Consider the following 288,358-nt stretch of genomic DNA (forward strand, 5'->3'; position numbering starts at 1 on the left):
CCATTCTCACCACTTCTATTCAATATAGTTCTGGAAGTCCCCTAGTCAGAGCAATCAGACAAGAAAAAGAAATAAAGGGCATTCAAATCAACAAAGAGTGAGTCAAAGTGTCACTGTTTGCTGATGATATGACTGTTTACCTAGAAAATTCTACACTTCTCCAAAAAGCTCCTAGAACTGATAAATAAATTCAGCAAAATTTTAGGATACAAAATTAATGTACACAAAACAGTAGCTCTGCTATAAGCCAATAGCAACCAAGCTGAGAATCAAATCAAGAACTCAACCCCTTTTAAAATAGCTGCAGAAAAATAAATAAATAAAATACTTAGGAATATATTTAACCAAGGAGGTGAAAGACCTCTGCAAGCAAAACCACAAAACATGGCTGAAAGAAATCATAGATGACACAAACAAATAGAAACACATCCCATGCTCATGGATGGGTAGAAGCAATATTGTGAAAATCACCATACTGCCCAAAGCAATCTACAAAGTCAGTGCAATTCCCATCATAATATCACCATCATTCTTCACAGAACTAGAAAAAACAATCTTAAAATTCATATGGAACCAAAAAGAGCCTGTGTAGCCAAAACAAGACTAAGCAAAAAGAACAAATCTGGAGGCATCACATTATCTGATTTCGAACTATATTATAAGGCCATAGTCACCAAAACAGCATGCTACTAGTATAAAAATAGGCACATAGACTAATGGAACAGACCAGAAAACCCAGAAATAAAGCCATATACTTACAGGCAGCTGATCTTTGACATAGCAAACAAAAACACAACAAAATTTGTTGAATAGAGAAGAGGACACCCTATTCAACAAATGATGCTGGGATAATAGGCTGGCACCATGTAGAAGAATAAAACTGGATCCTTATCACTCACCTTATACAAAAGTCGACTCAAGATAGATTAAGGACTTAAATCTAAGACCTGAAACTATAAAAATTCTAGAAGATAACATCAGAAAAACCCTTCTAGACATTGGCTTGGGCAAAGACTTCATGACCGAGAACCCAAAAGCAAATGCAACAAAAACAAATAGTTGGACCTTAATTAAACTAAAAATCTTCTATACAGCAAAAGAAACAATTAGCAGAGTAAACAGACAACCCACAGAGTGGAAGAAAATCTTCAAAGTCTACACAGTTGACAAAGGGCCAATATCCAGAATCTACAAGGAACTTAAATTAGCTGGAAAAAAACAATCTCATAAAAAACTGGGCTAAGGACATGAACAGACAATTCTCAAAAGAAGATATACAAATGGCCAACAAACATATGAAAACATACTCAACATCACTAATGATCAGGGAACTGCAAATCAAAACAACAATGCGATACCACCTTACTCCTGCAAGAATGGCCATAATAAAAAAATAAAAAAAATTATAGATGTTGGTGGGGATGTGGTAAAAACGGGAAACTTTTACATTGCTGGTGGAAATGTAAACTAGTACAACCACTATGGAAAACAGTGTGGCAATTCCTTAAACAACTAAAAGTAGCACTACCATTTGATCCAGCAATCCCACTACTGGGTATCTACCCAGATGAAAAGAAGTCATTATACAAAAAAAATACTTGCACACTCATGTTTATAGCAGCACAATTTGCAATTGCTAAAATATGGAACCAGACCAAATGCCCATCAATCAAAGAGTGAATAAAAAATGTAGTATATGTATGTGTGTGTATGTATATATATGTGTGTGTGTATACATATATGTGTTGTATATGTCATATACGATATACATCAAAAATATGTGTGTCTATATGATAGAATATATACATGATAGAATATATATGATAGAATATATAGATGATAGAATATATATATATATATATGGTAGAATACTACTCGGTCGTATAAAGGAATGAAATAATGGCATTTACAGCAACCTGGATGGAATTGGAGACCATTATTCTAAGTGAAGTAACTCAGCAACGGGAAGCCAAACATCATATGTTCTCACTCATTCATAAGTGGCAGCTGAGCTATAAGGATTCAAAGGCATAAGAATGATACAATGAACTTTGGGGACTTGGGGGAAAGGGTGGGAAGGGTGAGGGGTAAAATACTACAAATTGGGCATGGTGTATGCTGCTCAGGTGATGGGTGCACCAAATTCTCAGAAATCACCACTAAAGAACCTATTCGTGTAACTAAAACCACCTGTTTTCCAAGAACCTATGGAAATAAAAATAAAAATAAACTTAAATTAAAAACCTCTTTCAAATTGTAGATGCTATAAAAGATTCATAAGTTTGATTACATTTAAAAAGACTTTTATGTGTTGAAATAAAATAAAAACAAAGGCAAAAGACATAAAGAAACCAACAAAAGTGAATTCCACAAATGTGTTGAACTAAAGGAGGCAGACGCAAGAGAATGAAGAAGTATGACTTCATTTTTATAATTACAATAAAAGCAACACTAATATGTGTTGTTAGAAATATCAAGGAGTTGGGTTGGAATGGGAACCCAAGACGGAGGTGATTCTGGGTGCTAGCAATTTTCTGCCTTTTGTTAAAATCCTGGTTACAAGGGGGTGTTTAATCTGTGAAAAGTCAGGAAGTTGTACACAGTTTTATGTGTATGTATGAATTATTGTATCATACTCAGGTTTTTAAATGTCAAAAAAAAACAATGGTTTAGTTAATGGTAGTTTATTGATCTGGGGATTTTTCTAATGTGCTATAATTATGTAAATATTATAAGAAGAACCTGAGCAATGTTACATGGAACTTCTTTGTACTATTTTTGTAACTAATTGTGAATCTGTAATTACCTTAATTAAAAATTTATTTAAAAAGAAAAAAATTTAAAACATGGAAAAAACTAGTGCTATTATAGCATATTAGAGAAACTGAAATGAGAAAAAGTCAAATGACTTTACTAATATTAGTCAGTGAAAAGTGAAAATGTCAAATCCAGGTCCTTTCATTATAAAGTCAAAGTTCTTTTGAATGCTTCATGCTGCCTCCCAGCCAGATATTCATCTGGGGTGGTCAGGCAGAGTTATTGATGGAAGCACTTGTCCTTTCCAAAGTACCTTGCATTTGTGAAGTTGCTTTGACAATTCAACATGAGAATAATATTTTAATGATGAAAATAATAATACCATCATTAATTTTTGGTACTTTTTAGTTGATAAAGTATTTTCTTAGATGTCTCAGTTAGTCCTCATAATAATTCTGCATGCTATATAGATTTGCCATATGTCTATGTTATATGTGATAAAACTGAACCTTAAATAAATATTTTTGTCCAAAATCATATCATCCAGTTTAGAACAGTAGAATGAAGACTCCAGAAAAAAGATCTTCAGGGGGAATAAAAAGAGGTAAAGAGAGAGACTGTCTTAGAATTCCCAACATAATAAATGTTTGAAAGAACATTTGAGAATATAATCAAGAAAATGAAAGGTAATTAAAACATGACGTGAAAAGAAAATACTTAAAAGAAGGAAAACGGAAAAGAATTACTCTGCTTGGCTGTCCAGTGCAAAATATATACCTAATCATAATCATGTATGCACTATTTATTAATTAAAATATAAATAGTAATAAAACCATATAAGGCCTATGAGATAGATTAGTAGGGTAGAGTTATAAAAGAACTAAATCATCATCCAAAATAACAGAGACCCTGAGGATAATATTAGAAATTAATGAGCAAAGGAATATCAATGTAGGTATGTTGTTTATATAGAAGGAGGTAACTGCTGGACAAAACGGTTAAGAGAGTTAAAAGTTGTTGCCTCTGAGGTGGTGAAACTAAGGGGTGAGAAACAGTGTTTAGGTTTTTGGTTTAGCTTTCTATGATAGTTGGGTTTTTGATTATACACAACTACTACTCTGATTAGAAATGACATTTAGATGGCTATAAAGAGTCAAATGCTTAATACTATCGAGAATGATATATATATAGACATGGTGTCCACTCTTTATCCCCTGAGGGCGAGGTCAGCTGTTAGCTCAGTTCCCATGTGGCTGGGGATGAAAGTGGAAGCTTCCACACAGAGATGCAGGATTACAGGGAAGAGACGACAGGGAACCATGAATACATGCAGAGAGAATATTTAGGAGCAACTACCATCGTCCAAGTCAGGGAGTTTAGGCCTGGAGTAGTAGTTGTAATAGAGTCAATGAGAATGGGAAGGATTCTGCTATGTTTTGAAGGTAGAAACAAAGGATTTGCAGTTTGATTGGATATTGAGTGTGAGAATAAAAGGTAGTAAACAAGGACTTTAAAGCTCGGGTCTGAACAACGTGAAGAATGAAAGTGCTATTTTATGGGAAAAAGACCACGTGAGGAACATATCTGGGAGATGGAAATCAAGATTTCAATATTAGACATGACAAATTTGTTATACCTAGTAAACCTCCGACGTGGTTTGGATTAGTGTCCACACTCAAATCTCATGTCAAATTAGAGAAGGGGCCTGGTGGGAGATGATTAGATCTTGGGGGCAGATTTTCCCCTTGCTTTTCTTGTAGTAGTGAGTGAGTTCTCACGAAATCTGATTCTTCAAAAGTGTGTGGCACCTCCCCTCCCCTCTCTCTCCTGCTCCACCATGATAAGACGTGCTTGCTGGCCTTTTGCCATGATAGTCCTCAGTTTCCTGAGACTTCCCAATCATGCTTCTTGTTAAGCCGGCAGAACTGTGAGTCAATTAAATTTCTTGTCTTCATAAATTACTCAGTCCCAGGTGGTTCTTCATTGCCACGTGAGAACAGACTAATACAAACTCCAACTGGAAATGCCATGTAAGCACTTAGATATATGAGTCTGTAATTCAGGAATAGTTCTAAAATAGAGCTATAGACTGCAGTGTTAGTGTATAGATGGTATTTAAAGCCATGAATGGATGAAATCACTTAAGGAGTGAGCATAGAGAGTGAAGGAATCCAGTCTGAGGATGGAGTCTTATTTACTCCAAAGGTTAGAAGTAGGGAAGATGAGAAGGAGCCAACAAAGGCGACAAAGAAGGAATGGCTAGAGAAGTAGGATAACTAGACAAAGTGGGGTGTCCAAGTGGTTAAGTGAGGATAGTATTTCAAGGAGGTGAGAATGAACAACTGTTTCAAACACTCTTGAGGACTTAAATGAAGACTGAGAATAAGTGATCCTTACAGCATGGCAACATGAAGATTACACAGCATTTTAGATTTGTTAGTGGGAGCATGTGAAAACTTTCTCATCCATTTTGCTTCTCATTTCCCTGGAGAACAAGAAGCAAAATAATCAGCAGAGTGAGGCAAGGAGAAGTTGCGGATGCTTGATGAGAGAGAAGAGGTGTGAAATAACCATCTAGCAAAGTGAGAGAGAAAAAGCTGCCTATAGAAATATGGTAGGAATTCCCTGAAGTGCTAAGGTCATGATATTGTGTGTTCTGTCTAGCCACGTGCTGCTGTTCCCCAGGTTGCCAGATTTGGCTTCAAACAGTATTGGTGTTTTCCTAAAGTAGTTTGACAAAGTAAGAGAGGAGTAAGGGAGAAGACATCTCTTCAGGGAATGATTATGATTATTGGAATCTGGATCAGGTAAAAAAAAAAGACAAGAGCATGGTCAATGATGCTCATGGTTAATAGGGTCTCAAGTATTCGTGGAATTACGGGAACTGAAATACTAGAAAAAAAGGGTAAAAAGATAGAAAATAGGAACAACAAGAAGGGATTTGGGGTGATGGACTCAAGCAATTAACTTCAAAAAGGTAAGATAATGAGGTAGAAGGAAAGGACAATGAATGTCCTCAATGCCACAATGAGCAACAAGTAACAGACCTACCCACCTTTCCTTCAACATCCATGACATCTGAGTGCTCCATGGGAAGGATACAAGAGAAAAAACGGCCACTTTAGTAGGGGCACAGGAAATTTAGTCTTCTGCATGGATGAACAAAGTTCAGAGTATCAGACAAGAGAAATAATGCACATATATCTTAGAACAGATTTTTGAATTTGGGATTTAAGTATATGATATGACACACGTTTAAAAAAATTGTATAAATATATATAATATTTTTTCTAGAAATAAACACTTCTAAGGATGTTTTTCTGATGTTTTCTTCTTTGTAATCTATATAATTTATATAATATAGTCATATAATTATATAATCTATATATGTACCTGCATATCTATGCATTTGCTTTCTTCTATTTTTTTATAAGAAAATAATAAAAGGGAAACAATAAAAGTCCCGGGTTTGTCATGGCTACTTTTTCTCTGAATTTCTTTAACTTAAATCTTACCGTTAGCATAAGTTTAACATACTCTTTGTCATTTAAATATTCACCACTCAGCATTTTGGAAGTGACTTCGTAGTATTTTGTTAGCAATAACTTTCTTTGGCTCTTTTGCCAAGTAGTTGATATCCAGATGCTCGTAAGCACAATAATGTGTTGGCATAAACTAATTATCTGCCATGTGCAACTATTTATACGTCCTCACTACATTAGTAAGATATGAAAGTGATTTACAATTTCCTTTAAATAGCCACATGCACCTGCAGGCAGTTTTGGTTCAATAACACAGAAATGAATGATAAAGATATGTTAGGCTTCTTTGTTCTTTATGGCTTTAAGAGTTCAAATGACTACGAATAAAACATTTCCTTTCCCTTTGCAGCATTGCAAATAATGTGACTTTTTTCTTTCTTTCTTTCTTTTTAATCCTGAATTAATTCTGGAGTGTTACATCTTGGAAGCAAAGAAATTGAAGTTCTACAAACTCACAGAATTTAGGCTGGGTGGATTGTGACATTAGTATTTTAAAAATCATTTTGAGAGAAGTGGGAAAAATGTGAGGTTCACGATTTGACAGTGACCAAGATGAGGGGAACGCATAGAAGGACGTAGATATTGGATTCATTCCATCAGTCCAAGTTTGAATCCTGTCTCTGCAGGGCCAGCTTATTTATTAGGCACAGTAGGCACGATGCCAAGGTCTCATGATTTTTGGGGGGGGCCTCACAAAATATTTTAATTTTAATTTATTTTGAATTCAAGAAAAGACCATTGAATATAATAATAATGAATATGTAAGAATAAATCCAGCCTGGGATATAATTGTCTTCATACTTAGGCAGTTATAAAATATAATTTTTGTTTTTTAATGAAGAAAGGGGCTCACAAAGACAAAAATGCCTAGAGCTCATAAAAGTGATAATGCTGCTCCGAGTGGCTCAGTTGCCTTGAGTGAATAACTTGGAATAACAACCAGCTTGAACCTTTCTCTTTTAATCTTTAAAACAGAGATATTATCTGAGAAGGCTGTTATAAGAAATTCATGAGACACTGTATGTAGAGTTCTCTGTAGAATGTCATGCATAGAGTAAGGGCTTAATAAATGTGAGTTATGGTTAAGTTTTGCCAAAGATGGGGACTTTGGCACTATTACCACAGTCAAAGTGGGTTAAGGAGTTCTTTCTTTCCTTTTGTCTCTCCCTAAAATGACATTCTTTGCTACATTGCTGCTTGATGAAACTGATTGTAAGGTTTGGTGAATTCAATCAGGAACAGTTCTTTGTAAAGATAATTGATGGCTTTATAAATTAACTGCTGATCTTAACCACTCAGGCATTAAACTGAAATATCTTGGGCAACACAACCAGGTTCCTTGGCTTATGTAGAGCTCATGGACCTTGTGTACATTCACATTTATTTTTCATTTGAGTATTTATAAATTAGTAGAAAACTATGTTTTTGACCAAATTCTTAAACATGGGACTATAGACAATCTGTCTTAATTTGAAAAAAAGAATATTTATAAACACTTTTACCATGTAAATTGTGGTAGAATTCCTATGAAAAATAACTAAATAAAGAAAAATAAAGTCTTAGTATCGCTCTTCCCCTGGCACCCAGTAATAATAGCCAGGGTTTCAGTCCCACAGAAAGAACTGGAATTAGGCCAGGTGTGATGACTACGGGTAGCTCCAGCACTTTGGGAGGCTGAGACAGGAGGATCCCTTCAGCTCCGGAGTTCAATACCATCCTGGGCAATATAGTGAGATCTTACCTCGAAAAAAAAATTTAAAAATTAGCTGAGGGCCAGGCGCAATGACTCACATCTGTAATCCCAGCACTTTGGGAGGCCGAGGCGGGTGGATCATGAGGTCAGGAGATCAAGACTATCCTGGTTAACATGGTGAAACTCCGTCTCTACTAAAAATGCAAAAAAAATTAGCCAGGAGTGGTGGCAGGCGACTGTAGTCCCAGCTACTCAGGAGGCTGAGGCCCAAGAGAATAGTGTGAACCCAGGAGGCGGAGTTTGCAGTGAACCGAGATCGTGCCACTGCACTCCAGCCTGGGCAACAGAGCGAGACTCCATCTCAAAAAAAAAAAGAAAAAAAAATTAGCTGAGTTTGGTGGCACATGGCTGTAGTCCCAGCTACTTGGTTGAGACAGGAAGATCACCTGAGCCCAGGAGGTTGAGGCTGCAGTAAGCTATGATCACACCACTGCACTCCAACCTCAGTGACAGAGCAAGACCCTGTCTCAAAACAACAGCAAGAACAACTACTGGTATTGTTTCCAATTTTATCTGCTGATTTTGGAAAATGACAATGGGGAGTGAGGTGACAGAAGATCCTGAACATTATACTGTCTGATATAAACGTAAATCTGTAAGTGGGAACAATGTAAATCTGTAAGATGGTGTAATGGTCTGCTTGATTTTCTGTTCTTGCAATGTTATAGCCTTCCCAGTCCTGGTTATTAACTCATTAATCTTGCTCTCCCCTCAGTAGAGAATCTAATGGAATCTGATGATTCCTTGGCTAGTAGCATAGACTTGCTAACCTTTCAGCTGTCTCTTGAGCTGTAATCTATGGCTCTAAATCTGTGATATTTCTGTCAGCAAACAGAGAGGCTCTTTAGGAATTACAGGAATTTAATCAAATTGAACAACCAGCCTGTTGTACAGCATCCTGCCCTGAAGTCTGTTTTTCCGCAAACTGTGTGTGGAATACAATCACCTTGTTGGTTGGAACCAGTTTCTGACAGACTCTGGCAACTTATAGATGGACCCTAGTGAATTTGCCTCATTACATTCCTAAAATATCCACCCCAAAGGAGTTATAGCTTCATTACCATAACATGCAACTTATATACTAGCATAATGACTCACTACATCTGTACAACTGGGACCCCTACTCTCCCTTGTCTACATGTGATGATGCATTCTCTCCTCTGTCCATCATCCCATAAAATCTTTCGTCTTTCCCTAAGGAAGACACTGCTTTGAAGAATACTCTCAGTGTCCTCTTCCTTAACACTCCTATTGATGAAAACTTGCGTTTTCATTCACCAGGTGAATGAAATCTGGTTTTTTTACTGGTAACATTCCCATTTCAGTCCTATTCATGCTAGTATGTGCCATTGAAACTTCCCCCACAAAGTTAACAAGAATTGCATGCTGAGTTCAACCCAGAAGGCAGAGTTGCAATGAGCCAAGGTTGCACCACTGCACTCCAGCCTGCGTGACAGAGTGAGACTCTGTCTCAAAACAAAAACAAAAAAATAAAATTGCATGCTGGGTTCTGGACAGAAATATAGTTAGTTATAATTAAATATTAATCAGGCTGCACTCTGGTCCACTTCCTTGTTGCTAAAAGTCACATAGCACTAGATACTGACCATTTATATCCCCCCGTTCCTATAGGTAAGAATCTGAAAATTAAGGTCTTAAAACTGCTTAAGACTTGATTTGCATTCTCATTGTTACTATAGATGGGATCTTTGACATTGGACTCATAAGGCTTTTAAGGGTTGCTTAAGATGATTTTCAGGACCAGAATTCCACTAGCCGGTTTGAAGACCTCTACAGAGGAGTAAGATCAGGATAAGAATACAGCTTCTTCATCTCCCTGTCCCACGAATTCATCATGCACTCTTAGACCAATCAATGATCTCCACGCTTCAGCCCACTCCAACACCCTTAGAAACCTTAACCCCAAGCTCCTTTGGGAGATGGATTTGAGGATTCTTCCTATCTCCTCGTTCAATGACCTACAATTAATCCTCTTTCTCTGCTGCAACCCAGTGTCTCAGTGTATTGACTTGCTGTGTGCATCAGTCCATAAGCCTATTACAGTCACACTTTAGTGGTGATTCTACTAGGAGGCACCCATTGTCAGCATCTGCCCATGGCTAGTGCCCCCTCCATTTTGGAGGGCCCAGAGATAAGCTCAAGTAGCTGTCTGGCTCCTTTAAGCCAGGCGCTATCTCTGGAGCCTTCCTTACCAGAGGAATGTTGCCAGCATTTGGCACATAAGCTTGCTTATAGTAGAGAAATGGTTTCTGAGTCTTAAAGATGTCTTCTGAATCTGGTGAGTAATCTCAAGTGCAATGAACACCCCTTTTCCCTTCTCCTGATATGTTGACCTTTTCAGACGTCCTGTTACCTGTCAGAAGGTCCTGTTGACTCTCCCTAACCTATAGGAAGGGCCCTGTTTAAGGGGACTTTCCTCAACTGGAAAAATAATAAAGAGCACTGTTTGGAGGAAGTACTCCTGGATGCTTTGGGTCTCAGTTCTGAAATCTACTTTTAGAATTCAGACTTGTAAGACCACATGCCTGTTCTTGTTCCATTTATGTGTGGGGAGTCTTGAAGGAGTCACTAGCAGATGCTCAACAGGCCTGATTTTCGAGAAACCATTTTGTCTCTTTTTCTAGGTTAAACTCAGATACCAAGAGGAGTGACTGGTATTGTGTCTTTGTTACATCTATAATTTTGTCTTGGCTGTTATGAGAAATGATAAGTTGACTTTTCTAAGCAGGCTATTGGGCTGTGTATTACAAAATTGGGCATTATTCACCTAAAAATCCATGAAAAAGAAGAAAATGATTTACATTTGTAATTCAGCCTGGTCCCAGTACTTACTAGAATATGGGGAAAGGTAGCCAGAAATGGTTCCTTTGGTTACAATACCTTCTTTCAGCTAGACTTGTTCTATAAGGAAGAAGAAAAGCAAGATGAAGTCTTTCATGTTTATAGTGTTTTATTTTGCTTTGGCAAAACAGGCCAGTAAAGAAAAAAACGTAAAATTAGGATATCTAGAATGTTAATAATCCTGTACTAGCAAAGTCCCAGTAAAGAGATGATGATACTTTGTTAATTTAGTTAAACAAGTGATCAGCTCCACTTCCCCCACTATATAGGGGAGCCCTGGCCACATCACCAGCTCCTGAACCATAGTTCCCACCTCCAAGAGGCCAGAAATGAGAGGGATACAGGAATGGTCATTTCTCACACCTATCAGGGAACCCTTTAGCCAGGGTGCCACTTCAGCTTCAGTAGGGCAATTCTGCCTTCAGCAGCTACTTATGGGAGGTGTTGATGTCAATGCAAGGAAACCTATGGGGCTGATTTGGGTATATTCTTTATTCTCTACTTCTGACTTATTCAATTTGAAAAACAATATGCCCACTTATTGTTTTCATTTATATTTCCAATTCATAACCCCACCTGGGCCAATGTTCGAAGCCTTTTAAATATACTTCTAATATCTGAGGAGTGGAGAACGGTCTTAGAAAGGCTAGAGATGAAGCAGATTGTTTCCATGCTGACTTCCCTGGTAACCCTGGTATAGGCGGCATCCCAGATTTCAGTGCTTATAGCCAACCCTGGATGCAATGTTAACACTGGAGACAAGCCTAAGCTTGAGCATTATTGTGATTGCACTCTGGCTAGACTCCATAGAGAGGCATTGAAGCAAAGAACCCTTAACAAAGTTCAAGAAGTAATGCAAAAGCCCAGTGAAAGCCCTTCCAAGTTCCTGAGATGCATTTTTAAAGTGTTCAGCTAATACACATATGTTGACCTCACTGTTCCAGAATATTTAAACACAATAAACATAACATTTATTAGCCAGAGTGCTTCCAATATTGTGAGAAATTTGCAAAATGACAAAGGGGCATTGGGCATGTCTTTGTCTCAATTGGTGGGGATTTCTTTCAAAGTATTCACTAGCAGTGACCAGGTTCAGAAGCAGAAAAACCTTCAAAGAATGCAACAACAAGCCACCATGCAGACAGCTGCTCTAACCCAAGGAACTCTTTACCATGGCAAGGACCCTGCTTGGGCACCCCACTTAAGATAAGACCCTCTCTTCCCCATACTTCCAATAAGAAGGGGCACTCCACTGCACATCCTGACCAATGTGCCTATCGCAGACAGGAGAGCCAATGGAAAAATGATTGTGCAAACAACAGATGGGCAAATACTGAGAGAAATCAACCTCTCATTCACCAAATGCATTCCTTGCTACCTGCAGGCAAGGGACTTGAGGCTGAGAACTTTGTTGATGAGGGATAGGAATTACAGGACCCCGGCAGCTCCTTCTGATCCAACCAACAACATTCAGTTTTCCCACACAGAGACCCAGGTTGTTATATAACAGTGGAAAATAGACGTTTGGAATTTCTAGTAGATACTGGGGCTATCTACTTGGTGTTAAATACATGCCTGTCCAAACTGTCCAGAAACCACAGAAGTGACTGGAGTCACAGGGAGGACCCTATAAAGACTACTTCAATCCCTAGATTGCCAACATAGTTTCTTATATATGCCTAAATGCCCTATTCCTCTCTTGGGACATGATCTTTTGATTAAACTGAATGCAAAGGTTGCCATTTCCCTGGATGACTGAATGTCAGCATGTCCCCATGTGAAGTTTGCACCTAGCAAGTTGAATTGTTACAAGAAGCTCATAAACCTGCTACAAAGGGTGAGCCACCATACCTGAGCCCATGGGAGACAAGAAAGGGCTAAATCCACAATCCCAATACAGGTTAATATATGTGCAGAAATGGCGCTGCCGAATCTAAAACAATATTCCTGGGGAAAAATGCACAATAAGATATTGAACCTTTGTTACCCATTTTCCTCCAATTTAGGCACAGTAGATCTTTCTGGTCCCCATATTACACACCTATCTTGGTGGTCCAGAGGCCTTGGACTAAGGAATATAGGGTTGTTCAGGACTTGAGAGCCATTAACCAAATTGCAAAGGACATTCACCCAGTAGTCCCCAATCCTTATACACTACTCACAACTTTAACTGGTGAGCCTTGCTGGTTTACAGTCTCAGATCTGAAAGATGCTTTCTTTTTCATTCCTTTGAGTTCAGAGTCACAGAATTGTTTGCTTTTGAATTAGAGGGTCCAGATACGAAGGAAAAACAACAGTACTGTTGGACAGCTCTCCAAGCCTTTAAAAACTCTCCAATCATCTTTGGGGAAATTCTTACTAAGCACCTTCAAGACCTTCAGCTAAAACATGGGACTCTACTATAATATGTTAATGACATATTAGTTGCTGGCACAAACAAGGAGGCTTCTAACCAGAGCACCATATTAACTTTAAATTTTCTGGCCAAAGAGGGATACGAAGTATGAAAGAAAAGGCAAAATGTTACAATCCTCAGTTAAACACTTTTGGGCTAAGCTTTTGCAGGGACAGAGAAACCTGCTCCCTGACTGGAAGGAAGCTCTTTCTAGAGCTGCCAGGCCTATGACAAGGCAACAACTAAGGAGTTTTTTATGACTGGTTGGATTCTGCCACATTTGGATAATTTTTTTCTTTTTTATATATACTTTAAGTTCTAGGGTACATGTGCACAATGTGCAGGTTTGTTATATAGGTATACATGTGCCATGTTGTTTTGCTGAACCCATCAACTCGTCATTTACATTAGGTATTTCTCCTAATGCTATCCCTCCCCCAGTCCCCCACCTCATGACCGGCCCCTGTGTGAGGTTCCTCACCCTGTGTCCATGTGTTCTCATTGTTCAACTCCTACCTATGAGTGAGAACATGGGGTGTTTGGTTTTCTGTCCTTGTGATAGTTTGCTTAGAATGATGGTTTCCAGCTTCATCCGTGTCCCTGCAAAGGACATGAACTCATCTTTTGTATGGCTGCATAGTATTACATGGTGTATATGTGCCACATTTTCTTAATCCATTCTATCATTGATGGACATTTGGGTTAGTTCCAAATCTTTGCTATTGTGAATAGTATGGCAATAAACATATGTGTGCATGTGTCTTTATAGCAGCATGATTTATAATCCTTTGGGTATATACCCAGTAATGGGATGGCTGGGTCAAACAGTATTTCTAGTCCTAAATCCTTGAGGAACTGCCACACTGTCTTCCACAATGGTTGAACTAATTTACACTCCCACCAACAGTGTAAAAGCATTCCTGTTTCTCCACATCCTCTCCAGCATCTGTTTTCTGACGCTTTAATGATCACCATGCTAACTGGTGTAAGATGGTATCTCATTGTGGTTTTGATTTGCATTTCTCTGATGACCAGTGATGATGGGCATTTTTTCATATGTCTGTTGGCTGCATAAATGTCATCTTTTGAGAAGTGTCTGTTCATAACTTTTGCCCACTTTTTGATGGGGTTGTTTGTTTTATTCTTGTAAATATGTTTAAGTTCTTTGTAGATTCTGGATATTAGCCATTTGTCAGATGGATAGATTGTAAAAATTTTCTCCCATTCTGTAGGTTGCCTGTTCACTCTGATGATAGTTTCTTTTGCTGTGCAGAAGTTCTTTAGTTTAATTAGATCCCAGTTGTCAATTTTGGCTTTTGTTGACATTGCTTTTGGTGTTTCAGTGATGAAGTCGTTGCCCATGCCTATGTCCTGAATGGTATTGCCTAGGTTTTCTTCTGGAGTTTTTAAGTTGTTAGGTCTTACATTTCAGTCTTTAATCCGTCTTCAGTTAATTTTTGTATACAGTGTAAAGAAGGGATCCAGTTTCAGCTTTCTACATATGGCTAGCCTGTTTTCCCAGCACCATTTGTTAAATAGGGAATCCTTTCCCCATTTCTTGTTTTTGTCAGGTTTGTCAAAGATCAGATGGTGGTAGACATGTGGTGTTATTTCTGAGGCTTCTGTTCTGTTCCGTTGATCTATATATCTGTTTTGGTCCCAGTACCATGCTGTTTTGATTACTGTACACTTGTAGTAATTTTGAAGTCAAGTAGTGTGATGCCTCCAGCTTTGTTCTTTTTGCTTAAGATTGTCTTGGCTATGTGGGCTCTTTTTTGGTTCCATATGAACTTTAAAGTAGTTTTTTCCAATTCTGTGAAGAAAGTCAGTGGTAGCTTGATGATGATGGCATTGAATCTACCTTGGGCTGTATGGCAATTTTCACGATATTGATTTTTCCTATCCATGAGCATGGAATGTCCTTCCATTTGTTTGTGTCCTCTTTTATTTCGTTGAGCAGTGGTTTTTAGTTCGGCTTGAAGAGGTCCTTCACATTCCTTGTAAGTTGGATTCTTAGGTATTTTATTCTCTTGTATTAATTGTGAATGGGGGTTCACTCATGATTTGGCTCTCTGCTTGTCTATTATTGATGTATAGGAATGCTTGTGATTTTTGCACACTGATTTTGTATCCTGAGACTTTGCTGAAGTCGCTTATCAGTTTAAGGAGATTTTAGCCTAAGACAATGGGGTTTTCTAAATATACAATCATGTCATCTGCAAACAGAGACAATATGACTTCCTCTTTTTCTAATTGAATACCCTATATTTCTTTCTCTTGCCTGACTGCTCTGGCCAGAACTTCCAATGCTATGTTGAATAGGAGTGGTGAGAGAGGGTATCCTTGTCTTGTGCCAGTTTTCAAAGGGAATGCTTCCAAGTTTTTGCCCATTCGGTATGATATTGGTTGTGGGTTTGTCCTAAATAGCTCTTATTATTTTGAGATATGTTCCATCAATACCTAGTTTACTGAGAGTTTTTAGCATAAAGGGCTTTTGAATTTTGTCAAAGGCCTTTTCTGCATCTGTTGAGATAATCATGTGGTTTTTGTCATTGGTTCTGTTTATGTGATGGATTACCTTTATTGATTTGCATATGTTGAACCAGGCTTGCATCCCAGGGATGAAGCTGACTTGATCGTGGTGGATACGCTTTCTGATGTGCTGCTGGATTCGGTTTGCCAGTATTTTATTGAGGATTTTTGCATTGATGTTCATCAGGGATATTTTCCTAAAATTCTCTTTTTTTGTTGTGTCTCTGCCAGGCTTTGGTATCAGGATGATGCTGGCCTCATAAAATGAGTTAGGGAGGATTCATCTTTTTCTATTGGTTGGAATAGTTTCAGAAGCAATGATACCAGCTCCTCTTTGTACCTCTGGTAGAAGTTGGCTGTGAATCCATCTGGTCCTGGACTTTTTTTGGTTGGTAGGGTATTAATTATTGTCTCAATTTAGGAACCTCTTATTGGTCTATTCAGAGATTCAACTTCTTCCTGGTTTAGTCTTGGGAGGGTGTATGTGTCCAGGAATTTATCAATTCTTCTAGATTTTCTAGTTTATTTGTGTAGAAGTGTTTATAATATTCTCTGATGGTACTTTGTATGTCTGTGTGATAGGTGGTGATATCCCCTTTATCATTTTTTATTGTGTCTATTTGATTCTTCTCTCTTTTCTTCTTTATTAGTCTTGCTAACAGTCTATTTATTTTGTTGATCTTTTCAAAAGATGAACTCTTGGATTAATTGATTTTTTCAAGGTGTTTTTATGTCTCTATCTCCTTCAGTTCTGCTCTGATCTTAGTCATTTCTTGCCTTCTGCTAGCTTTTGAATTTGTTTGCTCTTGCTTCTCTAGTTCTTTTAATTGTGATGTTAGGGTGTTGATTTTAGATCTTTCCTTCTTTCTCTTGTGGGCATTTAGTGCTATAAATTTCCCTCTACACAATGCTTTAAGTGTTTCCTAGAGATTCTGGTACGTTGTGTCTTCGTTCTCATTGGTTTGAAAGAACATCTTTACATCTTTATTTCTGCCTTCATTTCATTATTTACCCAGTAGCCATTCAGGAGCAGGTTGTTCCATTTCCATGTAATTGTGAGGTCTTGAGTGAGTTTCTTAATCCTGAGTTCTAATTTGATTGCATTGTGGTCTGAGAGGCAGTTTGTTATGATTTCTGTTCTTTTACATTTGCTGAGGAGTGCTTTACTTCCAATTATGTGGTCAATCTTAGAATAAGTATGATGTGGTCCTGAGAAGAATGTATATTCTGTTGATTTGGGGGGTACAGTTCTCTAGATGTCTATTAGACCCACTTGGCCCAGAGCTGAGTTCAAGTCCTGGATATCCTTGTTAACCTTCTGTCTTGTTGATCTGTCTAATATTGACAGTGTGATGTTATATTTCCTGAGAATCTAAGTCTCTTTTTAGGTCTCTAACGACTTGCTTTATGAATATGGGTGCTCCTGTGTTGGGTGCATATATATTTAGGATAGTTAGCTCTGCTTGCTGAGTTGATCCCTTTACCATTATGTAGTGGCCTTCTTTGTCTTTTTTGATCTTTGTTGGTTTAAAGTCTGTTTATCAGAGACTAGGATTCCAACCCTTGCTTTTTTTTGCCTTCCATTTCCTTGGTGGATCTTCCTACATCCCTTTACTTTGAGCCTATGTGCATCTTTGCACTTGAGATGGGTCTCCTGAATACAGCACATCGAAGAGTCTTGACCCTTTATCCAATTTGCCAGTCTATGTCTTTTAATTGGGTCATTTAGCCCATTTACATTTAAGGTTAATATTGTTTTGTTTGAATTTGATCCTGTTATTATGAGGTTAGCTGGTTATTTTGCCTGTTAATTGGTGCAGTTTCTTCTTAGTGTCTATGGTCTGTACGATTTGGCATGTTTCTGCAGTGGCTGGTACCGGTTGTTCCTTTCCATATTTAGTGGTTCCTTCAGGAGCTCTTGTAAGGCAGGCCTGGTGGCAACAAAATCTCTCAGCATTTGCTTGTCTGTAAAGGATTTTATTTCTCCTTCACTTATGAAGCTTAGTTTGGCTGGATATGAGATTCTGGGTTGAAAATTCTTTTCTTTAAGAATGTTTAATATTGGCCCCAGTCTCTTCTGGATTGTAGGGTGTCTGCCAAGGGATCCGCTGTTAGTCTGATGGGCTTCCTTATGTAGGCAACCCGGCCTTTCTCTCTGGCTGCCCTTAACTTTCTTTTCCTTCATTTCAACCTTGGTGAATCTGACAATTATGTGTCTTGGGGTTGCTCTTCTCAAGGAATATCTTTGTGGCATTCTCTGCATTTCCTGAATTTGAATATTTGCCTGCCTTGCTAGGTTAGGGAAGTTCTCCTGGATAATATCTTGAAGAGTGTTTTCTAACTTGGCTCCATTCTCCTTGTCACTTTCTGATACACCAATCAAATGTATATTTGGTCTTTTCACATAGTCCCATATTTCTTCGAAGCTTTGTTCATTTCTTTTCACTCTTTTTTCTCTAATCTTGTCTTCTCACTTTATTTCATTAATTTGATCTTCAATCACTGATATCCTTTCTTCTGCTTGTTTGAATCAGCTATTGAAGCTTGCGCATGTGTCACGAAGTTCTCATGCTGTGGTTTTCAGCTCCATCAAGTAATTTAAGGTCTTCTCCACACTGTTCTAGTTAGCCATTTGTCTAACCTTTTCTTCAAGGTTTTTAGCTTCCTTGTGATGGGTTAGAACATGCTCCTTTAGCTCAGAGAAGTTTGTTATTACTGACCTTTTGAAGCCTACTTCTGTCAACTCATCAAACTCATTCTCCATCCAGTTTTGTTCTCTTGCTGGCGAGGAACTGAGATCCTCTGGAGGAGAAGAGGCACTCTGGTTTTTGGAATTTTCCACTTTTCTGCTCTGGTTTCTCTCCATCTTTATGGTTTTATCTACTTTTGGTCTTAGATTTTGATGAACTACAGATGGAGTTTTGATGCAGATGACCCTTTTGTTGGTGTTGATGCTATTCCTTTCTGTTTGTTAGTTTTCCTTCTAACAGTCAGGACCCTCAGCTGCAGGTCTGTTGGAGTTTGCTGGAGGTCCACTCCAGACCCTGTTTGCTTGGGTATCACCAGCAGAGCCTGCAGAACAGCAAATATTGCTGCCTGATCCTTCCTCTGGAAGCTTCATCCCAGAGGGGCACCTGCCTATTTGAGGTTTCTGTTGGCCCCTACTGGGAGGTGTCTCCCAGTCAGGCTACATGGGGGGTCAGAGACCTGCTTGAGGACACAGCCTGTCTGTTCTCAGAGCTCGAACACCATGCTGAAAGAACCACTGCTCTCTTCAGAGCTGTCAGACAGGGATGTTTAAGTCTGCTAAAGCTGTCTGCTGCCTTTTGTTCTGCTATGCCCTGTCCCCAGATTTGGAATCTAGAGAGGCAGTAGGCCTTGCTGAGTTCAGTGGACTCTGCCCAGTTCGAGCTTCCTGGCTGCTTTGTTTACACTTTGAGCTACTCAAGCCTCAGCAAAGGTGGATTGCCCTACCCGCATCAAGCTGCAGTGTTATAGGCTGATCTCAGACTGCTGTGCTAGCAGTGAGCAAGGCTCTGTGGGTGTGGGACCCACTGAGCCAGGCATGGGAGGATATCTCCTGGTCTGCTGGTTGCTAAGACCGTGGGAAAAGCACAGTATTAGGTCAGGAGTGTACCATTTCTCCAGGTAGTCAGTCACAGCTTCCCTTGGCTAGGGAAGGGAAATCCCCTGACCCCTTGTACATCCTGGGTGAGGTGACACCCCACCCTTGTTCAGCTCGCCCTCCATGGGCTGCACCCACTGTCCAACCAGTCCCAGGGAGATGAACCAGGCACCTTAGTTGGAAATGAAGAAATCACCCGTATTCTGCATCGATCTTTCTGGGAGCTGCAGACTGGAGCTCTTCCTATTCAGCTATCTTGGAAGTGACCACATGATGTTCTAAAGGGGAAATAAGGTAACCCAAACTCCAAGATGTGCTTATTTCACATTGAATGCCTGTATCAAAATATCTCTCATACCCCATAAAAATATACACCTACTATGTAGCCCCCAAAATTAAAAAATATATATATAAGGAATATAACAAACTGTTAGAATGGACTGCGGATTGCCAAAAGGCTTTTTTGACCATTAAAGAAAAGTTGGTAACAGGTCTGGTATTAGGACTCCCCTGTATAAGAAAGCCCTTTGACTTACTTTTGCATGAAAGACAAGGAACAGATTTAGGAATGATAACCCAGTATTTAGGGAACATCAAGAGGCCAGGTCCATACTTCTCAAAACAATTGGGCACTGTCACAAAAGGATGGTCATCTTGCCTTAGGGTTATTGCTGCCACCTGTGATTTTCTTTAGGAAGCAGAAAAGTTTACTCTGGCTCAGACAACTACAGTGCACAAACCCCACTAGGTACTTCCTTTACTGGAACAAAAAGGAAGCTATTGGTTGATCTCTAGCAGCCTATGTCAATATTATGCCATCCTCCTGAATAACCTAAATGTGATGCTGAGAGCTGCTATTACTTAAAATCCTGCCACCTTGCTTCCTCAGATAGCATCTAAACCTATGCATGACTGCTTACAAATTATCCAACAAGTTAAGTCTAGCTGGCCAGATTTGATTGACATACAATTGGAAGATCCAGATCTGGTGATGTTCACAGATGGAAGTAGCTTTATGGACCAGGAAGAAAAAAAAAAAAAGGCCGAGTATGCTGTGGTGATACACCAGCAAGTTTTGGAAGCTGAGGCACTTCCCCCAGAACATTAGCACAGAAAGCAAAACTCATTACCCTCACCCACATCCTCCAATTAGGTAAAGACTCAAAAATGACTATCTACAGAGATTCCAGGTGTGCCTTCTCTGTTATCCATGCTCATGGGATTATTTGGAAAAAAAAAAAAAAAGAGGGTTTTTAACTTCTGGCAACAAAGAAATTAAGCATGCTAAAGAGATTTTAGCTCTGCTAGAGGCAGTCATGGGCTCCAAAGAAGTGGCTGTAGTTCATTGCGTTGGGCATCAACAGACAGACTGGTGGCAAAAGGCAATACTCAGTTAGATAAGGCTGCAAAGACAGCAGCAAGAGAAAAGATCCTCCAAACTTTACTAACGCCATTAACACCTGGAATAATCCTTGACCTTGAACTACCAACATACTTAGAGGAGGACCTAAAAGAGCACTCGATTGGGGTTTTGACTCCAGTTGAACAACACAGGATGGATGGATACATAACCAAGAGGGGATATTCCTAGTATCTGAATGCCTCATGGATGGCATCGTTGGACATACTCAGGGAACCACTCAGTATACGTGGGATGCCCTTCTCCATTGGAATCAGAGATATATTGTTCACCCACGTATGCATAAGATTTTTCAAATGGTCTTACAGAAGTGTCTCTCCTGGGTCTGGAATAACCCAAAAACTGGCCTTCCACCCATGATACAAAGGGTCCAGGCACGGAGTGAAAGGCCAACTTGGGGCTGGTAGATTGACTTCACCATGATGCTGAGGGTGGCAGGAAACCTTAAATATCTGCTCATGTTTGTAGATTCTTTTTAAGGATAGACTGAGGCATTCCATTGCAGAACAGAGAAGATATCTGAAGTTGCTAAGGCTCTGCTTTAAAAACAATCATCCCTCAGTTTGGCTCGCCCGTTTCTAATCAGAGTGACAATGGTGCCACCTTTATGGCTAAAGTCACTAAGGATGTCTCTCAAGTCCTTGGCATAACATGGAAATTCCACACAGCCTGGAGGCCCCACAAGGAAGAGTGAAAAAATTAATCATGTCCTGAGAAAAGGCTTTAGTTAAGATTTGTCAGGAAACCAACTTGACCTGGGATAGGGCTTTGCCTATTTCCCTGCTCAGAGTAAGAGTGGCTCTTAAAAACTGGCTCAAATTTAGTTCTTTTGAAATGCTATATGGGATGCCCTTCCCATGCTCCACGCTTGGAATAAAAGACCCCAACAACATACATAAAAAAGAGCGAGACACTGTCAGGTATGTGCAATCCTTAGGCCTGATTCTACCTGCCATTCATAAATTTGCTTCTAGCAGACTGCTGTTTCCTACAGATGTGCCCTTTCATCATAGTCAGCCTGGAGACTGGGTATTATTGAAGACCTGGAAAGCCAGCATCCTGACAATTAGGTAAAGCCTCAGTAGAACAGATCACATGAAGTCTTGCTGGAAACTCACTCTTCCATAAAGCTCATGGGGATTAGACCTTGGGCTCAGCATAGCCACATAAAGTCAGCCCCATCTGACTCAACAACCAAAGTGCAGCCTGATTAATGCTTAATTATAACTATTTTTTCTGCCTAGAATCCAGCATGTAATTCTTGTAAACTCTATGGAGGCGTTTTCACCATGGTGAGCTTTCTTTGGGGAAAGATGCTAAAACTTAAAATATCTCTGGCTCTGACTTGGGTCAGAGCCAAGCTCTGAGCCTACCAACAACCAGGCTCAAGAGTTTCTTTCCATATTTCCTACAAATGTTCTAGAAATAAAACACCTTTTCTGCTCCATGCCCTTTATTCCTGTGACATAAGTTTTATTTTCCAAGAGAGGCCTTGTCTAAATTGAAAAACTTAGGTCCAGGTGTGTGTGCACCTTTCCTTTCTGTACTAGCTTCAGCCAACTTTTGTCACTATTGCTACCTTTAGTCCTATCACAACTCTAAAGCCCTAGCAACACTTTCTTAAATACCAGCTGCTCACTCCTTGTTCTCACATTTTCAAACTCTACAGATCCTGTGAACTGTTCTAGATCACCCAACTATGCAAAACCAATTTGATCCTTTAGTGAAAGTCAAGTTCTTCTGGTAAACATGAGTAACCACCACTGATTAGAGGTAGTCTCTATCCTACAATCTCCTAACTAGATGGATGTTAACTCAATGAAAGGAGATCTCAGGCAAAAATCTTCCAAGCAGAATGCATTTATGAACAAGCAAGTATAGTCACGGAACTTCTTAGCTTGGGAAAAGTTTCATTCATTTGCCCTTATTTCCATAGACCAGCATCTTCCATGAAATATTCGCTTTGAGTGTTACACAAAAGAGTCTGATGGCAAGGTCTGCTGGACTTGTAATTGGATCCAGTAGCAAGATGTCTTCAGGTCAAAGTCTCTAGGGTGGGCTTGCGGCACTCTGGGCATTGCTGAGCTTGCTCTTTGTAGACCTTATTCATGCAAGGAGTTTGGGTCCTCTTAAAGTCTTCTTAGCTTCAAATCCCATTACCATTACCACCAAAAGATTATTTATTATAGGTCTTATGCTAATTAATAAGCCTAAAACAGGTTTATTTATACTGAAAATTTTCTTAGGTTAATTAACCCCACCATAGGATGTTAATTAAATTTAAATTGTCTATGCACATATGTCTACTACTTATACTAAAATGTCTACAGTTAATTGCACCAGAAAATATCATAAACAAACCAGCTTGTGGTGGTGGTAGAGTGTTTGAGAGGGTTCCTCAGTGAGCTCCTAGATAACTTGTAAATTCAATGGTTTCTTGAAGTTAGTCAGCTTTATGGCTCAGACATAGCCCTAGGTAGAAATAGATGGCAGGATTGGTTTCGATGGCAAAGTCCCTTAAAACATTTTGGGCTATGATTTTCTAATGTCAGTGTTCTTCTTTATCCATCAGACTTTAGTCCTATATTCTAGCTAAATAATAATAGATCATTCTATTTTGGGAAGAGATACTAAGGCAAGATTTGATGGATGTCTGTTCCTGAACACCGGCAATAACCTACATGCAGTTTTATCCTTTGAAGCTAATAGCCCACTGGCCTCTATCTTACCACCTACATTGAATGGCTCATGCCTGTAATACCATCACCTTGGGAGGCTGATTGGGTGGATCATGAGGTCAGGAGTTCAAGACCAGCCTGGACAAGATGGTGAAACCCCGTCTTTACTAAAAATACAAAAATTAGCCAGGTGTGGTGGCAGGTACCTATAATCTCAGCTACTTGGGAGGCTGAGGCAGAGAATTGCTTGAATCTGGGAAGTGCAGTTTGCAGTGAGCCAAGATTGCATCACTGCACTCCAGCCTGGGAGACAGAGCAAGACTCGCTCTCAAAAAAATAATAATAAATAAATAAATAAATAAATAAATAAATAAATAAATAAATAAAACTTCCTTATTGTGAACCAAATACATCATTTCCTTTTGTTCCTTTTGCTGGCCTATCTTGATTGAATTTCTCTCCCACATTTTACCAACACAAAATGTGTCCTCTTCTCATATCTCATAAGTATAGAGAGGCAGTGACATCGTCTTCAGCTCCTAGTTCTCCATAGGCTCTTTATGACAATAGCAACAGTCCAAATAATTGGACTATAGATTTAATTTTAGGGATAGGAAATGTTAGCTTTGAAAGTAACATTATACATCACATTTTGAGCTTGTTATACGTTTATTTGTTATTTTATTTTTTCAACAATGATTTATGGCATGCTTACAATGAATCAGGCAATGCACTAATTCAAGGATACACAATGTTAAGTGAAAATAAGGAGGACACCTGAACTCATGGAATATATAGCACTGTTGTTTAACAGATGTTAATAAAATAATCACACATAATTATTAAAAAACTGAGACAAGATGTCCTTTAAAAAAAGCACATTTAACAAGGGAACATAACAGACTGGTGGTGGGGTTACTACGTCAGGGAAGGCTTAAGGAAGTGCTTCCTAATTTTTTCTAAGAGGAATGAATAGGTGCAAATCAGGTAAAGGAGGTAGGAGGCTTCCATCAGAGGAAACATGTGCTATGATGCCCTATGGCAGAAAAAGAAATGCCATTAGGGAACCTGGCACATTTCAGGTACTGAAAGAAGGCTGGTGTTCATGGAGCAAGGAAAATAATGATCCAACACCAGACAGGAGCCAAGGCATACAAGACATCAGCCATGTAAGGAATCTAGTCTTGAACTTAGGAGAAATAGAAAGTATTAGAAGAATTTTAAGTTATGCGGTGACATGATCAGCTCTGTATTGCAGCAAGATCACACAGCCCACTGCACTGAGGCCAGGCTAGAGAGGGTCAAAATGGAGAAGGTGAGAACAGGTGAGCTACTATAAATGACCTTTAAGAACTTTTTGGAACAGTCTTTCATTCATTTGCTAATTTACTCATGTTTATTCACTTGTCTATTGTACTTTCTATTAATGTTTATTGAGCACTTACTGTCTGGAAAGCACTGTGAGGAATATAAAGAGAGAGAAATAGTTTCTGCTCTCTCAAGGGCTTATTAAAGACAAGTACATTTTTCTTTTCACAATTTGAATGCTAAATTGTCTCAATGGTTTGATGTTGATTGACTAGCTAAAAGCAGTTTAAACCCATAAATTTTTGCTCCAGTGAATTGTGCAATGACAACAAAATAATTCATATTAAAACCTGTAACTAACTGGCCTTTTCTACCTTGTCAAAAATCTCTGAAAAAGGCCTCAAAGTTGTCATTGTATTTTTAGGTCAGAGCCAATTTCTTTTGTTTTTCTTTATGTAGTGAAAACATGGAGATACCTTCCTAACATGCATTTCTACTCAGAACCAGTTTTTTTTTAATCATCTCTCTTTCACTTTAACATCTAACAGTTGCTGTCACATCAGTCCACTTTTCCTTATCCCTTCCTTATAAATCATTTTCTATCCCATTTCTAATACCTGTCAGATGATTTGATAATCAGAGTTCCTGTTGGAACTCAATGAATAGCATCCACCTACCCAATGTCTGTACCACTATAAGGAAGAATGAAACAGAGATTTAGAAGAAATGTTTTTCAAGAACAATCTCAGACTTTTTCTCAACCCCTCTGGGTGTTTAGGTGGAGGAGAAATAAAGATAAAAACAGTTAAGAAATGGGAAAAAATCATAAATACAACCAAAGACCCATGAAATAATTTGGTTTAGGCTTAGGCAAGCAAGTATTTATGGGCTGTGATTTTTGGATCTCTTAAAAAATCTTCTTTGCCAGAAAAGATTTTACATGCCACTTCATCAATCAATATTTGGTATTAAAACAAGACAAAAAACCTTTGCTTTTCTCTTCATATTTCAGCTGCAAGGAGAGATCAAGTTATTCTGTAGTAGATACTACTCCAAATTTTAGAGGCTTAAAGCAGCAAATATGTATTTCTCGTCCATGCTATATGTTCAGTGCCAGTCAGTTAAGAGTTCTGATCTTTGTCATCCTCATTCAAGGACCCACTGAGCAACCACCAGTCTTTGGAGCATCATTGGTCATACCCAGATAACAGGGAAGGAGTAAACATGGTGAATCAGACACTCATTCATTCAGTTTCCATCTGGAAATGGCCTAAGTCTGTTTAGCTTCCCCATCATTGGTAAGGGCAATTTTCATTAGCAACTCTAATTCCAAGGAAAGTGAGAAAATTTGATCTGTTCATACATCTATGCTGGAAACTGGCAATATGTGCTGGAGACCACTGATGTCCATCATTAGACTCTACAAAAATATCTCCCTCCCCACCAAAATATTTTGGAATAGTTTGTTATTTTAATTGTTTGTTATCCTATTTTAAGGATAATTTGTTAACTCTTAATTCGTAATGCAGAAAATTTTCATATTTCTCTTTTCCAACTGAATACATACTGGATACCCAGAAGTCACAGAAAAAGGAAGAGCAACTTTTAACCATATTTCACTCTAGGGCATGGGTAGGAGGGGCAGCTGGACACCTCCACGTTGACAAATGAATTTAGCTCTCTAGGTGTTACAGATTTGGGCTTCATTTAAACATGTGGCTTTAAAAAAATTTCCAGGCAAATCAGTAGCCAATTAAAAAAAACAAAGCCCCTCTTGACTTTTCAATTCAATTAATATAATGGATCAATACCATGCATTTGAGTGGATTTAATAGTATTGCTTATGCAGAGGCCTTTACCCAGAAACACAAGCAGGGATGCCCATCCATGTGCAGCATAAGCACTCACTTTCCCATCTGCTTAAATAGACACTGTCTTCTTATCTGTATGCACTCTTACAAACACACGTTTTTCCATATGCCAAAAGACAAGTGCATACACAAATGCAGATGTACGCTATGTAAGAATACTAATGAGAAAGAGGGAGGAAAAGGGGACATTAGAGAACTAACGAAAGATGGAAACAGGCCGAGCTGGAATAAAAAGGAGGGCATAGGATACTAAAAGGAGGACAGGACAAAAAAAAAGAGCAGAAAAAAAATGAGGGAATGAGGGAAACAACGTATTCATGAGAAAAAATAATCTAATGCAAAGTAAGAGAATGTAGGTATATGTGCTGGGATCTGACAGGTCATTCTGTGAAGGTGGGAGCTTGAATGTGGGTGGGAAAGAGTGGATGGGAACATATTCACACTCACGGGAAAAGATAAGAGCCTAAAGATTCAACAAATTCAAGTGCTGTGCATGCAACTAAATCTCATCAACTAAATGTGGAGGCAGTGATCTAACAGCTTTCAAATACTTCAGTAAACCAGCAAACACTGTGTAGTGTTGTCTATGATCCATGTGTTGTTCTCTGCACATATATCAACTCGTAAAATACTTGTGATGACCAAAAGTAGTAGGTTCTACAAATACTTTTATTCTTCAGGTAAGAAAACTAAGACAAGGTAAGGCTAAGGAATTTGTCAAAGGTTGTATAGTGAATAAGCAGCAGGATTAGGATTTAGAACCAGAGTCTGAGCTCTTAACCTCAACTCTCTGTAACATCTCATTCCTTTGAAGGAAAGATTATGATTCCCATATACACATTGTTTTAGTTCATTTTGCATGGCTATAAATAAATACATGAACCTGGATAATTTATAAGAAAATAAGTTTGTTTGGCCTATGGTTCTTCAGGTGCTGTACAAAAAGCAGGGGACCAGCATCTGCCTCTGGTGAGGGCTTCAGGCTGCTTCCACTCATGGCAGAAGGCATAGGACAGAAGGCATCACATGGAAAGATGAAGAAAGAGAGAGAGAGAAGGTGGTGCCAAGCTCTTTTAACAATCAGATCTCAAGGGAGCTAATAGAAGAAGAACTCATTCATTATTGGGGGAGGGCAAAAAGACCTTCATGAAGGACCTGCCCCCATAACCCAAATACCTCCCACTAAACCCTACTTCCAATACTGAGGATCAAATTTTAACATGAGATTTAAAGGGGTCAGATATCCAAACTATATCACATATGAAGGTACAGATGCTCATGTCCTCAAGAATTTCCTAAAACATGATATATGCTTGATTCTGCCTATGCATGTAGAAGGTAAAGATAGCTTAGATGAGTCTCCTTCTGACTTTAAATAGCTCACAGTTCAATAGGGTGAGTGCTATGATCTGAAAGTTTGTGTTCTCCCAAAATTCATGTGTTTAAATCCTAATCCCTGTGGTATCAGGAGGTGAGGCCTTTTGGGAGATGCTTATGTCCTGAGAGCAGAGCCCTAATTAATGAGATTGGTGTTCTTATAAAAGAGACTCCAGAGAGCTACCTCCCACTTTCTACTATGTGAAGACATGGCAAGGGGGCACCATCTATGAACAAGAAAGCATGCCTTCACCAGACACTGAATCTTGCAGTGCCTGGATCTTGGAGTTTTTGACTTTCAGAACTGTACAAAGTAAATTTATGTTGTTTAAAAGCTACGCATTTTATGGTATTTTGTTATAGCAGCCCCAAATGACTAAGACAGTGTGATAGAAAAGTTAATAAATAAGTTCAGTTGAATATTCTAGGTTTTATGTTAAATGCCTGTGCTAAGTTCAACAGGAGTAAAAAGTAAGGCCTGGTAATTTTATCTGGAAGAAGTAGTTTACATGACTGAAACTTGGAGTGTTCATCAGGTAGATAGGGTGAACGTGGCATTCCAGTAGGGGAAGACAGTAAGAAACAAAAGCATAGAGACATTAAACCACTGGCTCTTGAGAGAAATGCAAAAAGTTATGTTTGCAGGGAGTATAGAGGAAAGAATGATGCTTGAAAAATGAATGCTGGTTATGGATGTGTGTGCGTGTGTGTGTATGTGCATGCATGTGCATGCATGTGTGTAACAAGGAGTGTGCAGAGAAAGCAGAGTTGAGACTGGAGGTATAAGCTATAATTTGAAGTCAGATGTGATATGCAAAAGAATTTTCACTTTATACTGTTCTCAAGAAAACATTTTAGATGGCTGAGTGACACTATCAAAATTAAGTTTTAGAAACATTTTTGTTGTTCCAATGGAAGACAGATTGGAGAAAACGAAGATCAGAGGCAGAGAAACTAATTAGTAGGCTACTGTTTATTAGTATTGCTGTATTCCAAGTGAGAATAGAGATAGGGCTATGGAATTGGTAATGAATAGAATGGTTCAGATAATGGATAGATAGGAGGTACTTTCTCAGTAATAGTAAATGTATGTGTGTGTGTGTGTGTGTGTGTGTGTGTGTGTGTGTGTGTGTATGTGTATGGTACTGGTGGGTGGTTGAGAAAGAGTCTAGAATGAATATCTCCCAGTGTTCAGGATTTCCATAGAGGAAAGGTGATAAGATAGAGGAAAAAAGGTATCTAAGCACCGATAGTCAGTGATGGACAGAGATACAGCTCTTAGCATAGCTAAGACTGCCCAAGGTCAGGCTCTGGAACCAAGGCTCCCAATTTGTATTCCAAAGTGCTTAGCTTTTCAAAGATCAGCAATTATTTATTGAGCATCTATGAGCAAGCCACTGTCTCAAATACAAAAAGTTTCTACCAAAGAGAAATGATCTATATTTAAAATCATTTGATATCCGTAATTAATTTGCCATAGCATTATTCACTTTTTCTTATAAATAATTGGTTTCTATTTTCTCTTTCATGTCACGCTGATTGACCATAAAATGCCCATAGCCTGATTATATTTTTCATTTATTTCTTCACTATATATACTCTCTGTTCCTCTTAAGATGCAAGTGTTTTGATGCTATAAATAATGACATTGGAATAATCCTTCCGTTGGACCAATCTTATCCCACCTGAGGTGTTTATAAATGGGTTCAAATTAAGTCCTGGACTTGCTCTGTTTTCTGATTTTGTTGTTATTGTTGTTGCCTTTGTCTGAATAATTGCACATGATAAGGTGTTATTAGAAATAGTATAGTAGTTATGGAAACTCTGGAGCCATATTGCCAGGGCTCTATTCCTTCTGCCAGCACTGTGAGACCTTGAGTCAGCTTAATATTTCTGTGTCTAAACCTTCTTATCAGTGAAATGGAAATAATAATAACTTCTTATTTTTGAAGATTAAATGAGTTAATACAAAACATTGAGAATGGAATCTAAGCTGTCATACCAATGAAGACATTCCAGGTTTCCTTTTATTCTTGTCATTACTATGAATATTATTTAAACAACATGTCTCACAGGTAAAGCTGCTGATCATGTAGCAGCTTATACTTCATTAACAAGCATAGTTTTCAATGAGGAAATTTTTGGTTTGAATTACCAGAGTTTTATCTTTTAGGAAGGAATTCATTAACCTAAAAATAAATTATAACTATAATTTCAAAAAAGGAAGGTAAAACAATTTTCTTACAAATAATTCTTATGTGTGTCATGATGTAAATTGTTTTAAAAATCTCAGAAACCACCAGGATATCCTGAATGCTTGATATATTCAATTTGCAAGTTGGATGTGAAATAACTTGGTGAACAGAGAGTTACTAATTCTATTTGAAGAAGGTAATGTGCATAGTTTATCCAAGCTAATACACATGATATATTTAGCTCTAATGAAATGTGACCTAGATTCATGAATGTAAGAGAGCAGTTTTGGAATTATTTGTTTGTGAAACTAGTTACTTCCACTTTACAGCTGTTTCTTCTTTCAGAACCTTGGGGCCTAACCCTCCATCTAAATGCAATATATGGGAAAAATAGAGCTTGACCAAGTCCTGGTTTTGAATTGATAACTGTCAGCTAAGAATTTGCACCAGTTTTGTTTTGTTTTGTCTTTTGGTAATGTGGTGAATATGTGAGAACTGACATATACTCCAGGTCCACTTTGAAATTAGTAAATCATGCAATGGGAAAAAGTAGAAGATAATATTTAATTGTTTGAAAACAGAATAATCTGTGCTTCAGTTCCTAATTTTTCATAAATTTGTATTCTCATTCAAATGAATGAATCACATAGGAATGTATGTAGTTAAAATATACACAAATTTATTATATGAAATATGTGCTGAGAGTTTAAAAACTTAAATATAGTGAGATGCTATTCTTGTTGAAGTAATTATGATATTGCTCTTTAAAGCATGTAAAGACCATCATGATCCAATTCATGTAGTAGTAAGGTTAAACGTATTTTGTAGAATTGTGGTATTTAAATGCTATTGTTATTAAAATATTCATGTCTATTTTTATTAGTTTTGATATATATCTATCTACAGATACATTAGCATATTTGTATATATGTATGTATGCATATAAGTGTACAATAAATATAGGTGTATTATAGATATACATATGTAATATATATACTTCTTCTATACACATATCACTCTATAGAAAGCTTAAAGATTAATGAAGTCCCCTAGGGCATATAAAGTAGTAGCTCTCTATAGCAGTAATGCTAGGCTGAGCTCTAAAAATGGAAGCTGTACAAAATATCTGTTCAAGAACATGAACAGTTTTTATAACAAATCTTAAAATTGTACAATATTGTAAGATGTCAGCTAATAAGAAATCAAACAAAACCAAGATCTCCCAATTCTTCAGCTTTCTTTTATTCATGGTCTTTATGTGGAAATTTCCTTAAGGATTTCAGTGGTGGGGTTGGGGAATATTTAAGAAGTGACCACCTCCACCCACCAACCTAATTTGTTGATCAGTAATTCAAAGAGGTTTGAAACAGAAGGTTTTGTGCTGCCCAAGCCTGGGTAGGAATGGATTTACTGGCAACAAATTAGTTGTCAATTCTTCCTCAGGATTGGTTGCCTTAGGACATGCTCTAAAAGGAGTGGGTAGGAAGAGCTTAGTCACGACCCACACAGGCTGGCTCAGATCTCAGGCAGTTAACCTGCACTCTACCACAAAGAGCGGAGAAGAAAATCTGGCTGAGTTTGTCAGATGTTTGAGGAAGCTGGATAATCCTCCAAATTTCCAGAGAAATTTGTCTGGGGTAGTAATACAACAAAGTAACAGTATAGATATGGCTAAACAGCAGAAATCTGCTGCCCACAATCAGCTTTTCTAGTTCCATTTTCTTTAATGTGCTTTGAAGTTTAAGTTACAGCTATCCAAAATTTAAAATTGTAAAACATTTTGTGAGAAGTAAAAATCAAGGTTTTATAATGAAAACTTTTAAATTTAGTTTTTACTGTGGGTCTTTCTCCAGTAAATGCATCTCTAAATCTGTGGAATGTAGTAACATACACTTACAGAAAAAAAACCAAAATGGTGAAAATCATTCAAAGCGGCCTGAACTTTGTGAAGTGTCATATAAGAGGGTCATATGTCATTGAAATTACACATTTAATAAGGGTGCTAATGGGAAAAGCTAATTCCTCAGAACAAACAATTCCCATTGATATAAATGTTGAATGAAAAAAATTAAAACTTTTATAATTTGATATTAGAATCCAGGAGAAGACCTTATAAGTATTACAATAATATATGAATATATTTAGAAAAATTGTGACATTCATTAAAGAAAAATTTTGTTGGAGCATAGCAATTAAGCCTGGGAAGAAACCATACATTGCTTAACTTCCATTATCAAAATATCAACAATTTATTAGTAATATAAATGGAGAGGTGATAGAGATCTTAATGAAGATTGACTCACAGAAATGGAAAATAGGAAAATACAGTAGGAAGAACTGTTCATGCCAAGTATAAGATACTTAGGTTCTCTGGTTGCAAGGTTTTAAATGGCATGCTTTTTATCTTTGTGAATTTCAATTAGAATCTGCAATGGGCAAGTCAGGAAAAGAATATTAATGATGGAGGAGAGAGCTGGGTGGTGTTCCATTCTTCACAGAGCAAGCTAAATAAGAGAGCAAATGTTTGTTTAGGTTGTAACATATTAAATGCTCATCCAGAAAATGGTGATTAATAGGTTAAAAAGGACAGCTGGAAATATTTACAATGTAAAGGTTTTACTCTCCTCCCATAATCTTCAAAGCAAAGCTAAAATTTACTGTAGATTAGCAGTGCCTGTTAGAAAAACTGCACCATCTAGGAAAAACATTTGAATTTTTGGTGCATAACTAACAAAATTGAAGTGTTTGGCACATATTGACTCTGAATGTAAAATGACAGAAACATATCAGCATACTTATCTCTCTTTTTTCCTTTAAAGTGTCTAACGTTTATAACAACTTCTGGAGGAGATAAACACTGGCTCTGCTTTGCCTTAGTAGAATGTGCATAACATTCTGTCTTATGTGCAGTACAAAAAGGAAAATGTCTCTTTTTTGTTGTTGTTGTTCAAGTTGCACGTTTGGATTTTATCGCCTCATATAAAATAGAACAGAAATGAGACAGATCAAACACACAATGCTGAAAGTGTAAGATGGGACTGGAATTCCAAGTCCCTTTGCCAGCAAAAAGCCCTAAAGGGGGAAAACCTCAAACCTTGTTACCTTTCCTCCCACTGGGGAATGAGTTGCAGAGGTAGCAGAAACACAGCAGGTCCGTTTTTGCTCCGGGGTAATGTAAACTTTTTGGAGCTGTTGATTGAGTTTGATCACCTGCTAGGGAGGGCGCCTGTGAAAAGAGGTTAGAAAAGGATTGCTGGAAGTGAGCGGGAGATTTCCCAAGGTGTGTGTAATCTGCAGATGGACTTCACTTACTGGCTCAAGGGAATTCTCCAGCTCTCAGAGCTTTCCTGGGAAATCGGTCTTTATTGCAGGAATGTGAAGGAATGAATGGTATATCAGGATGGTTAAGGAATCAAAGAAACTTCCTGCTGTCTGATTTCACGCAACATGCTTTCAACTTGGTCCTGCGTGGATGCGCTGATGATTGAGTAAAGGCGTGATTAGTCCTCTTGCCCTCCAGCGGGAGCGGAACCTCTTTACCTCTTAGCAGCCACGTCGTTCCACAGCAGGGTGATGTTGGGGGACGGGCGGCAGGGCGCGGCCCCGGGGATCTAGGGCATCACAGCCACACTGCATTCCCGACTTCACACCAACACCCACCAGCAGCCCTGCCAGGAACCTTGGGGCCTCTCGGGAGCCCCAGCAAGCGGCCTCGGGGAGCAGCCCGGGGCTGCGCGTGGGCCCCGCTCCTCCGGCGCGGTGTGGGCGAGGGGAGCGGCGCCCCGAGCGCACCCAGGCGCCCGACGCCGCCCAGGTCTGCGCCGCTGATAGTGCCAGGCGGGCGACGGTCAGTTACCAGGGATCGAGGCGGGGGAGTGTGTGTGTGGTGTGTGTGTGTGTGTGTGTGTGTGTGTGTGTGTGTGTGTGTGTGGCGGGTGGGGGGTCCCTGCGTTCCCGGGAACCTCCTCAGCCCTCCTACCCGGCCTGACTCCTCCTCCTCCAGGCGCGGGGCTCGTGCCCGCCACCGCCGGCGCGCACCGCGCCTCCGCCCGCGTCCCCCCAATTTCCCCCCCGCCCCAGCTCCTGTCATCGTTTCCCCCCTCCTCCTCTTCCTCCTCCTCCTCTTCCTCCTCCTCCGCCCATCACCGCCACTACGAACGCCTTCGCCTCCTTCTACACCTCGCGCCGCCGCCGCCGCCGCTCCTAGCGCTCCTCTCCGGCTTCCACCAGCCCATCGCTCCGCTCCACGCTCGCTTGGCTGCTGCAGTCTCTCTCTCTCTCTCTCTCTCTCTCTCTCTCTCTCTCTCTCTCTCAAGTTTCCTATCTCGTCAAGATCAGGGCAAAAGGAAGAAAACACCGAATTCTGCTTGCCATTTCAGGTAGGGTCGCACACGTTGGTCCCGATAGAGACCCTTTCCCGTTTGTCTTTGCCTCGCGTGCATGCCTCATCTCCCCCCCACCCCACTTTCAGAGGCTCCCTGGAAACGGAGGCGGCTCAATTCCCCCACCTTCCTCCTCCCCAGCGCACTTAAAAAATAATTTCGATACTTATCACCAGAAGCATATTTGCAACTACAATAAAATCCAGGACACCTGCTCGGCAGCACGTTAGCCTGGCTCTTTTATAGTCTTCAACTTTGCACACTGTGATTACCGCTGCCTGCCTGGCTGGTGTTTGCTGCCGGAGCCTCACGCGCCTTCTCTTATTGTGATCCTCGGCTCCGGAGCAGCTGTCAAACGCGTCGTTTCGCAGCACTTGATCCGAACCCGGCTGCCTCTGAGACTTGGTCTTGGGCGACCGTGGGTGGGCAGGAAGGGAAATTATTTTATTTTGTTAAGGAGAGTGAAGAAACGAGGACGTGAGGACCGCAGTTCACTGTAATGAAAAGAATAATTGCAAAAGTGGGCTGCCTGCCCCTAGCTTTTCCCGCTGAGGTTGCGGAGGTGGTCTTGGCTGAGGGGGTTGTGGCGTGAAGTACCCATCTCTCCTCTCCTTTCCTCCCCTCCCGTCCAACCCATTACCTTTCCAGCTGCTGTCAGTTTAAAGTCCAGGGTGTTATTATTACATGTGTGCGCAAAAGAGTGTTTGCTGACGATGAGGCTGGGGGACGTTCCTGGCAGAGAGAAGTCTGATTACTTGGTCATCTTGCTGTTAAAGAAAGAAAGAAAGAAAGAAAAAAAGAAAGAAACAGAAAGGAAGAGGGTGGGGGTAGGGGTCGATAAAAAAGAAATCGTCTCTCAATCATCAAGTCCTACACACAGTCCAGGAAGTAATCTCCATAGCTTTAACACGAATCCCTAACTAAAAGGATATTCTTTGGGGTTACTTGGATAGTGGAACTGAAGGCAATTTTAAGTGTATTTTGTTTTTTCTTCCATGGCTTTGTAAAGAGCGGCGGTGATGAAGACAAAATTGAACATCTACAACATGCAGTTGCTGCTTTTTGTTTTCTTGGTGTGGGACCCTGTCAGGTGAGATATTTATTGTATTTGACTATTTTAATTCAGGGTAAAGATGTGTTTCTTGTATGCCATTAATGCTTTTGAAAATCAAGGGTGTCTTAAAGAATTATTTCTCAGAAAAGGGGGTGTATGGGGAAAGCGAACTATGAAGTAATAGACTAAAAACTTCACTGCTTCTCGTCCTTAGTGATAAGATCCAAAAGCAAACAGAAACATTTTCCATGCAGAACATTCACAGAAGAAAAGAAAAACCTTTCAATGGCATATTCCTACAAGGAATTGAAGTGATTAATTATAGGCACTTATAATATAACACCAGGATTCGATAAGGAAGCCAAGTTTTCCTTCAAGCTGACAGAAAAGTACCAGCTAAGTGATTTGAGTGTTAACTATTTTTTTTTCATTTTTCCTTTCTTTCTTTTAATGGTATGGCTCCTTTAGTCACCATAGAAAACCCAAATGATGTGTGAGTCTTAAACCTCTAGGTGGAGGTAGTATACAACTTCACAATCACAAACAACAAAACAAAAGCTAGATTTATTCATCATCAACTTTTTGCATTACTAAAATTTTTTTCTCAAATGCTAACAGTCAGGAGTACTGATTTAAAATATGTAATGAATTTTCTTTTGCCTACGCTATAAAAACATGAAATTAATTTTTATTGCTTTCAGTAACTTCATTTTATTTTGCAGTCTTTCCTGATTTTCATCATCAGTGGACATCTTTTCTTTAATGCCTTTAGGATATGATTCTCAAAATACCAAAAGACTTAAGATACAAGTTTTATAAGAATGTTCTCATAACTATTTATTTTTAAAAATCTAATAAGACTTTATTATACCTTTATTTCTCTTTTAACTTTTTATTTTATTGTCCAAGTAATGGTCAAAGTATGAAAACATTTCTTAGAATTGAGACGCCATCTATCTCATAAAGTCTTGTTTTTATTTGGAAAATATCTACTAATTTAATGACTGCATATTGATTTGAGAAAGAAAATATAAAATGTGATTAAAAACACTTTCAAATGAAAATCTCTATGTGGAACTTTATGAACATCTTAGTTATTGGTTTTAAAATTAGCTTAAGTAGGCAATACAGAAACTTTTGAGTCTAGAGGGTATAAAGTAATACAGTTATTTAATTTGTAGATGTTTATCTTCATTTCGATATTTTAATATTTTTTCTGCTCTGAAGACAATATTTGTTTGAGGTTGGTTACCAGTTTTTGATGTATCATGACTATTTATAGCTACTAGGTCTGTAATCATTTAAATGCAAATGGACACTTTCAATAATATTTTATACAATGCACCTTGATCAGAATGTAATTACACATTGTCTTTTATTTTAAAACAGTGGAAAATCCATGATCAATTAATAATCATTGAAAATCTCAGTGTTTAACCATACTTCTCTCAACTAGTTTTCTGTTCTATATTTGACCAGTAATGCTTATGCCAGTATTGTATTCTATTATATAAATGATTCTTTTTTGGGGCCAGTAATTTAAATCTCTGATTCATTCTGAGAAAAAAAAAAAAGACAATGAAAAGGGACATTCTGTTTTATACATTTAGTTGCTTCTGCAACAAATTGCTGCATGTCACAGAATCAGGTGTTTGGCTTTATGATGCAGAAATAATGGAGAAAATCTCAATTTCTAAAGCTTTTCTGGTGATATTTTAAGACCATTTGTTCTTTCTACAAAATTGTCACCAAAACAAAGTAACTAGGCATTTTAATCTTTACAATATTGCTCTTCTCAGAGGCCAATCAGGAAGAACTAGGCTCTAAGGATCTCTGCAGCTGTGTATGTGTTGCTGATGCTTTCAGAGCCCACCTCCACCTCCTGGCTACATGGAGCCTGGCACATAGCCAGTGGAGTTTCCCTGATGCCTATATTGCACTTGGCCATTGGGTGGAGGTATACCCAAAGTAAGGAAAAATTCCTGATTTAAAAGAGAAAAATACATACGAAAAAGAAAGACACTTATGAGAGAGATAGAAAATATATTTACCTCCAAAAAAGCAATTTAGTTACCAATTAATATTGAAAACAGTTATTTCAGGAGTCTGTTTGATTATTGGAATTTTCTAACTGTAGAATAGCAATACTAATAGTGTTTGCATGTGTTAATCTACAATCATAATATATCCCAGGAGATGGATTTAGAAAGACAATGAATAGTCCACATAAAAGGTTAAAGGGGTAAGAATCTCAAATAATGTTAACATCAAACTTCTGATAATCTATTTAGAATCTATTTCAATTTCATGTTTACCTTTTTTGAAGACATACCGATATTTATAGAAGTTAAAAAAAAGGGAAAACGGGTGGTACTAATAGCTCAGGGAGTGTTAAAATTTAAATTAAGGAAGAAAAGCATGTTGGCATTTGCAAAACACACATATGTATATATATCAGCTTTTAAAATTATCTGTTTAGGTTGGTGCTGGCTAACATCCAAGAAGATGAGGCTAAAAATAATATTACCATCTTTACGAGAATTCTTGACAGACTTCTGGATGGTTACGATAATCGGCTTAGACCAGGATTGGGAGGTAAAAATAGTTTTCCTCTTTTAAAACTCTCATAAAATAATGCCTTTAAAAGTTAAGGGTAATATTCCTATTTTAATATATTTTATATATGAATGCATCACTGTATAAATAAAATTATAGAAAATAGAAAGTAAGATATATGAAAAAACATTATCTGTGATTCCTTTTAGACATACATAATGTATTTAACATATCTTTCATAGAATGCCTAAAGTCATATGGAGCCCAGACTTTCTGCGTGAATAGTTTTTAAATTAACTTTCTCACACTTAGAGTATGTTAAAATCTAGCATTATTGAGCAGATACACATATGAAAGTATATTTCATATGTAAAGAAAGTATATTTACTTTATTTGATCATATTTTCATATCAGCTCAGATACACAGAAATAAGGAACATAAAAAATATAAGAATGTAGTGGTTGTATTTTAACAAATACACTTTTTAACATTCTATGATGATACTTCTTTACACTTGCATGTGATAGTTCTAAAATACAGCACAAGTTTGTTGTTCTTGAAACTTTCAAAGACATTTCAGATATATGTTAGATATAGGTCTAAATTTTTGGATTGTGGCACAGTTTGATTTCAAATTTACACATTAATTTTTTATTCAGAAAAATAAATACATTTTTATTCAAAAAGGGAAAGAAAATTTGGCTTGGCTAATTTGTTAAATTTTAATGATCACATTTATCACTTGTTTGTTTCATAATCATTAAGACGTTTAGTTTCACAGTTAATTCAAAATTAAGACAAATTACTTGAACAGTTGATACTAATACAAGATTTATGTAGTTAACCTGGTTATTGCCAGGTTTGGTGACTTTGCAATGCTAAGTTGCTGGAAAAGATTTGTGTTAGTCTGACTACATTCCTGAATACTTATGCAAATAATTCCTTTAAAAATATAAGCTTTGTTTATATATATACATGTTTGGCAATTGTATGCTTTGGATTGTCCATGGGTAAGAAAAAAGTTGGAAGAGACCCAACTGATTCAATAATATGCCATTTAATTTCTATTAGTTTTTGACTTGAATCCCTGAGTGATATCTTACATTTTAAGAGAGAAATCCCAGAGAGGAATAATGTTCACAGGTATGACACATTGTATCCTGAAGGAAGAATTCAGTTGTTTAATATATGCTCAGTTTCTAATAGGAAAAATAAAAAGGAAAAGAATATCAGATTAGTAATTAATATGCCTGATAATCATGAATATAAGGAATTACTATCCAGGTTAACATATGTGGCAATGAACTATTGACCAAACTTGTATAAGTAAGCCTAGTAAGTAAGAAGTAAGGTTCTCATAATTCACAATCATGGTTTAAGAGGCAGATTGCACTAAGGCAGATTTTTTCATAAGGCATAGATTGTATTATTTTAAAATAAATCATCTGCTGTCAAATTTTAAAATATCCAAGTTAGCCTGTAGACTTTGTCTCTTTGAATTTTTACGAGGAATATTCATCCTCTGGGCATATGGTTAGGTAGTAGAAACTACCCGTTTGAGGACTTATGTATTGCCATTGATGTCCTTTTATTTCTTTTGTAAAATCTTGCATCCTTTTTATTTCCAACGCTTGCATTCAAATAGAGATTTACATTACCTTGTTAATTAGGTTAATGCAATACACTAAGTGGCTTTTCTTGAGTTATTCTCTTCCTTCCTCAATCCTCTGATATTGAACATATCTCACAGTCAGGTGAGTCTTCTTTTAGCTTTATACTCCTTTTCATATGTCACTCTCTTCTCTTGATCAAGTGCCAACAGTGGCTCCCCATTTCCTTTGGTAGATGGTGGCAAGGGATAGTGGAAGGAACATATTCCTTGGAGGCAGACAGGTCTAGACTGGAATTCTGCTCCATCCACACACAAAGCTGTACCTTGGCCATATCACCTCTGTTTCTGTGGCTGTGATATAGTTACCTTTAGGGTTGTTGAGTTGATTATATAAACAGAAAGTGTACGCAAAGCATGTGCTACATATTGGCATTTCAATGATATCAATTCTTTCTCTCCTCCCTTAGATTGCTAATTTAACAAGGATTTCTACAGTCTATTTCTCTGGTTTCATTTACCACTTTACCCCACCTCCAATTCTTCCTGCCCTTTCTCTTGATAATTCGTTCTCATCTATTCCTTTGGCTTTTAGTCATATGATCTCCTCTGACTGGAATCATTTTTTCCTCATCCCCTCTGCTTGTCTAAACTCTACCTTTCCTATGAAAATCATCTTAATACCAGTCCTTTTTAGTAAGGATCTTTCTTAAATGAATTGAAGCACCCAGATTAAATTTTCTCTCTTAATTTTTTTTAACCAGTCATTGGCACTATGTCTCCTGGTACATATTATGTGCTATCATGTATGCTTTATTACCATTTTATGTTTCTCTTGTTACCTTATTAAGATTCGAGGCTCATTGAGTCAAGATATTGTATAATAAATCCTCCTTTCTCAGCAACTAAATATTGATTTGCATATTGTGGTCATAAAATAAATGTTGATGCTTGATTAACTTTTCTGTGACCAGCTCATTGTCTGGAAAATGGGACTACCCATATCTGGCTGACCTTTTAGTTAGGAATGTTGAGGTGGTATGTTGAATATCACTCTTAATGAAGAGAACCTTGCTTTAGACTGGAGATTTAGTAAAATCCTGGTTCTGGGGCTAAGCAGTGTGTGACTTTTCAATCGCTAGCCTCTCTGGATCTATATTTGTCATCTGTGAAACAGGATTTCTAATGACTTTCTTAAATTTTTTATGAATATTAAATATGATATATGCAATGAATTTAGCATAGTGACTGGCATTTAGTGGACAGTTAATAAATGACAATAACTAAAAGACTTTGAAGAACTTGCTAAATGTAGTTTCAAGTTTAAATTATTATCATGATTACCGCTGCATCCAACATTTTTAGTCTGAATGCACATATGTCGTTTCAAATAGAAAGCTCAGGGAAATTACCTGTATCATTATTTCCCAGAAATGAATAATAAGGGAAAAATGGGCTCAATTTGATTTTAATGTATCAAACTGAATATCTCTATTGATGGATTATCTAGTTAATTAATCTCAATTACTATGTTCTTTCCTTTACAACTATGATATAAATGAGTACATAGAAAAGAGGAAGCAGTTTTGAACTATGAGTTAGAAAAATTGTTCTTTTCACCTGGCTCTATCATTACTAGCTCTTATTCTAGACATTTTGAGCCTGGATATTTTCTTTGGGAAAATGGGAATAATAGAATTTTATTATGAGAGAAGGAGAGTCCATTGTGATTCATTTATATGACACAGATTATATAATATATTGAGTAAAATATTTTAAGGTATTTAATGATTAATAATAGATCCCTTTAAAAATTTATAAAGACACATGCACACGTATGTTTATTGCGGCACTATTCACAATAGCAAAGACTTGGAACCAACCCCAATGTCCAACAACAATAGACTGGATTAAGAAAATGTGGCACATATACACCATGGAATACTATGCAGCCATAAAAAATGATGAGTTCGTGTCCTTTGTAGGGACATGGATGAAACTGGAAAACATCATTCTCAGTAAACTATCGCAAGGACAAAAAACCAAACACCGCATGTTCTCACTCATAGGTGGGAATTGAACAATGAGAACTCATGGACACAGGAAGGGGAACATCACATTCCGGGTACTGTTGTGGGCTGAGGGGTGGGGGGGGGCGGGGACAGCATTAGGAGATATACCTAATGCTAAATGACGAGCTAATGGGTGCAGGAAATCAACATGGCACATGGATACATATGTAACAAACCTGCACATTGTGCACATGTACCCTAAAACCTAAAGTATTAAAAAAAAAAAAAAAAATTAAGTCAGAGCATGCCCCTCAACTGCTCAGATCCTTGCAATGGTGTCCTATTCATTCAGAATAAAAGCTGGATTTCTTGTGGTGGCCTGCAAGGCCCTCCAAGGTTTTTCTCCCCACTCTTTCTTTAACCTCACCTCACCTCACCTCACACAACTCTCCCTCTTGCTAACATTGCTTCAGTCACATTAGCTTCCTTCCTGCTCTTTGAACACACTGGGATACTCTGTGGAGCCTTTTCCCTGCTTGTATTCTCTTCCCTGGTGTATCCACTGATCTCACCTTCTCAACGAGGTCAACCCTGACCAACCTAATGAAACTCCAACCTGTCTACCCATCAGCAATCCTGATCCCCTTTGCCCAATTCCATTTTTTCTTTGTGCTTCTTCAGCACTTTTAATATAAATATATGTGTGTGTGTGTGTGTGTGTGTGTATATATATATATATATATGTATATAAAATTTATTTATTACCATTATATTAATTGCACATTTTTGTCTCTTTTGCTAGAATGTATGCTCTATGAGGTCAGGGATTTTTGCTTGTTTTGTAGCTTGATTCACTGATATATCTATCCTAAGCATCTAGAACCGTGCCTGGCACATAGTAAGCACTCAACAAAATATCTCTTGAATGACTTTCCATTTTATTAGTTGATTTCATTTTTGTTTTCAGTGTGCCACCATGAAAATGATCAACTAAAGAGTTTACTTCATCCTTAAAATCAATGGAGTGATTATTTAATTATTACACCAGCCTCTCACTAAACACCAACATATTTTGAGTTGATTTCTTGGTGAATTGGGATAATTATTACACCAATTACTCAAACTCCTGACTTACAGTACCTGTGATTCTGCCATGAACTAACTGTGTGATTTTGAGTGGTTCATTTGTCCCATCTATGACTTAATTTACTCATCTGTGAAGTGGGAGGAGGAGTTCCACTGATTCCATTTATATCTCACAGGAATAGTATATGGCTCAAGTACACTGAAATTCTTAAGAAAGTGCAATGTGACGTACAATTGATAGGAATTAGTATTGTTAGGTATAGCAGAGGAGAATTCTTCAAGGAGAATATTATGTTAGAAAGTAATATTCTTTGAAAAACATGTCAAGAAAATATTGGTAGGCAGGCCTTATGCATTTGGTAGTCTTACTTCATTGTGGGCCTGAAAACTTGACCTGGCATTGCCTCAAAATCTTATCTAACGAGACTGTAGATGCAGATTAGCTAGAACTAATAACTGTATCAAGTCTTCTCTTTGTCTTCAATTTAGTCATCAGAGCTAACAAGTCGGGGTACCTCCCATGGATTTTTATATTTCAGAGGAGGCTTTCACATTGTTAAATGAATAAAAGGAGCAACATTTGTCTTTTTGGATCAATTTTATAAGGTCATTGGAAAATTGAATGTGTAGACAGGCCTCATATATTTATGATAGCTGGCATCCACATGATCAAGAGTAACAACTACTAGCTATGACAAGCCTTGGAATCTAAATTATAGATTCAGCCTGGAAAATCTAGATTGAGTATCATGCTTAACTGCATTTTGAAAAGCTGTATCGAGGAGGTTGGCTAGTTAGAACCACCCTCTCCCAACCTGGTACTTTTGTTTTATACTCTGAAACCTTGAAGATGCTTTGTGCTTAAAAATCATGAAAAACTTGAGGTCTGAACACAGACTTAGAGTCTGATGGTCAGCTTACAACTTTACTCTTGGATATTTATCCTTAGGCCGTGGAGAGATGTATGATAACATGTTTCTGTGGATTTTATTACTCCTCAAATTTATAAAAAATGAAATAGAGGCTATTGAGTGGGCAAAAATTAATATCGAAAAATCTGATCTCTCCCAGAACCTAAGAGGAATTCTGACCTCAAAAGAGCATTGTATTACTTCATAAAGTAATGGTTAAGATCAGTGCCTGCTTTTGGATTCTGTTCCTATTTTACATTAACTATATGACTTTCAGCACTTCGCTCAACTTCTCCTTGCGTCAGTTTCTTTATTTGTAAAATTACAAGGCTTATTGGTTTGTTGAGGGCTTATTTTACTTTTTACATCTAATCCCTTTGGACAGTGGCTGGCAAACAGAGTAAGAACTCAATACATGTAGAAATTATTATCGTTATTGTTGGTTCTACTACCACTTCTAGTAGAAATGAAATAGAATACATCAACCCATGTCACATTTAACTTATAAAAGCTTTGACTTCCAAAACATGATAAACTTGGAGCACACAGGATCCAGCTTTAAAGAAAGAAGTTATTTGTGTGTTTCTTATGCATTCAGTCTTATTGTGTGGGCACATCTTCGTACATGAACAAAACCCCTGAAAACAAAACCAATGAAAAAGATGATGTATTTATCTTCACGATTACTATCATGACATATAACAATTTGGCATCATCAATTCAAGGTAATGAATTTGCCTATAGAAGCAAAGCTGTATTTACAGAATAAAAGCTCATTATAAGATATAAATGACGATTTTAGGGACATATTATAAAATTGAAAGCATAGTCACCACCCTAACCTGGGATGTACCAGACACTTCAACAGCAAAACCTCTGAGTCTTGAAACTTTAGAGTATATATCCTGATGCTTGATAACATCATACTTATCTTTATGATTATGGGTGATGGAGACATCAAGAGGGAGAGAACATGCTGAGAGGGGTTTGAGATCTCAGTACATAAAACCGAGGAGGCGAGGGGAAGATAGGGAAAGGTAGGTTGCAAGATGAGTAGAAAGAAGAGAATGAGCTGAGCTGTTAAGTAGTTCTAGTCTCAGATGAAGGCAGAGTAAACTCCAGATGTTAAAGCTTCTGCTTCTTTGAAAAGCTGTGATTTTGGGCATTCTCCTCAATCAGGCAGCTGCAGTCAAGGCTGATGCCGCTTCAGAAGCAAGAGGCAGCTGAGAATCTAGTCTCCCTGCCTTTCAGACTCAGATTCCTGGGGTCTCCTAAAGTTCACTGAGTAGGATAACCTTCAGAATAAGCCTTCCACATAAGAAGATTTCAGAGCCCTTTCATGCTCCGCACGAGATCCACCCACTAGACTGCCTAAAGGTCACAGGGAACACTGCATTTTATTATTTCATGAGTGAGAAAATGAAAATAAATTAGGATGATTTCACACATGTGTAAATAGCTTTTAATAAAAGCGTAAATGACTGATATCAAGTCATTTGTCATTTCCTATTTATTTAAATTTACTTTGTGGGAGGCATGAGGCATTTTCTTGGCTGCCTGAAGTGGGATGCCACTGGGGAGGCTGGAGACTTGTGGACACAGCTTTCGAAGTCAGTTTCTTGAATTTTGTCTGGGGGCTATCCCACTTCTCTCCATGTGGCATGGAAATAGCATGCTGATGGACTTCATCACAGTGCGTGCTAGGTTAAACTAGAAACACGGTAAAGTTAGGTACAGCTTTGTGTGGTGCTTTTTAATATTTTGAGGAATGACTAACAAGCATCTTAGTGTTTTTGCATACACCTCACTGTGTGTTGCTTGCCCACTCCTTGCTGCAGAATGGGACTAAGATAGTCTTCTTAGGAAATAGTTAGGGTGAGGTAGTTTTGCAGAATTTTTTCTCAGTTGGTTGTTTTAACCAGATATATAGCTTGTGAATGTTTCATAGGAAAGGCAGACTGACTACGTGACAGCACTGGTATGCATTATATTAGATAGAAGCACTTTCTCCCCATACAGCAAGTGTCAGGCAAATTCAAGGTGACGTCAGTAAAGTGCATGGCCCAGAAAATATTGCCTACTTTTTTTTGAGACAGAATCTTGCTATGTTGCCCAGGATGGAATACAGTGGACTCAATCTCAGCCCACTGTGGCCTCCACCTCCCAGGTTCAAGTGATCCTCCCACCTCAGTCCCCTGAGTAGCTAGGACCACAGGTGTGTACCACCACACCCAACTAATTTTTAAATTTTTTGTAGACACAGGATCTCACTATGTCTGGTCTTGACCTCTCGGCTTCAAGTGATCCTCCCACTTTGGACTCCCAAAATGCTGGGATAACAGGCATGACCCACTGTGCCTGGCCACTACTCATGTTTTAATGAACTAACATTAGGGCTTTGTTTTCATCTGAAAACATTTTTGGTTAATAGCAGTTGGTTTTTTCAACCATCACTGTTGAGAAGGTGTTGTCCTCAGTCATGATTTTGAGGGATGCTTACTTTGGCTGTTTCAGACACAAGCATGCCTCACTCACTGTATTTTTTCCCCGTAGCACTTCAGCTCAGATGCAGTCAAAGTTTTTCTTTCTCTCCCCCTTACTACACGGTGGATAAATTGGACCATAAGCACGACTGATCCATTTGTTTTAGTGTCCTATTTTGATTGCTACAGATAAATCACCTTGTAGAAATCTATATTGGTAGTGAAGATAGTGAAATGAACAGATTGGCCAGTAAACAATTCACTACTTTTCAGTGTGTTAACATGGAAAGAGTCAAATGAAATTATTCTAGTATTTTGTTCCTTAAAATGTGTATTGAAAGAGTGTGATATGCCAGCCACTCTACTCTGCAGGATCTAAAGACATACAAGGTGTGGTGTTGGTCTCCCTGGAGATGAGGTCCCTCAGGGGGAGATGAAGCATGTATACTGTCATTCTCAAAATAGCTTGAAACCACAGAACACATGGTCCATTGTAAGAACATTCTATTGAAGTTTAGAGAGGTAGGAAATGATTTTTACTTGTACCATTTAACTGGAGTTAGCCAAGTTTTGTAGCTGTAAGTATAACTCATTCATTCAACTGTTTCTTACTAAGGGCTTAGGATTTGCTGGGTACTATTTTAAATGCTGGAAATACTATCATGAGCAAGACCCAGTCTGCATAAATTCATATCACACCATATTTGGCTCGTTCTGGCTTTCATGTGTTCTAGGCACTGGTTTCTTCTTTCTCTTCTTAATTAAGAATTCTGTATAACCACTCTGTGTTTTCTTTATTGAACTTTAAGTATTCTGTCATAAAGGGAAGAGTGATTTCTGGTGTATTTACTGTGAGGCAGATAATTATGATATCTACAGAAGAGTGTAAGGCTCAGAGAGCACATTTTTCTATGTCTGTAGCAGGGATGTCAAGGATGTTTAAGTGTGGCATTCCCAAAAGTACTAAGACAGTGTTCATTCCGGTAGAAACTTCTGGACACTCCTCACTTATCTTCTTTAGAGAAACTTATTTGTTTTGAGCTACACGTGAAAGAAAAAAAACTAGACATGAACAGCAAAATGAAAAACTTATGAAGAGTTATACGATGAGAATTATATTTATTTCTTCTAAATTTTTAGTGTTGTTAACACAGAATTCTGGAAATTTTTGTTTTTAACTTAAAATACCCTCATCCCATGAGGTATAGTCTTATCATTTACAAATAAGGTATTATAAGAATAAAATTAATATTTAAATATTAAATGATTTTATACAGAAGCTCATCAAATTAGGGATATCAACTTATCATCAGATACAGATCCCTTCAAATACTCCACTGGATTTTGCAGTTTAAGTCATTAGCATTAGTGGTAGTTTTGTTATTTTTGTGTTTTTATTATACCTTTTTAAGGTGTAATCTTAATTTGATATATGAGTTAAATCTATTTCACCTTCTCTATGTTCCTTGTTGTTTATTTCAGTATTAAAACATGTCAAAAATTCAAAATGGTTTCACATAATTTTTTTAAATAGTATTCTGTCATGAGAGCATCCATTTAGTAATAAATATTTTTATTAACATTCAGATTGTCACAAGCTTGTTAGCGGAGTGAATGCAAAATATTTCAGGGGTATGTGTGATGCCATTTTCTTGTATAGAAGCATATCAGTATTCTTAGACAATATGATTAATTAGGGCATTAATAATTTGACTTAAAACATAATAAAAAGTAAGATGTCCCTTCTGATATATATAAGTATGCATATAGTATTCATCAAAAAATATACTAAAATAAGGTCATAATATTTTCAAATGTTTGGTGGAGATGGTTAGCAAAGTCTAACAACTTTATGGATATTTCAGGAATATACTGAAATACATGAGTATTTCAATATAATGGGTAGTACAATTGGATTTTGTCTATGAGTAGAGGAATAGAGTTACGTCTCAAAGTTAAGGAAAGTTGAAGGAAGTATAAGAATTACAAATGTCTCCAAGCAGTATTAAAAAGTACATTATTTAGATTATGTTTTATAATGTGACCTAAAATATTTTAGTAAGTATTGGATAGGCATTTGGTTTCCATTATGTTGGCAAAAGGATCAGATGCTTTTAGAATTAGGTATGTTTAAAACTTCCCAGGACATAAAATAACTCCAGACTTGAACTGGAGGAGTTTAGAGGAGGAAGACAAATGTCATGGGGGACTTTTAGAAAGAGATGGAAGATTTCCTGTTTTAATTACTTGTGAAGATTTTAGATTTTGTACAAAAGATGCTGAGTTACTAAGATTTTTTTTGGTTGGAGAGTTCAAATTTTTTCAATTACATGCATTTTTTAAGGGTCATTACAATAGAATTCAGTAAGTTAGCAATAGTCAGAGAATCAGGGTAAATAGAACAAATTCACTGTTATTAGTGTGATTATATAGAGAAACTCTTCAAAATTTTCAAGAAAAAAATAGTGGGCTAAAATGCTACTCAGGTTTGCAAGGAAGATTAAAATTTGGATACCACAAGTGAGGACGTCTTAATTAAAAGAAAATGGAATTGCAAGGCTGGTGTTCAGGTCAGGTAGGGGAGAATATAGGAGGATAGATTTAATTAGCGTGTAAGGGTAATCATTCAAGCAAAAAATGGGAAACCGATGATTGTGCTTAGTAGACTTGCAAAATAATTGTGCAACACATATTCGAGAAGAAGAAACTTCGGAATCTTAAGAGACTAAATGGGGCAGGCTTACATTGTAAAAATATTATAAAAGAATGGGAGTTAATGTAGAGTCACTTTTAAGGAAGCAGAGGATTTCTAAGACAACAGTAATTAAAACTGAGGATCCTTTTATCATTTTGAGTAGTTTTGGCTTAGTGGCAATTAGAGTTGCAGGATCAAAGATAACTAACAAGAAAACCATATATAGAACCATATTATTAGTAATAATTATATTAAAACATGTCACCATTTAAAATAGATTAAATGTCATAAGTTGACTTATTATTATTCCAGTACATACATCAGACTAACAGTTATCTGAACTCTTGAGGGAGAAAAGACAATGTAGTAGTGAGGAGAATATTGCTGTAACAGATTCATTTCAACTTTCATTCCTTCAAGCTTCCCTGATAATCTGCAGGACTCTAGAAGGTATTTTTGGCTGCTGCCAAATTGATGACACAATTAATATCTTTAACAGGGAGGGTCACTTAGGGTTTACATTACAATCTGTGAAATATAGGGGTGATGAAAATTTCCGGGGAATACAGTTGTTCACTCAGGATGAAAACGCTTACATTCAGATGCTTGTTACACAGATGTTCACCACGCTTGCCATTCTCTTTTAGCTGCTACCCCACCCAGTCTGGTCTTTGTCATTTTTGGTGACAGCTTCTAATACAGTCATCTCAGCCTCAGATATCTGATTGCCACCAGTTCCAGGGGGCAGCTGCAATTTATGCCCGTGTTGCCACTGCATTGGAACAGCTGGGATGTTAAGCAAAATCTATCAACACAAGGAAATTGGGCAGGTGCACGTTTAAGTGAGTGGATATGAAAGTTACTGGGGTGAAAGCAGATGTCTCTTCATCAAATCCCTTCCCTTTAGGGAAGAGTTTGTGGCCTGTTATCTCTGTAATTTTCCCCACCCGCTTAGAGAGGATGGTGTAACACTTTACATACTTCTGTCTGAAGACATTAGAAAAAGATATGATAATCTCAAGTGGCTTTTTATACCACAAATTTAATGCCAATTGGAAACAGGAAAGTTTGCTCTTTAGCATTGGAATAAAATTGTCAAATACAGGTAAGAGAAGAATTATCATAGTAGCCTTCATCAGTTAGGGATGTGTTTGCCTGAGTGTAATAGGAAATTCCATCTACAGTGACTTCAATTGGGGCTAATTTTTCTCACAAACAAGAATTTTACAGGTAGGTGGTTCCTAGCACTAACTGAGTTCTTAAAAAGGTGGCTTAAAGAACATAGCCTCTTTATTTTTTTAATCACCTTCCTTAGTGTTTCCTTCTCTTTATGCTTGTTACCTCATGATCCCAAGATGGCTACTGCAGTTCCAACTATCCTATCTATGACTAAGGCCACAATAAAAGGAAGGAGTGGAATCATCTGTTCCTTATGTAAAAAAAATAAGCCTTCTGGGCACTTGCAGCTGAATTCTGCCTTTACCTTCATAGTTCTTTGCAGCTAGGAGGACATCTGGGGAAATTAGTGTCCTGCTTGGCACTGGGCACATTTCTGCCCTAAATAAAATTGGGTTTATTAGAAAGGAGGAGGATGTATTTGATAATCAGTAAGCTACTGGCAATGTCTGTCACATCTGCTAACTCTCTAATAGAAAAGTTACTTCTTCTTTCTGTGCCTCCATTTCTTGCTCTGTAAAGTGTGCATATGAATAACCTGGTTGGTTATTATTAACATGCATATGTTGATTCAATACATTTATGTTGGGCTCAAGATGCTGCATTTCTAACAAGCTCCTAGGCGATGCCAGTACTGCTATTCTGTGCGCCACACTTTGTGCAGCAAGGAAGTGATTAGCTCAGGCTACCATGTCATACAACCCCGGGGGAAATTCATAAAGAATATAATGTAGTGAAGAGAGGGAGTCCTTTAAGTGCTCACTAAATATTATTATAATATCAAGTTTTTGACACTTAGAGATTTATAATTTTTATTTCTAAATTTTGGTGGTGGTAAACTTTATTTTTAGCAGAGTATAAACATAAAGAGATTTATTTCTTATACTTTTACAAAATTGTTGGTAAATATAAAACTGACCATTAATTTAGGTGGGTATGCTGCATAATATTAAATGCAATTAATTTCTCTATCCAGTCATGACTGCACTTTAGTTATATCATCCTCTATGAGTAAAAAAAGATCTATATCTATACATGATATGTAGAAAAAATTAAAACTAATCTGTAATAACGCTCAGTAGTATTTGAACCTTGCTTTATTAAAAAAATGTATTGGATACTGCAGTTAATGAGTTGTGGGAAGAAAAGATCTGAAATGAAGGTTGTGAACAAAATCTGCATGAATAATTGATTATAAAAATAACTAAATTAAATCTGAATTTGGTATTATGGTAAAAAATTACCACACATATAATTTTGTCAGAAATATAATAGTACCCTCGATTTAAATTGTTTTATGTCCTATTTAACATGTTCCAAATTTTCCCTTTGGAGAGATAAAAGGGGTGATGTTCTTTAAAACAATATTATATATGATTTGTATCAGAGCCTGACAAAGACCACTTTACAAACCTAGAGGATGCTAAATTGGTGAAAAACATTGTACTTTAATTTTACAGACTTGCTAACAGGAGAAAAAGCCTTTAATTTGATCAGAGGATTTTGTGATGGCAAAGCTGTATACTAGAGAATAAAATAAACACTAGTTTGTATATAAAGAAAATTCTTTTTATAAAAGCTGTGTGATCTTGGACTAGTATTATTTCTGTGCCTCAGTTTCTGGAACATGAGTATGAGGGGACTCTGGTTCAGTAACCTACAATGCCCCTTCTGTCTAAAATTTCTCCTGTGGTTTTGTGTGTGTATGTTGTGTGTGTGTGTGTGGCTTGTTTCAAGGCAAATAGAGTAGAAAATAGGGTTCTTGGAACAGAAATCTAAAACCAATTTTTTCTTTGTAGAGAAGTAGACAGAGTATAGAGTTGAATACAAGCTAGCAGAATAAGGCTGCAAACCTCTAAACTCTGTCCAGCCTGGAAGGACACAAAGGCTGCTTTGGTTTTCTGACTCCTAGCAACTAGGAGTTTGTACAAAATTAGGTGCTCCCATTGCATGAAAATCCCAATTAAGAGCTTCTTTTAAACCTGAGTGAGGTTTGATTAGGAAGTGACTGGCGTAAGTAAGATAGTAATAAATGCATCAAATTATATTTCTCAGCTGTTTATGTTTCTAAATCTTGCTCTACATTCTTTAAACATGGCATGTGAATGGCAACATCTCTTCAAAGCTCTTTTACTTCTTGTCCTGTTGGACTTCATAGATCTACCTCCACTTGAAAACTCCTCTTTCCTGGTTGGTTGGGTTTTTTTGTTTGTTCGTTTGTTTTGTTTTGTTTTGTTTTTCTGTCCCTCTACTGTTCTTTATCAGTTTTTTTTCTTTGGTTTCTCTTTATCTTCTCTCTTCTGAAGTATATGGGTGCATTCCAATGTTCTATACTTTTAACTCTTATTACCTTTTAATTTTCCCAGAACAGTTTAATTCAATTTCATGACCTTAAATATTAACCTATATGTAATTTATTCACAAATTTTAATTTCTAGCCCTGATGCTTTTTTTCAGCTTTGCTTATTATTGCTCAGGTGAACTCCTTTCTATGATTATCCACTACTTTCATGATCCAGGGCACTTAAGGTAGCTCTGTAGCCAATGGCCTCTGTTCACTTTTTTGGCTCCATCTCCTACTACTTGTCACTAACTTTGTTTGTGGTGGTCTAGATTCCCTGAATTAATTTCATTTTTTATTTTTTAGTAAAATTTAAAAATAGACTTCGGACCACTAGCCTCTGGGTCATTATGTAGACTATTTCTTCTATTGGGAACCGCATTTTCCTATTTTTAGGTTTTAGCTTGGATGTCACTACCTTCTAGAAGTCTAAATAACTAACATCCGCTTAAATACACACATTTCCTTTGGAACACATCTCCCATTACTATATTTAGTATAACTCTAACACGCAGTTTTGTAATTCTATCATACACCTATTGGAATCTAAGATCTCTAAATACAAAGACTCATGACTCTGCCTTTTGATTTATCCCCAATATTATGTGTAATATTTTTAGGATATAACAGTAATCATATATGTTGAATAGATAGACAAATGATGAACTGTGCCCTTTGATACATGGATTTCTCAAATTCAGTTTCTAGGAACTAAACTCATAATTCTGCCACCTAAAACTGTTTTTTGCAGCCTGTCTTTCTCTTGCATGGCTAATGGTATCTGTATTTGTCAAGCTGCAAGAACTAAAAATCCATCTGAAAATAATTTTTCAAATTCTCTTTACTCCTATCCAGCTTCTTGCTTCTAATCTCCATCCTCTAATCCAAGGTATCAACATAATGTATTGGCCTATTCTTGTTTTTAAATAAATAATTAACTTGAAACATTTGGAATCCAGTAAAATGTGAACTTCTGTCTTCTCTTTTAAAAATGACAAATCTGGTGACCCCAAGCTGAAATTCCCAATGACAGTAGCTCGTTGAAATTCGGTAATAGCTTCCCTGATTACAGGGGTGTGCCCTCTAGATTTAGCCAGAGATCTATCCAGTGTATGTCACTCAGTCAAGTAAACTGCTTGACTAGGAAATACTGTGCTGCCCCAAGGAAACGTTTGAGTATATTAACCTAGCCCTACCCTATTTTCCATATTACCAGATTTCTAACTTTTAGTTAGATTTGATTATGTAATTATTTTGCTCAACATCTTTAATAGCTTTCTTCTTTCCCAGTTTCCAGAGTGGAATCTCCAGTCTGTGTAACATAGCCTTCAAGAGCCAGAACAAAGGGACCCAAACTCAAATGCTCTCCATGGGCAGAACAAATAAAGGAATGAGTGGAGCATAATGGAGATTGAAGAACTGGAGAGCACATTTCTTGTATGAAGGGGGTTGAGTTTTATCTGATTATTGCCACATAAGTGTTTGAAATCAGATATTCCAATTATTTTTCAAAAGTTGTTGAACATCTCCGTTTTTATAGAAAGTTTTCTTCAGTCTTGAAGGTCAACCAATTTTCATTTAAATCAAAGTAAACAAAATCTGTGCTTCCCAAACAAATCACACTTGAGTATTAGTTTGCAGCCTCTGGCCCTAAACCAGGACTTCTCACAAAAGGTATGAAAAAAATCAGTCGGAAAACTTGTTAAGTGCAAATTTAACAAATCTTCAAAGACTCATTCAGATTTGGTTTGGTCCCAGAACTATATTTCAACAAATGTTCTTGATTCTGATGCACATGGTCCAAACACTGGACTGAGTCATCTGTTTTCAAGGTTCTGGTTAAAAATGATGGTTTCTTTCTTCTTTCTCTCACAGTACTTTATTTGAACTCTTTTAAGTTGAAAGGGAAAAATAAATGCGTATAGTAAGATTGGTCTGTTACCAGATGAGTCTAGCTAGCATTTTCCTCAAAACCTCAAAGAGAGGCATTTGTCCCGCATTGTTCTGAGCTGGCTGTCAGTGTCACAAGGTCAGAGTCCTACTTTCATTTAGTGATTGGATTAGTCAGAATTAACTGGCTTATGTTTCAGTAATAACTGTTCAGTTTTATCTCTCTCTTATGTATCTTGATCATGATCTAACCTTGTCCACTGAGGTTGGATGGCATCTAGGAATGGGCTCTCTTTTATGTCATCCTCACTTAGGGTCTCAGGTTGATGGACTTCCACCACCTAAAACATGGCTAGCCACTGTGTCCAGGGGAAAGATGTGGCTAGGTGTACACTGTCATTTAAAGCTTCTGCCCAAATGTGACACAATGTCCCTCTGCCCACAGTCCATTGTTCAAAGGAAACCTACACAGGTTTAACTTCAAGGTGGCAGGGAAGTGCAACCCTACCATTTACTCAGAAGTGGAAGAACTAGCAATATTTTGCAAGTAGCTTAATGACTACCACAGTTGGCAGGTAGAACCCATTTCTCAGGGTGCAAGTCATCTTCCATAGTGACTGATTATACAAACTGTTTGGTGACACAGGTCATATCTCATTTCAAGATATATAATTTTGCAACTATGTTTTGTCTGTAGCATGCATAGAATGTTTATGAAGTTAACTATTATATGAAATTGTTATGAATATATGATATTAATAACAATGCTTTTTTGGATAGAGTCAACTTTATGTACCTTCTCTTTTCTTGGTGTTAGAAGGCAGTGCTGCATGCCCTTTTTCTGAAGCTCCCAGGAATAAAGAGGTTTGCCATTTGTGCTGTGAAGACATAGTTCCAGTTGAAGACATTTAAAAAGAGATAGTCTTTGAAGTGTTAGTCTGAAATTTCAATCTCCGTGACAGTAATTGCCAGGGAGAATGGAGTTAGATAGGTGAGGAACAGAGACCACATGTGGTTTGCTGCTGTGTCCTTAGTGCCTGGCACAGTATGTAGAATTCACCACTTGTCAATTGATTATGTATGTGAATCCAACACTCATATATGTAAAAACAGACATATCTGTGCTTTGGAGAGCTACTTATTTTGGGTTCTTAGGAATGTTTCTGACATTCAACAATCAATTTTGTCTATATATTTTAGTGTTTTAGACTTCTGACATTGCTAACAACGAGTCATCCTTCTCAGAAACCATGTTGATTGATAGATGGGTTAAATTGGTCTGCTGAACCTTAAATTCAGTAGCACATAAAATTAGAACCATTGGGTTGAACCTGGATTTAATATAGTGAAATGGACTAATTCAGTAGCCCTTGCTGTTACTGCATTTCAGACCATCTGAGCAGTGATCATGAACAAAGGCTCTATGGCTTCGGTTGTCTGTAATGCATACAGCACTGCCTTCTAATTCCACAACAAAAGCTTTGGAAGAGCCACTAGATGCACATGATTGAGACAAAAACAAGAACTACAAAAATGTATTTTAAAAACCTGAAAAACATAAGCCTAAAATGTCTCTCTATTTGGAGATTTTGCAAAACTATTATTAGTTTCATACAAACCATTTAAATTTTTTCAGTTGTCTTGCAGAGGCTGTTAATGAAAAGTTATAAGATAATGGAATCATACTAAATTATAATTTCTAACAGGTTTTGAGATTGAGGTGCCATGCTAAGCACTTTACATATCATTTAATACTCATTATAACTCCCATGAGATAGATAAATTGATGACCCCTACCTTAGAAACAAGAAAGTGAGAGCCACAGACCAATTATTTGCCTTTTGTCACCTAATTATTTTGTGATGGCATGGATATTCTATCCAATATAATTTTCTCAAGAGCCTTTCTCCAGTGTCTCATCAATCGGGAATTAAGCACCCTCAAATCAAACAAAGATGGGGTCAGTGAGTATATGTATGCTTTGGAGGAGGAGCTCACTATTTGTTACATTTGTGTAATCATTAGCATCCGGATAAGTACCTCTGGAAGGGGAAGGATGGTGTGCAGTTTCATTCTTTTATTTGTTTAGGTGTTCTCATTATTGCATTTCTTGGTCATCCTGACTTTGACATATATCCAGACTTGAATACAGGTTTAGACATGAAGGATCAGAAAGGACAGTGCAGCGTTTAGCAGAAAATCTATTAGGGTGTTGTGAACTAAAGCCAGAATCTGTTACTCTCACTCCTGATTTTACTCCCTCACTGTGTGAATCAGAGCTTTTGGTATTATCATGCTGGAGAATAGCTAATGAGAAGGAGATAAGAAGACCATGTGGTCTAGATAGATCATCGCAGCATTTCTTGGAACATAGTACATTGGTACTTGGGTTATTTGTAAAATAAGTAATACAATGATGCAATTGTTCATATAAATTTCAATCATGTTAAGCTTATTATAAGTGATATTGAAGTAATGTGGTATGTGAAGAAGGGATAAGTACATGAAAGGCAAATAGATGAAGGCATATTAAACACAAGAACTCTCTTTCCAGATGCATTGGGTTACAACTGCTTCATTTCCCTTTGTTCCCATTTGACCCATGTACATCTTATGAAACACAATATAGTGTACTTTGGAAAAGATCAGGCTTTGGAGCTTGAAAAACCAGGGTTTGTATTCTGGTTTGAGCAAGTTCTTACCATGTGCTTTTTGCATTCATGAATTGCCTTCTCTAAGCCTCAGTTTCTTCGTCAGTAAAATAAGTATAAAATAACTAACATTTATAGCAAGTTTACAAAGATTAATGAAATTATTTGTAATGTTCCCGTAAAAGTACCCAGCACATGTTGGGTGTTCATTAGTGGCCAACTTCCCATGTGCCCTTTGATTTTTGCAAACATGTCATAATGTGGAGATTTGTTCACAATTTAGGAAATAATGAGTGAAAATGAGAGATCCTCTAAAAATAGGACAAGAGATAGTTATTTTTACTAAGAGAATTCATGGAGTTTGATAGTCTTTATTTAACTGTGTATCCTAGGGTTACATGTGATTAAATTTTTCCTTTGTGGGATGCCCTTTAAGTAGAAGTTTATTGCAAAATTCTCCATAGAATTTTTAAATTGCATGGTATTTTTTGTCATACACTGGAATTAAATGAGAAGGAATTGTTGGATTTTGAGATTACACCTATGGAAGTACAGAACCAAACAGGAGAATAAGGTGTTTCTGAGAAAACCTGAGCAGTCGAATAAATGATAGCTTAACTTGATCTGGCTTTTCTTTAGAAATTTAGACTTCCATAAATATGTTGTATTTCCCTTGCGTTAATATTAGCCATTAGTGATCTAATTACCTGTTAGGTTTCTAATCATGATTACTTATGATTTCTTCAAAACTTAAAAAAGGTAACCTTTTAAAATGATTGAAAGTGTTATGCAATAGACAATTTTTAAACCATTTACTGAAATGAGTAGGAGATAGAATTCTAGGCTATCCCCAAATTTCTTGTCACATGTTTTACGTGCCCTGTATAATTTCTGTGACTGTGACTGTGATTTCAGTCTGATGATTAGGTTTTGTCATATGGCACAGTTGACTTTAATGAAGGGACATTATCCGGGTGGGTCTGACCTAATCACACGAGCCTTTTAAATCTAAATCAAGAGGTCAGAGACAGAAAAGTCCAGGATATTTAAAACATGAGGGAGATTCTTCATTGCTGGTGGGGGCCACATGGCAAGGAACACAACAGCCTCTAGGAGGTGAGACTTGACAGCCAGCAGGGAAAATGGGAATCTTAATTCTACAGCTGCAAGGAACTAGATTTGGACCACAGTCTGAAAGAGCTTAGAACCTGATTCTTCCTCAGAGGCTCCAGAAAGGAGCACAGCACACCAATACCTTGATTTCAGCCATGTGAGAACCTGAGCAGAGAACCGAGACATAGCATGCTGGATTTCTGACCTACAGAACTATGTGCTAATAAATGGGTATTGTCTTACATTGTTAAGTTTGTAATAATTTGTTAAACAATAGAAAACTAGTATATCTACTATTACTAATTTTTTAAAATACATTTTTTCGTGTTTAACCTGTGCTAGGCATAGTGTACTTTACACCCACCATCTCATTTAATTATTTTAAAGTACTGTAAGATAGGCATTATAAGCCACATTTAACAGATAAGAATATTGAAGCACATACAAGTTAAGTAATATGCATAGGGTCACAAATTATTAGTGTATAACTCTGAATTGAATTTCGACCTCTTTGATTCCAAGGCTTGGGATCTTACATGCCCCTTTATTAGGTAGGAATAGATATTTCATGAAGATGATAACGTGCCATCTACAGAATATGATGTGGCATTGATGTGACACTTTACCTACAAAATATCTTATTTCTGAGTCTTCCGCAAGAGGAAAAGCAATTTTATTTTTATGTGACAAGATTGGATGTTATATTTTTAATCAATTACATGTAAGTGTATTCTTCCTTTAAAATTGCTATGGAAAAGTTTAATTATTTCCAGCAGGATTTATGACTATCAGTTATACCTCAAAGTTGTCATTAACTGAATAAAACTACACATTCCAAAATGATTATCTCTTAAAGCGCATTATTGGTACATTCATAATGTTTAATTTTATTTTTATCACCCTTGCTCATATTGAATAAATGCCTTTTAAAACCATTTTAAGATTTTTAATGTTCTTATATCTTTATTAAAAATCTTACTAAACATTCTCAAAATGTTAACATAGCTAAAAGGCTAAACTATTATACCTTAGGTTTTATACAATAAAGTTTATTTTTCTTTAAGCCTTTCATTGCAAAATTGTTCTTTAAACTAAAAGTCATTATTTATTCTCAAATAGACCACTATCTTGTCTTATTTTTTAGTAGTATTAGTATGTTGCTGCCTCTTTCTTCTCTGAGGACCTCCTCTCTTTCTCTTTCAATCCATGTGGCTATTTCTTGCTCTCGTTTTTATTCTTGGTACTCTCTTCCTTTCCCAGGGATTTAGCTGCCCTTCTATGTACTTGATTCTAAAGTCTTTCTTAGTCTGGAGACTACCTTTGCAGGTGTTAATATCTCCTAGTTCTATCCATTAATGCTTACTTATCGCCTATCTCCACTAACTCTTAATACTCCCCTGGCCACTTTATTTCTTTTCTGGCCTATTGAAATACATCATTCACTTACTCCCTCCATTCAATATTTATTTCTTATCATCTATCTTATCCATGTCTCATGTATGCATATTTTTTAAGAAACACAATTTAGTGTGTGTCTTGCAGGGAATTGATATATAACTTGTTAGACTAGATAAAGTTAGAGAAAGAAAAATCAAGGAAGATTCAAAGGATGTTGACATAGGCAAGGGGGTAGAAAGGGTTTAATTTTACTTAAATAGGAAAGATTTGAATTATATTTACTATTGTACATGCCATGATTACCTAAGTAGATTATAAATTTTATTACTAGAGATACAAAGTCTTCTTGTTTTATCTCTACAGCACTTGGCACAGCATCCTACATATAATATCACCCAATAAATGTTTAATAATTGAATACACCAGTTTAACTTTACTATCTTTTGCCATTTTGCAAACCATTGCTTTGCTGCATGTAAATCAGCTAAGAATTTCTTTCTTAATAATGACCAGCAACCATATGGCAGCTGCTTAAAACCTGTCATTAAAAGTTTAGAGACATAATCCCAAATCATTTACTTAGTTGCTTTTTGTGGTTCTGTTACCACCATTTCATTTAAATATTTTTGAAGGTAATTCTATTTCCAACCTGAGCTTTTCTTATTGAATGAAATGTAAGTTAACCTCTCCATATAAAACAGTGTGTCTAAATTTATTTTTAGCTTTTGTGTTTCTTTTTTTGACTTGATTGATATATAGTTTGTATTAGTCTGTTTTCATGCTGCTGACAAAGACATACCTGGGACTGGGCAATTTACAAAAGAAAGAGGTTTACTGGACTTACAGTTCCACGTGGCTGGAGAAGCCTCATAATCATAGTGGAAGACAAGGAGGATTAAGTCACATCTTACATGGATGGCAGCAGGCAGAGAGAGAGCTTGTGCAGGGAAACTCCTGCTTTTAAAATCATCAGATCTCATGAGACTTATTCACTATTATGAGAACAGCATGGGAAAGACCTACCCTCATGATTCAGTTACCTCCCACTGAGTTCCTCCTATACAGCCAAACCATGTCATTCCACCCCAGTCCCTCCCAAATCTCATGTCATCGCATTTCAAAACCAACTATGCCTTCCCAATAGTCCCCCAAAGTCTTAACTAATTTCATCATTATCTCAAAAGTCTGCAGTCCAAACTCTCATCCAAGACATACCAAGTCAATTCCTCCTATGAGCCTGTAAAATCAAAAGTAAGTTAGTTACTTCCTAGATACAATAGTGGGTACAGGCATAAATACAACCATTCCAAATGGGAGAAATTGGCCAAAACGAAGGGGCTACAGGCCCTATGCAAGTCCAAAATCTAGTGGGGCAATTGGATCTTGAAGCTTCAAAATGATCTTTTTGACTCTATATCTCACATCCAGGTCATGCTGATGCAAGAGGTGGGCTGCCATGGCCTTGGGTAGCTCAGCCCATGGCCTTGCAGGGTATAACCCCCCTCCTGGCTGCTTTCACAGGCTAGCGTTGAGTGTTTGCAGCTTTTTCAGTTGCATGGGGCAAGCTGTTGCTGGATCTACCATTCTGGGATCTGGAGGATGGTGGCCCTCTTCTCACAGCTCCACTAGGTGGTGCCCCAGTAGGGACTCTATATGGGGGCTCTGACCCTACATTTCCCTTCCTCATTGCTCTAGCAGAGGTTCTCCATGAGGGCCCTGCCCCTGCAGCAAACTTCTGCCTGGACATCTAGGCATTTCCATACATCCTTTGAAATCCAGGTGGAGGTTCCCAGACTTCAATTCTTGACTTCTGTGCACCATAGACTCAACACCATGTGGAAGCTGCCAAGGCTTGGGGATTCCACCCTCTGAAGCAACAGCCTGAGCTGTAACTTGGCCTCTTTTAGTCACAGTTGGATCAGCTGGGATGCAGGGCACCAAGTCCCTAGACTGCACACAGCAGGGGGACCCTCAGCCAGGTCCATGAAACCATTTCTCCTGCTAAAACTTCCAGGTCTGTGATGAGAGGGGCTCCCATAAAGGTCTCTGACATGCCCAGGAGACATTTTCCCCATTGTCCTGTGATTAACATTGGGCTCCTGATTACTAATGCAAATTTCTAAAGGTATCTTGAATTTCTCCTCAGAAAATGGGATTTTCTTTTCTATTGCATTGTCAGGCTGCAATTTTTTTAAAGTTTTATGCTCTGTTTTCATTTTAAAAGTGAATGCCTTCAACAGCACCCAAGTCACATCTTGAATTTGCTGCTTAGAAATTTCTTCTGCCAAATACCCTAAATAATCCGTCTCAAGTTCAGAGTGCCACAAATATCTGGGATGGGGCAAAACGCCACCAGTTTCTTTGCTAAAATATAACAAGAGTCATCTTTGCTCTAGTTCCCAACAAGTTCCTCATCTCCATCTGAGACCACCTCAGCCTGGATTTCATTGTCCATATCATTATCAGCATTTTAGTCAAAGCCATTCAACAAGTCTCTAGGTAGTTCCAAATATTCCCACATTTTCTTGTCTTCTTCCGAGCCCTTCAAACTCTTCCAACCTCTGCCTATTACCCAGTTCCAAAGTCCTTTCCACATTTTTGGGTATCTTTTAAGGAGCGCCCCACTTTACTGGTACCAATTTACTGTATTAGTCAATTTTCACACTGCTGACAAAGACATACCCAAGACTCAGCAATTTACAAAAGAAAGAGGTATAATGGGCTTACTATTCCCCATGGCTGGGGAAGCCCCATAATCATGGTGAAAGTCAATGAGGAGCAAGTCACATCTTACGTGGATGGCAGCAGGCAGGGAGAGAGCTTGTGCAGGGAAACTCCTGTTTTTAAAACCATCAGATCTCTTGAGACTTATTCACTATCATGATAACAGCATGGGAAAAACCCACCCTCATGATTCAATTACCTTCCACTGGGTTCCTCCCAAGAAAACCGGGAATTGTGGGAGTTGCAATTCAAGATGAGATTTCTGTGAGGAAACAGCCAAACTATATAATAATTGATATACAAAAATTAAACATATTTAATGTATAAATGTTTATCAATTTGGTCTTATGCATGTACCTTTGATACCATCACCACAATCAAAATGCTAAATGAGCTTTAAGAAATGCTGGCTTTAATATTGTTTGATTTCCTGGATAAATCACATTTTCAAAGAGCCGGAAGGAATTAATATAATTTCATTGCTCCCTAGTTAGTAGCACAGAAGGAGTAATCCCCTTTTTACTAGTTGGTTTCTTTCTTCTTTCCTGTCTCTTTTAGGAATGTGAGTGGAGTTATCACTGCTTTTACAATTCTCTTTGGGACAGAGTCTCTCTCTGTTGCCCAGGCTGGAGTGCAGTGGTGTGATCTCGGCTCACTGCAAGCTCTGCCTCCCGGGTTCACGCCATTCTAGCTGGGACTACAGGCACCTGCCACCATGCCCGGCTAAGTTTTTGTATTTTTAGTAGAGACGGGGTTTCACCATGTTAGCCAGGATGGTCTCAATCTCCTGACCTCGTGATCCGCCTGCCTTGGTTACAGTTCTTTAAGTTTTTATTTATTTTGCATTGTAATGTAAAAATACAAATCACTATGAAATAATTACCTTCTCTCTTGAAGGTAATTATTTTTGAAAAACGTATAGAATACCGAACAATAGAGAGCTCACTAAAGATATTCCCATTATTAGTTGGTACAGGCAATTGTAGATATGTTGTTGTAGTTATACATTTCTGAGTAAAGAAAGATATGGTACTTGTCAATCATCTGACCCTTGACAGTTTTAGAGGTTTTAGAAGGGGCTGATAGTATCTTCTCTTGAGTTCTACAAAGTTAAGTATAATGATTATAATGAAGATGGGCTCTAAAGTGTCAGGGAATCTTCAGTCTTACAAAGATTAGTTTAAGAATATTTCCTTAAATTTAGAGTGAGTGATTTTCATTAGACCTCACAACATAAGTAGAATGTGTTGGATAGTGTTAGGTCCCATAATGATTTAGTTTAAGAATATTTCCCTAAATTTGGAGTAAGTGATTTTTATTAGACTTTACAACATATTTGGACAATTTTGGTAAACTTTGGCAGACCAGTGTCAGACTTCGGGTCAAGAAGAATATTTTTGGTTAACACTTCTGCTACTTACTAGCTTTATGACCTCATGTACCTTATATTTAAACTAAGTTTTGATGTCATGTCTGAAAATGAAAATAAAATTACAGATTTCAATATTTGGTATAACAGGTATGTGTTTATGATGGTGGAATGAGTGGATGAAGATATGAGCTGTATTTGAAAGTTATCCATTACCTGTGAAGGTAATTCATCATTCCTTATGTATAGAACATTAATGTGCCTGAGATGAATGGCTTGATCACAGATGGTTAGTCAAATATCCAAATGGACAAATTCTACCAAGTAGCCAAGTTAGTGCAAAAGATCATCGTAACTGGCATGACACATAGATAAAAGGACTCTCTGATAGAAGATTGCTCAGAGATATTTAGTCTGAGACTAATCCTAGATTAATTGCATCAGAGACAGTGACTAGGTATCAATCTAAGGCCAAGAGTGTGGTAGTTCAACCATTTCTATACAAGAACTAACCCAGCAAACATGTGATCCCTGAATTTCTAACCATCCAATGCATGCACTTAAAATAATGATTATTCTTAAAGAGGTGCAAATTCTGCGTGGCAACATCCTTGTTGACTTCATAAATATATTTATTTAGAATCTTACCATCTCTAAGAAGACAAGAGAAAATAATGTTTCAATATTGCCCATCAGAATTCAATTAGCAATATGTTATACTATATGGAACATCAATATTGCAAAACAAAACAAAATGAAAGCCCTTTGCTTTCAAAGTCAGGAAATAATTCCTACTGACACAGTATAGCAGGTTAAATAACAGTATCCTCTACGGAGCTGAGTTCAGTATAAGAGAGTGGAATTTAGATATCAGAAGATGTAAAATATTTTTATGTAGAGAATCATCATTGCATCATGGGACATCCTGAAGCTCAGAGATAATCACAGAGAAAAAAACTACGTTAATAACACAAGTTGTTTGGTTAGAGCTGGCACTGCTTCCCTCAATGAAGCAAAGATCTTCATTGTCATTATCATCATCATCCTCATCACCTGTTGAGTGCTTACTATGTCCAGGAAACATTGTAAGTGTGTCTCATATACTAGGCCATTTTATACTCATACTAACGTTATGTCCTAGGACTATTTCAATTTTACTGTATGAAAGCTTCACAGCTGGGTGCGGTGGCTCACACCTGTAATCCCAGCACTTTGGGAGGCAGAGGTGAGTGGATCACGAAGTCAAGAGATCAAGACCATCCTGTCAACATGATGAAACCCTGTCTCTACTAAAAATACAAAAATTAGGTGGGCATGGTGGAATGTGCCTGTAGTCCAGCTAGTCAGGAGGCTGAGGCAGGAGAATCACGTGAACCTGGGAGGCAGAGGTTGCAGTGAGCTGAGATTGCCCCCCCCCCCCCCCCACCCGGCAAAAAAAGAAAGCCTGAAAAAAAAAAAAAAAAAAAGAAAGAAAGAAAATAAAAAATAAAAAAGCTTCACAAAGGCAAACATTTTAGTCTATTTGTTTACTGTGTATCCTCAGACCCTAGAACAGTGCCTGGCACATTGTATGTGCTCATTAAATATTATTTGAATACATGATTGAGGAAACTGAGGGACTAAGAAGTTAAATCAATTGCCTAGTGAGTGACAGAATTCAAATTAAAATTGAGATCTTTTCACTCCACACAGATCTAATAAAATGAAATGCAACATACTAGATAAGAAGCATGCCTAATTGCTCCTCTGTAGCCGTTTAGGGCTTATGGGGCCTACAATAAGACCCTTTTTTCTCCTCCTGAACCCCAAGCCAAATAAAACTAGACATAGAAAGCAGACTTGCAGAGATCAGATTATCAGTTTTATTACTAACAGGCTAGATTGGAGAATGTGGCTTAGATGTATGGTCATAGTCAGGCTCCTTAATATTTCACCCTAGGAGTACTAGGGGCTGCAGATAGACAGACATATTCCTGATCACTGTTTTATGTATGTAGAGCCCCAATAGTGCAGTCAGAAAGGGATACTCTTTCTGACCTATGTCCAGATGACAGACCTGTGTCCAAACTTGTGTACTTATCACAGGAAGCAAAACAAACAAACAAACAACAACAACAACACTCAGAAAACAGGACACAACTCTTTTGGGCAAGGGGATCTTAAATCAGAGAAAGTGGCAAAGCTGATCATGTTCAGTTTCTTTTCCCAATCCCTCTTGTCACAAAAGTTACTATTTCTCCCTCAGGAGAGGTATTTATGGGTAGTGAATAGTTATTTATGAGTAGTGAATAATGTCCCCTCTAGGGAGGGAAATGTCCAGTGAAATGTGAGAAGAGGGGAATAAGCGTTATTCCAGCAGCAGATCAAACCTTCACAGAACAGCAGTTATGTCTTGTTCATTCTGCTCATCTCAGAAAATAGAATATACTAATCTTGAAGCCATTAGATTAGTTCCTGATTGTCCTGCGATAATGTCTGCAGACACAGGCTTCATGTGAATCTCAGAAGTGACTTTGATATGTGAAGTCTAGGTTTCTCAAAGGCATACTTATTTATGCAGCTGCCATGCACCCTGTAATTGCTTGATAAACATCAAAGAGATGAGCTGTTAGATACTATACATGTGGGAAGCTGTAAAACAGTGGCTTTTTTTTTTTTTTTTTTCCTCAGTGAGTTTACCATATCCCCAGATAATTACAAGTGTGTTTTCTTCCTGCCAGGGGTGTGGAGAGACTGCCGCAAACAGATTCTTGAATGGGAGATTCAGAGAAAATCAGAAAATTGGCAAGTAGATCAGCTTTGGTAAATCCACAGAGGGAGGCTAGACAGAAGGATAAAATTAAAGGTCTTGGGAAAAGGGATTAAAAGCAGAGCAAAAGAAAGCTGATTTTGATTTTCTGAGATGTCCAGCATTATTAAAGTTTTCTGAGGAGCACAATGGGGCAATGGTTGAAGACATTTATTTTAAGAGTTTAAGGAGTGAAGATTAACATGGGCAGGGGCATTGAGTGCCACAGTCCCCTTAATGATTAACAGGGCTTATAGTGTTGGCACCTTATGTGCCTTAAGAGATATCACATTTCACCAAGTTCTGTGAAGACGGATATGAGTCCACATGCCTCTTGAAGAGGTACTAAATTTGCCATTATGAGAATAATGATTGAGAAATGTAAACAACCGTGTTTTAACTACATTTTGTTTCAAGTGGTCTAATATGTAACCTGATGAGGTGTGTAGTTAGACCCTTAAAGAGTCTTACTAATGAACTGCCATTTTAGTCAACCCAGTGATATTTTAAGGTAATACAGAAAATCATAAATAAATGAAAGCGAGATGGAAAACATACAGCGGATTAGACTGTAATGTATTTTCTTCCAGCTCTGATGATGTTGTGCTTAGCATAGCCCTGATTATCTGGGGGTTCCTGTGTTTGGTAGAATCTTCAGCAAAGGGAGAATCAGACATGCTACATATTGAAATGAGCTACCCTGCAGGAAGTGCTAAAGTGAATGCTTGGCACTTGTAACAATTCTTCTCTAGTTTTCTTTGACTTAATAATAACTTTGATTTAAAAGGAAATTTGAGAATCCATTTAAGAAAAGTTATTTGCAGTTAAAGGGTCTACTGGGGGAAAAATGAAGCATAACCTGACCCCAAAGGATATATTATCCCTTTACTGAGTTTGCAAAGGAAAGGACAACTGCTGTTTAAGACACCATTTAGAAACACAATCTGTTGGAGTATTTTTAAAGCATGATGGATGTTTAATTCTAAAAAATATTGTTTAGTGCATTGAAATGCAAAGAGTCTGTTGACTGCTTATATATTCCTCTATGTTTATACCACAATAAGTGAACAATTACAATTATAAGGACTATTCGGATTAAGAAAATGCTGGCAAAAAGTAAAGTAAGACATTGGGATTGAAGCATTTAATATAAATTTTGAGCACTGATGTGACTCACCAGGCAAATGAGAAAGAAAGTGAAGTGTTGACGTGGGTGGAGGGTGCCTCGGAAGGGAGTAGACTAGGATATTTTTATCAGAATGCACATATTAAGAGTCTACTCAGTTCATGGCTGCCTGTGAGGTCTGTATAAAGTGACTTAGTATGTATAATTATATCCAGATCTCTTCTTCTCTCATGGAAGTTTAGAATCTAAGACACAGGTGGAGCCAGCCATGACACAGATGGGGCAAAACTGGATGACAAATTCAAGCTTAAAATAATGTAATGTGTACAAAAAGAGTGGCAAGCGGATACGCTGGCACCACAAGTGAGGGAAGTTAAAGGATTTCCTTGCTTCATCAAGCTGGGACTAAGTGCTAGCGTTCTTGAAACTGTGTGATTTCAAGAGGAATCAACAGAGTACGTAGATGAGGGTCAGCTGATTCCAAACAAGCCGCTTAAAGGGTTTTTCAAAAACCACCTGGCTGATTTTAAAATGATGAATTTACCAATAGTTTGGTTTTTGTGTTAATTGGAGGTCAAGAACAGAGATCAATCATTAGAGACACATAGAAGCAATCCTCAAGAGAAAAATGAGAATCAGACTATGATGAGATAGATGAATGAAAAGGATAACCAATTAAAATTCACACTTGTTCCCTGTGTTTTTCCTGCCTTTTTCTATAGATATTATGAGCCAGTGTCTTGTTTTGAAAAATTTCCTAAATTAGGATTAGATTCTGGAATAATATATTTTTTGATAATTACTTTATGCTTCTCAGTCCAGAAAGCTTAAATCCTTTCCTACACACAACAGAAACTCATGATTTTGCAGAACTGTGTAGTAAAACAAGTCGCTACTTTCAACATGTCACAGCAGTTAACATCCAAGCTTTAGAGCTGGATATGAGTTTCAATTTTGGCTCTGCCACTTACCTGCTGTGTAACCTTGGGCAAGTAACAAACTTTTCTAAATGTTGGCTTCTGCATTTGCCAAGAAGAGGAGTAATACCCTACCTCATAGGGTTTATGAGACAAAATAAAATAATGTGTGCAAAGTACTTAGCAAAGCACTGGCAGGTAGAATGCAGTCAGTAAAGGACACTATTTTTTATTAATTCTTCATAAATTTATTTAATACGTATTTATTGAGTGTCAAGTATGTGCCAGCAATTGTTCTAATCCATTGAAATTTATCAGTGAACAGATGAGATTCCTGCCCCTGTGAATTTACATCTTAGTGAATGGAGTGGAAATAAATAACAAACATAGTGAAGAGGTGAAATATATAGTATGTCAGGAAGTGACGAATGCTATGGAGAAAATAAAAATAAATAAGAGCAGGGAAATAAGAAGTGGGAGAATTGGGAGCAAGATGAACAATTTTTTAAGTTTATGTGGTGCTGTTTATATTAGCCTCATGGAGATGTTGAGATTTTGATGAGGGCTTATAGAAACTTGAAGGAGTCACCTATGTGGATGACTGGAAAAAATAGCATTCTACAATAGGGAAGAGTGCATTCAGTTCAAGAGATGGGAAATAGAAGTGTTCCCAGAGAAATGAGGCAAAGACACAGAGGGTGAGATTAGCAGGAGATGAAGTCAGATATGTAACGGAGAGGACAGCTCAGACACTTATGGCCTTGCTGGCCATTGTAAGAGCTTTGTCTTTTACTTTGAGTAAAATGAGAAATCGTTGCAAAGTCCTGGGCAGAGCCATGGCACGATTTGATTTTCTTATATCTTATCAGACTCAGTCTGTTTACAGTGGTGACAGTAGACTGTCTGGGCAAGGGGACTGGTCAAGAGGGCACTGCTTTTACCTAGGTGAGAGACAATGGTGGCTTGGACCAGGGTGGGAGCAGTAGAATTCTTGACAGGTGACAGGAATCTGGATATATTTTGATGATGGAGTCAGCAGGATTTCCGATGGATTGGATATGAGTGTGAAAGAGGAAAGTCAAGGATAGTTACAAGGCTTTGGCTTAAGCATCAGGAAGGATTATCATAAATATGATTATTATTATTTTATAATTTGTGGCTTCTTGTTTTCCACACTTAAAAGAGAACAGTGAACACACTTGTACTTCTTTATATTCTCCATAGAACTTATTAAAAATGATATGCACAAAATTGGTGCTGAGTAAACAATAGCTGAAACTTTAAAGGGTGTGGAGACAGCTCTACTGCTGAGAGAAAACAGTAAGGCATGAAAGGAAAGTGGAGACTTCCAGAGAGAAATTTCTTTTCCTTTACAGCTGGGTTAAACTTACTCTGGTCCTGACTTTTCATCTCCCATTAAATTGTCTGATCCAAGCACTTTACCATAGACATTCTCCAGAGTCAATATGGATGCCCACATCCTTCTTGATTGCAGAAAACGGTCTCCTCTTTTAAGAGCCTTAGGAGTGATGTAACCTCATTGTTCTCTGGCTACATGGAGACAAGTACTCTACAGTGAATGGAAATGGACAATGGATACAATTACCTGACACAATAAGCCCCAAAGGGTCTATCTAAAATTTCTCTTATGTGGGCAGAAGTGGATCTCTGTTCTTCTCTTTATGTGTTGATATATCCTTAGGAACGGAAGAGAATTTCCCCAATGCTTTCGGGAAATGATGCATTTCATTTTTGTATTGGATTTATATTCTTGTGAACATTTACAGATGGGATACATTAAAACATTCACACTGAGAAAAGAAGCAGACATTATTATTTCTGGGAGGACCAGAGGAAAAAGAAATCATGTAGCTTACTTACAATTTCTGTTTTTTCTTCATAATCTGTGAGTCACAAATATAAGCAGAATGTTGAGGCTCAACAGTTGTAAACAGTTCAGAAATGTCATGCCAATTCCAAACACGAGAGCTTGAGTGAGGAGTATCAGGGCATACATGGAATACCCTGATTTAGTTGTAACTGTCCCTGAGAGTACAAACTGGATATGTTTTCATTACATGAAGTGCAAAGCCTCATTTATAGTGATTCTCTGCCTTTACAGCAAAAGTCTAACCGTCCCACGTTCTGAGTTCAGTGAAGGCAAACATGGGGCGAATTCTTTCATCTATTAGCTGGAGTTGTACCATAGCTGCCTTTAAAAACTGCCTGGAGAGCTGAAACAGCAGCTTAAAAGACTACCAGGAATGGCAGGAACAAGTAAGAGTGGACAGGTAAAAAAAAAAAAAAAAAACCCAGTTTTTGGTAAAACCCCAAATGTATCAACTTATAAGTTTATATAACAAATACTTTTATAAGAAGATATGGTGACAACTGAATTTAGGGTAGGAAAAAAATGATCAACTGTTCCTAATAGTGTATCAAAACAGATAAAGGAAAGGATAAAATTTGAGTGCAAATGAAGAAAGAATCAAGGAACTTGAATATTTACATTAAAATATTTTCTATGGACAAGATCATGCTGAGAAATTAAAGACATGTTTTAGACTAATAAATAGTAAACACAACTTTTTATTTCAGACATGGTCTGTAATCATTTTTCTTGGAAGATTATTTTCTTATCTATGTCTTCAATGTTATTACCCATTCATATATCTTTTAAAAATTTTGTCTGTAGAAAATATATTTCTTGTCTCGCTACTTTTTTTAGTAGGAACTGTCTAAAAATATTTTATTGTCTGGAAAAAGTATGGACATAATTAGGATTCAGAGACAGATTTAGAATAAAGTAAGTGTTGTAAATTGCAAAGAATGCTGAGTTTAAGAACTTGCATTAAATTAAAAAGAATCTTTTTCATTAAATGAAAAAGCTCTGATCATGATCAGATCTAGGTGTAGCCTCCAAAACAATTTTGAAGGACCATTAGAACATTCAATCATTAGCTTAATTTAATAGTTATCTTTATTTCATCCTTTCATCTCTCTCCCCTGTCTAGTGAATTTCTTTGTTAAATTTCTTCTATGAATTTCTGTACTCACTTTGAGCTCCAAACCCTGTGCTGCATCTATTTTCTTTCTAAGTAAACTCTAGATCTCCTAGAATTTCATTAAAGGAGCTTATCATAAGTATTAATATTCACTATGGTGAATAGCACCCCTCTTTCTTTTTTTTAAGCATCCAACAATGAGACCATGTAATAAAATGAGTTGAAGTGATAGAAAGGAAAGGCTCCTAAAGCAGAAGAAAAATTAACAAAAAGACATATGCATTATAGATATAAGGATGGTCTGGAAAGCCTTTTTCTGGGAAGCTTCTCTGGCTCCCCAGCTTTGAGTTCAGAATCATGTGCCTCCCCTCCCCCTATCTCTTACCTCCTACACCACACCTTTGCACTTTTGATTATTTTTATGATTTAGGCACACTTCATGGACATAATCTGTCTACTTGTTTCTTTTTCCTCCATGACTGTGATATCTACATACTATGTTTTCTATTTGTCTTTTATCTTAGTATATTAAATAGTATAATAGGCACTCAGTTTTTTTTAATTATTTTTTCGGAAGGAGGAAAAACAAGAATGAAATCAGAAAGGATGTAAGAAAGCACATTCATTTATCCATTTCTCAATGTCTTCATGTAGCCCTCTTTGGAAGTTTCAGATTTAAGATAAAGTGGTATAATTATTTTAATTTAAGTTTGAGGCAGTTCAACATCAAAATTAAGACACAGATATGACAGATACATATATAGATAGATGCATGTGTATTTATATACATGTATGTATGAGTATACATATATATAAATATATGTATGTGTATACATATATATAAATATATGTATGATGTATGATATAGAACAAAGATAATATATACCTACATATATATAATACATATAATGAGATGAAAATTTTAAATGTTGCTATGTTTTCATAAATAGAATTGACTTCTTAACTGGACTGTAAGTTTATTATTATCTCTATATTACCTCCAAAACATTTAACATGAGGCTGGCCCATGAAGACTGTGTAGTACATATACATGGTTTGGCTATACTGGGACTACTCAAGATACTGGTATACACTAAATAAAAATCCTTTTACTGGTTGTGTTTGTGACTGGCATTTTATTACTGTAGTGCTTAGGAGAATGGGATTTCATATCAGAGTAAAATATTTCAATGCAGCTCTGTCTCATATTAGCTGTTGAATTTGGATGATAATAAAATGAATATAATTACAGTTCATAGGGGATCATGAAGATAAATTTTGATCATATATATAAATTTAATCTAGTTCAGCATACAGTCAATGCTTAATAGGTGGTAAATTCCTTTTATTATCACACATTTGGAATTCAGGAGATATGACAAGTACTTAAGGGTTGCTACTTAAATTTCTAAAAGTTCTTAATTACATGTTAAGTATAGAGTAATCATAATATTTTCCAATATACATACATTCAAGAAACTCCATCAGTAATATGTGGTAAAATTAATCACTTTAGTAGATTTCATTTTTGCTTTTATACTACTTTAAGCTAAATTTATTTTTAAGAAGAAAGTGATACTACCACCAAATTAGAATATCAATAAGCTCTGTGTTGTAAGTACTGAGTTTCTTTTTGAGACTGATCCAGGAGATCCAGGGAAAGATAGCAAGGGTTTGTACTATTGCCAACAAGGCTCTGAATGCATTTAACTTTGGAATGTTGTAGATGAAAAATATTGGATTGTTGAAAGTGAAAACCAAATTCTACTTGCAACAAAAGCAACTGATCTTAAAACCTATGTTTTTTAGCATCTAAATCTAAAACATTGCCTTAAATTTTTTCTCATATATGATTAATGTAATTCAGCAATGTACCATCATAACAATTTTCCTACACGTAAATTATACCAATTATCCATAGGTATAAATTTCACTTATTTCATATTTAAGTGTGATAGGATTTGTATAGCCTTATACTTGATTATAATATGATATCCAACAAGGAGATAAAAACAAATTCCCTACATAAAAGCCATATTTCAAAGATAATATAACTACAGGCATACCTTAGAGATATGCCAGGTTCAGTTCCAGACTACTGCAATAAAGCAAATATCTCAATAAAGCAAGTCACATAAATTTTTGCTTCCCAGTGCATATAGAATTATATTTACACTGCACTGTGGTCCATTGTGTGAAACAGCACTATGTCTAAAAAACGTACATTAACTAAATATATTTTATTGCTAAAAAATGCTAACAATCATCTGAGCCTTCAGCAAATTACAGTCTTTCTGCAGGTGGAGGGTCTTGCCTGAATGTTGTTGGCTGCTTTTGAAGTAATATGAGAATGACCAAAATGTTGCCCAGAGACATGAAGTGAGCACATACTATTGGAAAAAATGATGCCAGTAGGCTTGCTGGACACAGGGTTGCCACAAACCTCTAATTTGTTATAATCACACTCTGTGAAGCACAATAAAACCAGGTATGGCTGTAGATGATAGAAAACAGTGAAAGATAAAGTGGTTTTTTCTAGGGTTGCTTTGTATTATTCTCTGATTATCTATGATGCCATCATCTATCTATCTATCTATCTATCTATCTATCTATCTATCTATCTATCATCTATCTATCATCTATCTATCTATCTAGCATCATATACAACAAAGTACTAGGAGTCATTGGGTGGTGAATAGAAAGTGGTATTACATGCCATTTAATAACTTCTCACGCATTGAATGTTACAATGTGAATTATTTTATTTGAAGAAACAACACAAATCCTGGAATCCAATAGAAAGACTAATTAGATATCTGAGGGATGGCAAGGATAACTTCACAGAGGAAGGATGATTTGAGCTGATTTTTTAAGAACAAAGGTTAAATGAGAGGATATGTTATGTACAAGAAAGAACAAAGGTATGTACTTTGTTTTTACTTGTATGTACTTTGTATGTACTTGTATTTTATGTACAAAGAAACAAAGGTATGAAGGAGAATAACAAGGAATTTGGTGTGTCTAAGGCACACAATACAGAATATCATTGGATTAGGAAGTGAACATGAACAAAAAGACACATCATGAGAAGTTTTATATTCCATGCTAAGGTATTTGAACCTTAGGCAAATAAGAGCCATTGAGAAAAATTTTGATCAGAAAAGGGACACCATGAGATTTCTAATTGGGAAGGAACATTTGGGGCAATATAATGAAAGGTAGAAGGAACTGGCAGGACTGGAGGCAGGAAAACCCTTAAGAGGTCACTCCAGAGGTCACTGCCAGTACAGATGGGGAGGAAAGGAAAATTCAAGAAAGATATAGAAAATTTAACCAGCAGAACCTGGTCAAAAATTAAGATGTAGAATATGAGTCAGAAGCTCAGATTGAGCCTAAAAGTTTGACAATTGCCTCAATTATGGTGCCTTTTACCAAGACTGAAAATAAAGGAGGCAGAATTTTAAATGTTTGAAAGGCACGGCATTAACACACATTTGAAATTATTGGAGTTGTACTTTGTTATTTTTTATTACACTGAAATGCTTTTCTTCTACAAAAAGTAAAGAAATAACAGAAAATTATTTTGCTAAGTAAGCAGAAATATTGTTGTCAACAGCAGTATTGTGTGGGAATGATAGAAACATAAAAAAAAAACAATTAGCCTGCTTTATCTTATGAAGTTTTTTGTAATAAGAATATGGCAAAAATGTTTAGTCCCTTACTATTAGTAATATACATGAATCGTATTTCTTAATACATTAAGTTTTCACTTTATGTTGATTTATAAATAACATCTTACAAAGATAAAATTTGCCCCAATGAGTTCTTTCTCATTAATATGGATATTAGAAACAACATGTAAATTTGTAACAGCAAAGTTTTTATTTTTACATTCTCCTAACTCAGCTGTTAAGCTGGTTTCTATCAGTACTTTAGAGAACAGCATGAGATTTCAGAATGGTGACTAACAGACTACAAATTACTAACTAACCCAGGAATACTAGCTCTGTATTTTCCAGTGCTCTGACTGGAGTGTGGACTCGTAATGTTCTAGCATACTCCATGCGCTCTGATTTCCATCTTTAACAGCTTAAGATAAAGCGGGATTCTATTCTTACCAGGAGAAGGCAGTTTATAATAGAAGTTGTATCTTTGACAGCATCTTCAGTCTTCCTTTCCCTTGTCAGAGGTCCAGACTGAGCATGCAGCAATTGCTTGATGGAAGATTGCCTTGAGAGATGTAAATGGCTGAAGGAACCACACACAGCTTCCCCTTGGAAATATTCTCTCCCTTGTCTGTCAAGGTGGGGATGTCTCCAAGTTGTACTTAGTAAGCTCTTGGTAGATATTTGTTAATTGAACCAAATGATCCCACTAAATAGATGCAAATGAGTGTGCATTCAGTCTCTGCTTCCCTTTCCTAGTTGACTTTTTTCACTGGTGCTTTGATGAGAGAGGTCTTCAACTCCCTTTCTGGAGTAAGCTGAACCACTAGATAGTGAAGAAAGACATTTCAAAGGAGAAGGCATTCCAAATCTTCTACCTAGGTGATGGTTTAAGAGCCAGAACAGTCCCCAAATGTGTTGGCGATATATAGACGTTGCATTCATTCTTGTGTTGTATTTATTTGTGATTAAAAACCAGAGACTATCATGATGAGATGTCTTTAGTTTCTACTTCATGAACGTTTTGTATCCTGTCTACAAGTGTGCGGGCATTCTTTAAGAAAAATTAATTGGAAAATTATAACTGTATATATTTATCCCTTACAATGTGATGTTTTGATACATGTATATATTGTGGAATGAGCTAGTAAGGGTAATTAACATATCCATCACCTCACATACTTATCATTTCTTTGGGGCAAGAATATTTAAAATCCACTCTTAGTAATGTTGAAGTATAAAATATGTAATTATTAATTATAGTATCCTTGCTCTCCAATAGATCATCAGAACTTATTCCTCCTAACTGAAACTCTGTATCATTTAACCATCATTTCTCCATTTCTTGCCTCTTCTCCCCATCCTCAGCCTTTGGTAACCACCATTCTACTCTTTTATTCTATGATACAGAATTTTTTTTAGATTCCACTTGTGAGATCATGCCGTATTCCTTTTTCTGTAGCTGGCTTATTTTACTTAGCATAATGTCTTGTAGATTCATCCATGTTTTTTTGCAAATGACAGAATGTTGTTCTTTTTAAAGGTTGAGTAGAATTCTGTTGTGTAGATATACCACATTTAAAAAATTTATTTCTGCATTGATGCACGTTTAGGTTGTTTCCTTATGTTGGCTATTATAAATAGTGTTGCAATAAACATGGGAGTGCAAATATCTCTTCAACATACTGATTTCAGTTCCTTTGGGTATACTTAAAAGTGCAATTGCTGGATCATATGATAATTCTATTTTTAGTTTTTTGAGGAACCCCCCATACTGTCTTCCTTAGTGACTGTACTAATTTACATTCCTATAAATAGTGTACAAGCATTCATTTTTCTCTGCATCTTCATCAGTTCTTGTTATCTTTTATGTTTTTGATGATAGGCATTTTAACAGGTGTGAGGTGATATCTCATTATGGATTTAATTTGAATTTCCCGATGATTAGTTATGTACAGCATTTTTCAAATATATCTGTTAACCATTTGTATACTTCTTTTGGAAAGTATCTATTCGAGTCTTTTGTAACCCCCTTTTAAACAGAATTATTTGTTTTCCTGTTATTGGGTAGTTTGAGTTTCTTTTATAGTGTAGATATGAGCTTCTTACCTGACTTATGATTTGTAAATATTTTCTCCCAGTCTATATTTTTTTCTCTTCCATCTGTTGTTTCCTTTGCAGTGCAAAAGTTTTTTAGTTTGATACAGTTCTATTTGTTTATTTTTGCTTTTGTTGACTGTGCTTCTAGGGTCATATCCAAAACATCATAGCCCAGACCAATATTATGTAGCTCTCCCTTATGTTTTAATCCAGTAGTTTGATAGTTTAGAGTCTTATATTTAAGTCTTTAATCAATTGTGGGTTGATTCTTGTATCAGGGATAAGATAAACGTCTAATTTCATTCTTCTGCATGTGGATAGACAGTTTTTCCAATATCATTTATTGAGGAGTCTGTCCTTTCCCCAAAGCGTGTTCTTGAAACCTTTGTTCAAAATCAATTGACCTGGGATATGTGGGTTTATTTCTGTGCTTTCTTTCCTATTCCATTGGTTGATATATGAGTTTTATGCCAGTATTATGCTGTTTTGATTACTATCTTTATAATATATTTTGAAGTCAGGTAGTGTGATGTCTCCAGTTTTCTTTATTTTGCTTACAAATGCTTTGGCTATTCAAGATATTTTGTCATTTTATACAAATTTTAGGATTGCTTCTCCTATTTCTGTGAAGAACAACTTGGAGATTTGATAGGAATTGCATTGAATCTGTAGATCACTTTTGATGGCATGGATATTTTGACAATATTAAATCTTCTAACTCATGAACATAAGGTATCTTTTCATTTATATGTGTCATTTTCAATTTATTTCAACAATGTTTTATAGTTCTCATTGATCTTTTAGCTCCTTGGTTAAATTTACTCCAAAGTATTTTATGCAATTGTAAATAGGACTCAGATTGTTCATTGCTGGTATATAGAAATGCTACTGATTTTGTAGGTTAACTTTGTAGTTTACAGCTTTAATTAATTTATCAGCTCTGACAGTTTTTTGATGGATTATTTATGGCTTTCTATATGTAAGATCATATTGTCAGCAAACAGAGAAAACTTCACTTCTTCTTTTCCCACTTGGGTGCCTTTTATTTTTCTGTCTTGCTTAAATTGCTCTGGTTAGGACTTCCAGTACTGTTGAATAGAAGTGGTGATCGTGCACATACAGGCATTCTTGTTCAGGATTCCCAAATAGTCTGTACTTTAAAAATAAATGTAATATAATTAATTTAGATAAATAAATGTAAACAAAGAAAACTACAATAATAAATATAATACATAAATATGCAACATGTTTTAAAAGCACCAGGAATCTTACACTAACAGGACATATAATATATTAAACATATGTTTATATTTCACTGTTCCAAATCATTACAATATATCAAAAACAAAACTTAGAACTATAATAAAAAATGATTGTACCTAAACAAAATACATGCCTGGGTTTTTTAATTGTTCTTAACTCTTCCTGCCTTTATGGACCCTTTGTTGACTATCCAAATACAGTACTATATTGTTTGAGTCATCCTTTTTATGAAATGTATGTTGACTGCCCACTGGTAGTAGGATACGAGGTAAGGGGCAAGCATTCCTTAGTGGTAGAATGGAAACAATTTTATTATCTAATTTAATGTTTTTAACTTTTACTAGAGAACACTAAGTATCATAAACACAGAATTCACTTAAGTATTTGTTGACTTTAATTCGATTGATGGATGACAAATGGCACATGTAGGTGTTATGGGAATCATCCCAAAAAGCAGAATGTCTTTGTTGTTGCTGAGAGTGTAAGGCAAAGCACAGCAATGACTAACTCATCTTAAAATGTGTGCATGACATTCTAGTTATGATACAAGATGAGCAAAATTATTAGCATCATGATCTTAAAGTGATGTCATCTACAGCCTGATTTACTCTCAGCATTGTACATTCATGTCTTTACTGATATCACTGTTAAAATCTAAATTACAGGGATAAAGACAGTGTAACTTATTGCTTGGATGGTTAGCACCAGTGAATGTAATTGATATTTCTCTTGTGTCTGTAACTATTGTCATTTTTTCTTCTTAGGGTAAGCGAATGATGTTTGTAGTTGCCTCTCATTTTCCCCAGAAGCAGACTCTAAAACATGGATTTATTTGGGAAATGATATCAGGATGGACTAGAAGAGGGAGTGGCAAAGTGAGCCAGTTAGGAAAGAACGCCAGTGCAAGGTATCCTAATGAGCAGCTTACTGCTCAGGACAGCTATGGTTTAGTACCACTGTGGACTCTTGAGGAGTGACGTGGAACATGCCTCAGAGTTGTCTCTACTTACGGGGAGAGAAAGCTGAGTTATATTTCTTCCATCTCCCATTAGTCACTGATTGCTAGTTGCTCTCAGGAACATAAACTCTGTACACTTCCAGTCTACCCTCACCACCAGAGAAAGCCCTCAGGCAGAGCATCGCAGCTGCAGTAGGATGCCATTTCATGTATAGGAATTGTGATTGTCAAGGGAATATGGACAAGGAGCTGATACTAGATACTAAATTGGTCTTACGTGGTCTATTAGTCCATTTTCACACTGCTATAAAGACATACCCAAGACGGGGTAATTTATAAAGAAAAGAGATTTAATTGACCCACAGTCCCACAGGGCCGGGGAGGCTTCAGGAAACTTACAATCATAGTGGAAGGGGAAGAGGCACATCTTACATGGTAGCAGGTGAGAGAGTGTGAACAAGCGAAGGGGGAAGAGCCCCTTATAAAACCACTGGATCTCGTGAGAACTCACTCACTGTCATGAGAACAGCATAGGGGAAACCGCTCCCATGCTAAAATCACCTCCCACTAGGTCCCACCCTTGACACTTGGGGATTATGGGAATTACAATTCAAGATGAAATTTGGGTGGGGACACAGAGCCAACCCATATCATATGGATATACAATATTTTACATTTTATTAATAGGATTGCCTAAACTATAAAACTTTTGACCTGGAATCATTATTTATTATAATAAGAATGATGTACATATATTTGGCAGCTAACTAGAAATTTATCTCCAGGAACATCTTCAACTTTCTTACCACTAGATTTAAAAATCTATTTCCATTTGTTTAAATACGCTCCTTACTCATTCCTGATATAATCAAGGATGCTCTCTCTTCCCTCCTCGCTCTGCGTATTAGTTGCCAATCCCCTTTAGCTAATGTCCTGGCTGCGTGCTAGAAAATTTTCCTCTGTCATTGATCTTTTCTCTCTCCTGTATATTCAGCTTCTCCCTTTCAACCTCAGTCTTCCCCATCTGCCTTGCCATATGTTCAACTATCTTCTGCCTTAAACAAGCAAAACAAAAAGATGTCTCTTTTCCTCCACCTTGCCCTTTTGCTAGAGTTCTCTTACCCTTCACAGTCAAACTTCTTAAGGTTTGTTTAACGTCTCTTTAGTCTTTTCCTCTTCTCTAATATCTCTCACACCAAGCTGGCTTCTGCGCATTCTTTACTCTACTAGTGACTTCAAGATCTCTAAATCCAGCAAATATTCCAGGCCTCAGACTACTGGATCTCTCAGCAGCATCAACTGTACATCACTCTTTCCTTCCTAGGAACGTGAATTGCCTTTGCAGCACTCATCTCTAGTCTTTGAGATACTATATTCTCCTCTACTTTTGGTCACTATCTCTCTGTATGCTATTTTCTAGCCTAATTTCCTAGCTTACTTTCATTTATAAATTGTTTAAATGTTGGGACTGCATCCTTTTTGATTTCTTGGTGTGTATTCCAATATTAGGTATATTCATCTACTTTTTGGACTCCAATTATAATAGTAACACTAACAATAGCTGGCATTATGGAACATTGTTATCTGGCATTGTTCTGTATTCCTGTCAAGCCTTAATCCTCACAGGAACCCAGTGAGGTGGCTTCTTTTACTTTTCTTGCTTTAGAGATAAAGAAACTTAGGTGCACAGAGGTTAACTAAATTGTCTAGTTATTATTCAGTGGAATCATGGACTCTGGAGTATGCATTCGCAGCCTGGAACTCCCCAATTAGATACAGATATACATAGATGGCAAAATCTTTTATATTACCTTGTATGTGTCAGCTATAAGTGATTTTATAAAGTAACTCATTTAATCTTTATAACAAGACCATAAGGTAGGTATAGTTATTATCTATGTTGAGTTATACATATTATACAGATCAAACTCACTGTCCAAGTTCACACAATTACAAAGCGTGCATGTTAGCTCTGCCTGTTTCTTCATATCCACCTTGTATTATTCTTCTACTCCCTCTCTGTTCTCTTTCTGTACTTTTTTTCATTTCCTCATGAGATCCAACTATATTTTATATCAATATCTTTGAATCTGCAGTTTCCCCTATGCTAGTTAGGCCTAATATTCTCTTATGTGTCTCACTCAAACTTACACACTTTTAAAAGATCTTTATAATGCACCTTTTTATATCACTGAAATACAATTTGTTTAAGGAATCCTACCCTTCCTCTACCCCAAATTGAGTCAGGCTAAATGGTTGGTTCCCTGAACAAATATTCAGCTCCTACTACGTTCCAGAAATTATTTGTTCTTGGGAAATATCAGGAGAAAAATCAATCTTTGTTTTCTTAGTTTTTATTTTAAAATATGTATGCAATATGTAAGAAACTTACAGGGAATGCTGAAAATTAATGTTATTGTGGAAAAAGTGGGGAAAAACAGGGCAAGGTAAGGGAGATCTAAAGTATTGGGGATGGAGGGAAGGTGAAATTTGAATTACAGTGTCCATTTCAGGCTTATTGGAAGACAGTGATCTTTCAGCAAAGTCTTAAGTAAGTTACTATTTTTAAAAAAGCTTAGAAAGTGTCAGGCATGTAGTCAACTCTATATAAATATTTGTTAAACATGAATAAGCAGGCAGGGCCTGTGGCTTATACCTGTAATCTCAGCACTTTCGGAGGCCAAGGTGGGAGGATTACTTGAAGCCAGGAGTTCAAGGCCAGCTTGGTCAACAAAGCCAGTCCCTGTTTCTAAAATAAAATAAATAAATAAAAATTAGCTATGTGTGGTGGTGTGCACCTATAGTACCAGCTACCCAGGAGGTTGAGATGGGAGGCTCACTTGAGCCCAGGAGTTGGAGACTGCAGTGAGCTATGATATTGTGATCATACCACTTCACTCCAGCCTAGGCACCAGAGTAAGACCTTTTCTCTAAATATAAAATAAAACAGTAAGGTGAGAGAGTAAGTTATGCATCTGTGACAAGGGCCTCGTAGGCAGAAGAAAATGTCTGTGAAATATCAGGCATGTTTAATGAACAGTCAAGAGGTCAGCGAGGCAGCAGTTAGTGAGGGCAATAACAGAGAAGAAACAAAGTAACAGGTTATGGTTATGAAGTGTTGTGTGGGTCATGAATATAAGGCCACAGCTTTTAATATTTGGAGTGAGTATAGAGGCATTCTGGGGTTTTGTGAAGAGAATTGGCACAATCTGATTTCTGATTTAAGAAGAGACTGTGGAAAAATACTTATGGAATGGAAAAGTAAGGACCTCCAAAAATCTGCTCCTCCATAAAAGCAACAAGAGTAGTGGCGGAAGTTGTATAATCAACCTTCTTGGTACTCTTGAAATTAATGAAAGCCTTGCAACAATTTGAGGAGCATTTACAAGAAAAATGTCCAAAGCTTGTTAAACACATTGAGCTTTGTGTATTTTTAACTTTCATTGTTTTATCTTCTTTTCTGCATTCTCCATGCTCAACTTAAAAATAAAGTCTTGCAACTCTGTTAATTGTGAAAAGTGGCAGTCTAGCAGCCACTGGATTTGACAGAATCAGGTTGGATCTTCCCCAAAAGTCCCATCACCAGCAAACTGTGACCATTTGACCTGTCTGTCCACTCTCAGGGCTAATCTTTATTTGACTTGACTTAGCTTGCTCTTGTGGACACTCTATTTCCAGGGCATTTGATGAAAACAGTTAGCAGGTATTGTTTAATGTCACAGTAATTTTAACAGAGATATAAACTGGGATTAACAAGAGGCTGGGCAAAATCTAAAGAAAAAACTGAGCACTGAGATGACAATAGAGGGCTTTTAAAACCTCAAACCTATTCCTGGGAATCTAGAAAGCCTCGCAGAATTGCCTGAAAATGACTTAAAATGGCCTTAATCTTTCATGCTGGATGGCCTTGAGATTCTGCAAAAGCAGGAAGTGAAGGCTAAGGCAGAGTTATGAACTGTGTACTGGAGTGTTGAAGACATTATTTCCCCCTAATCCTTTCACCCCCCAGAACCTTTGTGCAAAGGCTGGGAAACTGACTGCTTCAAAGCATTTAAGAAAATCACTGCTATTATTAGCAGAGACTTCAATGGCTGCAAAAGACAAAGAATACAGGCTTTACAGAAATAGTCCTATAAAGTCACTAAACAAAAAATAGCAACAGGAACAAATAGCAACACACACACTCACACACATACATGCACACACACCTTGAAGAGTGGAAGGATTTCTTATCTTTAGAGTTATCATATAGTATTTACAGTTTTAAGTTTTCAACAAAAACTATGATCCATGAAAAGAAACAGGAAAATAAGTTCCATATACAGAAAAAAACAGGAATCAATAAAAGTTGTCCTTTAGGAAACTTAGATATCAGAATTACTAGTCAACAAGTTTAAATGATCTTTTCAATGAACTAAAGAAAACAAAGTCTAAAGAATAAAAGGAAAGTATAAAAACAGTATCTCACCGAAAGAGAATAATGACAAAGAGATGGGCATCATATATTTTTTAAAGGATCTCATAGAAACCCAGGATATAAAAACCAACAGAAATAAAACCTTTACTAGAGGGATTCTGTAACAAATTGGTACAGTCAGAAGAATCAATAAATCTGAAAAAGGTTAATTGAGATTTTTCATTCTAAGGAACATAAGAAAAAAAAAAAGAAGAAAGGAATACAGCCTTAAAGACCTAGAGAACACATAAAGCATACCAACATTTGCATAACAGAATTTCTAGAAAGAAAGGAAATAAAGGACAGAAAGATTATTTACAGAAATAATGGCTAGGAAGTTCCTCAACTGGTGAGAAACATTATTCTGTGCCTCCAGGAAGCTCAACAAAATCAAAAGATAAATTGAAAGATGTATCTACAAAATACTAGCAAATTAAATTCAGCAACCTGTAAAAAAATACACACTAAACCGAGTTATATTTATGCCAGGAATGCAAAGTTGCTTCAACACATGGAAATAAATTGCTATAATATGCAATATCAACAGAAAAAAAGGCAAATGCTTCATGATCATCTGCACAGGTGAAAAACAGTAATTTGACAAAATCCAACACTCATTCATGACAAAAAATTTTTATAAATTTGGAATAGAATAGAATAGAATGGAATCGAATAGAAGGAATTTAATTTATAATAAAATTTTCAAAATAAGCAAATCCATAGAAACAGAAACTGAATTAGTAGTTGCCAGAGCTTGTGAGAAGGGAGAACGGGGAAAGACTGCAAATAAATATGGGATTTCTTTGTGGTGATAAAAATGTTTCAAGTTTAGAGTAATGTGGTATAACCTCGTGATGATACCAAAGAGCACTAAATTGTACACTTTAGAAGGGTGTATGTTTTATATTGTATAAATTGTATCTGAATAAATCTATTATTTTCTTTAAAAGAAAGAGACCGTAGGGGTGAATGAGTGCAAGCAGTATTCCCAGAGACAGATGATGGTAGCTTTAAGAGTCGTAATAACAGAGGAGGTAAGAAGTCTTTGGATTGTACCTATCTTTGAGAAGAGATTTACTGTTGAAAAGAGAGAAGATGTGAATAAAACCACTATTTGTGACCTAAGAGTTAGAATAAATAAAATACAATAGGGAAGGCTGTAAATGCCATGATTTTGGAGCAGAAAATTAGTTTTGTTTGAGACATGATAAGTTTAAAAACGCTATTGGACAGCCAAGTGGAGGTGCCAAGTAGACAGTTGTATATAGAAGTCTATATTTTGGAAGAAAGTTCTAGACTGCAAATAGAAATTTAGAAATTTTGACTACATGAAATAAATCATCAAAGAAGTATAAATACAGAACACCAAAAACTGAAATTTGTGGCATTCCAATATTATTAGATTAGGAGTTAGAAGTGAAGGATTTAGGGAAGAAGTAACCAGTAAGGTTGGAGTAAAATAAAGTGATTACGACGTCCTGGAGAAGAAGTGAAGAAAATGTTTCCAGGAGAAGTTCCCTTATTGCATACTCTCATAGCATATATCATGTCTGCAATTGTATATGTATTTGATTTTTTGCATAGTATCTCTCTTCATTAGGCTATAATAAGCTTCATTATGATAGCAGAGGCTATATCTACTTTAAATGACTGTGAACTAAGAGTAAGAATTTATTTAGTTAACCAGGATTTATTAAGAACATATACTATGTCAGGGGCTATTCTGTGCTACAGCTTTATCTTTCTGAGCAAACAAAACCCCAGTCTTCATGGAGCTTAACTTCTATTGGGAGGATATAGACAAATGCTATTTTACAGAACTTTCTGTGATAATGGAAATGTTCGGCTCTTCTATCCAAGATAGTAACATAGCCACATATGGATAAAATATGACCAGTGTACTAAGGAGCAAAATTTTAAATGTTATTTAATTTTATTTAATTAAAATTTAATTTAAATGGCCACATGTGTCTCATGTCTACCATAGGAGTAGATACATACAGCAAACAGAAAACAATAATAAATAAATGAACCTACAGAGCTAGGGAGAGATTTGGAGTGGCTGCAGTTTAAGATAGAATGACAACTTTATTCACTCACTCACTCACTTACTCATTGCTATATTCCATTGTGTTGGGAACTATATACCCATCCATAATGAACAATAGGAAAGAATAAACCTGACTAGCCTTATAGATGGTGAAAAAAAAATCTTTCATCTCATCTTAACTGCCTGATCTATATTTTGAAATTGAGTGGCTTTAAGTCAGAAAACTGGTCCAACCTTTCTACTTCTCAGTAGCTGTCTATTTACACTCTCAAACTCCAAGAAAATAGTAAGACTAGAAGGTCAGAAATGGGTAGGAGACATTAGCCATAGAAAATAATAGCCTGAGAATTAATCCAAGAAAAAAAATCTATGGATAGGAACAGAGAGGAAATAATCTTTTTTATGGGAAATTGCAACTTTCCAAGATTTTCAATCTTAAATGCCTACAAAAGTCAAGTAATTGGCACACATATGGACCACAGAGAATCAGATAGTTCTCTTCCCATTTATTGTGGATACCTCACCTTGGGAAGTGATATATTGAATTTATTCCCTGAATTTATTCTGAACTTTAAAAAGATAAGCTTTTTAAAATAATAATGAATGCCTGGTTTTTATTTTCACTATTATTTAAAACAATTATTGAAGATTGGCTAATGCAATAACCTAAAATAAAAGTAAGAGTAGGATAAAAGAGGTTGGGTTTTTTTCTAAATATGCAGATGATTGTGTACTTAGAAACTTTACTGGCTTAATTGCATGTGAATCAAATTATAATTAGTTTTCCTGGATTCCACATCACTGACGTGGACATTTTCCTAGAGAAGTTATTTTCTATTCCTAGAATAATATCGTTACTGCCTAGATCAAACGATAAATGGTCAATATGAGTTCACTTCTTCTTTCATATGATGCCCACAAAAACTTTCAGAAACATTTTTATGATTCTCTTTTCAACTCTACATATACAATAGTATATGTATATGTATACCACTCTCTTGAGAAAATCAGTTTCAAAATGGTGTGTATGTGTGTGTCTATGGTGGAGGAGAAAGAGAAGGAAGATCTGGTACAAAGAATGTACATATCAAATGTCAATCAATCATTTACAAAAAGAGGATTTTGCTGTTGCTAAATGTTAGAAATTTTTGTTTGGAAAGTTTGCATGCTATTGTGTGTTATATAATCCAGTACAGTTCAACTATTATTGTGTTTGTCAAAATCTTTTCTGACGAGCTTTTAAAAAGAATAGTTTCCACTTACTCTCTTCATGTCCTTACCCTCCATTTACTTTCCAAACCTCTTCATTTGTTTTATGCCTTTATAGTTTTACTGAACCTACTCCTTTCCAGGCTCCACACATCCTCTAACAGTCAAACCAAAGGGCCTATTCCTGCAATATTACTTTAAAACAAACAGATTATTCCCTTGACTTCTACCATTTCCTAATCTCAATCTCTTTTTTTTTTTTTTGGTCTTAACAATGGCATCATCTTCCAAACTGAATACACTATCTTCAGTCTACTTTGTCTTGGCTTGCCCTCTATATAAATGTAACATAATATATCTGGTAACATAGCCCTAGCCACAAAATTCTCCAAGTCAAAGTCCTTCAGTGAATCTTCTGCTGCCATGTATATAAGGACAATAGTCGTATTATTGTGGCATGTCGGATCTGTTTTGATACAACTCTGCCTTTCCTTACAACCTCATCTCATCCTCTGTATATGCATGTTAACCTTGTTTAAGCGTGAAAGTTAACTATTTGTGGGACTTGACTTTTGCACAAAGGAGTTTCCCTGCCTCGAATATCTACTCTGCTCTTTGTTGGATTAGAGGATGCTCAGGACCATTGAAAATTACAAAAGAGTGAAACCTCCATGTCTTTCTCCAAGATGCTTCTATGGGCATTGAGATATTATCTTTTTGGTTTGGTTGCAGCAGACATTTCTTGTATTACAATTTTTTAAATGGTTTTTTTTTTCTATTATGTTGTGAGTCTTTCACAGGCAGATGTTTTGCTTTACTCACTTTTTATCCTCAACCATCTATTTTAAGTGAATCTTGTAAAATAAATCATAATTGAGCATTAATTTTGTTCTTTCATAGTTTTGCAAAGGTTTTATAAAGAAGTTTTATTGTTACTCTATGCTGCATTTCCCAGCAAAAATCAATTTTTCATTAATTAAACACTTCTTGAAATTATTTATATGTGCATTTTGGATATCCTTTCAGGCCATTTATTTTTTCTGTGAATCAGTTAAAAAAATCAGAGAAGTACACAGAAGAGTAAGATTAACAATGACCACCCCCATCATATCTTAAGATTTTGTCAAAATTGATTAGGATTAATTTTAAAAGAATCAAATATTAGGAATACATTATGTGTCCCTCAGTACATGTCTGCAGGCATCTTTCACCATCCCGAATTTGATGATTGCTCTAAGGATTATACATTCTTCTATGTATGCCACATGCATTACTTATTTCTCCTAAAGTACCTATTATCAACCTTGTTGTATTTTGCCTCTGGAGAAATCTATACAGAACATCCTCTTACTTCTGCATATTACTCTTGGTATTTCTCATGTCAACTATTTAGCTGGTAAACCATTATTTTGAGGTAACTAATGGTGGATATTTCTGCTAGGAGCTGTGTAACTGTTCTGACTTCAATTTTGGTTTGCAGTGAATCAGTGCTGTCTTCAAGTACATTCTTTCCCTTTGCTCAGCTTTGTTACTTCACTGGAAGCCTATTACTTAGACTCTCAACCTGCCTTTGTCAATGGAAAGTTTGGGCTCTGCCTTCACAAATGATGGGCATATTTTCCTCATGACTAGCAACATCCATGCATGACCATTTTTAATGTTGATGAAATATTTTGGAAAAAGATCGATGTTCTACATGAATTAAAATGAGAAATAATTTGTTCAAACATACAGCATGTAACATGTGATTGACATTGTAAAAGCCCTCGTGACATAATAGTAAGCAGAAATGGTGCAGTCTCCGTTCTTTGTGGAGCTTAACTCCTGGATTGGGGAGACAGACCAAACACAAAACAAAAAGCAAGAAGAATATATTAAAGCATTCAAATAATGGCAAAGTTGAAAGTTCCCATAAAAAGAAAGTGTCAGAGAGCAAAAATGAGAGAATAGGGCTTACATTACATAGGGGATTGTGAACTCCTGCTCTGAAGAGAGATCATTTAAACTGAGACTAAATGCAGAGAAGCAATTAACCAAAGGGAAAATGAGAGATAATAGCCATTTTGAAGGCTCTGAGTCAGGATAGATCTTGGTGTGTCAAGTAAGAGTGATGAGGGCCAGGCACGGTGGCTCATGCCAGTAATCCCAGTGCTTGGGGAGGCCGAGGTGGGTGGATCACCTGAGGTCAGGAGTTTGAGACCAGCCTGGCCAACATGGTGAAACCCCATCTCTACTAAAAATACAGAAGCTAGCCGGGCATGGTGGTGAGCGTCTGTAGTCCCAGCAACTTGGGAGGCTGAGGCAGGAGAATCACTTAAACCCTGGAGGCAGAGGTTGCAGCGAGCTGAGATCACACCACTGCACTCCAGCCTGGGGAACAAGAGCGAAACTCCATCTAAAAACCAAAAACAACAGAAAAAGAGTGATCGAGACTGAAGAGTGAACCATGGTAACTAAAATGCACAGAGACTCAGGTTGCCACCAGACTGTAAATTCACTTGCTTACTCTGTAACATACATCTGCTCAGTGGATCAGATGTTCCAAATCCACATGGGAAAACAAACATAAGCAGACGATACTATAAAATGTCTTGACAAATCAGAGACACAAGATTAGAATCACCTATATTCTCCTGGAAATAGCCTACATTCATATAATCTCCCTAAACTCCCTTCCCCTCCATTCCTTTCTTTTCCCTTTTCCTTTGTTCACTTCCCTTTCCTTGTCTTAGGGAAAGCCAAAATATAACCAAAGATTGATTTGGATCATAGAATTCTAGAAGATTGTGTTAGATGTATCAAATATCTATAATCATTACACTGAAATATTTCATTAGCCCATGTAGGTTGTTTATAGCTCTGTGCATCCGTCCATATTGAAATCTAAAAAACAAACAAACAAACAAACAAACAAAAACTCATTGCTAAGAATACCTTTCCCAGACTTAGACACTATTGGATGTTCATCGTCAGTGTTTGGCTTGCTGATTTTCCTTTTTCTGAACTTCCATAGTAGGACAGTATCTCCCCAATGCATACATTATTTAGCTATGTTTATGAAGGCAGTAATCCATGAAACCATTTCTTTTTCTAAAAATAACTTTTTATACCTATGTTCTGAGTCTTAGGTGTTTCTCTTACTGCTTAGAGTTTTGAGGCTAACCTTATTTTTCATTTCAGTTCTTAGCTGACACCTCCCTATAGCCACTAGGTACTGATACCCCTTTACCCTTTACTTGCCATTTAGCAAATAATGAATATTATTCATATCCTTAGCATCAATACATTCACACATTTTTGTCATTTCTTGGACTCTAACTTTACTACTTAAACTAAGGAGAATCATTTTAGTTTCTTCTCTTAGGGTAAAAGCTACCTTCATATTTTAATTTCTCTTCTCTGGAACATTTTAGGTCAACAGCTGTAACAAAGTTTTATTCAGTTACTAATTGAATAAATGTAATAGTGTGATTAATTTAGTGTGGATAAAAGGAAAAAAATGTTGAGTCTCATTTCCACAATTGCTTTCTAGTATATAAAAACTCAGGTCCAGCACCAGCTACATAATTTGTGATGCCCATTCCAAAATGAAAATACAGGGCCCTTTGTTTAAAAAACAATTAAGATTTTTTAAAGAAAGCACAAATAGACCATTAAATTAAGCATGGGACTCTTCTGAACTCAGGGTCCTATGGGACTTTGTATACACAGAAAGCTGCTCCTGAGCAGGTCTTTGGGGTAGGTGACATCTGAAATAATTTTATAAATTTATTTTCTAATGCTTTTGTAATAGAATTTCAAAAATACAGTTTTAGGGATAAAATAGTATATACAACAAAGCTTAATGAACATATTTATTTGGAGCACTATAACTATGTCTTTGGCACGGAATATTCTGGTGAATAGAAGCATGCGTTTAATAAGAAACTACTGTTAGTTTTAAGTTTATCATTGGCTATGGTATAATGCTTTGATTTAGCTTGAGTGATCAGAAACTAGATTGCTTGGGTTATAAATCATTACTCTACTCTGCTAGCTGTGGGTCTTTGGCAAGTTCGCTTACCTTTCTTTGAATAGTTGTACACACGCATAGGGATAACAGATAATCTACCACATAGGTTTGACACGCAGATTATGATATTTCAGGTGCTTTAAAGAGTACCTGGTATGTAGCAGGCATTCAAAGTCTAACCTGTTTTATCAATATCCTTTCTATTTTCCATTCTTACCTTAATGGATACAAAATCCCAGACATAGTTTATTCTCTTTAATGGTTGTAAATTAATGTCCAGTATAATACGAAAAACAATTCATGTTATTGTTTGTGTAGAATTACAAATCTGACAGCTAATGGATAAGACATTTAGCTCATGATGATAAACATTAATGATGTGTTTTTTTCTACTACAGGAGCAGTGAAAAGATTTTTGTTTTTTGATCTTGTCTTTGACCTTTTCCCCATCACCATTTGGCTTATTTAAAATAAAAGATCTAAATTACCCGGTTAATAGAGCACTCCAGTTAATTGTATTACAGTTATTATGTTACATAATTTTAGAATCCGATTTAGTTCCGTCTTAGCATTTCAGGCATTCTTAAGTACAATTAAAAGCAAGCTTGTTTGAAAGTAATCTGTTATTTTCTTTTATTCTTATGTCACTGAATGACTAAGCTTTTTATATTAATTGGAATTATGTTTATTTATAATTACCAAGCTGTTTTGTGCTGTATGGAGAAGATATACTGATTTACAATCTGTAAATTGAATCTTTACCATCATGAGATACTGAAATATTTAGTTGAAACATCAAATTTAGGATTATATCAGACAATAACATCCTTTTTTTTTAGTACTGGTAACACATTTATTATAAACTATTTCACTTAAGATGTTTCCTAAGAAACTATTCATTTTGAGCAATATAAATGAAGATGCGCTAATCAGATATGGTTTCCAAGTAAGAATGTCACAATACTTCTATGCATTTTGCAGTTAGGATGGTGAAAACCAATGAAATAACTGAGCACTATAGTCATTACGGTTGTGAAAGTTGACAAGAAAGTAAAACCCAGTACTCCCAAATTTATGACACAGCTTTCAAAACATACCGTGTACTCAAACCCTTCTCTCTCCTGTGGCTCTTATTATATAATATCTATATTCAATCTCTTTTCTCATATCAGACAGTATTACTGAAGTCTTCACTAACATCTACGTGACCAGTTTTGGCCCTGTCTCAGATACAGATATGGTGAGTTTTTCATTAAATAGTATTTTTACTTCACATAATGGGGAGTGGGGGGTAATTTCGAGTAGACTAGCATTTTTAGTGTTATAGAATTATGTATATGTCTCACGTCTATTTAGTCTACTCAAATACATGGATAGTTAAAAATGTTTGGATCTGTGGTTTTCATTTCAAACTTCAGTGTTTGGATTAGCCCTATGTATTTTACATCATTTTCAAAACATGTCTACCTAGCTACAGTGTGATAAACAATTATTTAAATAAAATTAATTGTATTAAGAAGAAAAATTTTCTAGAAGGATTAAGGCAGAATTGTGGACTTCCATAAGGAAAGTGAATACAGTTTCACAGATAAAGACTTCTTGCAGAATTAGGTCATGGTCAGTGTTAACACATTCAAAAACAACAACAGCAAAAAACCCTCCGAGTGGAATTGAGCAAAGTGATTGCCTTGTTTTGCTATCTACGTACATACAATACATATAATCTGCACACATAGTGGGCATATATAAATCAACCTAAAAAAATTATAATGTTGGTAATCTTGGATTCTATAGAACTGGTGTTATTTATTTTTCCTTTAAAATGAGACAGGCCTGGTGTGGTGGCTCACAATTGTAATTGTAGCACTTTGGGAGACTGAGGTGGGAGGACTGCTTAATCCCAGGAGTTTGAAATTAGCTTGAGCAACATAGTGAAACCCCATGTTTACCAAAAAATATAAAAATTAGCAGGGTGTGATGGCACCTGCCTGTGGTCAGAAGGCTGATGTGGGAGGATCACTTGAGCCCAAGAGGTCGAAGTTGCAGTGAGCTGTGATCATGCCACTGCACTCCAGCCTGCATGACAGAGTGAGACCCTGTCTCCAGTCAATCAATCAATTAAAATAAAATAAAATGAGATAGATAAGTGAGGAAAATTGGTTTGATGTGTTAGGTACTGGTGGACTAGAATCACCAAAGATGAATTATTGATGAAGCATTAAAAATTTAATAATCAGTCCTTCACTTTTACTGCTAACTATAGTGCTCTGTAATAGACATCTTTTATGAAATAGTTTTTCATTCATTAATAACTTGTCAGATTCCACCACGTCAACTGACATTTGCCTTACTTTGCATCCCCTTGATGTGCATGTCTCTTGTCCCCTGCTACCTCCCTGCCAAATCTGTGGCTCATTCACCCCTCAGGCATCCTTCTCTCCAGGACTTCATGGCTCTTTAGAGATTCATCTTCCTTATGGCCCAGGCACTGAGAATTAGAGAAGCCCTTATCCCTTTTTGCCCAGTTATCCCCCACTATGTCATTTCTCCTCAAATTCTTACCTTTCTCTGATAACTCTGGGGAAAGTTGACGAGGTTGGACATTTTCTACCTGGATAAACAAACAAAACAAAAAGCATTTCATTTTTGTAGGCTTTCATAAACATCATCAGCTAATTTAATAGGAGCTCCCTACGTTTCCATTAGAGAACCTAAATTACACTTTTATGGTACAAAATATGCTGTTTATTCCATCAGAGCCACACCTCTGACCTCAGAGATTTCTTATCTTGACCTGGGTGGCTGAAAATGTAAGGCCCCATGTCGTTGAGGGGTGATCCCCACCTCTGGAGAGGTGGTTGATACTAAATGTTGGCAGTCCGTTAAAATTCGTTGAAACAGGAATGTCAAGATTTAAGTGCTTTTATTTTTCTCCTTCAACTCTGGTCTTAGGCACAATTCTGGTACAAGAGGAAAAAATCCTGTTCTTCAGCATAACCCTCCTTTTTCCCTTGCATCATTGTATATTTTGACCTGAAATATTAATCTGCCTCTTTCTATAGGTCAATTTAAGTGGACAGATCCTTAGAATGATGACAGAGACAATGTTTTTTTAGCGAGAGTGTGCATTCCAAATGTTACTGTTTGGCTATAGATATAATTTTGTCCTAGTAAATACTCTTTGTCTTAGTGCAGCTTGTCTTAAATGTTCCCAAATGTTAGAGACACAGTGCAGATAAACACCTAACTTCTATCTAAAATCAAGTAGAGTCAGAATTTTGTTAACTACTACATTGAGAAATTACCATATTATATAAATTATGACTCTTACATACGGTTACTTTGTGTCTTATTATCAGCCAAAACAGAAAGGCAAATGATATAAGACTCCCAAATATCAGTACATTTTCAATATTGTAGTTTTTTCATGTTGTAAATTTCAGTAGTAGCAGTTACTGCATTGAAATTTTAGCTTTAATTTTGCAAAGTGAATTATTTTACCTAAAACATCTCTCCCTCTCAATCTCTCTCTCTCTCTCTCTCTATATATATATATATATGCATATATACGTACATAAATGCGAACATATATATTTCTAGCAAGACATGTTTGGTATTTGGGGATTTTACACAAATTCACATCGTACTTGTTTGCCAAAATGTACAAAGTCATTTGTTTTCCAGTGATGATAATAAATTAGATTCATTCTCTACCTCTCCTTGTTGTGACCATTCTTTGGGATTGCTAACATATTTAAAAAGCTGGTAGTTGATGTTAGGTATATAGTCATTAGCAATAGAACACATTTAGCTACTTTATATCTGAATTGAACTAAAAGCAGTTGTGTTTTATCTGTAAATTGAACCCAAGAACTTTAAAATTTTTTAGCAGACTCAAGATATGCTTTCTTATTTGGGGGGATTCTACCACAAGTCATAGTAAACATTAAAATATACTCACAGTACCAATATAGGTTGCATTGAGTGGAATTTCAGTTGATAACATTTAAATAAAAAACCACTTACTTTGATTTTTTAGTTTTCTTTTTATATTTCAGAATACATGCGTGTGTGTGTGTGTGTGTGTGTGTGCGTAGGCACACTGAAATATAGATATATTCTCAAAAATGAAATGCATATTCAGCATCTTAGTAGGTTTTTGAAAATCTTGAAGGCCCTAGACATTTTCCCTAATAATACATTTCCCTTAATGCATCTAGCCTAAAAAATTTCTATGAGATTGTTCTGCTCTTGTCAGATTTCCTGCTTTATTTCTGTCTTTATTTACCTCATTTAGTCAGGCTTGCCAACAGTTGTTTTAGAGGAAGTCTAGTTAATCACAAAACTACCAAATGGGAGCATACTATATAAACACAGTCCAGTCACAGGAAATCAAAGGGAAAATCTGATGTAAAGAATTATTAGCTAATAAAAGACAGCTAAATTCTTTTTAAAACATGGATAAAAGAAGATTCCAAGCGATACAGAATTAAGAAATGCAGATAGAATATCTACTTCTAGGGCTGCAGTGTCACCACTTCCAAAATCAGAAAGAAACTGAAGACTGGAAAGAGCACCATTTCCCCCTAAGACCTGTGAATTCTGACCTCACTGGAGGGGTGCTGCTGCTACAGGAACATGCAGCTACTGGTGGTGAAGAAACATGTGAGGGTATATGCTGAAGCTGGTCCACAGAAATATGCTTCATGGGCTGAAAACTCATAGCATGTCAGTCCTTTGAAGCTGTGCCAAAAAATGGCAGTGCAGCTGACCCAGAGAGACCAAGAAAGAAAAGCGCCCTTCTCTTGTGACTACATTGGAGTGTCCCTCCAGCACCCTCTATTGACAAAACCTGACATTGTATGAGCTGGCAGAGAAGCAGTATTTATAGGATCCATCAGGTATCACAAAGGAAATGAAAGAAGGGTGGATTTGGAGTTAAGAGGCAGTACACAGATAGCTGAAATACTAATAATGTGTAATACAGGGAAGATGTAAACTGAGGACCAGGAGATAGTTTGATCACTCAACAGGTACTGTTGATATTTGATATTTGTCCAAATCTAGAGAAGAAAGATGCAGCTAGGAAAAATTAAAGTTGAATAACTTATAGACACAAGTAACACAGACACATACAAACACATGCATTTACTCACATTGTAAATCTATTAGGGAAGATGGTGCTCAATTAAAAAACATATACATTTTATGGAGAGAAAGGATTTGGTCTTCTTGATGATCAAAGATTTCCATGTTGATATTATTTTTACTGGAAATCAAGATAAGTAAGGAGGCAAAGTTGGAATTTATGTTTAGTATGGATGGAGCAATAGCTTGAGCAATGAGACGTGGCTGTGACACTCTAAATAAAAAGAATGTTATCATGATGGGAAGGGAAAACATAGCCATATTATTACCTACAAGTCAAAGTGGATGTGGAGATATCGAATGAATACCTTACAGAAGCAATTTGTTAATAAGAAAAAAAAAGTAAAGAACGAAGTTAGTTTTACTTTTAGTAGCTTAGCTGATACACTTTTATTTCTAATCAGTGTGCACAGTCAGTAGCAAAACCTAAATTCCTAATTTCTCTTATTCAGGTCAGTGATGTAGATTTGTTATGACATTAGCCTGAGAGAAAAAAAGCAGCATAGCAAAAAGAATTATGAACCAAAAGAATATGCAAACACACACACACATGCACGTGCACACACACACACTGCTATCTTGGAATCACTAACTGGTGTAATTGTCCCAAAAATGTTGTAGATCTAAATTATAATTAAAGATTCTACTTACAGTTTCTGCAATTAAGTTAAAAATATTTTATTTCAACATAAGGAGGTAATTAATTTTTGAAATGTATTAGTAGCTGACAATTGACCAAGTTTGTAGTAGGCATGTATATTTTAGCAATTTCTAACTTACTCTACTTTTTTTTCCCTTTTTCCTTGGTTTCTATATAGGATGTCTTTCTTATATTACTAAACATTTTCACTGTATGTGCATATTCTTAAGGTATAAGTATTATAACTACCAATTATTTAACCTAAACCTAGACTGAGAACCTCAGCCCAAATGGTTGTCTATTGTGAAGTGTTAGGGTTAGAGCTTGGGCAACGAAAACTTTGAAGTAATCTTGAGATATCTGATAGAGAGTTTACCATTAGGCTAAGAAGCAGGCAGTCTGGTAAGTATGACCTTGGTTTATTGATTATGTTGATTTCTCCAGTTAATACTTTTCTTCCTCTGTAAAAACACAGAGTGCATTATCTCTTAGAATCTCCAGAAGCTACTGGGATATTATTTAGTTCAGTAGTCAACATCAAGGAAGTTTAGAGAGTTGTGAGATCTAATATCTGGTCAAAATTGACACTGAACTTAATCTGTTATCCTTTATCAGAAGTTGCCATTTGTAAATGTAGTTCACTAAGAAAACCTGTGACAAACATGGCAAACCCTTTGTATCAAAAGTAAATTAACAATGTTTACTCCCTTTAAAGCCATCATGTAGAAGCTGGCTGCTGTAAGGTTATTGACATTTTGGAAAGTTAGAAAATAGACACTGGGAACATTCATTCATTCATCAAATATTTTTCAGCACCCTCCTAGAATTTATAATAATATTCCACAAAATGTGATTTATGGATACTTGGATTGTAACCATCTGAATTATTTTTTAAAATAGTTGTTTCCTGGGGTATTCTTATGACCTATGGACTCATATTTACTATTTGTAGAACAAATAGTAAATTTGTGCTAAGGGAAGCACAAATCTATTATAAGATTGGTGAACAGGTGGAGGAAGGTAGAGGGTATGTGTCAGAGTAAGAGTTCTGTAGTCCAATAATTTATATTAAAGGATAGGGAAAAGGAAGACTAGTTAGAAAGCTGTTTTATTACAGGCACGAGATGAATGTGGATTGGCCCAGGGCAGTGTAACTGAAGATGGAGAGCACTGAAAAGATTTAAAAGTTCTCTGTGGGTTAGAATTGGTGATCTGTTGGATGTAGGGATGGAAGAAGTATAGAATGACATTTTGGGGAACTGGGTGAAAAGTGGTACTATTCACTGGGATATGGAACACAGTAGGAAAAGTTTTGTTTGTTTTTGTTTTGTTGCTGGGGGATGAACATTTATGTTTTGCACATGCTGAGTTTGAGACTTTAATTGGAGATGTCTAGGTAGCAGGCATAGATCTGGAGCCCAATAGAGAAGCTTGGAGTACAGATGGCTTGGGGCCCATCTAATGGTGGTTGAAACCATAGGCATACATAAAATTTTACAAGGAAAGAGATTAGAGCGAAGTGGACATCTTACTTTCACAGAAACTCTAGAACACCAATATTTAAAGGACAGGAAGAGGACAAAAAAATTGGAAGAAGAGACTGAGAAGGAGCAAATGTGGGTATCTGTCAAAATGAAGGGAGGTTCCATTTTCTGAGCTAGGCTATGCTTTGATCCAAAAAAAAAAAAAAAAAAAAAAAGAGCAGAGACCACTGTCTTATCAGATGCAGTGCTGTGCTTTCATCAAATATCTGTGCTACAGTCCTCTGCCAAAATGGGATTCTGTAGAGTTAAGGTGAGATGGCTTATTTGGTAACTGGGTAACTGTATGAATCCATGTATTTTGAGCATAGTAAAACATTACCTGGGGGTGGGGAAACAGTTCCAGAAGGGTGCAGGTAAAAGTAATTTGACTCCATTCATTACCTTTCTTGGGGAAGGGGGGTTGTAGGAACTTAGTACATCCAGTCATAGCTTTCTTGGTTTTCTAAGGTCACAAAGTAGTATTCCCTACCACCCTCCCCATTCTTTTGTAAAAACTAAATAAGATTTATTCCTATCAAACTATCAATATCACTTTTAACATAATTAGAAAATAAATTCAAATATTCCAAAATTCACAGGGAGCCAAAGTAAGAGCCTGAATAGCCAAAGCAAACCTAAGCAAAAGAACAAAGCTGGAGGCATCACACTACCCTGATTCAAACTACCCTACAAGGCTGCAGTCACCAAAGCAACATGGTACTGGTACAAAAACATGTAGATCAATGGAACAGGCTAGAGAACCCAGAAATAAAGCCACACACTTAACAGCTAGCTAATCTTTGACAAGAGTCGACAAAAACAAGCAATGGGGAAAGGACTCCTTATTCAATAAATGGTGCTGGGATAACTGGCTAACCATATGCAGAAGATTGAAACTGGACCCTTCTTTTCACAATGTACAAAAATCAAGTCAAGATGGATTAAAGACTTAAATGTAAGACCCAAAACTATAAGAATCCTAGAAGAAAACCTAGGAAATGCCATTCTGAACCTAGGCCTTGACAACAATTTCATGTTGAAGTCCCTAAAAGCAATTATAACAAAAACAAAAATAGACAACAGGGACCTAACTAAACCAAAAAGCTTCTTCATGAGAAAGGGAACTATTAACAGAGCAAACAGACAACCTACAGAATAGGAGAAATTATTTTTGAACTATGCATCCAACAAAGGTCTAATAGCCAGAATCTATAAAATCTTAATAAGTGAAAAACAAACAATCCCATTAAAAAATGGAAAAAGGGCATGAAAGGACATTTCTTAAAATGACACGCACGGAGGCAACAAGCATATGAAAAATGTTCAACATCGTTAATCATTAGAGAAATGCAAATCAAAACCACAACAAGGTACCATCTCACCTCAGTCAGATGGCAATTATAAAAAGTAAAAAAATAACATGTTGGTAAAGTTTCAGAGAAAAAGGAGTGCTTATACACTGCTGGTGGGAATGTAAATTAGTTTAGCCACTGTTGAAAGCAGTTTGGAGATCTCAGAAAGAACTTAAAACAGGACTACTATATGACCCAGCAAGCTTATTACTATATACTATATACTTACTACTATTCTACTTTTTAGTAGAATATAAATTGTTCTACCAAAAAGGCATATGAACTATGTATGTTCATTGCAGCACTATTCACAATAGCAAAGACATGGAATCAACCTAGATGCCCGTCGGTGGTGGACTGCATAAAGAAAATGCGCTCTATATACACCATGGAAAACTACACAGCCATAAAAAATAATGAAATTATGTCCTTTGCAGTAACATGGATGCAGCTGGAGGCCATTTTCCTAAGCAAATTAATACAGGAACAGAAAACCAAATATGACATGTGTTCACTTGTAAGTGGGAGCTAAACATCAAGTACACATAGACACAAAGATAGGAACGATAGACACTGAAGCTTATTTGATGGAGAGGGAGGGGGAGGGTTGAAAAACTACCTATGGATACTGTGTTCACTACCTGGGTGACAAAATAATTTGCATATCATATCCCAGCAACATGCAATCTAGTCATGTAACAAACCTGCACAGGTACCCTCTGAACCAAAAATAAATGTTGACAAAAGAAAAAAAAACCTAAATAATAAACAACTGTGATTTCTGGAAATGTGATTTTTAAAATAAAAATTTCAGAGGTTGCATGTTTTTGTCCTAGGTTTCAAGTTTTGAGACTGTCTTTGGGAAAGCCACAAAGAACCTGTATGCCTAGATTAAGAATAATAAATATTATCCACTGTTGCTACTACCATATATTTTCTAGGGGATACCAATACATGTAGATAGTTGACAGGCATGAAAAGTCTCAGATCCCATGATGAGGATTTTAACAATGGTTTCTCACAGTCCCAGGAAATTGTGACTTTAAGAATACCAGTACAAGAGAGCATTACAAAAGTAGGGAGGGAACATTGTGTCATCTATTATGGTAAAACCAAGAAAAGGTTTTTAAATATGTCATTAGATTAAAAACAGAAGTATTTGCTGATTGTGGTAAAAGCAACCAGATTGCGGTGGGTGGAGGCAAGTGGGAGGTGAGGAAATAGAGAAAGAGTGGAGGTAACATTTTTAAGCAGCGTGGTTGAAGAGAGGAGGCGAGACAGAGGGCAGTAGCTATACGGCATTATAACTATCAGTGAGGCTTTTATTTTTAAAGATGGCATTGAACTTCTCACTGTTCCCTGAACATGTCATTATATTTAACAACTCTCTGGCCTTGCACATGTTTTTTCCTGTTCTTGTTATGCTTACCTCCTCCTTTGCCAACTGGAGATATTTTATTTAGTCAAAGCCAAGTTCAAATTTCGTTTTTATTTATTTATTTTTTTTTCTGATTTCTTTCTTGGAGGACTTACTCCAAGTCGTCAGTCCTCTTTATCCCTGTGCTTCACCACATGGCGTTCATACTTTTCTTTTTTTAATGACGTTGTACACAGGCTTATGAAAATCTTCCTAACTTTTTTATTTTTATTTTTATGGCAGTCTGAGCTACTAGAAGGCATAACTTGTGTCTGTACATTTCAACAAGATTTCCTAAGTATACACTCAGTGCTTCTCACCATGTTAGGAACTGCAATAAGTAAGTGTAGCCCTCAAATTGCTCACTGGAGGACAGCTAAGGAAAATGGTTCATTTAAAAACAGTAGATAATGCTTTCATTGAAGTATTTATGGATTAGTGTGGTATCAGAGGGGATGTGGGTGGTAGATACAGAGTTTGGTACGGTTTTTAGGGAAAAAAGACATCTAAGAAGAATAAATAAGGACTGGCTAGCTACACAATGGAAAAACAGTGTTTTAGCACAAATTGGAAAAGCTTGTTGAGTTTAGTAAAATGTGAAAGTTCAGTATAACTGGAGCTTAGAATGCTCTTCGGAATTTTGGGAGAGATTAGGTTAGAAAAGTGTTCCGAGCCAGACCATAAAGGCCATAAAGACTAAGAAGACCACGGTGACCCCCTAAAAAGTTATAGTGATATGCCCAAATGATACTTTAAAACACGATGCTTTCTGTTACCAGACAACTTATAATTGCATGGCTTTTTGGTATGTGTTGACTTTCTTTAAAATATAATTATTATACGGTATACATTCTGTAAAAGGTAACTTAATATTTAAAAATAACAATTATAGTTAAAATATAACTATTTTATAAAATATAACTATTTGTATAACTATAAAGTATATTGGAGATTAGTTTAATATAGTTACCTAGATGCACACATGCAAACACACAAACGAAAGTCACTTGACACCTGTGAATTTAGGATTAGGGTATTGTTTGCAGATTGCTGCCATAAGACATCTGAGAGCTTTTCTGCCATCTGCCTCTGCTAATGATGGCTTTCTTCTTATGTCTCATCAGAAACCTTATGGCTCAGTATCCTTCATACTGCATTAAATTTACAGTGACTCTCCTTATTCATTTATTCATGGGCAAAGTATTGTTTATTTCCTATGTTCCAAGTAGTTTTTTAGATGCTGATGACACAGCATTGAAGAAGGTGGTCACGATCTTTGTTCTCAGTGTGGAATAAAAGTTGTCCAGATATAGGGAGGGGATAGAGAAGACTGATCAACAGAGGTTAGGGAGTTTGCATAGCAAAATGCAGCGTGATAAATCAGAGGCCTGACACATACTTATGTCATTATTGTGGCAGCATAGAGGGGTGTGTGTGTTGGGGCATGGGTGTGTGGATGTGGTGGGGGATTATTGTAGGGGGGCTAGAGAGGTAGAGAGGAAGAGATCGTACAGGGCCTTGGAGGCTGTGAGAGTGTTTTTACTTCACCTCCAGGGCTTTGGAGATTCAGGTGACTGAAATCAGCAAGATTATATTATTTCAAACTCCCTTCCTCACATTACGGCAATGCTTCAGTGCACACCACAGCTTAAAGAGTCCAGTCCAGACTAATTTCAGCATCAGTCTCTTAGGCCATCTAGATGTTCTGTCCTTTTCCATGCCTTCTTCACAGATGAGGGATTTACTGTGGAGACAGGCCAAGATCTACTCTTCCTCTTCTTTTTCTGTGTTTTTCAAAGTTGGTGCAATGGTAAGGGAGAGTAGTAAAAGGGGAACATAGCTTTTTACTGAACTGGTTCTATTGGTAGTTCTCTGTTAGCAATATATGCCGTTTGTACGGTTGGTGGATGAATACTGGATCTCCCATGGGGCATACTTGTGATGTCTTCTCAGTGACCTCCTTATTGCAGTCACCAGAAACACAGGTGGCTTATTCTCCAGTGGCATTCTTTGTGGTATCCTGTGTGGCCTCTGCCTCTGGAACTTTATGACCTTTAATTGCTGGGTGTCTCTACCTTGTCTGGGCACCCTTTTGTTGAGTATGGGGAGAGGGAGAAGGATCTTTTGAAGATGATTTATGCCAGACTATCTCCCTTGGTGTCCAAACCATTTTCTGAGAACTTTGCAAATATTATCTCACTTCATCCTCACAAGAGTCCTAGGAAGTAAGTGCTATTTTTCCTACCATTTTACAGATAAGTCAACTGATATAAAGAAAGGTTAGCTAACCTGCTCAAAGCCAGGTACCCTGATCTACCCGACTTGAGAACTTGTGCTTTTAACATCTATTTCTTATTACTTAATATGTATCATTATGATTATTTGATTTTGTGTTTGAGTTCGTTTTAACTGTGAGAAGATTTTTTATTATGCACATTTGAGATGTACATTATATTTCAGTGCACTTATAATAGTAAGTGGCTACTACAGTCAAGTAAAATTAACATATCCATCATCTTGCATAGTTGCCTTTTTTTCCAGTAAGAGCACTTACATTTCCAGTATACAATAATTATAGTCCTTATGTTTTACCTTAGATCTGTAGACATTCATCCTATGTATCTTAGCTTTATACCCTTTGATTGACACCTCCCCATTATTTTCCCTCTTCACATCCCACCGCAGTAACTACCATCATTTTATTCTATGTATTCAACCAACCAACCTACCTTTCTCCCTTCCCTTTTTCCACATGTAAGTGAGATCATGCAGTATTTTCCTTCTGCATCTGACTTATCTTACTTAGTATAATGCCCTCCCTGTTTATCTATATTGTTGCAAATGACAGGATCTCCTTTTCTAGGGCTGAATAGAATTTCATTGTACATATACATTATATTTAAATAATTTATTCATTCATTGATGGACACTTAGATTGTTTTTGTATATTGGGTATTGTGAATAATGCTACAATGAGCATGTGAATGCCAATATCTTTAAAGGTCATGATTTCATTTCTCTTGGGTATATACCTAACAGAAAGATTCCTGGGCCATATAGTAATTCTGCTTGTAACATTTTGAGGAATATCAATATTGTTTTCCCTAATGGATACACCAATTTACATCCCCACCAACAGTGTACGCGGATTCCCTTTATCCACACCCTGGCCAACACTCGTTATCTCTTGTCTTTTTGATAATAACCATCCTAACAGGTGTGGGGTGATATTGATTTTAATTTGTAATTCTTTGATGATTAGCGACGTTGAGCACCTCTTTATATACTTATTGACCACTTTTGTGTTTTTATTGGAGAACTGTTGATTCAGATTCTTTACCTATTGAGTTGTGTGAATTCCTTATGTATTTTGGATATTAATCTCTTATCAAATATATAATCTGCAAGTATTTTCTCCCAATCCATAAGGCTACCTTTATATTTTGTTGATGTCTCCTTTGCTGTACAGAAGCTTTCTAGTTTGATGTATGCCAACTTGTTTATTTTTACATTTGTTGCCTGAGCTTTTGGAGTGATGTTCAAAACACTCATTGCCAAGATCAGTGTCAAACAGCCTATCTTCTCTGCTAGGATTTTTATAGTTTCAGGTCTTACCTTTAGGTCTTTAGTCTGCCTTTAGTTGATTTTTGTGTATGGGATAAGATAGATGTCCAGTTCAATTCTAGTGCATATGGCTATTCAGTTTTTCCAACATCAGGTTTTGAAGAAAATACCCTTTTCAGAGATTCCAAAACTCCAGTCTCAGTCCTACAACTTAGTTCTTCCTGTAGCTTTTCATAAGCCATGAGTAATGTCCATTTATTGATCTATGAAAGAAGGAAATTTTATTCTGATATTCTGCCTTCAAGGGTTGTTTTATTTATGGTATAAAGAAAAGACCATGGTATTTAGAAACACAGAATTTGAGACCAAATTTCGCCTCTCTGTCTTTTTTTTAAGTAAATATTGCTTTTGAAGTATTTTCCACTTGTGAAATTGGTATAATTTTGCATATGCAATAAGGATGTTATGAATTTTAAATGACACATATTATATCAAAGTAAATCACTGTCTACTATAACTATTAATCATATTGAATACTTTTATTATATATATTCTAATTATCTTCTGTTAAAATATGAATCTTTAGTAACATTTTCTAATTTGTTAGTGAAATTTGCCTGGCCCCTAGTTCCAAAAAGAATGCCCAAATATCTTACCTCCACAACGTTTTGAATGTGCAGTAGCTATGTTGTTCTGCAACTGTAGTTTGGTGAACATCTTTGTATAATAAGGCTTGTACTAATTGGGTTTATTGGCCCTTTGCTGATCTGTTCTTAAGATTCTCATTTTTTTTTTGCAATTTTTGCAATGCAAATACTGTGCTAAATTTGTTATCTAGCCCCTTTTGAGTAACAACTGAAAGTATTCGAGCTCATTATTCTTGTGTATTCCAAGGGTGATAGTTTTTACATTGTTGCATACCTGCTTCATAGACTACCTGTTCTTCATTATAGAAGAAACACGCTGATTGGAATTTACTCAAGGGAGACTAGTCTTTATTAGCCACAAGAGTATAATGTAATAAGTAAATAAATGTAGAAAATCATAGTAAATGAGAAATCACTCCAGGAGCAGTCCTACAATTTAGTTATGTTTTAGTGAGTGGATAAGATTCTTCAGGAATTGGCTACAAGTATTGATTTATAATTAATGTAGTCAGGCGGTAAAGAATACGATGCCTTCATTGAGTTAATGTGTCCTTAAAATCAAGTTTATATGATAAACTGTGCAATAGTTTATAGAGAGTGATTTCTTTGTTTCCAGGACAAATTATGAATCTAACACTTAAGGAGTTTACTGTAAATGGAGATTTTTAGTAGTGGCAAAAACATTTGACTGAAAACTGCATCTTTGTCTGGGTTCTGTCACTTACAAACTTGAAAACAGGAAATTCATTGAATTTATCTATATTCGTGTCTGTGAAAGGAGGAAATTGGGTTAAATTTCCTGTAAGGAATTTTTGAAATCTTGGAGTGTATGGATTTTTCAACTCTTTAGTGTAACCCAACAGTCAGTCTCACTTCTCCTGTGTATCCATGTATCCATAGGATACATGCAAGCTGATCTATCCTTGCGGTTTTTTGTTTGTTTCTTATTAAATTTGCACTTTAGTTGTATATGTATGTGTATTCTCCAATGCATTGTGTAATTCATCCTTTTATTATTAATTTCTTTCAGAATCTCAGTTGATGGATCTAAGCCTTTAAGTTTGTATGAAGGAGTTAGACTGTTTTTATTTTTTATTTTTGTGTTTTCTTATAAAACACAAACCAAGTAATAACTCTGTTAGTACATACTCATGAAAATCTGAAGTTAATTTTAAATGCACTTTTCAAGAATATTATTTTAAATACTTAGAGTGTGCATTTTACAAGCATTTAAGGGAATCACATGAAAATAATTTATTTGGAAATCTTGTACTTAGTGGCTATGCAAAGAATATTATTTTATTGAAATGTCTTTTTTCCCTGTCTTTTTAATCTAGAAAACAAAACATACAAAAACTGGTTAATCAGCTATATTTGTTTATATATCTACATATCTATACCTATATTTTATACTAATATATAAAAATATAAAATATGGACCAAAGTGAACATTTAAGAATAATATTTATTTTAAGGACTAATTATTATATTTATCAAAGAAGTACATTTATTTTTGCTCCCACTTAAAATTTTTATGATATTTCTAGTAATTAATGTTTAAGTGCAGTTTATTATTTTTAATATTTTTCTTAAATACATTATGTTGTAGCAATTAAAAGATATGATTCTAAATTTATATCACATTAATACTTGCCTTTACAACTATTATAGATTCAAATTTAAGAAGTGTGTCATTGGCTATTGGTGACTGAATTATGATGCTCATATTTAAAAATCCACCCATCAACTTTGGATATTTGTCTCTGTGTTCTGGATTTCTTGTTTTTAAAATGACTTGTTACTTGCAATGATCTGATACTATCATTGACCAGTATTTTAAATTACAACATGTGCTTCAGATGAAACTTATTTTTATAAGCAGTGGGCATAAACCCATATTTTAAATAGCCTCACTGATAATTATAAATTTTTTCTGGATTTTTTTAGAGTTTATTTGTTTACCATTTTTTTTACCTGGCTCATGTAGAGCTCCTATTGGGCAGAGTGGCGTTTGTTTTTCTTGTTTCCCACTTTCGTTTGTACAATTATTATTTTCTTCCACGGTGTTTTATCAGTAATCTTCTGAAGCCAATTGCTTATTTTCATTAGAGCTATTTTAATCAAAACTAAGTACTGTAAATTCACCTAACTAGGCACAATCACGGTACACTGATAACAAATGCATTCACTCCCCCATTTCCTGTTGTTGTCCCTTCTCTTCCCATAGAATGCCTTATAAACATGACATTAATTTACTTATTTACATTCTTACTCTTAATAATGTCTATATCGTTCCATATATAAAACTTCATTTACTTTTTATATTTAAAGTGATATATAAAAATTGAGATTCTAATATTTTCTTCCTGCACCCAAATGGATATACACACTTTACTTTGTAAGCCGCTGTCCTAAGCTGATTACCCTGCTTCCACTTAAAGGCTCACCCTTTATTTAGGTATAATATAGTTGATAATAGTTACATTTACTAAGTTATAACCAACCTGCCTCCCTGAGATTAGACTCATGTGACTTTCATTGAAATTTCAGATGACCTCAAACTCTTTATTCATTCACCAACATCTTTTACTTCTCTCTCAGAGAGGCCTAGTGTGTTCGGTTGCAATGATGAAATACTGGCTCAAGTCCTTTAACCCTTCCTGTAGCCACATTTTCCCATCTCATTTTGTAGTGCCCTCTCACTGAGAGTTGGGGTTACCTACTACACCAATTATCCATCAATTTAACTATGTAAATTGCTTTAGCCAATGGGCTGTTAAAACATATTACACAAGCACTAGCTTGAAATGGGCCTGTGCATTGGAGTTTGTTCTTTTGTACTTCTGCCATTGTCAAGAGAAAGAAAAGCCAGTTTAGCCCAGTGGTCTGTGAGGCAGGACAAGAGATAGTTCTTGCTGAGCTGAGTTGCTCCAGCAGCCCTACACAGTGACAGCCTAGATCAGCCAATGGCCACCTAACCCACAGAACTATGAGCAAGCTCAGCTAAGGTCAACCTGAACCCAGGCGAGATCAGCCAACTTCCAGCCTCATGACTTCTAAACTAATAATAAATGGTTATTATTTTAAGCTCCTGCATTTTGTGTGTGTGTGTGTTTTTTTTAATACAACAATAGCTAACCTATATTAGCTAGTCTCTAGGTTTTACTGGCAAAACTAGATTTCCTTTACTGGCATTTAAATTCAGGAGTGGAGGAGAGAACTCTACTCTTTACTCACTTGTACCTGTGTTCACTCCTCAACTCATTGCATTCTGCCTTCTACACTCTCTACTTCTAAGCCGTTACGACCTTTCAGTAACGTTTGATATTGTTGTTTTCTATATACTTCCTACATTTTCTTTTAGTTTGATACTTTTCTTCCCTTCTACTTTGTGTGGGCTTTTGCGTGTGTTCTTTTATTGTTTCTTTTAATTTTGTAGAGTTTTTCCTTTGTTTTTATCGGTTGATCATGTAAAGTCCAATATGTTATCTCTTCTATCCTTATAATTTTAATTCACTGCTAAAAACAATATAGTCTGGGAACATGCCCAATATTAGTAATCACAATAGGCATAAATGGACTGAATTATCATGAAAAGATGGAGATGGTCAGGTTCAATAACAAAAAATCTCTTAAATATTCAATGAATTGCAAAAAATTATTTTATAGTGCCTAATATCTTATTACAACTGCAGTAAAATCAAACATTAATGATGAAATATAAATGAAATAAGCCAATACATTTGGAAATATAAAAACACAGTTAAAAATGTTTTCTATGTAAAGAAAAAGAAAAACCATGATGGAAATTATAAAATAGCTTTAATTGGACAATAAAGAGAATATTGTTAATTAAACCTTATTATACAACTATTATAATAATGACTTTGGAATTAAACTATGGATAGGCAAATAATCAAAACAAAATAGAAATCAGAAACAGATCCATACCAATATGGATACTGGATATATTATAGAAATGCCATTGCATGTGTATAGGGAAAAAGTGGACCAGTCAATAAATAATGCGATAAGGCTAGTTTTCTATTATTGGAAAAAAAAAGTTGGACCTTGATCTCATATCATGTACAATAATACAAGATGAATTTAAGGCCTTCATGTAAAAAGCAGAGCTTTTATATCCATTGAAGAAACATATGGGAATATGTTTATGATATTTTGTATATCTTTAGTGTGATTATTCTTGAGTTGTATATTCTTTAAGAAAGTGTTAGTATAGAAACTATATAATTATCATAACTTAGTAAGAAAATGACAGACAACCCAAAAGGAAACTGAGTAGATGAAGTGAATGGACAATTTATAGAGGAGAAAACTAGAATTTTTAATAAACATGAACATATATTATTTGTTACTAATTAACAGAGAAATCCACATGGTTGCACCATGACCCGTTTCACACTAATCATGTCTAAAATGAAATATTCTGTCTCTACCAAGTTGTACATAAACAAGAACATTTATACACTTCTAGTGAGAATATAAATTAACACACCACTTACAATTTCAATTTAAAAATATCTTGTTATTTTGAAGATGCACACACACGAAATTCCAGTAATCCTACTTATAGATTTAGTCTAGGGCAGTGTCAGCATACTACAGCCCATGGGAAAGAAGCTGTCAGCTGCCTATATTTGTAAACAGAGTTTTATTGGAACATAGCCATGCTCATTCATTTATGCAATCTATGGTTGCTTTCACATTGCAGTGGCAGAGTTGGATAGTTGTGATACTAACCATATGGCCCACAAATTCTAAAATGTTTATTGACTAACCCTTAATGGAAAAAATTTGCTGACCTCTGGTCTAGAGTAACTCTTCTTATAGCTTTGTATGACAAGTGTTGAACAAGAATATTTGTAGCAATATTGCTTGTGACGGTGACAAATTATAAATAAGAAAAATAAGGATGAGGAAAAACGATGACGATATTGTGAAGTTTGTCTTCCAATATAATGCTATAAAGCAGTGAAAATGAATCAAAGGGCTAGATATATTGCCATGAGTAAATCTCAGCAAAGTAGCTAAAAGATGCAAGTGTCAGAAAAATATACAAAGTATGATACTGTGTATATGAATGTTTAAAATGTGACACACTATATATATATGTGTGTGTGTGTGTGTGTGTGTGTGTATGTACTAAATGTGAAAGTACATGTATGGGAATGGTGTACACTAAATTCAAGATACTTATTTCCTCAGGGACTAGGGGGCTGTGATTGAGAAGGGATAAACAGAAGAGGAAGGGCTTCAATAAGATTTGTGATGACATTTCTGCTAGGTGATGGTTACAAGGTGTTTGTAATATTCTTTACACTCTTGTGTATGTCTGAAAACAAAAAGAAAATAAAACACAAATGAAAGCCATGGTCCCTTTCTTGAAGATTTATAAGCTATTCGGAAGGCAGAGAAGCAAATGTACAATTGCAATAGATGATCTTGAAAGAATGAAGAGCTCTATAGAAATACAAAGAGAGCTGGCTGTGTTTTTCTGCAGGTGTTCAAGGGACTGAGGCAGGTGGAGAACTTGCTCTATTTGAGGAATGTCAAGGAGTGGGGATTGTTACAACTGCCTAGAGCATAACATGAGTTTGCATGGTGAGGGTGGGAGAAAAAGACTCAAACTATGCTAGATAGATTGGCAGGACACACCTAGGACACTGTGAGCCCTCAAAGGTAAATAATATTCTGGAAACAATTTTTAAGAAACTTAAATAATTCAACAAGTAAAACCAAACAACCTCATTAAAAAGTGGGCAAAAGACACGAACAGACACTGCGTAAAAGAAGACATACAAGCAGCCAACAAACAGGTGAATAAATGCTTCACATCACCAATCATCAGAGAAACGGAAATCAAAACCACAATGAGATGCTATCTTATATCAGTCAGAATGGCCATTATTAAAAAGTTAGAAAAAAAAAAAACAGATGCAGACTAAAGTGAATACTTACACACTGTTGCTGGGAATGTAAATTAGTTCAGCCACTGTGGAAAGCAGTCTGGAGATTTCTCAAAGAACTTAAAACAGACCTACCATGCAACCCAGCAATCCCATTACTGGTTATATATCTCAAAAGAAAATGAATCGTTTTACCAAAAAGACACATGCATGCATATGATCATTGCAGCACTATTCACGCTAGCAAATACATGGAATTTATTTAGATGTCCATCAATGACAGATTGGATAAAGAAAATTCAATTCATGTACACTATGGGATGTTAGGAAGCCTTAAAAGAGAACAAAATCATACACTTTGCAGCAACATAGATGCAGCTGGAAGCCATTATCCTAAGCAAATCGACGCAGTAACAGAAAATCAAATAATACATGTTCTCACTTATAAGTGGGAGCTAAACATTGGGTACTCATGGACATAAAGATGACAACGATAGACAGTGGGGATTACTAGAGCGGGGAGGGAGGAGGACAAGGGTTGGAAAACTAACTATTGGGTAATATGCTGACTCTCTGGATGATAGTATCCCAAACTTCAGCATCACACAATATGCTCATGTAACAAACCTGCACATATGCCCCCATATCTAAAATAAAAGTTGAAGTTATTAAAAAATAAAATAAATAAGTAAAATACGTCATTAAAATGTAAAAAAAAAATCACTTGGAACTTCCTGTTTGTAAATTTTAAGTATCTCCTATGTGGTTGACCTCCAGAAAATGACTGTCATATCAATAGCTTCTGAAACAGATAAAACATATCTTCATCTTACAGAAATGAAGTATAGAATTTGAAGTTTTATAAAAAGTTTTAAAATTCATTAATTTTGCCTGGAAAAGTAAGCAAGAATCATATGCAGTCACTTTAGGCTAGTATTTGAGGAATCCCAGTTAAAAAATAAATACTTACATGAAACTTACAGTGCAAAGACTCATCCCTTTGTTCATTATTTTTTAATTTTAGAGTTTCATTTGATGTTTAGAGTTAAGCATTAAAAAGATAGATGATAGTGAGCATGGATAAGCTTATAGAATATTCCCTTAAGGATTAACAGCCCAGAGCCTCTGTTCATTTGCTACTCACATGCCATTACCTAGGATTTTCACTTGTTAGTATCATCACAGTTTCAAGTTTTGAGGGATCACTGAGATTCATGTATTTGATTCAGATTTCTACAAATGATTTTCTATTTTATAAGTATATGGCCTTTTTATTTGTTCTTTTTTGCAAAAAATTAATTTAGTAAAATTGCTATCGCTGCATTGTTTATTTTCAAACATGTAATAACTATGGTTTTGTGCTCAAAGGACAGTTTCTGAATTTCCAATCTCAGGTGTGTAATTGAACATTTTAATTATTTATAGTATGTTTATATAAACATACACTGACAAAAAATTAACATCCAATGGATTGTAAATAGTATTCACAATTGTGCATTGCATATCTCATTTAAAATGTGTACATTACCTTAAGAAAGATAGGGTAAAGATAGAGAGAGAGAGGTAAAGAGAGAGAGAGAGAGAGAAAGAGAGTTTCACCTAAGTTAAAATTTGGAGAAAAATAATAGAGGACATGATCACTAGCAGGTCTGTGACAATATTTTAAAGTACATTTTAACATGAGGGTGTTTACCTGCAAGATAGTCATAATTTAAGTATTCTAAAAACTTGTAAGTTGCTTGTATTACAACTAATGTCATGAATAAACTTTATTGAAATTATCTCCTAAGACAGTCTTGCTAACAATATCATGTTCTCACCATTTTTTAGGATAAAAAATAAATATGATAATTTACAGTTTCTTTGGCAACAGGAGATGATGATTCATACAGATCTGACAGTGTGCTTAAGTGTTGTTTTTTTCTTTTTAATTTTTTAATTTTTCTTTTTAATTTTTTCTGTTATGTTTTTTTCTTTTTAATTGTTGAAAACTATTTATTTATTTATTTATTTGCTACTGGGAAAGCTGCCTACTCATTTTTTCTTGAAATAGGCATCTTAAAATAATTCGACCAGACCCTGCCCAAGCTTATCCCCTCTCCAAGCAGTTCTAAACTACAGGATGCAGTGGAGCAGTTTGACTGAGACCTTGTTCAACTAAAAGAGGCCAAAGTGAATTTATTTTTTTTCTTTTCAGAAGAATATATAGCTAATAGTATACACAGACGTACTTTATCCCATTGTATGTGGCAACATGTATTGATAAGCCAAAGGAGTAATCTTTCTGATTAAAAATGTTTTTCTTTCAATATAGCTCTGTTTAAATTAATTAGAATATTATTTTGGAATTTTATAGTGTCTCGTGTCTACAACATTTACTATTTTCAAAGAAATTCTGTTTTTTATTTCAGGAATATACAATTGATGTTTTCTTTCGACAAAAATGGAAAGATGAACGTTTAAAATTTAAAGGTCCTATGAACATCCTTCGACTAAACAATTTAATGGCTAGCAAAATCTGGACTCCAGATACCTTTTTTCACAATGGGAAAAAATCAGTAGCTCATAATATGACAATGCCAAATAAGTTGCTTCGAATTCAGGATGATGGGACTCTGCTGTATACCATGAGGTATGTTTTTAGGTTTGATGTGATGCATTGAGATACTGAGAAATTTTCATGTATTAAACAACCAGCCAATCTAGCTGTCAAGTATTAGCAAAAGTTGAGTGTTTTCTAACAGATTACTGAAGTACCCATAATATGCTTTGCAAATGCTTTGATTTAAAAAAACTATATAAAATAGTATTTATGAGTTTGAGTCTCATCTTCGTTCTTTAAATGTTAAGAATTGCCTTTATTATTATGAATTGATGTTTTTCATTATTCTTCACATGACATTTTTATTAAGCACATTTTTAATAATGACTTGAATTTTATTTGTATCAACATACAATTTTAATATCTTATCAGATATTCCATCAAAATTTTTGTTATTTCAAAGTAAGACTTAATTAATTAATTAATTAATTTGTTTATTCATTTATTGAGATGGAGACTTGCTCTATTACCCAGGCTGGAGTGCAGTGGTGCAATCTCGACTCACTTCAACCTCCGCTTCCTGGGTTGTAGCGATTCTCCTGTCTCAGCCTCCCAAGTAGCTGATACTACAGGCACGTGCCACCATGCCAGGCTAGTTTTTGTATTTTTAGTAGAGACAGTGTTTCTCCATGTTGGCCAGGCTGGCCCCGAACTCCTGGCCTCAAGTGATCCACCTGCCTCGGCATCCCAAAGTGCTGGGATTACAGGCGTGAGCCTCCACACTCAGCCTAATTTAATATTTTAATTTTCCCTATGAAGTTACTCCAAAGAAAAAATAACTTTAATTTAAATTCAGAGAGAAAGCTTTATTTAATAAGGCTTACAAGTATATTGGATACTATAGACATGTACTAGATTGAACCATATGAAATTGCCATTTTGTAACTCAAAAAGTATCCTATAGCATTGTTTATATGATTTAAACTTTAATAAAATTTTCTTGCAGAATGAATAGTTGTTGATCCTAAAACCTATTACATCTTAAGCATATTCATGAATTAATTTTGTAAAATAAGTTACTTGTATTATGTAAGAAAAAATCACAAATCTAGTAAGATTATGTGGAATCTAAAGTTAAAATATTTCATAAAAGATTTAAAACAGACATCTGACATCAACATTATATATAGACAGAAACACGTATTCCAGTTATTTGATGTGTTGTCATTTCATAAGATAAGTGTTAGATTTCGGTTATGAAAGTTATTTAAGAAGGGACAACAATACAGTCCTATTTCTGATCTTTAAAGAAAAATTTCCTGAGGACTCATTACTAAATGTTCATTGCCTAAATGGAAGTGCTAGCTAGTCTTTCTGCCTCTGCCTCTCCCTCTGAATCTTGCAATATATTCAGATGCAATGCCCCTGTTGACTTTGTACATTGATCATTTCTATGAATTAAGGCAATGAGTAAAACTTTAGGGTTTAAATACAATGCAGGCACAGGACATACATAATTTTGGAATATATTGTCTAAGGTTCTATTTAAACATTTTCTTAGAATCTAAGCCATAACAAATTATGGTCACATTTGCTTTGCTTATTATAACAGATTTCTCTATAAATTTTATTTAGTACCTGCTATATCTACTTTGTCTTTACATGAAATGGAATAATTGGAGTTTGCATTATATCAAATTATCTATGACTACTCTTTGTTGTAATCAAGTAGATACAGAAAAATATATATTTAACATCCGTAATTTGTGTTTATAATTTAGCCAACAACCTTAACTTGATAAAGTTATTTCTAGGAAATACATCTTTGTATGTATTTATATCTAGCACTATATGTATAGCTGTGAATATATATGCAGTATACAGTATTAATTCACAATTCACATATGTTGAAGGGAGCTCCTCTGAACTAATGTTGAATCCTTTGATCAATTTTGCTCTATGTTTGTTGATGAGATAATGGAGACAATAGCATTCTTTTAATGATAGAGATTTTTTTTGGTCCTTAAGACTTCAAGTGTTAATAGTGAGCTTAATGAGAAAAGAGCTCTTTAAAATGCATATGTAATTTCTTCACTTCTTAAGAAACTAAAATGGCTAAAGTATATTTTTAATTATTATTTTCAGTTATACTCAGAATTTGTATACGCCAATGTCTTCTGAGGGATCACCTAAACATGAATGAACAAAAGATTATTTAAATATGAATGAGCCTAATAAAACGCTGTGATTAAGGCTCTACCTCTATCGAGTCTGTTGACAGTAATGACGAGTGATTTTTCCTGACTTACCAATATACTTAAACAAATAGTGAAATTTTGACTTTTAGGCTTACAGTTCAAGCTGAATGCCCAATGCACTTGGAGGATTTCCCAATGGATGCTCATTCATGTCCTCTGAAATTTGGCAGCTGTAAGTACAGGGATGAAGTTACATGTTTTGGGTCAATAATATCAGGGAAAGTCAGCAGCACTGCTCAATTGTCTAGTTTTTTTCTCAAATTATGAGATGATTAACAATTGTCAATAAGATATGGAAGTAAAAGCCATGTTAATTGCCCTTAAGGAACATCTCTCAAATATTATTATAATTTAATCAGGGTGTTAAACAATTATCACTTATTTTTACTGCTATGTGTTTTAGTACATGTGTAAAATCAGACCAGGAGTTCCTTGAAGGTAAGGACTGTAATTTACCTTCTTTTTCAAGTGCTAGAACATTAAAAACTCAAATGTTCCTTTTTCATCAACTAAGAATGAATTGGAAAGGACAGATTCTATTGTTTATTAAAGTGGCAATCAGCCCGTTGCAAATGACATGCACAGAAGCTTAGTCTGTGTCATTGTCTTCTACTGTAACTAATGGAAGGATTTCTTTTTTATTTCTTAAATTAAAGGAGATAATGTAGCTGCATTGCTACATTCTGGCACCTTCTATGTACATAGGACATTTCAGAAAAGGGTCTGTGCAGTTGGCTCTTCTTTAGGTCAGAGGGGTTATATCTTGTATGTCAAGCAGAAGCATTCAGACTTCCAGAATAATTGAAAAGGAGGAAGGTCAAATCATCTCCCTAGGCCCACATGACATTCTGGGTAGTTCAGCATAAACCCGTGAACCCAGCTAAGCAGCCTCCCTCTTGTGTGAGGGTGTCCTATTGCCTGACCTTTTTAGAGACTGTGCTCTTTCTGACACCCTCATCTTTGTCCCTTCTGAACAGCTTTTGACTTTTTCTTCTCTGTTGAATAGAAATACAGTACTCTCACCTGATTAAAACTATGTATCGCTGAATAGTATGCCTTCTCCTCACAAACTGTATCAAGCAAAAGAAAACGGAAGAATGCTGGCTCATATGAATGCAAAACCCTCTAATTATTTTGATGATCATACTTTTGTGGTACAAGAACTGCAATCTTGCTTGTTCTTACAAAAGGTGTCAGGTCTCAATTTGCTTTGAGAATCTCCTCTTTATTTAACTGCAAAGCCTTCTTTTATTGTCATGGAAACCATAACTTCAGTACTGGCATTTCTTCCAACATTATTTAAGATAGTCAATCATGTTATACAATGTAAACATGATGCTGAGAAAACCACAACAGATGCAGCAGAGAAGGACTTATTTCCATTACATAAAAGGCATTATAGAAAAAATTGAGAAGCCTTGATACCAAAGAAAAGATTAATTCAAGATGTAATCAGGTTGTAAGAAGGACTTTTTTTTTTTAGTTGACAAGGTATTGTCATTAAGGCATCAAATATAAATGATGTGATGGATGTCTCGATTCTGAAAATGAAATAAGCACACTTGAAAATACTTAAATGAAATTTAAAAATCTCTTATATTGCATCTACAGAGTGCAGAAATATCACATGCTTGAGAATATAGTTTTCTGTACCCAGAAGGAGCTATGAGCAACAAATAAAGTTTGCTGCTAGGCATTTTTTGTTTAACTAATTAGCACTAATTTTGTTTTCTTCACATTTATTTTCTGACACACTGAATAAACAATTTTTGTGTTATTTTATTGTCTTTGCCTGTAGTAGGTGCTTGATGCATAAGTATTAAAAGTATGGTCACCAGTGTGGAGTAATATACAAGCCAAGCCATAGCTGACAATGTTGGTATAACAAAGTTTGGCAGAAGCAGCTGTGACTTTTTCTTCTATTCATTTATTCCTTCCTTACTTGAAAGCCCTCTTCTTCCCTACCCCCACTCCACAAAAAGATTGTATTTCAGGAACTTCGTCATTGTCCTCAATCAAAAGAAGCATTTTTTTTTTTCTGTGTGCTTACAATTTTAAATTCAGTCTTGTTTTGTTTTATTCCTACTGCCGCATACCTTTAAATTTTTCCTTGTTGTTTAACTTGATTTTAGAATTTCTGAATGAAAGTCTAGGGATATTCTATTCATTAATGCAAAAGAAGCTGTAATTTGTCTTTCAGATTAGAAATTGACAGCTAAAAATAATTTCGAAGTATTTTTCCTGGTAACCAAATATTAAGAATCAGTTGGTATACATCTGCTTAGTGCAACATAGGACTCAAAAATGGGTTAATTAACACAAACAAGATTATTTAATGGCAGCTTGATTTACAAGTGGAATTTATAATGAATTTTGTAAAACTGTCTTTCTCTCCTTTGATACCTTAATGAGAAACATTATTATGACCTCTTGGCTTATATATGTGTTAATGTATATAACTCCCTCTCTTCGGGAGAGGCTTTAATCTGCGTTGCGTAAATTTCTGCTGCATTATTTTCACCAGACACAAAATCTCAAAACTATATTCTTATCTAAATAATGAAGTGCAGTAACTGCTTTTTCAAAAGACATGTGAAGAATCAATCACTTTCTTTAATAAACTCTTGAGCTTTTCTCTAGATTTCCATCTTCCATAGCAGTAAAGAACATAGTTAAAATATTATGACTTAATTTATTAATCTCGTAAGAGTGAATTGAGACTTTTTCTTCTGTGTGTCAGGCACTGTAGCAGGTCCTGGAAGTATAGGCATGAATCAGACAGAGTCGCTGCTGCCTATCAGTATCTCATTAGTGCCTTAAAAATTCATCTCTTTTATAGGGTTTCATTTTTTCTTATTTATGTTTAAAAGAAACATTATAATTCAAAAGTGATGTCATTCTACTAAAAAAAAAACTTCATAATTTATTGACAACTACAGAGTATTGTGGGGCCCTTCCAACGTAAAGTAGATCATCTGATGTACCTTTTTGTTAAATTCTGTGCCATTTGAAATTTTATTGAAGAGAGAGCCAGAATATGTATTCATGGGGGAAACAAAACAAGCCACTTGGTCTACAAATGAGTTGCTAGTTATTCATATTAGTAATGTTGGTTTTTATTTTTCTCAGTGTAATCAATCATTAATGATTAATGAATTGAAATTAATTAGAAAACTAAACCTTAGAATAATTAAAATGCATTCATATCAAATCATATGAACATTTATCTGCTATTAAAAGTATATACATATATAAATACACATATACATTTTTAGAATCCTATTTCAAAAATTGCTTCACATAATATAATTTAATTGTGAATGTAGGTGACTGTATATGTAGTGATAATGGTGTTTCACTGATAATAACATTTAGTAGCAACATTCAGAAAACCAGACAACATTGCCGTTAGACAATGCCAGGTATGTCAATAGAAAACACAAACTCATAATCATTTACTCTATTGTTACTGATGGTTGAGTGGAAATTGATTTGCAATCACAGACTTTAGATCAATTTCAGAACCAGAGTCACCACAGTATGGTGCTATTAAAGCTAGGAAAGTTGTAGATTGCAGAGAATGAGATTTCCAGTGTCCTAGAGAGCTGGAGGTAGAACTATTGCCAGAGACAACTGGCACTTTCTCTCCCTTAATTGGTAATGTGACTGTGATGCTGAGTTTTGCTCAAGAACTAGGGGTAACTACATCTCTAAACATTCTCATGAGTAAAAGTGCATAGAAGTTCTTCAGAAGGTCAGTAGTATAGAAAGAATTACCTGTTATTCAACTGTGGAGGGACTCTGTCTACATGGAGAGGTTATCTGTTCCACACTGGGGCATAGAGATGTAAGAAAATGCCACTGCCAGAGAAAGGCTAAGACCAGCTATGTTGCCTGCCTGCCAGCTCTGAAGTCATCTTACTTCTGCTAAGTTCTGCATCCTTGGCCAATAAATCAGGAAGTTATGTCTGATCTGGTTGCAGTTTTTCCTCTTCCTGCCAATCCATAGTTTAACTGGGATGCTATGAATGTGTAGGCTAGTGATACCTGTGTGCATTGATTCATTTAAAAATGAGCATGATTTTAAAAGGGTTTGCAACTTGATGCAAGTATAGCATTATTGTTTAACTTATATGTTCTGTAATAATTACTTTTTATTCTAATGAAATGCATTGTATTATGATAGCTAACTCATTTAACTCTTAACTAGGCTACATTAATTAATCTAATTTTGAATTATGATTTTTATCTCATGAGTGATTGCTATTTATAAATAAGCTAAACAGCTTAGTTTACCACAGTGTTTTCATATGCTACCTTTGGCCTGTAGGAGATGTTATAATCATCTCAGGGCTCAGTGATTGTAATAGACTCTAACAAAAAATTTGCTCTTCACCTTTCAAAGTGGTTGCAATGAATATACTGTCATGGTATGATCATCTCTTTTGGTCTACTTCATAACACTCATATTGAAGTAAATTCAAATGAGACATTTTTGCCCTAAATGTGATGTTTAAGTATTAATATTGAAAGTATATAGTGATTGTATGAAATACACAACCGTTCGTGTAGCACTAGATTGATGGTTCTTATTAAAATGCTTAAAATATTTTTTTTCTGATTTCCTATAGATGCATATACAACTTCAGAGGTCACTTATATTTGGACTTACAATGCATCTGATTCAGTACAGGTTGCTCCTGATGGCTCTAGGTTAAATCAATATGACCTGCTGGGCCAATCAATTGGAAAGGAGACAATTAAATCCAGTACAGGTTAGTAAAATTAGTCTTTTAAAAAACTGGTGCCTAAGAATATTAATAGGTTAAAGGACTTGGAAGTGTGTCAGATTGTTTAAAATCTTTTGCTCTTGAGGTCCAAGAACTAGCAGCGTAGGCTGTGCTTGGGAGCTTTTCTTATTATTATTATTATACTTTAAGTTTTAGGGTACATGTGCACAACGTGCAGGTTAGTTACATATGTATACATGTGCCATGTTGCTGTGCTGCACCCATCAACTCGTCATTTAGCATTAGGTATATCTCCTAATGCTGTCCTTCCCCCTCCCCCCACCCCACAACAGGCCCCGGTGTGTGATGTTCCCCTTCCTGTGTCCATGTGTTCTCATTGTTCAATTCCCACCTATGAGTGAGAACATGCGGTGTTTGGTTTTTTGTCCTTGTGATAGTTTGCTGAGAGTGATGGTTTCCAGCTTTTTAGACATTTGAAATCTTAGGCCCCACTCCTTATTAAATCAGAATCTACATTTTAACAAGATTCCAAGATTAATAGTTGCATTGAAGTTTGAGAAACACTGGCCTAAAATGCACTATGTATTTGCAACATATGTGTCTTCTCAGAGTAGTAAATTTTAATTTTTACCTTTTGACAAATGATTTTTTTTTTTTTTTTTTTTGAGAGAGAGAGTCTTCCTCTGTCACCAGGCTGGAGTGCAGTGGCATGATCTGGGCTCACTACAACCTCCACTTCCTGGGTTCAAGTGATTGTCCTGCCTCAGCCTCCCGAGTAGCTGGGACTATAGGCGCGCCACCACGCTGAGCTAATTTTTGTATTTTTAGTAGAGACGGGGTTTCACTTTGTTGGCCAGGATGGTCTCGATCTCCTGACCTCGTGATCAGCCTGCCTCGGCCTCCCAAAGTGCTGGGATTACAGACGAGAGCCAGCGCGCCCGGCCAACAAGTGATAATGTCTTTAGTTTTCTATTTTTTCACCCCATTCTAGATAATTTATAACTATTCAACTTTTGATGTTGATAATTACTACAGGCCTGTGTAGAAAGCTGATTCCCTCTCTGAGGGCCACCTTCGTTTTAAAATAAATAAATAAATAAATAAAAATTAAAAGACAAAAAAAAAAAAAAAAACAGCTGTGTGGACTAATTATCTTACATTTGGCAATAATTAAAACCCAGGGAGCAGAAAGAAAGGTAGATATGAGGATTAGATAGAAGTGACTGAAGCAAATTAGCACAGACATATAACAGTGAGAAATTCAGAATTGGCAACAGGGTTAAAAGTGGGAAAATGTGGGCTAGAATATCAGTCTTGTAGATGTGGCCAGACATCAATACTTTTGGAGCCAGAGAGGACTGAGAACAATCAAAACAGAGACTTGAGGTTTATACCCATGGAATGAAGGGCCTAACCAAGTAAAATAAACTGTTGGCAGAGAGCATTTATGAATTCTGAATTCCTTTGGTCAATAAGCATGACTTAGAGAGGAAAACAAATACAAATTGAACATCTCTAATTTGAAAATCTAAAATCCAAAATGCTCCAAAACAAAAAAAAAAAAACAAAAACTTTTTGAGTGCTGACATGATGCTCAAAGGAAATGCTCATTAGAGCATATTAGATTTTATATATTTTGATTAGGGATGCTCAATTTGTAATAATGTAGATTTTCCAAAATCTGAAAAATCCAAACCCTGAAACACTTCTAGTTCCACTTATTTTACGTAAGAGGTACTTAATCTCTACCATATCATGGGACGTGAGCTGCAAGTTTCTTGTACTAAAATTCTCTTCTAAACGCTCATGCTATGCTAAGGAGGCTTTTAAAGGTGATATAAATTTCCTGACATATGTGTGATATATTATTTTTTAAAAAATCAGTTTTTGTTCTACCTCTGATCCCTTCTATTTCCTAAATGTTCAAACTATTGACTATTACTCCTTGAGCTTCTTAAATTTTTCTTCCAGGTGAATATACTGTAATGACAGCTCATTTCCACTTGAAAAGAAAAATTGGGTATTTTGTGATTCAGACCTATCTGCCTTGCATCATGACTGTCATTCTCTCCCAAGTTTCATTCTGGCTTAACAGAGAATCTGTGCCCGCAAGAACTGTGTTTGGTGAGTGAATACACACTTTGCAGTACAGCGCATTATGTTTCATAGCATACTTTCAAAAACATCATCTCTCTTGATCCTCAAACTAATTATTTGTAGTATGTGGGGCAGGGAGTATTGTTTTTGCCTTATAGGTGAGGAAGTAGGCTCAGAGTGGTAACATAGTGCTACACTGCTAAGAAGGGATATAAGGATAGAAAAGTACTCAAATATTCTTAAAACACACTTAGTCTTCTTTCTGTTAAATCATACTGCTGTTCAACATCTGTCTGTACTATATTTCTATAAGGAGAATTTTCTTTTTTTTTTTTGCTCAAAAAATGATAGCTCTTTATTGTTGCTGTGATCAAACACCTACTACGTATTTTTGATAAGCGCTAAGGATACAGAAATAAATATGGCGTGGGGCCTGCCTTAAAGAGGCGTTTAGACAGATTTATAGGCCAAGAAATACAATGATGTGTTCTAGTCACCATTACAAAAGTCAGCACAAGGTAAAATAGGGGCTGAAGGAAGAAAGTTGGGGGAAAGTTTATAAAAGTCTTTAGGAGGAGATGGCTGTGAACCAAATGCTAGTGAATAGGTACCTCCCAAGAAGAACAAGAAAGAGGGTTCTCTAGGCAGAGAGAGCAGTTTGAGGAAAGCAGAAGTGCAGTAGCCCATCATATTTACATGTGAGCAGCTTGGTACATATAAGCCAGGAGAAGAACAAGTGGAAAAAGGTATGGTAAGAAAGACGGGAGGGGATTATTCAAAATGTGTTTTCCCTAGAATAGCATTTTGGAGCCCCCCACAAGAAGAATTTTCTTAGAAGTTTTAATTTACAGTCTCACTACCATATTTCTAGGCTTCCTATATTTTTCTGTTGTTTTTAGATGAAGAGTGATGATCTTACAATTTTAAGTTAGAAACAGAGGTACAAAGAGAGGGAGGAAGAGAGACCTCTTTCACTTTTATTAGAGTGTTTGATTTTCTTGAATAAAACTAGGGAGGGGAATTTTTAAATTTAGAGTAATGGAATTCCATATAGCTAGACTTTATATGTTTATTTTGGTTTTGTTTTGAGATGACTAAAGATATTAGTACTTTAAATGAGAGAGAAGTTGGTGCAATCCCTCATGCCTGTAGTCCCAGCACGTTGGAGGCCAAGAAGGGAGGATCTCTTGAGACCAGGAGTTGGAGACCAGTCTGGGCAATATAGCAAGACCCTGTCTCTCTAAAAAAAAAATCAGCCAAGCTTGGTGGCACACATATAGTTGCTGCTACTTGGAAGGCTGAGGCAGGAGGATCGCTTGAACGTGGGAGATTGAGGCTATCGTGAGCTATGATCAGGCTGTTGCACTCCAGCCTGAGTGACAGAGCAAGACTATGTCTCAAAAAAAAAAAAGAATAAAATGGAAAGGAGTGGTATATTATTCATTCCATGACTTTATTTAATAACAAAGTTCATTTTCTTGATAGAAACCATGCAGAGGAATTTGGTTACTGCTTTTTGGATATATAGATATATGAATGGGGCCAAGCACGTTTTGTAACAAAGTAGATTACCTTTTTGTGTTTGGTCCACTCATTCATTTAGGAAAGTTTTATTGAGGACTTATTTTGTTAGATACTGTACCAGGCCCTAGAGATGCAAATGTGATAAAATATAGTCAGTGAATTCAATTACTTGGTATAGTGGATGGCACTGTATAATCAGGAAGGGTAATAAGGTAAAGGTCTTGTAAAAGAGGCATAGACAAGTTATCATAGAAAACAGCAGCATGGATCCTTCCTAGAGCTGAGTAAGTGGCTGAGTTACCATTTGAGCTGAGACTTGGAAGATGAGTAGGAGTTTCCCAGGCAGATGAGATGGGGCAGGAATCCTAGCTCAAAAGAATAGATTGTACAGTGACATTAAGAGATGAAAGAAAATGATGTGTTCATCGATAGGGAGCTGTTTCAGTGGCAGTGGAGATCTAGATAGAAAATAGTTTGAGGCCTAGATGAGAAGGACCTTATAGGTCATCGTAATAAAATGTACTTTTATTTTAACAGGTTATAGCAAGTCACTATGGTGTTTTGGACCATAACTCGTCTAAAGCTGTCAGAACAATGCCTAGCATTTAATACATGGTATATAATTGTTAGCCATTCTTTTTCAAAACCATTTTGTTGAGGTTGATTGACATGTAAAAATCTGTACATATTTAATGTATACAACTCTTTGAATTTGGGGAATAGAATACATCTGTGAAACTATCACCATCCTCAAAGGTATAGATGTATTCATTACCTCCCCAAATTTTTTCCCACCTTCTTTATTATTATTGAGTTGAGTGGAGGGAGGGAGGGTAAGGATACTTAACATAAGATCTACCCTCATAGCAATTTTTAAGATAAAACATTGTTGTTAGCTATAGGCACATGCTATGTAGTAGATCTCCAGATCTAATTTATCTTGCCTAACTAAAGCTATTATTCTTATTATTAATCTGATCCTATTTGTATTTTAGAAAGATATGACATTTTTGCAGCGAATGAATTGAAAAACAGAAATTACGAGAGGTAGGGGAAAGTTAAGAGGCTACTAAAATAGTTCATACGAGAAATTATTAGGTTATTTTAAAAGAAGACAGTATAAAAAGGAAGAAAGAAAAGGATCAAAAGATGTTTGAGAGAGAGAATCAATAGATTTGGTGAACATATATAACAATTATAGAAAAAAGAATAATTTAGGCTAACATGTAGAATTTTTCTTGGATAATTTAGTTGGATAACGTTGCTATTAATAAAATAAGAAATGAAGACAGAAGGGCAAATAGGAAAACTGATTGTAGTTTGAGTTATGTGTATTTTGATGTTCCTTATACTATCAATTTTATGTTCAGTAGACAATAGAAGTAAGTATCTGGAACACAGATGAATAGTGGAAACTATTGATAAATATGAAAATCATTAGTGACAAGATGATAGAACTTATAAGTCTAGAACTTATCTCCAAGAAAAATTAGGTGGGTGAGTGTGAGATTAGAGGACGGAATCTTTAAAAATCCTAAAATTGCAGAATAAAAAGGAACTAATTGGAATGACCAGAAAATAAGGAAGGAAACCAGGGGATGACAATTTTCTAAAAGGAAAAGATGTTAATTTCAACATCTCAAAACATGCACGCACACACACACACACAGATCCATACCGAATATATGATATCAAATGTGTACCAGTAAGTCTAAAATGCATTGAATGAATCTGACTAGTAGAAGGTTACTGATGGTCAGGAATTATATTAGTAAAGTTGCTTTGGAGTGAAATAGGATTGAAATGGAAATAAGAAATGAGAAAGGAAAAAAGCTGAGCATATAATAAATTTGGAAGAAGAGAAAGATTAAGACAGCTATACAGAAAGGTGAGTCATTGTTATCATTATTATTATTAATACATAATTATTAACATGAGAATTTGAACAACATGGGGAACTACTTTATAATAAGCCACATGCTATTCATGTTGCATACTTCTTTACTTATTATTTTTCCAATGAAGTAGACTATAATATCTCTTTTCTAAGGAGGAAAGAAATGAGACTGTAAAATTTTAGGTATCTTGTCTAAGACCTTAAAGCAGAGCTTTACTCCAAGCCTTAAGTTCCTTAAACTACATATACTGCTGTCATGACTGTCCTTTAAGGGGGAGGGATCAAGAAAGAATAAGGAAATTGAACATATCTATAGAAGAGGGAAGAATTTCAGATGAACAATTACCTAAAGAAAATACTTGTAATGTGGTTGAGTAGACAAAAAAAAAAAAAAAAAAAGAAACCCAATTCTCCAACATGTAATAAGCAACGCAAAGCAGACTTTGTTGGTACTTTCCTCTTTCCAGAGTTTCATCTGGCTGTTTAACAAACACATATCTTTTTTCAATCTTGGAAATATGCTTTTTATTATTACACTATTGGAGGAAGAAGTTTGCTTAGAGACTATGCCACTAACTATAAACATGATTCAAAGGGTAAATAACCTCAAGATACTGTAGTGAGTTAAAATTGCAACCAAGTTGTGTAAGATTAACAATAAAACTGTTTTGCAGACTACATTTGATGGGAAAATTTTAGAAAGAACTAAACAAACACAACATGCATCAGAAATAAAGGAGTAAGAAGAGGAGTGAATGAAGAGGATAGTAAAAAGAGCAATTTTTAAAAAAGCGTATGCACTTATATAATTTTTTTAAATTCAGGAATAAAAATTTTAAATTAGGATATGTCTGCCAAAACAAATTTAACTTAGGGTTATAAACATTTGCTTGTTATTACAATGTCATTCATGTTTCCTCTGTACTAATATTACACATGCTTATGATCTATTTATTCCATTTTATTACAGAATATTTGAAGCTCAGTGAACAAAAAGGTGATATTTTTATGACTCATAATTGAATTATGTAGAATATAATTCTAATAATCATAATTAGAATATATGATTCTAATAATCATATAATATATGTATATGATCTTTTAAAAGCTGTGCATTTAAGAAATAATATGCCTTCACTATATTTAGCAATTAAACCTAGGTATTATACTAGAATTTTGAAAATTCCAAGATAATAATGGTCTACAATTTTAGCTGATACACAATTTTCAATGTGAGGCACATACGATATATTAATACACTAATATCTTCACCAGTTAGTGCCCTAAACATTTCTAAAAAAGCTCCCCTTCCATTGTTCTCTTATGGTGTTTTGTAAATGCCTATATCATGGCATAAATTAAATTTCATTATGGTAATTCTGTTTACATCAATTTCTCATTCTTCAGACTGAGAGTTTCTACACACAGTTATTAACAAAGAGCCTGGGACATTCTAAGTGCTATAAAATATGTGATAAACAAATGACAGATAAGTGGGTGGAGGGACAATAAAGTGATCTATAGCAATGGACAACCTCTCCAAATTAAACTTTCTAAATGAACAATGTCAAAAAATTAGAACAAGTTCAATTCTAAGCATCATCAAATGTGTTTCCACTATTGTGAGTATAATAAAACAAAACAAAGCCCACATACACCCATGCATATACAGAACTATAAAGATTGCCTCTGTAAGAAAAATATATGTCAAGAGTTTTAAAAGAACACATAGGAAATGTAAACAAAGAACATTAATAAAAAGATGAGCACAATTACAAAGAGATAATCTTGGAATAATAAAATTGGGAAACAAGAAAATGCAGAAGAGACGGTGAAAGAAAAATAATTACAATTCAAAAACAGCAATTACACATTCCTCTCAAATGAACATGAAACATTTTTTAGAATAGAACCTATATTAGACTATAAGGAATTCTCAATAAGTTTTAGAAAGTTGAAATAATACAAAGCCTCTTCTCTCAACACATTGGAATAAAGCTAGAAATAACTGTAGAATGAAAACTGGAAATTTTACCAGTATGTGGAAATCAAACAACACACTCTTAAACAACCAATGGATTAAATAATAAATCACATGGGAAATTATAGAATACTTTGAGGGAAATTAAAATGAAAACACAGCATACCAAAATTTATGAGATGCAGTGAAGTCAAGCTCAAAGGAAAATTTGTAGCTATAAATGCCTACATTAAAAAATATGGAAGATCTCGAATAAATAACTTTACACTCTAAGGGAATAAAAACATAAGGACAAACTAAACCCAAAGACAGTAGAATAAAAGAAATAATAAAGATTAGAGCAGAGGTAAATGAAATGTAGAATAAAAAAAAAATGTCATCAACAAGACCAAAAGTTGGTTCTTAGAAAATATCTGCAGAATTGACAAATCTTCAGTTAGACTACCTCAGAAAAAGAGAGAAAACTCAAAACCTAAAATCAGAAAGTAGGGACATTACTAGGGATTATAAATAACGATATCACACCAACAAATTAGATAATTGTATTAGTCAGGGTTCTCTAGAGGGACAGTACTGATATATACGTATATCAGTTCTCCATATATATGTGAGTTTATTAAGTAGCATTAACTCACATGAACACAAGGTCCCACAATAGGCCAACTGCAAGCTGAGGAGCAAGGAGAGCCAGTCTGAGTCCCAAAGCTGAAGAACTTGGAGTCTGATGTTTGAGGACAGGAAGCATCCAGCACAGGAGAAAGATGTAGGCTAGGAGATGTAAGCCAGTCTAATCTTTTCACGTTTTTTTTTGCCTGCTTTATATTCTGGCTGTGCTGGCAGCTGATTAGATGGTTTCTACCCATATAAATGGTGGATCTGCCTCTCCCAGTCCACTGAATCAAATGTTAATCTCCTTTGGCAACACCATCATGGACACACCCAGGATCAATACTTTGCATCCTTCAATCCAATCAAGTTGACACTCAGTATTAACCATCACAAGTCCACCCTTTGTCAACTGGATCCCATACACATCTCCTGAGATCATAGGTATTCTTCAAATAAAGACAATAGTAAGGTCATAATTACACCTAAGGTAATACAACTATATTTCGTACAACCAGAAGTGCACCAATCCCCAACCCAAATGTGACTACATCAAATTAACAATATGAGGTCAATAAATCTTCTGCCGAGTGATAAAGGAAAATGAGAACAAAATGAAGACATTTTCTTTGTACAGGTGTATACATGCACAAATATATTTTTAACAAAAGAAAGAGGAAATGGTCATGGCAATTAAGTCCTTGTATCTGCAGCTGGCCAAGTGGTCATAGTTGGTATTGATGACTACCTTCTTCTACTACCCATTCTGTATTTCCTTTGCCTTCAGCAAGCACCACAGCAGGTTTTGTTTCGTTTTTCTTCCTAGTAGATTAATCCAAACCTTCATTCCTGAAGTGTCTGGGCCATTTGTAGTCCTGCCTAGATTGGGTTGTTATAATTTCCCACTGACCTTAATCACAGGGCATGGTAATACTAAGAGATGCCCTAATGGATCTGCTGTATTACATGCATGCTCTTCCTTACCTCTGCTATGGAGTGGTAGACTGATTTCATCTTGATAGACCCCAGCCAATAATGTAAGTCCCTTCTTAGTCTGTTGACTTAAAGATAGCAAGAACCCAAAGTGTCCAGGTGGCAATCTTAACTTCTAATTGAAAGGAATCATTGATGTTTCCTCTGGTGCCCACATTCCTCCCTCTGGAACTAAGATCTCTAGGCCTGCAGAACGTAATGTTACGGGAACAGGAAGCAAAAATTTTACTAGTGGATCACTAGGATTGATGGTGAGTGGTGCCACTTCTACTTCCACCCCTTGATTCCTGGACCTATGAATCCTGGCTATGGGAAAAACAGTATCATATATGAGATGCTGATTCGATGCTGATTCACAGCATACATGGCCTTCTGGAGAACTTTGCCCCAGCCCTGCAAAGTATTGTCACCTAGTTGGCTTTGTAATTGTGACTTCAAAAGGTCATTCCACCATTCTATCAATCCAGCTGCTTCAGGATGATGGGGAAGATGGTATGACCAATGAATTCCATGAGCGTGAACCCACTGCCTCACTTATTTAGCCATAAAGTGAGTGCTTTAGTCAGAGACAGTGTGTGGAATACCATAATGGTGGATAAGGCATTCCATGAGTCCACAGATGATAGTCTTGGCAGAAGCATTGCGTGCAGGATAGGCAAACCCCTATCCGACATAAGTGTCCATTCAAGTGAGAACAAACATCTGCCCTTCCCATGATGGAAGAGGTCCATTAAAATCAAACTGCCGCCAGGTAGCTGGGCTGATCACCCCAAGGAATGGTGCCACATCGAGGGCTCAGTGTTGGTCTCTGCTGCTGGCAAATTGGGTACTCAGCAGTGACTGTAGCCAGGTCAGCCTTGGTGAGTGGAAGGCCAAGTTTCTGAGCCCACGCATAAGCTCCATCTCTGCCATCATGGCCACATTGGCCATGGACCCACTGGGCAATGACAGGGGTGGCTGAGGAAAGAGGCTGGGTGGTGTCCATAGACCAGATCATCATATCCACTTCATTTTTAAAATCCTCTTCTGCTGAGGTCACCCGTTGGTGAGTACTTACTGGGATAAAAATATCTTCACAGTTTTTAACCACTCAGAGGGGTCCATCCACATACCTCTTCCTCAAATTTCTTTGTCACCAATTTTCCAATCATGCTTCTTCCAAGTCCTTGACCATCCAGCAAAACCATTAGCTACAGCCCATGAATCAGTATATAATTGCACATCTGGCCAGTTTTCCTTCCATGCAAAGTACACAACCAGATGCACAGTTCGAAGTTCTGCCCACTGGAAAGATTTCCCTTCACTGCTGTCCTTCAGGGATGTCCTAGAACTTGTGCTGCAGTGCTGCAGCTGTCCACTTCTGGGTGGTGCCTGCATATTGTGCAGAACCATCTGTGAACCAGGCCTAAGTCTTCTCTTCCTTTGTCAACTGATCATAGGGAACTCCCCATGAGGCCATCGATGCAGGCTGGGAGAGAAAAGGCAGGGTGGCAGGAGTGGAGACCATGGGCATTTGAGCCACTTCCTCATGTAATTTACTTGTGCCTTCAGGACCAGCTTGAGACTGATCACATGCATATTGCTTCCATTTGATGATGGAGTGCTGCTGTGCATGACCCACTTTATGGCTAGATGGGTCGGAAGGCAGATAGTTCATTATAGGCAGTTCAGGTCACATGGTGAATTGATAACCCATAGTCGAATGTTCATGTTATACCAAAGCCCAGTAATGGGCCAAGAGCTGTCTGTCAAAAAAAAGAGTAGTTATGTGCAGAAGATGGCAGGGCCTTTTCTCCAAAATCTTAGAGATGTCCGTTGGGGTTCAACTATGGGGGTCTGTCAAAGGCTCCAAACAGCATCCCTATCTGCCCCGACACCTCAAGCATCATTGTATCTGCTAGGTCATATGGCCCAAGTGGCAGAGCAGCTTACACAGCAGCCTGGACCTGTTGCAGACCCTTCTTCTGTTCTGAATGCCACTCAAAACTGGCAGCCTTTCAGGTCACTCAATAAATGGGACGGAGTGACACACCAAAATGAGGAATGTGTTGTCTCCAAAATCTAAATAGGTCCACTGAGCAATGTGCCTCTTTCTTGGTTGTAGGAGGGGTCAAATGCAGCAACTTTTCCTTCACCTTAGAAGGAATATCTCAAAATACTGGACCCCTAGAAATTTTACTGAGGTAGAAGTGCCCTGCATTTTAGTTGGATTTATTTTTCATCCTCTGGCACACAAGCGTCTCACCAATAAGTTCAGTATATTTGCTACTTCTTGCTTGCTGGTTACAATCAGCATAGTGTAATCAATATAATGGACCAGTGTGATATCCTGTGGAAGCCAAAGTGATTAGTTTCTCTCTGAATAAGATTATGACACATAGCCAGAGAGTTGATATACCCCTGACGTAGGAAAGTAAAGGGGTGTTGCTGGCCTTGCCAGCTGAAGGCAAATTGCTTCTTCTGGGCCTTATGGAGAGGAATGGAGAAAAAGGCATTTGCTGAGTCAATGGCTGCATACCAGGTACCAGGAGATGTGTTAATTTGTTCAAGCAATGAAACAGCATCTGGTACAGTAGTTGCAACTGGAGTCATCACTTAGGCTGATGATAATCCACTGTCATTCTCTAAGGTCCATCTGTCTTCTGCACAGGCCAAATAGGAGACTTGAATGGGGATGTGGTGAGAGTCACCACCCCTACCTTTTTCAAGTCCTTGATGGTGGCACTAATCTCTGCAGTTCCTCCAGGAATGTGATATTGTTTTTTATTTACTATTTTTCTAGGTAGAGGCAGCTGTAATGGCTTACATTTGGCCTTTTCTACCATAATAGTGCTCGCTCTACCAGTCAGGGAGCCAATGTGTGGGTTCTGCCAGCTGCAAAGTGTGTCTGTGGCAATTATACATTCTGGCAGTGTGGAAATGACCATAGGATGAGTCCAGGGCCTGACTGGACAAACTGTATGTCAGATCTCAGTTAAAACTCCATTAATTCCCTGACCTCCATAAGCCCCTACTTTAACTGGAGGACCACAGTGACGTTTTGGATCCTCTGGAATCAACGTCAACTCAGAGCCTGTGTCCAGTAGTCCCTGAATTGTCTGATTATTTGCATTTCTCCAATGCACAGCTCCCCTGGTAAAAGGCCAGAGGTCTCCTTGGGGAAGGATGTGAGAAAGATTAATGGCATGAATTGTCGGTAGTGTGGTGGGGTCCTTTCTCAATGGGACCCCCCTCCATTCAAGGGGTTCTGGCTCTGTAAACTGGCTTAAGTCTGGAAACTGAGGCACCATGATTCTCTGTTTTTATAATTCCAAATTAGTCTTTTGTCCATTCAACTCGGAAGTTTTCTGCTTATATAAACTAAATAGGAATGCAGTAGGCTTTCTCTAAATTTCACTTACAGAGACACCATGATTAATTAGCCAATGCCAGAGCTCTACACGATTCAGACTATTCTGATTGCTGTTGTGCCTCTGCTGTCCATTACAGTAGCTCCACTCACCTTGCCTTTGAGGGTTGAGTGCCACTACTTGGCCCCTGCCAACTTGGGATCCAATTATTCCCATTATATTTAAATTTTGTAGTTGAGTGACTGCAATTGTCACTGTTAGATCTGACATACAGAGAAGAACAATTATAGGGCTCTTCAAAGATGGAGGTGCTGCCCTCACAAATCTATTTTGCAAAGCACTGGTCAGAGGTATATCTTCTAGGCCTTCCCAGCTGGGATGAGTAGGTCTAAAGTGACTTATCCCCTCCACCATCCCAATCTCCTTAAGCCTTTGGATCCCTTCCTCTGCATTAAACCAAGAGAGATCAGGCATTCCCAGCTCACTCACAGTGGGCCATCTTTTAACTCATATTTCAGCTAAACAATCAAATAAACTCTTAGAACCTTTTTTAACTCCCTGAGCTGCAACAGTAAATGCAGAATCTCTACTTAGTGTGCCCAAATTGACAAATTCAGCCTGATCCAACTCTACGTTTCTTCCACCATTATCCCATTCATCAGAGTTTACAAGCTCCGTGTTCTCAGCTTCATCAGCGTCCTCCCACACATCTTCATTCCAAGTTGCAGTGTTCCATTCTTTTCTAATCAATGCCCTCACTTTAACAGTAGACACCTGGTGAGGCTCTACATGCACCTTTTGTTGCAGGTCAGCCACTTGCATGATAAGAGCTTGTGTCTGATTTTTCACTATTTCAGCTCTTTGTCTACAGGAGATAAGACTCTCAGGGCAATCTTAGCGGATTTGAGGCTCAGTATCTGCTTCTGAAGCCCCGAGTTAGAATCCCTGAGTTCATCATTTGTTTTTCATCATTTTGTCCAGTGAACTCAGGAGCAAACAACCAACTTCTTTATGTTTCTTGGTTCTCCACATTTAGTCAAAGGTATTATGTATAGAGTCCCTAAACTCTTTGCCTCTATCTAGCCATGAATCAGGGGTATCAAATGCATTTATTTGGCATAACTAGCTAAGCAGTTCATGCCAAGGATCATCAGTGTTCTCCATACTATTAGAAGTACAGTCCTTAGCATTTTGGGGTCTAATTATATTAAACAGTCAACTCCAGAAATCTCAAAACCGATGAAAGAACTGCATCCTTAGTATTCTATTCCTTTATAAACACTCCTGGCACAAAAGTCTGTATTAGTCAGCATTCTCTAGAGGGACAGAACCGATAGGATATATATACGTATATATATATATATATATATATGTATGTATGTTTATTAATAGTATTAACTCACATGATCACAAGGTCACACAATAGGCTGTCTGCAAGCTGAGGAGCAATGAAGCCAGTCTGAGACCCAAAGCTGAAGAACTTGGAGCGCGAAGTTTGAGGGCAGACAGCATCCAGCATGGGCGAAATACATAGGCTGGGAGGCTAAGCCAGCCTATATACTTCATGTTTTTCTGCCTGCTTTTTAATCTAGCCACGCTGGCAGTTTATTAGGTCTTGCCTACCTAGATTAATGGTGGATCTGCCCTTTCCAGCCCACTGACTCAAATGTTAATCTCCTTTGGCAACACCCTCACAGACACACCCAGAAACAATACTCTGCATCCTTCAATCCAGTCAAGTTGACACTCAGTATCAACCATCACAATAATCGTGGACACATTCCTAGAAAAACACAAATTAACAATCCTGACTAAAAAGAATAGAAAAACTCAACAGACCTATTATAAGTGAAGAATTTCCATAAGTAAGCAAAAATCTTCCAACAAGAAGTCTAGCACCAGAGGGCTAATATTTGTTTAATTCTACCAAATATTTTTGAAGAATTAACACCAATCATCTCCAAACTCCTCCAAAAAATTGAAGTTTAAAGAAGACTTCCTAACTCATTCTATGTGGTCAGAATTACCATCATACCAAAGCCAGACAAAGATACCTCAAGAAAACTGTATACTAATATCCATGATGAATATAGATGCAAAAATCCTTAACAAAACACAAGCAATATAAATCCAACCACACATTAAAAGATTATACACCAAGACCAGTGGAACTTAGATAAACAAAGGTGGGTAAACATAAAAAAGGCAATCAGTATACTATACCACATTAATGTAATATTTCAAAAGGTATAACAAATGCCAAAAAACACAAAACTCATATTTTATCAGGAATGTGTCACATAGTCACAAATTAATTTAGAGAAGTGACATTTCTGAAACATCACTTCTCTCCCACTAATTTTCTTTATGTTTTTCATTACTATATAATTATTCCTTGAAATTGTATTCCTGTATTATATACATGCCAAAAGAAACCAAAGTAAAAATTACTAGAGCTTAAAAACAATTTTAACAATGTTGTAGAATGCAAGATCAATGCACAAAAATCAGTTTGATTCTTTACATCAGAAGTGAAAAATTCAAAATAAATTTAAAAAATATATCATTTATAATAATATCCCAAAGAATAAAATTCCTAAAACTAAATTTAACCAAAAAGGTGAAAGACTTGTCCACTGAAAACTGCAAATCATTGCTGAAAGAAAATGTAAAAGATCTAATTAAATAGAAAGACATTCTACCTTAAGGGATTGTCAGATTTAATACTGTTAAAATAGCAATAATCTCAAAAGAGATCTACAGATTCAATTCAATACGTGTAGAAAATTCAATGACTTTTTTTTTTCAGAAATTCAAAAACTGGTTTTCAAGTTTATATGGAATCAAAATGAGCCTGTAAACACCAAAACAATATTGAAAATTTAAGACAAAACTGGTATACTCAGGCTGGGCATGGTGGCTCGTGCCTGTAATCCCAGCACTATGGGAGGCCCAGGCAGGTGGATCATGAGGTCAGGAGATCGAGACCACGGTGAAACCCCGTCTCTACTAAAAAAAATACAAAAAATTATCAGGCGCGGTGGCGGGCGCCTGTAGTCCCAGCTACTCTGGAGGCTGAGGCAGGAGAATGGCTTGAACCCGGGAGGTGGAGCTTGCAGTGAGCCAAGATCGTGCTACCGCACTCCAGCCTGGGTGACAGAGCCCGACTCCATCTCAAAAAAATAAAAAATAAAAAAATAATGAAATAAATAAATAAATAAATAAATAAATATAAAATAAATCGGTATACTCACACTTTCCAATTTGACAACCTACTACAAAGCTGCAGTAATCAAAACAGCCTGGTGCTGGCATAAGAACAGACACATAGATCAATGGAATAGAATTGAGAGCCCAGAAACAAACCCAAACATGTACGGACAATTGATTTTCTTAGTTTTTAACGTAACTTTTATTTACATTCAGGGGGATAGTGCAGGTGTGTTATACAGGCACACTTGTGTCATGGGGGTTTGTTGTGCAGATTATTTCATTACCCAGGCATTAAGCCTAGTACCTATTAGTTATTTTTTCCTGTTCCTCTCCCTCCTCCCACCCTCTACCCTTGGAAAGGCCCCAGTGTGTGTTGTTCCTCCCTATGTGTCCATGTGTCCTCATCATTTAGCTCCCACTTATAAGTGAGAACATGCAGTGTTTGGTTTTCTATTCCTGCATGAATTTGCTAAGTGTAATGACCTCCAGATCCACCCGTGTTCCTGCAGAGGACGTGATCTCATTCTTTTTTATAGCTGTGTAGTATTCCATGGTCTATATTTACCACATTTTCTTAGTCTACCATTTGTGGGCATTTAAGTTGATTCCATGTCTTTGCTATTGTTACTAGTGCTGCAATGAACATACACAGGCATGCATCTTTACAATAGAATAATTTATATTCCTTTGGGTATATACCCAGTAATGAGCTTACTGGGACAAATGGTATTTCTATTTTTAAGACTTTAAGGAATCACCACACTGTGTTCTACAATGGTTGAACTAATTTACACTCACACCAACAGTGCATAAGTTTTCCTTTTTCTCCATATCCTGCCAGCATCTGTTATTTTTTGTCTTTTTAATAATAACCATTTTGACTGGTATCAGATGGTATCTCATTGTGATTTTGCTTTTCATTTCTCTAATCATCAATGATGTTGAGTGTTTTTCATATGATTGTTGGCTACATGTACACCTTCCTTCAAAAAGTGTCTGTTCATGTTTTTTGTCCACTTTCATTGTTTTTTTTTCATTGTAAATTTGTTTAAGTTCCTTATAGATGCTGGATGTTAGACCTTTTTCAGATGCACAGTTTGCAAAAATTTTCTCCCATTCTGTAAATTCTCTTTTCACTCCATTGATAGTTTGCTTTACTGTGAAGATGCTCTTTAGTTTAACTAGATCCCATTTGTCAATTTTTACTTTTGTTGCAATTGCTTTTATTGTCTTCATCATGAACTCTTTGCCTGTTCTTATGTACAGAATGGTATTGCCTAGATTCTCTTCCAGGCTTTTTATAGTTTTGGGTTTTCCATTTAAGTCTTTGATCTATCTTGAGTTAATTTTTGTGTATGGTGTAAGAAAGGGATACAGTTTCAATCTTCTGCATATGGCTAGCCATTACCCTAGCACCATTTATTTAATGGGGAATCCTTTTCCCATTGCTTGTTTTTGTCAGATTTGTCAAAGATCAAGCAGTTGTAGGTATGAAGCCTGTTTGCAGTTGACATCATCCTATATCTGAAAAACCTCATAGCATCAGCTCAAAAGCCCCTTAAGCTAATAAACAAGTTCAGCAAATTCTCAGGAAACAAAATTAATGTGCAAAAATCACTAACATTTCTATACCCCAACAACAGTCAAGTCGAGAGCCAAATCAGGAACATACTCCCATTCAAAATTGCCCAAGATTGCTTTGAGTAGTATGGTCATTGATATGGTTTGGCTGTGTCCCCTTTCAAATTTCATCTTGAATTGTAACTCCCACAATTCCCACGTGTCATTAGAGGAAACCAGTGTGAGGTGATTGAATTATGGGGGTGGATCTTTCTCCTGCTTTTCTCATGATAGTGAATAAGTCTCATGAGATCTGACAGTTTTATATGGGGGTGTTTCCCTGCATAAGCTCTCTCTTTGCCTACTGCTATCTATGTAAGATGTGACTTGCTCCTCCATGCCTTCCACCATGATTGTGAGGCCTCTCCAACCACGTGGAACTGTAAGTCCATTAGACCTCTTTGTTTTGTAGATTGCCCAGTCTCAGGTATATCTTTATCAGCAGTGTGAAAATGGACAAAGACAGCTATTTTACTGATACTGATTCTTCCTATCCATGAGCATGGATAGCTTGGAATACAGGTTAAATTCATGTAGAACCAAAAAAGAGCCTGAATAGCCAAGTAAATCCTAAACAAGAAGAACAAAGCTGGAGGAATCACGCTACCTGCCAATTGATTTTCAACAGGGTTGTTAGAATTATTCAATGGGGAAAGAATAATCTCTTTATCAAATGGTACTGTTATAGCCGGATAACTGCCACATTCAAAAGAATGAAGTTGGACCCCCTAACTCATTTAAGAAACAACAATTAACTCAAATAGATCAGAAATATATGACATCTCAACATAGCACCTAAAATATAAAACTATTAGGAAAAAAAATAGGGATAAATCTTCATGATCTTGTATTTAACAATGAATGAATTCTTAGATTTAACACCAAAAGCACAAGCAGCAATAAATAGTTTCTTTTAATCATAAAAAACTTTTGTGTATCAAAGAACATTATAGAGTATGTGAAAAGACAACTTACAAAATATTAAAATCTATTTGCAAATCTTATATCTGATTAGGGTTTAATATCTAGAAGGTATAAGGAGCTCTAACTCATAAACAAAAATATAAACAATTAAGTCTAAAAACTTGGCAAAGACTTCAATAGACTTTTTGCAAAAGGAAGTATACAACTGACAAACAAGCACATGAAATGATGTACAATACTACTGGTCATTAAGGAATTACAAACAAAAACCACAGTGTGATACATTCCGTAACCACTAGGTTGGCTATATAATTATTTGAAAAATATATAGTAATCATTGTCAAGGATGTAGAAAAATAGGAATCCTTGTATATTGCTGGTGATAATTTAAAATGTTGCATCCACTGTGAACAAGTTTCGTGGCTCCTTACAAAGTTAAACAAAGAATTACTGTAAGACCCTGCAATTCTACCTCTAAATATAGATCCAAGAGTAATAAAAATATATGTTCACACAGAAACATGTACATGGATGTTTACAGCAGCATTATTCTCAATGGTCAAAAGGTGGAAACAATCCAAATTTTCATTAGCAGATGAATGTACAAAATATAGTATATACTTACAATACGATATTATTTACCCATAATGAGAATTAAGTGCTGATATATGCTACAACCTGGATGAACCTTAGAAATTCTATGCTTAGTGAAAGAAGCCAGACAAAAATGGTCATATATTTTATGATTCCTTTATATGAAATATCCAGATAGACAAATCCATAGAGACAGAAATGGTTCAGTGGTTGCCAGTGGATAGAAGTGGAATAAATGGAGAGTGATTACTTAATAGAGACAGAGTATCCTTCGAGGATAATAAAAACAAATTTTGAAACTAGAAAAAGACAGTGGTTGCAGAACATTGTGAATGCATAAATGTCATTGAATTTTATAACTTAATTGTATGTCATATGAATCTCTCCTCTGTAAAATAATTTTTAAAAGTCATGAGCTTAAAATATAGCACTGAATTTATATTCCAAGGGCATCCCAGGAGTAAGAAGAATCTTCTCAAATATCTACTAAAAACTTTGCAAGTTATTGCACCAAAACCAAAACCATAGGTATGGCCAAACGTGAAAAGAAATGTTTTATGCAGATGACTTTAAAAAAAAAAACAAGATTGCATGATTTTTCAGAGCACAAATAACACAGAACAATGATTTCAGGGAATAGTTATATAGTAATAAAGAACAGAAAGGAAATAAATGGGACAGAAGTGATATTTTAGAAAGACCTAAATTAATTTGCAACTATGTGACACATCTCTAATAAAATAATGAGTTATTTGTTTAATAAAGTTTATAAAGAAAATTAAATACTGCATTGAGGTAAATAAAGACAGAAATTTCCTAGTATAAGTCAAATAGGTGTATATTTCAAAGGGAGTCGACAGAAGACTCTTCCAATCTTAGTACAGAGTTGAGATAAATAGATGAATAGATATTTAACTTACAATCAGCAGAAGATGTTTGTTGTTAAGGCTGCCAGGTTTAACTATAGCAAACATACAAATGTTTTTAAAGATTGATGATAAATATAACATATATAAAATAAAAAATCCAGACTATATGAATGTATAAATTTTATATGAGCTCTTTATAATATAACTTTAAGGATTCAAAACTCATATTTTATGTAAGTTGAGGTTGTCAGGTGGTAAAAGTATTCTACAAGTTATTTTGTGTAGAGCTAGTAATAAATATTCTGTATGAGTGTATGCATATGCATGTGTATATTGAAGGGAGAAGGTCAAAGATAAACAAAAATGTGAAGATCTGCCTGGAATGAGGCTTGAAAACTGTCCAGCCTCATCCTTCACTGTTTTCTGAATTTTATTTATTTATTTTTTGAGGGTGAGCATCATCATTGGATTATTGCATAGCAGTTTCTTAGAAAAGTTTCTACCTTCTTTAGATTTCTCACTTTAAATCAACAGGTTTATAAACCCTCTCCCTGATGAGAGATAATTAAATCTTCTGCACTGTCCCTAAGTCCAAAGCTTTATGTTGTGGGTAATCCACACAAGTTTTAATTTAAAAAAAAAACAAAAAAAACTACTCTTTAATTTTTAAATTAATTTTAATGAATTTTTTTAAAAATTAATATGCTCTGGAAGACAGATGTCAAATTTTTCAACCTCTGAGGTCTTTATGGCCTTCATGCTGTGAATAGAATAATAAAACAGAGCAAATAAGACAGTAGGCAGAGAAGTTAAAATTAGAATGTGTATGCCTTGATATTAGAGACTTTGCTCCATTATATTGGGTTTTAGCTATTCATTTTCTGGTACATTTCATTTATCTCATGGATATTTGAAGCCAGCCTGATTTCTTTCAAAGATATCCTTGTGTTTTGCAAAAGTAAAAGCCTCCTTTCATTTTCTCTGTTTATCCAATTCGGTCAATAGCAACAGATACTTACTAAGCACCTATTTACATCCTTGAACAAAAAGTAAGCCCAGCTCCCTTCATGGTGAGATTTTTGCTCTCTGCTGACAATATAAGAAAGCACTTGGGAAAACTTAGACCTTAGGTGTTATGCTTTCGAGGTTCCTGAGACTAGACAAAGCATTAACAGTATACAAACCTCATTTTGTTATACATATATATGGCTTAATTTGTGAAGTTATGGCTTCTGAACTTTTTAAAGAACTTTATATAAAAAACATAATTGTGATGAATTTGCCAACTACTATCTCTATATTTAAAGCAAAATCACTTATTAAGTTTTGGATAAGTTTATATGAATTATGAACTTGTATTTTTTCTTAATATTATATTGAGTATATAACAGAGTTATTTTTCTATTAAGAACTCAGATCAGGCTGGACTTGGTGGCTCATGCCTGTGTCCCAGCACTTTGGGAGGCTGAGGCGGGCGGATCACGAGGTCAGGAGATGGAGACCATCCTGGCTAACACGGTGAAACCCCTTCTCTACTAAAAATAGAAAAAAAAATTAGCTGGGTGTGGTGGCAGGCGCTTGTAGTCCCAGCTACTAGGGAGGCTGAGGCAGGAGAATGGCATGAACCCAGGAGGCAGAGCTTGAAGTCAGTGCACTCCAGCCTGGGTGACAGAGCGAGACTCTGTCTCAAAAAATAAACAAACAAAAAAACTAAAAAACTCAAATCAAATAATGACATCGGTTAGGCTGTAGGTTTTTGGTGAGTACAGAGAGTTCAAATGCATTTTGTTTCATACAGAATTCAAGGTACCTTCAAAGATATTAGCTACTTGTTTTATATAAATTTTAGAGTAATTAAACCCCCAAAAGGGGTATGTTTGGATTGATCATTTTTCACCTTAGTTCTACTGATAGCCCTGATTCATTTTGACTTTTTATACCAGAAAACCCAAATACAGTGGTTTGAATGCATAATACTTTTCTTTTCTTTCCCTATGTGGAAGAAGTCCACAAGTAGTTGGTCCAAGGCTAGTGTGGCAGCACCATGGGCATCAGGTGTTCAGTGTCTATTTTTCTGTTTTGATATCCTTAATTTATGGTTTTGCTTAATTCGTGGGTTAAAACGGCTGTTGATATTCCAGTCATTATACTCATATTACAGGAAAGAGGAAGAATAAAATGAGAAAGGGTAAAAGACTTATTCTGCTCTCAGTTTGCCATAAAATGAGCTTTCCAGATGTCCCTCTTCATAATTTCTATGTGTCATTAGCCTAGTGTCTTACAACTGGAGAATCTGAGAAATTGCTATCTTAAATAAATTCAGTTTTCTACTGTCATGGGTTGACTATCAGAATCTATCAGACTGATAGCTAGTGGTTTCTGCCACAATCAAAATAAGTTGTTATAAAGGCCATAAGTTGATTAAGAGCGCATACTTGGCAGCCAGAGTATCTTGGTTCAAAACCTGGCCTTTTTACTAACAAACTATGTGGCATCTGGCAAGTTTCTTAACCCCTCTGTACCTTAGTTTCATCTCTTTGTAAAACTGGGTTAGTAATAATAACTTTCTTATAAGGCAGTTTAGGGAAATAAAACACATACTTGTTTGTACGCACTCACATTTATTCATATATGGAGCACTTAGTGGAATTCTGGGCAAATAGTAAACGCTATGCAAGTATTTGCTATTATTATTGTTTAGGCTGGGCGCGGTGGCTCACACTTGTAATCCCAGCACTTTGGGAGGCCGAGGCGGGCGGATCACGAGGTCAGGAGATCGAGACCACGGTGAAACCCTGTCTCTACTAAAAATACAAAAAATTAGCCAGGCGTGGTGGCGGGGCGCCTGTAGTCCCAGCTACTCAGAGAGGCTGAGGCAGGAGAATGGCGTGAACCCGGGAGGCGGAGCTTGCAGTGAGCCGAGATTGCGCCACTGCACCCCAGCCTGGGCGACAGAGCGAGACTCCGTCTCAAAAAAAAAAAAAAAAAAAAATTATTGTTTATTATCTGATACTAATTCTCTACTTCATGTCAAAAACATGTTTAAAGGATGGTCTGATCTTGTTTTAGTGTGAATAACAATAATCATTTTGCAAAATGGCCATTTCAGAAGCTATGGACCTCTATAAACTTCTGGGAAAAACAGATCTGGGCAGGAATCCAGCTTCTTTGACATCATATCATTAGTGTTTGATTTTGTTTGAAGGGAATTTCAGAATCTTTGTCATTCTGTTATTTAAGCAAATTATGCTAGTGTGGGTTCAGTTTCAATTGCAGTGGAATAAAATCCATGTAAAGTTGTCTTATACCTCTCTGTTAATTTTATTCTTATTAGTCACAAGTTTGTCTAAGTATGCACAAGAAACACCATCTCAGATATGTCTCCCATCCCAAAGTCCCATTCTTGGGTCTTGTTGGTTAGGCATAGGTCACATACTCTTCCCTGATACAATCATCCTGGCTAGTTATATACTTATTAGCAAGGCTTGGGTCACAGGCCACTCCTTGAGCCAGTGGGAATTGTCAAATTCACCCTGAAGATGGAAGAGAAATATTCCTCCAGTGGAAAGGAGAATAAGAGGTTGTCATTAGAAGGATTATCACGCACCCTCACTCTGCTATTTGCATATATTTTCTTTGATGATGACCTTGATTTGTACTTCACTGAGAAAACTGAAGCAACTAGAAGAGAATCTCCTTCAAATCCCACAGCCTCATGTATCCAAGCTCCTACGCTGACATACTCTGCCTAATCATGTTTCTGCATATTGCCAATCTTTCTACCTGTGCACCAGAATGCATTCCTTCTCTCCTGCTTGAGAGCATTATTCCAGTAATGCATCTCTCTCTTTCTAATGTCATCGGTGTCTTTGAATTTTTACTTGATCATCTCTAGAAGAAAGACAAATATGGCATTAATTACCCAATCCTCAAATCAAATTCCCTTTACTCTTCTAATGCCCTGGCTAACACCTCATTTATTTGCTGTCCTTTTAAGCTGATTTACTTGAAGGAATTTGCTGTTTTTATTGTCTTCAAAGTTTCTCCTCCCATGAGCTCTCAAATCCACCTAATCAAGCTTTTGTCTCTACTACTCTAACATCATGCTGGCAAGGTCCGTCACACTGCTAACTATAGTGGCCAAATTTCAGGCCAATTTACTTGATATATCAGTGGCCTTTGACAGAGTACATTCCTTCCACTAAATGAGAAATACGATGTCTTGGAGATAATTTAATTTCTTCATTCTCTTTCTAGGATAACCACACTCCCTAAATTCACCCCCCACTTTTCTTGCCTTCTTCATCTCCTTTGCTGGTCCCTATCTTTGCCCAGAGCCCGTAAATATTTGAGTTCATCTGGCTCAAATTTTAGCCATTATTTTTTCTATCTATACTCTCTACTTTGGTGCTCTCAGCCTTTATTGTGACTTTCTACTATTTATGTGTAATAATTACCAAACTTAGAATTTTTGTACAGATCTCCTCCCTTAACTCCAGATACATACATCCAATTGTCTTCCTTGTGTCTTCATTTGTATGTCCAATAGACAAACTCAGTCTGCACAAAACTGAACTTTCAAACTTCCTCCCCTCAATATCTGCTTTACTTGTAGCCTTGCTCATACCCTAGACTGAACCACTACCATATCTCCTTTGGATTGCTGCATGTCTGTCTTAGCCTGATCAGACTGCTGTTAACAAATACCATAGGTAGGATGGCTTAAAAAACAGAAACTTCATCTTCTCTTAGTTCTGGAGACTGGAAGTCGATGATCAAGGTTCAGCAAGATCAGTTTCTGGTGAGGGCTGTCTTTCCAGCTTAAAGGTGGTCACCATGTCTCTATGTTCTCATATGGCCTTTCCTTAGTCTATGTGCAGAAAGAGAGCAAGTGAGCTGTCTGGTGTCTCTTCTTTTTTTTTAGAGACGGGGTTTCACCGTGGTCTCCATCTCCTGACCTCGTGATCCGCCCGCCTCGGCCTCCCAAAGTGCTGGGATTACAAGCGTGAGCCACCGCGCCCTGCCTGGCGTCTCTTCTTATAACCACACTAATCCCATTTTGATCAGGGCTCCACCATTATGACAGATTCTTCTATAAATTCATGACCATATTTAACCTCAATTACTTCCCTAAAGGATCTATTTCTAGAAATAGCCACATGAGGAGTTAAGACTTTAACATATGGATTTGGAGGTAACACGGTCAGTCCACAGTACTACACTAGACTCTTAATCGACCCTTGCTTCCACCTTTACAGAACTCTATGCCCAACATAGCAGTCAGAAGGGTCCTTTCAAAATGTAGGTCAGATCAATGTCATACCTGTGTTCCAAACTTTATTGGCTCTCCAATATACTCAAAGTAAAACCCAAAGACCCTTCAGAAATCAGTAAGTCCTTATGTGGCATAAACTCCCTTCCCCTCGAAGTTGAACTTCTGCTACCCTTCCTATCCCTCACTCTTTCCCTAACATCCACACTGGCCTTCTTTTATTCCATGACCATGCCAGACATTCACCTATCAGCTTTGTTTCCTTGTGCCTGGACCTCTCTTTTCCCAGGTATCTGTGTGGCTCACTCCTTCACCTCCTCAGTGCTTTTCTCAATTATCATCTTCTCAAAGAGACCTATTTTCCAACCTGACTTAAAATTGCAAACTGTCTCACGATTTCTGACTCTTCTGCTCCCCTGGCCCTACTCTATTTTTGTACTCAGTTGCATAGATCATCTTCCAACATTATATAAATATATATATATATATTCTGTGTGATTTCTGTTTTTCCCACTATATTTTAAATTTCAGGAGGCAGGTATTTTTATCTCATTTTTTCAAAAAAACTCATAAGCCTAGAAGAATGTCTGGCATATAGTAGGTGCCTAATAAATAGATTGATACATGCTAGATAAGAAAAAAAATCCATTCCAATACTTATATAATCTATAAGTAGTGGAATGCAATTTCCATTTCCACTATAATCCACTATAGATTATAGTATATTCCAAAAGAAAATCATAGAACTCTAAATTCATAGAATTAATAAGTGGTTTCATCAAAGTGACTAGAACCACTTAGCACACATGATCCCTAAGTTTCCTGCATAATAGCAATCATGAGTTGGACTATTTAAAGGGGAAGACAGTAGTGAACAGAAACTGTGTTGGGATAGTCCAAATAATGAATCTATAAAAATTACTGTGAAATATATATTTGAATGTACGAGTATTTTTATATATATAGACATATTTCTACATAAGATTTTTATGACATATCAATATGACTCCGTTTAATATAACTCTTTATATGGAAGAACACAGTTGTGATGCAAAAAAGAAAAAAAAATTAAAAAAAGAGATGAAAAGGGATTATCCATCGCCAGATTTTATCATATAAAACTACAGTGCTTACGAATTTGATATAAGTGTGAGATGATACGTAAGTGGAAAGTGACTTTAGATAGTCCTGTACAGAGGTAATAGATACAGACAGATATATAGATAAATAACATAAATTGGCTTATACATTCATACATAAATGATAAATAATAAACACCGTCATTCATCAATTCAACAGGAGTTAAGTCAGCAAGAGCAAATCTATATAAATGAAAAGTGTACATCAGGTAGTTAGCCACAGGAGATCAGAATGCTATATCAAAAAGGAATTTTAATAGATATCAGACAGAAAATAAATTAAATTGACTCATTGCAATTGATTAGCCAACTATGAAATTTATGGGAAACACAGCGCACAAAGCTGCTATCACTCTGACACTAACTAAGTTCTGGGAGTTCCCAAAACCATTTTCTGTCTTGATAATTCACTTTTTTATACATATAGTATATATTATAAAACCAAATGTTAAATATATAATTATTAAATTATCATCTTATGTTATCAATATATCTACCTCCTTCATACCTTTATTGATGCCATTACTCTTTTATTTCCCATCTCTTATTTTTACCTTCCCTTCATTCTATTTCCCTCACCATTATCTAATCTCTACTGTTAACATTTAATTCTATTCTGGAACATTCCTTTTTCCTCCCAACTAGTTATTTAAAGCTAGAAATACTTGTTTTCAGTGCAACTGGTGACTGAAAGCCATGCTTCTTCATGTAGTCCTTGAAATCTATAAGGAAATGGGCTCATACACTCGTTATATGAAACACAGCTATATATTGTATGTGATCAGAAAGATTGGTAGAAGAAAAAGAACATTTCTTCACAACTTTTGGGAAACAATCTTGTGGGCAGAAAGTCCTTAATAATGACATTATTGTACCATAAAGAGAGTCATGATCTGAAGCAAGCAATATAGAGTTAATCTTTTAATAATAAGACAAATAACCCTATAAGTACTTACTACCTGGTTGAAAGAATATTGCAGCAGGAATGAAGGAAGCTTATGTCAGACTCTGACCTCATGTTTAGCTTCAGTAAGTTATATTACCTCTCTAAACTCTAGATTTTCTCTACTTCAGATTGATGTAAAGTATGTGCTATCTACCCCATAGGGATCCTAAGATGATCCATGGAACAATATGTGTGAAGAGTTTCTTAAATTTAAAGTCAACATATACCTGTATTTTTTTTATTCAACAAACAGAAAGTTTGGATATTTTCTGAGAACCAAGGACACTGTAGAATATACTATGGATCCAACTATTGTGTGAGTGTGTATAAGTGTGTGTGTATGTTTTTCTTGAATTAAAATTTCTTTATCCTGGGCTCTTAATCTTCAGAACTACAAAGTTTCAACTACTTTCCATATTTGTATACAAAACTACTTCTTACATTTTTTATATCTATCTACTGAGTACGATAGAGTTACATGAGACATGAAAACTGTCTAGCTAGATAGATAAGTAGATATAGATTATACAAACAAAAATACATATGTGAATTTGCCTATGTATATATGCTAATATTTTTCATTGATTAAAAATAGGCAATGAAAAATTAAGAGATTTGGTAAAGCAGGGACTCATAGTCTTGCATTGGCAACCTTCAACTGGGACTGAATAGCAGCAGCTGCCTTTAGACGTGCTCTCTAGCTTGCCTCAGCCCTTTCCACACTGTTGCCCACATTACCAGTTGATTTTTCCTGCCCAGTCCCTGTGGACATTTGAACTTGCAGCCCATGAATAAGGGCATGCAGAGATAGGAAAGGACATTCTGTAAGAACTGATCAAAACAAACTAATGCAAAGAGAGACAATCAGAAAGTCACATGAGTATGGCTTCAGCTTGTCCAAGCTAAAGAGTTGAGGCAGCATTTGACGGAGATAGATATAGATGGTTTTAACTGGAAAAGTAAGTGAGAAGGTGGCAGCACGAGTAGAATGCCTGGGTGGTAGCAGGATAGGAAATCAATGAGTACATAACCTGTACAGGGCAGAAACTCGTTCCAAATGAGTCTTCCAGAAGGCATGGGCTGGGAGTGCTAACAGGAGGCACACCTGGCATCCCAGAATTGACTTTGGCACAAGGCAGCATTTGATAATCAGATGCAAGCTGCCAGCCCACCAGCAACCCTCCTCCCTGCTGTTGTCAGAGTCTCATCACAGTTAGCTCACTGCCAATTAAGAAAGTGACTGAAGCAAAATACATTAATAAACCATGGCAAGGAAAATTAGAGAGCCTTGATTATTCTAGTCTAGAGGCAGCCTGAGAAGTCGTTTCTGGAATATAGGTGGTCTGGCTTGATTGATATCATGAATTATTATCTCCTCACAGTAAGGACATGGGGGGAATTAAAAGTATATGCTATTGTTTTTTGGTTATTTCTTTTTAATTTTTAGATTCTGACCAGGACATGCAGATGTCACTTTAATACAGTTATGACCATTTAAGTCATGAGAGCAGGAAACTTACTCCTACTTCCTACACTAAAATTTATATAGTAATAATGATCACAAAAATAAAAGTAGCATTTATTGAATACCCTTTATATACCATATACTCTGTTAGACACTTCAGATTAACTCATTATTTAATTCTGAAAAAAAATCCCCAATTAAGAAAGTGACATCATCCCCATTTTTCAGACAAAAACATTGAGACCCGCAGGTGTTAAAATCCTACTCTATTATCAAACAGCAGGTCCACACCAAAAAGAAAATTTGACATTAGATCTCCCTGACTCTAATGCTTTCACTTTTTCTATTACATCATATGACATCAAATTATTTTGTCTTTTTTTTTTTTTTTTGAGTCTGAAGTCAGTAATACTCTTGGTGATTTCTTTATATTTCTGTTTGAGAGTCAGGATTACTAAATCTCCATCAGAACTTGAGGTGAACATTTAGATTTGAATTCTCCTAGTTAACTGTTATCTGTCAGCAGCTGGTTATTGAAGGATTTCAGATTCTTTGTCCTGTAGTAGTATCACTATCAGATGATACTACAACAACTAATCCTATAAAGTGGCTTTTCCAAATCCAGTCTTGCCCCGGTGTCATATTGTACATTTTTAAGGGAAATTAACCTAGTTAACCCATGTCTAGGTTAATTTTGCTTAAAAATGCCTATATCCCTGTAATCTGAGTGAAGAATTTACTGCTTTTGACTACATTCAGTAAGCCCATTTCTCCATAATGTACTCTTTATTGGAACTCATCTGTGACAGCTTTTTAACTTTATTGAATATATGAAGCAGGTTTCAAGTGTTTCGAGAGAATAGATTTTTTGTTCTTGTTTTATTTGGATTTGATTATTTTTGGTAAGTGTAATGTTTACTTTCTTCATTTAAGCTTTCAGAAATGTGGAAAATATCGACTTTTCTACTCTTGATTATTCGACTTTTTGGAAGGCTTAGGTTATCACTAGGTAGTAAAATATTTACTTTCACTACAGCCTAATTTTGAGTGCATTTTATTGTTTGTTTTATAACTCCCAAACAAATAATAAAAGCTATCCTTTGTTTTCAAATAGGTTTTTGTATTTCAAGAAAATAATTTCCAGTTGGGTGAATTTTTGTGATAAAAATTCTCTAATGATGTACTATTTATCACAAATAACGTTATCTCCTCAGTTAAATCACCTCAAGGAGTTATAAGAAATCATTAAAACTATTAACATAGGACCAGTCACCCTACATTTTATGGCAATGAAACTTACAAAGTGAAATAGAAAAATAATTTGATAACAATGGGGAGTTTATATAGGATAGGGATTTTGATGGTCTCCTGTTATTTTATTTTCTGCTTTTCATTATTATGAATATGTTATTTTAAACTCATGAAATAGGAATATAATAGTGGTTCTTATAGTCACATCAGGTCGAACCTCTTCTATAGAGGGGCACAGGTGCAGGGATCCTGGAGCGATACCCCTGGTCTGCCATCTTTGTCCACCCTTACCTTAATGCAGAACCTCTAGGTCATAACTGGTTTCATTTGATGTGAACCACAATAGACTTCTTGGAAATCACCTCTCAAGTGTAGTAGATTATGATTTGATGGGTTGTTCGTGCAAGAGGTTGGTTAAGATTAAATCATAAAAATTTAAAAAGCCTTCTAAATTCATTTTATAACATCACTATCAAATTATGCCTAATTAAGGAGCTGAATCATATCCTTTAAAAATCTAGGAACAGAGTAGTTTGGTCATTAAGATGATGGGTTTAATGAGACCAGAAATAGGTGAATCTACTCGGAAGAGATTCTGCTCTCTATTGGAACAATGGAAGAATGAAGGGGAATGCATTTCAAGGTTTTCCTTTCTTTTTCCACGAGAGCCGCGTTAAATTCTTTCCCAAGGTGGGAAATGAATTAACAAAAATAAAACTACCCAATGCTTCCTAGGCATGCATTTAAGCAGTGCAATTTCTAACTGTCTTTTGATTTTTCTTAAACCACCACTAGATGGGACTGTTGCATCCTTGGTTATGGTTTCTTAGCATCTTTGTCTACAATTTGGGGGTCTAATGAACTCAGAAATAACAGGGAAGCTATAGGATTCTCTACTGACAGGTTCTACGTAGGGCCTCTGAATACATCATTTAATCTTTGGAATTACATAAGATGCATATTCTAATTCCCATTTTAGAGATAAAGCCACTGCGGCTCAGAAAGAAAGTAGAGAGGGAAGAATTTAACATTTGTGGGCAACTCTGTATTTAAGGCATGTATGCTCATAGGTTTTCCTTCCAACAACCCCCAAAATATTGTTTTCCTTTTGCAGATGGAGGAAGGGTCTGTAGTTTAGCAAAGTCACATCACTGCTGTGGCACAAGTAGAATTCAAACTCTTGCCTGCCTTTAGGGCCCATTTTTCTCTATGTATAGCCACTTCTCAAGCAATTTAAATACTTTAATGTATGATGCAACTTTAAAATTCATCAAGATCTTAGCAACTTCACCAGTAAAATGCAAGGGTTAGATTAATTTTATTGAAAAATACACAATTTAGACATAAGTGTCTTTGAAAGAAAATCTCATTTATAGATTCAGCAATATAATTTAGTAGTAAAGAGTGTGGACTTCTGAGTTAGGTTACCTGGGTTTGTATCTCATCTCTACTACTTGCTAGAAGTATGATCTTCAGTAGGGTACTACACCTCATGTAAACTCAATTTCCTTATCTGTAAATGAGAATAATAATTATATGGTTACTTACATGGTTGTTACATGAGCTACACAAATTAATACATAGAAATGTTCATCAGCAATCCTTCTGTCAGAGATGACTACTGTCTCCCAATAACTTACAGAATAATAGAATTCCAGATTCAAGCTGTGTGTGTCAAATCAAGACTACATTTTTCTGCCCCCCCCATTATAGCTACAGGAGCTAAGAGATATGAGTAAAGTTCTCAAAGAAATATGAGTAAATATTAGTTGTATAATTTTCAGTTTGTTATCTAAATCTTAGGGAGATGCCCTTAAACTCGGGAACATGCCCTTAAAATGAATATATATGCTTCTCCTTCTCTCTTCCACTTTCTGTTTGCTGGAAGGCAGTCTAGTGTTGGCAAGCCTTCCTGAACCTCAAGAACATGGCCAACACCTTAAATATGGCAGAGATATAGGAAATAGAAAGCCTAGGTCTCTGATACCAAGACTATCCTGTGCTTGGATGTCTTGTGCCACAATTGTTAAGTGACAGATAGAGGAGGAGAAAATTTATTTCCATCTTATCTTGTTTGTTTTCTTACCTTCTCACTCCAGAGAATGGTGTTTAGTTGGTGCTTAGTTTATATATTTCCTAAAACTTAATACATTTTCCAAAATGTATCCCTCTCTCTCTCTCATATATATATATATATATATATATATATATATATGCAGTGAACGGTCTATATAGAGAGAGCCTGTCTAAATATATCTGGAGTGTGAACAGTGTGTATACACACACACACACACAGAGAGAGAGAGAGAGAGAGAGAAGAAAGTGAGAAGAGAGAAGAAATATTTGAGGTAATAATGGCCAAGAACTTTCCAAATAAAACCACAGATCCAGAAATCTCAGAGAACACTAAGAAGCATAAATTTAAAAAATGAAAGACAACAACAAGAATCACGCCTAGTCATATCACATTCAAACTGCTGTAAAGCAAAGACAGAGACAGTCTTAAAAACAACTAGGGGAGGAAAAACAATACTGCCTTAACTAAAACTAAATAATAGCCAAAGTCATATTTTAAATAAGAAATACTGATCACGCCACAACACTGTTTAAATTTCTGTCAGGGGGTGGGGGGCTAGGGGAGGGATAGCATTAGCAGAAATACCTAATGTAGATGATGGGTTGATGGGTGCAGCCAACCACCATGGCATGTGTACACCTCTGTAACAAACCTGCACGTTCTGCACATGTACCCCAGAACTTACATTATAATAAACAGTTTCCCATTGCTCTTGAAAGTAAGTTATATTACCTTAGCATAATCAAACAGGCTTTGAATAGTCTGGCTCCAGCTTCCTCTTCTGGCCTCACCTTCTTTCATGAAACCCTTATTTCTGGCCTTCCTGCCTTGTAGCCTTCTCTCTATTCCTCCTAAATGCCCTCGGCTTCACCGTGTTCCTGGGATTTTCTGTACATGCTGTTTTCTAGTTTAGGATTATCTTTCCTTTTCTGGATACCCCGTTAACTTTGTCCCTACTTCTTAAGGGAAGCCCTACCCAACCTCCATTTCAAGGTGGGCTGCTCTATTATAGGTCATCTTAAACCTTGTTCAGTTGTGAGGTTGGGTTGTTTTGTACTTTTATTTTTTAATATCTCTTAGAGAGCTTATCTGGCTTTGCTAACACTCCGTTCACAACTCCACAGTGCTCAGCACAAAGTAGGGACGAAATTTATGCTTGCTTCATAAAAGGAAGTATAGGTTTCTTGCAATTATCCTAAAAATAAATATTTATTGGTTACAGATTACTGGCGGGGTGGTTTCAATAAATATTTATTAATTTATTAAAAAACAAATGAAGTACTACCCTCAACTAAGCATGCTCTTACGTTTTGGGGAGAAGACACGCAGGCTCTAATCCATATAATTTATTGGGGTATACAGTTGTGCCAAATAACAAAAAATTGAAAAGGACAATATAACAAAGATATGCATCAGACCAGGTTGTGTGTGCCTTCAGGAAAGAAATTCTACAGATTCCAAAACCTGAGCTATGTATACTGCAGCATTAGGAGAAAGGGCACCCTAGGGTGCAGGAACCTTTGCAATTTTGTTAATTGGTGTATTCTCAGTTTTTACAAAAGTACCTGACATTTAGTAGGCACTTAATAATAATTTATTAAGTAAAGAAATAGAAGGTAGCTAAATAAAAAACAGGTAAACAAGTGACAGTGAAAAGACTCCAGGTAGAGTAAACAACATGTACAATTCCCTAGACTGACAAAATTTTTATATCTCTACAGCTTCACATTGATGCCAATATGAAAATGGCATCATTTAGATTGTGAAGTCTTTCACTGAGAGAAGGACTTCAGGAAGAAAAGTGAGGAGAGGGACACGAGTTTTGGATAAATTAAATCTGTGATATATTTAGGTAAATGGAACAATTTTGATTCCTTCAACAGTCTTGTCCACATTATTATTAGCCTTTGAAACATTTTCTTCTAGATCATAATTCTTTCTTTATTCTCACCAATATTAAAGATGTGAGTCTGAGTTAAGGTTTTTGACAAAATATGTCATCCAAATTCTAATTTCTCTAACACATAGAAATTCCAATGATTTTATCATACAGATGCAGTACAGCTCTGAGTTAAAAATTATAACCTTTTATAGTACATTTAGATTGTATTTGTAAATGTTTATTTTATTGTATTTGGGGGATAGGGTATTCAACAAAATGTCAAAGTTTCTTGCACCTGAGACACCTGAGAATGCACATTCTACTAATGCTGCAGTGTGCATAGCTCAGGTTTTGCAGTCTGTAGAACTTCTTTCTAGAGGCACATACAACCTGGTCTTTTGCATACCTTTGTTATATTCTGTCCTTTCAATTTTTATCCATTGGCCTGAAGCAGGGGAAACCCAACACGTGTTATCAGAGTATCTTTTGTTTCTGTCATTCCTAGCAGTAACCAGCAGGTGGTATCAAATAATTTTACATGTGTTCTATTGCAGTCTTTCGTGCCTGTTTGGTTTCTGAGACTTCTTCTTAACTTCCACCCCGCACCCCAACCACAAATACATAGGAGGATTTTATTTTCTTTTGTCTTTCTGATTTAAATCTACCTTTTCTTTCAGAGTGACATTTTCTGCATAAATGCATTGAAGTATTTTTTTTTTTATAGTAGGTGCACAGCTTTACATGAAGAAACTCATTTGATCTTAGTAACAACAGTAATGGAAAGCCCTGTTGGTGATCCTTACTTTAGAAATGGGGAAGCTGCTACAGCAGTGTCAGTCTCTGTGTTAAACTACCTACCTTGGTTTGACTTTCTTCTCAGCGTGTATCTTCACCCAACACTCTTTGCTTGGACATCGTTTGCTCAGCTATTGAGAGTTGAAACATCAGTTATCTAACGTTTTTGGCCTATACCTTGATATAAAAATATTACATAAAATAAACCAAAATAAAAAGTGCTACAAGTTAAGTATTGTCTGTGCATGGGGAATAATCACATATATTTCACATATTATAGAGAATTTTAGTGCTAAAAACGCTTTAAAGTATGTACCTTTTTTTGTATTTAACTGACAAAAGAGCCTCCCAGAGAAGAAGTGAATTGTACAGATCACAGAGGTGATAAAAAAAAGAAACAGTCTGTTAAAGAAATGCTAAGGAAACATTTAGAGAGTGCCCAACTAGGTGTAGAAAAATGCACATTGTTGGTAGACAGGTACATGGAAGGTTTGTGAGCTTTCCAGGTAAGTGCACTATCTCTTTGTTTGATGTCCAGTACTCTCTGTTTATAGTGTCATGAGACCAGGCTACGCCAAAGCAGTAAACAGAAAAGGTGGCATTTCCAGATTTGCCACATTATAATATTCCTAATGTCCAATTTTCAAAAAAGAATATGAGATATCCAAAGTAAAGAGAAACTATAACCCATTTTCAGGAAAAAAAAATTACTAGAAATTCTATCTGAGGAAGCCCAGACATTTTACTAACCACACAAAGACTTTAACTATGCTAACTATGATAAAAGAGCTAAAGGAGACCGTGTCGAAAGAACTAAAGGAAAATATAATAATGATGTTTCAAACACTTTATCAATAAAGTGATATAAATTATTGAAAAATTGAAACAATTAGAAATTCTGTAGTTCAAATTATCATAACTGAAATAAAAAATTCACTAGAGGGGCTTACCAGCAGATTCAAACAGTCCAAAAAGAAAAATCAGTTACCTCAATGATAAGCCAATTAAGATTGTTGAATATGAGGAACAGAAAGAAAAAAATGAGGAAAATTAATCAAAGTCTATAAGACCTGTTGTACATCATCAAGCATATTAACACATGAATATGTTGTAGTCACAGAACAAGAGTAGAAAGAGACAGGTGAAAAAAGAATATTTGGAGCATGCACAGTGGCTCACACCTGTAATCCCAGCACTTTGGGAGGCCGAGGAGGGTGGATCATCTGAGATCAGGAGTTCTGGACCAGCCTGGATAACATGGTGAAACTCCATCTCTACTAAAAATAAAAATAAATTAGCTGGAGTGGTGGTGCATGCCTGTAATCCCAAATACTCGGGAGGCTGAGGCAGGAGAATTGCTTGAACCTGGGAGGCGAAGGTTGCAGTGAGCCGAGACCATGACACTGCCCTCTACCCTGGGTGACAGACAGACTCCATCTTTAAAAAAAAAAAAAAAAAAGAGAATATTTGAAGACATGATGGCTAAAACCTTTCAAACTTGATCAAAACCATCTATCAGCACATCCAAGAAGCTCAATGAACCAGAAATAAGTAAACTCTAAGAAATGACAACTAGATATATCATAATAAAACTGTGGAATGCCAAAGGCCAATAGAGAATCTTTAAACAACCAAATGTTACAAACAAAGTAGCACCTCATATAAAAGGGATCCTCAATATAATTAGCACCTAAAAAATCATCAAAAACCATGGAGACCAGAGGCCATGGGAAGATATTTGAAAAGAAAAATACTCAACCAAGAATTATTCGTCAAAACTAAAATAAAATATTAAAAATTAAATATAAAATTTATTGTATGTTTATTTGTATTTAAATTTATAAATTTATTTTATATTTATTTTAAATATTAAAAATTAAATATAAAAATTGTTTACTATATTATTAATATAAAATATTAAATTTTTAAATTTTTAATTTTAAAATATTAAAAATGAATATAACTAGACAGAAGATCAGCAAAATGTAGAAGACTTGAATAAAGAATATGCCAACTAGACCTAACGTACTCTGGTCATTAAAAGCAGAATGCACATATTTCTCAACTGGGCATGGAGCATTCTCTAGGAAGATAATGCATTAGGCCATTAAACAAGTCTCAACAAATTCAAAGATTGAGTTATTACAAAGTACACTACAATAGAGTAGAATTAGAAATCAATAAAAAACAAAATTTGGAAAATTTGCATATGTAAACATTAAGCAAGACATTTCTAAATAACCATGAAATCAAAGAAGAGATCACAAGAGGTTTTAGAAAATAAGATGAATGGAAACAAAAAATAACATATGTTATGGAAAATACAAAAGCTTGTTCTTAAAGAGAAATTTGTATCTCTAACCACTTATGTTAAAAAGAGAAAAAAATTCTCAAATCAATAACTTAACCATCTGCCTTGAAAAGTAGAAAAGCACAAACTAAACCCAAAGCAAGAGGAAGAAAAATAAGTGTTAGAGTAGAGATAAATTGTAGAGAGAACAGAAATAACAAAGAGAAAAAATTACCACACAGCCATAAGTTGGTTCTTGAACAGATCAATAACACTGACTTACTTTTAGCTACAATGACCAAGAAAAAAAGAGAAAAAAATCAAATTACTAAAATCAGGAAAGAAGACCAGACATCACTTCTGACCATAGATAAATAAACATATGTATAATATATATACAATATATTATATACAATATATTATATATATTTTATACACACACACACACACACACACACACACACACACACACACATATATAAAGTGGCAAGGCGCAGTGGCTCATGCCTGTAATCACAGCACTTTGGGAGGCTTAGGCGGGTGGATCACTCACTTGAGACCAGGAGTTTGAGACCAGACAAGCCAATACAACAAAACCCTGTCTCTACTAAAAATATGAAAACTATCTGTAACCAGATACTCAGGTCTGAGGCACAAAACTTTAACCAGGAGGTGTGCATGAGTAAATCACACTACTGCATTCACCTGGTAAATGTCAAAAACTGACTCCTCTCTCCCTCTCCCCCCTCCCCTCTCTCCTCTCTCTATTCTATTATATATATGTATATATTATATATATATATATGTATAACAAAGTAATTCTGGGAACAATTGTATGCCAAAAATTTAGATAATCTAGATTAACTATAACAATTCCTAGAAACTATGCATGACCAAAATTGACTCAAGATTCTGAATAAACCTATAACAAATAAAACTATGAGTTTAGTAAACAAAATCTTCCAATTAAGAAAACCTCAAGGTCAAATGGCTTCACTGGTGAGTTCTACCAAACATATAAAGAATTAACAACAATCTTTCTCAAAATATTCCAGAAAATACATGAGAAGGAAACATTTCCTGACTCACTTTATCAGGCTGTATTGCCAAGATACCAGTACCAAACTAGAGAAAGAAATGACAATAAAAAACCTACAGTTCCATATTCCTTATAAATGTAGATGCAGATGCCCTCAATAAAATACTAGCAAACTAAAATCAGCCACATTTTAAAAGGATTACATAGCATGACAAAGTCGGATTTATCCCAGAAATGCAAGGTTGGGTCAGCATACAAAAATCAAATCAATATAATACAACATATTTGTGGAAAGTGAAAAAAATGAAAACAATCATACCTATTGGTGAAGGATTACAGTTTCTCCCTAACATCAGAAATAAGACACATATGTCTGCTCTCACCAATTCTATTCAACGTTATACTACAGGTTCTAGCTAGGGCAATTAGGTAAGAAAAACAAATAAAAATATACAGATTGGAAAGGAAGAAGTAAAACTCTCTCTATTTGCATGATCTTATTTATAGAAGACCCTTAACGAACACCTAACCCTTAACGAAGACCCCTAACTTTAAGACCCTTAACGAACCCTGTAACGAATTGTTACAGCTATTAAACAAATTCAGCAAAGGTGCAGGGTACAAAATCAACATAGAAAAAATCAGTTGTGTTTTTGTACATAAGCAATGAACAGTCTGAACAGAAAGTTAAGAAAACCATTCCATTTACATTAGCATCCAAACAAATACAATATCTATAAATACATTTAACCAAGGAGATGAAAGACTTATACACTGAAAACTATAGAATGTTGCTGTATGAAATTAAAGAAGCCCTAAATAAATGGAAGTGTTTATTATAGAGAAAGAGAGAGATTGATCTAATGGAAATATATCCTGTGTTCAAAGATTGAAAGACTTAATATCATTAAAATGGCATTAGTACCGAATATCATGTGCAGATTCAATGAAATACCTATTAAAATTCCAATGACCTTTTTTGCAGAAATGAACAAAATGACCATAACACAACCATAACAACATACAGAAATGTAAGGGATCCTGAATAGCCAAAACAATCTCGAAGAAAACTAAGACTGATGAATAAGAATAAGAAGGGACTCAAGCTTCTTGATTTCGAAAGTTAATTAAAAGCTATAGTCATCAAAACAGTGTAAAACTTGACTAAGGATAAATATGTATATCAAGGGTATAAAATTTGGAGTACAGAGATATCCCATATATCTATGGTCAATTGATTCTCAACGAAGTGTCCAAGATAATCTAATGGGGAAACAAAAGTCTTTTCTCACACATGGTTCTGGGACAACGGGCTATCTAGGTGCAAAAGAATGGATGTGGACATCTAACTTACACCATACACAAAAATGAACTCAAAATGGACCAAAGACTTACTGGTAAGACCTAAAACTCTAAAACTGATAAGAAAAATAGGCCTAATTCTTCACGACCTTGGATTAGACAACAGTTTCTTAGGTATGGCACAAATTTGTAATGCCCCATATCTTCCTCAATACCAGGAGAGTTATCAATTTTTTAAAGTTTTACTAACATTTTGATGATAATACTGCTTTTAAAAAGCAACTTTTTTTGTATTACCTTTACAATTGCTGCTGATTTGTTATTTTCATTTCCTATATTGCGTGCATGTACACATATATGTACATACATGTATATGTATATATGTACGTGTATTTGTTTTATATTCTATTCTTTTGTACAAAAGTCTCAAATGAAAGCAACATATCAGTCTGAAACCTTTCGCAGTTCAGCACATGCAAGCATACTATGTTTCTGTAAATGTGGTTTTTAATAAGTCAGCAACCGGTGAAATATAGTTCCTTTTTTCTTTCATTCTTACTATTACAATCATATGGTATTTCTAGATGCATTTACTCATGCTTTACTAGAATTACTGCTATTTAGAATTACTGTTTTGTAAATGAATAAAAATACTGCTTTATCCTAAAGGAAAATAAAATACAAAGAACCTTCAAATATGAATGAACATTTCTTTAACATTTTCATATTTTCTTTTAATTTAATGTACCTCCAGTGCACACAACTAAACTTATATTGGATCCCTGACAAAACAGGTTATTGTAGTAGCCATTTTGAGGACTTATAATGCAATTTACCTCCTGAATTATTGCCTTCTTTTCTTTTAACAATTGTGACTTCCCTTACCACTGTCAGAAAAGCTGTATGTTAAAAGGAAAGGAAATATATTATTTTAAAACCAAGAAAATTACAAAACAATTAATTATATTTTATGAGGTTTGGTTTTTAGTGGTTTGCTTTATATTTTATGGATTCTAAGTTATGTTTTAAAAGAAAATTATGTCCTCGTAATGCTGAGCAATCCAGAATTATTAATTTCATACTGAAATAGTCGTGCTTGAAGTATTCTTCTTTCTTTCTTCCTTAGTTTCTTTCTTTCTCTCTGTTTTCTTCCTTCCTTTCTTCCTTCTTTCCTCCCTCCCTTCCTTCCTTCCTTCCTTCCTTCCTTCCTTCCTTCCTTCCTTCCTTCCTTCCTTCCTTCCTTCCTTCCTTCTTGCTTTCTTTCTTGCTTTCTTTCAACGGACTTTTGCTCTGTCACCCAGGCTGAAGTGCGGCATTGTGATCTTGGCTCACTGCAACCTCTGCCTCCCGGGTTTAAGCAACTCCCTGCCTCAGCCTCCCAAGTAGATGGGATTACAGGCACCCACCACCATGCCTGGCTAATTTTTGTATTTTTAGTAGGGGGGGGGTTTCATCATATTGGCCAGGCTGGTCTTGAACTCCTGACCTTGTGATCCACCCACCTCGGCCTCCCAAAGTGCTGGGATTACAGGCATGAGCCACCGTGCCCAGCCTCTTGAAGTATTTTTAAATCACGGTTCCTTCATGATTACTTCTGTGGGTTATTGGTCCATTGCTTAACATGATTCAAATAAATGATGAACAAATTAATGTGAGGATTTTATAAGATTTCAAAAATATGTATTAATTGGCAATGGGCCCATTTAAAGTGCCTGCTTTTCCTTGTAGGTAATTCTACTTCAGTATCCCCAGTCTTTTTAACTTCAATAGTACTTAAGAAGAGGAAAAGTGATTTTTATACAGAACAAAAATGGAAACCGAAAGTATTTTGAGAGTCATTACATCACGAAATATCATAACCATTTAAGATAATTAACTTTACACTGTATTCTAGTATTTATTCATTTATTTATTCCTTTTTAGTGGATAAGAGTAGTAAAAGCTTTGGGGGATGGAGGGAGAACTTCCCATGCTGTCCTGCTAGTACCTATTGATGTTTTTGGTTCCTATCTTTTCTTTTGCAGGAGTAACAACTGTCCTAACGATGACAACTCTAAGCATAAGTGCTCGGAATTCTCTCCCCAAAGTGGCTTATGCAACTGCCATGGACTGGTTTATTGCTGTTTGTTATGCATTTGTGTTCTCTGCCCTAATTGAATTTGCAACTGTTAATTACTTCACCAAAAGAGGATGGGCTTGGGATGGGAAGAGTGTAGTAAATGACAAGGTAAGTGACAGCTTCCGTGTTATCATTATTAAGAAAATACCCTAATGAATTCAGCTTGTAACAGATATGTTTCTAAAAACTGACATTAAAGACATCCATATATATATGAATTTGAATCATATCAATTTCTTTTAAAGTGTTCTTGCCTGAAATGCTTTAGGAGTGCTTGTAGTAGTAATACTTCCATTAAAACCACTCCGTAGCATCTGTTGAGCTGTGTCAGGCACTATGCTGAGTGTTTTACATATGCTCTCTTGCGTAATCTTTATAGCATCCTTATGACTAGACTGCCTTCTTATTCTCATTTTTACTCATGAAAATCTGAAACAGTAAAGTTATTTACTTGCCCAAGCTTACACATCTTGTCAGTAAGTATACTTGAACTCCGATCTACCTGTCTGACTGTTAAGTTCATGGTTTTAACACCACACTGCATTATTATAAAGAGATTGGAAAAATAAAATGGGCATTAATTTTATTTAATATAGAATTCCAGGCTCTATCAATGAATTGAATCCTCTTCACCCGTTCCAGGCTCTGCTGATTGATTGTAAAAGCCCAGATAGCATTTTTTCAAAATCTTTCCCATGTTGTATGGAATAAATATGTCGGTGCTGGAATGCTTAGGAATTTTAAATTGCTCATATGGTCTAAAAGGGAAAAGTTATTTGTTTTTAAGATTAACTTCTGTTGAGATTATTGCTGTCCATATTTAGGTTTCACATACTGAATCTAATGGGAGATTGTGCATTGATATAACAGCTGTTTCCTTTCATACTCTGTAGATTATGTATCTGCCTAAGCGGAGGATTTGAATGTATCATAATCATCTATATTCTTAATAATGGTAAAAAGTTGTATTCAGAGGATATCTTTAACATTGTATCAACCTAAATGCTTCTTTTATTAAATTTGGATTAACATACTGGCAGATTTGATTTCTTTTTCAGTTATTTGAATATATTTTTTCATTTCTATGACCATGTTACAGTTTAAATATGCAAGCAGTAAATATTATAGTTTAAAAGTCTCGGTCTTTTTCCTTAATTTTGTAAGCCATAGAAATTTTAATAAGACTGATGATTTATTTCATTTTATAAGTTGTGTTTTCCCTACTAACAGAGCCAACAAATAAATATTAAAAGGAATCTGGTCAATTTTGTATGCTTAACTTCTGGGCTGTTTCCGCATTTCCATTACATTTTAGTATTGATTTATGTTTTCATTGCCCATATGGTGTACTGCTTTTTCATGGTATCTATGCAATTATTTTTTAAGGTATATTGGTTACACATGCATCTTTATACCAATTTTTTGGAGATAAAATATTAGACCTTTGTAAATATGTCACAAAAGACAAATGTTTTGTGCCATGAATTCCCATATATAAATTTATTGATATATTATTTTAATATTAGAGAGTACCAAATTGACATTCTGAAATGATATGCCTTCTCAACTCTTTACCTTGGAAAACAGAAGTACCTCTAAATGTGAAAAACAAATAATTGATAATGCTCTATAAAGGCAATAGCTTACCCTCATGAATAAGTCTATCCATATGCCAAATTACACATAGCCGGGATAAATCTATGTCAAAATCAGTTAGGTTCCAACCTAATTTTCAGGAAAAGAATGAACATTGTTTATGTTATTTTAGTTCTTGTGGTTTACTTCAGGAAAACAATATATCAGACATTGCTGTTCTCATTTCCTTTTCCATAGCTAGAGTGTCCAGCACAGTGCCTGGTCCTTAGCAGGCATTTCATAAATATTCATTGTATAAAAGAATGAACGAGTTTGTGATCTTAAATCTGACAATGTAATACCAGTGGGAGCACTTCTTTGCCTTCATGGAAAGTTTTGTAAAAAATACTTATAATGAATTTATCAGTGGGTATTCTATCCAATTTCATGATTCAGATGAGTTTTGAGAGTTGTTTCATAAACCTACCTTCAGACTAAGAATGAAAATGTCCTTAAAACTAAAAGGATATCCAGAAGAGTGCCCTAAAGTAGCCTATCTGCCTAAAAGATTATTTCAGTGTAATATACTTTTATCTTAATATTCCTTAGACTTAATTTTTAAGCAGAATATTATAATGTTCTTTAAATACAGAGTTTCTGTCCACAGACTGTTTTTAGTGTCCTTTCTGACTAACCAGGCTTGTGGAAGTCCTTTTGTTTTGACATTAGTAAACATGAGCAAATGTGGTTATCTGTCAATCCAACGAGCAAATGAAAAGTTCTTTGAAAATTCATAAAATACCAAGTATCAATTTGCCCCATAAGAATAATGATTCAGCTCCATATTGATATTGTATGTTTTAAGAAAAAGACATATGTCTTTAACCTGTTTACATGTGGATTGCACACTCGACATATTACATGCAGAATGTGCACTGTTACTTAAATTTAGTTTTTGCAAATAAATAAATAAACACTCTCAGTTATACTGAAGCTACGTTTGAGCCCTATATTAAAAGGCAAAGCTACCTTGTTCTGTGAGCTTGGGCAGGACTTTACACTACTTTTAGCCTCAGTTGTAAAATTAGACAAGAAAACCTTATCATTAGAAAAATACAGTGCTGGATCAGATTATCAAACTCTCAATTGTTATGCCTTTCCAAATACAAAGGTGTCTATTTATGCAACCCCAGGCTGTTATGGAACCCTTTTTCATATCCAATGTTTTTCCTTTCCTCCTTTTGCTCAATACAAATTCTTTCAACCCACCTCTTGATTGGATCTCTATCCTTCTTGCTTTCTCAAACCTGTTCCATTAGTTATTGTTTCCTTATTTTATGTCTTCAAAGCCATCTTATTATTTTCCACTGCCTCCTTTCTTTCAGCTTATGAAGATGCTTAATATGCTTAATTTACCAAGAATAAAACATTCCAAGCCTATGCCACTTTCTTCCCACATCCTCAGTTTCTCCCTTCTTTTCTATATTCAAACTTTTTTAAAGCATTGCTTGCAATGTTATCTTATAACTTTCAACTTAATTCTCGACCAATGATAATCTAAATTCCTTTTATTTACTATCTTGTAGCTGAAGAGCACTAATAAGAGCACTCCATATTTTAAGATCTGAAAATAATTTTCCTATTTTTCTCAAGGAATCCCCATTAAATTTTTTTACTATTGTGCTCCAGAATCATTCTTCAGGCTCAGCACAGCCACTTTTTCTCTTCTTTTCTTTCTTAAATCAAACTTCAGAGTATGAGCTTTCTTCCCTCACATCCTGGCAGCTGCCACTATTCATTTTCTGTTTTTTGATTCTCTGCCAGAGTTCAGAGAGGACCCAGCTTCCCTGGCATCTGTTCTTGTTTATCCCTAAAGACAGTCAATTCTGCTTTCTTTAATGCTGTTTTTGTTTTCAGTATTCACTGTGTGATTCTCACTTTATGGGTTTTACTGACAATGCTTGCATGAATATCTGCAACACTAAGCATACTGTCCCCCCATTTGCCATCCTCAGCACAAATATCAATTCCTCAGGAAATGTTTGAGCCCTCCCCTGCCCTTGTAAATGATTAGGCCTCCATTTTAAGTGTGTACAGTACTCTGTTCTTTTGCATTAGAGCCTTGACTGTAGGTTGTAACTGCACGTTTCTGTCTCAACTCTTTCACTGATCATGACAATGACCGTTTTTGTTTAACACATCACTTCTTTCTGGCATTTTGTACAGGTTCTTACATGTATTAGGTGCTCAGTAAATATGGTGTGAGTTAAAGAGGTATTACCCAATCAAAATTTAAAACCCATGCCTTCATTTCACTATTCAAGGTCATTATTGATAACTATACACCGTACCTTTTAACTTACAAGATAATATATCTAACCTATTCCTGGAACATTTCTACCTGAATATAACATCTCAACCTCAGTCTCATCCTGAATATGACAATATCTGTTTTAGAAAGAATAAAAGAAAATTGATTTTAGATCTTTCCACTGCCCATACCTAGTTATTCATCAGTATTGATACTTCAGTTAATGCCACAACCTAATCTTATAAGCCAACAACTCGGAAGTATCACTCAACATCCAGTCAGTCATTAAATCTTGTTCATTATTCTCCTTACATATCTTAGACCATATTTTCACCATCTCTCATACTTTTTATAGTTTTTTTTTTACTCCTTTCTATTTTTAATCGTGTCTTCTTATCTATCTCTACATTACTGTCAGTTATTCTAAATCATAAATCAGATCATTTAACTAACTCTTCAGTTCTTTAATCAATTATTAGAAGCAGTTATTCAAGGAGCTAAGCTAATGTAGTCCAAGTATATAGTTTTCTCTTGTGTTTGTTTCTATGATGAATAATAAGGAAGATTTTTTATTATGTTTTTACTTCCACGTGTCTGGGAATATTTCTATTTTAGAAATGAGAATTGGTCAATAAAGTTCCTTGGTCAGAATCACACATCTAATAGGTAGTGAATCCAGGATTGAGGATAGATCTGTTTCATAATCATATTCTTTCTCTAACCATTACTAGCCACAATCATTTTCCCAAACATCCATGCCTCTTCATAGTTCCATAACGTCAGACCTGCTGACCCCTCTTGTAATAATACCTCTTCTGCTGCTGCTAACTGACAAACTCCTCTTATTTGTTAAGATCTATCTGGTTTTACATAATATGAAAACTTTTCAGATTAATGTATTTAACTCCTCTCGTTCCCCAAATTGTGTTTCGACACCACTTGGTACAAATTATTTTTACAACATCTCATTACATTATAGCTACATTGTAGATAAGTCTGTTTCTTACACTAGTTTACGAGATCTGAGTGGGCAATATTTTGCCTTATTCATCATCATATCTGCTGTTACTTAGCACAGTATTTAGTACATATCTTATTGAGTTGATAAAAAGTGTATTTACTGTAATTCCTTGAGATTGCTATCAATTCTAAATCTGAGTCAGTGAGTCCAAACTGGCTAAGGAAATTATAGAAAACACTAGATAATAATTTACTCAAAACATAGACATAGGAACAAAATATGCAGACAGTTATGGAATGTGCTATTGTTTTATGAGTCATTTTATTTAATTCATAGAAAACATCACATTTTCAAGTGTATTTATTTATTTATTTGCATTTATAACATCCCGCCTTGTTCCAAAGTATTTCACGCAGTTCATCAAAAGAATGCATGTATTTAAATTATAATTAAATAAAATAGACATAAAATTAGAAAATCAAGATGAAAGAAAATAGACTCAGATACATTCACCTTTGGGCCAGCACATTAGCTGCAGTCCATAGCAATAGCAGTTAAGCTTCAAATTCTCAGTTTCTTGGTGACCAAAGTAACACCTTGGGGGAGGGAAGAGTTATTTTGCTTTAGATACGTAAGTTTTCTCAGAGAAAAACTTTTCCTTACACTGAAATTGCCTTTTGAAAAAACAAAATATCATGTTTTTTTTTTTTTTTTAATTAGGGGAAGCTGGGTACTGTAGAAAGTGATGTCAAATTTTTCCCAATAAACGCAATAATGGATTTCATATTGATGTTTCTTGTAGTCCCCTTCAATAAAAGCTGAAGGCATTACATTAACATACAACTCAGTGAAAGCAATTCTTCAAGGAGCTAAGCTAATATGGTCCAAGTATATAGCTTTCTCATGGCCCAGTTTATTCCAAGAAAAGACTTTAGAGTACTTAGAGAAGTGGATGGACTGTTTAACCTTCAAACAATCTTCTGTAAGTATCACTTTTCTCAGTCAGGATGATTAGTAGACAGTTAACAATAGCATTATCTGACCAGTGAGCATGTTGTTATTTTACAAGTAATGGGCTTTCTAGTAGCCACAGTAACTGTAAAAAGGCAACATGGTATGGTAGAAAAAGCATAGACTTGCACTTTGGAGACCTGATTTTTTTCTCCAAAGCCTATTATATTTAGTGTCTGAATGAGAGCCCCATTTCTTTATTGTAAGGAATAGTCCCTAAGATTCTTTCTGACTCCAAACCATGTAACTGTTATTTTCATTCAAATGCCAGGTCACTTTACTCATAGGTGTTTATATGTTAGCTAGAACATTGGCTGAATTACTAGCAAATTATTTTCTCTACCGCTCATAGGAAGTCAAGGCTGTTTTGACACCATGGTGTAAGACATTTTAATTTCTGCAATCCAGGTTTTTCCAGACTTGATATTTTAAATATATATCCAAAGACTTCAATAAAGTAATACATTCAAAATATACTTAAGCCTACTAAATGTCATTTTAAAATGGAAAATCAATTTGTGTGGGTTATATTTCTTTTTCATTCCACTTCATTGACAACTGAACGTTCAACAAACTGTATAACAGCATAGTTTACTCTACCCCCACCCAGATAATATATAAAAAAAAATTATTTTCTTTATAAATCAAACCTTCACCTTCTGATATGGGTCTAAATCACAAGTAAAACAGCTTCCACAAGCTTTGATTTTTTTTTAATTTAGCCTGTTTTATTATTCCCAGTCTTACATATCTGTAGATAGTGAAATTGAAGACATTCAGGAGACTTACATAAAATAATTGTAGAATAAGCTACTGAATTCTGTATCAATTGATCTGATAAAGTATTTATTATTGTCTACATAACATATTATCTTGTTATACTTTATATGTTATATATATATTTTTATCATAGTAAGCATTTTAGTTACATGCCACTCATTTATCATTAAGCAAATGTTTCTGAGCCAGGAACTATGCTAGGAGCTCTGCAATACACAGTCTGTGCCTTCAAAGAGCCTACAATGAAGTGAAAGGAAAACAAAAGTGAAAAAGATACATACATGTTTAATTATAGAGGCAAGCCCCAGGGTCCTGCAGAAAAGCATGAAATGGCAACTAAGTACAGGCAGTGGAAAGTGTTGTCTCGGTCGATGTGACTCACAGCTGAATCAGTTTTAGCCTGGTTATGGTAAGGAGGTAACCAGGGGACAATGTGGAGTTAACTATCAGTTCTGACTGAATTGTGTTACCAGTCACAGGTTAGGGGGTACAAGTGAGTGTACAGATTTCAGCAGGAAGTGAGAGTGGATGGAAGCTGAGTGCACTTCTGGACATTTTTTTCTTTTAATTACCTGTGGGACGTGTAGGTAGAGAAGTCTAGTGAGATTTAGTGGTTAAGAATTCCGGAGAGATATTTTGTCAATCATTCACGCATAGCTTTCAAAAGCCATGAGAATTACTTACGATTAATAGAAAATAGTGTCAGTTTGCCTGCATGATCCCCAGTCTCCTTCCCACTGATCCCATTCTCAACTGGTAACATTACCTTTTTTTAAAATCGACTTCTGGAACACAGTGTATATTTTTGGCTATACCTGGCCTTATTCTCAAAAATGATACGAAGTGGCCTATCTAGGTACCTTAAAGTAGAAATATATCATGAGATGAGGCAATAGGAATTAGGCAGTCAGAACTATCCGAACTTTTCTAGTTCTCAAAAGAAACAAAAGTTGTATAGGAACATGAGCATTAAAAAATTCATTTATGGAAATGAGTACTGTTTTTAATCACTAACACAAAAGGTTTCATTGGACTATTTTTCTTCAGGTTCTGAGTGTAAGCTAAAAGTTACATTAAATAAAGTGAAATCAGTCATGTGGCCCAAGGATTCAGCCTGCTGATGGTCTGGCTTGATCCGAAGCCCGCATGATATTCGAAAAGGTCTCTATAGCACAATTTCTCCCAACACAGTTATTTTTAATAGAAGTCAATAGTGAATAGGGCCATGTAATACCTCCTGGATATCATTTAGCTAGGGTATGGATATTCTTTGGTATTATCACTATCAAATCTGTGTCTTATAAAGAATATTAATAATATATATTATGTAGACTTCACCTATAGACTCTGCTTTAGAAGATCTTAGAATTGTAGGTCAGCTATGAATTCAACAGTATGTTTTTCTCCATAAACATGGTTTTAATTTTAAACAAAGAGAAACAGTCTGCTTTACTATAGATTTGCAGTTATTACTTTTAAACGGATTCAGGGGAGTTATTTTCCCCTTTAAAATAAGACTTTGTAAAATTCTGAGCCAGAAAAGCTTTGCTGTGCTGAGACTAGGAATTGAGTGAGAAGATGCAGCACCATAGGAATACCCTGCCCTTCATTCAGTGAATTGGTAAGAAATTACAGGTGCCAGCCACTGGGTTCTTAACTAAAAATGGTACTTATAGCTGTTGTATTTTGCTTACTTGGTCCTGAAAATGGTAGTTTCCAAGTTACGAGAGAGCACTTTGAGGCCAAAACCATTACCTTTTTAAGTTCTGAGCCCTACTCTGAGGTTTACGCCGATTCAGAGATTGAAGCCATACTTTAAACAATGAAGAAAATAAGGTGGATTTTGTTATTTATAGCTGTCAATAAAAATTATAAACATAACTTGGAACGAGTTTTAACACTGCTTATTAAAGAGTCCACAGTGTTAGCATAAAACAAAAAATGCCAACAGACAAATATGCAGGGTTGATACTTGGCTGGTATGTGCTGCTGCTTGATTTTTACAGTCAACATCAGTTCTGATTGGTCAGAGTATCTGTTCAGATTGGTTAGTCCCTCTGCTCTAGAGTTTTTCAGAGATTTTGTACCTGCATTTCCTGAGCATATATGTGCAATTGAAGGATATTCAAGTGAGGGGCAAGAAAATATTCGTTAAAATTAGTATAGGGTTTCTAGCTGGAGACTCCTGTTGCAAAAAAAGACATTTACATTTTATGTTTCTTTGTCTAAATGCCTAAATCCTACACCATAGTTCCTCATCCAACATAAATGTCCTGCTTCCATCAAACTTTCCTTGAGTTCTTCAACAAAATATTTGTCTTCTTCTACCTAAAACATAATAAATTATATTGCCTTTACATCTTGTACACCAGTAATCACTGTCTGGCTTGTAATAGTTATGATTTGCACTCCTCTAGGAGAATATATGTTTCTCAATGTGGTTAGAATAATATATTCATCCATTTGTTTATTACAACAGTTTGATATACCTTTAGTATCATTATCTTCCTTTTGTCAAGTTACAAGCTGAAGAAAAATATTAAGGAGCTTTCTCAAGGCCCAGATTCTTTATATGTGCAATCTGATATCATTTTAAATGAGGTTTCAGTTTGGTTCAAATAATAATATAAACACTGTATGTTATATACATTATAAGTTGAAAAGCCCTTTTTGATGATTGACCTAGAGATATAAACCTCAACAAGTATATTTTAGGAAAAAGCATACTCCATGTCTCAAACAGCTTCCTCAGACCAAAAAGCATATGGCATGGTGTTTAAAAGCAGAGGTTTAGAAGTCAGATACATCTAAGTTTGAGAGCTTTTTCAGCCATTTAATAGGCACAGACCCGGTCAAGTCACAAAACATTTTTAGCCTTCATTTTTGAACTTATATCATGGGGTTAATAAGGGAACTTCTTATCCCGTAGTGAGGTTTGTCAGAGATGTCACCTCGGCTAACAATCAACCTGACACATTCTAGTGCTCAAAAAGTGTTCGCTATAATTTCCTTATCAGTTTTCACTAGGATATTATCCTCTATTTGTAACACGGGAACTAAATGCCTCATTACTGAAGAAGAGATGTTTTGTGGCTTTTACAAACTTACAAATGGTGATCTCTTGTCCTTCCTTCTTTCATAATTAAGCCAGATCTGGAAGAATGTCAGCAGGGGAAAAAGGAGAGGAAGAAACTCAGGCCAGTGAAAGATGGGTAATCCATGACTGTTTTTAGAATCTTCTGGGCTTTCAGAGCTCCTTTTTAAACTTATTTGAACACTTTGAGAGCTCTTAATTAAAATAACTAAGAGTCAAAATATGATTGTAGACCAATTTGTCCTCTATATCTGTTGCTTTACACCCTGCTCACTATTTTGGATAATTCACTGCTGTCTCAATTTACTTTGTATTCAAGTAACTAACAATATATTTATATTAGTAAAGAAACAGATAAGTACTATTTATATTTTCATTTTATTAAGTGAATTATATATTATTTCACTGATGTATTATGCTGCTAACTTGTGGAAGGCTTCATGCTAAGTGCTAAGATTTCAAAGGTGAACAAGACAGAAGCAGCACCAGCCTTCATTGAATGAGAAAGCAAGATGTCAATCGAATAATCACATGACTAAGAAATAACACATTTTGAAAAACGTCATAATGGAAACAAATTAGAGTGTTATGAATGAGCATATATGGGAGCAAAGAGATGTTTAGTTAGAGTGACCTTAAGAAAGTCCTTTCTTAGGAAATGGCATTTAAACCAAGACCGAAATAAGAGAAGGAATTGGTGTTCATGTGAAAAATGGGGTGGGGAGATGGTATTCCAGGTTTTCAAAACTGAGGTGTTCTGGGCTGGGGAAATATCATGGCTAAAAGCATGGCACCAAAGCAAGGAAGTATTTTGAAAACTGACGTTATTTCAGAGGAGCCAGTAAGTAATGAGCAAAAGAAAGAAGCCATTGTAAAAAAAAATGTTGTTTTCATTCTAAGTTCCATGAAATATTATTTAAGGGATGTAAGCATAGAAGTTAAATGATCCAATTTATGTCTTAAAAAAAGATCCCTGTGGCCATAATGTGTCTAATGGTTGGACAAAGTCAAGCCAAGCTAGACAGACACAAAGTCCAGGCAGGAGATAATAGTGACTCAGACAAGAGTTTGTGATAGTAGAACTAGAGATTATAAAGTGAAACGGGATGAGCTAAGCAAAAATCCAAGACTTTGTATTTTATTCTCCTTCCGTGTTTCTAGTATTTGTTGCACTGCCATCTTCATAAGGTTACAATTTCCCAACATCTGAGTAAAGCATTGCTATATGACTTTGACGTGAGGTGGGAGGGAATCCTGTTCCTAAGCTAGAAATGTGGGATCATTCATTGTAGATTATCATTGCTCTTGTTAAAATATTTCTACATTTCAGTTATTCATTCAGTCATTCATTTGACAAATACTTGACTGACTCATGAGAAAAGTTATATTGTTTTTTAAAGTTGCATTTTTCTATTGGTTATTTTCCATGTCAACCCACAACCAAAAAGATTCTCCAGGAAAGTGGTACCACTAATTTTACTGGGGGTTTTCTCACCCTAATGGATTTGGAATTTAATAAACAACTTTATTTATTTTCCTAATTTCTGTTTTTTTCTAATGCATGATGATCTGTGTTAGGATACTTTCCTTCAGAATTTGAAGTGGACTTCAGAAAATGTTAAGTAGCAGACTCAACCCACACTCTGTTAATTTTTGTATTTTTCAATAGAAAAAAGAAAAGGCTTCCGTTATGATACAGAACAACGCTTATGCAGTGGCTGTTGCCAATTATGCTCCGAATCTTTCAAAAGATCCAGTTCTCTCCACCATCTCCAAGAGTGCAACCACGCCAGAACCCAACAAGAAGCCAGAAAACAAGCCAGCTGAAGCCAAGAAAACTTTTAACAGTGTTAGCAAAATTGACAGAATGTCCAGAATAGTTTTTCCAGTTTTGTTTGGTACATTTAATTTAGTTTACTGGGCTACATATTTAAACAGAGAACCTGTATTAGGGGTCAGTCCTTGAATTGAGACCCATGTTATCTTTGGGATGTATAGCAACATTAAATTTGGTTTGTTTTGCTATGTACAGTCTGACTAATAACTGCTAATTTGTGATCCAACATGTACAGTATGTATATAGTGACATAGCTTACCAGTAGACCTTTAATGGAGACATGCATTTGCTAACTCATGGAACTGCAGACAGAAAGCACTCCATGCCAAAACAGCCATTGCCTTTTTAAAAGATTTACCCTAGGACCTGATTTAAAGTGAATTTCAGATGACCTGATTAATTTCCTATTCTTCTAATAGAGATGAAAATGGGGATCCTGTACAACCCTTTGTGCACCTTTTTGGTTTAGCTCTTAAGTAGGGGTATTTTCTACTGTTGCTTAATTATGATGGAAGATAACATCATTGTCATTCCTAGATGAATCCTTTGAAGTAACAAACATTGTATCTGACATCAGCTCTGTTCATGAGTGCTCAGAGTCCCTGTTAATGTAATTGGAAGCTTGGCACACATAAGAAAAACTAGAGATTTGAAATCAGCTATGAATTACTCTATATAGTATCTATAGCCATGTACATATTACAGCATGACAAGCTCAAATAATTATGAGTCAGCCTGACAGGATGTTAATTATGCCTACGATTTAATAACTATTGAAATGTCATGGTCATTACATTTTTAGCTTCAGAGTTTATTTGAAAGTAGTAATTGAAATCCTACAATTCATTTTAATCATTGGAAACTACCTTAATTAAAAAAAAAAAAGAAAATAAATGTGTCTTAACCTTTCCAGGTATGTGTTGTATTGAAATTGATCAGCTAAATTTTACTGGTGCTGGAGACTGGAAAAGGCATCCAGTTTGGTTGCTGTGGAGCAACATGCATATTGGATTAGAAAATTGTGCCAAATACTCCCACTGATGAGAATTCATAGGTGCCCCACACTACGACAAGCACTTATATGATTCTCCTCTTTTCCTGTTTACTGCAAATTCTGCCTTAAGGCTTCTTTTCAAGACTCAGAAGCCACTAATTATAAAGGAAAGGGCAGTTAATTGGCACATATTTCTCTTGTGAAAGCAGTTCTTTCAGATAAGAATTAATGTAAATCTGCTTTTGTAAATTGCAACTTTAAATTTCGCTGACTCAAATTTACAACAGCTTTGTATACCAGAAAAGGTTTTGGTAAGGGTTGAACATTTTTACACTGCAACTTTAACACATCACCAATAGATTGTGGATTATTTCATGTGCACAAACATAAACGCACACACGCACACACACACACAGCTAAATTAGAAACCACAATTTTAAATTTTATATAATTACTAGCTATTAATGGGTAAAATTCATTTTTCTTTTAATATTTTAAAATATTATTTATGCCCCTGAAATATGCTAATAAAAGTTAAAAATTGTGTATTATGCCTAGATTCAAAGTTTTTGGCAAACCTCAAATACTTTTGATTGACATGTACATTAGCAGTTATTAGTTGACTTTTACTAAAACATGCACCTTTACGATGGTGTTTTTGTAGAAACATAAGTAGTCGAATAGTAACATTTATTGCAGTTTTGTACAGTATTTGAGTATAGTGCATAAATAGGTATGTTCATAAAATCAATAAAAGGAGTATCTATGGAAATAAGCAAAATCTCAGCAAAACTTGCTATTCCTTTGCCTCATTTAATTTTTTAAATTTTCTTTGTTTCCATGTGATTCTATTATATGCTTTGCATGATTGTATAAAACCAAGGTCACAAATGCAACTTATTAACGGAATTTGCCAAGAAGACAGCCTTGACATTAAAAATTCCCTCACAAGAGGTAATCCATAATCCTTAATAAAATAAAATTGTTACATGAGCCAATAAATGTATTTCTTTAATTCCCTTCCAGTAACACTTTCTTTGTCACCTAGTTTTAAAATGTGCACTTTATTCATACATTGAAATAGAAGATATCCTATTTTCTTATACATTTAAATATCGCATAGCTCTTCTGTATAGTTTAGGGATGTGTGCAATTGTATAAGAAAGTACACAATGCCAGAAGGCAAGCAATGAAATTGCTGTATATGGTATGCATTATTAGATACTTTAAGAATATTTTTCTTGTAAAGTCCACATTGCCCCCTCGATGTCTGACTATAAGTCTTAAATTTATAAATATGTGTATATGTAAAAACCGTTGTAAATAACAGTTTCTGTATGACCACAGAAAAGGCTCATCTATACTTCGGGCAAAGAGCTGCTACTATATTGATGGCACCCATATTATTAGCATTTATGGCAGATTGACCACAAAACTTATCACTGTTATTCTTATTTTAAATTTCATGTGGTAATATTTTACTTGAGTGCAATGACATTCTGGCAGTTCAGATTTTTCAGTGATGGGGATCAGAATTCTCTGTTATTTCTTTAAACTTTGATGTACTCTTTACATATTTCTTCTTCTTTTAATGTTTAAATAAATTAAAAGGAGCTTCTGCTCTTGTGGGGAGACTAGGGATGCTCCATGGAAATTGCTTTTAAATTATAGAACAAGATTCTTAACAATTATTCTCCTTTCCATGAACCAATTTAAAAACAAATTTAAAAGGATATTAATTTATCACAATAAGATCAATTTTTCAGAAAATACATTTTATATATACTAACACTGATCTCTTTGGCCCATAAGATTACACCTATTTTGTGCAGTTGTACAATGACATAAAGAGTTATGGTATGTACAAAATGTAGATAAATACATGTACATATATAGAGATATAATCTCATTATTTTATAGCTACTACTATGATTTAACTAATATTTATTCAAAAATATTTTTTACCTCCTCTGTCATGCCCTGTGATTGGTGTTAATATCATTCATGTCACACCCACTGAATTTAGTTGAAATTTTAAGTGCATCTCATTCTTATAATGACTTGAAATTAAAGACTATGTAAAACATGTATTAATTTAGTACTGGGAGTTCTTTAATGAGCTGTGATGCCACTAGTGTGCTAAGATGTTTCTCTTTTCTCCTGTTCATGTTCCTATGTGTTTGATTATAAAATGGAAGAAATATAACCACTTAATAATTTGTTTTTAATTTAGTGATTCTATTAAGTGCCAATCTTAATGTTGAGAAATCTTTTCAGGGATCTCTCTATTTTGACTTTATCTCAGGTTTGGAAAAGTGATCCCCTTGAGCTATGTTTCTAAATTTTTTTTCTTAAATAGTTCATAGTTTATTTTTCAAAACAACGCAGAATCTATTATTTTACTCTCATTATTTGGTAAGTATAATTTGCATTTATGTGGCTCTTTTTGAATTCCTGGTTGAGGGACAGAAACCCTGCCATGATATAATCATGGATTCTAGAAGAGCACCAAAGCTTTATAGGTACTTTTCTTTGGCATGGCCTGTCATCATTCCAATGAAAGAAGAAAGGAAGTAGCTCAAGTCACCTTCTGAATTATCATGGTTCTTTGGCATCCATTAATACTTTGTTTAATGTATTCTATGCCTGTTGCCCTCAGACACATGTCTGTGAAACACAGACGTATTTATTAGTTACTTGGAAATATGAGTTTATGTTAATAGATTTACTAAACAGATTGTTCTTATTATTAGTCTCCTGGCACACCAACATTCATCTGCATGTTTTTGAAGCAATGGACAAATCTTTTAACATATGAAAAGATTCAGAATTTTAAGGGGATCAGTACCTGACCCATTGCTACCCTATAGTGCCATTTATTTTCCTTTTAATTGAGGTGCCATAGGCACCTCGTGCTTCCCTTTTATTAATTTAAAGTATGCAGAAGTGGAAAATTTTAACTGGGGAGGGGAGCAGTTATCTTTGACATCTGCATGCTTGAGAAACATGGACACTATACCAAAACCACTTGTAACATTGTGGAGAAGACAAGTTATATTTTTATCTACTGAATTCATGCTTTAAAACTTAAAGTAAATATTTAACATAATTATTTAATATCCATAATATTTTGCTATTAAAATTTATATTAAAGATATTAATATTTTCCATCAGTATTTAAGAGCTCAGAATTACTGAAAAGAAGAAACCACAGGAAACGTGAGACTGTTGCTAATTAAACCAAGTGAAGCATTTTTCCCTTTTTAACTTCTGAGAAAGTAGATAAATTATACATATGTAGACACACAAATATTTTAAGAGCCATTATTCTACTGTGGATAAATTATACAAATGTAGACACACAAATATTTTAAGAGCTGTTATTCTATCATAGTAAGCATCATAACTAAAATATTAAAGTAGAGAAAGTTCATGTGAAAGTCATTTGGAAAGGTAAATTATTCAATATCTACTTATAAATATTATATATCATAATTTTGGTTTTTTGCCAAAATTCTTAATTATCAACATATCTAGACCACTGTGTCTTCCATCTTATTAAGTTGAAATATTCTATTTTTGTTTGTTTATATATGAAGAAATACTTATACAGGTAATTATACATCCCACCTCAAACTAGTCGATGATGTATTTAATATATAACATTACCTAATATTGCCAATAGGAAAGTACAATTTACAGGTTTATGTTTCAGCTTACAGTAATATTCCCAAAGATCTTTTAATAAGGACTTAGCTGTGTGTGTCAGTGATGTATGTTTGTGAGTGTGTATGTGTGTAATTCCTAGGTATGTAAGGAATAATATTTTGAGAAATTCAGATAAATTTATGATATCTAAACAATTTGTTTTATTAATGGATCCTATCACAAATTCAGCTCTTATTAAACTAGCAATTAACTTGCACAATAGAATACATTTTTCAGTAAATCCGTAACAAACTTAGTAATTAGAATTAGATTTGAGTTATGCATATGGTTAAAAATATCTTTTCTATGTTGGTGTAAACATTTCGAATGTATTTCTAGTTTTTTTTTTTTAAAAGATTAAATTCAAAATGATCTTGCAATTCTGCTTCATGAGATAGATTAGAAACATCTTTGAATGCCAAGTTTCTCAATGGAGGCGTGTGTAAGCTCTTTTAAAAGTTAAATATCTGGTTATTTACAAATACAAAGTTATGTATATTCATTATTGGTTTGTTTCATACCTTACTTTTTGAATTGGAATGGTTCAGAGTATAATTCTTACAGAGAGCCCGTCACATACTAGTCAACGTTCCAAGTTTTTTATGCATATTAGTTCATTCAGTCCTCACAGCAGCCATCAGCACTGTGTGATTCTTGAAGCTCTGGAAATCTAGGTTTTCTATATAGTACACCAACATACCAGTTTACATATATTATAGGAAAAGTAAACAAAACAAACAAAACAAAAACAAAAACAAAAAACCCCCAAAATCTGTATTTTTTTCTTTGCTTTAATTCAAATGTATATTCATGCCTTTTGGGAAATATTCATTCAATAAGGGAGACATTACATGGTTTTCTACACAACAAAGCAAACAATAAGTAAAAAGCAAACACTAAACAATAAAACTGTACTGTACAGTAAGCAATACCCTTTTTTGTGATGCTAGCTATTTACTAACTTTGGCACAATGCAGTTTCTGGGAATATATTGCAGTTTTCTTTTTTGGTTCACAAGTAATGATCATGTATTAAAAATGATTAATGTTGATTAAGCAAAAGTAAGCACTTCCTTCATTTCTTTTTTTTCTAATTTTGCCAGTTTTATTAGTGGTTGGAGAGATGTGTTTTCATTTGCCATATTGTTGGTTTCATAAGATTTAATCCCTTTGGACTTCAAGGATTATGTATTGATTTCATCAAACATTTTGTTGTAAGTTACTGTTTATAGAATGAGGCCTGAATTGATCCCAAGGGATGCCACTGGTGGGATTACAATTGTTGAATTAGCTAACTAGGTTTGAAAATGTCAGTTTTCCATGCTTCTTTTTAGAAGACTTTACCACAACATGATGCCAAAAGGCCAACTATATTGCCTTGCCTATATAAACTATATTATTGGCTATACATGAATATTTCCAGCAAAGTTCATTTGTAAAAACAACTGATGCTAAGAAAGCAAGAGTTAGTTGCAGAATTACTTCAGAAATAGTACTGATAGATTTGTTCACAATTTATTTTTAACATATTCGACATAGTCGTTGAAGCAACTGATTGCGCTTTAAACTGATCATAATGCGTAAAAAGGTGTAATGTATAATTAGAAAGACATAAGTAAAACTCAATTATTCAGCCACAATTTTCATGAATTAAACTTTACCATCCACAGATAAGTCCTTACTGCTTGTTAATCTTGGGTGCCTGCACTACATTTGATTTTAAAATTGTTGGTTTTCTACAAATTTTCAAGATTTTCCTGAGCAGATACAAATTCAGGTTTTGATGTGCTTCAAACTAAGGAACATCACCTTTCATGAAATGTTTCCAGTAGATGTGACGTGAGTGAAAACTTTACAAAATGTCATACTTATTGCTACATTTGAATAGAAAATAAAAGGAATAAAGTATTTTCCCTTTGCTACAAATTAATAATACAATCACATGCATAGAGAATGTGAGGAACCTCCAACACTAAACTTTGATATTCACATTATCTGAAATTTGAAATTTTCTGGGTGACATTATACTTATTGATAGGTTTTCTGGTTCACGAAAATAACTCAAGAACTAATAATATTTGTAATTGTGACCTTGTTGTAATTGGGAAAAGCCACTAGTTGATCATATGACCTTTATTGAATATGTCATGCTTGCTGTTTAAAAAATTCCTAACCAATCACATGCAAATTAATGCTAAACAACTTTTTTGTATTTATTAAAAATAATTTAAATATATTTGATCTGAAGATTGTGTTTTTTATACTTTGTTACCTCTTTGCTTACAATAATTGAATTTATTGTGAATGTGGCTTTTATATATCGGGATATAAAATGATATTTTGTAATAGCGGTTTTAAAAGCTGTTAGTTTCTTAAACTTCTCTTTAAGATAAAAAGCTGTAGGGTGACAGGAAAAGCATAAACATACCCTGAAATTTGAGGAGGAATCATATATTGCTAATGTTCATCTCTTCAACACTTTAAGAAAGTGGAAAACATAAGCTCACCCAGAAAATTGGCTACCTGCTATTATATAAAAGTGTCACATTTACAGGAAACTATTAAATAAATAGTATTTTCTTTTCTTTAAGGTAGATTTAAGTTCACCATTCTCTCTGTAAACTCCTATATCTTGTAGTTTTCTTGTTTGACCTATTTTCTAAATTTAATGCAATATTATTTAAAAGAGTTCCTCTTTTGATTATTGCTATTATTGTTAATAGTACTGAAATAAAACGTTTTTAAATGCCAAAAAGGTATTAAAAACAAGACAGTTTTTGTCATCATGGTTTTTCATATAATAGTGCTCAACCCTAGCCAAAATTTTAAATTAACTGAGAAGTTAATTTAAGAAATATATGGTTTGCTGATATTTTCCTTATTCTATAGATTCTCTTGTCAATTTTTTCATTGTTTCCTTTGCTGTGCAGGAGCTTTTACTTTGACGTGATCCCACTTAACTATTTTTGCTTTTCTTGCGTGTACTTTTGGTGTCATACCCAATAAATTATTGCCAAGGCCAATGTCAAGAAATTTTTTTCTCATGTTTTCTTCTAGGAGTTTTATATTTTCAGGTCTTACATTTAGGTCTTTAATCCATTTTGAGTTGATTTTTGTATATAGTGTAAGATAAGGGTCAGTTTTCTTCATTTACATGTGGATATCCATGTTTCCCAACATCATTTATTGAAGAGGCTACCCTTTCCACATTGCGCATTCTTGGCACCTTTGTCGAAGATCAGTTGACCATATATGCTTGTGTTTATTTCTGGGTTCTCTATTCTGTTTTACTGGTCTATGCAGTCTTCCCCACTTTTCCGTGGGGGATACATTCCACGATCCTTACTGGATGAATAAAACCACAGATAGTACCAAACCCAATACGCAGCCATCCCTCAGTATCCACAAGGTATTGATTTCAGGACCTCCCCAACAGATACCAAAATCCATGGATGCTCAAGTCCCTTAGATAAAATGACATAGTATTTGCATATAACCTATGCACATCTTCTCATATATTTTAAATCATTTCTAGCTTACTGATAATAGCTAGAACAATGCAAATTCTATGTAAATAGTTGCTATACTGCATAGTTTTTCATTTTCATTATTTTTATTATTTCTCTATTTCAAATATTTTTGATCTAAGGTTGGTTGAATCTGTGGATGAGGATCTCATAGATAGAAAAAGCTGAGTATACATTATGATTTTTCTATATAGTCATACCTATGACAAAGTTTAATTTAAAATTAGGCACAGTAAGAAATTGGCAATATTCACAATAGCAAGGACTTGGAATCAACCGAAATGTCCATTAATGATAGACTGGATAAAGAAAATGTGGCACATATACACCATGGAATACTGTGCAGCCATCAAAAAGGATGAGTTCATGTCCTTTGCAGGGACGTGGATAAAGCTGGAAACCATCATTCTCAGCAAACTATCACAAGAACAGAAAGCCAAACACTGCATGTTTTCATTTATAAGTGGGAGTTGAACAAGGAGAACACATGGACACAGGAAAGGAGCATCACACATTGGGGCCTGTCAGGGGTTGGGGGGCTAGGGGAGGGATAGCATTAGGAGAAATACCTAATGTAGGTGACAGGTTGATGGGCGCAGCAAATCACCATGACATGTGTATAACTATGTAACAAAACTGCATGTTCTGCACATGTACCCTCGAACTTAAAGTATAATAAAAATAAGTAAATAAATAATAAATTAACAATAACTAATAATAAAATAGAACAGTTATAATAATACACAGTTCATAATATCTCTGATAGGATATTTATTCTTACCATAGATTTTAGCAACCTCAGCATCTGATTATATTCCTTCCTTATTAAGTGGAACACTTTCACATTTTCATTTAAAGAAAATATTTTATGGCTTCTCTTTGGTATATCTGAACTATCTGCATCACCAGTCTTCTCTTCTGAGGCCATCATTAAGTAAAATAATTGCTTGAACACAAGCACGGTGATACTGTGGCAGTCGATCTGATAAGACACTACTAAGTGACTAAAAATAAGTAGCACAAACTTCTTGGATATGCTAGATAAAGGGATGATTTTGTGCCAGGTGGGACAGAGCAATAGAGCATGAGATTTGTTAGTGTTGGGCATGTTGTTAGTGTATGCTACTCAAAACAGTGCACAATTTAAAAGTTTGGAAATTTTTATTTACAGAATTTTTATTTAATATTTTCAGATCACAGTGAATCATGGGTAACTGATACCATGGAAAGCAAAACTGAATAAGTGGGGCCTATTTGGATATGTTCCAAGATACCCAGAGGATGTCTGAAACCTCACATAATACTAAACCCTATACATACTATTTTTTCTATACACACACATATATATATATATATATATATGATAAAGTTTAATTTGTAAGTTAGGTACAGTAAGAGATTAACAATAACTAATATAAAATAGAACAATTATAACCACTGCACTGGAGTAAAAAATATATGAATATGATCTCTCATTCTCAAAATGTCTCATTGTACTTTATTCACTTATTTTCAGACCACAATTGACCACAGGTAACTGAAACTGACAAAAGCAAAACCAGGGATAAGGGGGAGCTAATATGTCTGTTGTTTTTTGTTTGTTTGTTTTTTTGCGGCCACTAACATACTGTTTTGATGACTGTAGCTTTATAATATATTTTGAAATCAAGAAGTGTGATGCTTCCAGCTTTTTTTTAATGATCAAAATTACTTTGGCTATTTGGGGTCTTTTGTGGTTTCATATAAGTTTTAGGATTATTTCGTCTATTGCCTTTGGGAATTTGACAGGGATTACATTGAACCTGTATATTGCTTTTGCTAGTATGGACATTTTAATAATATTTGTCATAGCAATCCATTAACAAAGGACATCTTTCCATTTATTTACATCTGCTTTAATTTTTCATCAGTGTTTTATAGTTTTCAGTGTAAAGGTCTTTCCTCTACTTGCATAAGTTTATTTCTAAATAATTTTTTCTTTTTGATGTTATGGTAAAGGAAATTGTTTTATTAATTTTATTTTCTTATAATTTGTTGTTAGTATATAGAAATGCAACTAATTTAGACATTTCTTCAAAGAAGTCATACAAGTGGCCAGCAAATAAAAAGTACTCAGCATCACTAATCACTGGGGAAATGAAAATCAAAACTAAAATGAGATATTACTTCATATCTGTTATAATGGCTATTATTAAAACAAAAACAAAAACAAAAATATAAATAATATTGGTGAGAATGTGTTGAAAAGAGAAACTTGGTACAACATGATGGGGATGTAAACTGGCGCAGCCAGTGTGAAAAACAGTATGGTGTTTGCTCAAAAAATTAAGAACAGAACTACCAGATGATCCAGCAATCTGACTTTTGGATACATATTCAAAGGAATTGAAATCAGAATCTTAAAAAGATCATCTGCATCCCCAAATTCATTGCAGCATTACAATAGCCAAGACATCTTTTATACTAAATGTCAATTGATAGACAAATGAATTAAGAAAATGAAACATTATTCGGCTTTAAAAATTAAGAAAATCCTGGCATTTGTGACAATCTGGATGAACCTACAGGACATTATGCTAAATGAAATAAGCCAAACAAAGGACAAATGGTATATTATACCACTTATATGATAAATATAAAACAGTCACATTTAAGCACAGAGTGGACGTGGTTGCTGGGGGAAGAGATAAACAGGGAAGTATTATTCAAAGGGTACAAAGTTTCGGTTATACAAAATGAGTAAGTTCTAGGAATCTACTGTACAGCGTAGTGCTTGTAGTTAATAATATATCATTATTTACTTAAAAATGTGCTGTCCGGACAGTGGTGGCTCACATCTATAATCCCAGCACTTTGGGAGGTGGAGGTGGGCAGACCACTTGAGGTCAAGAGTTCAAGGCACATGTATACATATGTAACAAACCTGCACGTTGTGCACATGTACCCTTAAAAAGTATAGTAATAATAAAATTAAAAAAAAAAAAAGATTTCAAGGCCAGACTGATCAACATGGTGAAACCCAATCTTTACTAAAAATACAAAAATTAGCCAGGCATGGTGGCATGCATCTGTTTTCCCAGCTACTCAGGAAGCTGAGGTGGGAGAATCTCTTGAACCTGGGAGGCGAAGGTTGCAATGAGCGGAGGTCTCACCACTGCACTCCAGCCTGGGTGACAGAGTGAGACTCTGTCTCAAAAAAAAAAAAAAAAATGCTAAGCACTTATTGCTTATGTTAAGTGTTCTTGTCACATGCAGAAAAATAATAGATAAAGACGGTGGGAAGAAACTTTGGAGGTGATGGATAGGTTTCTGGCATAAATTGTGGTAGTGTTTTCAAGAGATTATGCTTATCTCCAAACATATCAAGTTGTATATATTAAATGTGCCCAGCATTTTTGTATTTAAATGATACTTCAATTAGTTGTTTTTTTAAGTCCTTTGTGGATTTTAAATGCCAAATGGGGAGTTAAATAATCAGATATATTTAAATCAGCATGTGGGTAGTGACTGGATTAGAAATATGCTGTAAACATTGTGTATCTGGATTTCACAAAACATTTGGGCATCCTGTACATGATATTGTAAATAAGCTAAGGAAATAAATTTTCATACAGTTTTAAGGACAGAACACCTTTGATTATCAAAGTCAAAGAATACTAATTTTAACGATTGAGGTCAACCTGTTGAAATCTAGAGTACGCAGCAGAAACTAGATGTTTGACTCCGATTGTATTATATATCTGATGCCCTAGCAAAAATGTTATATTACAAAATGCTTATAAATATTTATTTTAGAATATTGCAAAAAGAGAAAAATTAGGAAAATATTATTCACAACTTTAGTGGTTAGATATGAGTACTATTTATAGTTTGATGTGTTTCTTGTAAAATTTAGTTTTGTAAATTTTAAAAATTTATTCCTTTAATTTTTTACTTTTAATATATATTTTATGTACTAAATTGTATATGGTGAGTTTTACATTTGCTTTTCTTGATGGCAAAGATAATGCATGCTCTTTGCAAAAAATTAGTATAAATAAGTAAATAGATAAAGAATGGAGAGAAGGAAAAAAAGGAGGGAAAGAGGGAGACAGAGAGAGAGAGAAAGAGAGTAAGAGATAGAGAGAGTAGAGAGAAAAAGAAAGTTAAAGAAAAATCGAAAGGTACTTAAAATATCCCCAAATTTATCACACTTAACATTATGGTATATTTATTTAATATATTCATATAAATATTTATTCTCAGATAAATGTCATTATTAGGATGATCTCAACTTACTATCAGCAGTTATTGGTTTGGGTGATAATGAAACCTTGCAAAGTATTATAAGGTAAAGTATGTAGTATGTAGCACAAGAAGCCCATTTTCTATTCATGAGAAAGAAAGTGAAACTGATGAAGATTTCAATAAATTATTTCTAGATTTCTATTCTTGGGCCCACATGTTGAAAGAGAACATCTTTGAATAACTTTGATCTCAAAATAATCTTCCCCGAGAGGCTGTATTTCTTGGTGGTTTTGAACCTTTTTGGTTTGCAGTTGTACTGTTTAAGTTTGACTCCTTACTCTAACTTAAAATGACCTTTGACAAGTTGCTTAATTTCTCTGTGCATCAGTTTCTTCATTAATATTCTTTGGATGTGTCTCCCCTCCAGATCTCATGTTGAAATGTGATCCTCAATGTTGGACGTGGGGCCTGGTGGGAGGTGTTGGATCATGGGGGCAGATCCCTGATCAATGGCTTAGCACCATCCCCTTGGTAATAAGTGAGTTTTGTTCAGTTAGTTCACAGGAGATTTGTTTGTCTAAAAGACTTGAACACTTCTCTCTCTCTTTTATCCTCCCACTCTTGCCATGCGACAAGCATGCTCCCCCTTCACTTTCCTCCATGATAGCTTCCTAAAACCTCACCAGGAGCAGATGCCGGTGCTGTGCTTCCTGTACAACCTGCAGAACCATGAGCAAATTAACCCTATATACCCAGTCTTAAGTATTCCTTTATAGCAATGCAAAAACGGACTAATACTCTTGTCTTCAAAATGGATTTAATAATTGTTATGAACTGCATATTTATGTCCCCATAAAATTTATATGTTGAAATCTTAATTCCCAGTGTGATGGTATTGGGAGGTGGGATCTTTGGGAGGTGATTAGATCTTGGGGGTGGGGCCCTCAGTAGTGGGATTGGTGCTCTTATAAAAGGGTACCTGAAGAATTCTCTGCTCCCCATCACGCAAGAATGTAATGAGAATACAGGCATCTGCAAACCAGAGAGGAAACCCTTCTCAGGGAGTGGATCTGCTGGATTTACCAACCTGCAGAACTGTGAGAAATAGATCTGTTTTTTAAGCCAGTCAGTTTATGGTACTTCATTATAGCAGCCTAGAATGACTAAGACAGAAATATTGCCTAGTCACTTGGGTTACTATAAGAATTTTACAAGTAATGAATGTGAGAAACAGATAGCACTACATCTGACAAATAATTTGTGTTCAATGAATAATAGTTATTATTTAAAACTCAATTTCCAGTCATTTCTCTGTTAGCTGGAATAAGTTTTTCAAGTAGTATGCATTGGTGATGCAAATTCTGCTTTGTTACTTTTAAACTATTTCCTTGTTGTAATTATTTATTAAAGACAATCTCACTGAGTATAAACTTTCTTGGTCATAAATTTTCCTTTTAGCTACTCATAGGGCCTATTCCTTTATTTTCAGTCACCTAGTGTTATAGAGGAGAAAACTAAGATTATGCTATTATCTGATCCTTCATTATTTGGATACTTAAAGATATTTTTTAAAAATAAAATACTTCCCCAGATTAGTTATTGGTACAGACTGCAGTAAAACAGAGCTACCCAGTTCTAGAAGTTTCCAACATACAGGTGCACATTATGCCCTTAATTCCACCCTGTTCATTTCGTTTTTGGTGTAATCCACTTCTCAAATCTATAGCTAAAGTCATTTTATGCCCCTAATCTTAGAATAATTTTCTGTATCTAGTTGGTTTTTATATACTATTGTGCTCTTGGCTTGAAATATTTACTTAACCCACCTCAGCTACATGGATTTTTGATGTTCCTAACAGAGCGTGCTGCTATTGCTAGTCATGTGATCTTGAGTAACCGATTTAACCTGTCTGGTCCGAGTTTCTTCATCATTAACTGAGGATAGTATCTATCCTTGGAAGTACCTAATTCATGGAGCTGCTGGCAGCACTAAATTATATAAATACAGTGCCTGGTGCATACTGATGGCTCAATGAATGATAAAAATCATTGGCGTTCTTGTCTTCATCATTATCTTAAATCCAATCACTAGAAGCTACTGTTACCACAAGTCCTTGTTTCTTTGCCCACATCACTTAATTTGGGGGAATTAAACTTTTCAAGGTACAAGGCACTCGTGTCATTTCCATTTCCCAAGTCCTTAACAACTTTCTAGGGGAGTTGTTTTTCATAACTGATAATATTAGTATGGAGTTTTTGTTTCTAATTCAGAGGAGATATCAGTGCTGAAAAAAAGGTCTTGCTTAATACTTTCAAGTGGGCAAACTTGTATAAATGGTCCATGTTTTATTTTTAGAGTTCCATCATCTTTGCAATTAGCAAAAATTCCTCACAGAAACTAGCAATAGGTTAACTGTTAGATCTTTTTTATTATGTGTAAGTTTTTTCTGTGTGCAAATTTGTTAATATTTAAATTAAAACGTGGGGAAGTTTTGTCAGGATGTGTTAAAATCATGTATAACAGAATTGATGTGTCTACTGCTAATCTTGTTCATAGATATCTTTGTTAGGGCTTCTGTGACAAAGTATCATAGACTAGGTGCCTTAGAAACAATAAATATTTCATACTTCTGAAGGCAGGAGGTTTGAGATCAGATTGCTGGCATGGTCAAGTTCTGTGATGGCTAATAGATAGCCATCTTCTCACCATGTCCTCACATGGAAGAAGCGGGGACAAGGGAGCTCTCTGAGGTCTCTTTTATAAGGCACCAATCCCTTTCCTGAGGACTCCCTCCTCATGGCCTAATCGCCTCCCAAAGGTCCCACCACCAAGTCCCACCACATAGACTCTTATGCCTCAACACATGAACTTGGTTGGGACACAAAAATTCAGTCTAAAATAATAGGAAACTCTCTCTTTCTCTCTGCTCATATCCAGTTCCACTTTGATCACAGGGTGAAGTTGACTCAATGTGCCATGATCTTTTACCAGGTTACTCATCTACATGTTTGTAGGTGTTTGGGAAGAGACTTGATCACCAGGTGGTTGGCTGTCCACAGGCTTTCATTCCCAGGCTCTGGTTTGGGAATGGATTTCTCATACATTTTGGCTGAGTCAGCTCCCAATTCTGCTCTCAGGTCTTCTTGATAGAAAAGTCTTGACTTTCATCAGCTTTCCCACACAGCTCACCAGGATCCAGATTTATTTATCTCTTTGGTTTCTTTTCAGGTTTATTTTATTTTTTCTTCCCTTCTTCACAGTTTAATTCTTATGAAAAGTGGCTAACATTTATTGACCTAGATTGTCTTTGATGGGCACTGCACAAAGAATTTAACATGAATCTATTCATTTAATTATCATACAAAATATGAAACATGTATTAGTATTATGTGTATTTTACCAATAAGAAGCCTGGACACAGTGTAGTTAAGTAAAGTAACTTTCCCAGTATTATACAACCAGGGAGAGATAAAGCAAGGGATGTGAACACCAGCTTTATCGTTATGCACCACTTACTGTCTCCTGAGGGCATAAAATCTTGCTTGTATACATGTATAGTATTATATGTATTTAAATTTATTGTGTGTTTAAATTTATCACAATTTAAATTTATTGTGATAGCTTGTTCTTTTTAATTTTATGTTATTTTCTGAGTCAGGGTCTCACTGTGTTGCTCACGTTGGTCTTGAACTCCTGGACTCAGGCCATCTTCCCTTCTTAGCCTCCTGAGTGCTGGGATTACAGGCCTGGCCACTGAGCCCAAACCCCATTGTTATTGCTTCTGAAGTAAATATCTAAAGCTGAATAATACCTATTCATAAATGGGGCAGCGAAAAAATACCACGGAATTATAGCAATAACACCTAGAAGAATACTTCAAGTTAAAACTCAACCAAAATTTATTATCATTCTCACAAATTGTACTAGATTCTTTTAAAATAGTTTGATATATGAAATATTGTGAGTTTTGCTGATTTGTCCAAGTTCCGAGTAAAAGGTAATATTTGCTCCATCTTCTTCTTTAATAAAAGTTTAATAAATTGCTCATCTTCAATGAAGCAAACTCATTTGGCTGTATTATTGGAAACTTTTAAATATAGTGGTATTATTAAAATGTTTTTGCTCTTAGATGTAGTTTTTATTAAATTCTTATGACTTAATTGCATAGATATATGGAGGTCAAGGAAACCTGGGAACAAAGGACTATATGATGATCTAATATTCTGTTTTATAACCTTAATATTATCATACAATGTGTTAGAAAAATTTCCAGTACACCTTAAGAAGGATTTTTAAGTTAGAGGGACACAACTGAGTAAAAAGAAGTAACTAATAAGGGCATTTATGACTCCATTGAGGTGTATGATTCACCCACTAAACATCTTCTCAAAGGGGTCTGCATAACTCTGCATCTTCATTTTTTTAGAGCTTTGTCATTTGTCATTATGTCATGAAATGACATAAGCTGATCTGTGGCTTTGTGAAGACAATGACAATAATTGTCTTGGCATCCTTATTTGTGATCAATAAACTTTGATATGGATAACATTAAGCTCCTTATTACAAATCAGCCCCAAAATGCCCATCTTCAAGGCCATCAGTAGCAAATGCCAGTTGAGAAGGCAGGACTCCCTAAGGAGAATCATTTTAGAATGCTGTTATCCTTTCATAATATTTTGTACCTTTTATTCTCTGGGAGCTATGGTCTGTGTAAGTTGTGTGACCAGTCCCCATTATTTAATATCCAGGTGAGTGCTTTAGAAATAATTTTTGTTAGTCAACAATAGTGATAAAGTTTAGGCAAATGCGATACATATATATGTGTATTATATATATGTGTGTCTGTGTGTTTGTGTGTGTGTATATATATATATATATATGTGTATGTATTTGTGTGTGTGTGTGTGTGTGTGTGTGTGTCTGTGATCAATGTCTCAATTTAACAAAATGAATTTGCCCGACTATCATATGTTTGACTGCCAGGGTTCTTCAGTGATATGAACTGTTTTAGTGTTCATTTTGTCTGCCAGTAAGATTCATTGTCTTGTTTTGTTTCATTTTGTTTTCTGTTAAGAAGCCCTTTCAAAGTGAATGGCATTTAACGTCTCTGTGGAGATATATGTATTAACACTTTTGAATGCATGAAAATTCACATACTCAGCACCACAAAAATCCATGAGCAGCAGAACCACCCATTCAGAAAGGTATCTTAAGCACTGATCTTCTGGGAGCCCACGCCTACACTATTTGTAGAAGAGAAAGCTTGCAGTCACTGATATCTCTATTCTTTTTCTACTTTCACATTAAGTCTCTCGTCAATTCTTGTGTCTATAATATTGGACAACTATTCTATGTCCAACTGAAAAAAAAGTTGCTTCTTTTTCTCAAGGATCGCTTGAACCTTTCCATTTCTCTTTACCACTTAATGCCTTGTCTTTCACTGTCAGGTGCCCATCTCCTTCCCTTTCCAGTCCTATTGATCTTCTATTACCCCAGCAGAGTGGTCTTTCTAAATTCCAAATCTGATCACGTCATGGTACTGCTTAATGACTATTTTGCAAGGATAAAATCCAAGCTGAAAATATTGGCTTGAATATTTCCATTCATAATAGGATCATATCCTAAATTATATGGCCCTATTTCTTGGCCATTTTTCATTGACCTTTTCTTTCAAGCGTTTTAGCCTCCATCCACAGTGAACACTTCCTAACCTCCAAATGGTTGTATGCATTCCTTCTTTGTAACTTTGTATGTGTTTCTTATTCTCCCAGCATGTGCCCTGCCTTCCATCTCTATCTGCTGAATACCCTTTCAGCTTTCAAGACACAGTTTTACTTGCAGTTTTTTTTCTGTGAATTATTTTTATATTTTCCCAGAGTTAGTCTGACTTCGAGCTCCTTAGAACTTTAAACTAAATAATTTATTATGTTTAAAGTGTATTAGAACAATGCCTATTGAAGTAGAATACATTCATTTTAAGTCTGACTATAGTAGGTCCTTTAGGCTCTGTGCAGTGTTTCTAAGACTAATAGCCTATGGATGCCTGCGATTTCTGTAGCTCATTTAAAATCATGCCTTTAATAAATTTTAAAGTACAGAATTCTTCATGAGCTATACGTTATATTGATGTGGTGACTTTTTCTACTTTTATCTCTAATGAAAACAATGAGGTTAAAACTTGTCTGTTTCAAACCTCCTAATTCCACTTGGAATAAAATTAACACCCACAATCATATATTACAATTTATGCATTTTATTTGTCTACAGACTTCCAACCACCTGAAATTTTGTTCAAAACCCATCCAATTTAAATCACTTGGCAATGCTAATGAACCCCACCTGGGAAATACTAACGAGCCATAGATAGCCATTAATAGTCGCAATCTCAGCCAAGTCTGACCACTTCTGCACATTAAACAGCACTCTTTGAAAATGACTTCTGATATATGCAGTTGTTTGAAATCTTATAAGCCATTTTGCATGAAAAAATTTCAGAAACATAGATTTTCTATGTTATTTTATGTTTTTGTTACGATTGCCTTTTAAAAAATAGACAAATGAAGATCAAAGTGAAATGGTTTAAAAATGTTTGAAGAGGCACAAAACTTTTAAGATTAAAGTCAGCAAGATATCACTGAAGAGGTCAAATATATTAAATGGAGATGTGGAGAAAAATGTTAAAATGCTTTACTGTGTTTTATTAATAAGATATTCAAGATTTTAAGAATAAAAATCATTGAAAATTGTAAGAAAAATGTAACATATACACCTAAATGGATTTCCCTCTTGTACATATAAATTTGGATCCTTAGTTCTGATACCAAAGAGAATTCAGATAGTGAGAGTTTAGATAGTAGGGGATACAATTTCCTCTAAGAGAATACATGAAAAAATATATTGAATACTAACAGATTGGTGAATTTCGTGTAAGAGTTTTTATGCTTTTATTAGCATTGAGCATGTTTATACTTATTTTTTAGAATAATTCATTATGCAATAATAGTTCCGATTATTTTAGGACCCCTTATGTATAGCCATTGGGAACATGTCTCTGAAGACCATTGTATTTTATTTTTTGAAATGTTTTAAAATTTTCCATTAAATGATATTGATTTCATTTGTAATTACATGGACAACTTGTCTCAAATTTTCAGCATCTTGTTTTTACCAAGGAGAAGGGGAAAAATAAAAAGTATTAGGCTGAGCACACAGTACTAAAGGAAAAGTTTACAAATCTTGAATTCAATCATCATTCTACTCTCAGATAACGATCTTCAAACTTCTACAACATTCTTGAACTTCATCAAAGACCCATAGCTTCTTGCCCTGATTTTTATTTATTTATTTGTTTGTTTGCTTGTTTATTTATTTTAGGAAAGGAGTCCCACTATGTTGCCCAGGCTGGCTTCAAAACTCCTAGGCTCAAGAGATTCTCTTGCCTCAGCCTTCTGAGTAGCTGAGACTGCAGACACCTGCCCACTCGTACAGTTTTTCTGAGCTCATTATATTCTAACTTCTTATATACTTTTCCTTTTGAACTGATCTGGGTCTTGTGCTTCATTTATTATAATTAATCTTTGGCAAATACTCTCAGCTTTTTCCTGTATTTTCTCTTCTTAATTCTCTCAGAGTAAAACTCATAACTGGATGATTCAAACTAGCTGCCTTCTCCCTACTTCAATCTAAACATCTGAACCATGGTATAGACAAGTTATACCACCTGGCAAATTGCTGCAACTTCAAATCACTGTCACTACCGCCAGAGTTCACTTAGAATTCTCTGTCAATTCTAGCTTGTTCCCTAATAAGCTTATTTTCTGAAGTAATCATTTCTCCTCTCTGATGAAAACTTCAACATCTGTCTTCTTCGCAATTCATTCTCCATTGATGATTCACCTTATTTTTGATTGAAACAAATAGAAGATATGACTTGGAAGAGTCTTTTCTTCCCACAAAATAGCTCTATCAACTAGAAGCAGGTTTGGATCCAAGTTAACAGTGACTAAAAATAACAGTGGCTTAAAATAAGTTGGAAATATTTAAATTTACATTCTTTCAGGTCTGAAACCAGGCAATCCAGGGCTGATAAAAGCACTTTGCTTTACAGGTGCATAGGCCTTCATTTTGTTCTAATCTATTGTTGACCCTTCCTTAGCCTCCACTCCCAAAGGCACTTAATGGACTAAGATGGTTCCTTCATCCCCAGCCATCATGTTTGCATCTAGCCAGAAAGAAAGTATAAACGAGAAAGTAAAAGTGACATGTGGCATGTGCCAACTGTCTTATAAGGAAGACTCAGCTTTCATATCAATGCCCAGAACTTAATCACATGGACAAAATTAGATGGCAGAGAGGCTGAAGAATCTAACAATTATTGTCGGCAATCATGGACCCAGCCAATAAATCAATAAATAAGGATTATATTACTACAGAAATCTAACTGGAAGTTTGCCAGTTTTATTACTCTTTTCCAAGAACAACTACCTTTTGGTTTGGGTGATATAGATATAGTTGCTGCTTTTAATTTTGTCATCTTCATTATTTATTCCGTGGATTCTCAGGTTTTAGGTTTTTGATCTTTTACAACCTTCTACATTCAAATATTGAAATCTTTAATTCTCAAGCTTTCTATTCTTCTAATATAAACAATGATAGCTATATATTAACTTGAAAATATTGCTTTCACTGCACCCCACAATTTTTTGTGTGTATGCCTATTTATTTTAATTTGTAAAAATGTCAGAAATTCAACTGCAATTTTGTTACATGGACATATTGCATAGTGGTGAGGTCTGGGCTTTTAGTCTAATCATGATCCAAATATTGTATATTTTGTTCACTAACTAATTTCTCACCTCTCATCCGTCTCCCACCCTCCTACCTCTCCATCATTTTGAAACATCAGTGTCTATTATCTCACACTCTGTGTCCATGTGTACACATTATTTAGCTCCTACATATAAGAGAGAACATGCAGTATTTGACTTTGTTTCGGAGTTTCACTTAAGATAATTTTCATGCACATCCGTGTGAAGAGACCACCAAACAGGCTTTGTGTGAGCAATAAAGCTTTTAATCACCTGGGTGCAGGTGGGCTGAGTCCAAAAAGAGAGTCAGGGAAGGGAGATAAGGTTGGGGCCGTTTTATAGGATTTGGGTAGATAAAGGAAAATTACAGTCAAAGGGGGTTGTTCTCTGGCGGGCAGGAGTGGGGGTCACAAGGTACTCAGTGGGGGAGCTTTTGAGCCAGGAGAAGGAATTTCACAAGACAATATCGTCAGTTAAGGCAGGAACAGGCCATTTTCACTTCTTTTGTGGTGGAATGTCATCAGTTAAGGCAGGAACCAGCCATCTGGAAGTGTATGTGCAGGTCACAGGGGATATGATGGCTTAGCTTGGGCTCAGAGGCCTGACAATCATGGTCTGCAGTTCTATTCATTTTCCTGCAAAATACATACTTTCATTCTTTTTTTATGGCTAAACCCACACACACCGTATTTTCTTTATTCATTCATCAGTTGATGGGCACTTAGGCTTATTCCATATCTTTGCTATTATGAATAGTGCTGTTATCAACATACAAGTGGAGGTATCTTTTTGATAGAATGATTTATTTTCCTTTGAGTAGATACCCAGTAGTGGGATTGCTGGATTGAGTGGTAGTTCCATTGTTAAGTCTTTGAGAAATCTTCATACAGTTTTCCATAGAGGTTGTACTACTTTACTTATCTCCTAGTACTGTATAAATATTTCACTTTCTCTACATCTTTGCCAACATGTTATTTTTGACTTTTTAACAATCATTCTGACTGGTGCAAAATGATATCTCATTGTGATTTTAATTTGCATGTATGTGATCATTTGTGATGTCGAGCATTTTTTTCATATGCTTGTTGGTCATTTGTATGTCTTCTTTTAAAAAATATTTATTCATGCCCTTTGTCCACGTTTTAACATGGTAATTTTTGTTTCTGTTTTTGAATTGTTTGAATTCCTTGTAAATTCTCTTTTCTTTTACATTCTTTTTTAAGTGGGCAGCTATTTCTTCTGTAATCTTACACATTTATCTTCCTAATTAATTTCTTCTTTTTATGACATTCTGTGGTATTTCTTTAAATATAATCCTGTTACAGTAACTTTTCCAAAAATATAAATATATTATTCTTATTTTAGTAGTTCACTTTTTCCTTTAAAATTGTCCTCAAACCTTTGATAATTTTCCTAATGTTGTCTGGCTTACACTGTTTGGCAGAAAGTCCAATTTCAATTTTATTGGGGTTTTTCTTTATAATATACTTTTTGTGTTGATGTTCTGTAGTCTACAAAGACATTTTTTTCCCACCCTGCTTAGTGTATCTTGTTCTTTCTGTCTCTATGGATTTATGCCCTTCACCATTCTAGAGTATACCCAGTCATATTCTCTTCAAAGCTCAGGTCTCTTCCATTTTTGCTAATCTCATTTCTAAATGTCTAATTAGATTTATATTAGAATATTTTACTTTATCTTTTATATTGATTTACCTTTTTTTTTCTTAATAATTTTCTTCTCCTTGCCCTCTGCATTGCATTCGGAATACTTCCTTTGGATTTACTTTCTGTTTCACTATATTTTTCCTGAGCTTTATCTAAACTTATCTATTGATATTTGAATTTCAATATTTATGTCTTATGTTTCTAAAATTCTCTATGATTCATTTTTATGTCTCCTTGGAAATTCTTACACTCACTACTTTCCTAATCACTTTTCTTTAGTTTGATCTTTTATTTTTAATAAAATTTTTTCTACATAATTACTCTTCTTATTTATCTTACATTCTAACATCCAAAGTGTTTTTGAGAATCTAAATTGGTTAGTGATGTCTGTTTGTTTTATTTCTCCGACCCTAATAGTTCCATATTCTTTTAAATGCTTGGTCATATTTGATTATAAATGCACATATTTTCATCTTAATTTATGGGAATTCTGATGGCTTATTTAGGTATTCTTTATTCCAGAGAAAATTTGCATTTCCTTTTGCATGATTCCAAGGGTATTATTTTCCTGAGATGGTTTTGGTTCTTTAAAAGAGGCTAATTATAGGATACTCTGGCTTACTGTCGCTACTTTAAGTTCAAGGTTGAGTCTTTAAGCTGATATTAGCGTTTGCTTCAGGCCCCCACATTTTACAGCTTGCTAGTAATTGTGGCTTGGTTTGTGTTTGTTTTCCACTTAGAGAAGATGTTCCATAGATATGGTATTTCCTTCCTGGTGGCCCAGTAATCCATTACAATGATGTTTAACATGGAATCTAGTTATATTATGTAAGGATTCCATTCAAATTCCCACCCTATTATATTTTCAGGCAACTTCTCCCTATAATGCATTTGTTGTCTTTATTGTGATTGATTTATTTCATGGTTCTTTTCCTATTTGGGAAGACTTATGGTTTTAGCATCCATAAATTTTCAACAATTACTTAAAATATAGTATACAGAGCTTAAATAACCTTTTATTGTCTCCAATATACTATACTATACTGGTTGTTTATTCTTTAACTTATAAATAAAAATTTCAAACATAGCAGTGTTCATTAATATTCACTGACAGTAAGAATAAAGTGTGAATCTTCACATGCCTAAAAGAAATTTTTCCTCATTTTGGAAACTAAATTTAAAAAAATTTAATGAGAAGGCACTTTGGGCAGCTAAACTTTCATATAAATATATTTTGTAAATCATATGTTTCATAACAAATTTTGGTTCATTTTTTAGACTATGGTTTATATATCAAAATGTTTACTAATATGAAATGTGAGTATATATGAGTATGCATGTATGAAACTCTGAACTATGTATTCACCTCATTTAATTTCCACTCCAAATTTGCATATACATATTAATGATGCCATTTTATAGATGAGGATATCTCTGCTCAGAGAATTTAAGCAACTTGCTTAAACTCAAACACATGCTCTGCCTAATCTTATTTTTCCATTCCCAGTTGAGTCGACTTCTCATTGAATCATTACAAAGCGCATTTTTTTCACTTCATAAAATATTTTTGTCCTGATATCAGCAATCAAACTGGATCATTACATTTCACTTCCCTATATTATCTGTTTTGTCTGTATTGTTTGGCTTATTTATAATTTTGGAGACACGTACATAAAAATAACAAAATTATATGTCTTTTTAATTTTTTTGTGAGTCAATAATTTGTCAAATGAAGTAAAGCATAATAGTATCGTTACTGACAGAAAATTAATCATCTTTTTTTATATTTGTTCACATCTGTGTCAACTGGGATTTTACAAAATAATTTAAATTGGGCATTGTTTTGGCAAATTACCAAAGTATCATCCAATATTAGATATCAATATTGTATAACAAGACTCTTTTTATAAAAGTTAATTTAAATTATCTCATAAACTATTTTCATCTAAATATCTCAAATAGCAAATATCTCAAATAGCAAGTTATAATCTATTTTCTTTCTTTCCCTAAGGAACAAGTGGAATTAATTGGTCTAGCCAATAAAAGTGAAAAGGAAATGTTTTTATTTCCCATGTATTATAATTAATTCATATGACTATAAACAGTATATTTTAGAAAAGTTTAAATGATACAAGCATTATAAGAGTATAAAAATGAAGTTACAAAGAAAACTTAGTTTAAAGATGAAAAAATATTTGAAAAGTCAATATTGTATTAAGAAACACATATATGTTACATGGCTATATTGGAAACAGGAATGAAAATATATCTAGCACTCCATAAGGTAAAATCCACAATGTTTGACATATAATCAAGTATGACTCAAGGCAGGAATACACAACACAAAACGGCAAGAAGAATTAGTCAATAAACACTGACATAGACTTTAGAATCTAAACAGAAAACGACACTGAAATAGCTATTATAACTGAATTACATATGTTTAAATAAATATGTAAATAGAGACATAGAAAACATAGATAAGATCCAATCAAACTTCCAGAAAAAAAATTATAATGACTCAGGGGATAAACATGCTAAATGGAATTAATGGCAGATTAGACATGACAGAATAAAAGCTTACTAAACTTGAAGACAGCAGTAGAAACTATTCAAAATGAAACAGAAAAAAAAAATGTTTTCATTTTGAGCAACTGGAGGATGGAGTTTCTCTTACCTGAGATGGGAATAAAGGAGTGTAGCATGGTGGGTTTTTTTTTTTTTTCTTCAGATATGTTTAGTTTTGAAAGCCACTAGATGTGTAAGTAGAGATATCACACAGGAAGTTATAAAATTATATATAATCTAGTGTCTTGCAGAGAGGTCTCAGACGAAAATATTAATTTGGGTATTGTCAGCATATAGAAGAGGTCTCCTTAGGGCTGGATTCAGACAGAAAACATAAAATTCCCAAACTGGGAACACTCAAATATTAAGAGTTTGGTGAGAAGGAGCACAGACAGCAAAAGAAAATGAAAAGAAATTTTGGAGGGGTAGAAAAATCAAGAGTGTGGTGTTCTGAAAGCTAGGTGTATATAGAACATTTATCAAGGATAAGGGTGAACACTCATCTTGGTTAAACGCTACAGAATGGTCTAATATAAGGAGACTGAAAGTGACCATTAGATTTAGCTAAGTGAAGGTCATTGGCATACTTGACAAGAGGAGTTTCTGAAGAGTGGAAAAGTCAAAGCCAGATAAGTAAATTTAAGAGAGAAGGATTGACAAAGAAATTGGATATTGAGAGGATAAAGACTCCTCAAAGTTTTGTTTCATAGAAGTCTGAGTAAATGGGACAACACATAGTCGGAAAATAAAAGAGAAGTCTTTTTTAAAAAATGGGAAAAATTTCACCATGTTTATATGCTAATATAAGTGTGTTCAGCTACATGGAATCAGGGGCAGAGTAGATGGTAGTTTGGATTTAAGTAGGCTGTGCCCTGCAAGGAAGGGAGTGTGCAAAAATGATAAGGGATAAGAGTGACATCCATTACTTATTTGTGGAATTATATTTTTTCCTTTTTATACTTCCCCATTTTGCAATTGTCAATCTACCAGAGTTGTTATAAATTAGAACATTTTGTGAGAAAGTTCTGAGTTTAAATCTATTCCCATTGCAAATGGGTGTAATGCTGGGTAAATTCATTAGCCTCCCTGTTCCTCAGACTCCTCCTCCATAAAATACTCTTAATAATGCTATCTATCTCATATGATTATTAGGAAATTAAATGAAGCCATGTATATAAAACACAATGCAGTGTCTTGAACACAGCACATATTAAAATCACAATTACTGCTGACGATTTTATAGTTATTATAGTTATGGTCCATTACTCACTCATTTTTGATATAATTGTATTCTTAATAATTTAAATGACGTACTTGTAAATTAAAAATTTGTCTTTTGCCTAACATTTGTGTTTTTGGTATTTCTCCCAAGTTTGTTTTAAATTTATTACACTACTTTGAATGTATTCAAGTTTTATGTCATTAAACCTACTGATGTTAATTTGATATCCTTCTGCTGCTTTTAAACTTAGAAACAGTTGTCTAATAGAAGAATCAAACTAATTATCACATATGAATTTCTTTGTAGCCCCTTCTCTATTTAACTATTTAATCAATTTGGGAGTTTTTCATTGTGACCAATATCTATGATAGGCCATCTATCTTCAGTTTTCTGTGACCTACACCAGCGGTCTCCAACATTTTTGGCTCCAGGGACCAATTCTGTGGAAGACAGTTTTTCCACAGATGTTGGGTGGTGGATGCTTTTGGGATGAAACTGTTCCATCTTAGATCATCAGGCATTGGATTGTCATAAGGAGCACAGAACCTAGATCCCTCACACACAGTTCACAATAGGGTTCCAGCTCCTATCAGAATCTAATGCTGCAGCTGATCTGACAGGAGACAGAGCTCAGGCATAATGATTTCCTGCTGGTCACTCACCTCCTGCTGTGCGGCCTGGTTCCTAACAGTCCAGGGAACTGTGATGGTCCTGGCCCAGGGGTTGGGGACCCCTGACCTACACAACCTCCTTTTCTTGAATTCATGAGAAAGCACACTGTGTTAATTCATTCACTTGACACGTTTTTATTGAGCACATACTAGATATTGGGTAACATGCTAGATCCTAGAGATAGACTAGCAAATGAGATAGACATCATGTTTTCCTTCATGTAGTTTAACAAGAAAAACTAAAACTAACAAACATTGTTAAAATTGTGATTGGAATGGCATGAAGGGAACAAAAGAGAATAGCTGAATATGGAATATATAACAGGAGAAAACTACTTAAAATTTGGTCAAAATCTTATTCTAAAAGATGATGCTGATGAAAACACTGGAAGCATGAGAAGAAACTTTACAGTGACAATAGCCATCCATTCCTCACAGAATAGCAAGTAAGAAGTTGGAACGGGACGGAGTTATTCAAGAAAAAGAAAGAAACTACAATGACGAGAGCAGGGTAAGAGGGGACGTGATATAGTTAGAGTCGGGACAGATCTTGCACAACATAGATCATAAGAAGTAATTATAATAACACTGCATAATAAATGCTTAACAAATAAATGAGCAGTTAAAATGTACTACTGTGCTCTTGAAATTTGCATCACATAACCAAATTGGTTTCTATGAATTGCTGTTGAAGCCTGGCTGGCTTGTTGGAAATCACTTTTATATTAAATAAAAATGGAGTTTTGATTTTTATGACCACTGCATTTGAAATCAATGTTTCCCCGAGGTACTGCTATTATCGTTATGATGGCAGAAAGTGTCTTTCAAATCTAATACTATACATTCTGTACAATATAAAAAATAGATTTTGAAGATTATAAATGAGTCTGATCAAGATATAAGCTGGACGGAATTCTCATATATCTTTCTTTAGCAATTCACTACTTCCAGAAATAAAAGTTACAGAACAATGAGAGGTGGTTTCATTTAGAATGATAAAGGACCTGTGTGAAGGAGATCCTTTATATAATTGTTCAGTTTTGCTCAAGAAAACGTTCTTTCAGAGATGCTGACTTTTCAGAATTCATAAAAGATATTGAATGTTATAAATTACTTTTGTTTATAGGATTTTACTCGTCCTAAAGCTACTACTACTACTAGCAGCATTTATTGGATGAACACCATGTGCTGGGCAGTGCCTATAAGAACTTTTTCAGTATTAACTCCTTTATTTATCATAATAACCCTATGAGAGGTATATTATCACTTTTTTTCAAGAAAGGACACCAAAATTCAGATGAATTAAGTTACTTTCCCACATTTTTAAAGCTAGTAAATATTAAAGTTGGGATTTAAACCCAATTTGATAATAATAGCTACAGCTTAATCTTTCTACTAGAATCCATTTATATACAACTTTTAATTTGTCTTCCTCACTCCAGCTTTGGTGATCTTTGATTCATTTTAAATAATCATGTAAGAGCACTATTATCTGGTGTGTTGACAACATGGTGACTTTTGCTTTCTAAAATCTTTATGACAAAACATTAAGTTGCAGAAAGTTTTTTTAATGTTGTCCATTTATATTAAATTAACAGTAAATGTAAGCAGTCATTTTAATCATGTTGTTACTGTAAGAGCCTTTTAAGGAAGATTGTATATTAGGCTTTTTTACTCGGTCCTCGTTACTCTGACCTTGCGGTGGATAGTGAGGAACAGTGTTCAGAAAAAGACTCTTCAAGGCAAAGAACATCTAGACTAAGAACTGAATGACGAGAAGGTGTTGGGCAGGAAACAAAAAGATTCTTCGGAAACATGGTATGCCAAGCATATGAGTGGAAAGGAGTCATAGGAGTACCATGCAGCTGAAGTATGAATTGTTGACGTGATGGGATTTTATGTTGAAGAGATAAGGAAGGGTCAAGTCACAGAATCTTGGAAGCTAACATAGAAAGTGTGGACTTCACTGTAACTACTTTGGAGAGACAGTAAAGACTTACTCATGGTAATAATATTTCCAGAGTTTCATTTTAGAATCCCCCTGACTACAGTGGGGGTAATGGAAAGGAAAAAAAAAGGACAACTAGGGATATTGTTGCAGTGATCCTAGCAACAAATGATGTTATCTTAACTAGGTGCAGGAAATGTGGACATACATAGATTTGAAAGACATTTAGGAGGATTGAATGAATAAAACCCAGTGACCAATTAGATGTAAGCCATAAAGGAAGAAACAAGATTTTAAGATTATGTCTATGTTTTTGGCTTCAGAAACAGGATGAATAACATAGGGCACCACTAACTAAACAAGAGAGCATAGGCAGACACATGTTTGGTTGGGATGGAGAAGGGAAGATAACCAGTTTGTCTTTCCTGAATGTGAGATAGCTCTCTCAGATCTGAAGATCCTTACAGTGATCCGAGGTAGTCCTAAAGACTTGGGAATAATCAGAAAATCAGTGATTCATGAAGCATTGGGATGGATGTCTCGAGACAAGGGAATTCTTAGGTGCTAACATGGAATAACATTGGCATTTATAAAAAGAACATAAATATTGATGTTTCCAAATAATATGAAATAGAAGAACTGATCACGGTCACTATGTTTGTTAAAAATTTACTGTTAATAAGAAACCTTAAAAATATTAACGTTATGTCACTTCCCAAACATTCCTGAGTTGACCTTTGTTACTAGGTTAATGGACTGGTTCTTGAGTTATAATATTCCAATATGCTCATCTTATTAGTCTCAGGAAGACATGCTGAAAATGGGGAATGTGAATGTTGAGTTCAATCCCAAAGAATTTAAATGTAAAGCAAGTTTAGGACAAAGGTCCAATTAGTCCGAAATTAAAAATTGGTTTGGATCCCTGGTTTGGATCAAGTTCTTGTATTTTGAGCTCAGTTGAATTGCAGGCTCAAAGATACCTAAAGAGCAATTCTGTTTAGTAAGAAATAATTCGAAGAAAAATGTTGTATACTATACAGGTGTTGTGGAGATGTATGATTTAAAAACTTTGAAAACTTGAGAGCACAAAAACTATTTTCTCTCTTCAGAAATGATATTATTATAGTTTTAGAAATTAAAAGACAAAATAGTGTCTGGTTCTCACTTTATATTCATTAATTCATTTATTTACCCACTTTTAAAAAAAAAGGAACAGTGCATGATTTTCAGCTGTATTTAATATACATAAACAATGTATATTTATGGATATTTATTTATTTTAATTCTCTTGCAAAGCAATGAATAATTACATGATGTTTTTTAGATACTATTTAATAGTACCAATAATTCTTCCTCTCTTCCATTAGTACAAGTAATCAACAAATGAGTAAATGCATGAAATTTCTAGCAATGTATGTTTTAAGTCAATAACCTTATAGTAGAACAAGTGAATACCATGCTTCTGAGAATTCTGATCATTCTGTTGTAGGACGTTTCCTTAGTTCAACTAGATGGAATCCTTGTCCATCCCACAGCCACAAAAATTTAAGCTCACAGAAGGTTTAAAGGGTAAGTAAAGCAGGGTTTTATTGGGTGAAAAGAAAAAAAGGGAGAAACAGGGACTTTTTTAGGCCATAGTCCCTGTTAGAGTGCTTCCGACCCACAGCTTGAATCCCACGTTCCCACACAGGAAGAGAAGGGGTTAGGCTCCTCCCTGCTGCAAATGTCGTCAACTTCCTGAAGCTTGACCTCATTGGGCAGGCTGATTGGAGTTCCTCCAGGAAACCCCTCCCACCTGGCTGGCTGAATTCTTTGGCTCTCTCCAAGTCATCTATTTGACAACAACTGAAAATATAAGTAAAGAAAATAATTGGAGGATTTCATGACATTTTCAACTGTATTTTGCTGAAATGACAGAAATTTTAGCCTGTAACTACAAGCCATTGCTAGAATTTTATTTTGATCCAGTCTCATTTTTATAAATCTTGCCAGCCTGAGGTACAGATCCATCTCTATGGCTGAATATAACCATAAATCTTACAGGAATGGAAAACTGTTAGGAATAAAAAGTGTCATGTTTTATTTGTGCACTAGATTTCATTCTTTTAAAGTCCCACATTCTGTTGGTCTGTTGAACAGGAGTACAGAATAAAATGTGACATGTTTAGGTGTGATCATTCATTTTGCTATCTCTTATCTACTAACGCCTTGAACACTGGTTATTTTACCCTTGTCAAGTAACTGTAGGCTATAAAAAACGTCCCACTCAGGTGTTAAACAAATGGAATAAAGAAAAGTCCTGTAACTGGACATTTAGTGTATATATGCTACAGCATGCCTCTAATTACATCATTGAATCATTGGATCCACTCTACTAGGTAGGAATAATTGTGCCCATTCTACAGATCAGGAAACTGAGGCCCAGGTGGTTTATATAATAGCGTAAAATATCATTGCTGTTAAAGGGTAGAGGTAGATGTCAAAACCTCTTACGTTCTAAGACCACATTACTCCAATTTTCTTTTAGTTTGAAATTTTATGGGTAATGTTTGTGCACGGTATTTCAGAAGCATTTTATAATAATTATAATAATAATCAGTACATACATGATGCTTATTATGTGGCAAGCACAAATTAAGTACTTTACGCAAATTAACTCACAACAACCCTATGGAGTAGATCCTATTGTGATTTCCTTTTATAGTTAAGGAAGAGAGTTTAAATAATTTGCCAAAAGCCATCTAGCTGAACATTTCAGAACTGAGATTCAATCTCATTGAATTATTTTAGGGGCATGAACCTCTTTAAGAGTTAATTTGGATACAATAGTTTGAAAACAATTCCTTGAGTTTATGATTTACTGAAGTTGACCAAGAACTGTATCCTTAGAGGAGTCCATCAATCCTGAGGTTGGAAGATAAGCCTTAAACTAAATTTTAAAAAGCTATAAATAAATCCAGTGCAGACTATAAAGTGAATTATAACATTTATTATAAATAACTGTAAAGAAGAAACGCAGTAGAGAAAGGAAGCAAAGAAATGGCAATTTAAAACTACAACTGATGCAATCATCTTGCAGCACTAATGGAGAGTATTATTTCCTTTTACGTTAAATGTATTTTTGTTTAAGCAAAATTCTATGATAGGCCTAATGTGGCTTTAAAAAAGTGGAGTCAGAGATTAGGAGAAAAGTAGTTCCTCCTCTCAACCTGAACCAAGAAGACAATCATCTGCAGGTAAAAGAAGGGTTTTGGGTGTCCAGCTGAGTGGATGAAGAGACATTAGTTTATCTGAATTATAAAGGACAAATATTCTCAGGCTGGAAGACTTAGACCATCTCAACTGACATCTGTGTTTTCACTGGAAGCTGTAATATGGATGGACTTTCTAATTCAGAGGCAACATATCTTGTCAGAAGTCTCCATCTGATTGAACACTAGTGACAGCAAGCCAAAGAGTAACTTGGATAATGTAAAGGAGTAGTTTTATCCCTTGTCACATGTATTTAAGGATTTAACTGTTAAATTTCTCTTTAATCATGATGGGTGATCTTGGATTCTTTACAATCCCCGTCAGGCCAGAGAACATTCGTTCTACACATATCATGAATAATGTAGCATTTCTGAATAAGATGTCAGAACAAGCCCTTTAACAGTCAAGCAATTTTGAACTTGAATACCTTGGAGAAGTTTTATGATTAATTGTTAAAAGTTGAAGTAGAACACTGTACAATAAAATTTTGATTTTCATATGTAAAAATATTGATTTTTCAAGATTCATTCTGCTATTTACAATAGATTTGCTTGTACCGCATATGTTTTAAATCATGCATGAAGTTGCTAATAGTTTTTAAGCATATTTATAAAGTATGTTTTTAAATTTAAAAAAAATTTTTCAATATCAGAGATATAATGATTAATTAGCTAGTGGTCTATTATGCTCAATACCCAAATATGTACCAAGAGTATAACGGATGAAATCATTGTGGCAGAATCATATAATGGAACATCATACAGCTGTGTACAGATTGAGAATAAACAAAATCACATGTAACACTATAGATAAAGATGTATAATTTCATTAGTTAAAAGTTAATAAAACTAATCTGTATGTTTAAATTAATTAACACATGGGGTTATAAATTAGAGGGAGTTATGAGGGAGTTTTCTTGGATGCTAATAATGTTCTCTTTGGTTGGCTGATGGTTACATAGGTGTGTTCAATTTGCAAAAGTTCATTTAGTTGTACACTTCTGATTTATGCTTTTCTGTGTGTGTATTCTATATAAAATCGTTTATATTTACTTTAGAAAATATACATTAATATAAACACACATATATATTTATACACACATATTAAATACGACATATTGGATGTCTGTATCTTATTTAAAAAATAGTCTACAAATGATAACGATGAGTTTTGAGAAATATGCTTGCCAATAAGTAAGTAATAAATGCTCACCAAAGGTATAATTACTGATGGACTATTTTATTTTGTAAGTATTCTATACCTAAGTAATAGTTATTTTTTCTCCCAAGTGCTTCAGAAGAATTGTTAATTTTTTAACTGTGATTACTTCCAGTTCTATTTGTTATTCTAGAAATGAAAACAATATGTACAGATATACTTTTAGTTGAAGAGACGTTGATAATTTATGCCTTCGGAGTTGATAACAAAAGATATCTCCAAACTAGTTACCCGTGACTATCAATAATTTATTAAGATGTAGCCTAATTTCATTATTTTAGACTATTTTTCTAAAGCCTTTTTGAAAAAAATATGTCATTATGTAATATGTATTTTAAAAACTCCATAAATCCTCTTTTTGGTATAAAATGAATTAAAAATAAACAAATCTATAGAGTTCTGCAATTACATGGTTACAAGTGAGAATTTTTCTCAATTTGTTTCTGAGATCTTTAAGGTCTAGGAAAGTTTCTTCATCATTTTGTAATCACCTCCCATACCTAAAATAAGACTCTGTTTTTGAAAAATTTCAATAAATAATTGATGGTGAGTGGATGAATGCTGTTGGACCTTCCACTTTGTTTGTAGGTGTTTATCCTGATAGAATTCAATGATCCATGCTTGTATTATTCATGCTCTATGGCGATTGGATGGGAAGAACTGAATGAAGTTAAAAGGAAATACATACCCGACCTAAAGATGCTGACTCCTCATTTGGTGCTGAATAAATAGTTTTCACTCTGGATTTACTTTATTTTTACTATAAAGTCATTTTCATTTTGGCAACTTTCTCAGGTTTGGCTGAGGAAATATGTCTAGACTTTATTTTCTGATCTCAATACTGCTTCATTTCATACCATCAATGATAAAATTGAGCCTAGTTTGGGTTTTGTTTCTAGTCCATTCTGTCCATTAGCAAAAATCTGTAGATTGGAGAAACCAAGAAGAAACTTAACCTGTATGTCCAGATAATCCAAGGAAATAAAAAATAAAATAGCCATACACTTACACACAGTTTACAATTTTTCAGTATATTTTAGGACAAAAATATATTTCTGGCATGAAAAAAATAATCACCTAAATGTAACAGTCTCTTCACTATCCTAATAAGTACGAAGCACTTTAAAAGTATGTAAATTTAGAAATTAATCTACTTTTAGATATTATTATGGGGTTTTTCTGAGTTGAACTGTCTTCCTTAAAAAGATATGCCAAAGTCTAACTCTCTACCCCCAGTGGCCACCAAAGAAAGTCCTTATAAAGTGACCTTATTTGGAAAAAGGGATGGTTGCATATGTAATAAGCTAAGATGAGGTCATACTGGAGTAGATTGTGACCTTAATCTAATAGACAAGTACCTTGTAAGAAGAGAAGAGAGAGACATATAGAGAACACCATGGGAAGAAGCAGGTGCAGAGGTAAGGCAGTGATGGGAAGAGAGAGGCAGAGCTTGGTGTTATGCTACCACAATGCAGTGCCTGAGACTTACTGGAAGCTGGAAGAGGCACAGAAAGATTCTCTCCTAGAAGGTTTGGAGAGAGCATGGCCCCACCAACACCTTGGATTTCATGTTAACTAGCATTCAGAATTGTAAGAGAATAAGCCACTCAGTGCATGATACTTTGTTATGGCAGTCCTAAGAAACTCTTGCAAACAACATGTTAAAAACCACCATCAACGATCTGAAGAAAACACTCTTGAGACATATGTCAAATACAACATGGTCAAGTTTGTAGGCTAGCAGTGGGAGTTCTGGTTAGTGCCATTATGGAGGACACTTGTGTGGTGGTTAAAAACACACACTTGAGAATCATTTTTAATTTATTTTGATATTGATGCTTTGAGCTTCATCAATTTATATTACCCTTTAGAACCTTGTTTTTCTCATAATAAAAAGGAATCTAAATATTTGTACTGCACAGCTTCTAAAGATTAAATGAGTTTAATGTGAGAAATCCTTTAAAAGGGGCCTGGCAACTTGAAAATGCTTGACAAGGATTCAATACTCATTTCTTTGTTTTTCTCTATTCCTCATCTTTTATGAAAAATTGTGTAACACTTTTGTAAAAGTAATAGCTATTGCCAAAATTATATAAAAAAGAATAATAAAGATTATTTAGAAATTTTCTAACATCTATCGAGAACTTGCAACGTGCCAAACACCATGTTAAGTATCATGCATGCATTATCTCCTTTAGGCTTCAGATGTATTATAAGATGTGGATTATTTCAAGTCACATACTACATATAAGGCTTGTGAGGTTCAAAAATGTGAAATAAATTAACCAAAGACCTGAGGTTGGGAAATGACAGAATAAATCTAAGTCATTAAACCTTCTAAAGACATTTTGTTAATTACTACGTATATTACCTGTTGGATCCCTCATCAGTCCCTCTCTACCGCCAAACACAATCGGTATCAACTGATTATGCTCTGTGTTGTTAACAGTGTTGATGTAGTCAAATTTAGTTTGCTGTTCTTTTAAATTGTGAGATTCAAGTTAGAGAAGAGAAACTGTCTCACTTCTCTATATTTGCCAGAAATCCTAATTTAGCGCCTATGGTTTGAATCCCCTATAGCCCTCATTCTTTTTATTAACTTCTTATATCATTTCATTGCCTTTGTGTAAGATATCAGCTTTTAGACAAGGCTGTGTACAAGCTGTAAATATTGACTGAATTTCATTTCGTAGTCCAAATTAGAGAAGCATAAAATGATCTTCTCACATTGAATATCACAAACATCCCTTGTAAAGTTTAACTGTAATCTTTTATTCAATATTTTCATTTAACATAATCAGATATGAGCAGATTTTAATCTCCTTTTATTAGGCCGATATGTAAGACTGTGATCCCAGGAGCTTAGAGGTAGTTTAAAAGCAAAAAATAATTTTACTAGTTATGTGGACATATTTCTCTTACCCACAAATATTGTTAATTACTTTTTTCTACCTTTTCTTTTCTGGTAATCCAATTTTATCTGTTCTTATTATGCCTCTTTGGCAATAAATGACCAGATTATTCTAAAATGGCTTTCCAGCAAATGTGGAAGATTTGTTTTTCCTAGAGGAAGAGTTTCATTCTGGGAGCATGTGTCTGAAGAATTAGATGTTTTAGAACCTATTAGACTACTTCCTGATTTTTGTTTACGTCACTTTTTCAGATGCTGCAGAAAATAGATAACTTCTTCATATCTTCTTTTTTTTAGTTAAAAATACTTACTGTTTTCTTTGTATAACAACTGTTGAGATGAATATACCAAAAAATGGCTGAAACACAACAGAAATTTATTTCTTGTTCACATAAAAAGTTTACAAATAAGTGTTTCTGATCAATAAGTGGCTCTATACAAGATGATTTAGGGTCTAGGCCCTTTCACCTGTGGCTCCACCGTCTCCAATATATGGCTTTTGGGTTTGCAATATTAACCTTCATCAGTTTGACAGCTGACACAACACTGTTGCAAGTTGCACATATGAGATGTTTATGGGTCAGTTCAGAAAATGATAGATACTGTTTTGCTTAAGTTCCATGGGCTAGCAATATGTCAAAATTGCCAAATCTGTGTGCAAGTAAGCTGGAAAATGTAGTCTAACAGTGTGCATGAAAAGAAAAGTAAAAAAGTTTGGTGACTAGCTTTGCCAATCACTCTCACATTCTTTTTTTTTTTTTTTTTTTTTTTTTTTTAAGATGGAGTTTCACTCTTGTTGCCCAGGCTGGAGTGCAATGGCACGATCTCGGCTCACTGTAACCTCTGCCTCCTGGGTTCAAGCAATTCTCCTGCCTCAGCCTCCTGAGTAGCTAGGATTACAGGCATGCACCACCATGCCTGGCTAATTTTGTATTTTTAGTAGAGATGGTGTTTCTCCACGTTGGCCAGGCTGGTCTCAAACTCCTGACCTCAGGTGATCCACCCACCTTGGCCTCCCAAAGTGCTGGGATTAAGGCGTGAGCCACCACACCCGGTCCACTCTCACACTCTTGAACTCAAACTACAGTGCAAATGGTCAACAGCAAAGGACTAGATGAAGATTATCCTTAGAAAACTTATCTACACATAATAAGCCAATGAAATGGGAAATTTGCAGCAATCAAAACAGTCCAAGTGAGTCACATCCACATCTACTGCTAGCAAAGCCATTGTAAGGGAGAATAGTTTGGTTTTCTTTCTTTTTTCTTTTTTTTTTTTTTTTTCTTCTTGAGAGGCTCTTTGGAGATAAAAGAAATTGTGATGAAGGAAAAATCAGTCTGCTATTACCTTCTTTTTTTTCTCCCACATTTGAAAAGCAGTCTTTTTGCTTTAATGTTGTGATACTGAGTGCTTATTCTGAATGACACACGTGAGTGGATCAGAAAAGCTGGAGAGAATGGTATGCTACACCCTGTAGTTACTCCTGGAGTATTCCATATACATCTATTTTCCTTTAAGAGTGAATTTAAGATTTAGAACTTGTTAAAGAAAACATTTTTAAGACCTAGTATAAGAGGGGACAGTATAATGCATTATTTTTTAATACCATATTTATCACAAAATTATGGAGTCTTTAGAGGGAAAAATATTGAATAAGGTTTCTTCCTTGTAGCCTCTTAAATCTTTCACCCGCAGATACCCATATACATGCATTTAAACACATAAAGTTAGCTTAAGAAAGATCATTATCTACTTATTTAGTTATCGAGTTTTATAAATAATGCACTTTTCTTAGAACAAAATATAAGCAAAGCAAACCATCTGACATCTTTAAACCACTTATAGAGACAATAAAAACCTAAAGTCTGTGATTCAAGCAAATGCATCTGATTGCAGCCGATCCGAGGAGATTCCATCCCTACAACACTGCAGGATCACATCCAACATGAAGTTCTACAGTTGCTAGGTACCAGCAGTTACAGGCAAACTGATCCCACAGCTGTTCAGACACAAAGGGAACAGTTAACTTTCAGGCTTAGGCCATTTTACATGACTGCAGAGGATCTGGTAATTGTTTACCCCTGCAATTTCACTTTATAATATCAAACCTCACATTTATACCATCAATCTCATTCAATGCATTTTTTTCTAATGATATTTCTTTCTCCCTGCAATATTCTTTTCCTCTCAATCTTTTCATGCATCATTTCTTTGGCCATTCAGATCTCATCTCCTGCATAATTGTATTAGAAAGATCTTTTCTGAACACCATCTGTAATATTTTGCCCTTCATCCCTATCCTCCTTTAATCGCTCTCTACCAAATCATTCTGTTTTGTTTTCTTCATGGTGCTTAAACTGCCTGAAGTTGTCTTATTCCCATATATATATATACATATATATATATATATGTGTGTATATATATATATATATATATATATACATATATTCTTTTTTTTTTTTGAGATGGAGTCTTGCTCTGTTGCCAGGCTAGAGTGCAGTGGCATGACCTTGGCTCTATGCAACCTCTGCCTCTTGGTTTCAAGGCAATTCTCCTGCCTCAGTTTCCCAAGTAGCTGGGACTAGAGGAGCGTGCCACCATGCCCAGCTAATTTTTGTATTTTTAGTGAGATGGGGTTTCACCACATTGGCCAAGATGATCTTGATCTCTTGACCTCGTGATCTGCCCGCCTTGGCCACCCAAAGTTCTGGGATTACAGGCGTGAGCCACCACGCCCAGCCATTTGTTTCTTATTCTCATCCTTGTATTCTATACTTGACAAGGAATGTGAACTTGAAAATCTTGTTCCTTGTTGATGTATTTCTAGACCCAAGACCAGTGCTTGATATATGATAAGTACACAGTCAATATTTGTTAAATGAAGAAGACAGTAGGTGATGATAACTGAGTTAGAGAAGCTGATGTTAGCTTTTCAAAGTATGAGAGTGATTTGGAGATTGATCAATAATTTGCATATTTTCTCTGAAATACACTTTGGTTAAAAGACTGTGAGACTCTCATCAAAGCTAAATGAATATGTGAGGCACCAACCTAATATCTTTATATGGTGGCTCACCAAGGAAACTGTCTTCTCTTTAATATTCTTACTATTCTGACCCTGGTAGAATTATCTTTATATCTCGGACATCTCTGAATTATCTTGCTAATACTAGTTTAGAGAATTGGTTAATCAGGATAATGCACAAGTTAATTAATTCTTCGTGAATGTCATTATGTCACATGGACTAATGAAGCTATCAATGATAGCAATAATAATTTTTATATATCAAAAATTAATTAATAATGAATAATAATCATTATTGGCTCAATATACTTTGTAAACAAAGTGTTATAGTCCTTGTTTACATATGAGAACATTGAGATTTAATGAGGTTAAGTACTCTGTACAACTGATAATGGTGAGGCCAGTTTGTCACCACAAGTTTTGCTGGTGTTAAGGTTTTTGCATATTAATCACATTGTTTGATTGTCATTAAGAGTACCAGCACCAAATGTTTATCGAGTCTTATTATGTCACACAGAGCTGAAATATGAACCTAAAAGTCTAGTTTCAGAGCCCATGTTTTTAATCAACACGAAGAGATATTTTGTATCTTGTTTTAAATGTCTACTCTCATCCTCACTAGAAATATATTGATCTTAGTACAGTTATTCTCTTTGCGTACATACTTTTAAGTCTAAGTTAAACATGATTATCCAGTCAGGAAGTCTTTAAAAGTGCATTCAAGCAAATTTTGAAAATGTATAAAAATGGCAGATTGGGGATTATAAATCTAATTCATGCTTATTGTAAAAAGATTTAAAAAAAAAAAGAAAAAGAAGAAAATAAAAGTCACCTATAATCCCTCCTCTCCAGAGATGACTATTGTCACTCCATCTTTGGATTAGGAAACAAAACTGCACTGAATGGTATGAGAAATAAAAATTTAAAGACTCTCCAAACCAATCAAAAGGTGTTTTGGTCATCAGAAAAACCACAGAAGCCCCTTAGTTTTCATGTGGTGTTATAGGGAGAAATCACCAAAATATGCATAGAAACCACCACATAGCCAGGTTACTTAAGCTTTTGGCACCTCAGGTACTCCTTTGAAATAGAAGATTAATAAGCCCTTGCTTACCTGCCTCAGGGATGTTTAAGGATAAATTAGATTATAATTTAAGAAAAAAATAGATGAAGAAAGTAATACATGCAATGATAAAGGTTTCAAACAGATTAAAATAATTTGTAATTATAGCCCAGAGTGTCAGTCTCACATTCCAAAGTAAAATTGTCAAGGTCGGTCTCAGGTCCTGGAGGCTGCCAGTAGTCCCTCGCCATGTGGACCTTCATAGGTCCTTGCACAACGTGAGAGCTGATTTCCTCAAGGCCAGCAGAAGAATCCCTGCTGCTTTGTGTCTCTTCGTTCAGGAAAGATCTGGGCTTCTTGAAAAGGGCTCACTTTAATAGGCAGGGACAGGCTTTTCTCTTTTGATTAATTCAAAATCAACTGACTAGAGAACTTAATTACATTGGCAAAATCCACTCATCTTTGCCATATTCTACTGGTTAGAAGCAAATTATAAACTCTGTTGCATGCTAAAGGGGAGGGCATTGCATTAATATAAACCTGTGGTCATCAGGGGTAAAATTTGGGGGGACTTTTAGAATTCTGTCTGCCGCAGATTCCTCAGTGTGATGCTTACATTTAAATCTGCTTTTATGATATTTTTTCTATAGATATTTTAAAATTTTAGGTAAATAATTTTAGCAGTTGTTTTATTTCTACTTTTTGGGTTTCTGTCTCCTTCAGTAAAGCTTTCTACATTCTAATATGAGAACAACATATATGTTTAGTATTTTTTCATGCTTTTAAAGCTTTGTTTCCTGTTTGTCAGTCATGTTTGCATTTTTTGTATTAATTCTTTGTCACATCTGGAATTGTGTTGTTGTTGTTAAATGGTGTTACTACTTGTCCCAGTGCTATTTATGGCATAATCTATTTTTTTACTCTCTAATTTAAAATGCTACTTTTAGTATATAATAAATACTGTGAGTAGTTCATTCTCTTGTTAGATCTTGATTCTATTTCATGCCTCTGTCTACTCTTTTCTGTATCAGAACAAAATCATTTTCTAATTCTGTAGCCTTTTACATGCATCTGCTCTCTTGGAAAAATAGTATCTACTGGTTTTAATTATAATATTCAGAATTTTCTTGGATAAACGTAAATTAAATATTTATTTTCCATATTTATTTAGAAGCTAAATTAACTGAAATCTTACTTTCCTAACTAAAAATACTATTGATAATTTTAATAGGATCATAATATTACATATTAATTTAGGAATAGCATACTGTAATAATAATATTGTATATTTTATCAGTGAATAAAATATTTGCCTTAGTTAACTTTTCCTTCTCTTAGTAAATTTGCTTTTAGAGATGTTTCTGTATTTGATTAAGTAGATGTCTTAAACTTTACTTTCTTGTTTGATTTTTCAAGATGGAATATTCTCTTATACTTTCTAGTAGTTTATTATTTCTATTGATTTTTTAAAATAACTTTGTGACAAAAACTATTATTTAAATATCTTATTGATTTTAATAGTTATTCATTATTTATTTTAAAGTTTATAAATATATAATTAAACTGAAAATAATGATATTTTTGCCTCTTTCTTTTTCTATTTTATTTTTCACATGATAAAAGATACTGAAAAGTACAACCAGAAAAATATTAAGTAATGACAATGATAGCGAGTGTTCTTATTTTTATTTTTTTCTTCAACTTTCATTTTACATTCAAGGGGACATGTGCTGGATACGTAGGTTTGTTATGTAGGTAAACGTGTGCCATGGTGGCTTACTGTACAGGTTATCCCATCACCCGGGTGTGAAGCCCAGCATCCATTAGCTGTTTTTCCTGATGTTCTCCCCCAAACCCATGGGTGCCCAGTGTGTGTTGTTCCCTGCCATGTGCCCATGTGTTCTTATCATTCAGCTCCCAGTGAGAAAATGCAGTGTTTGGTTTTCTGTTCTTGTGTTGGTTTGCTGAGGTTAATGGCTTCCAGCTCTGTCCATGTCCCTGCAAAGAACATGATCTTGTTCTTTTTTATGGCTGCAGAGTATTCCATATGTATATGAACCACATTTTCTTTATCCAGTCTATAATTAGTTGGCATTTGGATTGATTCGGGGTCTTTGCTATTGTGAAGAGCGCTGCAATGAACATACACATGCATGTATCTTTATCACAGAATAATTTATATTCCTTTGGGTATATATCCAGTAATAGGATGGCTGGGCCGAATGGTATTTATGCCTCTAGGTCATTAAGGAATGACCACAATATCTTCCACAATGGTTGAACTAATTTACACTCCCACCAACAGAGTAAATGCATTTACTTTTTCTCTGCAACCTCACAAGCATTTGTTGTTTTTTGACTTGTTAACAATAGCCTTCTGACTAGCATGAGATGGTTCTCATTGGGGTTCTGATTTGCATTTTTCTAATGATCAGTGATGTTGAGCTTTTTTCCATATGTTTCTTGGCCACATGTATGCCTTCTTTTGAGAAGGGTCTGTTCAAGTTCTTTTCCCACTTTTTAATGAGGTTGGTTTTTTTCTTGTAAATTTAAATTCCTTGTAGATTCTGGATATTCAACTTTTGTCAGATGGATAGATTGTAACAATTTTCCCCATGCTGTAGGTAGTTTGTTTATTTTAATGATAGTTTCTTTTACTGTGTGGGAGCTCTTTAGTTTAATTAGATCTCATTTGCCAATTTTTGCTTTTGTTGCAATGGCTTTTGGAGTTTTTGTCACAAAGTATTTTCCTGTGCCTATGTCTTGAATGGTATTGCCTAGATTTTCTTCTAGGGTTTTTATAGTGTTTATAGTTTTGTAGTTTGGGTTTTAGTTTTTAATGCATCTTGATTTAATTTTTGGATATGATGTAAGAAAGGGGTCAATTTCTGCATAAGGCTAGACAGTTCTCCCAACACCAGTTATTAAATACGGAATTATTTCTTTTTTGCTTGTTTTTATCAGGTTTGTTGAAGATCATATGGTTTTAGGTGTCTGGTCCCATTTCTGAGTTCTCTATTCTGTTTCATTGGTCTATATGTTTGTTCTTGTACTAGCAGCATGCTATTTTGTTTACTGTAGCCTTGTTGTATAGTTTGAAGTCAGGTAGTGTGATGCCTCCAACTTTGTTCTTTTTGTTTATAATGGACTTGGCTATTTGGGCTCTTTTTTTTTTTTTTTTTTTTGGCTCCATATGACCTTTAAAATAGTATCTTTTCTAATTAGATGAAGAATGTTAATGGTAGTTTAATGAGAATAGCAATGAATCTTTAAATTATTCTGGGCAGCATGACCATTTTCACGATATTGATTCTTCCTATCCATGAGCATAGAAATGTTTCCCCATTTGTTTATATCCTCTCTGATTTGAGGATTGGTTTGTAGTCCTCCTTGAAAAGGTCCTTCACTTCCTTTGTTAGCTGTATTTGTATGTATTCTATTCTTTTATTAGCAATTGTGAATGGGAGTTCATTCATGATTTGGCATTTGTTTGTGTATTCTAGCGATTTTTGCACATTAATTTTATATCCTGAGACTTCGGTGAAGTTGCTTATCTGCTTAAGAAGCTTTTGAGCTGAAACGGTGGGGTTTTCTAGGTATAGAATAAGTTCATCTGTAAACAAAGATGATGTGACCTCCTCACTTCCTATTTGAATACCTTTTATACTTTATCTCTTTGTCTTGCATGATTGTAATGGCCAGAATTTCCAATACTATATTGAATAGGAGTAGTGAGACAGGGCATCCTTGTCGTGTGCCAGTTTTCATGGGGAGTGCTTCCAGCTTTGGCTGCTGGTGTGTCATATATGGCTTTTATTATTTTGAGGTAGTCCTTCAATACCTAGTTTATTGAGAGTTTTAAACATAAAGGGATGTTGAATCTTATCAAAGACCCTTTCTACATTTATTGAAATAACCATGTGGATTTTGACTTTAGTTCTACTTATGTAATGAATGACATTTATTGATTTGCATGTGTTGAATCAACCTTGCATCCCAGGGATGAAGCCATCTTGAATATGGTTGATAAGCTTTGATGCCCTGGTGGGTTTGGTTTACTAGTATTTTATTGAGGATTTTTGCATTGATGTCATCAAAAATATTGGCCTGAAGTTTTCTTTTTTTGTTATATCTCTGCCAGGTTTTGGTATCAGGACAATGCTGGACTCATACAATCAGTTAGGGAGGAGTTCCTCTTCTTCAATCTTTTGGAATAGTTTCAATAGAAATGGTATCAGTTCTTCTTCGTACCTCTGCTAGAATTCCACATTGAATCCATTTGGTCCTGTGCTTTTTTTGGTTGGTAGGCTATTTACTACTGTCTCAATTTCCAAATACATTTTTGGTGTATTCATCGATTCCATTTCTTCCTGCTTTAGTCTTGGGAAGACTTATATGTCAGAGAGTTTATTGATTTCTTCTTGATTGTCTAGTTTCTATAATTAGAAGTGTTTACAGTATTCTCTAATGGTTGTTTGTATTTCTGTGCGGTCAGTAGTAATATCCTCCTTATCATTTCTGATTGTGTTTATTAGATTCTTCTCTTTTTTCTTCTTTATTTGCATAGTTAGTGGTATATTTTATTAATTTTTTAAAAAACAATGAGCTTCTGCATTTGTTAGTTTTTTGAAAGGATTTTTATGTCTCTATCTCCTTCAGTTCACGTCTGATCTTGGTTATTTTTTGTGTTCTACAAGCTTTGAGGTTTGTTTGCTCTTGGATCTTTAGTTCTTTTAGTGGAAATGTTAGATTATTAAAATCTTTCTAGGTTTTTGATGTGGGCATTTAGTGCTGTAAATTTCCATCTTAACACTGCTATAGCTGTGTCCTAGAAATTCTTGTATGTTGTCTCTTTGTTCTGATTAGTTTCAAAGTACTTCTTGATTACTGTCTTAATTTGATTATTTACCCAGGAGTCATGCAAGAGCAGGTTGTTCAATTTTTATGTAGTTGAGTGGATTTCTTAGATTTGAGTTCTAATTTAATTGGGCTGTTGACTGAGAGAATGTTTGTCACGATTTCAGTTCATTTGCCTTGGCTGAGGAGTGTTTTACTTCAGATTATGTGATCAATTTTAGAGTAAGTACCATGTGGCAATGAGAAGAATGTATACTCTGTTGTTTTTGTATGGAGAGTTCTTTAGGTATGAATAAGGTCCACTAGATCAAGACGGGAGTTCAGATCCTGAATATCTTTGTTAATTTTCTCTAGTGAAGATCTATCTAATATTGTCAATGGGGTGTTAAAGTCTTCCATTACATGTAGGAATTGTGGGAATTATAATTTAAGATGGAATTTGGGTGGGGAGACAGCCAAACCATATCATTCTGCCTCTGGCCCTCTGGCCCCTCCCAATTCTCTTGTCCTCACATTTCAAAACGAATCATGCCTTCCCAACAGTCCCTCAGAGTCTTAACTCATTTCAGCATTAACTCAAAAGTCCACAGTCCAAAGTCTTATCTGATACAAGGTAAGTCCCTTTCACATATGAGCCTGTAAAATCAAAAGCAAGTTAGTTACTTCTTAGGTACAATTGGGGTACAGGCATCGGGTAAATACAGCCATTCCAAATGGGAGAAATTGGCCAAAGCAAAGGGGCTACAGGCCCCATGCAAGTCCAAAATCCAGCAGGTAGTCAAATTTTAAAGCTCCAAAATAATGTCCTTTGACTCCATGTCTCACATCCAGGTCATGCTGATGCAAAAGATGGGATCCCATGGTGTTTGGCAGCTCCTCCCCTGTGGCTTTGCAGGGTACAGCCTCCCTCCTGGCTGCTTTCATGGGCTGGCATTGCGTGTCTTCAGGTTTTCCAGGTACATGGTGCAAGCTGTCAGTGGATCTGCCATTCTCAGGTCTGGAGGACAGCGGCCCTCTTCTCACAGCTCCACTGGGTGGTGCCCCAGTAGGGACTCTGTGAGGGAGCTCCCACCCCACATTTCCCTTTTGCACTGTCCTAGCAGGGGTTCTATCTGAAGGCCCTGCCCCTGTAGCAAACTTCTGCCTGGGCATCCAGGTATTTCCATATATCCTCTGAAATCTAGGTAAAGGTTCCCAAGCTCCAATTCTTGACTTCTTTGCACACACAGGCTCAACACCACATGGAAGCTGCCAGGGCTTGGGGCTTGCACCCTCTGAAGCCACAGCTTGAACTCTACATTGGCCCCTTTCAGCCATGGATGGAGTGGCTGAGACACAGGGCATTAAGTCCCTAGGCTGCACACAGCAAAGGGACCCTGGGCCCAACCCGAGTAGCCATTTTTTCCTCCTAGGCCTCTGGGCCTGTGATAGGAAAGACTGCTGTGAATATCTCTGACATGCCCTGGAGACATTTTTCCCATTGTCCTATTGATTAACATTTGGCTCTGCCAAGACATTGCACAGCTCTGTGTATTGGACCCAAGACCCTCGTGGCATGGACTTATGAAATGATCTCCTGATCCACAGGTTGCAAAGATCTGTGAGAGAAGTGTGGCTTCAGGGTGGGGTTGCACAATCACTCACCACCTCCCCTGGCTGGGAGTGAGGGTTCCCTTGGCTCCATGCTGCTCCTGGGTGGGCTATTGCCCCCACCTGCACTTCTCTTTGCTCTCTATGGGTCAAACTGCTTGCCTTTCAGTCCCAATACAAGAACCTGGATACTTTGATTGAAGGTGTTGAATTCACTTGCCCCTTTTTCTTTCTGTTTGTGAGTGCCACGGACCACACCTGTTTCTAATCAGCCATTTTGCCTCATTCCACTGGCTGTACAAAAGCATGGCTGGGAGACCTCAGGAAACTTACAACCATGATGGAAGGCAAAGGGGAAGCAAGCATGTCTTATCATGGCTAAGCAAGAGAGTGAGTGTAAGTGTTCTTGACTAGTTATTTTACCATTGGTATTATATGTCACCATAAAACATTATTCTGGTAATTAGGTAGAATTTTATGTCTTATGAAACCAAATAAATAACAATTTGACCCATTCTAATAAGCACTTTCTTAAAGCAAGTTTTGGTATTGTATTTCATCAATTATTGTATTTAATTCTAGAAAGACAACTATGTGTTTCTCCATCATATTATTATATTGAATATTTTATATTAATAAAATTCTCCTGTTCATGATGCATTAGTTTTTAAATGCTGCTGCATTCTAGCAATATTGTATTGAATTTTTGCCTCAGGATATATAAGAGAAATTAGACTACTTTTCCCTTCCTTCAATCTTCTTTTACATTATTTGTTTTGATATGGTTTGGCTGTGTCCCCACCAAAATCTCATCTTGAAACATAGCTCCCATAATTCCTACATGTTGTGGGACTGACCTGATGGGAGATAATTGAATTATCAGGGTGGTTTTCCCCCATACTGTTCTCATGGTAGTGAATAAGTCTCACAAGATCTGATAGTTTTATAAGAGTTTTCCCTTTCTGCTTGGCTCTCATTCTCTCTTGCTTGCCACCATGTAAGAAGTCCCTTTGCTCTTCCTTCATCTTTCACCATGATTGTGAAAATCTTTAATATGAGCAAGAAAAGGAAAAACATAATCAGATCTAGATCTCTGGAGAAATCCTCTATGTTGTTTACTTTTACATTCCTTATATAGATTCAACATTATTATTATTATTATTACTATTATTATTATTATTTTGAGATGGAGTTTCACTGTTTGTTGCCCAGGCTGGTGTGCAGTGGTGTGATCTTGGCTTTCTTCAACCTCCACCTCCTGGGTTCAAGCAATTCTTCTGTCTCAGCCTCCCGAGTAGCTGAGATTACAGGGGCCCACCACCACGCCCGCTAATTTTTATATTTTTAGTAGAGATGAGGTTTCACCATGTTGGCCAGACCTCAGGGGATCTGCCTGCCTTGGCCTCCCAAAGTGTTGAGATTACACGCATGAGCCACTGCACCTGGCCTCAACATTATTTTATTCAAAATACAGCTATTTTGCAATGTCAGCAAAATGAGGCATTTGAATTAAAGTGGAGAAAAGAAATGATAAATAACAGGGCTAGATATTAGACCCTATTTTAGCTTCAGGCCTCAGATTCTGGAATTACAGGTCTCTGGTTCATCATAACTTCAAAATCTTGCATTGAAAATATGGATTGGTTTTACTGTCGTGGTTTGAAACAATTTCTTTTTGTAAAGACAACAATGAATTGTTTTTTGCTGTTTGACTCCTAGGCGTGATGTTGACTTTTTTATATAAGCAAAACCACAGTAAGTCAGAGGCTGTGTCCACGTGATACCACTAGTAGCCAACTGAAAACTATTAAGCTATAAGTGGGAAAAAATATGGACAAATATAGAAATATAGAAATACTCCTTTCTATATATTTTAAAATAATGCCATTGGATGCTTGGCATTATTCAATATTAAAGTGAGATTGTATCTATAAAATTTTGAAAGGCGGAAGGTAAATAGAGTATTTATTTCATTGAAACAATAGACGAAGAGTAATTTATTTGAACATTGCTTTCAAAATATTAGCTGCCAAAACTCTGGTGTAAAAGCAATGAAATAAAAAAATTCATAAGTAATTTTTAAAAATGTTATTGAGCCACTGGAATATAAGTTCTACACGGGCAGTTACTTTGTGTGTGTTTTATTACACAAGGAATTCCCAGTTCCTACACAGTACCTGGTACCTGGTATGTACTAAAAAAAAAAAAAAAAAAAAAAAAAAAAAATGTTGGTTAGAATGTGAATAAATGTTCTCTGAAAGGAATTTGGAGGAAAAATACATTATTTCCTTGAAAAGTTTGCAAACTGGGGAGACACAGCCTTTGTGTAAAATGAAGGTACATTCCAGAGAACAAAAAAGGAGTTCAGAATTTATAGTGAAATTTCCTACTCAGGTTCCCAATCAGGTCTGGTGGGTCTGGTTGCAAATAAAGGATTCATGCTCACTTAGTTCTGATTAGTGGGTACAGCTCATCCCTGATTGGTTCATATAGTTAAGCCCCGATTGGATAGGACAGGTGATTTCTGATTGGTTTCCAAGTCCCAGACTGGAAGTCTCTGTCAAGATATTTCTTTCAAACTGCTGGTTGCTGGGGAAGGAGGGAGGGTCTGTTTGCAGTTTATCTTGGCACTAACAACAAAGAACTGGTTTGGCTTGATTGTAGAAAGGGGTGGTCCTGTGATACTTTGACATCTTTCTGGGAACATAGAGCACATGATCATGCCCTCATCCAGCTATGGCTTCCTGGTTCTGATTTAAATTTGAATACCTCAGCCATGGGGAATGCATCTTATCTGTTAGCTAGGACATAGTTTAACAGAACAAATGAAAGAACAAACACAAAATGAGACATTTGATAAAAAGGAAGGAGGAGAGTACTTACATATTTCTAATAATTGTGTTACATAATCCTCACAATAAGCCAGTGAAGTGGACATAATCTTGATTTAATAGATGGGAATATTAAAGCAAAGCTACATACTTTATCAAAGTTGTGTATATGTATTTATGTATATGTGTGCATATGCGTCTACATCATCTTACTTCTTATCTACCTCTACATCATATCTACCACCATGTCTAAAGGAGAGAAGATGCTAAATATATGTGAATCTCCTTCTCTCATTCTCTTATTAACAGTCCTATATTTGCCATGCAGATTAAATAAAATCTTCCTGGAATGGATCAACATTTTAGCCTTTTAGGGTAATGTAAAGTCATAAGGTAATTTAAACAGCACAATTTTTTTTTCTCTCTCTCCCTCATAATGATAATTGATTTGGCTAGCTTCTTTCCAAGCGACTTATAAAAAGACTTTGTGTCTGAATGATTATAGTCACCAGACTCATTCAGAGATTTTATTCATTCCTATCAAACACTTGGCATTTCTCTATATTTCACACAAATTACAATGTAGTAGATTTTTCACATTATTTGAATTTGTGTCTGGGGATGTCTAAAGTCCAAGAGCTTAAAAGATAAACACAATGAATCTGAGAGCTAAGGAAATATAAAATTTAAAGGAATATATTCATTTTGATTTTGCTAACCTTTCCCCACAGACTTTGAATAAAATTACTTCTGGAAAGGAACGAGTGCTCAGAGGGTTTAGGTTTTTGAGCAAATGAGGTCAATACATACACTGTGGTTAAATGCATCCATAAAAATGATGACTTAAAATTAAGATACACTAACAGGAAACATTTATCTAGTCATATGGAAGCTTTTCTTGTAAAACTTAGGCATCTCAATGTTGTCTATTTTGGGATTATTTAGTCAGGCATATTGAAATATCTCAATATATCATTCTTTTGAAACTTATTCTTTTTCTTTTAGTTGTTGTGATGAAACTTTAAATTTTATGTGTATAAATTTATGGGGCACAAGTGTAGTTTTGTTACATACAAGTCAGGGCTTTAGGTTTTCCATTGCCTTAATAACACATTGTACCCATTAGGTACTTTCTCATATTTTATGCTATTTAATGGAATAGTTTTCTTTTCTTTTTTTAATTTTTATTTATTTGTTTTTATTATACTTTATGTTTTAGGGTACATGTGCACAACGTGCAGGTTTGTTACATATGTATACATGTGCCATGTTGGTGTGCTGCACCCATTAACTCGTCATTTAATATTAGGTATATCTCCTCATGCTATCCGTCCCCCCCTCCCCCCCACCCCACAACAGGCCCCAGTGTGTGATGTTCCCCTTCCTGTGTCCATGAGTTCTCATTGTTCAATTCCTACCTATGAGTGAGAACATGCGTTGTTTGGTTTTTTGTCCTTGCGATAGTTTGCTGAGAATGATGGTTTCCAGCTTCATCCATGTCCCTACAAAAGACATTAAGTCACCATTTTTTATGGCTGCATAGTATTCTATGGTATATACGTGCCACATTTTCTTAATCCAGTCTATCACTGTTGGACATTTGGGTTGATTCCAAGTCTTTTCTATTGTGAATAGTGCCGCAATAAACATACGTGTGCATGTGTCTTTATAGCAGCATAGGAACTTATTCTTAATAAATATTTCAACTCCTTCACTCTGATATCTCACTTTGAAGATATTTTAGGTCTTTTTTTGCTAAATACTGGGAAAAAAAATCTTGGGATTAACATTTTAGCCTTTTAGAAGAATGTAAGGTTATAAGGTAATTTAAACAGCACATTTTTTTTCTCAAAAATTAAATCCGATTCGCTTTGTTTTTCCAATGGTGAAAATATTACACATTTTTTTCAGAAGAGAAGACAATTAATTAGGAAAAATTTACTGATCAGATTGATAATAAAGTATTTATTATTATACCACCAGCCAGAAGATACAGAAATTTAAGTTTTTAGTATAATACAGTGCTTTGAAATATTTAAAAAATATTTGGCAAATTAATTTATTCATTCTTATCCACATTTTCCAGTTGAGAAATTATTCACTTATATTTGTGGTGTTCATTAAGGCTATTAACATACATTTATTATCCTTCCAAGTTTTATATGACTGTGTGACATGTTTGTCTAATAGAAGGTATATTTTTTCTGCATGGAAATGTTACAGTCCTGTTCATGGTTAATAATATTTTATTTCCTCTGCTACAGTGTCCTTGAGAACATATTGAGATGGCGTTTCCTTCAGCCCAGGTTTCTGAGGAACTATTATGAGCTGAGCGTCTCTGCTGACCTATATTGTACATGGAACATAAGTGAAAAACATTCTGGGTGTTTTATTCTGGTATTGTTAATTCCCACAGTATAATCTATCACTATTACTTGGAAATAATATTGTTTGTGTATCTAAATTATATTTATGGGTATGTAAAACCATAACATTATACATTAAAATGATTGCTAGTAGTTTGATCTTTAAGAAAAGACAAGACAAACATGATGCATTGTGTTATAGTGCCAAGGAATAAGCAATTAATGTTTGTGAATTATGATAATGTTAATTAACATCCAGACTTACGGGTTGTTGAGAAAATACAACCTGACTATAAATACTAACCATCTAGTTCCATAAAGAGGTATGGCAAGCACTCTACAGACATCCATTTTCTTCTTTCTTTAACTTTAGTAAGATACTTAGCTATCTAATTTTGAGCAAGAATTTAGAACTTGACTAAAATGAGTATTAACCATTGAACATTTCAACAATTGGAATCCCAGATTATTAAACTAATAAAAATTCAGCCCTTGCTTTCAAAGGGCTATAATTGTTAATTAAAGACAAATCAAAGCATAAAGCACTAAATTATCAGTGATCTACTTTCTCTAGAATAAATTAATCACACTGGATAACTTTATATGTATTAATTATTCAGAACTTAATGTAAATAATAAATTATGTGTGTGTATGTGCCATAAAATGACTAGCATGTCAGAGTTGATATATAATATATGCCATGCTTCCTCCTTCCTCCATGCTTATACATATACTGTTCAGTAAGTGCCTAGAAGGTACCAGGCACTGTAAGCAGATACAGTCATTATTCTTCCAGATATGCCCATCTTGTCTATTACATTCTTATTTTGCAGGTTTATAAAAGACGTTTTATTAACAATTTCATATGTTTGAAATTTCTAGATAGTTTCTGACATGTATAAATGACAAAAGAAGCAACTAAACCTAATTTAGTTTCAACTAGTTTCATGTTATAATTTTTGTAATGATGAAAGTTGACATTTATATCCAGGAAACCTCCCAGTTCTGACATATTTCTGCCATATTTTCTTCTGCCAGAACCTTAATTTTGACCTTTATCATTTCACACGGAGATAAGCATGATGTATTTTAACTAGCTGCCTGCAGCACGTTCCTTTTGCTATTATCTAGTCTGCATTAAGTCAAGTAAACTTCCTATTTCTACTCTGTACAAATACAACAAAACCAAACAAAAGAAGCCTCACAATCGCAGGAGTCAACGCTCTTTGACTAGCCTCAAATCTCTTCTGTATCTCTGTATCCAAATGCTGACCAACCTAAATATCCCTATTTCATCAAAGTCATCAGTTGCTGACCTGAATCTCAACAAGTGTTTATTTTTCTGTATACAAGTTAAGTTCCATTATAAGATATTGATTTCCTCACTAAACATTTAAATATCTTTCATCCCATAAATTTCATCTGTTATCTACTATTCCTTGAATAGTATTATGAATTTTTTTGCATTATGCCCACGTTATTTCTGTAACTAAATTATGAACACATTGAGAGTATCTCCCCAAAATATCTGTCACTTAATGTGTAATTATCAATTTGATTCTTTTTTTTCTTTTTTTTTCTGAGATGGTGTCTTGCTCTGTTGCCCAGGCTGGAGTGCAGTGGCACGATCTCGGCTCACTGCAAGCTCCACCTGCCAGATTCTCACCATTCTCCTGCCTCAGCCTCCTGAGTAACTGGAACTACAGATGCCCACCACCATGCCCAGCTTTGTGTGTGTGTGTGTGTGTGTGTGTGTGTGTGTGTGTGTGTAGTAGAGACAGGGTCTCACCATGTTAGCCAGGATGGTCTCTATCTCCTGACCTTGTGATCCTCCTGCCTCAGCCTCCCAAAGTGCTGAGATTACAGGCGTGAGCCAACTTGCCCAGCCATCAGTTAGATTCTAATAATTGATATACCTCATTTTTTCAAAAAAACATTGAAAATTGTTATGTTAGTAGAGATTAATTATGAGAATTACTGCCATGTGTGATAAACAAAATTATTGAATAAAAATGTTCTGAGTTTAAAAAGCACACAAAGATTTGATATTCTCTAACATACAAAAAGTTTTAGTAGCTTTCAAGATATCTTTTTGGAAAAAAAAAAAAACAGTTAAATAAAAAATTGTCCCTTCCAATGCTCAACCTTCACCTTCTGACATTTATAAATCATCACTCAAGGAAGGTGACTTCCATTTTAATGTAATCATATTATTTTAAGATGGAGGAGAATAAAAATGCTATCAAAACACCTTTTAAAAGAGAATTTTTTTTTTTCAAAAAAGAAGAGTGTTTTCTTTTGTGAGTACAAACAACAGAGATAAAGTGATGAAAGATCATATTTGTTAGACAGCAGATGGAGCCTCCATGTAAATAAAACAATGAGAGATGTGGTTGTAAACTTGGATTCAAAAATAAATATTAAAAAAGAGAGATTTCATAAGATTCGAGAAAATAAATATGATTTCAAGCCAAACCTTGCCAGTGTGTGGAGAGTTAAAATTGCACATTGAGGGAGAATAATACCTTTCTCACTCTCTTGAACGAAGCTAGAAAAGGAAGAGAAAGTATCAATAATTATAAAGTCCCAGATGTTTTATGAGCAGGAAGTCAGTCTGTCTATATCCCTGAGAATCTGAGAGGTCAGTAGAAAGAAGAAAGAAAATTACCTCAGTATACAAATACCACCTATTCAACTGATTAAATACTAGAAATTAGAAGATTGATTCTAGAAGTGATCACATATCTACTTTCAATTTTTCTGGATCACCTTTAAGAAATAATAATTTCAGGTTAATTTTTGTTTATTATACTTTAAGTTCTAGGGTATATGTGCACAATGTGCAGGTTTGTTACATATGTATACATGTGTCATGTTGGTGTGCTGCACCCATTAAGTCATCATTTACATTAGGTATATCTCATAATGCTATCCCTCCCCCCTCCCCCCACCCCACGACAGGCCCTGGTGTGTGATGTTCCTCTTCCTGTGTCCAAGTGTTCTCATTGTTCAATTCCCATCTATGAGTGAGAACATGCAGTGTTTGGTTTTTTGCCCTTGCGATAGTTTGCTGAGAAGTTAAATCCCTGAATAGACCAATAACAGGATCTGAAATTGAGGCAATAAGTAATACCCTACCAACCAAAAAAAAGTCCAGGACCAGACAGATTCACAGCCGAATTCTACCAGAGGTACAAGGAGGAGCTGGTACCATTCCTTCTGAAACTATTCAATCAATAGAAAAAGAGGGACTCCTCCCTAACACATTTTTGAAGCCAGCAACATCCTGATACCAAAGCCTGGCAGAGACACAACAAAAAAAGAGAATTTTAGACCAATATCCTTGATGAACATCGATGCAAAAATCCTCAATAAAATACTGGCAAACCGAATCCAGCAGCACATCAAAAAGCTTATCCACCATGATCAAGTGGGCTTCATCCCTGGAATGCAAGGCTGGTTCAACATATGCAAATCAATAAACGTAATAAACAGAACCAAAGACAAAAACCACATGGTTATCTCAATAGATGCAGAAAAGGCCTTTGACAAAATTCAACAGCCGTTCATGCTAAAAACTCTCAATAAATTAGGTATTGATGGGACGTATCTCAAAATAATAAGAGCTATTTATGACAAACCCACAGCTAATATCATACTGAATGGGCAAAAACTGGAAGCATTCCCTTTGAAAACTGGCACAAGACAGGGATGCCCTCTCTCACCACTCCTATTCAACATAGAGTTGGAAGTTCTGGCCAGGGCAATCAGGCAGGAGAAAGAAATAAAGGGTATTCAATTAGGAAAAGAGGAAATCAAATTGTCCCTGTTTGCAGATGACATGATTATATTTAGAAAACCCCATTGTCTCAGCCCAAAATTTCCTTAAGCTGATAAGCAACTTCAGCAAAGACTCAGGATACAGGTTAATATTTGTAAAATATTTCATATCAGAAAGCTAGACCTGGTTTTGAGACTATTTGAGAGATGACAAAAAAAATTAGTTTCAAAAAACAAAAGTTTAGAACTAAATCACCACAGTAGAAAACGTTTTGGGAAAGAGATTATAACACAATTTTATGATCATTCTTTCTCTTGGCATTAACTAAAGATAGCATTCATTCCTGTTGAATCTTAGTGATCATTATCTAAGGGCCCCAAATCCCTGACGTCCAGTACACAGAGAGAACAAACTTCATTCAATTGCATGATGGTTTAGTCGTGAAACTTTTACAACCTTAAAGTCTCTAGATTGGACTACCGATCTTCTTTGTATTTGGAAGCCTAATTTTTGTAATGTCTTACCTCAAAGCTTGACACCAGTTGAAGTGGCAAGGACAGATTTTTATCAGTCATAACTATTGCAATAGGGAAAATAATCCAGCATGAACTGAACTCACATTTGTATAGAGGTGACTTGGCATTTTAAAGAGAAAATGACAGAGTAGGGAAGGGGAAAAACATAAGATCAAATTCAGAGAAGTAAAAAATTACAAAAATTTAATTAGTGTAAACGCAATTGATGCAGCTGTGTCTGCTAGCTGGCAATTATTGAAGTTAGGATTCTATTCTCCAGCAGAGACTTGGAAACAGAGGCCCTATCCTTAGGTGTTGGCTGAATCCAACAGTAAATTGTTTCAGGGGCCTTGACTTTTCTCAAGAAGGCACTTTAAGGGGTGGGGGGATGGACCAGCATCCTATTTGGGATTTAGTCTTCAGCTATTATAACTGTGTTACTGCTTGTTCGAGTTTTCATAGACCAAGGTTGATGCCTAGTGGAGAAGGGTCAAAGGAACTGAGCTAGAGTTCTGTACTGAGCAGTTCCCCTCTTCTCCCCTTTCCTCCACTCCCATGCAATCCACAAAACTCCTGTACTTGGATTACCTTCTCTGATTGTTCAACCATAAATGTTCCTTCATGCCATGTCCCTGATTAATTCTACAGTCAAGGACCAAGTTTTCTCCTAAAAGATTGATGTGGCCAGGCGTGGTGGCTCACACCTGTAATCCCAGCACTTTGGGAGGCCGAGGCCGGCGGATCACCTGAGGTCAGGAGTTCGAGAATAGCCTGGCCAACATGGTGAAAACCCGTCTCTACTAAAAATACAAAAATTACCAAGGGATGGTGTTGGACACCTGAAGTCCCAGCTACTCGGGAGGCTGAGGCAGGAGAATCACTTGAACCCAGGAGGTGGAGGCTGCAGTCAGTTAAGATTGCACCACTGCACTCCAGCCTGGGTGATAGAGTAAGACTCTGTCTCAAAATAAATAAATAAATAAATAAATAATAAAAAAATTAAAAAGCTAATGTAACAGCCAGTAAGTTGTTTCATTCACTGTGCTTGATAACAACACTATCTTTGCTCTTTTATTTATTTGTTATTTAAACTTTTATTTTACATTCAGGGGTACATATTCAGGTTTGTTACATAGATAAATGTTTGACATGGGGTTTTGTTGTGCAGATTATTTCATCACCCAGGTATTAAGCCTAGTAACCATTAATTACTTGTGTTGATCCTCTCCCTCCTCACAACCTCCACCCTCCGAAAGGCCCCAGTGTCTGTTATTCCCCTCTATGTGTCCATGTGTTCTCATCACTTAGCTATCACAAGAGAGAAAATGTGGTATTTCGTTTTCTGTTCCTGAGTTAGTTTGCTAAGGATAATGGCCTCCAGCTCCACCCATGTCCCGGCAAAGGACATAATCTTGGTTTTTTATGGCTGCATAGTATTCCATGTTGCATATGTACCACATTTTCTTTATCCTGTCTATAATTGATGAGCATTTAGGTTGACTCCATGTGTTTGCTATTGTAAAAAGTGATGCAATGAATATATACATGCATGTGCCTTTATAATAGAACAATTTGTTTTCCTTTGAGTATATACCCTGTAATGGGATTGCTGGGTTGAATGTTATTTCTGTCTTTAGGTCTTTGAGTAATTGCTACACTGTCTTCCACAATAGTTGAACTAATTTACACTCCCACCAATAGTGTAGAAGCATTTCTTTTTCTCTGCAACCTCTCCAGCATCTGTTTTTTTTTTTTTTCTTTTTTTTTACTTTTCAGTAAGTCATTCTGATTGCTGTGAGATGGTATCTCACTGTGGTTTTGATTTGCATTTCTCTAATGATCAGTGATGTTGAGTTTTTTATATATAGTTGTTGGCCACATGTATGTCTTCTTTTGAGAAGTGTCTGTTCATGTCCTTTCCCCACTTTTTAATGGGGTTGTTTTTTTCTTGTAAATTTGTCTAAGTTTCTTACAGATGCTGGATATCAGGCCATTTTCAGATTCATAGTCTGCAAAAATTTTCTGCCATTTTGTAGGCTGTCTGTTTATTCTATTGATAGTTTCTTTTGCTGTGCAGAAGCTCTTTAGTTTAATTACGTCCCATTTATCAAGTTTTGAATTTGCCACGGTTGCTTTTGTGTGTGTGTGTGGCGGGTGAAAGGTCTCACTCTGTCATCCTGGCTGGAGTGCAGTAACATGCACAGCTCAATGCAGCTTTGACTTCCCATATTGAAGCATTCCCTCATGCCTTAGCCTCCACAGTAGCTGGGACTACAGGTGTGTGCGACTATGTCCTGCTAAATTTTTAAAATATTTGTAAAGATGAGGTCTCCTTATATTGCCCTGGCTGGTCTTGAACTCCTGGGCTCAAGCAATCCTCCCACCTTGGCCTCCCAAATGCTGTGATTACAGGATTGGGCCACTACACCTTTTCATTTTCTTTTATAGAAGAGAAGAACAACAACTACTATGAAAGAGCTCCACATTTCCCATAGATTCAATACATCTTTGATTTTAAAAATCTTAAAATATAATAATAGCAGCAGCAAGATTAATGTTTATGCTGATGATATGCAAAAGCCCAAAATAAAAAGTCGCTTTAATTACTTTCCAGTTGCTCTCAAAGCATAGAGATAATCCAATCCACAGAGAATACTGGTCACTATAGCTGTGTGGACAATAGCTGGAAAGAGTCTAATTAAGTTCTCATGTTTATAAATGGTGGTATCGGTAGTTAACAGTGTGTATTAAGTACCAGATGGTGTGGAGAAGACTAAGCGTTGATGCCCTTGGCCCACCAAGTTGTTGTTCATCTGATACAAGTATTTATATTGGAGATTTACTCTCAGAAAAATCAGTCTCTCTTTCTCCGCTGATTTCTCCTTTCTCTCTTCTTTCGTTTTTTAAATCAGATCCTTGATAGGAAATTTTTATTTTTTAACAGAGTGAATTTACAGACATGAAACATATTTATATTTGCATCTATTTTTTGTAACTTAAGAACATTAACATCTATATATATTTTCAAAACGTTTCTTCATTTCCAGCCTAAGCATATAATTTTTGTGAGTTACCTTTCATGATCAATCCCAGGATTGGTCTCATTTTAGTAGTTCCAAGTCCCTAGATTTCCATTATCGTATTATCTCTCCTTGGGCCGAATACTTTTTTATGTTCAGCCATAGATTCTCCCCTTTAGCCTTAAGTCTGTTTTTACTTCTGTTACGTATATGGGTGCCTTATTGGTAGTATCTAGACAAGAAAGATTATTTTCTCCTGTGTTCCAGTGACACATTTCCACTTTGTACTTAAACTATATTATGTACAACATGCAAGAAAGTTTCTATGCCAAAAAAGTGAATTCTGTTCGCTTTTTTAGTGTCTTTCTGGTATGTACACTTTTGAATTTTGTCTGTTTTCATTGTTCTAGGTATATCTGGCCCCCCACCATCCCTTTGGTCCATACATGCTATGTCTGCCTTTCTTTCTTGTTTCTTAACTTATGTCACAGCCCTAGTGTGTGACATCTGGCATAAATACCTGTAGGTTTCATGCTGGAATTCTTCTTTTCGTGGCTTCACCTGTAAAAAGTATCAACAATCAAATTTTTTTTTCCACTCTCAGTTGTGAAACATGATGCCCATTGACATTTCAATTTACATTTCCTCTTTTATGACCTTTCAATTTGAGAGTTTTTCTGTATACTTATACAGATATAAGTATACAGATATATTATTTATTTGGCAAGTTTTCTGTGTCCATTGATCTATTTAAAACAATCATTTAGCTCTTTATACATTCTGCTACTACTGTATTTCATGTATTTCAAGTATTTTCTAATAGTTTGTGATTTGTCTTTTTGTTTTTTTGAGGTTTGAAATTAATTTGAGAAAATTTGATTTCTTTATGTTACAAAGGCTTCTATTCCAGAATATTAAATATTATCAATTTAGGTCCGTTGTCTATGGGACATTAATTAAAGTGACAGAATTTTTAAAATATAGTCACTACACAGTGATCGGTTTCATTCCTAGAGTTTTTTCATAAGTTAATTGATGTTTTAATTTTTAAAATTTAATTTAGTCCATGCATTATAGGAGGGCTGTAATTTATACAACATTTTATCGGGTCATCTTAACATACATGTAGTTTTTGCTCAGTATGTATAATGCAATTTCTAAACTCTAAGGGTATATTGGTAGATAAAAGATTTCCTTGCCTTTATGGAGTTTATATATCAATAGATATATATAGTTTATATATACTATAGATATATCAATATCTATAGTACATCTAATAAAAGGTGTCAATCTCCAGAAGATTTAAGACATTTATGCTGTATTCCTGATTCACTTTTGTTTTCCAGGGTTATTTCAGTTTTTGCTTTGTTTTTGTTTTTGTTTAACAAAAAATAGCACTTCCACAAATTCATGATGTATTGGCTTGGAGGAGGCATAGTTTTCTGGGTTCTCTGTCTTGATCCAACCTTTAAAATATCCAATCTGCGTATGTAAAATAATGTACAATCTTTTTACACAGAAGTGGCATTTGGGTTTGATGGACACTGTAGATTGGCCCATTTGGAAGCTTATTCCAAACCCCTTCTAGTGTGCTAAAACTATATTTTCTAGATTTCCTTGGAGTTAAGATTCTAGATTTGATTTCAGCCTTGCCCACCAGATGAATTACTATGACATTTGAATTTAGGAATGATCTAAATGGAGTGAGAGGTGTACAAATTTTTTCCCCCTGCTGAGGAATTAGTGATATGGCTCAGAGTTCACCGTTCTGGAAAATGATTCTTGATTCCTGGTTATTACTGCAAAGCAGTGTGCTTTGGGGACCAGTAATTCCAGGGGTTGCTTTCTGCTTCTTCAGTTTTCTGATTGTGAGAGAGGTTTAGGGACCCATTCCCAAGGGATTCTCCATGAATCTGTTTCTATGTTTCTTCCTGTTTAACATTCTTGAAAATATTAAGACAGTGCCTGGCACAAGTTAAGTACTCAAGAAACTTAAAGTACTATTATTAATCAAATTTTTGCTTCTTCTTACCCTATACCTAGGCTCTATGAAAGCTAGGACTGAGTCTGGTTTAATATTTTATACAAATGTTGTCTTGGTGAATAGAATAGATAAGTGCAAAAGAAAAATAGGAAATCTTAGTCTAAATAATTGATATTATTTACAAATTTATGCTATAAACCTATGCTGGATTTAAGTTGTATATTTAAAACATACAACAGCGACTTTATTTCTTTAGTAGTGAATACCTTTGGAAGAATATTTGCTTTCCATTTCCATAAAAATGAAACAATGTATTGAAATGTATTTATCAGTGCACCCTATTAATATAAAGGGCACTAGTGGAGAGAAACTAAATATGCATGATCATATTCAACCAAGGATACTAAATAATTATCAAGAAAAACATAACCTATACCATTTTTTGTAATAACAAATCTGTTGTAGCAAATGAAAAATCATTTTTCTTAATAGTGTGATGATGTTTTTAATAGAAGATAGTTACCCTATGACTTCTCTTCTCATTCATTAAGTTTATTACTGGTAGCATGAGTATGGCAATATTTTAATTAGATTAAAATTGTCTTTTTAAAGCAACTGGAGAGTAAAATATGGAATTTAAAATGAATCACACTTGAGAGAGGATCCTTAATATTTAATTAACTTTCTTATTTTATATGTCTTTAGTAGCTGCAACTACATTAAGCATTGAAAATAAGGTGCTCTAAAGGGAGTTATACAAAAATGTAAGAACAAGAGCAAATTTGCTTAAAAATAAGTTGAGGAAATTGTTTATTCCTAACACTTTATTGATCAATTTAATTGTTTTAGATAGACATACGTTTATATAGCAAACCCCAACAATAGCTCAATCACACCAAGACAGGCACGCTAGGAGGATATTGTGATGGTATGTTAACTGTAAAATATTTTGTTATTTAAACACAAATTATATATATAGTATATTTTTATGGCTACTAATTGATTAAGACCATATATTAGAGCAGTGTTTCTCAAACTGTGTTCCTTCAAAATGTCATAGAAGAGGTTGTTGTTTTTGGCATGTGAGGAAAAGAATGAAACAACAATGAAAGAAGATGAGGCTGCATAATATGCGCCCTCATTCACCCAGTTCAGGTTTATTTTTATCCATTGTTTATATTGAGATTTGTGGTAAGTTTTCATTGGAGAACAGGGCTCCATAAATAAAACATGACATACAAAAATTTGAAAAATAAACCAAGTATTTATAAACAATAGATGTAGTTCAAGCTCTATATTTTCAAATGAGGGTGCTCAAGCCTGAAAACATCCTTTGATTAATGCCAAAGACACAATTTAAGACCAATTTCTTATCCACGATCCAATCCTCATTGTGGAATGACACATTGCTTTTATTTTTGTTAGTCTTTATTCATTCAGACTTTATTCATTTTAGGTCAACAAATATATTGAGCCTCTCCTGTATTCCATGCATAGTGTTAAGCACTGGAGACATGAAGATGAATAATACACAATTCTCTCCCCTCCAAAACCTCAGTTCATTTAGGGACAGACAGTCAACATAAATGTTAAAAATACTTGGATAAATGTGGCTGTGATGTACAGCATACCCAAATAGAATTCAGGTTTGTTAAGGCAAAATTATTCGAGAAAGGGCGATTATTCCAGGTTTTCTTCACTTCGGGTATCAGAATCTTGATTCTAACATTCAGAAAGTATCCACGTGTTTCATATATCAATATAGAACAGCATTTGAGTGTTTATATTTTTGTTTTCAGTGAAAATTTTTGAAGTGTTTGAAAGGATTTACTGAACGTTACTAAATCCATGCTTGTTTATAAAAACTGCATGGAACTTACTATACCATTGTACTAGTCCATTTTCACATTGTAACTACCTGAGATGGGGTAATTTATAAGGAAAATAAGTTCAATTGACTCACAGTTCTGCATGGCTGGGGAGGCCTCAGGACACTTACAATTATGTTGGAAGGAGAAGAGGCACGTCTTACACAACAGCAGGCGAGAAAGAGAGAGAGCAAGAGAGTGCGCAAGAGACGGGAAAACAGCCTTGTAAAATCATTATATCTCATGAGAGATCATTCACTATCAAAAGAACAGCATGAGGGAAACCGTCTCCATGATCCAATCACCCCCCACCAGGTCTCTCCCTCAACGTCTGAGGATTACAGTTCAAGATAAGATTTGGGTGGTGACACAAAACCTAACCATATCATTCTGCCCCTTCCAAATCTCATGTCTTTTCACATTTCAAAACACAATCATGCCTTCCCAACAGTCCCCACAAGTCTTAACTCATTCCACCATTAACCCAAAAGTCAAAGTCCAAAGTCTCATCTGAGACAAAGCAAGTTTCTTCTGCCTAGGAGCCTGTAACATCATAGGGAAGTTAATTACTTTTTAGGTACAATGAGGGTACAGGTATTGGATAAATGCTCCCATTCCAAATGGGAGAAATTGGCCAAAACGAAGGGGCTGCAGCCCCCATGCTAGCCCAAAATCCAGCAGGGCAGTCATTAAATCTTAAAGCTCTGAAATAATTTCCTTTGACTCCATGTCTCACATTCAGGTCATGCTGATGCAAAAGGTGAGCTCCCACCACCTTGGGCAGTTCTGCCCCTCTGGCTTTGCATGGGCTGGCATTGAATGTCTATGGCTTTTCCAGGTGCACTGTGCAAGCTGTCGATGGATATACCATTGTGGGGTCTGGAGGAAGCTGGCCCTCTTCTCACAGTTCCACTAGGCAGTTCCCCAGTGGGGACTCTGTGTAGGGGATCCAAACCCACATTTACCTTCCACTCTGCCCTAGCAGACATTCTCCATGAGGGCTCTACCCCTGCAACAAACTTCTGCCTGGACATCCAGACATTTCCATATATCCTCTGAAATCTAGGCGGAGGTTCCCAATGCTCACTTCTTGACTTCTGTGCACCTACGAGCCCAATATCACTTGGAGGCTTGCACCCTCTTAAGCAACAGTTTGAGCTATATGTTGGTCCCTTTTAGCCATGGCTGGGACACAGGGCATCAAGTCGCAATGCCACACAGAGCAGCAGTGAGGCCCTGGGCCTAGCCCATGAAACTATTTTTCACAGGCCTCCAGGTCTGTGATGGGAGGGGCTGCAGTGAAGGTCTCTGACATGCCCTGGAGATATTTTCCCTATTGTCTTGGCAATTAATATTTTGCTTCTTGTTATTCTGCAAATTTCTGCAAGTGGCTTGAATTCCTGTGCAGAAGATGGGTTTTTCCTTTCTGCCATATAGTCAGGCAGCAAATTTTCCAAACTTTTATGCTCTGCCTCCCTTTTAAACATAAGTTCCAATTTCAGATCATCTCTCTCAAGTTCAAAATCCCACAACTCATTAGGGCAGGAAAAAATGTCACCAGTCGCTTCTCTAAAGCATAGCAAGAGTAATATTTGCTCCAGTTCCCAATCTTCTCTCCATCTGAGACCACCTCAGCCTGGGCTTCATTGTCCACATCATTATTAGCATTTTGATCAAAATCATTCAACAAGTCTCTAGGAAATTGCAAACTTTCCCACATTTAACTGTGTTTTGAGCCTTCTAAACTGTTCCAATCTCTGTCTGTCACCCACTGCCAAAGTTGCTTCCACATTTTCAGGCATCTTTATAGCAGTACTCCACTCTCTGTGGTACCAATTTATTTTATTAGTCCTTTCACACACTGCTATAAATTATAAAGAAAAGAGGTTTAATTGACTCATAGTTCCATATGGCTGGAGAAGGCTCTGAAAACTTACAATCATGGTGGAGGGGGAAGAGTCACATCTTACATGGTGGCAGGCAAAAGAGAGAGCAAGCAAGAGCAGGGAACCTGCCTTATAAAACCATCAGATTTCATGGAAGATCACTGTCACAAGAACAGCATGGGGGAAACCACCCCCATGATCCAGTCACTTCTCACCCGGTCTCTCCCTCAACACCTGGGGATTACAATTCAAGATGAGATTTGGGTGAGAACGCAAAGCCTAACCATAGCAACCATTACCATAAACAGCTCTAAAGAATAGTGGCTTTTGTTATCAATACCTCGTTCTTCACCATTAAGTAACCAATAATAACATTTAAACCTTTTGTAAAAGGGAATTTCTAATTCAATCTGTGTTTTCTTTTCTGATGTTCAGCTTGTTGTTCTTTTCCACATCTTGTTGTTGATCCCAGAAAGTTTATTTTTCATTTAAAGGCCTTTTGTTACTAAATGTTTTGTATTTTTTTTCTGCTGTATTGATTGATCTCTGTCTCTAATTTAAATAATTATGTCTCTAGGCTTGCTGTTGGATCCATGTGTTCCCACAGTGAATTTCAGTCTGGTTGCTGGAGATAGGTTGTACTCAAGTCCTGTTAGCTACAATACTTCCTTTACTCAACTTAAGATGGAGCCCCCATTTGCACAGATTCAACTCTGACCAATAATCATTAACAATAGCTCAGGACCTGACTATTCACTCATATGCTAGTCAATGCCATATAAATCATGCACAGGTTGAAGCTTGATGTGAGCTGAAATTATTAGAATTTGCATCAGGTTTCATTGGTAACTGTATCCTGCCAGAAATGATATTATAAACTGACAGATTTGTCTCTGTTTTGAGTTGTACACAATATAACTCAATATTGACTTATATACAATAGTATATACAAGTTATATACTAACTTCAAATACCTTTGAGATATTACCAATCATCTATTTTACTACTACAGGGTGACAGGCTTCAGAGAGCATGACTCAATATTTGCTCATATGAAAGATTTTAACTTTCTAGTATTCCTCTGTAGTAATTTTTACTCTATGTACAAGTTTAGTATTCCTTATGCAAAATGCTTGGGACCAGAAGTGTTTCAGATTTGGAATATTTTTGGATTTGGATTTGTATATACATATTAAGATATTTTGGGATTGGAGCCCAAGTCTGAATGTGAAATTTATTTATGTTTCATATATACCTTATACACATAGCCTAAAGGTAACTTATATAAAAATTTTAATAACATTGTGCATAAAACAAAGCTTTGACTGTGTTCTGCCCCATCACGTGAGGTCATGGGTGAAATTCTCTACTTGTGGCATCATGTCAGAGCTCAACAGGTTTCAAGTTTTGGAACATTTTGGGGTTTTGATTTTTGGATTAGAGATGCTCAATCTGTATTTCCATACCTGATAAATTATGTTCACCTCAATAACGCAGTGATCATCTAATCTTTGAGTAAGCTTATACTGTCTTTAATTAGAGATTATGATAAATACACTTGAGATGATGTTTGTGAGACTGACTTCTTCATTATTAAATTTGAATACCCTGAGTATTAGTTGTAATCATAAAAGCGTTGTCAACGAAGCCATGCATCTAATAAGTAAATTAGAAAGAACAAAGAGAAGTCATTGTGAGGATATATTTAAATTTAGGTGGGTAATTAGTTTTACTTGGTTTATTCAAGTCCCAAATTTCCTTTGTAATTAATGAAATCAATGATTTTTTCCATTGGCATTCAATTTGCAAATTTCTTCTTTGATATTTTGTGAGCATCATGTTACTTAAATGAAACAAATATGCTCTTGGCTTTAAGTAGCTGCTTAAATCTTTTTGAAGTAGAGTGGAAAACAGCAGGATATTAGAGTTAGGAAGTGCTGAGATTTCAATATCAGCTTTGCCATTTAGTAGCTGCGTAACCTTGAGCAAGTTAGCTTATTTGAGTCTTCATTATTCTATCTATAAAATAGATATAATACATTCAACTTGAATAATTCTTCTTGGGATAAATAAAATAATAAATCTACAAAAAGATAACACAGATTCTAACAAAAAGTAATTGTTCATTTAGTGGTTAATGATTATTATTTTTTCTTCTGATATATTCTCAATTTTAATGGCTTACTTTGCAAATACAAATATTTTAGAATAATATAATATCAACTATTTTATTTATAATATTCTAGAAATTTTCAATTGGTCATTTAGACACAGTTTTATTTTCTATGTCTCAATTTTCTCTCTCAACTGTGAAGTTTACACTTTTCTCTCTACATGAAAAGGTATTTGACTAATAAGACAAACTATGAATGCTAAACCAGTGTCTCTAAACTACCATGTTTGTGAAGGAGACATGGCTAGAATACACAATAGCAAAGTCAATTTTTATTGTAATAAAAGCATCATAATAAAAAGTTTTTCCTAAAACATGTTCTGTAGAGTTTTAAATGTGAGATAATCTAAGAAAATAAATACCTAATAAAACAAATAAAACAACAATAATGAAATGGAGATGCAGATTCTGTAACTAATACTGAATATTATCTATACTTCTTGGAGATTCACAGAACACACAAGGCTTTGAGAATTGCTATAGCAAAGAAATCTAAGTCTCCTTGGATATTTATATTTATTTAAATTAAATAATTACTTTGCAATAACTTTTGACATCAAGGAAATCTTATAGAATTAGTTTTTTTTTGTAAAACATTTTGGGAAATCCTGGTATAAGGCTTTGACACTAAACACTTATATGGAGTTTTGAATTTTATGAACAGGGTTGGACTACACATACTTGTCCCAACAAGACTCTATGTATTCCTTTTCTATGGTTCTAATTGAATAGAACAATTTGCTTTCTTGACTCCTTTCTAATAGACTCAAAGATCTCATTTTAATTTTTGTGATCTTAATGGCAAGAAGAGTAAATTACTAATAAACTCAAACGAAGGGGACTGGTGGCACAAGGTATATTTCTGATCTGATAATTAAGTTATAGGTTACATTTATGAAGGTGCAGCAATTTGATGAAGACATAGTGGGAGGTCTCTGAATTTCAGTGGAGGTAGATATCAGAAATATAACAGAATACAAAATGGAATTGTTGTTAAAACACGGATAAACTTTATACATTTATTTTACACGGGAAAATTTAAATAAGGTATATAAGAGTGTGATTAGCATATAATAGGCATGTACTAATTCATAGATTCCTTCATTGTTGGTATTCTCAACTTTTTATGATGATAAACTACTATTTTATATTTAAATGTATATTTATTACTACTTTTTTATTTCTACTCATTTTTAATTAAGATTTTAATGTATGTTTTAAATTGCAAAGTGTTTTTGCATACCAAACAACTAATACGTGAAATAAGTATTTTATCAATTTTACACATCTTTATTTTGAACTCTGTGGTGCTAAATAATTTGTTTATACTTACCTGTCTAGAAAGGTACAAGAACAGAGAATCTAAACTGTAAAACATATTCTCAATAACATTTCTCATTCTAATAATTTCTAAAAGGAAACAAATTTTCTTTTCTACTTGTTAGTAGCAGTTTATTTTCCACAGGGAGCTTTGCAGGGATCGTTATCATATTTTGCTACTTAATTTGATTTGTCATCTGTTTTCCAAATAACTTCAGGTGCATAAACGTATCTTTTAGTCTCTTGGATGATGCTCAACCATCATCGATTTTTATTTGTCAGTGTTTTTAAAGTAGGGATATACATAATTAAAATAGTACAAATGTAGTTTAATTACTTGTATTCAATATAAACTTTGTTTTTCTTATATAAGATTTGTATTAATTTAAATTTTGATAGGTATATAGGTGTTCTTCACTTTCAGACTACACCTTTTTACTGTGGAGTTGGCCAGATCAGTCTCACTACCTGTTTTTACATACTCAATGAGGTAAAAATTCTTTTACTTTCTAGAGGGTTCTAAAAATAAACAAAATTACAAGAATATGCAACAGACACTGTGTATGGCCTGAAGTCTAAAATATTTACGTTAGGTCTGTTTTTGGAAAACGTTTGCCAATGTTTGCTTTAACATCTGTAGGATCTAAAGATGTCCTCTCTTTCCTTCCTGATTTTTGAATCATTTGAATCGTCTCTTCATATTGTGATCAGTTTGGCTAAAGATTATAAATTGTACTGATCTGTTCAAAGAATCAGCTTTTTGCTTCATTGATTTTTCTCTAGTGTCTTTTCACTTTTAATTTAAATGATGTGCTATCTTTATTATTTATTATATATAATATAGTAGCAGAGAAGGCAAATTCTCCCTAATCCACATTTTTGTTCTATATAGACCTCTGAAACATTCAATGAGGCTGACCCACATAGAGGAGAGAAATCTGCTTTACTCGGTCTGCAGATTCAAATGTTAATTTCATCCAGAAACACCCTCACAGATATACCCAGAATAATGTTTAACCAAATATCTGTGTACCCTATGTCCCAGTCAAATTGACATGAAAAAATAACCATCACACATAAATTGGACCGTAGAACTAAACCTTAAACCTACAAAACTTCTAGAAGAAGATATAAGAGGAAATCTTTCAGATCTTGGATTAGGCAAATAGTTTTAAAAACATACAAAGTACAAATGATAAAAACAAATTGATAACTGTACTTTATAAAAATGAGAATCATTTGGCCTTCAAAAGGTACTGTAAAGAAAATAAAAAGATGAGATATGGACTTAGGGAAAATATTGGCAAATTATATATTTATTAAAAGAATTCTATCTAGAATCTATAAAGAACTCTCATGAATTAGTAGTAGTAATAATAACAACAATGAGAAGAATACCCTTATTAAAAATGAAAAATTGTCATTTTTTTCCAAGATGGCAAATTGGAGGCAGTGTTAGCATACCTCTCTCATCTAGACAGACAGAATAGCATATAGAGATTCACACCGTAAACTTTTTTCCAGGAAGCAATGCAGGAACTTAACAGGAAAACTGAAAGAATCCACAGACCCTGTGCAAGAAGCAGCAGACTATAGCCTACTCCATAAAAAAGGAAAAAGAAAATGTAAGTCCCCAAAGTGTAAGAGAGGGAGAGACTACCTACAGAATACAAATCCCCACTGAGGAATCTGAAAATTCAGTTCATGGGAGAAGGCCTTACCCCCATCCAGAGCTGAGACTGATTTTGGAAGTGAAGATAAATATGAAAGTAGAGGCAGCAGTGGGAAGTGCCTTGCAGGCATTTCCAGTCTCTAATGTGGACCCAGGGGAAGTTATTCCTGATTATATTTCACAGGGGCCCTTGGAGAAGTCAGGCAACTGCCTCAGGGATGAGTTGCTGCGTGAAAGATGCTCCCAATTGAATTTTGTGGTATAATCTCAAGTAGGGATGAACTCCCTTGACCAGAACCTGAGGAACAAGCAGGAAGTGAACTGCAGACACAAGTGCAGGAGCTCAGCACTTGGCCTTGGAGGCAGACAGGGAGGGCATGACCTGATAGGTGTGGTTGCTATCTCTGTGCGGAAGGCTTATGGCCTGGGGCAGGTCTGATTTCTGTCCATAGATAGCCTGGATGTCAACCCAGTGCTGTTAGGGGAGCACTGCAAAAGAGAGATCTGCCTTGCCAACTGCATGGGAGGTGAGTGAGGCTTACTGCCACCTGTTAATCCCCTCTTCCTTTGACAACTCTTCTGTGCAGGATAGACAGTTATAGTCCCCTCTGGAACATTATCCCAGTTGCCTAAGAAACACATCCTGACCCTCACTGGGGACATTGCTTGCCCCTGCCAAAGAGAGTCAGAGTACACACCCTCCTGATTCTGCTCCCAAGTAGTTGTGCCTTTCCACTCACTCTGGTAGCTTAAAACAAAAGACATAAACTTTTGGGAGCTTTATAGCTCCACCGATCACCTGAGAAACCAAAATACTTTCCCAGGGCAACTTAGGCAAGCTCAAATTCCACTGCTACTACCACAGCTGATGCAGGGACCACTTCTTGGCTGGAGGCCAACTGACAATCCATTACAGCATCTCTAGGTAGAATTGCACTGTGCCCATGAAGGAGAAAACTGCTGTGTAACCTCAGCTATAACCACTGCTTGCAACACCCTGGCTAACAAGAGGTCCTGAGTCTGTCCATGTGACCAATTTACTACAATTATAACAAGCATTCAAGAAAGCCAGCACGCTATGCCAATCCACAACCAAGGAATCGCACAGTCTAATTCACTTCTGCCACCTCCATCAGAGCTGATGCTGGTACCCACTTCTGGGGGACATGAAGAAAGGTCACATCACTGGATCCCTTGCAGATATGTCTCAGCACCAACCTGGAATGTGGCAGTCCTGCTGGGTGGCTAGATCCAAAAGAGCAATAACAATCACTGTAGTTCAGCTCTCAGGAGCTCTGACTCTTAGGGGAAAGGAGAGAGCATCACATAAAGGGAATACCCAGTGGAAGAAAAGAATATGGATGGCAAGCCTCCGATCTCATATTTTTCTGCTGGTGGGAATTTTCTTACAGCAGAGACACAATTACAGGGCTGGGCACAGCAGGGCGGGTCTGCACTTCTACTCCAACAGGCAGGCAGCCTTTGTGCTCGTGAAAGATTTTGGAGAATGGATGCTTGTTCTCCCCTAGTCCACCACTTCAGTCACAGCTGAGGCTTCTCCCATGGGTACTTAGTGTGGATGCACTTTATAGGGAGCCTTTCTGGAAAACTTCAGGGGGATTGCATCCCCAAAGGTTCAGGCTTGCATGAGAAGCAGAATCGCAATTCCTCTCTACTTGGAACATCAACTTCTCTACAGACAAAAAGAGATGTCTATTTTATTTCAATAGCTGGAACACTGGGACAGCACTGAGACTGGGAGGTGGATAGCTTTCCTGCATGTCTGGCAGGGGAGAGGAGGTAACTCCCAACCTTCATCCTGATAAAACCTCAGTATATCGAATTGAGAGCTCCCCCAGCCACTTTCATCAAGGCTGGGACTTCTGCCCACTGTGGGTCATTGCATCTACCCACCTGCTTTAGCTACAGCTAGTTCCTATCCAGGAATCCCTCCCATACTGGCTTGAAGCTTGATCCATCAACTCAGTAAATAAAATACTGGAGAAAAAATAAATCAATAAGTAAAGTGTTCACAATAAGAGAATGAGATACACTTCAAGGGATTCTTGCCATTTCAACCCCAAAGGAAACAGTCAACTTGCTACACACAGATACTGTGGATGTAGTAGTACATAACTACTACAACCAATGTGTGAGAAAGCCAACAAACAAAGACTCTCAATAACTAAGAAACTCATACAGAGTCTTCACCCCTAAAATCACCAAGAACCAAAATAGGCTAGAATAAACTATAAACATTAAAGTCATGTCTTTAAGAGGGAAGAAGAGAAATTTTAAAAAATGTAGCCAAGTAAAATAAATTCAATAAAAATTTGAAAAAATAGTCTACTCCAATGAGAAGGAACCAGAGAAGTAATTACGGTAATATGACAAAACAGGGTTCTATGGTACCCCCCCAAATATCACACTAGCTCCCCAACAATGGATCCAAACCAAGATGAAATCTTTGAAATACTAAAGAATTCAGAAGGTTGATTATTATTATTTTTTTTTCCATAATTTTTTTTTTATTATACTTTACGGTTTTAGGGTACATGTGCACAATGTGCAGGTTTGTTACATATGTATCCATGAGCCATGTTGATTTCCTGCACCCATTAACTCGTCATTTAGCATTAGGTGTATCTCCTAATGCTGTCCCTCCCCCCTCCCCCCACCCCACAACAGTCCCCGGAGTGTGATGTTCCCCTTCCTGTGTCCATGAGTTCTCATTGTTCAATTCCCACCTATGAGTGAGAACATGCGGTGTTTGGTTTTTTGTCCTTGCGATAGTTTACTGAGAATGATGTTTTCCAGTTTCATCCATGTCCCTACAAAGGACACGAACTCATCATTTTTTATGGCTGCATAGTATTCCATGGTGTATATGTGCCACATTTTCTTAATCCAGTCTATCGTTGTTGGACATTTGGGTTGGTTCCAACTCTTTGCTATTGTGAATAGTGCCGCAATAAACATACGTATGCATGTGTCTTTATAGCAGCATGATTTATAGTCCTTTGGGTATATACCCAGTAATGGGATGGCTGGGTCAAATGGTATTTCTAGTTCGAGATCCCTGAGGAATCGCCACACTGACTTCCACAATGGTTGAACTAGTTTACAGTCCCACCAACAGTGTAAAAGTGTTCCTATTTCTCCACATCCTCTCCAGCACCTGTTGTTTCCTGATTTTTTAATGATGGCCATTCTAACTGGTGTGAGATGGTATCTCATTGTGGTTTTGATTTGCATTTCTCTGATGGCCTTAAGCTGATTAGCAACTTCAGCAAAGTCTCAGGATACAAAATTAATGTACAAAAATCACAAGCATTCTTGTACACCAATAACAGACAAACAGAGAGCCAAATCATGAGTGAACTCCCATTCACAATTGCTTCAAAGAGAATAAAATACCTAGGAATCCAACTTACAAGGGATGTGAAGGACCTCTTCAAGGAGAACTACAAACCACTCCTCAATGAAATAAAAGAGGATACAAACAAATGGAAGAACATTCCATGCTCATGGGTTGGAAGAATCAATATCGTGAAAATGGCCATACTGCCCAAGGTAATTTATAGATTCAATGCCATCCCCATCAAGCTACCAATGACTTTCTTCACAGAATTGGAAAAAACTACTTTCAAGTTCATATGGAACCAAAAAAGAGCCCGCATCGCCAAGTCAATCCTAAGCCAAAAGAACAAAGCTGGAGGCATCACGCTACCTGACTTTAAACTATACTACAAGGCTACAGTAACCAAAACAGCGTGGTACTGGTACCACAACAGAGACATAGATCAATGGAACAGAACAGAGCCCTCAGAAATGACGCCGCATAGCTACAACTATCTGATCTTTGACAAACCTGACAAAAACAAGAAATGGGGAAAGGATTCCCTATTTAATAAATGGTGCTGGGAAAACTGGCTAGCCATATGTAGAAAGCTGCAACTGGATCCCTTCCTTACACCTTATACAAAAATTAATTCAAGATGGATTAAAGACTTATATGTTAGACCTAAAACCATTAAAATCCTACAAGAAAACCTAGGCAATACCATTCAGGCCATAGGCGTGGGCAAGGACTTCATGTCTAAAACACCAAAAGCAATGGCAACAAAAGCCAAAATCGACAAATGGGATCTAATTAAACTAAAGAGCTTCTGCACAGCAAAAGAAACTATCATCAGAGTGAACAGGCAACCTACAGAATGGGAGAAAATTTTTGCAACCTACTCATCTGACAAAGGGCTAATATCCAGAATCTACAATGAACTCAAACAAATTTACAAGAAAAAAACAAACAACCCCATCAAAAAGTGGGCAGAGGACATGAACAGACACTTCTCAAAAGAAGACATTTATGCAGCCAAAAAACACATGAAGAAATGCTCATCATCACTGGCCATCAGAGAAATGCAGAAGGTTGATTATTAAACTACTCAAAGAGATGCCACAGAAAGGTAAAAGCCAGAGAAAGGTAAAAGCCAACATAAACAAAATTTTAAAACAAAACAATTCAGGATATGAATATAAAATTTTCCAGTAAGATAGATATCATAAAAAAAAAATCAGAACTTCTGAAAATGAAAGACATAAAGACAAAAAAATTCAATGGAAATCTTCAGCAATAGACTAGAACAAGAAGGATAAAGATTTCAAAGCTCAAAGATAAGGTTTTCAAATTAACACAATTAGACAATGATTTTTAAAAAATCAAAATTGAATAAAGTGTCCAAGAAATACGGAATTATGTAAAATGGCCAAACTTATGAATAATTGGTTTTCAAGGGAATAATTGAGGATAACTATCCTGGCCTTGCTAGAGATTATTTAGATACCCAAATTTAAGAAACTCAAAGAATTCCTAGGAAATTCATGGCACGAAAGATCACACCAAGGTACATAAGAATCAGGCTATCTTCTTATATATCCTTATCTTTAGTCTCCTTAAACAGAATAATTGTCAGCCAAGAATTTTTTATCCAGCAAAACTAAGCTTCATAAATGAAGGAGCAATAAAGTATTTTTCAGAAAAACAAATGCTGAGAAAATTTGGCACTACAAAACCAGCATTACAAGAAATGGTAAAAAGAGTTCTAAATCTTGAAACAAAATTCAGTATGCACCAAAACAGAACCTCCAGAGAGCCTAAAACTTACAGGGTCTATAAAACAATAATGCAATGGAAAAAAAAGGTTCTAGGTAACAAATAATATGATAAATAGAACAATACCTTATACCTAAATATAAACACTGAATATAAATCACCTGCATGTTCCATTTAAAAGATATAGAATGGCAGAATGAATAAAAAACCACCGACCAAATATCTGCTGTCTTCACAAGACTCACCCAACACGTAAGTATTCATATAAACTCAAGGTAAATAAGTGGAAAAAGATATTCCATGCAAATGAAAACCAAAAGCAAACAGGATTAGTCTTATATCAGACAAAACAGACTTTAAAGTAGCAACAGCTAAAATAAAAAGATGTAAAAGCACATTACATAATTATACAAAGTTCAGCCCAACAAGAAAATATCACAAATCCTAAATTCTTATGCACCTAATGCTGGAGCTCCCAGATTTATAAAACAATTACTACTGAATTTAAGAAATGAGATAGACAGCAACAAAATAATAGTGGGAGACATCAATGCTTCACTTACAGCACTAGACAGATTATCAAGCCAGAAGGTCAACAAAGAAACAATGGACTTAAAGTATACCCCTGAAAAAATGGACTTAACAAATATTTGCATAACGTTTTCCACAACAACTGCAGAAAGTACATTCTTCTCATCAGCAAGTGGAACATTCTCCAAGACATACCATATCGTAGGCCACAAAACAAGTCTCAATAAATTTAAGACAAACAAAATTATATCAAGTATCTTCTCAAATCACAGTAGAATAAAACTGGAGATCAACTACAAAAGAAACCCTCAAAACTATATAAATACATGGAAATTAAATAATCTGCTATTGAATGATTTGGGGGTTAATTAAATCAAGATGGAAATTTAAAAAATCTTTGAAATAAATAATACTGACACAACTTACCAAAATATTTGAGATACAGCAAAAGCAGTAAGAAGAGGAAAGTTCATAGCTTTAAATGCCTACATGAAAAAGCCTGAAATAACACAAACTGACAACCTAATGTCACGCCTCAAGGAACCAGAGAAGCAAGAATAAACTAAACCCAAACCCAGCAGAAAAAGAGAAATAAGAAAGATCAGAGCAGAATGAAATAAAATTGAAACAAAAAAATACAAAACCTAAATGAAACAAAACCTGGTTCTTTGAAAAGAGAAACAAAATTGATGTATCATTAGCAAGATTAACCAAGAAAAGAAGAGAAAAGATCCAAATAAGCCCAAGTAGAAATGAAACCAGAGCTATTACCACAGATACCACAGAAATACACAAGATAGTTCAAGGCTACTATGAACACCTTTACATGCACAAACCAGAAATCTACAGGGAGTGGATACATTCCTGGAAACACACAACCTTCCTAGAGTCAATCAGAAAGAAATAGAAACTGTGAACAGACCAATAACAAGCAGAGAGATTAAATCAGTAATAAAAAAAAATTGCCAACAAAATAATGTCCAGCACCAGATGGACTCACAGCTGAATTCTATCAGACATCCAAAGAAGAGTTGGTACTAATCATACTGATAATACTCCAAAAGATAGAGAAAGAAAGAATCCTCCCTAAGTCATTCTATGAAGGCAGTAACACCCTGATACCAAAGGCAAAAAAATGAAATATCAAAAAAAGAAAATGATAGACTAATATCCCTGATGAACATGGATGCAAAAATCCTCAAAAAAAAATAGACAACCAAATCTAATGGCACATCAAAGAGATAACACATCATGATTAAGTGGATATAGGGATGGTTTATCATAGGTAAGTCAATAAATGTTGTATATCACATAAACGGAATTAAAAACAAAACACATACAATTAACTCAATAGATGCAGAAAAAGCATTTGATAAAATCCAGCAACCTTTTATGATAAAAATCCTCAACAAAGTAAGCATAGAAATGATTTACCTCGAAGTAATAAAGCCATCCAGGACAAACCCACAGCCAACATTATTCTGAATGGGGAAAAGTTGAAAGCATTTCCTCTGAAAACTGGAGCAAGACAAGAATGAGCACTTTCACCACTTCTATTCAACATAGAACTTGAAGCCCTAGCAAGAGCAATCAGGCAAGAGAAAGAAATAAACGGCATCCAACTTGGAAAAGATGAAGTCAATCTTTCACTATTCACTGATGATATAATCATATACTTAGAAAACCTCAAAGACTCATTCAAAAGGCTCCTAGATCTGATAAACAAATTCAGTAAGGTCTCAGGTTACAAAATCAATGTACCCCAATAACCAAGCTGAGAGTCAAACCAAGAACTCAATCCCTTTTACAACAGCTGCAGAACAAAATAAAATACCTAGGAATATATTTAACCAAGGAGATGAAAGATCTCTATAAGGAAAACTACAAAACACTGCTGAAAGAAATCGTAGATGACACAAATAAATGAAAACATGTCTCATGCTCATGGATGGGAATAATCAATACTGTGAAAATGACCTTACTGCCCAAAGCAATCTACAGATTCAATGAAATTTCCATCAAAATACCATCATCAGCCAGACACGGTGGCTCATGCCTGTAATCCCAGCACTTTGGGAGGCTGAGGTGGGTGGATCATCTAAGGTCAGGAGTTTGAGACCAGCCTGATCAACGAGGTGAAGCCCCATCTCCACCAAAAATACAAAAATTAGCAGGTGCTGTCTGCTACATGGTGGCAGGTGCCTGTAGTCCCAGTTACTCAGGAAGTTGAGACAGGAGAATTGCTTGAACCCAGGAGGCAGAGGTTGCAGTGAGCTCAGATCGCACCACTGCACTCCAGCCTGGGTGACAGAGCGAGACTCCATCTAAAAAAAAAAAAAAAATCATCATTTTTCACAGGACTAGGAAAAACAATTCTAAAATTCTTCTGGATCCCAAAGAACAACACACATAACCAAAGAAATACTAAGCAAAAACAATTAGTCTGGAGGAATCACATTATCAGACTTCAAATTATACTACAAGTCCACAGTTGCCAAAACAGCATGGTACTGGTATCGAAATGGGCACATAGGCCAATGGAATAGAATAGAAAACCCAAAAATAAAGCCAAATACTTATGGCCAACTGATCTACAACAAAGCATACAAAAAGACAAATTTGAGAAAGGATACCCTGTTCAGTAAACGATACTGGCAAAACTGGCAAGCCACTTGTAGAAGAATGAAATTGGATTCCCATCTCTCATCTTATACAAAAATCAACTCAAGATGGATCAAAGACTTAAATCTAAGACGCAAAACTGTAAAAACTTTAGAAGATAGTGTTGTGAAAACTCTTTTGGGCATTGCCCTAGGCAAAGCATTTATGACCAACACCCCAAAAGGAAATATATCAAAAACAAAAATTGACAGATGGGACCTGATTAAACTAAAAAGCTTATGCACAGCCAAAGAAATGATCAGCAGAATAAACAGACAACCCACAGAATGGGAGAAAATATTCACAGCCTATGCATATGACAAAGGACTAGTATCCAGAATCTACAAAAAACTCAAACAAATCCTCAAGAAAAAAAAAAATCCCATCAAAAAATGGGCAAAGAACATGAACTGACATTTCTCAAAGGAAGATGAACTAAAAGCCATAAAACATGAAAAATGCTCGGCATCATTAATCTCATTAGGAAGACGCAAATTAAAATCACAATGAGATACCAACTTACTCCTGCAAGAATGGCCATAATTAAAAAGTCAAAAAACAATATATGTTGACATGGAATTGGTGAAAAGGGTACACTTGTATGCTCCTTGTGGGATTGTAAATTAGTAAAACCACCGTGGAAAACTACAGAAATTCCTCAAAGAACTAAAAGTAGATCTACCATTCGATCCAGCAATCCCACTACTGGGTGTCTACCCAAAGGAAAAGTCATCATTATATGAAAAAGACACATGCACATGCATGTTTATAGCAGCACAATTCACAATTGCAAAGATATGGAACCAACCTAAGTGCCAATCAACCAACAAGCAGATAAAGAAAATGTGGTATATATACACCATGGACTACTATTCCGCCATCGACAGGAATGAAAGAATGTCTTTTGCAGCAACTAGGATGGAACTGGAGGCTTTTATTCTAAGTGAAGTAACTTAGGAATGGAAAACCAAATACCATATGTTCTCATTTATAATTGGGAGCTAAGCTATGAGGATGCAAAGACATACAAAGGGATATAATGGACTTTGGAGGTGAGGAGGAGTGGGGTGAGAGATAAAAGACTACATTTTGGGTACAGTGTGCACTCCTCAGGTGATGGGTGTACTAAAATCTCAGAATTCACCACTAAAGAACCCATCCATGTAAACAAAAATCACATGTACCCTAAAACTACTGAGATACAAAAAATAATACTAAAAGTAAAAATTGAATGGATTCTTCACTATAAAAGAGATATAGATGATAAACAAGCACATGCAAGAGCAGCATTATTTATCAGGGAAATTTAAATAAAAATCAAAATGAGATTTTATTACACATGTATAAGAATGGTTTTTAAAAACTGCATTATCAAGTGGTGATGAAGATGAGGAACCACTCTCCTACATTGCTGCTAGGAATGCAAAATGGTACAGCTGCTTTGGAGAGCAGTTTAATACTTTGCTTATAATATATGAAATGTATATACGTACGTAATGTAATATGAACCCAGAAATTGTTCTTCCAGGCATCTACCCAAGAGAATGGATATGCTTATAGCAGTAACTGGAAACAAGGTAAATATCCATTAACTATTTAATGAATAAATATACCTTGGCACATCTGTACAATGCAATACTGTTCAGCGATAAAGGGAACTAAATATTCATAATATTTAATAAGGAAGAATCTCAAATTTATTATGTTAAATTAAGGAACAGATACATAATCACGAGGTCAGGAGATCGAGTCTATCCTGGATAACACGGTGAAACCCCATCTCTACTAAAAATACAAAAAGTTAGCCGGGCGAGGTGGCAGGCGCCTGTAGTCCCAGCTACTCGGGAGGCTAAGGCAAGAGAATAGTGTGAACCCCAGGGGGCGGAGCCTGCAGTGAGCCAAGATCGCGCCACTGCACTCCAGCCTGGGCGACAGTGAGACTCCGTCTCAAAAAAAAAATAAAAATAAAAAAAAAAAATAAAAAGACTATAAACTTTATGATTCCATTTATATTATATTCTGGAGAAGGCAAAAGCATAGGAATAAAATTCAGATTAGTAATTTCTAGACACTGGCTTTTGGAATGAACTGACTATAAAGATGCATAATGAAATATGTGGGGAGTGTTCTATATCTTCATAGTGACAGTGGTTACAAACGATCAAAGCCAATGGAATCATACACATAAAAGGATGAATTTTACCATTTGTAAATTGTACCTAAATAACCATTATTTTACATACCTAAATAGTTTTTACAGCCATTCCGATTGCATTTTAATTACATCATGATTTTTCAGAACAATTTCATCAATCTCTCATATAAGTAAACTTTATCTCCCAGCCTCATGTTTTTCACTATCTTGAAGAAGATGCCTTTTAATCTCCCTTTAGGGCGACACTGTTCAATTTAATCTATACTCTCCTTGCGTGGTTGATTTACCAACTTTGAATCTCACACAAGGTATTGCTGCCTAACAGGGTGAAGTAATGTGAACTACAAGGACATAAAAACTACGGCCCTCCTGCATACTTGTCAGAAGCAAGTTCTAGCAATGTGCCCCATTGAGCCGTACAGGTGGTTGATAAAATTATCTCAAGGTAGCAATCTCTGTCCTGAATTCCATTATTACAAAAATTAAAAAAACAGACATCTAAGGCTATTACATATGTAAATTAATGTGTGAAAATGGCAGTATTTGACCTTGTTTCTTACTCATACTGTATTTTTTTTTTTATTCTAAGGGTACATAGGTTTGTGGTACTCGCACTGAGAGTTGAAATTTAAATGATGTTGGTTGTGTGTCTAGAATAAAGATCAGTATACAGGCAAATCAATGGCTATATAAATACTTATGGCATTAGTTTTTTTTTTTTTTTTTTTTTTTGAGACGGAGTCTTGCTCTGTCGCCCAGGCTGGAATGCAGTGGCGCGATCTCGGCTCACTGCAACCTCCGCCTCCCGGGTTCACGCCATTCTCCTGCCTCAGCCTCTCCGAGTAGCTGGGACTACAGGCGCCCGCCACCACGCCCGGCTAATTTTTTGTATTTTTGGTAGAGACGGGGTTTCACCGTGGTCTCGATCTCCTGACCTCGTGATCCGCCCGCCTCGGCCTCCCAAAGTGCTGGGATTACAAGCGTGAGCCACCGCGCCCGGCCGGCATTAGTTTTTAACCTTTGAGGGAACCCTTTATATGTAGTCAAATATTTGCTGCATCAATGATGAGATGGAATCTAATCTCAGAAAAAACATAATGCATAATATTTCTACAAAGAAGAGTTCAAAGACTATGAATCTCATCCATCATTTCATTAAGAGGTCATCAGCTCTAAGAGGTAGCTCACCCATATATGAATGATTATATTGGCCTATAAATACTTAAATTCTAGGAAATATTTTAACATTCTTAGAAAATGATAAAAAAACAACAATTAATTCATTTATATATTCACTGAACAAATATATAGCGACTACATCTTGCCACTGTATTTGGTATCAGCGGTTTCAAATGCAGGTCTATATTGACATAACAATCTCTTGAGAAGCTTCTTTAACATACCTATTTCAGGATTTCACCTATTGAAACTCTAAATCAGATTGTACCAATTGCAGGTATTTTATTTTTACTGGCTCCACTAGGTCTCTCTGTTAAACAGCCAAGTTTGGAGCAGCCAGTTTTGGTTCAAGAGAAACAATTCTTGTGTCTACTTTTCAATGTTTACAAAGGTATTCAATTATCTAACATGTTCTTTAATTTAACCTTATTTTTAATAAAAAATTACTGATTATAAGTTTATTCTTAAAGACTAGGACAGATATTTTCATGTCTTTATAACCATTTCAACCATTTGCTTTGGGCAGAATAATTCATAAGCACTTTTAGCAGTTATTAAGGGGCTATTACTAAATGAACTACTGACTTCGAATAACTAATAGCATATTGCTAAAATAAAATTCAGTTTTCAGAGAATAACACAGAACTATCATAATGCATATGACGGAAGAAACATCACTGAAACTGACTCTAAAAATCTGTAGTATTAACCAAGTATTTGATTTTGGAGAAATGCTTACAATATTATGCATATGTGTCATATAAATCTATAGAGGCTTACTCCTCTCCAGCTACTCTACTTGCAAAACATTTTAGTATGAATTTCTCTCCCATTCGTTTCTGTATTCCTTATGTGCCTCATAATATTTCAGAGATTAATTGGCATACTCTTGTTCTTTGTCACTACCCTGGATATCCAGACAAATGTATTTCTCTCTTTTACCCACGAGATATGACACAATTTCCCTGATTAACTTTCAAGTCTGTTTTTGTCCAGCAATACTGCAGTATGCCATAATTATGAACAACTCAATTGCAGCAAACCCTTGAAATATCTGAATTGCTAATGAGAAATTCCTTCTCATATTAACCCTTATATGTTTCACCATTTGCATCCAAATCAATTGACACATCTTTAATTTTTACTATGTTTTCATGACTTAAATTTTGTTATTTTGCAGATGATAGTTAAGCAGATAGTATATTAGGCCATTCTTGTGTTGTTGTAAATAAATAATTGACACTGGGTAATTTATAAAGAAAATAATTTCAATTGGCTCCTGGTCCTTCAGGCTGTACAGGAAGCATGGTGCCAGCATCTGCTCAGCTTCTGATGAGGCCTTGGGCTTCTTACAATCATGGTGGAAGGCAAAGGGGGAACCAGTGTATCACATGAGGGCAGGAGCAAGAGAGGGGTGGGGGAGGTGCCACACACTTTCAAACAACCAGATCTCATGACAACTCACTCTCTATCATGGGGACAGCACCAACCCATGAGGGATTTGCCCCGGTGACCCAAACACCTCCCACCAGGCCCCATCTCTAGCATTGGGGATTACAGTTCAATATGAGATTTATAGGAAACATCAAAGATGTATCAAATGGGTAAATAGAGATAAATAGATAATTGACAACAAATTAACCCTTTTTCATACAAAAGAATGTGCCCTCTGTTGCTAGGTACTAGGGACACAAAATTAAAAGAGAGAATTCCTAGCTGCGCGAGGTGGCTCACATCTGTAATCCCAGCAATTTGGGAGGCTGATGCGGGTGGATCATGAGGTCAGGAGATTGAGACCATCCTGGCCAACATGATGAAACCACGTGTCTCCTAAAAATACAAAAATTAACTGGGCGTGGTGGTGCTTGCCTGTAGTCCCAGCTACTTGGAGGCTGAGGCAGGAGAATTGCTTGAACCCAGGAGGCGGAGGTTGCAGTGAGCCGAGATCAGGCCCCTGGACTCCAGCCTGGTGACAGAGCAAGACTCCATCTCAAATAAATAAATACATAATTAAAAAAAAAAAAGAGAGAGAGAAGAGAGTTCCTGACACAGAGTCTTCTATTTATTTAAAAAAAAAATCACCGTAATAAAGGATGCAAATTGCTATAAATAGACCACATATACAGTGTAGTAGAAGTAAAGAAAAACAGATGTTGGTTTTTTAATCTTAACCCTCTTCCCACCCTCCAACCTTAAGTAGACCTTGGTGTCTGTTGCTCCCTTCTTTGTGTTCATGTGTACTCAATGTTTAGCTCCCACTTATAAGTGAGAACATGTGGTATTCGGTCTTCTCTCCCTGTGTTAGTTTGTTGAAGATAATGAGCTCCAGCTCTATCCATGTTGCTTCAGAGGACATGATTTTGTTCTTTTTTATGGCTGCACAGAATTTTATTGTGTATATGTACCAGAGTTTCATTATCTAGTCCACCTTTGAGGAACATCTAAGTTGTTTCAGTGTGTTTGCTATTGTGAATAGTGGTGCAATAAACATACATATACTTGTGTCTTTATGGTAGAACAATTTACATTCCTTTGGGTGTATACCCAGTAATGAGATTTCTGGGTCACATAAGCAGTTCTGTTTTAAGTTCTTTGAGAAATCTCCAAACTTCTTTCTGCAGTGGCTAAAACTAATTTACATTCTCACCAACAGTGTATAGGTGTTCCCTTCTCTCTGCACCTCACCAACATCTGTTATTTTGAAACTTTTTAATGATAGCCATTCTGACTGGTGTGAGATGGTATCTCATATAGGTTTTGATTTACATTTCTCTGATGATAAGTGATGTGGAACATTTTTTTCATATGCTTGTTGGCCACATGTATGTCTTTTTTTGAGAAGCATCTGTTCATTGATTTTACCAGTTTTTAAATTGGGTTGTTCGTTTTGTGCTTGTTAATTTGTTTCAGTTCCTTATAGACCTTTATCATATGCATAGTTTGCAAATATTTTTTCTCATTCTGTAGGTTGTCTGTTTACTCTGTTGATATTTTCTTCTGCTGTGTAGAAACTCTTTAGTTTAATTAGGTTCCACTTGTCAATTTTTGTTTTTGTTGCAATTGCTTTTGGTGTCTCCATCATGAAATCTTTGCAAGGGCCTCTGTCCTGAACTGTATTTCCAGGTATTCTTTTAGAGGTTTCATAATTTTAGGTTTTATATTTAAATATTTAATCCAGCTTTAATTGATTTTGCATATGGTGAAAGGATGGGATCCAGTTTCAATCTACATATGGCTAGCTGGTGATCCTAGTACCATTTATTGAATAGGGAGTCTTTTCTCCTACCAAGTGACTGATTGATGGTCTTAGGGGATATAATCATTATTGGGCTAAATATAATGTTCTGCTATAGATAGGCTGGACAGTCATCAAGTCAGACAACACCTCGTGCGTAAAATTCCATGTTGTTGAATCTATGTATAACCTTCATCCCTGCTGCCTTGTTTACTTTAAGAGCACATTCCGTATGGACAGGGGTGGCTGGTGAAAGCGAGTGACTGATATCCACACAACAGATGATCTTGTGCACCTGATTATGAGTATCTTTCTCTGCTGAGGCTAATCTAGTGAGAATTCACAGATGGAACAAAAAAAATCTTGACTCCCTGCCCATTTATAGAGATCTATCCAAATTCCTCTCCCTTAGTCCTACTTTTCACCAACTTTAAACTATGTCCCTTCCAAGTATCTGACCCTTAGCCATAGTCTAGGATTAATGTAGATCCTATCTCTGGCTAGTTCTCATTTCAGGAAGAAAAAACTGCAAACAGATACACTCTTTGAATTTACTGAAGATTTTTTTCCTTACCATTTTATTCAGAGATACCCTGAAGTAGAATTGCACAACTGTGGTTTTCTTTTTGGGTAGTTCAAGTCAATCCTGCAGAATCATTTGTAAACAAAGACTGATATTTTTCATTCTTCAATTAAATAGTATTAGGAAACTCCTAGTTAGGCTTAAGGGTGAAGGTTAATAGATGGGGAAATGAAGCTAGAGTAAGGTCCATGGATATCCGGCTGATTTGCTCATGTGGCTTTTCTACATCTTCAGGCACCACTCAAGCCTGATATCATATGTATCACATGCACTTTATGATTGGCTTCTGTCAATCTTTTATTTTATTATTTGTTGGTCAGGCAATATTAGCTCACGTTATATGGCAATTTTGTGGCTTGTAGTAAGTGTTCAATCTCTACTAGGTACCAGTAGCAAGGCAGAAATTATTTCTTTAAAAGGGGATAATAATCTTAAAATGATGGCTTAGCTTATAGCTCTGCTTTGAAATCTTAAAAGTCTATTTTGTGATTTATCAACAGGAATCTTCCCCAAAGCGCCATATAGTAACCCTATCTGCTACAATCATGCCAAACATAATTGAATCTTCAGTATCCTGTGGCCCAAGTGAGAGAGAAGCTTGTGAAGTAGTCTAAACTTATTGCAAGCTTTCTCTTTTTCTGAGTCCTAATAAAAAGAATAAAAGTCTAATGAAAAACAGAGTTTAAGGGTACTTGGTAAATGGGTTGGAGTAGTAAACCTAGATAAAGTACATACTGCCTCCAAAATTGAAAGAGACAAGCTTCTTCCTTAATGATAGGAAGAGCCTAATGCAGCAAATCGCCCTTCACCTGCACAGGGATATCTAGACATGTGCAGACCATTGAAACCTTAGAAATATCATGAGGTACCAGGCCTCTGATTTTTTATGTTTCTTTTTCTACCCTTTATGTATATGTCTTATAAAGTTCCAGAGTATTTCATTCTTCATGTTCACCAGATCCAATCAGCATGGTGTCATCCCTGTAATGGAACAGCATGATGTCTTATAAAACAGACAGCCAATCAACGTACCTTTAGACTGATTATGTCATGGAGCTGGATGTTTGATTAAACACTGAGGCAAGTCAGTTGGCAGTGTATTGTTAACTCTCTCGGCTGAAAGTAGTTTTCTTCTAATGAGTTTTGCCACTAAATGTTTGCTACATACCAGGTGTCAGGGGATTGTTAATTAACTGCAGCAATAAAACCACATCTGGGATAGCAGCTACAAGTGAAATCATTACCTAGCTACATTTTTTATTAATCTACCATAATTTTCTTTTATCCATCTGCCTTCTATACAAAGCAAATAAGCAAACTGAATGTACATTTGATAAGAAATACCACTGCTTCACCTTTTAAGTCCTAGATGAGGCCAACATGTGGTCTTATGTTTTTCTTATGTTGGTAGGTGACAGTAATTATTATGGCTTTCACTGGGTTTTGTCTCCACAAGTCAAAAAACCTTTTGTTTTCTACCAGTTTCTATGTTTCTGACCACTGCACATTTTTTAATTAGGATAAAGCCGCAGGATATGTGCAGAGAGACATAGGCCAACTGTGGACCTAACCATAATCACAGTTATCACCTGATATTCATCGGCCCTTACTATGACAACTCAACCACAGTGGCATTTTGAGTACCCGGAAATTTCTGTCAGCTTGAGCCAGGGCATTGTAGTCCCTAAAAGACTGGTTATTCCCTTTCTAAAACAGTCACTCTAATAAATAGTGGCAGGAGTTCTTGGAGGAAGACTAGGATGTAGATTTTCAGTACAATTTTTTGTTTGTATAGCCACATCATTACTTAAAGGAACCCACACTCTCCTTTATTAAATGCTCTGGGTCCATAAATTGGTCCACGACTAAAATTGGATAGGAGGTTTGGATATCATGGTGGTACTTGAAATCGCATCTCTCAGTATCAGATCTATTGCCTTTCTGCCTATACACATCAATAAGACTCTGTAGAACAATCATCTACTTCAGTTCTGAGGACAACATAGTAAATTAGCTAACCCTCTTAGTCAGTTACATACTGCTATGATAGAATAACATAGACTGAGTAGCTTAAACAAAAATTTATTTCTCACAGTTCTAAAGTCTGAGAAGTCCAAGAATACAGGGGTCAACAGATCTGGTGTCTGGTGAGGGCACTCTTCCTGGTTTGCAGATGGTGGTCTTCTAGTTGTATTCTCACGTCACCAAGAGAAAAATCTCTTTCATGTTTCTTCTTGTAAGAGCACTAATTCTGTTCACAGGGGATCTATTTTTATGATATATTACCTTCCAAATCCCCCCTTCTTTTACCATAACATTGGGGGTTAGGATTTGCACATATGAATTTTGGAGGGATACAAACATTTGATCTGTAACTCTAGTGCCAAGGATATTTTCACGTCAAACTTCATTGTTGGCTGCTAGGGTTCTTCTGTCCAATACTGTAATATTAAATCTGGTGCTCATATTAACTTTTAAGATGATGCTCATTTTATCTCTTATTATTGTTGCCAATTGGCCCCTGCCATTCTGGAATCTTATCATGCACATTGAATACAGAGAATTCCCAAGATCCCATGGTTCCCATTGAATTTCAGGAATCCAGTTCGATCATACTATTTCCTACTATCATCCCTGGCCTGTACATAATAGCCGCTATAGACTTCTTTATATCTGCTGGCGTTTGCCTCACAAATGCATTCGTGGGGCTGGCTAGCAGGTCTTACAGGACCAATCCACTCTAACCACCATTTTTTCCTAAAACTTTGGATAACTGCTTTGCAGATCTAAGGACATTTCAACTTCATTATTATAGATTACCTTTGAGTAAAGCTTTAGTCAACTAGTGAAGCAAAGTGTCAGGAACACTCTTTAGCTTCTTGATTTAATATATTGAATTCAGAATCTTTGCTTAGTGTACCAATCATTTTAACACATTTTGTCAAGTAAACATTATAATTTTTTCAATCTGATCCAACTGACTTAAAACTCATTCCCATATGGGCTCCACAGATTTCTATCAATAAACACTGGCAATTCTGTTGGTGTGCGTGGTACCTCCTCATGGGGCTCTAAATAATTTCCCAGTATTTATATGCAGTTGCTTACTATTTTGGTGGACCGGAAGCTACAGTGAGACAAATAAGGGGGAAAATATGCAAGTAGAAGAAGATTCTCTTTCTCTCTGGACCCTTACGACCATAGGAAATTATATTATTCTTTAGCTGCTAGCCAAAGCCACACAACACAGGCTATAAATTCAATGAGTAGGGAGTTAGGTAGTGGATGGGACCCATTCAAAGATGCCCTGGGGGCTATGATTTCAACACCAGTTCTGCAAGCAAGGCGTTTTTAAAATAAAATATATTAGGCTACATATGAGGTAAGTGAGTAATTGATATAATAAAGCTCCATCAAAACCTTTAGGGTTTTCATTAAATGTCAGGCTACAATAAATCTCCCAGTACTGCATCTCTTTCCTGTAAGTGTCTCATATCTTAAACACGATTATATTCTCTTGAAACATGGCTGCATGAGGATCATTCTTTAAAAACTCTTCATACTTTTGACATTTGTATGGCATGGCCCTTTAAAGTGAAATATGAAAGGTTTTCACAACAATGATACCCTGGTATGTAGTCACTGAAATAGCCACGTTGGTTTATCTGAGAGGGAAAATGTGGCCTTGGCAGAAATATGAACAATTTATTTGAAAGCAGATATCATGACTAATCTGCTGTTCAGTACACTATCACGTAGCAGTTCAAAACCTGGACTCTAAAACCTGACTCTCTAGGTTCAAATTTCAGCTTCATTATATAGTTGCTTTGTGACCTGGGAAAATTTCTAAACCTCTTCTCTTCAGTTTCCTCATCCATAAAATAAAGGAGAACTACTGGTGACTACCTGATAGGATTGTTGTAGGATTTAAGTAAGTGAAGTTATCCAAATCAATTAAGATATACAATATGTAGCAAACCACAAGAACTATGTAATTGTTAACTCTTGATATTTTGTGTTTCTTTGTTATGCCTTCTCTGGTTCCTGTCATTTTGTACTGATCATCAAAAAGTAATAGCAATAATATTAAAAACTATACTTCTGCATCACAATAGTTTACAAAGAGTTGCATTAAAATTATTTTATTTTATCTTCATACTCACCCGTAATGATAAAAATAATCATTAACTTCATTTTGTAGTTGAGAAATTTAAAGTTCAGAGAGATATGATTTGCCAAAGATCACAAAAATAATTAGTGTAAGCAGTATATAAATTTATGTTACTTGACTCTGCATTTCTTCTTTTTGCAAAGATAGCATAATTGCATGATTCATGATGCTTACAGGGGTTTACCCTCCTGACTCCACATCCCTACCATTTATTGGGGACAGTTATTTGGTAGACAATTTATTTAAATTATGTAATATTACCTCAATTCTTCAAATTTCATATTAATATCCTAGCTTTTTATATGAAAGAAGCTTAAGTGTACAGAAATGAAGTATAATACCCAAATTATAGAGACAGTAATGTAGAAATGTTGCACTTCATCCCTTTCTTCATTTATTCATTCAATAAATGGCTATAATGGACACTATTGTAGACTAGGGATAGTGTAAAGGAAGAAAGAAACAATAATCACTGGTCATCAATGGGTTACAGTCTAGAAAAGAGACAAAAATTAGACTGGTTGTAAAAATATTTTTAAGAATAAAACCGTATATTATAGAAAGTTCAACAGAATGCAACACAATGCTGTTTATGAGAGCACAAAAATCTGTCTGCTTTTGCATTTATGGCATCCTTAGTACACAGAAGAGTGCTTGAAACCCAGGTGCTCAGTGACTATCTCGAATTAAATGAATCAATTAATTATAAAATACACCAAATGTCAGGAAGGAAAAGTGCTGAGTGCTATTAGATGCTATAATGATGGAGTTAATTTAAATTGAAGAACTAAGGTTTCTTTAAGGATGGGCTAGTTAAGCTGAGAGTGAAAATAGGACAATAGCTGAGGAAGGGTGAAAGGTGAGATGAAGTAATTAGGATATAGAAAAATCATCTACAAAACCATTGGGTGAAAATGAGGCATGGCAATGAAGAGCCTCAAGGGAAGTCACTCTGGCCGGAACACACTGAGAAGAGGAGAGAGCTGGAAAGATGGAGCAGGAGAGAGACATAGAGCCAGAAGCTTCAGCGTCTCACAGGCCATGATAATCATATTGCATTTTGTTCTAACTAGAATAGGAAGTCACTGAATGGTTTAAAATGGACAGAATTTTAGGTTTTCACCTTTTATAAGGGCTATCTAGTAGTTATATAAAGAATAAGTAAAAGGTAGACAAGATTAGAAATGGAAGGTGACTGTAGTGGTTTGATGGCCCCTTAGATTAATTGGCAGTAGAGCTAGAAGGAAGTTGAATATTGATAATAGCAGTAGTAATGCTTGTTAAGATTAACTGAGCACTTAGTATGTGCTAAGCCCTCTTTTAAGTATTTTATATAACTAACTAATGTAATTTTTACAGCAACCACATGATAACTAAGGCATTGAAAAAATAAGTAAATAGAAGATCTTGATTTTGAACCCAGGCCACCTTACGTATGAACCTATGGTTGCGACAATCCATTTACATTGGATAGTTTGAAGATAAGGTTTGGGAATATTAAAAAGAGCTAGTGATAGATTAGATGACATATATGTCAAGGGAAATAAAAACTGTAAGGTCTCTAGTTGGACTAGCTAGCTGGTGTTTTTTAGATTTATGTGTCTCAAGCCAAATAAAACTTCTTTGACTTGCAATATGATTTAAGGAGATATTTTTAAGTTCTTACAATAATATATAAATATTTGATAATACATGAGATTGCCAATGATGACAGCATGGTGCAAAAAGAAAAAAAGTCAAATTAATATTTGAGGAACTCCAAAGTGTTGAGGTAAGGTAGAAAAGGCACGTTAAGAAGCCTAGAAAGAATTAGTGAAAGGTGCATGGGAAAAAAAAATAACATCCAGGAATGTTTTGAGAAAGAGGGAGTGATCAAATGCAGATGAGAGATCACACAGGTGAGCACTGGAAACTTCCACTGGATTAGCAACATGCAGACATTAGTGTCATAGGGGCAAAAGCTAGACCAGAGAGTTTAGTGAGTGAATGACTGGTGAAAAAAGAAGCATGGCTTTAAAAAGGCATGGATGGTTGAGGGGGGAAAAGGAAAACATGGTGTATATGTGTACTTTACTATTAGACCCGAGAGCAGTTACATGTTTGTGGGCAAATGAAGTAAAAAGAAAGCACGGAAGATATAAGAAAGAGTAGAGATAATAGTGACGAAAGTTCAGATTCAGAAATTATAATACAGAAACAAAAAAGCTAAAACAACATAAGTTAGAAGCCAGAGATCCATTCCTATCTGACATCAAGGACTACTGAACTCTTTCTTGGCAGCACTCTGGAGGCCAGGCACAGGATTAAGGAGATTGTACAGGTTGGCGAAGAAAGAGTGCATGCCTTCAGTCTTTCAAAATATCTTTGTGCTGGTCATCACTTCTGTTTCATTATAAAAAATAATCTGATTATATAAACTGAAATGGCAGAGTTTGTTGATTTTGGTCTTGACAAGGAGTGAATCAGAAAAATAATTGTTCCTTATGGTCTCATGGGAAGGAATAAGTCAAGCATCAAAATCTGGAATTTGTCTACTTGCATCTGAACACTAGAGAACACTACTAAGGAACAGAGATTCCTTCATAGCTTAGATAGATGATAGATAGATAGATAGATAGATAGATAGATAGATAGATAGATAGATCAAAAGGTTAAAGTTATTCATCTGCTTATTTAGTAAATTATGTATTGAATTCATTCTACAAATATTCATTGACTGCCTATTACCCTCTAGCCGCTGCTTTATATGAAAGGGATACAGAGGTGATGAAAACAAATTAAGGCCCTACCTTCCTAGAGCTACATTCTGTGGAGAGAGATGTACTAATCAAATATGCACATATACTATTAAACACGTGACATAATACCAGATCTGATAAGCAGTATCAATCCTTACTATGCAAAATTTTAAAACAGAACTGAAAGTTTAGGTAGAAATACAGACAATTCCCAAAAATGTAATGTATTCCATGATACAGAAATAAAGCATTTACTTTAGGAGGACAGATAACAGTGTGCACCCATAACCTAGAACTGCTAAGAACAATGCCCGGGAACACATAGCTAATGCTCAAAATTATTAACCATTATTATATATAGGACATCTCTGTAACACAGACTAGCATGCAATGAACAATAAAGACTTCTTTAAAAAAAATGACCCATAAAATTAATCAGAAACAATGAAAAGGGATTAAGCAGATGATGAAGAGGGAAGGGTCTCCTATGGAATAGCCTGTGGCAAGACAAAAATGGATGATTTTGAGGGATAAGTTTAGGAACCTGAAATTGACGCATTGGCTGAAGTATAGAGTTTCGATCATCAGAAGAAAAGTGTATTAGGAGAGGTAGAATACAACTCAAAATGTCCCCTTGATCTGGAGAAAGCAAATATCAAGATAATGTTGAAGGTAGGGTGAGCACAACAGGGTCTCCTAATTATCTCCTTTCTTCCTAATAGACTGTACATTTTACAAATTAACTCTTCTGTACCAGGTGCTGTACTAGAGACTGGAATGAATAATTAGATTTGAAACCTACCATCGATGAGATAACGGTATTAAAATTTTGAGTAATTTTAATTATCCAGGCACTGTTTCAAGTGATCTCTGTGTATTAATTCATTTAATCCTTTAAAAAATTCTATAAACTAAGAAGAATTATTATCCTCTTTTTTTATAAACAAAGAAACCAAGGCAGTAAGACTTGTTCACCATTGTATTTCTAATGCCTGGCCTAGTTCCTGACATCACAGTTTCTTAATAAATAGTTTTGAATGAATTAATTAACAATGGATAGAGGAATCATGTTGTGCCCCTGCTTTACTAAGGTCATGGTTGCACATATATGATCAGGTCTCTGTCTCGCTGGCTATTTTGTGAGATGATGGTAGAACCTTTTCCCTCAAACTCAGATGCATAAAATATCTCCAGAATTTCTTGCTAAAAATTATATTTAATGGTGAAGTCCATGAATCTGCATTTTAAAGAGATACTCCAAATGTTTTATTTTAAGATGATCCCTGAACAAATTTTGGGGCAAAAATTGTTGTGCACTGTGTAGATAGTCATTATAACTATATATAAGCCTAGTGGATAATAACAGTGGTTCAAAAGAAGGAGGAGGGAAATGGTAGCTTCAATGACAATATAAGGAAATCATCAGTTTCGGTAGACTCTGGTTACTATTCTCTTCACTCATAAGTCAGGGCTTCTCAGCCTTGATACTATTGCCACTTTGAGCTCTGCGATTCTTTGCTGTGGGAGGGCCTTCTTTTGCGTTTTAGTACATGTAGCAGCAACACTAGCCTCTATCCATTCAGTACTAGTAGGTGCCTTTACCCCCAGATTGTGATAACCAAAAATATTCCTAGACATTGACAAAAGTCCCATGGGGTCAAGTTGCCTCCACTTGAAAACCACTATCATAATGGAAGACAGAGAGCTTTCTTCACTTCCTTACCTATAGCAACTTCTAGTATTCTAACCTAGAATTCTGTAAGACACCTTATCTTATTTCTCCGAGTCAATGAGTGTGCCCCTCTAAGACACTAGTTTGTTTGATGAGTATGATGTACCTTATTTGCTTTATTCTGAACCGATAGTATGTATCTTTCCCCACATTCCTCCCCACTATGCATACAACTGGTTTATCAAATCAAATAAGGCAGACTCTCAGGGTCAACACATGGGTAATACCTAACACCATCATTCCTTTTTTCCAGGTTCTGCAGGATTCAGATCCCCTTTACATATGATAGTCCATAGGAAATTATAATTAACTATAGCAGAATAGGATAAGTTTCCCATAAAACACATATTATAAAAATAGAAAATATATATCAAAGGAGGAAACATAGAAATAGTTAAATAAAAGTACTTGAAAGAAATGAATGAAACAAGTTGGAAAATATTTCAGCATAAAACTTGCAAAAACCTGGATTTTGGAGAATAAGGGAAACTCTCTCCAGCTTTTAAAAATCGTTTACAAGAATAAACAGGCAAATTCTTACTACCCAAGGAGATATCTTTTACCTTTCCTTATTAATTTCTTTTAACTGTTCTCAGTGTCTTTCAGTTACATATGTAAAATTAAAGAGTAAGACCTTGTTAAAAATTATTGACAGAAGGACTATCAGCTACTGTTGCATGCAATATTATAAAGTATCATCTTCCCATCAATGTTTACAAACCTTATCCAATGTTAGCACAATGCAAAGGGTAATCAGACAAGTATTTTTATTCACAACATACTTCTAATGAATCAATTCCTAGTTCTCTGGCTAATCCGATCAGCGAGTTAGTGTGTGCATTCAATGAAACAGTTAAAATAGCTATCCAAAGCACATTCTTAATTGAAGCAGTAAAAGAAAAAAAAAAAACCTCAAATTTATATTGACATCACATTTTATGTAAATGTATTCACCCTAAAATCTGTTATAATTAAACTTTATTGTTTTATAAACTATTTGATATGGGCTACCTTGACTAACATGCTTTGTGGAAGAGAAAAATACTGCCTAATTAATGTGTAGTGGGAGAAGAAAAACAAGGAGGGTCAACGCGCATTACCAGAGGAGACTAAAAGGGTGGAGAATCAATCAAAGGGGGAGAAACGCCTAGCACTGCACCATTTGTTTTTTCGGGCGAGAACAAGAATCAGTAACCTCATTACCCCTATCCAGTTTCTTTAAGTGATTTCAGTAGGTAGTGCAGCAACAGTTACCTTACGGCCGTGCACAAACCCTGTTACTTCTGGCTTGAACCGTTTGAGGCAGACAAGTATGCTCAGGTAGCTGGGTAGTAAATTGCAGTTCAAACCAGAATCTGGCCAATTCCAGGTAGTTGTGGGGTGGATTAACAGCTAACGACTCCAACCCCAGGAGGCTTCCGTGGGAAGCAGGTTCTTGGGAAGGCGTTTTAAGACAGAAGATGGCTGGGCAGAGAAAGCGCCTGCTTCCACCACCTCCAGCGTCTTCGCCTGTACAGTTGTTCCAGCTGCCAGAGGCTTTCTGGTTACCACGGCAACTGTCGAGCTCTGCTAGGAACTCAAAGCAGAGCCTCTGAAGTTAGGTACCAAACACTGGGGCTTAACAGATGCAAAAGCAGATGGGGAGTGGGGAAGAGAACTAGGATTGCCCATCTGATAGGTCTACAGCTCCTATGGCTAAGACAACATTTATAAAATCAGACTTGTTTTTGTGTTTGTAAGATGAGATAGTTCTTGCCTGGCATTATTCATTAGTGTCATCTTTCGGTGCCCGGCGGGAGAGGAAGCCTGCATATCCTCTCTCACTATTAAGGCGGTGGAAGGGGGTTGGGGGGAGCAAACGTGGTAACCAGGAATTCATGGAGCCTGCTCATTCATTCATTCATTCATTCAATTATATATTCAACATCTCCTGAGTGCTCATTTGTGCGGAGCATCCTTCCAGGTGCTGGATCTGCAAAGAAAAAGGAGACACCGCCCCACCCACAAAATTAACGAAATGATTAACACAAATTAACAGAATCCTCACGAACCTGGGGAAAACCAATTAGGCACTGCCTGCTTCCCACGGGTCTCTCTTGGAAGACAGATTTAGAATCCGAACGCGGGAGAGGAAAGAGGCAGTCGCCCCGAAATAGAGTCAGACAAGAGGAAGAGCAGAAGGGAAGGAGAAAGGCAGCCTCTCCCTAGGGAGGGATTCTGCTCAAGGCCACTCAAACGTTTCTCCGCGGCTGCGAGGGAGAAGAGGTTTGTTTTTCTTTTAGAAAAACGGAGCCCTTTTCCCTACTGGGCTCAATTTCTAGTAGGAGAACCCCGCCTCCTTGGGCTACTGATTGGCTCAACTCTTTTTAAGATAATTTATGGCAGCATCCTCTCGGCCTGATTGGCTCCCTGGCTCAATTCTGCTGGGAGTCGCGTCCTACCTGGTTGGGAGGTGCTCTGCCTTTCCACACTCTCCCTTCTGTACTCAGCCAGCTGCTGCTGAGGTGGGAGGAAAAGTCCTGGCTGAGAGAATTGAGCTAGTGCAACACACGTAGAAAAAGCGATTCCGATGGGTCCTTTGAAAGCTTTTCTCTTTTCCCCTTTTCTTCTGCGGAGTCAAAGTAGAGGGGTGAGGTTGGTCTTCTTGTTACTGACCCTGCATTTGGGAAACTGGTGAGTAAATTCAGGGGCTTAAAACTATTCTTTACTATCTACCCCTTTCCCCTTATTCCCCTTTCTTTTAAAAATTATTCTACGTTAAGTAATTTGCATTTCCTAACACATATGTGGTATTTACCATCGTTTTATTTTCTGATTAGATCTATTCATTCTCAGATAGAAAGAAAGTAACATATTTCTGAAGCATGAGATTGGTTCAATTGTTTTTGACTTCAAGCAGAGTATAAACTAGTGAACTAGTGAAGGTTGAGTTACTGGGAAGGAGTGAGGAGGAGTAGAAATGACTTTGCCGGTAAATTTACTGAATGAATGCCACCGATGAACTTTCTGGATGATTCTGCATTTTAAAAACAAAGTTATTTCAGAAACTTGCTGTTACACAGCATGATATGTTTAATGTTTTTCTAACTACTGCTACTGCTTTTCCCCTTTCCTCGTTTTTGGTAACTTTCTGGAACAAACCAGTGTTTTACATCAAGAAATACTGTAAATCTGGCTAAAAACAAATCTATCAGCATTAAAAATGTATAGTATCCAAGTAAAAAATAACCGTGTGTATTTAATTTGAACCAGCTTTGAGTGTTTTTTTTTTAATTGGCTGTCCATCAGTAATTAAAAATGTGTGGCCACATGAATGTCTTGGCTGTGTGTGTGTGTATGTGTGTGTGTGTGTGTGTGTGTGTGTGACAGAGAGAGAGAGAGAGAAAAGTGTCACCAATCACAAATTTCAAATTTAACAGGAACAAAACTGGACTGTAATACCTTTCAGTACAATGTTTAAGTCATTCTGGTAGACATATAAAATGCTCAGGTATCATTCTTGGATTATATGTAGGAGTAGTGGGTGACTTGAGCTAAAATATCTTAAGACATAGACACTTATGAAGGTCTGGGACATGGTACTCATACCATGCAACCTGTTTCAAATAAATGTACTTTTAACATTACATTATAAAAAAGTAACTCTGTATAGAATTCAAAAGTAGAGTACAATCATTATGAAGATAGAAACATGCCTTTATAACTACCTGTATCACTGTTAAAATGAATTATTATTATAAACGTAAGTGTAAAGCTAGAGTGAATTTTTGCCACACCAGCATATAGAACAAGTATATTTTCTCTCAGAAAATAGAGATTGGATTAAAGTATGCTAAGTAATATTAGACTTATTAGAATCTTTTGACAGTTACTGCTCTTTTAGGATTGAAGTTTTCTCCCTTTTTTTTAACCCTGTTCCCTTAGATTCTTAAATGTTTGACATGAACATAAACATACTACTGGATGAATTATTTCTTATATATGTTGTGTCATAATGGCTTATTCTTTGAATACATTTTAGCATTTTATAAAAGATATTTAGGTATACACGTACATCATAATATTACAAAAGTAAAAACAGATTTACCAGTAGTTTTCTGAAATAACAACCTTTTATCATTGTATACAAGTTTTCCTTTCAACTAAATAGGCAAGCTGCTTAGTAAAGAGCACATTATCTATCCTAAGAGATGTTTTATTTTAAATAAACATGTTTTGTTTTGGGGAATATTTGCAATCATTGTAATTGGCTCCAGAGCCAATTACATCAAGCTCTCAGAGTTGAAGAGATGTGTGCTGTAGGGACAGAGTGCAGGCTTAGCAGTCTGGAGACATGATCTCATGTGTCAAGGGCCTTTAACCTCTCTGAACACAGTTTCATCTTTGAAGTGAAGGATAGTAGACCACATATGATTTCTTAAGATTTTCACATTCAATACATCTATGATTTCAACTGAAACATGAAATAAGTCAATGGTTGCTTCACTGTTTTTTCTAAGTAGTTTTCAAGAGGGAAATTCTAAGTGTGAATGCTATGGACTTTTTAACCATATGTATAAGTGAGAAAGGTATTGCACATTTAACACATAATTTCTATTATCATAGTAATATAGATAACCTGGATTATTTTGTCCAGTGAATAAATATACATCAAAAGATAAATTTATAAGGTGTTGTTCTAATTAGCCCTTAAGGCCTCAGTTATGACAGTTCATATTATACATTTAAAAGTACCCCCTAAAAACATAATTTTTAAAAATGAGATAGAAAGCTATCAATAAAAGGCAAATGTAAGCATGCTTTCTTTAACATGCATCGTAAACTGTTTTCTTCAGTGAATGGAAAAATTTCGACACAGAAACACTTTTGTGGGCAAACCATGAGAATGTTATTAGAACATGTTTCTTTCTCCATTGGGTTCTATGAGACCAAGTTGGGAAATCCAGCAATTAAAAGGAAATAAAGCATGCTTTTGCTAAAAAATAAATTTAAAAAATAATGTTGCAATGAACATTCTTTTAAAATAAGTAAAATAAAGTAGCTACAGTTAGTTGAACTTTTTATCCTTTTAATATTTAGTTGGAGGTAACAGATGCTAACATGTATAAATCATGTACGATTATACTTCTCTCTCCTTTTCCCTTTCTTTTGGTTAGATTTTCCCTTCCAAAACTAACCATAAATAGTTCATTTGTAAGCATTTTAGTGTTTTATATGATTTCCAAAATATATCTTGGAAAGTCATCTATTTTGGGGACTCCCCAAATTGGAAGCTTTTTTTTGTATTTAATCAGTTGCAATGCTTAGTTTCCTCACTAATTTCCATCAAGAGTGTAGAGGAGAGACACTATTTTATTTTTTATTGCTGAACTATGAAAATCTATTCTATCATTGTAACTAAAACTGTAGTCATGGTTCCTGTGTATCATTCTCTAGGAGACTCTTTGGCATATTGACAAGTTCTTTAGAATCTCTTCAGCTTGATTTAACTTCTTTGTAATGGTGAAAAAAATCTAGTTATAATCAGTTTTTTAAAAAGAATTTGAAAAGAGATTTTAGCTGTTACCAAAAGTAACCTACAATAAGCCTTGACTAAGAGTTATATATTGAAAGAGCTCCAGGAAAAATTCACAATTTTCTTTTTTCAGAACAATTTCCACGAGTCAATAATCATACTCTGTGGCATTCAGTTGCCCAGTTGAAAATATTCAAATAAACTTGCTTTTTAAAATATATGATTTTCAAGTAATTTCAGTAATATGTTTTGTGTAGGTAGTAATGAATGAATAATTTTTTAAGTGTCTAGATTTTTGGCTTAATTTTGTAATAAAATGTTGATGATAACCATTCAAACTTGAGAACCAAATGACTAAGTAAAGATATTCTATGATAGTTAAATATGCAAAAGACTGAGAGGAAAATGATTTTTGAAGCTAAAATGCAAATGTCATAATTGATAAACCCCCTGTGTACAGAGTCTTTTAGTTTATCCAAACAATCAGTATCTTTCTTCCATTCTATACTATGAAGAACACTTATGGCTAAGGAACAAGAGGAAATGTTTGATATTTCATTCAAATATTAAATAGATTAATTGAATGTAAGAATATAAGGATGAAGGTGGAGGCCCAAAGGTGGGGTGAAAAGAGAGTAAAAAAAATCTGAAAAATGACTCTGGAGATACTGAGAAAATGATTATCAAAATATGATAAATGACTGCCATGAAAGAAGAGGAAGAATGAGCTTCAAGAGAGTAATTCACATATGGGCAGGCTTTCAAGTGAGAATCCTGGCCTTTACCAACAGATCCAGTTTCAGCTCCACCATTTCTCACTGGAGTGATTTCAGACAACTCTTTGAGGCAGAAAATCTTCATTAGTGTGGAGTTGTCGTATGCATTTCCAGAAATGAAATTTCCAAGAAAGAAAATCTGTGCAAAGAAACTAGCACTTAAAATTTTATATGAAAAGAAAGTCATAACAGATATTCTGTGGAATTATAGTTATTCTAGTATGATACAGCCTCGCTAAAGTGGTTTTAAGTGCAGTAGAGTGAAATATGTGGATCCTTGTGTGTTCTTAAATGTCTTTTAAGTCTTTTAAATGTCTTTTAAATGCAGCTTATACTTATTCATGGCTAAGACCTAGATTTATGACACTAATTAAAGAAAAAATATGTTTTAATCAAAATTAAAAATACACCTCTAGAACTCTAAAGATAAACAGAGGAGCCTAAATTTTTGAAGATATACTGAAAGAATGGATCACAATCAAAGAAAAAGAACTAAAGAGCCAAGAGATTTCTCATCAGCAATACCAGAAGACCATGGGGAAAATGTCTTCAAATCTGAAGTCAAGTATTCCACCTAGAAGATTATACTTAGCCAAATTACGTATCGAGAAGAAGAAGAATATAGCCTAGATATTGTTATTCTCTCAATTTTACAGATGGAAAAACAGGGGAGCAGACATTTTTGTGAACTTATTAAAAGTCATCTTGCTGATAGGTGCTGAAGCCAAAACTTAAATCCCTGTGTTATAGATACCCCTGCCTGCATTTTTAACTGACACATCTCTCAGATTATGAGTGCAACATAAGTCAAAACAATGAACATTACTGTTGTTAAATTTTTTTAAACGAAATGGAGAAAAAAGAGGAGAAGAGAAGAGATACTACAGTAAATTGTGAGTTCATTGATAAAATCACATTAAGTAGAAAAATCTACTTTGTACCTATCACATACTTTCTGGAGTATTATGGGTAGTGCCAAACTATTTTAAAGAAAATTTTGACACAGTGAAGTACTTGACGCAGACAAAAAAAAAAAAAAAAACTATAAGTTAAAAACTTGAAAGCAAAAATTTTTAATTTACATAAGTTTACTGAGGAATTGAATGGTTATCTTCTTTTAAAGGATGCTATATATAAAATCATGTTTGAATTTATTATGTATAGATGTAGTAGACAAACCAAAACCAAGTAGTGGAAATTATATGAAGGCAGATTTTCTCCCAATACAAAAGTTATCTAACATGGTAATGGATATCTTATCACTAGACATGTTCAAGCAGAAGCTTGTTAGTGCATCCTCATGCTCTGTAGCAGGTAGATTAAATTTATAGTTTTTTTATTTTCAAACATTTCATTATCTGTCAGTACTAAAATAGTTTAGCCAGCTGAAGTTCCATGTTTCAAGAAATAGCCTTAGCTATTAATCCATTCAGTAAATACTCACTGACCACTACCGTTCATTCCACCAATATTTACTCAGTGCCCATTGCATGTTAAGCAGGGTTCTGGAAACTAGATATAATGGCAATAATGGTAAACATGACAAAGGCATTGCCCTATGGTGTTCAACTAGCATAAATAGGACATATATTATATGCTGGATGAACAGGATACAGAAATCAGAATTCCTGCTCAGTGAACATAAACTCTAGTAGTTTGTGTCAAGATAGCATATTAACATAAACAAGTAAACACAATAAAATGCTGTAATTGCTACTCAGAATTCTAGAGGAGGTACAGCGGGGGCAATAAACAAGTTGCCATCAGTTGCAACTCTGGGAAAATATTGTATGTTCTCAGCTGTCATAGGCATAAGTTCAGGTCAGTATGAGTGAAGGATATATATATCTAGATAGATAGATAGATAGATAGACAGATAGATATAGATAGATAGATGATAGATAGATATAGATAGATAGATGATAGAAAGAGAGATAGATCTATGTATAGTATATATCCTTACATCTGAGGAAAGGGTAGGATATATTCTGTTAGGGGGGTTGAGGATAAGGGTAAGCCATATTATACTGTAGCTGTATATATATATATATATATAGAGAGAGAGAGAGAGAGAGAGAGAGACAGACAGAGAGACAGAGAGACAGAGATAACATTACCATCTTGTGCCAAAGGTAGAGTCTCACAGTTTAGTAGAATTTTTTGTATATAGATTTCCTATATGTTTTAGGTGAGCCTTTACTCTGGTTGTGTAAGATGTGGCATTAAAATAGAAACATCCTATTGAAGGCTATATAATTTAGTTTAATTTTGAAATCCTGAAATGTAGAAATCTTTTCCTCCCAGAAATAATGTATTCTGAGATTTGACATTTCTCCTTGTTAGACAAATATTAAGTGACTAAAAAGTAATAGAGATTGTGCTATGCAATAGAGATACAGAAGTAAACTTAATATAGACCCTGCTCTCCAACCTATAGCTAGAATATAGGATCAGAAAGTTTATGATTCTAAAATAGTGAGTTTAATATATATTTTAATAGTCATGTCAAGATATGATTTGTTTCCCTAGATAGCTTTAAGACTGCTAGAATCAAGGGTTCTAGCCACTAGGTTAATCTTTGGGTAGATTTCTAGAACAATCACTAATGGTTGTACAATAAGTACAGTATGCTTAAGTACAGGGATATCATTCACCTCTTGGTCATCCTAGATGGGTATAATTATAATAATTTTCCAGTACGTGTAATAGAGTGTGTTGAGTAAAGAATACCTGTTCCAGAAAAGGGCCATATTTACTAACACTGAGTAGCCCTGTTGGCTGGATTGAACTTAAATATTAGTTCAGATGCCTGTATTTTATAAACTAATTTGTTACCCTCTGCAGGTGGCTTATGAACGTATATTTGTTTCTGGAATTTCTTAGTAACAATTCATTTCCAAAATCATCAGATTGTCATAACTAGAGTGGACTAGACTGTTTTGCTTTTTCTATTCACTTATTTGTATTCTCTTAGTTTTTGAAGTGAATAGTCTAAGACAATCTTTTGTCAATTAAAATATTTGACACTCATTTCAGATCCCAAGGCTTAGAAAAATATATATGTTTCTGCCTTCAGAGGTATGAATTCCCATTTCTTTCTTCCACTTTTAAGGTCTTTTAATATGTTTTATAATTTAATAAGCTCAATGTAATGCCTCCATGTTGCAAAATTTTTAGCAGCCTTGAAGAATATATCTGAAGCATAGATATCCCAAAGTCCAGAGAGTGTGAATGTCACCAAGATTTGTATTATTTTTTCTAAGTCTAACTTATGTTCTGTCAGGAACTATGAAAATGAACTTAAAAATGGAGAAATCATTGATAATTTCAATATATTGTCTATTCAGTGTTCATTTTTTAAGTAGACTATAATAAAAATTACATTTTCTTTCTCATACTCCAAAAGGCACTCATATAGAAATGGTCACAAAATAACATTTACAATTTCTGGGCATTCACCAGCCTTCTGAAGATTTCACTGGATGGGTGGTTTGTAGTTTTCTAAACTCTGTTTTGAGGAACGAAGTTGGCCTGCTAAACATAGCAAATAAACAACAAAGACAAAAATCTAAAAGTTGGCAAGCTATAGTGTTTTATTTGCAGTATTTATTCTTTTATTAAAAATCAATAAAAAAACTACAAAAATTTCAAATCTATAACCAAAGCATTAAGAAAAAAATCTGTTTTATAATTGTCTTTTTTATCCTCTTTCTAAAAACATGCCACTGTACCAATTAATTTTTAAATGTATTCTGATATTACTCTTTTTTATTAGCTATCTTATGTTTAATCTTATGTTGAATCTAAATAAACTATGCTCTGATATGATTGGCAAATGTCCAGACTCATTTGTGAAAGTAACAGAGATACACTGTGCTAAAAGCAATTTAAATTGCTATTCGTTTCCTATTTTAGACGTAATTTTGAAGAGATCTATATCTTCAACTCTACCAAGGAAACCATATAAAATAGACTATAAATGAAGCCAGATTTTGCTTCTTTCTCCTAAATCAATTTTTCACATCTCGAATTATAAAATCATTGATGTATAATCTTATTCATGCTCTGGTCTGTAGACAGAAAATTAATTTTACTTTACAGTTTGAGTTTTTTACTCAACTTAATTTTTCTTTACTTGCTTTTCGAAAATCATTTTCAATTGTTGCTGTTGTTGAAACACATGAAAAAAATGGTTTTCCCTAATGCCATGGTATATATAACAATTTACTGTGTAAGGTGGGAATCTAATTTTGTTTTCTTCTAAAAGAGCTACTTAGCATTTCAACACAATTTACTGAATAATTCTTGTACTTCTAAACTGATAATTCACTTTTATCATATACTGTCTATATATTTGGGATCTTATTTTGAAAGCCTAATTTTGTTTTCACTATTTATTGCTACAATAAGGTTTTAATTACAGAAACTTTATTTTGTTTTCTTTTTATTCTTGCCAGAAAAATTCCATCTTAGAATTCCCTTTTTAAATAATATCTTGTAAACTCTCATGTTGATTGTTCTACTTAATTTTAATGGTTTTAACCTGTTACACACAAACGATAAGATTCTGATTAAACCTCTATTAAATGCATCAAAAATTTAGGAATCATATATTAACAATATTTTTATAGGCAAAATATTTAATTTCTCTTTATTTTTTCTGTCCTTATGTTCCTCAATAAAGTTTTTAGTTTTCTTCACATAAGACATATACCTTCCCTGTTATAGTTCCGCTTGATCATTTCATAAGTTGTGTTGTCATTGTCAAATGAGTAAGTTTTTTTCTTCTGTTTTTATTTTTGATGAATTAGTATTGGTATCAGAAAGTTACTATGTTTTTTAAATTAGCTTTATGTTAGGTTATCTACCAGAATTTTTAAATTAAGGACCACAGTTATAGTTTTAGTTATGTTCTTGATTCATGGTAATTTTATCTGAAAATAGCACAATAAGATCTAAATTTTTTTTCTGTTCATTTACTTATTCATTGATTTTTATTAAATTGGGCACAAACTATGTATCAGATTTGGGAGTAGGTGCTGGGGGTATCACATTAAATATCTTTGGCTCTAAGGTATTTAAATACCTAAATACCTTCAAATTGCTTAAAGCTTAGAGAGGGCCATAAATAAATAAGTAATTAATTAAGAAACAATATGATTAACCGCATGTTAGAGTTAACCACAGGACAGATTGGAAGCATACAGGGACACACTTACCTAATATTCTAGGCTTGGTTCTCTTCTGCCATTTCAAGTTTTCAAAGCATCTCTCTATGTATGTTAAGTGATAGGTTCCACTGTATTTTCCTTTGTGCTCATAAAATAATCATAGAATTGAGTGGATTATCAATTCTCCTCTTTAAAACTCTGGAAGTTTAGTGCTTGCTTCAGCAGCACATATAATAAAGTTCTGAAAGTTTAAATCTACAATGCTGTTATTTATCACACTTTTACTTATTTTGCTTTCCTACAGCTTTGTGTACAGTGAAAAATTATTCAGAGCTACAACCCTAGAAAGGAACTTTTCTAAAAAAGAGTTTAGTAGCTCAAACATGAAGGCAAAAAAGAGAGAAAATTTATTTACTTTTTGATTTTAGGTCTAAAATTAGTGATTTTTCCTACCCTTTATAAAGCTAGTTCTTATATTTCGTGATATAGAGTATATTGTATCTTCTACTCGGAAAGATTAGAACACATACATTTCTTTTCTGGAACTTTTCCCTGAAATACTGTGTTTATGAAAATGTGTTTGATGGTTGTAAATAAATACTACCTAACTTGTCATGAACAACAGATCACAGATAGCACCTGTGGAGACAATACATATTTATTTACTAAAGAATATTTATTGAAACTCTGTGTGTGACAGATGCTGTTCTAGAAACCTGTGATATGTCCATGAACTAGAGATAAAACACCTTCTATTATTTTGGAGTTGGCACTCAGGAGGGAGAAATACACAGTAAACAATAAGCATAAATATATTCAATTGTAACTTATAAAATTATCTTTTTGTCCAAATGGGCAAATATAATTTAATGGGTTAATACTATTTCATCCTTTATCATTTATGTATAGGATTCTATAATTAAATTAGAGCTATGGTGATATGGTTGGCTTCATATCCCCCCCTCAAATCTCATCTTGAATTGTAATCCCCATAATCCCCACGTGTCAAGAGAGAGACCAGGTGAATGTAATTGAATCATCGGGGCAGTTACCCCTATGCTGTTCTCGTGATAGTGAGTTCTCATGACATTTGATGGTTTTATAAGGGGCTCTTCCCCCTTCTCTCAGCACCTTTCCTTCTTGTTGCCTTGTGAGGAAGGTACCTTGCTTCCCCTTTGCCTTCACCATGATTGTAAGTTTACCAAAGCCTTCCCAGTTATACTGAACTGTGAGTCAATTAAACCTCTTTTCTTTATAAATTACCCAGTCTTGGGCAGTTCTTTATAGCGGTATAAAAATGGACTAATACATAGAGAAGCAAATAAGCTGGATAAGAAGGTGTGGAATTTGGATAGAAGAGCTAATAGTGATCAGACAGCCTTCAATGATTAAATAATATTTGAACAAATACTAGAAGTGAGTGAAGCTTTCAGTCATGCCAAGTGAGGGTTGGGGAGATAACCATTTGAAGTGGAAGACCATAATGTGGGGGCCTTGTAGTTGCTTGTAACCTTGTAGTTATTCTTTTTTTTTTCAACTTTTATTTTAAATTCAAGGATGCATGTGCAGATTTGTTACCTGTGTACATTGCATGATGCTGAGCTTTGAAGTAGGAATAATACCATCAGCCATATACGAATCATAGTACCCAATAGTTAGTTTTTCAACCCTTACCTCATACATAGTTGCCCTTTCTAATAGTCCCTATTGTCTTTTGTTGTCATCTTTATGTTCATGAGCACCCAATGTTAGGCTCACACTTACAAATGAGAACATGGGGTATTTACTTTTCTATTCTGCAAAAAATACAATTTTGTTATTTTTTAATGGCTTTTTTTTGGCTATATGGTGTTTATGTACTGAATTTTCTTTATCCAATCCACCACTAATGGGCACCTATCAGTTGATTCTATCACTTTGCTATTGTGAACAGTGCTGCATGGAGCATGTGAGTGCATGTGTCTTTTTGGTAGAATGATTTGTTTTCTTTTGGCTATATACCCAGTAATGGGATTGCTGGGTCAAATGATAGTTCTGTTTTAAGTTCTTTGAGAAATCTCAGAACTGCTTTCCACGTTGGCAGAACTAATTTGCATTCTCATCAACAGTGCATAAGCATTTCCTTTTCTCCACAGCCTAGTCTATATCTGTTGCTTTTTGGCTTTTCAATAATAGTCATTCTGATTGGTGTAAGATATCTTGTTGTGGTTCTGATTTGCATTTCTCTGACAATTAGAGGTGTGGAAAATTTTCCCTATGTTTGTTGGCCACCTCTATGTCTTCTTTTGAAAAATGTCTGTTCATGTATTTCGCCTACTTTTAGTGTTTTTTTTTTGTTGGATTTTCAATTGTTTAAGTTCCTTACGGATTCTAGATATTAGATCTTTGTCAGATGCATAGTTTGCAAATATTTTCTCTCATTATGTAAGTTATCTGTTTACTCTTTGACAGTTGTTTTTGCTCTACAGAAGCTCTTTAGTTTCATAAGGTCTCACATGTCCATTTTTGTTTTTGTTGCAACTTCTTTTGAGGACTGAGCTATAATTGCTTTCCTAAGGCTGACATACAGAATGGTGTTTCCTAGGTTTTTGTCTAAGATTATTACAGTGTGAAGTTTTACATTTAAACCTTTAATCTATCTTGAGTCAATTTTTGTATGTGGTGCAAGGTAAGGGTCCCATTTCAGTCTTCTTCATATGGCAAGCCAACTATTCCAGCACCATTTATTGAATAGAGAGTCCTTTTTACATTGCTTGTTTTTGTCAAATTTGTTGAAGATCAGATGTCTGTAGGTGTGCAGTTTTATTTTTGGGCTCTCTTCTGTTCCATTTGACTATGTGTCTGTTTTTGTACAAGTACCATGCTGTTTTGGTTACTGTAGCCTTACCATATAGTTTAAAATAAGATAATGTGATGATTCTGGCTTTGTTCTTTTTCTTAGAGTTGCTTTGGCTATTTGGGCTCTTTTTTTGTTCCATATGAATTTTAGAACAGTTTTTCCTAGTTCTGTGAAAAACTATTTTGTTAGCTTAGTAGGAATAGCATTGAATGTGTAAATTGCTTTGTCTAATATGGCCATTTTAATAACATTGTTTATTCCAATCCATGAACATGAAATGTTTTTGCATTTCTTTGAGTCACCTTTGAATTGTTTTAGCAGTGGTTTGTAGTTCTGCTTGTAGAGATCTTTCAGCTCCTTGGTTACATGTTTTCCTAGGTATTATTTTTGAGGCTACTGTAAATGGGATTACATTCTTGATTTGACTCCTAGTTTGAACATTATTTTTGTATAGAAATTCTACTGAGTTTTAAACATTGATTTTGTGTCCTGAATTACAATGAAGTGGTTTATCAGTTCCAAGAGCATTTTGGTGGAGTTCTTTGGGATTTTCTTGGTATAGAATCACACACTCTCTAAAAAGACATAGTTTGATTTCTTCTTTTTCTATTCGATGCCTTTTATGTCTTTCTCTTGCCTTATAGGTCTGGCTACCATTTCTAGTCTTATGTTGAATAGGAGTGGTAGGAGTGGCCATCCTTGTCCTGTTTCAGTTATCAAGGGCGATGCTTCCACCTTTTGACCATTTAGTTTGATATTGGCTGTGATTTGTCATAGATGGCTCTTATTATTTTGAGGTATGTTCCTTCAAGTCCTAGTTTCTTGAGAGTTTTTACCATGAAAGGATGCTGGATTATATTTAAAGCTTTTTCCACATCTATTGAGATGATTATGTGTTTTTTTAAATTATGCTCATATGATGAATCACATTTATTGATTTGCATATGGTGAACTAATCTTATATCCCAGGAATAGAACCTACTTGATTGTGATGAATTAACTTTTTGATGTACTGTTGGGTTCAGTTTGCTGTATTTATTTTGAGGGTTTTTGCATCTATGTTCATCAAGGATATTTGCCTGTAGTTTTCTTTTTTCATTGTCTTTGGTAGGTTTCGGTATCAGGGTTGTGCTGGCTTTTTAGAATTAGTTAGAGAGGAGTTAAAAGGCACAGAGTGGCAGGTTGGATAGATTAACAATACCCATCCATCTGCTGTCTTCAAGACACTTGTCGCAGAGGTAGTAATGCCCACAGGCTCAAAATAAAGTTTAGAGAAAGTTTTACTGGGCAACCAGAAAGCAAAAAGAGCAGGATTCACTATGTTAGATCAGATAAAATGACGTTAAACCATCAACAATAAAAATGAACAAAGGAGGGCATTGCATAATTATAAAGGGTGCAATTCAGCAAGAAGACTCAGTTATCTTAAATTTATATGCACCCAACATCGGAGCACCTACATTTAAAGAAGTACATCTAGAACTACAAAAAGATTTAGACAGTCACCCAATCATAGTTGAGGATTTCAACATCCCACTGAAAGCATTAGCCAGATTGAAGGAGAAAAGTAAAGTAACAAAGAAATTCTGTAATTAAATTTGACACTTGACCAATTGGAACTAGTAGATATCTGTAGAACACTCTTCCCATCAACCAGAGAATATACATTTTTCTCATCTGCACATGGAACCTACTCCAAGATCAACCACATGCTCAGCCATAAAGCACATCTCAACCAATTCAAAAAGGTCAAAATCATACCACCTATAGTCTTGGACCACAGTGGAATAAAAATAGATATCAATACCAAAAAGATCTCTTGAAACCACACAATTAAATGGAAATTAAACAACTTGCTCCAGAATGCCTTTTGGGTAAACAATGAAATTAAGGGATAAATCAAAAAATTATTTGAAATAAATGAAGACAGAGACACAATATACTAATGTCTCTGTTATGCTGCAAAAGCAGTGTTAAGAGGAAAGCTTATATGCTAACTGTGGGCCTGAAAAGGTTAAAATAATCTCAATTTAATTATCTAACATCACACCTGGAGAAACTAGAAAAATAAGAACAAACTAACCACAAAACTAGCAGAAGAAAAGAAGTAACTAATACCAGAACAGAACTGAATGTAATGGAGACCCAAAAATTTATACAAAGAATCAATGAAACCTTTTCTAAAATGACAAACAAGATTGATGGACTGAAAGCTAGATTAACAAAGGAAAAGAGAGAGAAGATCCAAATAAGCACAATCAGAAATGGCAATGGTGACGTTACAACTAATCCCACAGAGATATAAAACATCCTCAGAGACTATTACAGACACCTTTATGCACACAAACTAGAAAATCTGGAGGAAATGCATAAATTCCTGGAAACACACAATCTTCCAAGATTGAATCAGGAAGAAATTAAAACCCTGAACAGACCAACACTGAGTTTCAAAACTGAATCAGTATTAAAAAAAAAAAAAAAAAAAAACAAACAAACAAAAAAAACTACCAACCAAAAAAAGCCCTGGGCCAGATGGATTCACAGCCAAATTCTACTAGGCATACAAAGAAAACCTGGTACCAATTGTACTGAAAGTGTTTTAAAAACTTGAGGAGACACTGTTTATCCTAAGAGACAGGGAAAACCCGCCAACTAAGATCCACGGTTTTGAGCATAGATACGATATGACAAGATCTGTATATTAAAAACATCACTATGGGTGTTGTATTGACAATAGACTGTGTTATCAATGCAAGGGCAGAATTAAAGAGACCCAAAGGAGACTTTTTAAAATAATTTGAGTCTTCCTGATGAATTTTACCTGTGATAAATTCTTCCTTTGCCACTTACTAATAGTAAGAACTTTGGCAAGTTATTTAAATCTCTCAGAAACTGAGTGATCTTCACTTACAAAATTAGGGTAAAATGCCTACCTTATAAAATCCACATTCATGTTTTCATTCATACAACAAATAATAATTGAGTGCTAACTTAGTGCCCATCATTTCTCTAGTCACTAGAGATGCATCCGTAAACAAAACAAAAATCCCACAGTCATGGAGAGTGGTAAGGATAGTGGTAAAGGACTCCACACTCGTGGATAGTGGTAAGGATTAATATGTTCAGAATCCTAGCACAAAACTCCTGTCATTAGATCATTGTGAGTGAGTGAATTTCTTTAGTTTTGAACAAATTTTAAGATTCTTGAGAACAGAAACTCAACATTTTGCTCCTACTTGACTGATGAATGAGTGGACTATATTAAGCAAAGCAAATGTGAATTGAAGAAAATCAATTTCTACTTCAAGTGGCTGTGCAAAACACCACTTCTCACAGGGATATTTAGTGACATATAAACTGAATGTATGTGCCAAAAATTTACTAAACAGAATTTTTTCATATTTGGCTTGGCCCTGACAGGCCATAATTCTTGTTTCCTGGCTTAAGAAATGTGCATGAAAAGAGTATCAATTCATGTTCCCTTCTAGCTAAAAGTTCCCCAATACCATATGTTTCTTAGAATTTTTTCATTCCATACTTATTACCATCATTTATACAGAATATTTCCCAAGTATTTCCAATTTACTAATATAAGAATTTTTCTGTATTTCTAATGTTCCTTCTGACAAATATTTAAAATGTGCAGAATGTGCTAGGAAATCTATTGATTTACCTTCCGTTTTTTTGTCATATCTCCTCTAGCATAGATTTTTGTCTATCACATATACATAAACATTTAACCAAATACATAAGTAAATACTTATTCTATTATTGATCCTTCTTTTTATAATCGAGTTATGTCACCACTTGTAGAATAGTATTCTGATATTAATCTAATTTTAAAAATAATCATATGTATAAAGTATTTTAAATGTCAAAGCTTTCAGTAGAAGTATTGTTCAATTGGAAAGTTTGTAGAACATGAGATTTTTGTAGAATAACAACAAGTTAACAGAATATTCGAAGAAAATAAATTAAAATAAAATAGGATTTTTGATATCTCCAAAGGCAATGTCAAGAGAATCATCATTTCTATTTATTGATTCAAAATTATATGATTTAGTGTCACCATCATAATTCACATATGAGAAAAAAAGAGAGGGAGATAGGAAGCAATAAGAAAAAGAAGAAGGGTGGGAAATGAGGTGGGAGGAATGGTGACAGGGAGGAAGAACGAGAGAAGGAAAGGAAACAAGAAAGGAAGGAACTGAGTGACAGTGAGGATGGTGTACATGTACATTCGTGTGTGTAGAATTTAGAATGATTGCATTAAAATATTAAATAGTAAGATGTATAATCATGTTAAAAATAAAGCATTGTGTACATTATTATAAGGTATTACCTTAGGAACATATATATTATTCAGTTTATACGATTTCATGAAACTTTTGCTGATAAATGGCAAACTATAATGAGTTTCTAGTTAATGACAAATGAAAAGAAAATAATATTCAAGGGTGGAGAAAAGATCAATAGACAATTGTAAAACCACATAATGGGTACAAAAAATTGAATCAATAAAACTTACTACTTCATAGCACAATAGGGTGACTGTAGTCAACATAACTTAATTGTATATTTTAAAATAACTTGAAGAATGTAATTGGATTATTTGTAACTCAAAGGATAAATGCTTGAGGGGATGAATACACCATTCTCCATGCTGTGCTTATTTCACATCGCATGCCTGTATCTAAACATCTCACATTCCCCTTAAATATATACACCTACTTTGTACCCACAATTAAAAAAATGATGTAAATGTATTTGCATTTGGAGCTAGAAGGATGAATTAGGTGACCATGCATGCCAGATTCTTCCTCACTCATGATTCTTTTAACAAGCTTAATGAGCCAGCTAAAAAAAATTTTATAGTAACCTCCACATGTTTTATTTCATTTACCAAAAAAATGACTGAAAATGAACTGTTTCTAAAGTCAGGATAGGTCACAAGGAAAGGAGGTGTTAGGTGAGAGAAGTTCATATACCTAATTATTGAACTTAACATATTATCCATCCTGAGTTTAATTCGGTTGAGCAGAGTAGAACCAAACGTTCATTGTGTTAAAGCTATGAGCTTTTATGTACATTTGAGTTATTAACAGTGCTCTTGCTGTATTATATTTTGAGGAAGTAAATCTGCTCATTTCCTACCAATGCAAAATAAAACAATGGCAAAATGTCTTTGCTTTTCTAACTCTTTGTCAAAGTCTTTTGTAGTATAAAATTCTTTTCATTTTAAATTACAAAATTGCACTGATACAAACCAAACAAACCAACGTAAATACATAAATGACTAATTATGGGGTATCACCTGGGACCTAATGAAGGATTGATCAGCCAAACATCAGGAAAGCTTGGGGATGGGGCAGTCTTGGTGGCAGAAAT

General features: G+C 35.4%; 2 protein-coding genes across 5 annotated transcripts in view; both read left to right on the plus strand.

The window, feature by feature from the left end:
* Positions 1–34,406: 34,406 nt before the first annotated feature.
* Positions 34,407–177,080, plus strand: GABRA2 (gamma-aminobutyric acid type A receptor subunit alpha2). Of its 4 annotated transcripts, none has more exons than XM_032135385.2 (11): positions 34,407–34,694; positions 35,707–35,787; positions 38,231–38,346; positions 92,488–92,555; positions 113,945–114,165; positions 116,423–116,505; positions 120,965–121,108; positions 123,056–123,208; positions 162,235–162,437; positions 167,979–168,158; positions 173,731–177,080. In XM_032135385.2, exons 2-11 carry the CDS (start codon positions 35,717–35,719, stop codon positions 174,025–174,027), a joined length of 1,536 nt encoding a protein of 511 aa, XP_031991276.1. In that variant the 5' UTR covers positions 34,407–34,694; positions 35,707–35,716; the 3' UTR covers positions 174,028–177,080. The 4 variants fall into 4 exon arrangements, with proteins under 4 accessions (XP_031991276.1, XP_031991277.1, XP_031991273.1 ...); XM_032135382.3 differs by lacking the exon at positions 34,407–34,694 and adding an exon at positions 34,842–35,119; XM_032135386.2 differs by lacking the exon at positions 167,979–168,158.
* A 94,003-nt stretch (positions 177,081–271,083) lies between these two features.
* The window catches only part of GABRG1 (gamma-aminobutyric acid type A receptor subunit gamma1), an 88,525-nt gene continuing 71,250 nt past the window's right edge, over positions 271,084–288,358 (plus strand). Inside the window, exon 1 of the mRNA XM_032135688.2 lies at positions 271,084–271,342. Within this exon, the coding sequence (XP_031991579.1) occupies positions 271,239–271,342 (104 nt within the window). The 5' untranslated portion in view covers positions 271,084–271,238. The remainder of the gene's footprint in view (positions 271,343–288,358) is intronic.

The sequence above is a fragment of the Hylobates moloch genome, unplaced genomic scaffold, assembly GCF_009828535.3.
Source record: "Hylobates moloch isolate HMO894 unplaced genomic scaffold, HMol_V3 SCAFFOLD_17, whole genome shotgun sequence".
NCBI lineage: Eukaryota > Metazoa > Chordata > Mammalia > Primates > Hylobatidae > Hylobates > Hylobates moloch.

Coding starts and splice junctions, on each gene's coding strand:
- GABRA2 (XM_032135385.2), top strand. CDS start 35,717: ATGAAGACAAAATTGAACATCTACAACATGCAGTTGCTGCTTTTTGTT. Junction 38,347..92,487: donor GCTTAGACCAGGATTGGGAG/GTAAAAATAGTT, acceptor TTCTCATATCAG/ACAGTATTACTGAAGTCTTC. Junction 92,556..113,944: donor CTGTCTCAGATACAGATATG/GTGAGTTTTTCA, acceptor TTTTTATTTCAG/GAATATACAATTGATGTTTT.